General features: G+C 53.0%; 15 protein-coding genes across 35 annotated transcripts; 6 read left to right on the forward strand and 9 right to left on the reverse strand.

Annotated features, from left to right (window-relative positions):
* Positions 1–9439: 9439 nt before the first annotated feature.
* PAXBP1 (PAX3 and PAX7 binding protein 1) lies at positions 9440–32454 on the reverse strand. Its single transcript, XM_069023454.1, has 18 exons — positions 31915–32454; positions 30994–31122; positions 29229–29405; positions 27918–28139; positions 27253–27356; positions 26653–26873; positions 25523–25712; positions 21371–21494; positions 19205–19304; positions 18613–18728; positions 15989–16188; positions 14432–14576; positions 14159–14280; positions 13509–13585; positions 13183–13249; positions 11499–11645; positions 10959–11113; positions 9440–9725 (listed from the first exon to the last, which is right to left on the reverse strand). Exons 1-18 carry the CDS (start codon positions 32369–32371, stop codon positions 9608–9610), a joined length of 2871 nt encoding a protein of 956 aa, XP_068879555.1. The 5' UTR covers positions 32372–32454; the 3' UTR covers positions 9440–9607.
* Positions 32455–32718: 264 nt separating this feature from the next.
* EPCIP (exosomal polycystin 1 interacting protein) lies at positions 32719–48244 on the reverse strand. Of its 3 annotated transcripts, none has more exons than XM_069023484.1 (2): positions 44282–48244; positions 32719–36073 (listed from the first exon to the last, which is right to left on the reverse strand). In XM_069023484.1, exon 2 carries the CDS (start codon positions 36004–36006, stop codon positions 35341–35343), a length of 666 nt encoding a protein of 221 aa, XP_068879585.1. In that variant the 5' UTR covers positions 36007–36073; positions 44282–48244; the 3' UTR covers positions 32719–35340. The 3 variants fall into 3 exon arrangements, with proteins under 3 accessions (XP_068879585.1, XP_068879568.1, XP_068879577.1); XM_069023467.1 differs by having other exon boundaries at positions 32719–36076; XM_069023476.1 differs by having other exon boundaries at positions 32719–40726.
* Positions 48245–51115: 2871 nt separating this feature from the next.
* Positions 51116–52758, reverse strand: IL18BP (interleukin 18 binding protein). Its single transcript, XM_069023494.1, has 5 exons — positions 52619–52758; positions 52334–52396; positions 52070–52135; positions 51704–51833; positions 51116–51593 (listed from the first exon to the last, which is right to left on the reverse strand). Exons 1-5 carry the CDS (start codon positions 52695–52697, stop codon positions 51407–51409), a joined length of 525 nt encoding a protein of 174 aa, XP_068879595.1. The 5' UTR covers positions 52698–52758; the 3' UTR covers positions 51116–51406.
* Positions 52759–53986: 1228 nt separating this feature from the next.
* Positions 53987–69484, reverse strand: RNF121 (ring finger protein 121). 3 transcript variants are annotated; one of them, XM_069023723.1, is made up of 9 exons: positions 69416–69484; positions 64599–64636; positions 62192–62333; positions 60609–60763; positions 60016–60123; positions 59442–59562; positions 57329–57462; positions 55631–55729; positions 53987–55320 (listed from the first exon to the last, which is right to left on the reverse strand). In XM_069023723.1, exons 1-9 carry the CDS (start codon positions 69470–69472, stop codon positions 55233–55235), a joined length of 942 nt encoding a protein of 313 aa, XP_068879824.1. In that variant the 5' UTR covers positions 69473–69484; the 3' UTR covers positions 53987–55232. The 3 variants fall into 3 exon arrangements, with proteins under 3 accessions (XP_068879824.1, XP_068879805.1, XP_068879815.1); XM_069023704.1 differs by having other exon boundaries at positions 53987–55306; positions 55628–55729; XM_069023714.1 differs by having other exon boundaries at positions 53987–55306; positions 55628–55729; positions 69425–69478.
* A 132-nt stretch (positions 69485–69616) lies between these two features.
* XNDC1N (XRCC1 N-terminal domain containing 1, N-terminal like) lies at positions 69617–74202 on the forward strand. Of its 3 annotated transcripts, none has more exons than XM_069023674.1 (10): positions 69617–69687; positions 70540–70644; positions 70936–71074; positions 71178–71333; positions 71690–71847; positions 72047–72123; positions 72263–72465; positions 73103–73184; positions 73333–73472; positions 73710–74202. In XM_069023674.1, the coding sequence occupies exons 2-10, from the start codon at positions 70600–70602 to the stop codon at positions 73910–73912; spliced, it is 1203 nt and encodes a 400-aa protein (XP_068879775.1). In that variant the 5' UTR covers positions 69617–69687; positions 70540–70599; the 3' UTR covers positions 73913–74202. The 3 variants fall into 3 exon arrangements, with proteins under 3 accessions (XP_068879775.1, XP_068879792.1, XP_068879783.1); XM_069023691.1 differs by having other exon boundaries at positions 71693–71847; XM_069023682.1 differs by lacking the exon at positions 69617–69687 and adding an exon at positions 69783–69972.
* A 95-nt stretch (positions 74203–74297) lies between these two features.
* NUMA1 (nuclear mitotic apparatus protein 1) lies at positions 74298–99806 on the reverse strand. Of its 6 annotated transcripts, XM_069023630.1 has the most exons (27): positions 99519–99806; positions 99055–99138; positions 96713–96785; positions 95669–95757; positions 93852–93931; positions 93050–93132; positions 92881–92961; positions 92517–92601; positions 91992–92118; positions 90412–90566; positions 86194–86311; positions 84644–84761; positions 84161–84301; positions 83702–83824; positions 80188–82293; positions 79446–79487; positions 78429–78497; positions 78216–78326; positions 77916–78134; positions 77670–77815; positions 77331–77574; positions 76320–76587; positions 76079–76215; positions 75743–75967; positions 75273–75383; positions 75022–75189; positions 74298–74820 (listed from the first exon to the last, which is right to left on the reverse strand). In XM_069023630.1, the coding sequence occupies exons 3-27, from the start codon at positions 96752–96754 to the stop codon at positions 74785–74787; spliced, it is 5124 nt and encodes a 1707-aa protein (XP_068879731.1). In that variant the 5' UTR covers positions 96755–96785; positions 99055–99138; positions 99519–99806; the 3' UTR covers positions 74298–74784. The 6 variants fall into 6 exon arrangements, with proteins under 6 accessions (XP_068879731.1, XP_068879721.1, XP_068879712.1 ...); XM_069023620.1 differs by lacking the exon at positions 99055–99138; XM_069023611.1 differs by lacking the exon at positions 99519–99806 and having other exon boundaries at positions 99055–99455.
* A 3170-nt stretch (positions 99807–102976) lies between these two features.
* On the reverse strand, positions 102977–107471 carry LAMTOR1 (late endosomal/lysosomal adaptor, MAPK and MTOR activator 1). The gene is made up of 5 exons (XM_069023508.1): positions 107338–107471; positions 105455–105600; positions 104401–104478; positions 103865–103991; positions 102977–103574 (listed from the first exon to the last, which is right to left on the reverse strand). The coding sequence occupies exons 1-5, from the start codon at positions 107377–107379 to the stop codon at positions 103482–103484; spliced, it is 486 nt and encodes a 161-aa protein (XP_068879609.1). The 5' UTR covers positions 107380–107471; the 3' UTR covers positions 102977–103481.
* Positions 107472–112529: 5058 nt separating this feature from the next.
* On the forward strand, positions 112530–114532 carry LOC138114294 (transmembrane O-methyltransferase homolog). Its single transcript, XM_069023553.1, is given in 3 exon segments — positions 112530–113172; positions 113600–113808; positions 113962–114532. Coding segments are annotated over 3 exon segments (852 nt in total). The 5' UTR covers positions 112530–112910; the 3' UTR covers positions 114343–114532.
* A 95-nt stretch (positions 114533–114627) lies between these two features.
* ANAPC15 (anaphase promoting complex subunit 15) lies at positions 114628–116508 on the reverse strand. The gene is made up of 4 exons (XM_069023545.1): positions 116319–116508; positions 115242–115301; positions 115024–115161; positions 114628–114888 (listed from the first exon to the last, which is right to left on the reverse strand). The coding sequence occupies exons 1-4, from the start codon at positions 116436–116438 to the stop codon at positions 114841–114843; spliced, it is 366 nt and encodes a 121-aa protein (XP_068879646.1). The 5' UTR covers positions 116439–116508; the 3' UTR covers positions 114628–114840.
* Positions 116509–116622: 114 nt separating this feature from the next.
* LOC138114275 (folate receptor alpha-like) lies at positions 116623–119299 on the forward strand. 3 transcript variants are annotated; one of them, XM_069023527.1, is made up of 6 exons: positions 116623–116775; positions 117498–117578; positions 117716–117902; positions 118119–118307; positions 118382–118517; positions 118886–119299. In XM_069023527.1, exons 2-6 carry the CDS (start codon positions 117532–117534, stop codon positions 119158–119160), a joined length of 834 nt encoding a protein of 277 aa, XP_068879628.1. In that variant the 5' UTR covers positions 116623–116775; positions 117498–117531; the 3' UTR covers positions 119161–119299. The 3 variants fall into 3 exon arrangements, with proteins under 3 accessions (XP_068879628.1, XP_068879619.1, XP_068879636.1); XM_069023518.1 differs by lacking the exon at positions 116623–116775 and having other exon boundaries at positions 117209–117578; XM_069023535.1 differs by lacking the exon at positions 116623–116775 and having other exon boundaries at positions 117210–117578; positions 117749–117902.
* Positions 119300–120486: 1187 nt separating this feature from the next.
* Positions 120487–135220, forward strand: INPPL1 (inositol polyphosphate phosphatase like 1). Of its 2 annotated transcripts, XM_069023574.1 has the most exons (28): positions 120487–120678; positions 125840–125903; positions 126586–126736; positions 126821–126941; positions 127029–127166; positions 127241–127331; positions 127544–127633; positions 127975–128073; positions 128259–128409; positions 128621–128727; positions 128979–129081; positions 129160–129356; positions 129718–129835; positions 130388–130484; positions 130576–130714; positions 130791–130890; positions 130974–131062; positions 131140–131221; positions 131315–131404; positions 131516–131629; positions 131742–131830; positions 131928–132015; positions 132107–132262; positions 132333–132417; positions 132809–132958; positions 133030–133753; positions 133844–133962; positions 134431–135220. In XM_069023574.1, exons 1-28 carry the CDS (start codon positions 120506–120508, stop codon positions 134519–134521), a joined length of 3816 nt encoding a protein of 1271 aa, XP_068879675.1. In that variant the 5' UTR covers positions 120487–120505; the 3' UTR covers positions 134522–135220. The 2 variants fall into 2 exon arrangements, with proteins under 2 accessions (XP_068879675.1, XP_068879665.1); XM_069023564.1 differs by having other exon boundaries at positions 133030–133962.
* Positions 135221–138203: 2983 nt separating this feature from the next.
* On the reverse strand, positions 138204–142103 carry PHOX2A (paired like homeobox 2A). The gene is made up of 3 exons (XM_069023587.1): positions 141896–142103; positions 139635–139822; positions 138204–138682 (listed from the first exon to the last, which is right to left on the reverse strand). The coding sequence occupies exons 1-3, from the start codon at positions 142101–142103 to the stop codon at positions 138254–138256; spliced, it is 825 nt and encodes a 274-aa protein (XP_068879688.1). The 3' UTR covers positions 138204–138253.
* A 3869-nt stretch (positions 142104–145972) lies between these two features.
* Positions 145973–220238, reverse strand: CLPB (ClpB family mitochondrial disaggregase). Its single transcript, XM_069023660.1, has 16 exons — positions 219524–220238; positions 218594–218645; positions 204756–204842; positions 192648–192751; positions 188355–188483; positions 173892–173989; positions 167735–167849; positions 160805–160882; positions 158443–158498; positions 155404–155448; positions 153418–153579; positions 151538–151694; positions 148590–148663; positions 147978–148097; positions 147451–147555; positions 145973–146676 (listed from the first exon to the last, which is right to left on the reverse strand). The coding sequence occupies exons 1-16, from the start codon at positions 220203–220205 to the stop codon at positions 146425–146427; spliced, it is 2316 nt and encodes a 771-aa protein (XP_068879761.1). The 5' UTR covers positions 220206–220238; the 3' UTR covers positions 145973–146424.
* Positions 220239–223385: 3147 nt separating this feature from the next.
* STARD10 (StAR related lipid transfer domain containing 10) lies at positions 223386–230469 on the forward strand. 2 transcript variants are annotated; one of them, XM_069023733.1, is made up of 6 exons: positions 223386–223697; positions 227438–227614; positions 227818–227921; positions 228109–228226; positions 228974–229026; positions 229103–230469. In XM_069023733.1, exons 1-6 carry the CDS (start codon positions 223481–223483, stop codon positions 229328–229330), a joined length of 897 nt encoding a protein of 298 aa, XP_068879834.1. In that variant the 5' UTR covers positions 223386–223480; the 3' UTR covers positions 229331–230469. The 2 variants fall into 2 exon arrangements, with proteins under 2 accessions (XP_068879834.1, XP_068879842.1); XM_069023741.1 differs by having other exon boundaries at positions 223386–223663; positions 227467–227614.
* A 5782-nt stretch (positions 230470–236251) lies between these two features.
* ARAP1 (ArfGAP with RhoGAP domain, ankyrin repeat and PH domain 1) lies at positions 236252–268002 on the forward strand. Of its 6 annotated transcripts, none has more exons than XM_069023764.1 (35): positions 237641–237717; positions 239506–240257; positions 246433–246581; positions 248064–248131; positions 249037–249140; positions 249681–249851; positions 251401–251470; positions 251710–251830; positions 251946–252151; positions 252524–252630; positions 252713–252912; positions 253009–253094; positions 254267–254449; positions 255389–255563; positions 257000–257134; positions 257397–257532; positions 258024–258126; positions 258214–258409; positions 258736–258781; positions 258991–259154; positions 259458–259670; positions 260568–260673; positions 260896–261043; positions 261247–261330; positions 261484–261552; positions 261715–261832; positions 262656–262769; positions 263180–263322; positions 263890–263922; positions 264795–264877; positions 265348–265398; positions 265782–265845; positions 266039–266194; positions 267116–267153; positions 267335–268001. In XM_069023764.1, exons 2-34 carry the CDS (start codon positions 239584–239586, stop codon positions 267131–267133), a joined length of 4494 nt encoding a protein of 1497 aa, XP_068879865.1. In that variant the 5' UTR covers positions 237641–237717; positions 239506–239583; the 3' UTR covers positions 267134–267153; positions 267335–268001. The 6 variants fall into 6 exon arrangements, 3 of the variants coding, with proteins under 3 accessions (XP_068879865.1, XP_068879883.1, XP_068879875.1); XM_069023782.1 differs by having other exon boundaries at positions 266039–266106; XR_011152605.1 differs by lacking the exon at positions 237641–237717 and adding an exon at positions 236252–236414 and having other exon boundaries at positions 266039–267153; positions 267335–268002.
* Positions 268003–275442: the final 7440 nt, after the last annotated feature.

Here is a 275442-nt window from a genome sequence, read left to right on the forward strand (position 1 = left end):
AACAAAATTGAAAGCCCTAAGCCTCTACTGTTCCTAACTACCATCACTTTTAAAGCTGGTGATATTCTGAAATGACGTGGACAGTGGCATTAAAGCATTGTCCTAATAGTGCACATACTTGGAAATGGAATTCCTTGGGTTAAATCCTCGTTATAATGACGTGGAGCATCTTTGTAGGGAATGGCTGTCTGGGAGCTTATCCAGTGGCCCAAAGCCCTGACACACTTGGCTGCAGATGTTGGAAAACAAGGACAGTGATGACCAACTGTGAGGCTGGAATATCCCTAAAGAGTTGTGCTCCACTGCTGCAGTCTGGGCATCAGCCACAACCTGAATTCCACGTAGCTGATGGTAGAGGGATTCCAGGGTGGGAATCATGGCAGTTATTGACCTATGATAAAAGTAATCATGTTTTTAAACCTGATATGAACTTGATGAAGTTTGAGGGTAGGTTTTTGCCTGACCAGCTGCATCTAAATAATTTTTAAAATATTTATTTAATACCATAGACCTACAAGTTGCATGTTGACTTCTGTAGCCTATATCATCAACTTGCAAATGTTAAGAATGAATGACAATTTTATGATACAGAATTCTCAGGAAAATGTTTTTGGAGTTTGGTTTTTTTTTTTTTCTTCCAGTAAAGAAATACTCGATTTTGAAATTGTAAAATACTTTGTTAAAGCATGTTTTAAAATACTTTGGACAGACTATCCTAAAGCCATAAGGGTATGATGGCATACAGATTGTAAAATAAACAGATAATTACAACAGTTGATTTTGTATTTTTCATAATTCAGTATTTTCTAAGACTACAATAAAAACCACTATCCTTTCTACAAAGGCTTTTCTATTTTGTGTAAGTCTTCTACTGGTGCATTATTCGTTTACATAGTACTGCTCAAACAGTTCTGAAAACAGCAGCAAAGTAGTCTCTATATAGTTTATAAGCTTAATAGGCCCAAACCACTAGCTTATCATTCTTCAAAGCTGCAATCTCCTAATAAGCCAGAGAGGTAATTGTACCAAAGTTGGTTATCTGCTAAACTACTCATGATATTTCCTCAGTAGTGTGTATTTTGTTCTATTTATTTTCCTTTTTTAATTGCATATTCTTAAATATATTAATATTCTTCTCAACCTACTGAAGATTAAATTTGCCATGTGGAAGACCTGCTGTTTCACGTGAATGGCGGAGTCAAGATAGTCAGAATTTAAAATAAAAACCCTTAAAATGGTTAACAAATAAGCAATGAGTGAGAATAATATTGCAATACAAGTAAGTTGAGTATATTTTGTTAACTTGAGAAATAACATTTAAGTCTTTCTTGATACGTTATATGATAGTCTAGTAAGAATTCAGTATGATACTTTAACAAGGTTTCCTAATTTTTTACAATCTACTATTTCATATTTACTGTGAAAGAGGAGGAGATGGATGGGAGAGACTTGGGAAGAAACAAGACACTAGTAGTCAAATTAGCACCCCAGAATGTGTATATATTCAACTTCATTAACTTGCTGAAGGCCATAAATCTCAAGCTTTCAGGTGAACTGGCATGATTTTGTTTAAAAGTATTTGGTAATGAGAGATACTCAAAAATTCTAAGTCCTATTGCAATTTTATTTCACAGCCCACTGGTAATAAATCAGAAGATACATTTCATGTCAGCCTGGCAACATTTGGGACTTTTTCAGGTAATGAGCTAGGAAATAAGAAAGATTGTCAGTGAATAGCCTATTGGTTCTGAGTTTTCAACCTCCAAATCTGAGTTGGTCCCAAAATTGAGGCTATACAGGAGGCCCCATGAAAACAAGTTGTTACTAGCTTCTAGCTCTCCTGAGCAGCCTGTTGACTTCAACCAGCACTGGGGCTATGTGCTTTCCTTCACAAGGAAAGATACTACCATTCACTTTTTGGAGGCCATATGCAAAATTTAAATTCAATCTTCAAAACTAAATAGGGCACAGGATCACTGCCACAAAATGTCCCAGGAAAGAAAGGTTTTGTTGCTGCTTACCTTGCCTGGGCAGCCTATCATCTATTCAAACACTGGGGCAAGGTGCTCTCCTTTCCCAGGAAGGCTGTTTCACCGTGTTTCTCTCTCCCTCTTACAAATTTGGATACCACTGCTCAATCAAATGCATCCAGGGAATGATCCCACACAAGAGGTTCCAGGACAGAAAGCAGTTGCTGGGCTTTAACCTCTGTGAGGCAGCCTCTCATCTGCAACTGCCACACTGGGACACTGCCTTCCTTCCCGGGTAAAAGCACTGTCATCTCTTTCCAGGAGCTTACAGCCAAAATTTGCCTACGACTCCAATATTGAATTTGTCCTAGGACTGATCTAAGAGAGAAAGGGGCCAGGACAGAATGGTCTTCACTAGGTAGACAACCATTTGCAGGGTGAGCTTGTTTATATTTCCAAGGAAAGGTAATGTGATTCACATTCAGGACACTAGCTCTGACAAATGGATCCAAGCTGCAAAGGCAAGAAAAGTGTTGCTGGTCTTTACCTCCCCTGGCTAAGTTATTGTCTCCTACTGAAACACCTGGTCTCTGTGTGTTCCTTCTCATGTAGAAGAACTGTTGTCTTCTTTCAGGATGCCTCCTGCAATTTTGAATACAGCCATGGGCTGCTTGCACAAAAAACCTTTTAGGACAGAAGGTACTTGCTGGCCTTTACCTCCCCTTGGAAGCTTGTGATCTGCACCAGTGACACTGGCACTTTGTTCTTTATTTCCAAAGGAATGGTACTGTCACTGACTTCCTGGACCCCACTTGAGAAACTTCAGGCTAAGCTCAAAAATTGAGTATGTCCAAAGATTGCTCCAACACAACAGGTGCCAGGCTGGAAAGCTGTTGCTGGCCTTCACCTCCAGTGGGCAGCCTGTGATCAGCACTTAAACCACTGGATCTCCAGGTTTTCCTTCCCATGCAACAGTAGGTTTACCAGCCATAAGAGGAAGGTAAATGCTGCTAGAGCGTGATGTGAATTAAAGGTTGCAAATGGAATCTGACAGCTAGACAAACTTTTCTGTCCTGGCACATTGCTTTTTGCCAGAACTGACAATTTCAGCTTGGGATCTGCACCCGGTGTTGCTTACGGAGAATCAGAACACAGTTACCACTTTTGCAACTACACTGCCGCCATCGTGTGGAGATGAGCAACCGTGACGGGGGAAGGTAAAAGACACCACGAGCTTTTTGCTGTTGCACTGTTAGTGCAGGAGCAGTCAGTAAACTGGTCGGGATCTTGGCTCCGCAAGAGGGAAAGAATGGGAAGGAAGCTGAATAGTACCAGGGTGTGCACAGGCTGCAAGTGGAAGGTGATGCCCAGCCCTGTCTTTTTTTCTAGGATCTTATTTGGGGGGATTTTGGAGATTTCAAATTGGCAGGTGGACTCACCAGACTGTGGGAGTATGTGACCCTGCATACAGCTGGCAAGAACAGTGCAAAGCCCCAGTGTTTGTGGTGCACTGACAGGCAGTGAGGAGAAGGGGCAGTCCAACAATTGCTTCTTTGCTGGTACATTTTTCTGTGTGAGCTGTAGCTGTTTAATTTCCTGTGTCCACAGCAGCTATCCCAAAAGCCCAATTATGTCCTTTTGGGTCCTTCAAATACCCTCTCCTGAGGTAATCTATGCCCAGGATGTCCAGGGCCTCTGGGCCAGTCACAATGGGGTTTTTCTGCCATTTGTTCCCAGTCAGGCTCTCTTCAGTTTCCAGCACAGTCACTTTTGGGAGCCCCCTGTCACCCCAGAAATACAGATGGATTCTGCCCCTACATATCTTGATGATATCAGGGTACATTGTGCACCAGTGTCAATTAAAGCCTTATATCTGTGCCAGGCCATCAGATCCACATAGTCCAATTGATCCAATTGTCCCTTTCCTCCACCCGGCAGGAGACAGGGCCCCTTTAGCTCTGGTCATGGTACTCACTGCTCACTTCTTGTAAACATAAACTGGAAGTCCCTTCAAGAGGATCAGAACATCAGCCCTCCTATTCTGTCTCAGGATTTGCCCACAGGAAACCAGGAAGGCATTTATGCTTGAGGCATTTCCTGCAGTGGTTGTTCTTCCCACCAGCTCATATACCTCTGCTGCCAGGTCAGATGTGGGTTTTCCATCCCACTTCTTCATGTCCTCTCCATAGTCATGCAGGTAAAATGACACGTTACTTGTGGTTTGCACCCTCTCTCTCAAGCAGGAGGTTCCTCTGCTCCCACTAGAGACTCTACTGGTGAGGTGTGGGACACCTTTTAATTACTGGTAGTCTTCTTTAAATCGCTGCAGGTCCCTGGACAGTCTTTCCATGGACAAGACACAGGCCCAGGGGGAGGGGAGTGGAAAAAGTACTTCATATAGCTGAAGTCTGATAACTATTCTTTGTTCTTCTTCTTTCCATGACATCCCTGCCAGTGACTTGGTATATGACACTGAACATGTTCCGTGGGAACTTGTCTTGGAGTGACTTTATGATGTGTATCCCATATCGCTGCCTATGCCCAGAAATTAATTTTTGTGCCTTTCTATGCCTCTAAACTGAGCCTGAGAGGGGGAAGGAAAAACTGAGCAAAACTTTTTCAAAGCAGTTTGCAGCTTGTTCAAGGTCACACAGAGATAGTTTTTTTCCCAGCTGCGGCAGGGGAGGGAGGAAGCACCCGGCTGGCTGCTTTCCAGTCAGCTTTTAGCCAGTGGTTCAGCTTCTTTTTCTTTGGAGAGAGACGGAGAGTTGAATTTTTTTTTTCTTCCCTGGAATTTCGGATTTTCTCCCTTTTCCACTGGACTGCTACAATATTAGAACACATCAGGAGGACTTTCCACCAAGTGCAGGAGGACTTTCCACCAGCTCTGAGGAGACCAAAGGGAGGACTCTGACACTTTCCCAGGTTTTTCTCCACAGTGAGAGATTTTATTATTTAGCATTATTATCCTTTTCCCGTGTGTTTGTTAAATAAATAGTTTTATCTCCTCCACTTTCCTTCGAGGAAATTTTTTTTTTTCCTGAACCTGGTGGAGGAGGGGTGGTTGTGCCTTCCCTTAGAGGATATATTTCTAAATTTGGCCAAACCGGAACAGAAATTCTGCCACACGGTTTGTACACTGGACTTCACCTGGCTTTACAGGGAATTGCTCATCATTCAAATCCTTATAGATTATCTCCAGCACAGCTCATTCTCTCCAAGATACTGGGTACCTTGCTCCATGGTGTTCCACTTGTCTCAGTGCACTACTCGATCACCCTTGAGAGAATGCCTTTCCCTCGCGCTTGGCCTGAGAGTTTCTGTCCTCTTCCCAATCCCCTTGTCAATGTTCACATCCCAGCACAGGGATCCCAGCTGCTTGGCTTCACTACCATCCAGTTCCATATCAGGGGCTGGGATATCCCAGCACTGGAGCAGCCAGGTCACCAGGGGCTCATCTAAGTGGCAGCTGAAACCTTTTCACACATCTTACAGCTCACCTGGGGACATGGATCAGGTGATTTTCTCTGGCCCTGCCTCCTCCTCCTGTTCTAAGGGTGCTGATATTTCATCGCTCACTACCTGAACTGATCTTGTCTTAGAGTCCTTCTTCTGTACAGATGTCTTGCTGATGTTCTTTTATCCCATACCCATTTTTGGTTTTGCTTTTGTTTTGTGTCCGGGTGGTCGCTGCTCCCCCTGCCAGCTCTGGGAGTATCAGGATGGGTGAGAGCCAGCCTGGGATTTCCTGCAAGAGTCGGGAGTGTTGGGGGTTGGGGGACGGTTGTTTCCTTTTGGCGGGGCGATTCATCTCCACAGCTGCGCAGCGGGACCTCTCTGAGGAGAGATACAGTTGCCATGTGGCTTTTGCCCTGTTTTTTTTCTTTTTCCTTCGGCATTGGGACTGGAGGCTTGCTGGCTTGCTTCTCTGCTTCTCTGCTGCTTGGGAGCCCAGAGCCAGTGCGTGCCACACTGGAACCTGGGAGGACCCTGTCCCCTGCCAGAGGCCACCTCCTCTGCGCAGCCCGAACCTGAGACCAGCCATCGCGGGTGAGCCACCCAGGAGAGCGATTGCCCACCCAGCCCCACTGTTCTCTGCCGCTGCTTCAGGGCTTCCTGCTATACTGTAACCCAACATCTGGACACCCCGCACCTTCAGGCAGCGTCCCGGAGTTTCTGTTACATTTTGCTTGACAGTTCTGGGTGTGCCCGCCTCTGCCGTTTTCAGCTGGCTGCTTCCAAGGTTTCCTACTGCAGTCCACTCCGCTTCCCGAGTGGCCCTGAGACCGGCTGCCCCCTGTGAGTTTGCAAAGGGAGCCCCTTCTCTCTCTCTCCTGCCGCCCTTAACCGTGTGGACAGAGGCAGCTGGGCTCGCGCCACAGCGCCCCCTGCAGGTGCGGGGAACCAGCGCACCAGCGCCCCTGCCGGCTGTGAGCGGAACTGCACCGAAGGGGAAAGGGCCCGACAGCCGAGAGAGGCTGGCACTGGGTTCCTGGCTCTGTTTGTTGTTGCTGCTGGTGTTGTTTGTTTGCCTTGTTATATTTATACCTATATATATTCCAGCAAATAACTGTTATTGCTTTTCCCATATCTTTGCCTAAAATCCCCTTAATTTCAAAGTTATAATAAATCAGAGGAAAGGGGATCATATTTTCCATTCCAAGGGAGGTTTCCGCCTTCCTCAGCAGACACCTGTCTTTCAAACCAAGACAACAGGGGTGACTGCTTCCAGCGTGGGTTGTTCCCCTGGTTCAGCTGCAGGTGGTGTGGCCACAGTGCCTGTTGCTCTGTTTCCTCCTCCTCCCCGAGAGTGCTCTCTACTGACCACCAATGTCCAATTAAGAGTAGCCAGGGCCCAACACACTGCAGTAACCTGCTCACCTCTGGAGTTGCCATAGCATACTCCTTGCAAATATTCTGTCACTTTATCAGGGTCCTGGAGTTGTTCAGGGGTGAACTCCCAAACCACTGGAGCAGAGAATTTCTCAAAAAACTGGCCAATTTTCTTGTACATTCCATGCCACTCATGACTACTCCCCCTCATGACACATCTTGGAATGGCCTTCCTGGAAATCTCTGCTCTGCCTCCAAACTTGACTCTAAACAGTGTGGAGCGCACTGAGACATAGCAGACATTGCAACAAGAACATGCTTTCCTTAACATCCAAAGGCAATTCAAAATTCTCAAAAGCTGTTGTAACAGGCCCAAAGGAGGAAAAGGGGGGAAAAAGGGGGAAAGTCATCCTTCCCCCATTCCCCCCCCACACTGGGTACAAGTATTAATGGACTCCCAAAGGTAGTGCTGAAGGGCAGCAGGAGAGCAGCACAGAATACACATCCCAAAGTACCCTCATTGCCCTTGATGTTATCATGTCATAAACTCATATCCCACAGTACAGCAACAGAGCAATGCCGATCCCTGTCCCTCTTCCGTAAAAGGTCACCCTGAGGAGCAGATACAGGAATACATCCAGGGTTAGGTACCATACCCACATGAACGGACCAACCAGTGGCTCTGGACCTAATACAGCAAATGCTGAGATCAAGTTTGTTTTCAACCCATTCTTTTGTGGGTTGTGCCCTCGTGCCTCACATACTGGGAACCAAATACGGCTCTCTTGGTTTAGGAATTGGTAAGGAATTGGTAATTAGTACCTTGGTTTAGGTAGTTCCAGATTTACTGCTCCCACTGAAACCACTCTGAACTATGAGCCACTTGCTCACTTCTCCCCCCCTTCCTCTTCCTCCTCCTCCCCAAGGCAGGAGAACTGGGAGCACAAAAGGTAAAGATCATGGGTTGAGATAGGAACAATTTACTGGAAAACAGCAATGAGAGGAAAAAAATAAGTCACAGCAACAGTATCAATAACAGAGAACTGTGACCGCTCCCTCAGCTCCACTTGACACTTACCTGTCACTCCCAGCCCTTGTCCAACTTCCCTCTCCAGCTCTCTCACAGGCTCCCTTCAGGTCCTCTGCAAGATACTGAAATCAGTAACATTTTTAGCACTGAAAGATCAAATCTGTCACTATTAAATCATACAACTACAAGAGTATTTCAAATATCTAAACTATGATTTATGTATGTATATGAATTCCAGTGTTTATCATACTGTGTTCACTCCAGAAATCCAGTTTTGAAAGATGATTTCTGACATATTGGAATAGTCAACCAGAGCCAGCACACACATAATTTCCTTCACTCCCTTCCTAAAGGAACAAAGCTTACCAAGTTGCATTGCAACAACTCCTTGACAGATGAGTTTATTAAGCAATTTTTAAAAGCAGGTATTTCTGAGTGTGCTCCATCAATCCCAAATGTTCAAAAAAAACAACTATCCAGTGTCCCCAGGAAGTGTGCATGTTACAAATGGTATGTTTTTAATATAGTCATTTATACCACGACATAAGCATCAATATTATTCAGTATGCAAATTAATTGCTACAGTTCCCCTAAAAAAAGTTGGGCACACATGGAGAGTAGCTCTTAACCCAAGGCTATGACAGCTGTCCACCTGCCTTGAACCCCAAGGTCAAGTCACTAGTGTTCTGATGTATATCAACAGATTTTGGAAGTGGTTTTTCACTTACACTTAAATTAAATGCCTTGGGTTTTTTAAGACTATACATAGTTGATATTTAGTGGGAAGTGTAACATATGAATATTTACCACAATATAAATACTTCAAAGGTTTTTTTCACCTTCATTTTGCTCCATATCTTTAGCCACACTAACCTGAAGAAATAGGTTCCATGAATGACATTACAAAACAAAATCAAAAAAACAAAACAAACAAAAAAACCAAACTCAACCCCCCCCAACCCTGACACAACTTAAGCAACTTAGAAAAGGAAGGAGGGTCCAGAATTCAGAGGTAAACCATTACTCCTACAAAATGAAAGGTGTTTGGAGCTTAGGAAGTGCCACCATCTACACATGCACAATAGTAACAAATTCTCAGTGTTTGCCTGTATCAAAAAAAAAAAATTCAGCATTGATCCAGATCTTCCTTTTGAAGAACAGTCTTAAGAGTTCCATATTCTGAATGCAAATCTCTTTTTAGCTACTCCACTTGGAGTGCAGCACAGCTGCTTTTAAAAGGTCAGAATCCACTTTAGTGTGTCCCTACTCTTCAACTCGTGACTTTTCACGTATTTGAATGTTTTACCAGCTCTTTTGACCAATAATACGATCATTTTATTGTCAAAATAAGTATTTTTTAGCAAATGAAAAGCTCATTGCAACAGTACAACATCTCTATATCCAGTGTGAAAGCAACATGGTGGTATAAATATATGCATACATTGTATTACACAGAATATATTATACACATTCCAGTTAACCATGGAACAATTAACAGGAGTAGGTGATAACTGACCATGGGCACAGAGTATTTTTGTAAACAAGATTTTGAGAAACATGAGGGAAAATCTGGTTTCTGGAAAGATGACAACCTTGGGATTCCATGTTTGTTTTTAATGAAGTTAATGATTTTTATTTTTAAGGATGCTGTATATAAGAATGCACTTTGTATTAAAACAAAGATCAATACTTTACAGCTTAAGAAACTTTACATATGTACATAAATTACACATCAGGAATGGTTTTAAAGCTCAAAATGAGTTGTGGGAAAAGTCTATTTTCCTTCTATTAGAATCTTGAACTCTTTTACATTGTGATCATTTGCAACAGTAATAGCATGATCCAGGGCTCGGATACTTGCTAGAAGCTTTATGATCTGCTTGATGTGCTCCCTAAAAAAGAGGTAGGAGAAATCAATACAGAAACAGAACCATCAATTACATTGATTAATTTTCCAAGAGAAGACTACATTATGGAGCCATATATTTCATATTCCTGCTGCAGATTTATTATATTTGCTTAATGAGGGTAACGGCAATGGGGGTGACGGAGATTTGTTAAATGCTGGGAAAAAGCAGGACAGAAGACAGAAATCAAATCAGAACCTGTTATGGAAACAAGGATAACTGGATGTTTCTCTTCCAAGAAAAATTTTTACCAAGTTATCATTTCATCTGGTAAAGCAAATTCTTTCAAATTTAGAAACACACCACCAAAAGAAAACAGTTCTTAAGAAACTTAAATAAACTTAAATCCCAAACTGTTACACTGAAACACAGGACTGTACCAAGACTGGAAGACTGTTCATTCCTGTGCTGTTGCTGTTCCCTTAGCATGTCAGTTACTTGGCCAGCAGAAACATATCTAATCCAAACTTTTAATTAAGCTGACCGTTGGATTCAAGTAAAATGACTCTGGGATCTCAATTAAAACAGGTTCATCTAGTTGGTTGTGTAAATAGTCAGAACTTTTGAACTGTATACAAAATACAGTTTGCAATTTAGAAGCCACTATACAGGAATCAGCAACAGACTCACAAGATGAAACAGTCCAAACACGGTAGCTACAAAATTTGGCAGAATCATAGAATACTTTGGGTTGGGAGGTACCTTAAAGCTTATCTCATTTCAACCCCCTGCCATGCACAGGGACACTTTCCAGTAGACCAGGTTGCTCAGAGCTCCATCCAACCTGGCCCTGAGCATTTCTAGGGATGGGAAACTTCTCTGGGCAAGCTGTGCCAGGGCCTCACCACCTTCACAGCCAGAATTCCTTCCCAGTATCTAACCTAAATATCTTCTCTTTCAGGTTTAAAGCCGCTCTCCCTTGTCCTGACAGTATCTTCTCATATAAAAAGTCCTTCTCCCTGCTATTTATAAATCTCCTTAAGAATCCAGGACACATAGGAGTAGTGCAAAATATCAGTGTTTCAGTATTTCCAGCAGTTACTGTTTTCAGACACCTAAAAAATATCCCTATCTACCACAATGTAACATTTCTAACGTGAATTCGAAGAAGTTTCCAAAGACACATAGCAGGATGGAAAGAGTTATCCATGTTTGCACGCATTAGCAAAATAAAACAAATCACAAGAACTGCAACTGCTTTAACTCAAAATAAGTTACCTTGCATTTCTCTTCTCTACATCAGAGCAACCAATGCTGTTTCTGTAAATTGTATCAGCCAGGTGAACAAGGTATCTACAGAAGTTTTCTAGCTGAGAAATAGTCTTGTCTCCTGTTAGATTAGCGAACCACTGTTTAGGGAAGCAAGTAATTACCTAGGAAAAACAGGAAAAGGAAGTTAAAACACAACGTAACAAAATTTTTAAAAGCTATGTAACATGACTTGTGAAGTCTGCCTAGTAAGACTGCAGTCCCAAGACCAAAATGACTGAAAAAATGAGAAAACTACAAAAAGACACACACCAAAATCCAAGCAACAAAGCACTGAAACCCACAGTATACCTAATCAATCTACAGGCACGAGCCAGAGAAGGTTCTTTCTTCAGTCTGTATACTAAAAAAAAAAATAAAATCTACTTTTCACTGACAGTACAACTTTCGAGGTATCAAAGCCAAGATTTCATAGGCAACATCAAGTTTTAACTATACTTTCCTTTCGGCTGAAATCCATTACTTTAAACATTGTTTGATTTTACTTACACTTTGAGCTTTCTTAATGCTGTCCTCTCCATACTCTGAGTTTTGAAAAGCCATAAGAATATATCTATTTAGCAACCCATCTATGGACAGCTCCTGGAGAGTTTTGTTTGACAGGATTCCATACCACTGGAGAAAGTTTCCCAATAACTGAAAATATAACACGGGGAAAATAACTGTTCCAAAATGTACTGAAAACAGAGTTGATCAAACACATCGAACATTTAAAAATATTTACTACTTTAAAATGCATTGCAAATCTATTCAGAATACAGCCTCCCTTGCTGCTGCAATTTAAACAGAAAATTCCAGAGAAGAGCTCTGTTTGTGTGATCATGGCAGAGCAGTTGTTCGATCAACATCAGTCTCTACTTTTCTGTTTAGCTGGGAGTTAATTTTCTTCACAGTCTTTTATTGGAAATAAACTATGATAGCCATGGCTTTGAGCTCCTCCATTCCCCAAAGTAGTATATTTTATTCTGACAAGCACCAGGACAAAAAACCCAGGGCGAGTAAGCTAAGTGACCCCATAACATTCCAGTTGAAATGATGGTGCTTCCACTTGACAACCTTTTCATCTACAAAACCAATTAGGTTGGAAAAGACCCCTGACATCGAGCCCACTCTTTGACCAAACACCACCTTGCCAACTAGACCAGAATATGGAATGCCACATTCATCTTTTCTTAAATGCCTCCAGGGATGTGACTCCACCGCTTCGCTAGGCAGTCCATTCCCATGGTTCATTATCCCTTCTGTGAAAAAATTCTTCCTGATGTCCATCCCAAAGCTCTCCTGGCACAGCTTCAGGACATTTCCCCTCATCCTGTCGCTGGTTGCCTGGGAGCAGAGCCCAACCCCCTGTGGCCACACCCCACTGTTAGGCAGTGACAAGGTGTCCCCCCTCACTGCCTCTTCTCCAGGCTAAACAACCCCAACTCCCTCAGCTGCTCCTCATAGGACTTACCCTCTAGACCCTTCCCCAGCTCCATTCCCATCTTTGGACATGCTCCAGCCTCTCAACATCCTTCCTGAACTGAGGGGCCCAGAGCTGGACACAACATTTGAGGTGTGGCCTCACCAGTGCCCAGCACAGAGGGACAGTCACTGCCCTGGTCCTGCTGGACACACCATTGCTGGTACAGGCCAGGTGCCCTTGCCCTTCTTGCCCACCTGGGCCCACCTGGCTTGCACTGACCTGCACCCCCAGGGCCCTTCCTGCCTAGAAGCTTTCCAGCCACTCAGCCCCCAGCCTGCAGCTCTGGGGTTACTGTGGACGAAGTGTAGGGACCCAGCACTTGGCCTTGTTGACCCTCATCTCACTGACCTCATCAATCCCAAGGTCCCTCTGCAGAGCCTTCTTGCCCTCCAGCAGATCAACACTTCTGCCCAACTTGGTGTCATCCACAAATTTACTGAGGGTACACTTGATCCCCTCATGCAGATCATCAATAAGGATATAAAACAGGACTGGGCCCAAAACTGAGCCCTGGGGGACACCACTAGTGACCAAACACACCATGAGAAGAGGGCACAGTGTGTTATCAAAGACTAAGAATCGGGAATTAAGAGTTTTTGCAAATGAAGTTGAAGCAGATTCCATCTACCATTTTCCACAAATTTGAGGAGGATTTTATTGCTACACTGTCTTAGACCAAAGCTTTACCAGACGTATTTACTGACTTACCTTAACAGAAGACCAAAACTGACGTTGGAAAAACAAATATGGACCAGAGTTCTTGTTTTCTAAGATGCTGGAAAGTAAGAAATTTCTTTAATGAGCAACCAAGACCACACCTCTGTCTTGAATTTGCTGGCTTTTTCCTTCCAACACACATTTCCATAAATATTCCCTTCCATCCTTCTTGTCTTTGCTAAATGCTCCTAGCAGGATAACAAAAGATCTCCTGTATCCAGGCACTGAATCACACTGGGAAAAGCCCCTGTTAACTATGGACAGAAGACAGTGACTTGCGAAGAAAGGTCTAACACCATAGCTGAAAGTAAACTTACTTTTTTGGATACAAGGGCATGAATACGTCATCATCTAGTGTTCTCCTCATTCTTAGCAACAATGCCTTTAAAAGCATCTGAAACAGATAATTTTTTTTAAATGCCTAATGTACTGCATAGTAGTTAAACACTCAGATACTGATTTTTAAAGCAACAAAGAACACTTGTGACCATAACTGTAAACATAGATTCAGATTTGAGCACACAAATAGTCTTAAAGAAGTCTGTAATAATTGACAGAGCTGAAATTTGACACTTTCAGTTAAAAACCTGAACTCCTAATATCAGTTCCTGCATTCAAAGAAGGCAAGTAAAACAATCCAATTTCCAGGCAAAACATTTGAAAAGGCTGCAAAGATCTAAAAAAGAAAAGCCTGAGTATTTGTAGCCAATCCTTACAGCGAAACTGGAGACCAACAAGTCTTAATACATCTGGTGTACTTTTTACCTCTAGTATCTATTTTGGGGAGGCTCCACTGAGTTTCTTCTTTTAATTTATCACCATACTTTACTCCCCACAATCAGGCTGCAGAGCATCAAATAATTTAAAAATACTTTTTCTTGCTGTATTTCCCAACATAAGGCATTAAAAATATATTCAAATTCCTTAACTTATGCAACATATGCAAGGAAAAAACCCAACAACTTACTTGTGTATTTTTGTTTTCTGCATTCACCACTGAGGGATATCCATCTATTAGTTTCTGTACAATTGCTACCATTCTAGATGTCTGTGTGGTTGAAAAGGGATCCCAGATATTTTCAGAAATTACTGTAAGAGATTAAAGAATTACTCCACTTTACAAATACTCAAATACAGATACTGAGACATTCATGCAATTATTTACGAAACAGTAAAATCTGAAAGCACAAACAAGCATCAGACTCCACAACCCCTTTCCTCCCATTTTCTAAGCCTATACCTGTTAATTTAGGAAGAACAACTCTCTCTACAATGGTAGGCAATAGTGAAATATCAGCATCATCTTTCACCTGCTCCTGCTCTTCACAGCCATAAAACAGCAGCGACTCAAACCACAACATTGTTTCAAAATCTCGACACTTGCCCTAATAATAAAAGAATTGGGATTAGATTCCTAAACAAAGATTTGAAGTCAATACATAGAAGTATTATGTATGCAAGTACAATATACTCAGAAAACAGCTTTAAAACACTCTGCCAAATGAACCAATTCATTCTACCAGCACAGTCACTAGATGTAATGAAAAGCGAAGATGGCTGAAGTAAGATTGATTTTTTAGCAGTTGCCACAGATTTTAACTTCTACTTACACCTGAGCCAAACAAAAGCCTACAGATTAGGGTACAAGTCGGAAGTACACCTCAATTGTGCTGCATTATAAAATCATGCCTTCTGGATTTAAAACCTCTCTTTAAGAGCACCTTTTAATTTTTCTAACTTAACAAAATGCTTACCAGCACCAGTAACAGAGAGTAGTGAATACAGTTAGACTTGACAATTATGTACCATGTCTCCAAGTAACATGAGCTTTGTTTTGTCAACCTGAAAACTCAGAGAAATAGCATGGGGGAAGGGAGAATGCACAAAAACTGTTTTAAATTTGAGGGCATCTTTCTTAGATTTTTCCTGGTTTATTAAGTCAAACATCAAATTAATAAAATTACTTTAATACTCTGAACTTTCTCTGAAGAGGAGTCATGCACTCCTCTGCACTCAGAGAAGAGCTGACAGAAAATCCCCTTCTGCAGATATTCTCTTAGTAGATAAGAAAAAAAAAAAAACACTTCTGAAAAAAGGAGAAAGAGAGGGAATCAAAAGCCACCTGAACTGTTTGTCCTGGTGGCATCTCATGAAAGCATACATATGCAGGCTGGACAATGAATGTGTGCCAGGGATACTGGGCTGCCACAGTGCTGTCCTGCTTTTCCCATGTTCTCTACCTAATAACTGGGCAATGAGTACTGTGAGGAAGACTTGGAAATGGCCAGCCAGAATTCTACAGGGTATGAAGGTGTAGGTGAGAAAAAGATACATAACCTAGAGACACAAGTTTAATTCCACGTAAGAACAAGCTTCTAAATTCCACTTCTGATGAAACAACGTATCTAGAGTCACAATTTTCTCTGAAGTATTTTAAAGACTAAATGTATTTTCATAGAACCATACAATGGTTTGGGTTGGAAGGGACCTTAAAGATCACCTAGTTCCAACCCACTACCATGGGCAGCTGCAGACCTGGTGTACACCACTGCCTGAGAAGGAACTGGCAATACGCCAAATTGAACTCCAGCCTGCTGGGAACATACAGGATCAACCAGTCCAGGGCAGCCCCCAGAAAAGCTCTGCCTCAAGACAGATGCCCATTTGAAACTTCATCCCTAGAACACACCTTTAAGAGAAGCGCACATCAAAGGTGCAATTTACTTTGCTCTGCACAAGTGTGAAAGAACCACCATGTAGCAGCTAATGTAGAGGAGCTGCTTGCAGAGGAGCTTACCTCCAAAGGAGTCCAGGTAAGCAGCTGAAGTCTGATTAAAGGGTTAAACAACTTTGGTAAACAGAGGCCAATATAAGCATCCTTATAAGAAGCAAAGTACTTGGAGCGCCAAGCTTCAAACTGTGACTTAATGCAATCAATCGAGTAAAAGCTTTCCAAAACATCTTCAAAAACTTTGCTGGATTCTTTCAATATACGGTCTGGGAGGGGAGAAAAGGAACAAGAAGTTAATCACCTACTCCCTGTAATGCCTCTATCAAGACATTCTTTGATGCTCGCTGCCATAAGCTGACTCCCACAAACAAAACCAAAAAAAACCCCATCACCTTTAAAAGTTCTGTTACTCCTGCCTCAAACACACAAAGCTATAAAAACAGGAGCACGTGAGTACTCTCCAATAGACTGTTTTATCACAGGTCTTACTTTAAACATTTCATGGAAGGATTTTAAGTAACCAGACATAGTTAGGATTGGTGATGTACTGGGCTGTATTCAGAGTGGATCTAACTTCAAAGCTGGCCTTGCTTTACCTTGCAGTTTCAAACAGCTGATCTCCAGGCCCTTTTCAACCCAGATTATTCTACATCTTTGATTATCCAAGGGCAAAACCAGGAGGGCATCTCAGATAAACCAACTGAATTGGCAGTTTAGACAGGGTGGGTACTGGCAGACACCATGCTACAATGTTGCCCAGAACATGCCTCTTAGCACTGGTCAGTGATTACAGTCCTCTAGCACCTTCTTTTCTATTTTTTTTTTGTATTTACAGTACCAGTATTCTATGCAGTCCAGATCTTTTTCTCTCTATATAATTTTCCCTTCATCTTTTCTACTTCTCAGGGTTAGTTTCATTTTAATCAGTCATTATTTGCTGCAGCCACAGTTGTCAATACTTGGTTACACGAGTAACCCATACACAATGAACACAACTAGTACACACAGCAGGCAGGGACAGGGTTGAGGGAACAGGGGATTATGTCATACAACCCCACTTTTCATACTGGGATTAAGAAAAAACACTACATATAAAGCTAGTAGGTCCAAAGTGGAGTCCTCTGTTTCACTTCTGTTTCACTGCTGTTTCTGGACTAACATGAGAGCTACGAAGAATAGCAAAAAAGCTTTATAAATACTATGCTTATTCATAAACTGAACAAATTTCTACAAAATGCTTTCCCCACACATAAACCGCCAAGTTACTAAGTGCAATTCAGCCCCACTGAGGTTTGAATCTATATAATTTAATTTAGCAAAGTTAATTATAGCGCCTAACAACCCTGAACAGTTGTTCTGTTTATCCACAAGCTCTCCCTGTATGCAGTAAATCAGTGCAATCCTAAAATTGCAGTAAATCAGCCAGCAACTAAAGGTGTGGAAACTGTCTGCACTTCCAAAAGACCTAACAGCTAGACAGTTCATCTAATTGCTTTTCCAACCTGTTCATACTTCAGGTCTCCACAACCACCTACAGCAATGACTTTGCCATTACCTTGACTGAGAGAAGTGACCTCTTTATTTTAAACCTATCCTATCACTTAATTTCATGGTCCCTAGCTCTCATACTGTGAAAAGTCAATATTGTTTTCCTACTTGAAGAGACCAAAACCATTCCCTCCTCAAATACAACACAAGCAATTCTGTGTATGTGATCCTTGCTGCTCTCCTCCTCCTCACTTCTTCTAACTCGATTCTCTTTAATCAGAGGAAATGCTAATTGTACCACAAGATTTTTCCACAATATTTCCATTCAACATTGTTTTCTATCATTTGCAAACTTTGCCAGGCTGCAACAAGACTCTACAAAGTTTTTGTCATTGCATTTCTAGAAGCTTATTCACAACTCTACTAAATACTTGCCATGAACCAAAAAAAGATTTTTAAAGCACTGAGGTTTTCAAAATTTCACAAGTAAGACAAACAGGTATTTCAAGAATGACAAACTATTTTACAAATTGGAAGGAAGACTTTCTGGCAGTCCAAAAGCTTACTGCTTGCCAGCACATGCACGTTTGAATTAAATAAAAAGAACCTCACTAAGGATGGGCTATTCAATCAGCTACAAGAAACACAACAGGTTGGTGATAGAGACTATTCTGGTCACAGTGATGATCCTGGAATCAAAAGTTCCTAAACTTCTCCCAAAATATGGTGAAGTATATAAATAGGGCTGCATTTGGATCAATTTTTTTTTTCCTGTAAAATATTTGGTATTTTCTTACATAAGAGAACTGGGATTATTCAACTGGGAGAAGAGGCTTCAGGGTAACTTAATTGTGGCCTTAGAGTACCTGAAGGGAATCTACAAGATGGAGAGGGACTTTGGACAAGGGCTTGGAGTGAGAGGACAAGGGGGAATGGCTTCCCACTGACAGAGAACAGGGTTAGATCAGATATTGGGAAGAAATTCTTCCCTGTGAGGGTGGTGAGGCCCTGGTACAGGTTGCCCAGAGAAGCTGTGGCTGCCCCATCCCTGGAAGTGTTCAAGGCCAGGTTGGATGGGGTTTGGAGCAACCAGGTTTAGTGGAAGGTGTCCCTGCCCATGGCAGGGGGTTGGAACTGGGTAGTCCCTTCCAATCCAGACCATGCTGTGAGTCTCTGATAAAAGCTTGGGTAGCTTTTCTAACCTCGCTCCAAGTTGAAGTTTGTGATATCTGTTGAAGTTTCCTCGTCATCGCTGGAAAGGCCTTCAAGGTGATCTGCCATCTTCCCAGTTTGTTCTCTCGCTTGTCTACGGCGAGCTCTGGAAAGGAGCAGCAATATAAGCCAGCTGTCACCTGTAAAACCAGCTATACTAACACAGTAGAAACCAGCTGTTTTCCCCATCTACACAATGAATACGCCCACTTAGGCTTGTCCTTTTAGTTCCAGGAAAGTCAAGCAGAAAATAACTTTTACTGTGCCACCACCTCAAGCATTCCACTACGCTGCTGCCTCAAACAATGAAAAGAAAAAAAAACAGCAGAGACCATATAGATATGTAATGTATTTACTATGCTTTCTTTTAGCGATTTTAGATCAGTATCATGGAATATTTTCTACACTTGCATGATAAGCTGGGATAAATAAGAACACCTCTGCCCACTACCAGCTGTAGTGTTTTCTTCCCTTTGCAGGGAAGAATCAAACGTTGCCACTCATGTTAGCATGTCACACAGGAAAGTTTTATCTTGCAAGCAGACAAAGACTCCTAAAGGGACAAGAAATCTCATTCTCTACCTTCTAGCCTCTCTTTCTGCAGTTCGACGCTTGACTTGTTCTTGATAGATCACTCTGTCTCGCCCAAAAGAATCAAGATTTGGTGCCATCAGTGCTTTATCTGTAAAATTACATCAATGAAAATTAAAATGCTTATTTATGGTTTATAAATGTGATGTAGGCTGTTTCGTAAGAGCCTTTTACCCACTTTTAAAACTAAGTCCTTTGAAATAGAAAGTCAAAGTTTAAAGAAACAAAACAAACCAACAAAAAACCCCCCAAAACAAACCAACCAAAAAAAACCCCCCACCAACACCCCCCAGAAGCCTGAATTCACCAAGTGTAGAGGTTAAAACAGAAAGCAGTGGAGTTTGGAAAAATTTCCACTTAAATGTCAAATAGTTGTCACCATACTTCACTCTTATCCCTCTCACAATAGTGCCGAACTACATAAAAGTCAACAGTTTTAACAGAAATAGTTTAAATGGAATGTCCAAGAAAAGAGTGCTCCTTACATAAACACATTCACCACATAATTTTTGAGAAGAAAACTAACAAAAAAGAAAGCAGACAAGAGTGACTGGAGCAAGAATATACAATATTTCAGAGTTCTAGTCACAGTGCTTCTAGGTTTATATGCTTTAGATTGCCTGAAGTTTAAAACATATCAAAATCTACAGAAAGATAAGCCATTTTCCCTCCTCTTTTCAAGCTCTGATTATCTTTGTTCCTGGCTATAGAAAACAACACAGCTAAAATAGCAGATAGCAGACAGGAGTGTTTCCAGTTCCTCCTTTCCAGGTAAATTTTAAACAGTAGACTGAATGCTAGCCACTGCTCAAGTCCACCCGTTAAAGTATAAACATAAACATTTAAACAACAGCCTATCCAAACTTCAGGAATAAATTTACATGTTCTGACAAAATCTATTTACAAATTCATCATTTAAACTATTAATTATGATCTATGTCAGTATTCCAGTTCAATACCTGAACTACTGAGAGCTGTCTCTAAATTTCCAGATACTAAATAAGATCTTTCTGTAAAACCCAACCTCAGCAATGAGAACTACTGCCATCCCATCATTAAATTTCAGTATAAAAGAATCCATTCTAAGCTTCTTTCAGGAAAGAGGTTTCTAATATATTAGGTTTCTAGTTCTCACAACAGCATTTTCCTGATAAGACTGCAAGGCCATGTGATGCCTAGAACTCCAAACACAGTCCTAAAAAGAATATGTATGCTAACCACTCTATAGAGGAATGACCAACACTGACACTCTGACATCCTAACACTTTATCATCTTCAGTGAGTTCTAGCTAATGGCATTAACAAGATTTCATCTCTGACAACCGTGGCAGAACAGGTAAATGGCATTGATTATAGGATTTTACATCAGCAACAGGACAGAAAGCCATTTTTAAAAATGGGAAGCTCTCTGAAGCATAAAGAGGATTCCTATTAATAGGGTATTTCATCCATTCATTTAATATGCTGAATAAAACCTCCTCCAAGAAACATGTATTTCCATCCAAGTCAACATTTATGCTTTTGTAGAGTTTTACATACTGAAGAGTAGCCACCACAAGAAACCTCCTCAGTGAGAATCCCCCCATCCACAAATTCACAGTAAGCAGGAATTTTAACTGGCTATTCTTAAGGTGTACTTCATATAGGATCACTGTACTAGTCTGATTAGCCTTCCAGTTCTTTAATTTACCATTTAAGGGTCTGAAATTAAATACTTCTGCTGGCTACAAAACAGAACATTAGACCGAAGTCTAGCCCAGTGCTTTGTGGCTTTATACAGTTAACTGTACATGTTAAATGATGTTTATATAGATTCAGGAAGGTTAAAATAAATGTTTAAGAAGTCCTGATGTAAGAAGAAAATGGGGAGTCACATGCTACCACTACTCCCACTGCCACCATGCATACATTTTTAGTGCTAGGAAAGAGAAAATACAGTTAAGAGAAACAGAAAGGAGAGATGAAGTCAGAGTTAGAGCGGTTTGGAGTTTAAAACAAAACAGATTAGAGAACTTCCATCTAAGCTTGCTTCTACTCATCTCAAGAGTAAGAATAAACTTTAAGACAGTCATACATTAAACATTTACATTTCAATTAAGTCATACTAAGTAAACAAGGTTGTTTAATGAATAATAAAAACCTTCAAGATGGACTGACTTGAATGGCTTGAAAACTCCGAAGATTCATCTTTAATATCATCTTGTCGTCTTTGGACAAGGCGGGAAGCTCGCTGTTTGTACAGCTGGTGCATTGCAGATTCAAGTTCGTTAATCAGAGGCACCTGTAAAAATACAACACACCACGTAATACCCGGATCCTGAGCTGCTCAGCTTCTGGGGTCCCAGCCTATTCCGGAGCAAAATGCTGCCACTGTGCTCCCAGCAGCACAAACTCCTGCCTTTTACATGTTTGTATCATCTGCACCAGGAGATAGTTCAAGGTGTGGGGAAAACGCATACATTTAATGTTGGCAACTTTCAGTCAGAGCAAGAGCACTCTGAAAGCAGCTTCCGTGGCTTGAATGAGTCTACACAGCCAGACATCCATTTCAGAGTGTGAAATATTCTTTCCAGTACTCTTGCTTTCCCTATCAAGTGTGTTACATGTGTGTAAAAGTCTGCAATTCTCCGACATCGATTGTTTCTTCTCTATCTTTAAATAAGAATGTAGAAGAATTCTATACTTCACTGAGAAAATAACCTGACTGTACTCAGAGAAAAAACCACCCATCAATCTAACCTACTGAAGCCAGCAGCTATTGTTTTGCTCTGATTAGCATATGCTGAAATATTATTACTGAAATGAAATCAAACCCTGCATAAGGGTGTTAAGTCAACGGGTAATTCAAATCAAATACTCCTCTAGATTATCACTAAAATTAAAATAGTATCACTCCTGCAAGTTATGCACTAAGTATAACCTTGAATAATTCAGGTAGGTCAAGTCAGCCCTGTCACTTTTTTTTCTTTAATGAACTATTTTAGTAGCATCTCTAACAAAAATAGATGATATTATGACAGCTGGGAATTTCCTGACATTAAATAGCAGGTTCACTGCTCACTTTTTTATTCTGTCATTTCCTGGGACAAGTTAAAATTAGATCATTATGAATATTTAAAGACAAACCAGAAGTTTTCACAATCTCTTAATTGGGAAAGGCAAGTCCTTTTGGTATGAACACTTAAGCCATGTCCTCCTTACCTCTGAGACGTATGCTTACTCCACAGTCTTCCAGCCTTTTATATTTCATTGCTGCCTACCATCCAGGATTACATTTTTTTCAAAACAAAAGATAAAATCAGAAATTGTTTCCTGATGTATTTTAGAAGGTGACTCAGCAGCTATTAAAGAACCTCCTTCAGTAAAATGTAAGACTCTAGTTTATAGCTAGAGGGCCATTTCAGCTCACTGAGACTGACACACACATCAGAGGAGAAAAAGGTGTTAGCTTTGTGAGATACACTGGGCTCCAGGGATTAAAATGAAAGCAGCTCTGCACCAACTCAAAATACGCACACCTTTCTTTTGGAGAAAAGAGTAGAGAGAAAGACAAGGAGGGAATAAACTTCCAAGTGCCAGAAGTTTATATTTGGAATTTAAGACAGTTTTGAAAACAGAAATAATAGTTTAAAAATACTAGTTTTACTGCAGTTTACCATAGAAAATATAGCTTCTTCTCTTAAACATGTAGAGGAAATTCTAACATTGAATGGTTAAACGAAAATTTTTCAAAGCATTCCTAGGGCTTCTTTCTGTAATTTTCTCAGGATTAAAAAAGAAACCTAGTGATATATTCAGACATATGAATCCACTCAAAATACTTCCCATTTAGAATACAAGAGACTTAGAAGCCCTTATTCTTCTATAATCAGTACTGTGGTTAATGAGTGGCTGACAATTTCACTGACTACTATAAAGTTACAGACCTCATTCCCTGTTTTATTTAGTGAGTACCTTAAATTCAGCATTTTCAAGGGGATTTTTTGTTCACTTTCCCTGTAAACAGTGGAAAAGCAGAAAGGTCTCTAAACTTTTAGATCACAAGGATAATTCTGACACACAGAGCATGTTTTGGTAATTCGTTTTTGCAGGTAAAGTAACAGTTCATCTACTTGTGCTGTCGAAGGTATGCCCAGAACAATTCAGTATTTCTGTATCCACTGTACATTCCAATATTCAAAATGTAAAAATGCCATTGCGACTAGCCAGCCTTCTCAGAAAGCATGATTTTGACAGTGATTACTTCTGAAGGAAGTCATGAAATCATCTTCCATTCTATTGGTTTTCTTATCTATGGGGGGAAAAAAGGTATCACACAGGATTTGACTTTTCTAGTGCTGTTTTCTAAAATCTGCATAATAGCTGTCTTTTTATACTCTCTGCTGACCCTTAAGAATGGGTAAAGTGATACTAACATTCAGAATCTCTTCAAAATATTGTATTTAAAGATATGTTTTCATATATGTATGTATAGATATACGTATATACACATACAGTATTATTATTACACACATATATATGCACATATCCTTGAGTATATTATAATAACTACATATATTATTATAAATAATAATAACAACACTTTAAATATGAAGTAGTCAGGGCCACAGGTTATACAAAAAAGCTGAAGGTAATTTATTTCTACACTCAAAAGACTGGAACAATTTACTGTCCTACTGCATTTAATTTAAATAAAAACTGATACTGATTTTCTTACTTGATTTTGTCCCCTTCCAATACCTCCTCTTTAGAAAACTTTTCAGTGTCCTGTGGGCTACTGGTTCTGAATTTGATGGTACTTTTGTCATGCTGCAAGCACTGAATTCCAAACCACATTATCTGGCCAAACAATATCAAAATACATGAAATGCTCCTGTTAGATTGACCACGTCACCTGCTGCTTTTGCAATGCATTTTACATACAAGTACAGCAGCAGCCTCCACCTGAAACCAGCAAAACTTGTGAATGCCCCTAAGAAGCCTGAGATGGTAAAAGTCACATCTTAAAAATATTTGAGTAAGGCACCTTATGCTATCAAGGAGAACCTCCAGACATGGTTTATAGTTATCACAAAAGTAATTTAACAAAAGGTCTTCAGAAAGCAAACACTGAATAGAGACACAGATATTTAACCTGACTTCTGAAATACATATTTATCTCAAAGTAATAATATAAAAACTTATCTTTAGTAGGAATTCAGCCATCTGGGTAATGAGCACTGCCAGAGCTGCCTAGGAAAGTTATTAACCTTCAACAGCTAATGCTAATACAGACTCAGGAATATGGCTTCTTAAGTGAACAATCAGTTGCAACTAATTAGTTACACTAATCAATCAGCTGGGTGAATTAACTGTCCCACACTTCCTGGGTTTGCTTATGACAGTTACTCTTCGCTTTTACAGGACGAAGACTGGACTCTCCCAATACCATTAAGAGTGGACAATTAATGTCTAACCCATCAGCACCCAGAATGCTTTTCTATTCCTCTCTCACACCTAATGGGCTAGGCAAGCAGTAGTTTAAACTACTCAATTATTCTGACAAGATATTAAGAAATTACTATACTACTACTGTATTCAAGTCAGAAGACAATGAAGAAATAGCCTATATACTGCTAACTGAATTCTACAGCTCCTGTGTGTGCCTAATATGTATATGTATATATACATGTATAGATATATATATATTCAGGAGTTCCTATTATATTTACAACAAAGTAAGTAATCAAAGCATAGTGCATAATATAAGAAAAAAGACTAAGTTTTTGACTTAGAGGTACATAAAAGTATCACAGTACATGAAAGAAATATATTTTTAAGTGTGGGTGTCTTCAAACAGCTTTGCTAGTTTTAAAACTTCTCTCCTTCAGACTCCAGAGCAGTACCAAGAAACATCTGGCAGGAGGAAGTTTATAATAACACAGAAAATACAAGTCTCTGTTATTGTGTACAGAAAGCACTCCAGGAAGTAGCAATGTCATAATTCAGCCCTTATTTTTGCTAACCTGATATCCAACACAAGTAAAAAGGAGTATCTGAGTGAAGCTGAAATGCCAGAGTATCTATCAAATCCTGAAGAAACAAAATCTGCAAGTTTTTAGGCAATCTAAAGTCAGTGAGCTGGGAAGAGAGATTGCTGATAATCAGCTTAGCATGACAAAAAGTTCTTTTCAATCCTCAAATAACCAAACCTTTTGAAGAATATGCTCTCAAATGACTTTTTTCAAAAACAGAGGGAGATGTGGTGTTTGGCATGTAATAAGAGACCTTTTTTTTTTTTTAAAGAGATGAATGTTTTTGCATCCTTACCTTTTCACTGAAACACTCAAGCAAGTCTTGGACATACCCTCGCATTTCTTGCAAAAACTTATACCGTTCACCAATACCCCCAGAAGACCCTTCTAATCTTTCAATTGCCTTGGTAGAGTCCTCTTGGCTTTGCTGATGTTTCTCATATTGCTGCCGATTAGCTTTGTGCATTTCTTTCATAGAATCCAACCTGAAGGGCAATGGATAAATAGTAAATTTACATCCAAAAGTCTGTCTATTTCAGACCATTGAGACATCAAACAGACAGTACAGTGCAAGTACTGAGCCTATATATGGGAAATTCTGCAACGACATTCTCGACCTTTTATTTGTCACCTTCTCCCCTCTCTTCATGAACAGCAAGGCTAATGATTGAAACTCGTTTACTAGACTATGCTGTGGTGCATTGCATTGGCCGCTCCTACAAACTTTTACAGGAGCTGATAGCACAGAATGGTGCAAGGCTGTCTGTAAGGAAAAGCTGGCTGGACAGGTTGGGGGTGGATGGGAACTACAGCTTATACAAAACATTCTTTTTCCTCTACTAACTTGAGTCACTGTCAAAGGCTGCAACACTACAGGGGGAATACAAACCAATTTCGAAGACATGTAAAGTGCAAGCTGTTCATTATATATGATTTCTCATTGCAATTGCGTTGTTCATTCCATACCTTTTGCATACCTGACAAGCAGATTACAGTGTTTACGCAAAAAAACCCCCTGTATACGCTAAAAATTAAATTCTTTATCTACTGAAGGGGAAATCTCTCATTCACAGTTTAAAGAAATGCAGCTTGATAAGCTAAACACCTCACTGGCCTTTCATTTCTTCACTATAAGACTGTGCAGTGTCCAGAAGATGCAACTCAGACCTGTCTTCAACAAGATCAATGGCCTCATTTTTAAAGTTTCACTTCCAGAGAAGCAATCCAAGGAGATTTTCGAACAAAGTGTCAATGTCATCTTCACTTTGAGCTTTTTAGTTTGCCTTTTTTTTTTTTTTAATGGATGTGCCAGTCAGTACTTTTCCAGCGATGAAACTCTGTGTTTGCTCACCGAGACTAAAAGACACCTGAGGAACAGAAACCTAGGGGACAGGTCTTTAAGTCTAAAAAGATGGTCTGTCCTACCTGTCTTTAAGCTGTTTCTTTACCAAATCAATAGTAACAGGAGTCATCTCATTACTGGGAGTTTTGAAAGGTACTGTATTATCTGTTTTTTGAGACTTGGTTTCCGATGATCCATACGCAGCATAGGTGTATGGAATGCCATATGATGAACCATAAGACAGTGTCTGGTAAGTGTTCTGGTAGTACACATTATTCACTTCCGCAGGCTGACTTGGCTGAACCTAGGGGCAGACAAAATACAATTGTACTATATTAGGCTTTAAAGAAAGGAGAAACTTACTTTCTTACGTGTGAAAAATGTAAGCAGATACAGTTACAAAATGTAATTATCAAGTGGGTTTAAGCATCCAACATCTAAGGTAGAAGAAACAAATGCCCTCAAGAAGGTAAATGGACAAATCCTCTTAAATGGACAAATGGACAAATTCTTAGTATCATTATCATTCTGAATACTTACACTATTTCTCTTTAAAGAGCATCAGAATGTACAGACTTAATTTCTCAGATGAAACAGCCTTCTGTAAACTACTCAAGTTTGTAAAGGATTTAGCCAATACTTGCAGAAACAAATCAAAAAAGAGTGCACGATTATGTACATGCCTGGGGTATGTTGATTCCTTTTCGTATCTGCTCTTGTTCCCATCTACTGAGTTCTTCATCTTGTTCCCCTGCCACTAGAGCTTCATCATCACTTCCCTCAATACCTTCATACAAGTAAGAAAAAGAAGATAATGCATTCACATAAGGGCCATGAATACAAAAACCTGAAACCATGCCTCAGTGAGAACATCTCAGAGCATCTTCCTTTCCTCTTCATGAGGAATTAAGGACACTGGCCTGTGAATTATTAGCACAGGCGTTCCACTTGAAAGATCCAATGGGTAAATTTGCAATTCACTGCTGGTAAAACCCTCTAATGTTAAAAATCTATGTGTCTTACTAATTCTCCTTTTCCAAAAGGTTATTTTACCTGCTTGCCAGCAAGAAGAATTCTATATCAAATGTTTTTCTTTTCACAACTATATACTTCCTAAAAACAGAGTACAGGAAAAACAAGAACTGATCCTTAGCCTAAGTTTCTATCACAGCCAGCAGTGTGCACAGGAATATCGTTTTGTGCTCAAAATTTTACAAGCACATTCCTCAGAAACACAATACACCTCCAGATTGTTTGAAAAAATGTTGTTTAAAAATGCTGAATGGCAGCACCTGCAGTGAAAACAGTGTGAATATTTATCAGCTGACGTTCCAAAAAAAGGGTTTACCTATTTCCTCAGCAATCTTTTGCCTTTGGGATTTTTCCTTCACTGTAAAAACTATCCTCCTCTTCTCATCATCATCATCATCATCACTGGCATCATTTTCATCTTCTCGAACAAGGCGGCTTTTACCCGGTTCACTGTCAACAGGGGTAAAGTCTCCAAGCTCACGAGCCATTTGACGTTTTTTCCTAGCGGCATGAATAAAAGCAGCATCTGGAATTTCTCCTAGAGACAGATGTGTGCACTGTTAAACAACCACTGCAACAAAACAGGTGTTACAATTTCTTATTGCTCAACTCTGTCACCCTACCAAATCATCTTTGCACACAGAAAAAAAAAAAACACATGAGAGGAAACAAATCCATACTCACAGAAAACTTTTGCAAGTACCTTAGACGCTAAACATGTCAACTTTCTGAACAGAAACCCTCAAATTTGGGATCATCACAGAAAGTCTGGCTCTGCTTCCAGCAGCTCATGTCATAAGAGCAGAAGCCTGATGTTCCTATGGGACATATTCCTAAAGAAGAGGAAGCCCTTTACAGGAGCTGACTATTGCAAAGGGAGGAAGAAAATGAGATGCATGACTGCGTCACTTCCTATCCCAATATTGCTCCCAGCTCTTCTTATTTTGGGGGAATAAAAAGCATCAACCACTTCAACAGACGATTACTGCTCTGAGATCAAGAGGACACCAAATCAGACACAGTTAATACCCAGAAGATTGTACAATCAAGGGGAAACATGAAAAGCAGACCTAATTAAAAACTCTAAAATCTACAGCACAAAACTAACTCAACTTACATAAGTCATATAAATCAATGTGTGGACCCAGGACACCCATCTGGTATTTGGGGAGCAGACTACTACAATTAGCAAACTAGTTTCAAAAATATTTCTCGGAGTGATTTCCTTGGCATAAGTGCCTGACTAGAACCTCAGTATACAAAGCAGGATAGGAAAATATTTCAGATACCTTGCAGACCATAACTGAAACATTTGAATTAAAGAATAGATTTTAACTGAAAGCAGTTAAATCTCATGTGAAGTCACCTATTCCAAATCTAGATTTTCTTAGAGTTTGTCATCTACTTGAGAGATAAATTCCTGCTTCTGAGATCAAGATGAAGCACTCTGTAGCAAAACATTTTTTCTCACAAGGCTTGTAAAACTCAACAACTTTAGAAAATAGTTTCTTGAATTCTCAGATGCTAAATTGTTGGAAACTATTTCCTAATCTCTCACACACATTAGTCTGCTGTAAACACTGGCTAAATAATTTGGTAACTTATCAGACATATTACAAAAACCAACCTGGGCGGAGAACGTTTAGTGATGACAGAGCACTTGAAAAAGCACCACCAGCTTTTGGCTTTTCTTCTTCCTTCTCACTTTCAACTTCCATTTCTTCTTCACCATGCTCACTGTTTGCAGTCCCATCTTCTTGGCCTATATCCTTATTCTGTCCTGTCTTTTCTAGTGGTGCTTCAACTGGCAAGACAGCAAAGTCCATGTTTTACTCCTTTTATAAAGATCACTCAGATGTATTTTTTTTTAAGATATAATAACCAAAAGCTAAAATCAAATGAAAATGTTAAGTAATAATTTTATTGCTTGAGATCTAGGAAAATACACTTTCTTAACTGTGATTAAGTCAATAAACATCCTCTCAAAATAAAATGTGACAAGGCAAGCCCCACCAACCACTAAACATTCTCTACATTGTTAAGCATTAAGAAAGTGGGGGAACTCAACCTTGTGCAACCTTGTCAAAGTCTCTTCCATAGGCAACGAGAAAGCAGTGCCTGTGCTACACCAAATCTTTCCACAAGAACCGACTGATTTCAAAAGAACATTTCATCTTCCTCTTGGGCTACACCCTGCATTAGGTGGGCAACATACAGACACAGGCAGCAAGTACAAATAATATGTAAAAAAATGTATGTTAAACCCAGCTAGCCAATCCAAGCTGCACGGATCTGAGGTTTTAGACTCAAGCACTTGTTCAGAGAATCCAGGCTACTCTCTCGGTAGTAGCCTTGAAGTCTTTGTACTATACCCATATCAATTAGGGAGAGCAAAACAAACTGAAAATAAGCCCACACAGCCATGTGCAAAATGCAATGTTTTAAGGATCTTTGTGACAGAAGCAAGAATCCAGGTTTTCACAGAGGACCTGAACATTAGCGACAGAAATTATAATTTCTGGTTTTGCTCATGCCCCACACCACTGCATAGGCAATTTAAGGATTCTCATATAGAGGAATTTGTGGGTTTTCTAAATGCAGACAAAACCTTTAAAAATAATTTATTTAAATTTTAAAAGGCTATTTCCTGCATGGCACCATGTTCAATCCCATTTGCTTCTCTACATCATTGCAATCATAGATCATAAGTCTCCCAACTCGTGCTCATAGCATTACATAATCTATGTAAAAACATAAGCGGAAAAGGAGTCACTACACTTTACCAACGAGCTTCCCAAAAACCAATAGTACAATGAAATTGAAGTCCCAGGCTCTATTCCAAGCTCTCAAGGACTGTACATTGTTAGAGATCCTTTTGCTCCAACACTTTCAGTCTGTTGTCTTAATCAAGTCTACCCTAAGGTCCAAGTCCTGAAACAGGCAGCTGTTGAACAATGAACTTAATAACAAAGACCACCACTCTGCTCACCCCCAACAATCCTCCTTTTCAAAGAAAATGCATTACAAGGACACATCCTGTCAGAGAAGCACAGGTACATATTCAAACTAATGTTAATTCCTTCCTAATTCAATAAGCAACTCATCTGTCATAAATACGGCTGCAATTCAGAATACTGATGTCTACTGACAACCACCTAACAGAGCTGAGAAGTTTCATCCTTCTATGTTAATTTCTACATGAGACTCAAAGAGCTCTCCACCAACTGCAGAACAGCATTCATAAGGCTCAAGTAACACATTTCATCTGCGCACTACCTCAGCTGTAAATGTGAAATCTTCTAGAAGACTAACAATTCATCTTGAAAACAAGAAATGAAATTACAGTACTTCATCTTTTCCACTACAAAAGTTACTATTAATTTTGCAGTTACCATCTGTTGGAGAATTGACCTCTGTTCTAATTTTTGATTTTTCAAGATCTTCTTTGTATTCTTTCTTCAATTGTTTTACAATCTTTTTGCTGTAACTTGATTTCTTCACTTTGAAAACTTCTTCAGTTTCTTTAAAAGAGAAATTGGATAACATTACATTAGCTCTGTCAAGCATACTTATTTAGTAAATCTCTTAACTTTGTACCTAGAACTTCACAAATGCCATTAACAAACATTGTGGGGTTCTTTCCCAGTCTAAAATGAAATTCTATGCTTTCAGTATTTCCATCAAGATTTCAAATCACGAATCTTAGAAACCAAGTTCCAGTGATTTCAAAAGAATTTCTTCTAAGACGACTCAAAACTATACAAACTGTTCAGACAACAGGCAGTCAGTCCGAGGTGACCCGTGAACACCAGCCACATCAGATTAAAACAAACTCGACACAAAGCCATGGGACAGATGCTCCTCAGCCAACACTGATGGCTCCAGGGGGTGGCTACGGCCTGCGCCTACTCCCGCACAAACCTGCGGGCCACTCAGGTGCAGTGAACGCACGACAGGTGATGCACCAGCAACACAGAGCAGAGGCAATCTAGCGCCCTACATCACAACTAAGCCCGCTGGGAGCATGCTGGCCCCGCAGGAGCCGGGTCGGACCGGGGAAGGCGCGGGACCGACAGGCGCTCCCTACCCGCGCATCCCTGGCTGCCCGTACCGTGCCCTCAGGGCTCGCCCCCTCTTGTGTGATCCCACATCACCCCACGGCACACGGGGCAACCCGACTGCCTGAAAAAATAAGTACGGATCCCGGCTCTCTAGAAGGGCCGGGGGCGCGCAGGCGGCGGGAGGGAGGCCCAGTGCAGGCTGAGCAGCTCCGGGTCCCTTCCACTCCCGCAAGAAGCGACCATTCGCCTCACCCTCCTCCTCGTCCTGGAAGCTGAGCAGGCTGGCCCTCGGCACCTCTTTGTTCTCCCGCGGCCGCTTCTTCTCCTTGGGGCGCCCGGCCGCCGGCAGCCCATTGCCCTGCTGGGGCTGCGGCGGCGGCGGGGGGCGCAGGACAGCGGGCGCCGGCAGAGCCCCCAGGCCTGCTCGGTCGCCTCCCATCAAGCCCAGCCCCAAGCCGAGAGCCGCGCCGTAGCTCGCGGCGCAAGCGAAGGCCGCGGGGCTGCCGGGCAGGGCGAGGGGCACGCAGCCGGCGGGCAGAGGCAGGAGCCCGGCGCCCGACGCCAGCGGCATGGAGGCCTCGCTGGGCCCTTCCCCCGCCACCCCGGCCGCCGGCGCCGGCTCCTGAGGCGGCTCCTCGTCGCGCTCCTCATCCTCTTCCTCCGAGTCGTTCCGTTTTCGCACGTTCACCCTCCGCGCCTTGCGGAACATCCCTCCCGGCACCGACCGGCCGCGCCGCCAGGCCCCGGTGCCGCCCGCTCCGGCCGCCCCGCGCCGCGGCCCAGGCCCGGCCCCGCTAGCATGGCACCGCCGCCCGCAGCGCCCCCTGCCGCCGGCTCGGCCACCGGCGGACGGAGGGCACGCCACTGCGCCTGCGCGGCGGGGAGCGCGCGGAGCGGGGACTCGAGCGGCCCGCCCCGCTCCCGCTGCTCCTTCACGGCCGCCGCCATCTTGTGTCGGGAGGGTAGCGTGAGACGGCGGGAAAGGTGGGTGGGAGGGGCGATGATGTAAGTATAACGTGAGTTATATTAAACAAAAGGTTCATCATACGAGATGAGTTTGTTATACAAAATTAGTTTTATTATACCAGGCGTAGCCACGCTTTGGAGACGTTGCTCTGGAAAAACTCTGTGAGCTTCTAATGCAGTACTTCCATAGGGCAAAGCCATATAAAATTGAATTGGGAGAATCAGGTTCTTGGTATCCGCTGGAGCAGAATAGGGGCGTTGGAAAGATCACTGCAATATCGGTGCTGTGGATTTCTGTAGTTGAGGATTTTTTGCTCTTCCCAGGAAAAATGCCCTGCAGTACTTACTTGGGCACTGGAGTAAAAGGTCTGTTGCACCAGCCTTATTCAGAACACTACAGTGGCAAAAGTAACTGGAACTTTAATTTGCTCTGTTAGAAAGCCCATGGATTTTTTAACCTCGTTTCTTCCCAACAAGGCCAGAATACATACATCCTCAGCTACTGCTGCATATGTGAATTTTTGGACACCGCTGTCATGGCAATGGGGAATTACTGTGATTTAAGCACATTTTTTACCAGAGGGCAGCAGATCTTTGCTGAGGAGAAAGCATTGGTAACATTCAGAAATCAATATATTTGTGTGTACCTCCCCTTTTTTTTTTTAAACACAACACTATCCTGTGCAGGACTGGTGAGTTGCTAGTTTGTGAAGGCAAGGTTATTTCTCTTGCACAGACAGCTGGACAAGGGGGTTCCTGGGCAGGTGACATGAATTATGTGTCTGTAATACACAGTCATGAGAGGTATCACTAGAAATACTTGTAATTTGGGGGAAAAGGCTTATGGTTTGTTGCCAAGTGCTGACAAAGGAAACTACGTCTGGAGTTCGGTACCCAGATTGCAAACACTGGTGTGCTTAAATCTATTTGCAATTGCAAATAGACTCCATTAATTCCATCGTTAGTACATTGTTGATTTCAGTGGGAAAGCTCACAGTAATGGGGGGGGGCGAGCATGTATTTAAGTCTTCTGAAAAATTAAGTTTTGCTTCCTAGCAAAACTGCTTCATCATTGGTTACAGTTATATCAATATGACTATTTAAAATAGAAATAGTCTTTCTTATAAACGGTAGCAGTTGCACTGGTTCCTCAGAATCTTGATAGCCATTCCCGTAAGTGGACAGAGAATCACAGAATCACAGAATGGTTTGGGTTGGAAGGGCCCTTAAAGACCAGCCAGTTCCATCGCCCCCAGCCATGAACCTTCTGCTAGATCAGGTTGTTCCAAGCTTCATCCAGCCTGGCATTGGACACTTCCAGGGATGGGGCAGCCACAGCTTCTCTTGGCAGAAGTTTTCTTATATTTTATCTCAGTTGCATGAAATCCATTGCTGGCAGTGCAAGGCTCTTATGACTTGCTATTTTAAAGCCTTTATTTTACTATATTGGTGGATCCAGCTTTAATCATATCTCACAGAATGCAAATCCTGCAGACATGGGCAAGGAGCAGACTTTGGGCTATTTTAATAGTCTTTGGTGTATGTTTTTCAGGGAATGACAACCTTTCTCATGCAACACATCTGAAAACTGCCCGAAGCCTCACCTCCTTTGTCAGATGAGAGTCATTGGATTGAGTATTTCTACTTTCTCACAGGGGAGAACATGAGCAGTTTGTCATTTTCATAAAAGTTGGGAGTTCCTGCATTTGGGGAAATTGCAGGTGTCAGCACATCTATCATGCAGGTGGCACCCTTTCCCTGGAAAAATATGGATCAAATGAAGTCCAGTGGAGAGTCATCAAGATGGGTAGGGGCTGGCACATGTGACTGAGAAAAGTGTGAGGGAACTGGGCATGCTCAGCCTGGAGATGGGAAGGCTAAGGTTCATACATGCAAAAAAGTTTGCCAGTGAGGACAGGCAAGGCAGTGGAGCAGGTTGCGCAGTGAGGTTGTGCAGGCTCCATCCTTGCAAGCTTTCAGGACCCAGCTGCTGAGCTGCCTGGTCTGATCCCAGAAGCAGTCATGCTGTCAGCAGGGGATTGCACTGAAGATGACACTGAGATTGGCCCAGTGTTAGTAACACCCAAGTTGTGAGTTCAATCCTCATGTGGGCCATTCACTTAAGAGTTAGACTTGATGATCCTTGTGGGTCCCTTCCAACCCAGAATATCATGTGATCTGGAAATAAAGATTATGTGTGAGATAAGGAAGAAAGGACAGATGCAGGGAAATACCTGCCCTCACAGAGGGAAGTCCAATACCTCTGTTTCCTAAATCTCTGAGTGTAATGGGAGCAGTTTGCAGCTTGCAAAGCAACTGTGAATTTACCTGCTGAGCTGCCATCTAACGTGAGTGATTCTCTGGGGGGCTTGGGTTCTTCTGCAATGGGACCTACATGGTTATGCCTTTTTCTGTCCGAAGCACAACCTTAAAACAAAATTTATCTGCAGATTTCAATTCTCAGCTTAGAATATATAAACAAAAAAATTCTAACAATGCTTTGGAAAACAGTTGTTTCATAGTTACTTTGTTCTTTAAGAAAGAGTTTGCTGATTAATCTGATGAGTCTCTTACTTCAAACACTTCCTTGTAGAGTTCTCTCACAATCCCCTAACAGCTCCTCCTGGACAAACCAGACAGACTTAAAGGCATCCCATCCCTCTAACTCTTAGCAGGTTGCCATGCTTCTCACTACTGACTGTGTTAAATAACTCAGTAAATGAATGTTACAATGTAGCTCTCGTTATCTGAGGTTGAGAAAACATCAGAGTACAGGAGGCTGGGAAAGTGCTTCATGATACTAGGGACGTTTTCCACACTGTATGACTTCAGCAATGAATAGCCATTGAAAAGGGAGGTATCCAGAAAAGAAATATGTGCAAGCATTTGCCTGTCTTTGTTGTGCACCTCAAGCAAGTCTTCTTTGTCGTTGTTGTTGCTGCAGATGGTTATGCTCTGCTCTGGAAATTGTCCCTTGACCTTGTTTACCCGGAGCTTTCGAAGTCCCCAAATGGCCAGATATTCCGTTGGGAGAGGAGTGGTGCCACAGAAGGACAGCTTCAAATCCCACAACCTTGTGAAGTTGAGGACCATCTCCAGCACAGAGGTGTCTGTGAACCAGATGGTCAGGTGGCTATTGTAGGTAGTTTTTTCCATGGTAGAAGGCAGCACTGTTTTGCAGTTGCACATCAAGTTTGCCAGGCAGTAATCGCAGTCACGGATAGCCACAGAACAGCTGCAGTTGCGAATTGTGTTTTCCTTAGTGAAAATTAGCGTGTGGTTCTTCTGACTTCTCACAAAACTGATGTGTATGCCAAGGAATCTGGCCAAAATGAGAGCCAGACAAATGGAGAAAGCAGGGTAGGCTATTGGCTTCATTAGCACTGGTGCCAAGTTGCCAAGTGTCTCCTCCTTTTACTGAATGATTTAGATCACTTGGCTTTACCTACTGAGGAAAAACAATTTCTTTATTATACTAAAGATCTCTCAATGGTTAATATTACTTTGCTTTTCCACTCATTATCTGTCACATCTATTCAGAGCCATATTGCAGTTCTGCATCAAGGGGAAAGCACAACCACACTGATTTAGAAAACAGATTGTGACTAAAGTTTGGGATTCTCTTTTCGCTCTTCTTTTGCTCTAAATGGTTTCATCTGCTTATAAGACAGCTTGTACACTCTCTTGTCTATGCAGACAGCTCCTGAGCCTGGCCTGTGCAGAGGTAAGGACAGGACAAAGAGTTGTGCAGGACAATTCCTGCTTGTTTCTCCTTTCTGCTTTCTTTGCTTCCTACCAGACAGGGGGGACAAAGAACCTTGTTCTCTACTTCACTGAGCGAGGCAGTCTGAGAAGGGCTAGAGGCGATAGTTTTGTTTTACACCTGAATTGCTAAGTAACCACTGTGATAACCTTTCCCTTAAACTGAATGTGGGATATACTGGGAAAAGGGAGGGAGGGAGGGAGGGAGGGAGGGCAGTTAAGGGCGAAAGCATTGCTGGACACTGTGTATATCCTTCTGAGCTATGTGGAGTGCTGATAAATCCTGATTTTGATCCATGTGAAGCTACATCTGCTCCAGCCTTAGTCTGTAAGTTTTGAGGACCAGGGACCACCTCTCATTATGTCTTGGCACAGCAACTACTATAGGATAGATCCAGGCTTTGTCAGTTGCTCTGCCCCCACTTTATTTATCCTGGCAAAGCAAAATAGCAACTCCACGCATACGTATGACAATGGAGCAAGTTTCCATCCCAGCATGGGCCACGTCAAATGGTTGGGAGCATGTTTGGTGGGATTCTTGGATTCTCAGCTGCCAGCCCGTTGGTTTTCAGAGTGGAGTTGGATTTTACTAGGAGCATATGTGTTTTCCTGACATATTATTTATTATATGATGGTACAGGCAATGAAGCAGAATGCAATTTCTTAACACAAATTATAAGGAGGTTGGAAAGTTTGTCTAATTTGATGTAACTGTTTTGAAGCACCAAGAAGCATTAGAGACAAGTTTTCACCAAAGATGACAGGTTCTAGTGAAAGCAGCAGTAGGGCACATGCTGGACAAAATTTGGTCCTTATCATGTAACAAGATTGATTCGCATCCTGAATGCTTGTCTGCAGCACTTCAGAAAACATGGCAATACACCTACAGTTTTGTAGACTTCTGTTATTAATACTGTTCCTGTTCCTGTTTGTTTTCTTATCTCATTGCTGTTTCCAGTAAACTGTTCTTATCTCAACCCGTGAGCATTGCCTTTTGTGCCTCCAGTTGGAGGTGGGGGGAAGGGATCGTGGGAGGCTTTTTTAGTGGGAGTACTAAATTGGAGAATACCATTCCCAAACTATGACAGAAGGATGCAGACATTTAAGTTTTTAAATCAAATATTTAATCTATGTTGTGGAACATACCAGAAATTCCAGTCCAACTGTTGGCTGATGTTTAACTCCAAAAGTCAGACTCACCCAAGCTGTAGCTGTTGTGGTATAGTTATTGCTAGTAATGTTTCCACTATCTAAGCATCTAATCACATTGAAAATCCTATTACTAGACCTCCACGTTGCTTATTTTCTCAGTCCTGAACAGTGGCTAACAGTTGTGATAGACCAGAAATCTGTAATATCAACACAGCTTCACAACTAAATGAAATTATTTGGATTTTTCTGTGTTGGAGGTAGTATTTGCAAGAAATTCTAGACAAGGTTGACAACATGAGTTTGGACTAAGTAAAAGAGATTCAAACTCCCACCTGTGTCAAAAGGAGTGATACTGGTGATACTGCTTTTTCCACTTAATGTTTGAGGACTTAATATTCATAAAACATTAGACTAAAATACTTTGATGCATCCTCATTAGTTTTAACTCTTGTTTCCTTTATTTTTCTCAGTACCTGAAGAGTGGAGAACCTTTAAAGTTCTCTACTGGTGTGCAGCCAACCAAAGAAAATTCTATTTCAGGTTTAACTTAGCTGATAACATTTGAGCTCCATCCATCAGAATCCAAACAAAATTCTAAATTCTGGCATTCCAGGAAATTTAATCTCCAGAAATACTTTCTATCCTTCTCTGCTCCTTGCAAATCATTGATAGGATGAAACATTCCTGTCCAGTTCTCGGGATTTAGTTTCTGTGTGGCTTTGGTGAGGGATGTGCAAGAAGTGAAATATATGTTGCGGGTTATGTGTCTGTGAAGTGTCAAAGTCACCTGCAATGCATCTTTACTTTACTAACTACTATCCACAGAAAAATGTGCATTATATGGTTCTTAATCAAACCACATTGCTGTCTCCACTGCTTAAGGCTTGGAAAATTATTTGCTTTCATTTTTAGGGATGGGGGAACTGCCTTCAGTAGGGCTCTTGGAGATACACAGAGCCCTTTGTTGTAATATTGCCATGAAGATAAAATATGGGGTGATTTTCTTGCCTCTTGTGGTTCTGTGTTCTCCACCATCTCCAAAATTAAAAAGAAGATGGAGTATCTTTAGAAAAGTGGAGAATGGTGTGTGTAGTACATCTTTCCATCATGGTCTCTCTCTGAGCAATACCCACTTCCCTTAACAGAGATAATTTATCCCTTGAACTCACCAAAATAGTTTTAGACGCAACCTATAGAAACACAAAGAATGCAACAGACTATGCTAAATGTCAAGAATTCCTGTGCAATTTTCTAGGGAAAACTGGTGGGTATATCTTCCCTAAGTTTTCAGTAAAATTTAGCTAGACTTTCAGTATAATCACTACTACTATTTAAAGTTTCATCCACCTGACACAATGGATTTTACAACTGGTTTCCATAAGCTATGTGACATTTCCTTATGTAACGTAGCAGCTATAGAAGTTCTGTAAAAATCATAGAAGCCTTTTTCAGCTTTCTAGTTTATATTAGAAGACTCTTGAACTCAGGAAACAAGAATAGGATTTCAAATCTGAACTTGGCAAATTATCTGGGTGCTCTTCCCTCACTGATGGGTAACCAAAACCTACCCGCTTTTATGTATCTGTTCTGGTGAAAAGAATAACTCCTTTGTCTACAGAAACTCAAGCTGAGAACAAGCTGGTTTGCATTTAATCTCCATATAACTGTCCAATACAGCTGGTTTAGACCATCATTCTTGTCCAGCCTTATACCCACTGTTCATCAATGCTTGAAAGTGGCTGGAGTAATAAAACTGGTAACACATTTGCATACCAAAAGTGATTGAACTTTTAAATTATGAGAGAGATGATTGATAAATACATTTTTATTAAAACACAGAATGACTCTGTAGCCTAAATGTGGCATGCACTGAAGGAGTCTTGGACTACTGCTGAAGGTTTGGTTTAAACTTTCAGTTAAAAGAATCTAGAGCTCTACCAGGCTGCAAGGTGACCTCCAGCAGAAATAATATCACCTTGGTAAATACCTCTCTTTGTCCAATCCAGCAAAAAATAAATTTGTCTGAACAGGTGGTGGTTTATTCTAACAACATGGTTTCTCCGTGGTGGTATTATTTCTAATGACATCCCAGACAACCATGTTTCAAATGATGCATGCCCTCCACTCAACTGCACTGGTATTTGTTCTAAGTTGGTCTCATACAGTCAGCTAGAAATTACACAATGTTTTGAAATTATGCTCTGTGATTGCAATGTTTCCTTTTATGAGTTACTGGTCAGTTTTTGTTCCAGTGGTAAACTTCAACAAATTCCCCCACCCCTGCTTAGGTAAATTAGAGATAAAACCTACATTCCTGTCCTTGCCATCTTTATGTGCTCTGGTTTGGAACATACAACTAGAAGTAGAAAAAACAAGAGGCCAGTAAAACTAGGAGATAAACAGCTGCTGAGCCCTTTCACCACCACCACCCCACCTTGCTGCCCAGAAGCGAAGCATGGCAAGCACTTAGTGTGTGATAATGAAGTGAGAAATCAGTGTATAAGAACACTGTATAAGAACACATTAGTGCTTTGAATAGTAATTAGACTGTATTGCCCAAGAGATCTTTTCTTATGCCAGGGTAAGCTGTCACCCACATTCACTGAACAGTGGTAGCATATTGCTACCCCATGGAAATTACTTATAGTTAATCCAATTCTTCAAACAGCTGAGAGTGTTTCCCCAGCAGTTACCTGCTAATTACAGCATTAAAACACCACAGAAAAGTTTTGAAGTGTGGATTTTGATTTCTATGAACTGAAGATACCTCAGTTCTGGTTACCTCAGAGGGTAAAGGTTCAGCAATTACAAGAAGAGTTTTGATAGAAACTCTGCCACTGAAAGGGCTTTATGGAAAATGGGGAGGTGGAAGTGAGATATGGTTGAGATCAAAAGATACTTAATTGGCCTGAAGATGTTAATTATCAAGAAGACCTTGGTGATTAGCATCATTTTCTTGATTTTCATCTGGCTGAAGTCTGAAGCTACCATTGTTTTCCTTGTAGACATCCCTGGGAGTGTTCAAGGCCAGGCTGGACAGGGCTTTGAGCAACCTGGTCTAGTGGAAGGTGTCCCTGCATATGGCAGAGGGTGGAACGAGATGGGCTGTAAGGTCCTTTCCAGCTCAAAATATCCTGTGATTTTATGAGGGGCTGGGTGAAGGAGAGGCAACTGCAGCCCGGGGCTGGGATGGAGGAATGAAGGAGAAACAAGGAGTAAGAATCCTTCCTCAACAAGTCAGGAAGCTCTTTAACAGGTAGAATATACAGAAAGAGAAAAAAACCTGAGCTCCTGGGGCAGTTTTTTTGCTAACTTTACAAGCCTGTTTTGACAAAAAGAAAGGAAAAGGGAGAACATTTCTCTAGAAGAGCCCTCCATGCTGCTCTTTCTGTGGCTCCTGATTAGTGTGGTATATATCCAATCCAGTGTTTGTTGTTCAGTAATGAGTTGTTCCTTCCATGCAAGAACTAGCAGAAAACTAGATCCCAGAAGCTGCCTCAGAGTCCCGGCAGCCCGCAGCGCTGGCCTGGGAGGGGTAAGGCCACTGCTGCTTTGCAGCCGGAATCTCCGCAATAGAGAGGGGAGAAAGGAAGCTGTACTCTCTGCTTAGCAGCACAAAAATCCCAATTATTTTAGGGAAATTTTGCTTACTTCTGGTAGCAATAATCTGCTTCTGAAAAAAACTATTTTGAGTGATCTAAATGTCGTAAATCATTTGTTCATTTTTTTTGTCCTGAGTGGGGGCCTCTCAGGTGAAAATCAGACTAGATATTGATAGCAGCAGCAAATTATTCATTTGATTGTTTCAACCAGCATGGTTTTAGATGTGTATCCTCCTTCCAGCAAGGAAAACCCTGGTTTATTATGTGTTATCCCAAAACTTTTCTAGTACAAGATTCCATCCCTGTTCCTTTTGCTTCACAGGTTTTGACTGCTACAGGAGATTTTCAGTGCTTATTTAGTAGTAGCGTCATTTCAGGTTTTTGAATTTGCTTTGATAATTCCACTTTTTTTTTTTTTCCTAATTGTAGGTCTGTCTATTAAGAAAACTGCAAAAAAACAGCAAAAAGCCTTTGACTATTGTGTGAGAATACTACTATCACAAGGAAAGTTTATCCTACTCAATGGAAGTTCTAAGTCTATAAAATTAATTTCTTCACAGGGTGTTTTCTTCCATTCTTTCTTCAGAAAAAAACTAAAACCCCTCATTGATCACTTGTGCTAACATACACCCATCTGAAAGTGCTGTATTAAGCAAAGAGAACCTTGAATCTGTATAATCTTGTGCATCTTAAGTAATGTACACAGGATGAATAGCAAACCCACACAATTTAGATCAAAATGGCATTTTGAACTGAGCAGGTGTTAAAATACAAGATTACAGGAAAATGCAGTGAGTCAGTCCCTTAATAAACTAATCTGAGTCTTGACTGCAGAGCAGCTACATAATCTGACCAGAAAGCCCTAGGGAGACTGCGGCTTTAAGGAAAACAAAATGCTGGATTTGCTGGTTTTGCTGCATGGGAATTTTAGGAATTCCTAAGTGGGCTGATGGCTGAGAGGAATTTTGTTTGCTGTCTCTTTGCTTGAACAACTACTGTACTTATTTAGTTAGTCCATAGATAAGTTGAGGGAAATAAGTTTGTGATCAAAGCTGAAGTTCTACAGCCTTTCAGGCTGCACCATGATCCATTCTTGTTGTCAATAGCTTGAAAATTATATTTGTGTCTGCTTGTGCAGCAGAAGCTGGGGCTACTGGCATTAGGTTGTAGCAGTGGAGTGCTCAAGTTTAGTGAAACAAATTCCTTCCCAGCAAGATAAAGTAGATAATACTGTAGCACTGAACTTGAACAATACACTGACCCTTGAAATGTTCACTGTATGGGTATTTTGATATTCAGGTGTACACAGACTCCAGAACAGGCAATTCATCTACAAACACCTCTGTAAAATCCTCAAGCCTGGCCCTCCTATGCAAAGCTTCTGTCCGCAGCAGAGGCAAACGTTACAGCGGGAAGGCTGTGACATGGAACTGCAGGGAGGCAGAATATTAGGAGAAAAGTCAAGGGAAAGGAGGAAATCTCCTCCCAAAGAACTGGGAGTGGTGATACCTCCCTTCTTCCCCCTGATGAAGGTCACCCTCAGCAGTTCACAGCCTGATTATTTCCAACCCTGACAGAGCAGAAAGGAGGCATGTGCAAGATCTTAATTTTCATGCTGTGTTTCCTACATGCAACCTGCACTTTTCCTAATAAAGAGCAGGGGACCCAGATGAGTGGCAGGATTTGCTTTGCCAGAACACACCTGAAGCTATTCCAGCTTGGAGGTGTGCACAATACATGCTGTCTGGGAAGACGGACATACACTGACCTGGGAATTCACATTTGAATTGCATCAGGATAAGCATTTACATAAATGAAAAGTGAGAAGGAAGTGTTATAAAGCTTTACCAACATGGGAGGAGAGAACTGTTCTGCACAGATGTAAGGTAGAATGACTGGTGGAGTTGTGCTCCCTGGCATTTAAAGTTCAAGTATTCAAAAAAACTCAAAAGTGTGTATCCATCCATAAAGCATGAATGTGCAGGCTCACAAATGCACAGGTGAATTGTATTTTCATACAAGAAGTACTTTTGTAATTGTAAGGGATGCACAGTCAAAGCCCTGTTTGTTCATGTGTCCTCAGAAAGGGACACCTTCTGGGAAGCCAGGTGTCCCAAGGATGGGTGGTCAACACTGTCCAAAAAGGACTTACCCTTGGTGGCTCAAGCTGAGAACTTCAACACTGAAGTACTTACATTCATTTTTAAAAGACTTTTTTAAATTTTCATTTTTTTATGTCAAACCAACTACTCCCTGGAGCAAGGGCACTTACACTGAGTGAACTTTAGGAAAGAAAGCTTGAATACAGTTTTGGTTATTTCCCAGTACCCTTTCTAACGTGACCTGGGACAAAAGTTGAAATTAAACGTTACACGAAACTAAAGATTTGCTAATCCCAAAACATAATGCTGAAAATTACAGTGTATTGTAGCACTTAGTTTTCTATTGTTCAAATCCTAAATTAGGGAAGAAAAGTGAGAGCAGAAAGCTGCATGATCACAAAGCTGGTATGAAATATTAGTGATCACTAAGCAGCTGGAGACTGAAACTCTGGAGCAGGGCACCTCGGGGCCAGATAGCTCAGCTCTGTTCACTCAGATAGTGGATGTTGTCATTGCCATTGAGACTCCAGAGCTACACAGAGATAGTACATTTACTTTAGTTTGTCCTTACTGTATCACTGACTTTGTTTATAAATTAAATTACAGAATAAAACAGAGGTCCTAGATGCCCTTTCCTCGAGCCTTCTCTTCCAATGCTCTTCTGAATAAAATCTCAGCTCCTGTCAGCTGGAATAATTCCCATGAAAATTCCTGTCCCCTTTAAAGATTTGCCTAAAGGAGTCTTTGCAAAATGGAGCAAAATCACCCCACCATTCTTTGTGGTTATTATTCATAGAACTATTAATTATTACCTTAGGCATACAGATACAGTGTATAAACAATTGCAACACATGAAAGATAAACTTTGCAGAATATCCTACTTCACCTCGACTACAAAGCAACAAATTTCAAACAAAAATACCTGCTAGGAAGAGTTACTGGAGAGGGAGAGATGGCCTCGTTCATAAAAATACAAGCTATTAAATGTTTCTTTCTTATTTACCCCCCTCCCTTAGAGCCAAAACAGTGACTTACTCTTTCTCTGGATGCCAGTGGATGGGTTTGTCCGTGCTCAGTTTCCCGCTTGGCTGAACTTCTCGGCTGTGGCTGGGAGTGGGGTCAGTCTGCAGGGCAGGCAGCAGTGCCTTGTCTCTCACTCAATGCTCTTCTTTTATGTTGTCATGAGCCAGCACCCCATGGCATTCCCCCACCAGCCAGGAGTGTGGTCCAAGGTCTGCCCCAACCATTAACACCACCTGTGCCATTCTGTCAGGCACGAAGGGCTCACCTGGAAATGTTAGGAAGTGCCAGCCAGCTCCCTGCTCCCTCTGTGAGGGGAGCTGGGGTGCTTGGCTGCTGACCTGTGTTCACAGGGGGTCAGCCAGCCTGGTGTGCACAGACAGAGGCAGGACCTCTGGCGCTTTGCTCCCCTCATGGCTCTGTGCTGGCCATCCACCTGGGGAGCCCTGTGACTGTCCCCATGGGACATATTCTGCTCTGTCTCCTTCCTGGGGACTTTGAATGGAGGTTTAAAACAGAACTTCAGGCACAGTTGGAAAGCCTGCTCAGTCAACTGGAGGGAGTAACTGGAAAGCTGTAAGAGGAATGCCTGAGATCACCTGGCTTGAGAAGAAGACTGTGAGGGGAAACGTCATAGCAGTGTGCAGCTTCCTCATGAGAGGCTGCAGAGGGACAGGCACTGATCTCTGCTCTCTGTGACAGTCCCAATGGAATGGCTTGAAGATGAATGAGGGGAGGTTTAGGCTGGATATTAGGAAAAGGTTCTTCCCCTAGAAGGTGGTTGGGCACTGAACAGGCTTCCCAGGGCAGTGGTCATGGCCCCAAGGCTGCCAGAGCTTAACAAGCATTTGGACAATGCTCTCAGGCACAGGGTGGGATTGTTGGAGTGGGCCAGAAACTGGAATCAATGATCCTTGTGGGTCCCTTCCAATTCAGGATATTCTATGATTCTATGAAATTTTCAGTCACAGCTTATCAGAGGCACAACTGGCTCTCAACTGTTCAAACATTGTGTATGCTTCTCCACAATCCAGCATGGAAAACGCCACCTTTGTGGCATGTTTTACATTCCTGTTTTCACAGCAGAGTTACTGAATGCTAGGATTTCTGCTGTTAGCCTGGGACTAACTGTCCTGAATAAGCAGAGAGATCATTTGCAAGGACTCATGAGCAGCTTCACAAGGAAATGCAGTAGGAGTACCCTAAAAATAATCATGAGGCAATGTGCTGTGGGACAAAGGCACTCTAGTAGGGCACATGTAAGGAACAAAGACTAAGATTTGCTGTGGTTCAAATGAAAAGATATTTGCTGCTTTTTCAAAAATTATGCCTGGCCTTTACATGCCCCAGGTCCCTCTGGGAATGGCCAATACTGATACCACTGAAAGGGCATTTGGCCAAAGTCAGGAGGAGTTAGGGTGCCATTCAGGGCCTGGACATACAGGCTTTCTTTATCTAGCAAACAGTACACCTGGCCAAGCCATGAGCAGACAGTTTCTCCAGAAAGCTGTGGGAAATGGTGTCAAATGCTTTACTAAAGCCCAGGTAGACACATCCACAGCCTTTCACTCACCTACTGAGCAGGTCATCTTGTCACAGAAGCCAGGTTGGTCAAGCAGGACCTGCCTTTCACAAACCCATGTTGGCCAGGCCTGATCCCCTGGTTGTTCTGCATGTGCCACATGATGGCACTGAGGATGGTCTGCTCCATCACCTTTCAAGGTACCTGAGACTTTTCCTCATTCTCTGTCTCTGTGTTTCCCCAGCCATCCAATAAAGGCTCCAAATTAGCCCCCATTTTGTGGTTAATGTATTTATAGAAACATTTATTTATTGTCTTTTACAGCAGTGGCCATATGGGCTTCCACTCTTCTCATTTTCTCCCTGCATAACCTCATGACATCCTTGTTGGTTTCCTGATTTACTGCCCCTTCTTTCAAATGTCATAAACTCTCCTTTTTACTCTGAGTTCCAGACAAAGTTCTCTTCCCTCTGGCTGCTTTTTTCAGCATACCCTGCTCCTGTGCCCGGAAGGTTCCTTACAGCACGTTCAGCCTTCCTGGCCTCCTTTGCCCTTCAGGACAGCATCCCAAGGGACTCTGTCAACCAGGCCCTTGAACAGGCCTAAGTCTGCTCTCAGGGAGTCCAAGGTGGCAGTTCTGTTGACTCCCCTCCTTATTGCTCCAAGAATCCAAAACTATCCTTTCATGGTCACTGTGCCCAGGGTAGCCTCCCACCATAGTAACTTGCACTAGTCCTCCTCTCCTGACAAACAGCACATCCAGCAGGTGCCTTCTCTAGCTGCCCCCTCACCAGCTGTGTCAGGAACATCTCTTCCACACACTCCAGGAACCTCCTGAACTCTCTCCTCCCTACTGGATTGCCCCTGTGAAGACAAGGGCTGGCCATCATGAGACTTCTTGTCTGCCTCTTGGTCCTGGCTGGGTGATCTGTACCCAACTCCCACCTGGATATCTGCCCTGTTGGCCTTCCCCACGATTCTTACCCACCAACCCTTGACACTTGCATCACCACTGTCAGGCTCTAGACAGTCAAAACACTCCCTCCCATACAGGGCTACCACACCACCTCTCATTCCTTGCCTGTCCATTCTGAAGAGTTCATCACCATCCATTGCACCACTCCAGTGGTGCCAGTCATCCCGCCATGTCTCTGTGATGGCAACTATGCCATAGTTTTCCTCTTGCACCACGCCTTCCAGGTTCTCCTGTTTGCTGCCCACGCTGCAGGCATTGGGGCAGATGCACTTCAGCTGGGTTATTGATCCTGATGCCTTTTTGGGGAGAGAAGCTCCAATTCCTGAGTGACCATTCTCAGGAGCTTCCATGGTTTCTAGCACATCAATAACATCCTTGCATCCTTGCTGCTTCATGGATCTCCATTCCCTACATCTACTGAGATGGTAGCCTGAACGACCTCACTAACACACCATCCCTCAAACAGCATCAAGCCACTCCCAGGCTTATCTCCAGTGACCTGGTTTTTATCTCCTTTCCCCTTCAAATCCAGTTTAAGGCTCACTCAACATGCCCTGCTAACTCCTGCACAAAGATCCTTTTCCCTCTGAGGCAGGTATACCCAGTCTATCACCTGTAGGCTTGTTGTCATCTAAACTGACCCATGATCAAAAACCCCAAAAATTCTGTTGGTGGCCTAAAGCCAGGGATTTGTCTGTACAACTTTCCTGTTTCTACTCTGAGCAGTAGCCCCCCCAGACCAACCTCCCCAGTTTTACTGCTGACCGTGACATCCTGTGGTTTGGAATATGCCTGGGGTCAGTTGGGGTCCAATGTCCTGGCCATGTCCCTTTCCAACTCCTTTCACACCCACACCCTACTTGCTGGTGGGGCAGCGTGAGGAGCACCAAAGGCCTTGATGCTCAGCACTGACTGAAACATCCCTGGTTTATCAGTGCTCCCTCCAGCAAAAATCCAAACCACAGCCACAGGGAACTAATGGAACTCCTCCTCTGCCCAACACAGTACCTTCTCCATCCCTTATTCTATGCCATGTACATCCTGCTCAGGTCCTGTGCTATCCAATACCCACCACCCCCTTCCCACCCTTAGCTATCATGCACAGATATCATTCCCCTAGTCTATGGACCACTACTATGAAATGTACATAAAATGCCCATAAAATGTCCACAAATGTTCACCAAATCATATAATCACAGACTGGTTTGGGAGGGACCTTAAAGCTCATCTTGTTCCAAACCCCTGCCATGAGCAGGGACACCTTCCACTGGACCAGGTTGCTCTCCAGGCCCTATCCAATATCAAACATTTCCAGGGATGGGGCATATATCTGCTCTAGTTTGGCCTTCTGCATGGCTGCAGTGCCTCTAAGGGTGTACCTGCTCTTTGGTGGCTTATTCGTGGCCACACACTTTCAGGTGTTCCAGCATGACCTCCAGCACAGCTACAGACAACTTCAAGGTGTACCTTCTCCAGCATGGTCTTATCCTTGGGGCACATTCCCTTCAGAGGTGCTCCTGCTGCAGCATGGAGATACCCACAGGTCACAGTAAGCAGAAGCAACCACTAATGAGAACCAGATTAATTTACAGTAAAGCAAGCACAGGAGCCTGTGGTTTTACTTTCCCTTCCTCCTTAGCCTCCAGGGCTGCCCTGGCCAGGCTCTCCTCCCACCAGAGCTTACTTCTCGTCCCAGGTGCCCCAAGGGGACAGTGTCTCCTTCTCCTCACCAGAGTCCCCCTAGCTGGATTCCTCCCCTCAGGCAGGAATAGTGCTGCTTATACTTCCCCCACTACAGCAAATCCTCTGTGTGCCACCCCAGTGAGCCCCAGGACCCTTCCTCCTTGGTGTCCCCAGCACCTCCAGCTCTCATCCCCCTGACCCCTCATCACCCATTGATAACCCCCATATCTGGCTGTTGTCCATCTCCCTGCTGGCTGATGGGGCCCCTCATCTGAGGAGGACCCTGCTCCTGATGGACATGAACCCTGCCAGTATTTGGGGGTGATGGGCGAGCATGGCCAAGTTGCTGCTACCAGCATAGGAGGAGTCAGAGGTGGCTGAGCCACATGACTGATAAAGTCTTGGGGGTTCACTTTGGCTTGGAAGTGAGGATGGGCGCCCAGCTGTAGGCTGCCATCCCAATGTCATGAGCCTTGGTCCCATGGTCCTGCTGCTTTGTTTCTGAACCTCCAAGTGTGCTGTGCCCTGCTGTGCAGACCTGGGTCCCCAGGGAGAGGTATTGCTGCTGACCTGAGCTACAGCCTACGCTGTCCTCAGCAGCACAACAGGGATTGGGGCAAGCACTGTGTGCTGGGTCAGGAGCACCCTGCACCCCTGCACTCAGAGGGTCAGGACATGCTGCTGGCTGGGACCCAGTAGGGCTGCACCACCCAGTAGGGTGACACAGCAGGGCAGGTCTCAGCTGCTGCCGGCATCAGCGTCTGGGTCAGTGCTGGGACGTGCTGAGGAGGGGCTCTGGACTGTGATGCAGCTGGGGTGCTTTCCCCCAGCCTACCCTGCATCTCTCAGCAGCCCCTCCCAGGCCCCGCCACTCTCCCTGAGCTGACCTTGCTCCTGCTGCCACACCTCCGCAGCCACTTGAGGAGCAACCAGTTGCTTCCCTGTTCACAGCACCGTGGCATCTGGGGGCTTCCCTCAGGGTGGCTCTGCCCTGATGGAGCATCTACCCTGATGGAGCAACTGCCGGCCAGGACCCTGGCCGCTGGCAGACCCCCACACCAGCAAGACCTCCACCTCATCAAGGAGGTGGTGTTGGTCATGGCCCCCACCTTCTTAGGTGCTACTGTGTCCACGGGAGCATACCAGTGCCACCAATCTATCCGTGTCAGCTGCTCCACCTCCACCTTTCTCTGGAAAACAGGCACCCTGCCGTTCAACTGGTATGCCATCTTCATGATGGAGACCTGCTACAGTGTCCCTACCAAGGACTTCTTCCATGAGGACAAGGAGGTCCTCATCCTGCTTTTCCAGATGTTTGAGGTGGCTGACATCGCCCTCTTCCAGCTCTGTTTCTGACTGTGCTCAGCACCTACAACTGTGAGTTTGTGAGAGGTGATGTCCCTGCAAGACAGTCTCTCCCACCACTGGGCCACGGGGACATGTGGCAGGGAATGGTCCTGTCCCACCAGCCCTGCCAGGACAGGGATGTCTCGATCTTGGTTGTGGGGTGGGCAATGGGGGCGTGTGCCATGGGCACCATGGCCTTGAGCATCTCTGAGCTGCTCTGACCTGGGGTTTGCACTAGGATCCATGGGCAGCAAAGTGTGACACAGCATGGCATGGCAGAACACGAGATGGCACAGCATGACTGTGCTGTGCAGTGAGGAGTGTGCTGCTGCCATCACATGGCAGCAAGGAAAAGGGTCGGGGACGGAGCCACCAGCATCACAGGGACAGCAGGGCAGAATGGGGGACACAGAGATATCCACACACAGTCCTGCACAGCAGGTATCTGTGCCCAGCTCAGCCTGGCCATAGTGCCACTGCCCCCAGGATATTGGCTGAGCCTGGCAGAGGCCTTTGCTGAGTGGTAGCTGGGGTGTCGGGATGCAGCTGAGTGTGGGGTCTGTGAGAGGCTCTCCCAGGGATGGAGGCTGGCATTAACCGAGCTAGGGGGTGTAGCAGGGCTGCCTTGGGCGAGTCCCTGCCCAGGTGGCTGCGCTGCTGTTTGCCTTCCCCTGGCTCCTAAGAGTCACTGTGGGACTGGGCTGTCCCCAGGGGGCTCCTGTGGCTCCCTCCCCATGAGGGCAGCTCGTGGGGGCTGCATCTGGAGGCTTCTCCATCCCCCCCATCCTTATCCCTCACATTCTGAGCATCCTGAAGTGTGACGCCCATAGCCCAGGGGTTGTTCAAGGGGTTTGGGATCTGTTCCCCAGCCTGTCCCACAGCCCAGGGGGGCTGCAGCCCCCACAAGCACCTGAGGGAGCAAGAAGGAGGCTGGCACCCAAGAGCAGGGGCCCTGCCAGCACAGGATTGTTAGGGGGGCTGCCCCATGGAGCAGCAGATGGGACTCAGCAATGCCAGGCTGGGGAACAGCCCCAACCCCCCAGGTGCAGAGAGGGATGTGATGGGCCCATCTCCTGGGGCGCCTGCAGCCCAGGCCTTCCCCACCCACCCTCTCCTCCAGGGCAGGGCACAGCCATGCTGGCAGGTATTCCCTGGGCAGAACTGGGACTGACTGTGGCTCTCCAGCCCTTCACCAGGCAGGAAGGGGGTCAGGAATGGATCCTGCCCTTCATGGGCACCAGGGCTACCTCCTCTCCCTCCCTCCTCATCCCACAGGTGCCCTCTACACCCATGGGCACCACCATCTCCAGGATGCAGGTAACACTGGGCAGCCTCAATGTACTTTAATAAACTCTGGGGTCCCAGGGCCAGCTATGGGCAGGGCTGGTGCCAGCCAAGGCAGCGCTCCTGGCTCAGCTTGGGGCACCAGGAGCCCCACTCACAGTGGGGTCAGCACATGTGGGGCCAGCACATGTGGGGCCATGCAGTCCCCAAAGCAGGTAACAGAGACGGGCCTCTCTGGAGGTGTCACATGCCCAGGCAGTGGTGTGGGGCTGTCAGAGCAGGGAGCCGCACTGCAGGGCGCTCACCCAGCACGAGTTGCTCCCCTGCCTCAGCCCAGGCCCGCACTCTTGCCAGTGACAGGGGCCAGTGCTGGGGATGGCCATCGCACCTCCCTGGTGTCAACACCGAGGGGACTGAGCACCACGCAGGTGAAGTTGGTGTGCAGGTGCTGGGTGTCGAAGGAGCTGAAGTGCAGGTCACGGTGCAGGGCCAACCCTGAGCCCTGCAGCTCCTCTCTGTGGACCCAGTGGGGACCAATCAGTGCCCACTCCAGGCTGGCAGACCCTGCCCCAACCAGGGCTGCCCCACTGTCACTGCCCCTCAGGACCCCTGTCCCCACACTCACTGCACTGTCCCCTCATGCACAGCACCGTCCGGGTGCAGGCTCTCCACGAAGGAGCCGTTCTCCAGCCAGTAGAGCAGCGTCAGCTCCGGCAGTCCACTCAATGCCTCGCATGACACGGTCACGCTCTCGCCTGCAGCCGGAAGGGGCCTGAAGGTCAGGGGGGCTGCAAGGCTCCCCAGTGCCCCCCAGGAACAGGCAGAGCCCCCCTCCCCAATAAAGGGAACATCCCCCCACCTCATCAGCACCCCAAAATCTTGACTGTGGGTGGAGGATTCACCTTGTGTCTGCTGGAGGCTGGCACAGGAGTTGACCCCCACTGCAGCCTCCCCACCCTTAGGCCCTGCCATGGCCGTGAGGGTCTCTCACCTGGGTGGGGGGGCTCTGCCGGCATCCGCAGGATGGTGATGCTGGGCGGTGGCAAGGCCATGGCACCTGGGGGAGCAGAGTGGGGTGAGGCGGGAGGTCAAGAAGTGACCCTGAGACCCCACATTTTTGTAGTGGGTGAGGGGGCATGGTCTCATAAAAGGACAGGGGCACTTCTTGTCCCCAGACCTTTGCACAGGCCTCTTGATGGGCATAGAGCCCAGGGCTGACCTTAGGCTCCCCGGCCCCCCAGTAACCCCCACTTACCTGTGCAGCGAGCGGCCAGGCCCCAGCAGAGCAGGAGGATCCAGGCGGGGGCTCCCAGGGGCCCTGCGGGCAAAAATGGAGCTCAGTGCTGGGCACACAGGGATGCTCCCCATGAGATTGGGGCGGTTGCCCCAGCATTCCCTGAGCCTGGGATGGTCCTGTCCTCTCAGCATCCTCCCAGCTGGCCATGGTCCCCCCAGCATCCTCCCCCCAGTACTCCCCAAGTGGAGGATCCCGTACCCTCGCATCCACCCAGCACCCCCCGAGTCTGGGATGCTCCCGTACCCCCCAGCATCCTCCTCCCCGGGTCCCTCAAGTCGCAGCTGGTGCTCCTCAAGGCTGTCTGCCCACCGCTCCGGTCCATACGGAGAGACCGTGGCTCAGACGGGGCGGCGGCGCTCCGGCCCGCGGCGCTTTATCAGGCGGCCGGGGAGGGGCGAAAGCCAGAGCCGTGACTCACCGGGAGCCGCCCTCGGCCCCGGCGACGTGGCGCAACGCCACCACACGGGGACCCGCACCTGGACGCTGATGTGTGTCGATGGGTCCTTTGCCGCCACGTCCCCAAGCCCCCAGAACGTGCCTAGTGTCCCAGCACTCCATGTCCCTGTGCTCTCTGTCCCCTGCACCTGGGGGTACACAACCCTCAGGCACTCCCATGACCGGCATCCCATGACCCTTCCCGCCCCTCCCCGCTCCACATCCCCCCCTGCCTCTGGGGGAGCATCCTTGGGCTCCCCAGGGATGTAGGAGTGGGGCCCAGCTGGGTCCCCCAATGTCCAGCACATAAGGGTGCCGGCTGAGTATCACAGGATTCTGAACATGCTGGTTTGCTCATCAGTGCTTTGGGATCAGGGCAAGGCAGGGTCTGCACAGAAGGAAGGTGGGTGAAGACCCCGGGAGACTGAATAAACAATGGCTGGGGGAGCCTGGGTGCTGGCCCCTGGGTGTCCCAGCTGGTGCAGGACAACAGCTTAGTAGATAGAAACCCCTAGGGCTTTAGTTCTTGGCTGTGGGAAGCCTGAGCAGGGGACTGGCTGTAGCAAGCCCTCTCCTGTGTCCCACAGCAGTGCCCCAGCCCCAGAGCCAGCCCTGTGACAGCAGATGTGGTTTCGACAATCCACTGGCTACAAAAACAGGGGCCAGCCCCTGCACCCCACTCCCCAGCAGTTGCAAAACCGGGAGCCAGTGCAGGCACAGCCATAGGGCAGAAGCAGCCACTTGAGTCACAGGCCCTGGCAAAGGCCTGGAAAAGTCCCTAGACTCCCAGTGAGTTTTGTTATCCCTGTTCCCAGCAGAGCAGGAAGGTGGGAGGAACAGCAGTGTGATCTTGGAGACCTGGCAAGCGTGATACATTCCCAGCCTCCTGCTGGGATGAGGCCAGAGGCTGCATCCTCCCCACAGCAACCATGGGTATCCAATGGGCAGTGATGAGCCAGAAGCAGCAGCCAGCTCCTCTGCCACCTCCCTGCTCCCACCAATACCAACCAACCAACCGAGCTCTGGATCCTACAGGGTGAAAGAGGTGGGCAGGAAATGCAGATAGGTGCTTGGTCATCGTCCACGCAATATCCTTCCCCCGGGACAGATGAAAGGAGGAACCATGGCCTTGCCCCGCAGCAAGGAAGACGATCAAGAAAAACCCAGGGCCGCGCCTCCGTTTCCAGGGCTCTTATTTCGGTGTTTGGCACAACACTGCAATGTGGTTTCACCCAAAATAAAACTCAGAGGGTGCAGAAGGGCGCTGGGGTTCCTGGGGGGAACACAGCACACACAGCACCCACAGCCATGCCACCACTGTGGCCATTTCCCAAATCCCCTGAGCCAGGAGCTGCCTTGTAGCCATCCACCAGACCCCAGTGCCCTCAGGGAATATGACTCAAGTCTTCACATGCCAAAATACCACCACTGGCCCTGGGATTGGGGAATTTGCCCCCACTCACTGCCAAAAAAAGAGCCCAAGGCCACTCACACCAGCAGGACTGTGGCATGGCTCCTACCAGCATGGCGAGGAGGATGTCATGGAGTAATGCTGGGGCAGGGAAACACCAGCACCAGCCCAACCTTCACTCCATCCCTTTTATTCCAGTGCCAAGAGCAATACCCAGTGAGGGCGAACCCGCGCCCTGGGGCAGGGGCACCCACTCTTGGCTGCTCTTGATGTACCATTACCATCACCCAACAGGGCACACAGAGGAACAGCACTGGCCCCACTCCATGCCTTGGCTGACCCCCCTGAGCAGTCGGGACACCACTGGCCTCCAGGGAGGAACACAGAAAATTTGGGAGCATATAAAAGGGTTCCCCAAGGCAGAGCCCATCATCAGCATGCCAGAGAGCAGCTTGTTTCCTCCTGGCACACCCATGGTGCCCAGAGCGGATGCAGCAGCCAGGGGTAGCCAGGTGACCTTCCATCCCTCTTTCAGGGCGCTGGGCTCCAGCCTCTCCTCCGCAGCCCCCATATCCCATCCTCGCTGCCAGCAAGGCTGCTCTGGGGTACCGGCGTTGGAGCCAGCAAAGCCTTGGCCCTTCTCCCCCTGGCCTCCCCTGGCAGAGTGGCAGGAAGGAGCTGGAGAACAGTCCCCAGCCCAAAGTTCAGCCCAGCAGGGCACTGCAAAGGGCTGGAGAGGGGCAGGGAAAGGGGACAAGCGTCTCTTTTTGGCTGCAATAGAAAGTTTTAAATATGCTCATTAAAATAACTGCTTTTTTAAAAAAATCCTCCCCTAGGCCCGGCAGGATGGGCCCCGATGTTGCTGTCCTCAGGGGTGACCAAGGTCCTGAGAGGTGACGGAGCAAAGCCAACATCCCTAGTGGCAATGTCCTCTCGTGGTTCCGCGGCTCCCCACCGCCTGCCCTTACTCCAGCCCCAGGATGTAGTTGATTCCCTGGACCAGTCCGATGATCACTGGCTGCCAGGCCACCAAGTAGCGCAGCCAGTCCAGCAGCTGCCCATACATGACGTGTGGCCTCTCCCAGCTGGGCAGGAAGGAGTTAAAGAGCCATGGGGAAATGAGTGAGAGGAACATGACCCACCTGGAAGCCACCCAAAGGTGCCCCAAAGCAGGGACAGAGAACACAGTGCCCAGGGAGGGATGGACAAGCACCCAGTGAGGGACGGACACGGGTCATCATGGAGGGATGGCTGTGGCCAGGCTTGCCTTGGGTTTTGCAGGGTCTCTGCCACAGCCACATGCTGCAGTGACCTACCCAGGGTGCCAGACAAGCCCCTCACCCCTCATGTGCTCTACCCATTGCTTCCCTTCCCAAAGTGCTGGCTCCCAGCAGGAGAAAGGATACGGATTACTGAACATCCTCTTGAGATCCACCTTCTCTTTGCAGTATGGACACGTCTGCTTCTTCCCGACAATGCACCAGCCCCGGATGCAGAATTCATGAAACCTGGGGAGTGGCATGTTAAGGGGAACTGGAAGAAGAGGGGGATACACGGCTCAGTGTGGAGGAAACCACCAAGCCCGAGGAAGTCCCCTCAGAGCCATGGAAACATCCCACCATGCGAGGAGGGTGCATTGAACAATCACAACCCTTTCCTAGAAGGTGCAGCAGCTTCCAGGGACAGCAAAAAGAGCTCATGGGGCAGCAGGACGGGGCCAGGGTGGCAGCATGAAGGCCCTGACCAGTGCATTGGCAGCAGGGAGATTGAAACTCTTCAGTGATGGTGCCCAAGCACTAGGAAGGTTTGGACAGCTTGGGAGAGATCTGTGAACTGCAAGCATTTTGGAAGCCTTCTTCAAAGGCTTCTTGGGGGATTAACATTTATGGAACTTCTCTGTAAGTAAGGGTCTGACTTACAGGTGCCTGCTGTACTCTGTCACAAGGATTTCCACAACTTGAGCACAGCCTGGAGAAGTTACAGGAAGACATCAGGTGGCTGCAGCTGACTCTGCCATGTACAGGGGTATTGCTGAGCAAATAAACTTTCCCCAGAATATCTCTGCTGCTCAAACCATGGAAGAATGCCAGGGAGCAGCAACAGGAGTCACTCCCTTGTCAGCCCTGGAGCCATTGATACAGGAGTGCCCAGCCAGCCCTCACCCCTGAGGACCACCAAGGAGCACTGACCAGCTCCTCTGGCAGCCACACCACCCCAAGCTGCTGCAGTCCCAGGCCCTTGCACAGGGTCAGCCATATATCTCACCAACAGTTCCCAAGAGTTAAATTTAGGCCCTGAGTTTTGCCTAAAAACAGCATGACCTTTGCTCAGGCCCAGTTTGGAAACCACCTTGCAGGCAGTAATGCACAGAGTGCCAGAGGAATCCCATCTCCACACTGAATCATCATGGGGAAAAAACCCTGACCCGCCACCCCAGCTGGGGCTGAGCACCAACCAGGACTTCCACTTTCAAAACTCACTTCACATCAATCAGCTGACAGGAAGGGCTGAGTGACTCCAGCTTGCTGGAAACCCTGGAGGAGTTCTGGAGAAGGAGGAATCTGCTGGGCTGTGGCCAGAGCAGGTAGTGACCAGCAGTGCTGGACCAGGGGGCTGCTTTCAGAGGGGGGCCAGCAGTGTTTCCCCACAATTCTTCCTTATGGACACTCAGGACCCACTGCAATGGGTCTCTGATAAGGGGCCAGTGTGGCACGGAGCAGGGATGCCTCATGTCCCAACCTCACACCATAATTTCCCCCTGAACATTTGCTGGGCACTGCCAGGCAGATGGGTCACAGCGGATTTATCAAAAGCAGGAAGAAACTGAGGTGCAGCTCCATGGCTGCGCAGAGGTAGCTGAGGAGGAGAAGGAAGAGGAAAAAACCACTTGTGAGTGGTGACAAAGTAATTTCAGGGGAACTTCTTCCCACGCCAAGTCAGTGATGACACAGACACAGATCACATGCAAATTCAGCCAGACAGCCCCAAGTCCCAGAACAGGTATTTCTTCACCCAGTGCGGGAGAAGCCATGGGACAGGAGCTCCCTGCTGCCCATCCCAGCACGGGGCCAGTGAGGCAGGGGGCTGGCACCTGCAGAGAAGGATACACGTGGTTGCAGGAGAGGCGGTAGGTGTTCTCAATGATCCCCTCCTCATTGACATCCACGAAGATCTGCTGGCCACAGACGGCACAGACGCTGTCGGAGAGGTGCTTGGTGGGCATCCCTGAGGCGCTGTAGAACTGAGCGAGGGCAGAGCAGAGGGAGAGCGGTGACAGTGGCAGGGCACATGTCCCGCGCCCGCAGTGGCACAGCTAAGCTCTAAGGAGGGCTGGGGTCAGCGCCCCAGGAGTCCAGCCTTGGCCTTTGGGGCTTAAAAACCTTGTTACAGGTCCGGCTGCAGGAAACAACTACAACAGGACAGCTGCTCAGTGATGCAGTGGCCTATCACACCCCAGCCCCATGCACCCCCTCTGCATGTTATGGGGCCACCCCTCTTTGCTCCCCAACAGCCAGGTGGGTTTTCAGCTGCCTGCCAGGGCTGTGCACCCAGGGCAGAGACTGGGGGAGAGCAGGACAAGCTGGAGGTCACAGCTTTGACCCAAAATGACAACCTTGGGCTGTCAGATACAGCCCCCACCTCTGGCCCTGCAGGTCCCTGACACTCCTTCAGCAAAGCGCAGAGCAGCCACCCCCCTCCATTTCCAGCCTGATGGCTCAGCACAGGCCTGACACAACACGCAGGGTGCAGGCACAAAACCAGGTCCCACACACTCCAGCTGCAAGGGATCCCTCAGGATCATTGAGTCAAACTCCCTGCTCCACTGCACTGCCTAAAACTAAACCATATGACTAAGAGACTCCTTGAACTCTGGCAGACTTGGTGACATGATCATGTCCCTGGGGAGCCTGTTCCCTCTGGGTAAAGAACCTTTACCCCATGTCCACTTCACTCCACTTCCTCATGTCTTACTGCTGGACAACCACCTCCCCTGGCCAAACAGTGATGCTGTGCCTGATGCACCCCAGGACACAGTTGGCCCCTTTTAGCTGCCAGGACACAATACTGACTCATATTCAACTTGCTGTCAACCCAAACTCACAGGACTCTCTCCGGACTCTTGTTCCTTTATTTGTACCTATAACCAGGATTACACCACCCCAGGTGGAGAATCTGGCACTTGCCCCTGTTAAATTTCACACAGCTGGTGCTTGCTCAGCTCTTGTCTGTCCAACTATCTCCGAAGAGGTCACAGCTCCTCCTGATTTAGTATCATCAGGAAAACATGCCTCTAACAGAGCCCTGGCACAGCTTTGCTCTGAGCATCCAACAAGAGCCCTGGGGATCTAAGAGAGACCCAAGCTGTGCCAAGGTGTCCTAGTGTGGCAGAACAGGGGCTGAATCAGAACCTCAAGGAGGAGCAGCAGCAGAAAGCTCAGAAAGGAGGAAGAGGAGGAGGAAACACTAAGTCCAAGACCCTAAACAGCTGCTGAAAAGAAGAAACATGACCTACTCCACTGGTGTCCTAGGTCATGTACTTTTAGTGGAGTGGGTTATTTTGATACCAGGTGAGCGGGCTACAGAATTTAGGCCACCGCATCCTCTGTCCACAGGGACAGCAAAAGTTGTAGCCAGGTACAACAAAGGAAGCCCACAGTGTGAATCCTTCCCTGGTGGCTGCAGGTCACAAGTTAATGCAAGCACAGTGTGGTCCCAGAAATGGGAGTGTTCACTGGCACTGGAGATTTTAAAGGCCCAGGAAAAGAAATACTTGCCAGTTTAGCAGGGCTAAACAGATCATTCCACTTCTCCATAGAATCAGAGAATGGCTTGGGTTGGAAGGGACCTTGAAGATCACCCAGTTCCAACCTCCTGCCATGGAATTCCACTAATCCAGGTTGTTCCAAACCCCATCCAATCTGGCCTTGAACACTTCCAGGGATGGAGCAGCCACAGCTTCTCTGGGGAATCTGTGCTGGTGTCTCACCACCCTCACAGGGAGGAACTTCTCGTCCTTCCGGGGATGATGGGACCCTGCAGAGGCTTCACTCTTCAGGAAGGGTCTCAGAGCAACTCTTGTTACATTAGATCCAGGGACCCTTCCTTGAGAGGGGAATTCCCATTTGAGGGAAGCCAAAGCTGCTGCTGAGACCAACATGTTTCAGGCCCCCTGACATGGGGCCCAACTCTGGCCTGGGGGACAGTCCATCGTGAACTCACCCCGATGGTTGAGGCCATGTAATCCGCACACATTTCAGCAAAGTCCCGTTCCAGCACTCCGTAGTACAGACCATAGAAGAGGAGGGAGATGCCGAAGTCCATCGCATCTTCTGGTTTGATTCTACAACAGAAAAACCATCAACAGATTTTTTTTTTGAGGGCAAAGCCACTCTAATCATATTCCAGAGAATGTATTACTCCAGAGAAGTAGTCGACCTCTCTAACCATGAAGCTGGTTTGGGCTAGAGTCCTCTGCCACTACCCACTAGCTGGCTGCTTCTTGCAGGTTCCTCTTCATCAGTATAGCAGAGAAAATGCCACTGCTGCCCTCAGGCTGGACACCACAGAGCTGGGGGAGCTGCCAACAAGTGAGCTGGAAGGAGGGCTCTCCAGAAATCTGGACCAGTTCAGGTACCAGCACCTGACCTCTGATCCTCCCAGGAGTGAAAGAACACCCCAGTAGTCTCTTTGGCCCCATTAATCAGATTGCCAAGTAAATTGTTTTTCCAAAGTAATAGCCAAAAGTGTGTTCCACCCCATCGCCCCAGCAGGGGGAGCTGAAAGATTCACTCACCTGAATAATAAGTTAAGACCAAAAAGCGTAAACATGACAGCCATATACCCCACGATCCCAGTAGCATAGCTGATCTTGTATATTAGTAGAAACCATTTATAAACCAGCCTGGAAAGAATTAAAACAAAGAATTTAATGACTTCATTTGTTCCTGAATGAAAGTGTTTTATTTATTCAAGAGTTTTATTTTTCACACCTGTACAGTTTTTGCAGACACTTCACCTACCCCTACACACAGGCAAGAGCTTTACATTGCTAATTCAACCTGTCATGGGCTGCTCACAGTCTTGACTTCCAAACTAGAAACCTCATGATCTTCAAAGGCCATAAAGAAGCATGCTGCATGCTGGGAATGCCTTGGGTGAGGATACCAGGCCACGTGGAATCCACCTTTCCACCCCCCACCCAGGTATCAGGTACAGTGGGCTGGCTGCCAGCAGCCAGTTAAGTGCTTCACACCCTTTCACATGCGCAGGGCTCTCACACTCCCAGGGTGCAAAGCTTAACACACATCTGTGGCAGGGAAACTGGAAAGAGCTCCTTGTAATGGTTACCCTGGGGCTGAGGAGCTTCCTCAGGAACAGCAGACGAACCTGGGTGTTGTCTGTACCAGAGGCTTTCGAGTTGCCCGGAAGGTGACAAAAGCTGTGACTGCTGAGAAGAGCACCCAGATCACCAGGAACCGCCACCAGTTCAGCTTGATAGTGAAATACAGAGGCACTACCCACATCTGGAAGAGGGTCACCATCTGCAGAACAGAGGAAAGGCATTTGGAGCTAGTTCTCTGCTCCTCAGACATCAGAAATACCCTGTCAGTCATGGCAGCCATTCTCCTGCCTGCATCAAATGGCCCTGAATTGCACCAGGAACCTGGGGAGGTTTGACCTGTGGCACCTAGAGAAGAGCTCAAAGCTCAGCTGAGGGCATGAGTCACATACAGAGCAACTGAAGGGAGCTGGGGAGGCTCAGCCTGGAGAAAAGGAAGCTCAGGGAGGACCTTCCTGCTCTCTGCATCTACCTTGAAAGAGGTTACAGCCAAGTGGGGCTCGGTCTGTGCTCTCAAGTAATAAGACATTAGGAAAAGGCCTCAAGTTTTGCTAGAGAAGGTTAAGGTTGGATACTGGGAACATTTCTTCCTAGAAAGGGTGGTGAAACCCTGGCACAGTCTGCCTGGGACAGTGATGGAGTCACCATCCCTGGAGGGATTTAAAAGCTGTGTGGATGTGGCACCTGGGGACATGATATAGTGCAGGGCTTGGCAGTGCTGGAGGAACAGTTGGACTCAGTGATGCCAGAGGGCTTTTCCAACCCAAACAGTTCCATGATTTTGTGAGGGAGTCAGAGGCAGCAGCCACATGATTTTTGGTAGCAAAGGGTACAGCTGGCAGGAGAACACAGAGGAATCATCTCCAGAGAAATATATGGGAGATGATCCACACAGCTAGTTGTTGTAAGGCAGCTACATAAACCTTTGCCTTCCCAGGGTCCCAACGCTACAACCACAGACACCTCAGACAGGTATTACCCAAGGCAAGAAGGTTTTGGCTCGCCTCTGCACTACAGCCTATTCCCAAAAGGATCTACAGCTGTGCAGCTGAGCTCCCACAGTGCTGCTGGAGGGAAACAGGCAAACAAGTTTGGTTTAAAGTTCACAGGACTACAGATACTACCTGGAAACATTAAATACAATATTATTATCACTATTATTATGACAAGGAAGTCAGAGTGAAGTTGCTTCAGCTAACTAACAGACCCAGACAAGCTGGTGGCATCAACAAGTGGCAGGTCTGCTCAGCCGAGTGCTGCAGGAACCATCAAACCCAGGCTGCAAGCAGCAAGAAGCCCCCATTGCTTCCAAGGAAGTACCCACAAAATGCAGTTTCCCTCAGGACAACCCCCAGGATCTGCTTGTCCATCCCTGATGTCAAAGCACTACGTCACACCGAGTTATTGGCATCACTTCCAACAGAAACCTGAGGCCTTCAGGTTCATCCATCCTCATCCCTAGCTAGAATCCCCCACATGCTGGGAGAAACAAGAGAATGCTGGGAAAGCAAGGGAATCACAACACCAGACAACACAAAAACCAGGAACACTTTTCTCATCAGCAAAAGGAGGGCATCGCTCTACACTTGCATCCAGTGTCGGAGGCAGAACGGCTGTGGGGGTAACTTACATTGTAGGAGCGAGGGTGCCGCTGCTTCCACTGAACCAGGAGGAGCTGTGCCACCACAAGCGTGGCGATGAGGATGAGGACCATTTCGGCGTGCATCGCCTCGTGCCCACGGTGCTTGGCATGCATCCGTACATGCTCCACCCTGCAACGACCAGGAAAAGGCGGCTGAAGAGCACGCTGGCACAGACTGCATGCTGGGGGATAAACGCCTCAGGAGAGCCAGAAAAAACAGATGGAAAACCAACACTAAGAAGAATTGTAGCTGTGAATAATCCAGACGAGAAGGGACAAAAGGCTGCTCTGGTACCAGCTCATTTCTACACTGTGAAAGCCAAGAACAACACTTTGCCCATCTGAGCAAGAAGGAGGTGGAGAACTCCCACTGATGCACCTGGACTAATGAACATGGAGTGCACAGTCGACATAACTCACAGTCCCAGAACGGGCAACGTTAGAAGGGACCACCAGCAAGGTCATCTCTTTCAACCATCCTGATCAAGCAGCGGCTTTTTAGAGCACATTGCAACTGTTTGACCCAGAGTGTGTGCTAATTCTCAATACCAAACCCTCAGCCCAGTTTTGGGACCACTAACACTGTTCTCTCTCCTGTCCAACAAGGGAAAGGCTGGAAGGGTCAGGGTGGTGAGTGGGGGGAACAGCTGACACGTGGCAAAATCCCCAAACCCCAGCAAATTGCTTCTCTCCACCCTGAGCATGCTGGAACAAGTGATTTCCAGACTGATACTTGCCAGACACCTGGGGTTTCTTTGCCCAGCCTTGTGCTGTTTGACCAAAAAACAAGGTGGAATTAAGAGCTGTGACATCCTTATGTCTTGGTCTCCAGGTGATAATACTGTTCAAGAAATTAGAGGAAAAAACATCCAAACCCAACAAATATGCCAAATTCACTGATTTTAAGTCATTCTCTAGAAACTAATACAGAATCACAAAATCAGGTTGGAAGGCACCACAGTCAGTCATCTGGTCCAACCTCCCTGCTCAGGCAGGATCATCCTAGAGCACATAGCACAGGATCGCATCCAGGTGGTTCTGGAATATCCCCAGTGAGGGAGACTCCACACCCTTTCTGAGCAATCTGTTCTAGTGCTCAGTCACTGCACAGATAAGAAGTTCTTCCTCATGTTCAGAAGGAACTTCCTGGGCATCAGTTTCTGCCTGTTGCCTCTTGCCCCATTGCTGGGCACCACTGAGCAGAGCCTGGTCCATACTCTGATCCCTCCCTGTCGCTGACAGACATGGATGAGGGCCCTCTCAGTCGTCTCTTCTTGAGGCTGAACAGGCCCAGCTCCCTCAGCCTTTGTTTGTAAGAGAGATGCTCCAGTCCCCTCATCACGTCTGTAACCTCTGCTGGACCTGCTCCAGGACCTCCATGTCCCTCTTGTCCTGAGGAGCTCAGAACTGGACACAGCACTTCAGAAGAGCCTCACCAGGGCTGAGCAGTGGAGCAGGATTACCTCCCTTGACCTGCTGGCAATGCTCTATCCAATGCACCCCAGGATCCCATTGGCCTCCTTGGGCTCCAGGGCACTGCTGGCTCAGGGACAGTTTGTTCTCCACCAGGACCCCGAGACCCTTCTCCGTGGAGCTGCTCCAGCAACTTGGCCCCCAGCCTGTGATGGTGCAATACTGAGAGTCCAGCCTCACTGTGATTTTCAATAAGCATCTAGATTAAATTGGTTTGGCTAAGGGAAAAAGAGGAATTTTTCAGCCCCCTTACTATAAGACAGACATTGGAGGACTGGAGGGTGTCCAGAGAAGGACGAAAGAGCTGGAGAAGGGTCAAGAGCACAAGTCTGGTGAAGAGTTGGCTGAGGGAGCTGGGGGGGCTCAGCATGGACAAAAGGAAGCTTGGGGGGAATCTTCTTGCTCTCTAGAACTCCCTGACAGGAGGGTGGAGCCAGGTGGGGGTTGGGATCTTCTTCTAGGTAACAAGTGACAAGACAAGAGAAAATAGCCTCGGGTTGTGCCAGGGGAGGTTTAGGATGGATATTGGGAAAATTTCTACACAGAAAGGGCTGTCCAGCCCAGGCACAGGCTGCCCAGGGCAGTGGTGGAGTCCCCATCCCAGGAGGGATTTAACAGACATGTAGATGTGGCACCTGGCAAAATGGTTTAGTGGTGGCCTCAGCAGTGATGGGGGAACAGTTGGACTCAATAATCTCAGAGGGCTTTTCCAACCTAAACTATTCTGTGATTCTATATTTAGCAGGACTTTAAAATAAAAAAACATTAACATTGCCTTTTAAGACAGTTCATACTTCCTCCCCAAAAAAATTCTGACCCTTTCCTGCCCCACTGTGAACACATGCTGGGCTGCTGGTAGCTCTGGTCAGTAGCAGGAGCTCAGTTGAGCTGTATGCTCCAAATCAGTTCCCAAAACACTCACCTCCATCTCTCCTCTGGGGACAAGTGTGAAAGATCAACCTAGGGAGAAAAAAAAAAAACACCCATGAAATCAGCTGCTGGGAAACACTGGATTCAGATGCTTTCAATAACAAACCTCAACATGCCCACAGTGCCGGCACCGCCCAGAGTTGTCCTTCACCTTCCCAGGCAGAGTGGGAAGAGCAGAGACTCTCCCTGCTCCTCCACCACTTACACTCCCATATTTTATGGGAGCCGAGGCTCTGTCCACCATCCCATGCCACCAGAACCAGAGAACTGGCTTAAATCCCACATTCACAACCCAGCCAGGCGTCTCAGGGCACAGAGTGGTGATCCCAGTGCAGCCAATGCTCCCACCAGTGGTAGGAGTCCAAAATCCCAGTAGGCTGCAGGACAGGGGACAGTATGTCACACACCAGTAACAAGCCAGTGCCAAAAAGATTTCAAAATCACAGAAAAATAAAGATTTAGGCCTTGGTTTTCTGAGATAGCTGGAAATTCCTCCCAAACATTACAGACAGGAGCTACCAAGAAAGAGCAAGGGGAGCTGCTGTCATTAGTGAGGATTGACAATGGATACCTGTATCCCATCTTCTCCCGGAAGACTCACAAAAAGTGTGAATACTCTCACTTTTGGACAGTGGAGGAATAAGGGAAGCTTCAACACTGCATTTCTGCTTTCACTTGGAGTTTTATATAGAACCATAGAATCACAGAATGGTTTGGGTTGGAGAGATCTTAAAGCACATCTTACTCCAACCTTCCTGCCATGGGGACACCTCCACTAGACCAGGTTGCTCCAAGCACCGTCCAATCTGCCCTTGAACACCTCCAGGGATGGGGATTTCACAGCTTCTCTGGGCAAAACCTTCCCTCGATATCTTCACCTAACTGCTGAGGAGCCTCCAGCACCAGTCATGTCCCCACAGGGGCTCACTGACTGGGCAGCACACCCTGACACACGGCACTAGGGAGGGAATCCCGCAGCTCTTCCCATCACCTTTTCTTGGTGAGACACAAACTCAGATTAAACCAAGAGCAGTTCATCTGAGCTGGGAACGTACACATGGAGTTTAAAAATCCTCACAGTGCTGAAGACACTCCAGCATTGCTGAGGTGTTGGAGATGAAGGTTGGAAACAAGCCATAGCAGGGACTGTTATCACTCTTTCCTACACACACCAGAGCTGTGTACACAGGAGCGAGCTCCACCTCACCCCACTGGGTACAGGGCCACAGGCTTGGCTTCAACCTTTCTACGAGGGCTCTCCCCAGGCTGGTGCAGCAGTCAGTCACCTCACCTGCCTGGTCACCACCACCAGCACACAGGTGTCTCCCAGGCAGCAGCTCCGATCACAGCCAGGCTCAGCTGAGGATGCACAGCTGTCTTGCTTCCTCTGTGGCACCTAATTATAGCTCAGGGTGAAGAGATAGGGAAAAACACAAGGCAGCAATCTGTCTGCCCAATGCGGAACATCTGCTGAGCTTCACCCCAGAGCAACACCTGTGAGAAATTCAGCCCTTGAGAATCAAGTCCTGAAGAAACACTTCAGGAGTTAGATGGAAAATCTAGAGCTATGAAAATCCTTGTTGGACCTCTCTGGCTTGCGTCCGAAGCCATGGGAAGGTGGTAACAACCTGACACCAAGAAGGGTGTTTATATCAACCAAATTCCCCAAGCACCTCTGTTCCTAAAGCAGCCACGTCCAGATCCACCAGTTCAGTAGCCGTGATGTAATTTGGAGCAAGTACTGCTCCAAATAAACAAGAAAAAAGGAAATTTTAGAACGTTCGCTAGTCACTGCACACAGGAGAAGCTGAGAAACCCTGAGTGCTTGTTGGCTCCAGCACAGGTCAACCCCTCTGCGAGCTCTGGGAGTCACCCAGGTGCTCCTGCTGCCTCCCCCCAGGAGATCCCCACTCCTCCCAGGCTCTGCCCCAACCCTTGCTGAATGAAGATGTTTGACAAGCACCTTCCAACCACAGCGAGTATTTTCATTCCTATATAGTGGCTCAGCTCACTTCTCTGTACCACACCAGCAGCCACTCCACAACCACAGGGTTGGTCCCATCTTAGAGACTGGGACATTTACCAGCCTCTTTCCTTTGGCATCTTCCCTGAATCTCCAAATTCTTCCAACAAATTAACTCAAGCTGCCTCAGCCCCAAACCCTGTGGAAATCCTGCTGGCATTGCTCAGAGAGAGCTTCTTCCGAGCTGTGCTCCCAAGCCAACCAGGGATCCATTGGACACAATTTTCTCTCAATTACCTAGGACTGAGCTTCACCAGATTCCCCAGAGCTCAAAGCTCCTGAAATAACTTTATTAAGAGGGGGGCCAGGATGTGACAGAAGGGATGTTGGGAGGGATCTGATGACTGTCAGACCGGATTTGGCAGAGCAGCCACCCTGAATCAGACCTTCCAGTTAACCCCTCCTTGATCTGCACACTCTCTTAACACAGAAGTTTTGGGTTGGGGCTAAAAATGCACAGCAATGGTAAAGGAAGCACCTGCTCTTGCTAGCAAGCATTCATTCCACTTCTAGGTTGGGGTTGTCTTATTTTAACATGCAGGTTTTGGGTCTTTTATGGGTTTTGGGTCTCTTTCTAACCCCAACAGCTAGGTAAAAGAACCTCTACTCCTAAGTCTCCCTTTACCAAGAGGGCTTTGACAAGAACAATTAGGTGACTGAAGCAGCTGAAGATCAGCTCCACCAGGTGTTGAGCACTAGCCCACTCCTGTTCCAGCACCCTCCAGCTGCCACACCAACACAGAACCCAGTGTGCAACCAACTACAGCTCTTAGACTAACTTTTTGTTTAAAAAAAGTAATTAAGAACAATTTGTCTGTTCCCTGTCTCCTCTGTGACTCATGATTCTCTCAAAAACCTCAGCCTCCTCTGGGTGATGACTAGGAGAAACTGGATATCTAGGACTAAAGTCTAATCCTCTCCTTGGATGTGGTATCACGGCCTTTGGAAGAACCTTGTGCCACTCCCCAGTTTTCTGCAGGGGCTGATGTCCCAAAGCCTCCACAAATCTGTGATCCCCACCACTGGGACAGTCAAGGAATAATCCCCTCTAAAAAACACAAAGGCTGTTGATATGGATACCACCAAAGCTGGAGCCACACATTCCTCACAGCCCAGGGAGCTGAGAGGATCTCTGGGCAAACATACATGCCACTGTGAGCTGGCTGTAATCTACTTATGCTCTAAATCTCCAAAGGAGGAAAGAAGAATGCCTTAAGGATAGAGAATAACCAGCTGCTGATTTCAGTTCAAAGCTCCAGAGCAACTGACAGCCCTGATCTCACCTTTCCCATAGCCCCAACCTCAAACTTTGTCTCCCAGCACCTACCAGGAATAACCTAAAATAAGGGGAAGATAATTCTCCACAGCATTGTAAGTTCAACCAAGGCAGGTTGGGAAGAGGCACTTTCTTTAGTGAAAGTCTGAAGAAATTTTAGAATCTCAATTTTGCATTTTTTCTACTCATAAGACAGTGCAGGAATATGGAGCAGGGAGCAGAAATGTCCCAACTGATCAAACATTTGGATAATTGGGAATGAAACCTTTCCTCCCCATAGGCAGAGCCAGAGCCACGGGACACTCAGCTTTATTCCACTGGAATGTTAAGCTGCTTTTAGGTTCCCACCATGAATGGCTCATCAGCGACCTGCTCTGCCCAAAGAGCTGCCAAGACCTCAGGACAACACAAGCAGATGGGTTTTGTACCAACAATTTGTGGAATCACAGGGATAAGCACAGTCCTATATACACCTCCTCATGACGCCCTCTCTGTCAGCCCCTGATGGAATAAAAAATGGGAATTTCACTTCTGAGGATCAGAGATTTGGATCTTCCACATTTTTACATACAAAGTCACCAACGAGTATCTTAAAATATAACCAATAGCAACTCAAGAGTGACTGATCTGTGGTTTAAGCCTCCCATCACCCCACTGCACCCACTCTCCGGCAGCAACACAGGGCACAGAGCTCAGCTCCCACAGCTCAGCCATACACCAGAGAATCTCCACAGCTTGGCCCTGACAGGAATCTTCTCCAAAACAACCATCAGCATCTGAGAATTTTTAAGCCACACCATCAATTCTTGAGGAAAAGCACAAAAAAATACCTGACTGTACCAGCTAAGTGACTTATGCCCCCTGTGCTGCTGCTCCCACAGTGCAGACAGGATGGAGCCAGGTTCTCCTGGTTCTCTACAAGTGGAAGAAAAACTCCCAAGCATGAGGCACAGGGGACGGTGAAGAGCCCGGGACAGCAGTGCCGGAAAGCGGCACGCACACTGTGGCAGACGCACCCACCCTGATTCCAATTCCATCTTCCCAAACAGATTTTTTTTTTAACAGTTTTGTAGTTTTTCATCCCCAGGAACGTTTAAAAGCCAGCACGGGAAAAACAGCTGAACTTCCATCCCTGCCCTCCCAACCCCCACTGTCCCCTCCCCCATGGGCCCTCCGAAGCTCCCAGTGCCACGCTTCCCCGGGACCCCCAATGTCCTCCTACACCAAGGATCTCCCCCAGCCCTAACACTCCCCACACCTACTTGCCCCAAAGCCCTACAAGCTCAGAGTGACCCAGAGCCGCCGCCGTCCCATTCCAAGGACCCTCAGAGCTCCTCAGTGCTCACCCCAACCCTGCTCCCCCAAACCCCGCGTCCCCTAGGCCCCGCGTCCGCTGCGGCTCCCCTCCACAGAGGGCCCCACAGCACCGAAGCTCCCCGCCCCCGCCTCCCCTGCCCTACCCGGTTCCCCCTAGCCTGGCCCCCACCGGCCCCGGCCCCAGCCCCCGCACCTCCTCCACCTCACGCTCAACGGGGCCGCCAACCTCCACCTCCAGCACGGCCGCCATCTTGCCCCGCCCCCCCAGTAGCCAGCTCTTTCCGCCGCGGTCCGCCAATCACCGAGCAGGCTGCCGCACCTTGGACCAATCGCTGGGCAAGCGCTGCCCCAACAGCCAATCAGGAGAGGGGAGGAGTGGAGCAGCTCCCGGACGCGCCACTTCGGGCGCATAAAAGCGGTGAGCTGTCACGGCTGGGACCGGCTGCGACTTACAGGCGCACAGCGGTGCGTGTGACGCTCCTCCGCAGCACTGGCCGCCTCCCACCACGGTGCCGGCAGAGTCCGTGCTGCCGGGCCGCCGCTCTGCCCCCGCCCCTTTCCGCTACCGCCTCGCGCCGTTCCGGAAAGGGCACGCGCAGTAGATGGCTCCTGAGCCCCGCCCGCACGGGACTGTGGCGCGGCGTTGCCTGGGGACTACGTGTCCTGTCGGGCGCCGCGGCTGCCCCGGGCCGGGAGCCTGAACCGGACCGGGGTCGGGGCTGAAGCGAGGCGGGAGCGGCGGGGCGGGCGGTGAGGAGCGGGAAGCGGGCCGCGGGCCTCGGGGGTCACGTGATTTGGGTGGCGGGAAATTCGGGATCGGTGCGATTGGGGCTGGGGGTGAATGGGGAGCTGCGGGATGAAGGACTGGGTGGCACTGGGTTGGGGAGTGGCGTGGAGAGGCTGTGGGGCAGAGCTAGGGGTTTAATAGGGCTGGGAAAGTGGGGAAGGACTGGCGGGCTACTGCGATAGCAGAATAGCTCTGGGGCATTGTTGTGGCTCTGGGAACAAGGGGCGTGGAGCTGAAGGGAGTTGTGGGGAGGGACTTGAGGGCACTGGAGGCTTAGAATAGGGCTGGGGCTTGTGGGATGGATACGGGTGGCACCCGGGTAGGAGAATGGGGGGTTATGGGGTGAGCTGGGGGCACAGGGGTGGCTGCTCGGGGCTGGGGGATTGTGAGTCAGATGTGGGGATTACTGCTGGGGCAGTAGCCTGAGGGGTGGTGGGGCAGGTCTGGGGGGCACTGAGGCGGTGGGAGCTGCTGAATGGCTCCAGAGCCAGGAGATGCTCAAGCCTATCTGACTGTCCTCTTCCCACCAGGCACTGGAGGGATCAGAATAGAAGTTACATTCTGGCAGTGTTGTCTCCAGAGGATCCTGAATGGCTCCAGTTAAAATCAGCTATGTGGTGTCCTTCTCCTCCCAGGTGCCTGGGGGGTTTTCTCTGGGGGGCTTGGTGTGGGGGGTGATCCCTCTGAGCTGCTGGGGTCTCTGAAGAGGTGGGTCAGGATGTGACAGGGTGCAGCACTAGCTGCCCTTGTTAGGCTGAAGGGCAAGAATTCCTCGTGATTCTTGCTCTCTCAAAATAGGGTGTTGTTCCTGTGGGTTACCAGAGAACTCTGTGCTTTGCCCCTGTGCCCAGAGCAAGCTGGAGTTGGAGGGGAAGGTGTTCAGGGAGGGCTTGGTGCATGATGTTGTGTCCCTGCTGTGTGTGCAGGACCCCAAGTACCCGGCAGAGAACCTGCTGAGTGAGGATGGCATACGGCCCTGGCTTGGCTGCCCCAAGGAGCACAGCAGGCAGCTGAGTGTGGAGCTGCAGCTAGAGAGAGCTAGTCCTATTGGCTACATTGATATTGGTACTTCCCTGTCCCCCACCCCCATGTAGGAGCCAGGGCTGTGCCCCACAATTGGGTCAGCAGCTCTGAACTGCCTTGCCTTGTCCTTCTCACTGCTCCCCAGGGAACTATGGCAGCGCCTTTCTGCAGATTGAGGTTGGACGTTCCTCATGGCCTTGTGACCAGCCCTATCTCACCTTGGTGCCCACTGTCACACTGATGACACCAGCTGACTCAAAGCAGGACCAGAATCGCTGTGGGGTTAGGATGTTTAAGGAAGGTAAGGATTGATCCAAAGGAAAAAGGTATGGGGAAGAGCTGTGGGCCTGGTGGTGGGATGGAGCTGACATGGGGGAATGGTGATGGAATTGGGCTGGCTGTGGGGTGAGATGGGGGGCTGGCAGTAGGATGTGGCTGATGGGAAGGTACAAGGGGACAGGTAGACTAGGGATCAGGGTTGTTCATGGCCTCAGGAGAGCTGGACCAGCTCTGCTCCTCTGCCCCGGCCTCTCTTGTGCCCATAATCCCTTAGATGTCCTGGGTGGCACAGCAACAGAGCACCAAGCAGAGGCAGGAGTGGTGTTGGGACAGTGGTTGCTGCTGTGCGCCATCCACCCCAGCTGCTCTCCCCCACAGCAGATTTTCTGGAGCTGACAGTGGGGCAGAAGTGGGACCGTGTGCGGCTCACCTGCAGCCAGCCCTTCAGTCCGTGCAGCCGCTTCGGGCTCTCCTTCATCCGCCTGCGCACACCACAGGAGCAGGAACCTGAGCCCCCGCGGCCATCCCTGGACGCAGTAGGTGTCTCTCCCACCTCCATGTACCCCTCTCCATGGGGAGGCAGCAGGAAGGGGCAGCTCTTCCATGGACACCACTTGTGCCCCATGGAAAGCATGGGAGGCACTTGCTGGGCTGAACCAGGACCAGGGGCCATGCCCAGAGTGGTGGATGGGCACAAGGTACCTGTCTCGATTGTGGCCTCCCCTTGTCCTGCAGGAGGATGCTGAGCTCTCAGACAGACCCTCGTGCTCCAGCCCTGCCTTTCACCGGACTTTCTTTCCTGAACCATGCTTGTAAGTGGCCTGGTCTGGTCCACCCCATCCCGTCCCCGCATAGTGTGGCCTGGAGCCCCTCGAAGTGCTTCATTGGCACCCAGAGCCCCAGCTCCCACCAGCTTTCTCCTCCTGTGAGGCTGACACTCCCTGTTCTCAGGAGATCCAGGGAGGAGGAGCAGCTGAGGAGCTGCCTGTGGAAGCTGGAAGCAGCTGCCTGGAGCCCAGCCCACCTCAGCCGCTCTGCCCGGATGGTGCTGTTGGCAGCACGGAACCAGGGGCTGAGGCCCAGAGCTGGCACGAGCACCCTGGAGGGTCACCCGGAGTCCATGGTCAAGGACAGGGGAAGTCTTGCAGTGCCAGGTGGGTGAATCTGCACAGCTGTGTCCTGGGCTTGTCCCCAGCCACTGTGGGCAGCAGGGCAAGGTGGGAATTCTGTCCCTCTGCTCAGGCAAGACCACACCTGCAGAGCTGCCTCCAGTTCTGGGACCCCCAACATCAGAAGGGTATGGAGCTACTGGAATGAGTCCAGAGGAGGCCATGGAGATGCTCTTGAGGGCTGGAGCCCCTCTGCTGTGGAGGCAGGCTGGGACATCTGGGGGTCTTCAGCCTAGAGAAGAGAGGGTTCTGAGGAGAACTGAGAGCCCCTTCCACTGCCTAAAGGGGCTCCAAAAGAACAGGAGAGGGACAATGGCCTGAGAGGACAAGGGGCAATGCCTTCAAACTGTCAGAGGGCAGGGTTAGATGGGATATTGGGAAGAAATTTTTCCCTGTAAGGGTGGTGAGGCCCTTGCACAGGTTGTCCAGAAAAGCCATGCTTGCCCCATCCCTGGATGTGTCAAGGCCAGGTTTGAGGCACTTGGAGCAACCTGGTCTAGTAGAAAGTGTCCCTGCCCGTGGTGGGGGGTGGAACTTGGAACAAAATGAGCTTTAAAATCTCTTCCAACCCAAATTGTCCTGTGTCTCCATGATTCCTGCCTGCCTGCCTGCTCTTCCCCAGGCTCTGCACTGGATGTCTCTGCAGCCCCCCCAAGCACCTGCAGGCAGCCGGACAGGCACTGTGCTCCCAGCCCTGTTGGCAGGTAATCCCTCGGATCACTGTCTTCCTCCTGCCCTCACCCTGGCCACTTACTACTCAGTCTTTCCCAGATAGCTCTGTGCCCAGCCCTTCACTCTCTTGGGCAGGCAGAATATGGCATAGGGTGCCTTCAGCATGTGACCCCTCTGCAGGGCTCCAGCTGCCGCCTCAAGGCCACCCAGGATGAGAGGAAGAGCCCGAGCCTGCAGCCCCGGAGAGAGACACATCGGGAGGAATGACAGGGGACAGGCCAGCAGTGATGGGGAGACAGGTGTCTGCCCCATCTGCTCAGGTGGGTGCTTGGCAGGGGTGTCCTCTGATGGCAAGGGGACACTGAGCAGCAAATGGGGATAGTGGTGGTAGTTCCATAGCTGGGACACATCGCTCCTGCTGGTGCCCTGGCACAAGAGGGACATCACAGTGTATCCTAGGCTGCCATGAGAACCATCAGGGAGGGTGTCAGTCCAAACTCTGTATTATCTCAAAACCAGCAAGCCTGTGACAACCACATCACCTTCCCTTTCCACAGGCTACTTCCTGCTGGATCTGCTCCCTACACACGCCTCCCAGTGTGGAGAAGACCCCACCACGGCCTGGCCTTTCTTGTCCTCTGATGCCTGGGTGTCCTGCCCCATTTGTCAGCTGCCCTTTGGCATGGCGGAGGTGGAGCAGCATGCCAGCAACTGTGGGGAGATACCAAGGGCCCTGTCCTCACCTCAGTGCCTGCAGTAGGACAACAGAGCTGGGGACCCATCCCTGAGGGCTGAACCTGCAGTGCTCCAAGGGGCAGAGACATTGCAGCCCCAGGACTTTTGTGGCAAGGCTGGTATGAGGATGGAAAAGGTGCTTCCAAACCCACGGCCAGGTTTGGTGGTGGTTGAAACACTGTAATGGCAGGAGTTGCTACTGGAGAAGAATAAGTTAAAGGAAAGAAAGAAAAAAGACAGGAATCTGCACTATGTGTGGTGCTACAGCAGGTTCCCTGGGTGAGCATCCTGCCTTGAGACACCCTGTACATTGCTAAGACAAGGAGGAGGTCATGCTTTTCCTCCCCTCAAGCCCTGATAAGGGTTCCAGTGCATGTGGACTGTAGGAGGAGGAAGCCAGGACCTCCAGAGCAGGTGAAAAATACACTTTATTTACAAGTAGAAACATTTAAAAATGTTCCCTCAGCTTCCCCAGGAGGAGGAGGAGGATGGGGCAGGTGGGGGGGGTCCCACACACAGGGAGGAGGGGGAGTGGCCCTAGGGATGCCAAGTTTCACCTCTGTCCCTGTAACTGAGGCTGCAGGAGATCCCTGGGGAGAGTTCAGCCCCTCCAGCCCCAGCCTGGTGCACCCATGTGTGTTTCTAGCCTTCAACCCCTGTGCATCCCCTTGCCTTGGGTCCCAGGAGGGTTTAGGGTGACAATGGGTGCAGGAAGGGCAAGGGGGCCCTGCCATGCCCAGGCACCCCCACAAGGTGTCAGTGGGATATGCAAGGCAGTCATGTGGATGGCCCCACCTGTTCCCCCTCAGTGCTCCTGGGCCCTGGAGGGTCAGGGAGAGGTGAGGGGATGCAGGTGGGGGCCAGGGCCCAGCCAGCAATGCAGGGACTGGGGAAACCTCAGGATTGCTTGTCCTTGCGTGACTGGCGACTGGCCTGGAAAGAATGGAGAGGGGATGTTAGGGACCATGAACATGACCAGGCCCCATGCTGGGACCTGCTGTTGCCATGGCACCCCAGGGACAGCAGGGACTGTCCCCCTTTCCCCCATGGCCTGCATGAACCCAGGGCAGGGGTTGCGGGCACTGGGGTGAGCATGAGCTCAGAAGCGTGCCATGGGGCTCAGGCAGTACCTACCTTGCCCTTGGGAGACTTGGCAGTGGCGATGCGGGATGAGCGGCGGGTGCCGCTGCTGGTGGAGGGTGTGGGAGTGCCCCTCTGGGTGGCTGCCCGGCGCAGCAGGCGCCTCCCCAGCTCCCTGGGGGTATTGAGGATGCTGAATGCCATCGACTGGCGCCTCTGAGCCTGCGGAGGAGGGGCAGAACCATCAGCTCAGGGTAGGACAAGCCGGGTCCCTCCTGATCCCTCTTTTTCCCTCTGAAGCTTACTTGCATGGCTGGGGCTGGCTGCTCACTCTCTTGAGTAACCTGAGAGCCACTCTGCTCACTGCGGTCCTGGGTGGTCTGGGACCGTGGGAAGCAGCTGGTTGGCTTCTTGGACTGGAAAACAGGAGACCAGCTGGTACTGTCATCTGGGGGTCACCCTGCTGTGGGGCTGGCAGCAATGAGGGAACTGAGGGGCTGCAGAGTGGGGATGGGAGTGAGGGTGGCAGTGCCCGGGGAAGGCAGAAGGCTCAGCCCTTTGCCTCTGGAATGGCCTCTTTGCCAGCGCTGGGAGCATCAAGAGTACTAGACACACCACTGGATGCTGGGAATGCTGGGCACTGGGATCCAGGATCAATGGGAACATGTGGCACATGGGGGTGTTACCCACAGGGCCACAGCAGCTCCCTCAAAACCTGGAACACCTGGAGTTGTCCCCAGTAGGGTGCTGTGATGGGGGGCTGGGCTGAGCTCACCGGGGGCGTGTCAGGGCCCTGGTGGGTCTCCTCCGAGAGGCGCTTCCTCTGCTGCCGTGTAGTCATGCTGCTCGGCTGGGCGGGGGCCTGGGTGCTGCGCTGGCCACCTGCCATGCTGCTGGTGGTGATGATCTGGGAGGGCTGCATGCTGGCACGTCGCAGCGTCTCTTCTGGGTCTCCCATCTTCATGTCCTCATCTGTGATGGTTCCCACGGAGGTGGAGGGCTGGGGAGGGTATGTGGGGATGGTGCTGAGGGGCACTGTCCATTCCTAGACCCCCTCCCAAACTCCAGTTCTGGAGAAAGAGCTGCCTGACCTCCCTGTCCCCCACCTTACCATGCTCTCTAGGGAGTAGCTGGTCTTCAGGTGCGGGGGGCGGGCCTGGTTCCGCCGCTGCAGCTCTGCAATGCGGTTCCAGTCATCCAGCTGCTCCGGCTCTTCCTGGCATGTGCCCAGGTTCACGGTGCTCCGGCCTAAATCCAAAGCAGGGAAGGATGAGGGGGATCCCAGGTAAGAGTTGACTCCCCAGGCCAGGGCAGAACCCCACAGCCCAAGTGTCTACCCTGCCCACACACACCGAGGCTGGAGCTGCTGCTCCCCTGCAAGCGCAGGGAGCTACGGGTGACTGGCCGGTACCCAGGGAGGCCCAACAGTGCTGAAGTGCCAGGCATCTTCCCTGGGGAGGAGGTTTCCAGCTTCATAGGAGTTTCCTGGGAGGGGAAGCTGGTGAGGGAACGGGTGGAGGCATCTGAGTGCAGATGGCCCTTAGCAGGGGAAGAAGTTTTTGTGGACTGAGCCAATGGGATGTTCTTGATGCGGACCAGTTCCTCAGACTCTGCCTGTTTCTGGGAGAGAAAAATTCAGAGATGAGGGGATCATCGATGGGCTTATGCTGAATGGCCCTTAAAGCTCATCTCCTTCTACCCCCCCTTCCCTTGGCTGGGACACCTTCCACTAAACCTGGTTGATCCAAGCCCCATCCAACCTGGCCTTGAACACTTCCAGGCATGGGGCAGCCACAGCTTCTCTGGGCAACCTCTGCCAGGGCCTCAGCACCCTCACAGCCAAGAATTTCTTCCTGATATCCCATCTAACCCTGCCCTCTGGCAGTGGGAAGCCATTCCCCCTTGTCCTGTCATCCAGGCCTTTGTCCAAAGTCCCTCTCCTGCTCTCTTAGAGCCCGTTTAGGCCCTGGCAGGGGGTCTAAGGTCTCCCGGAAGCCTTCTCTTCTCCAGGGTGAACACCCCCAGCTCTCCCAGCCTGTCTCCAGAGCAGAGGGGCTCCAGCCCTTAGAGTATCTCTGTGGTCTCCTCTGGACTTGCTCCTGCAGCTCCATGTCCTTCTGATGTTGGTCCCAGAGCTGGAGGCAGCACTGCAGGTGGGGCCCCACCAGAGTGGGGCAGAGGGGCAGAATTCCCACCTTGTCCCATTTGCCACTGTGCTGGGGATCAGCCAAGGACACAGTTTGACTTTAGGCTGCCAGTGCACATTGACAGGTCATGTTCAGCTTTTCTGTTCCCAGCGTGCTGGGTCCCTGTGCAGTGCTGTTCCCAATCCCTGCATTCCCCAGCAGGGGCCCCCTGCTCACATCTGTCATGGTGATGTTGATGGTAGTGCGGCGCCGGGCTGAGCGGGTCTTGCACCCGGAGCTGAGCAAGAAGTCACCCGGGGAGTTGGTGCTGCTCTCCAGCTGCGACGGTGTCTCATGGAGGATGGGGGTGAAGTGGAGACTCTCCAGGGATGACTTCTTCTGCGGCAGTCGCTGAGACAGCAGTGACTCTTCACTGTCAGACTGCACCACTGAGACTTCCAACTGAGAGCTGGTAGCCTTCCTGCAGAGACAGGAGATGAGGGTAGCACCAGAAGGCTTACCAGGCCATCAGGAACAATGGATTTTTGGGGTGCTGGAAGCAGATCAATCTGGTACCTGGTGGAGTCAAGCAGCTGTGCCTCATCGAGGCTATCAGTGCTCTGGTCGGCCACGTTCTGACAGAAAGTCTCCTGTCCCTTTACTGTGGCAGTCATCACCTGGAACTTGCCGAGTTCCCGCACCTGTTGTTTGGCAACCTCCACCTGGATGGGAAGCAGGGAGGAATGGATGGATCTATCGTCCAAGTGAGGTGGTGATGGAGACGAGAACAAGGAGGGTAAAGCCCCACTATGCCATGCCCACCTGAGCTTCCAGGCTGTGGATCTGGCTGGTAAGATTCTTGCAGCTCATCTCAGACTCCTTGGCCTGCAGGATGCTCTGCTGTAGCTCCTTGGCCAGCCTCTCTGATTTGCTCTGAAGCTCTGTGTTCTCTTTCTGCAGGTGCTCCATGGCCTTCAGCTTCTCTGCTAGCTCCTGGTTCTGCTGCTTCTTGGCATCATAATGACTTTTTGCCTTCTCCATCTAGGATGTCAAGCAGAGAAATCCTGTCAAGCTTCCCAGCAGTGTCAGGGACAGTTGGGGCCACACTAGCCCCCAGCATACCTGCCCTTTGTAGTACTCAGCTGCCTCCTCCTTCTGGGTGAGCTGCACCTGCAGCTCTGCCACCTTCTCCTGATGGCTGGTGACCACTGCCTGCAGCTCCCCTTCAAGTGCCTGTGGGCAGGGGAGAGACCAGCTTAGAGGCAACCCAGGTGAGCCCCGTGGTAGCACCAACAGCTCCAGGGCTCAGCCCCCAGGTTTTCGGTCCCTTTTTACCTTAACTCTCTGCTGCTGGGTCCAGGTGGCCTTCTCATGCTGAGTCAGCTTTTTACTCAGCTCCTCCACCTGAAAGAACATGGCTTGGTGAGACCATCTCCAGGCACAAAACTACAATCTTTCTGTGGAGGAGCACATCCCCTCCTCTCTAGCCAGCTCTAGGGCACGACGAGGAAATTTCCCGCCATGCGGTGACTGTTCAGCACCACCCACTGCCACGGAAGATCCTGGGACAGGGCAAGGTGACAGTCACCCCATGTTAGTCCTTACAGCAAGGTTGGTTGGAACTACCCAGGTGTAAGGAACAGCCATGTGCTGGAAGCAAAGCCAGTGTAAGTTCCCAGTGCCCCAATGCTTGCGGCCTGGAGTCCCACAAGTTACCCAGCACTCTTGACACAGGTAGATGGCTGCTGCAAGTTCTGGCCTGGTCATGCTCTCCCTACTCCAGGGGATGCTTGAGGAGGCCCCAGACCCTGGTCACAGCCACAAGGCCTCTGCAGAGTCCTGGGCAACTATGGCTGGGACTGGACAGGGAAATGGGGCTTTTCCAGCATTGTTTCCCAAGTGCTAACTCCTACCATATCTGAGCTCAATGCTGCTCTAGCTATATCTGGACCATGCTGTCTGAGCACAGCTGCTCCTACCAGCTGTGCCAAGAGCTGGGCCTCGGTTAAAGGGGATGGGGGAGGGGAAGGGGAAGCCATCACAGGAGTGACAGTCCTACACTGAGGAGTCCTGGATGCTCCTGGCAGCCACTTGCTGAGTGTGCTGCCATGGGGCATGTGAGAAGCCATGCCAAGTGGCAGACACCAATGTGAGGGGGCAGGTGACAGGTTGGGACCCCACTTCCTACCCCCTCCCCTGGGGGTGAAGGTGCCCTGAGACCTGGAGCCAAGTGCCCCATGGCTGGGTCCATATGGTGACCAGTTCACAAGTGGAGAGGGTGGTTCCAGTGGGAAGTGGCAACAAGGAGGGCTGTGCTCTGTCACTGAGCAGCCAGCACTTGGTGTGTGTTACCTGTTTCGTTTGGTCCTTCTGGATTATCTCCAGCTGTTCCACCTGCAAGCGTAAAAGGTAGAGATGAGTACACAGCTGCCACATAGGCTGTTTTCATAGAATCACAGGATCATTTAGGTTGGAAAAGCCCTTTGAGATTGAGTCCAACTGTTTCCCCAGCACTGCCAAGACCACCACTAATCCATATCCCCATGTGCCACATCCACGTGTCTGTTAAATCCCTCCAGGGATAGGGATTCTACCACTGCCCTGGGCAGACTGTGCCTTGGCTGGACAACCCTTCCAGGGAAGGAATTTTTTCCTAATATCCAACCTAAGCCTCCCCAGGCGTAACTTGAAACCATTTCCTCTCGTCGTGTCATTTGTTAACTGGGAGAACAAGTTACCTGGGAGACCCCCATCTGGCTGCACCCTCTTTTCAGGGAGCTGTTTCACCCTTTCAGGGGAGAGGTCCCCCCTGAGCCTCCTTTTCTCCAGGCTTAGTGCCCCCCCCCCCCCCCCAATGCCCTCAGCTGCTGCTCATCAGACTGGTGGTCCAGATCATTCCCCAGCTTTGCTGCCCTTCTCTGGAAACACTCCAGCACTTCAATGTGACAGTCCCTTTCACACCTACGAGTGTCCCACACCCCCAGTCCCTGTGCTGAGCAGGGCATGGATTCCGGGGTGTGCGGAAAGCCAAACACACCCCTTTTCCAGGAGGGCTCCCCCACCCACAGCCCCTCTTCTGGGAGTGGGACCCTACCTGAGTTGTCAGTCTTTGCCTCTCTTGAAGGAGTTTCTTCCTCTCTTCCAAAGCTGCTGCTTTGCTGCTCTCATATTCCTTACTCATGGTTTCCAGCTTCTGCACTGCCTCCTTAGCCTCCTGCCTGCTGCTGCTCACTAGCTCCTCAGATGTTGCCCGCAGCTGCTCCAGCTCCTGCATGTGCCGCTCCCTGGCCTGGCCCAGTTCCGCCTCAAGCTGCTGCTGCCCCTGGCTGCGAGTCTTGCTGAGCCCCTGGTTCTCCTCAGCCAGCCGAGCATTGGCCTGTTGCAGCCCTGCCAGCTGTGCCCCTGCCTCTGCTGCCTCAGCCTGCAGCCGCTGAATGGCCCGGTCCTGTTCTGCCAACTGCTCCCGCAGTGACGGCACCTCAGCCACCTCCAGCTTGGCCTGCGCTAGCTCGACTTGCAGCGTGGACATGGCTTTTGCTCTCTGCTCCAGGTCCTGCTGGTGCTGGCTTTCCAGGGAGGCACGCTCAGCCCGAGCGCTGTCAAGCTCCTGCTGCAGGGCAGCCAGGAGCTGCTCCTTCTGTAGGCACTTGTCTTGGCAGACCTTCGCCTCCTGCCGCAGCTCATCCTCCCGCTCGCTCTGGCAATGGCGGTCCCGCTTCAGGGCCTCAATGGTCATTCGCTGCTTCTCCATCTCTTCCTGGCACCGCTGCACCTCCACCTTCATCAGTGAGCACCTCTCAGCTGCACGGGAGGCTGCGGTAGCCATCTCTGTCTGCAGCACCCGCAGCCTCTCCTCCAGCTTCTTGCTCTTCTCTGACTCAGCCAGGATCAGGCGTTTCAGCTCCTTGCTCTCCCCTTCCTTTTCTGTCACCTGGCGATGGAGGATGGAGACCTCATGCTCCAGGCTGCTGATCAGGCTGTTCTTCCTCTCCATCTCCTGGATGCACTGGGACACTTGCTCCTTCCAGCTCTCCTTCTCCTGCATGGCAGAGCGGAGGGACACCAGCTCCTTCTCTGCAATCTGCAGCTGCTCCATGGTGCCTTCCAGCTCCTTGGATTTGAGCTTCTCCTGGGAGAGCTGCTGGGAGACTCCCTCCAGTGCCTCAGCAGCTCTCCGGGCATCTGCCTCCAGTTTGGCCACACGCTGGGCTGCTGCTTGCTCTGCCACAGCCATCTTCTCCTGCAGGGAGGAAATCTCAGCCCTCAGCTTCTGCTCCTCAGTCTCCTTCTCCTTCGCCCATGACTGAGCACTGGACAGGTCAGCCTGGAGGCCAGCCAGCCGCTCTGCCTGGGCCTCCAGCGCAGCCACCTTCTCCTGCTCAGCCTGCAGCTGCTGGCAGGCCCGGCCATGCTCCCGGCTCAGCACCTGCATTTCCTCCTTCAGCCGCCTGCACTCTTCGTCCTCCCCTCTGGCAGCAGGAGAGGCTCCCAGCGGCTGCTCCCGGCTCTCCTCCAGCACCTGGCGTGTGGCCAGCTCCTCGCCCCGCTCCAGCAGAGCTGACTCCCGCTCCTGAACCAGCTGCTGTCTTTCTGCCTCCAGCTCAGCGATCCTGGCCAGGTTGCCCTCCAGGCACTCAGCTGCCCGTCTCTTCTCATCCTCCAAGATACCCTCAGTGTTACGCAGGGATTCCTCCAGGAAGAGCAGCTGCTCCTGCAGGCGGCTGTTCTCCCGGGCCAGCTTCTCCCTCTCAGACAGCCTCTGCTGGCTCTCCTTTAGCCTGCCCTCCAGCTCCTGCAGCTGGGCTTTCAGTTCCTCTGCTGCCACTCCCTGCTGCCGTTGGGCACCCAGCTCCAGGATCTGGGCTTCCAGTTCGCTGACCTTGCGGCTCAGTGCAGCCTTCTCCTCATCCACAGCCTGCAGCTGGCTGCTCAGGGATGCATTGGCCTGCTGGAGCTGCTGTAGGGCAGCGTCCCTTTCCCGCAGGGTCTGCTCGTGCTGGACACTGAGGGCAGCCAGCCGCTCAGCCTGCCCCTCAGCAGCCCGTGCCTGTAGGTCTCGCTTCAGCCTCTCTCGGGCCCGGTGGCTCTCAGAGAGGGAGCTCTGGAGACTGGTGACAAGGCTGTCCAGCTGCTGCTTCTCCTCCTCCAGCCGCATTCCTTTGGCCGTGAGGCTGGACACCTCCTGCTTCAGCTCCTCCAGCTGGCAAAGAGAAGAGCAGGGAGACTGTATTAGGTCTGACTGAGACAGAGAGATAGTGCTGCTCAGCAGTAGCCAAAACACTGTTGTGGTATCAACACCTTTCCTGCTACCTATGCAAAGCACAGCACTGTGAGAGCTTCTAAGGGAAAATGAACTCTAACATTCCTGTAGAGAAATGGCTGAGTGAACAGGAACATGTGTACATGTACAATCCAAGGTATATTAGTGAACTGTCCTTGACTAAGGAAAAAACAGAGGAGCAATGCTGATGTGGCAAGCCGACAGGATGTTGGGGAGGGGGATGCTGACCATAGAAAGAGAAAGACTTATGTTAGTTAGGTCATGTGCATATTAATCTGTAACCAATCGCTTGCTATTAAAGGCCATGTGAACAGTAGCTGTAACCCAATAGTGCGGAGCTTGCTTACGCGTGCTTGGGGAATTAGAGTATAACTGTGAGTCTGACAATAGACTAAACGGAGTTCCATCATATCTCTATGAGAAGCGTGGTTCATCCTGGCAGATCTCTGGCTATTCATTCCCCCCATCAGGAGTCTGGGAGTGGGCAAGATCCTGGGAGGGGATACAATGCGGCCAACTGACCCAAATTAACCAAAGGGATATTCCACGCCATATGATGGCAGCTCAGCTATAAAAGCTAAGAGACATAGGAGGAACAGGGGCCATTCGTTATTTTAGTGTTTGCCTTCTGGAGCAACCACTCCACATGCTGAAGCCCTGCTTCCCAGGAAGTGTCTGAACATCACTCACTGATGGGAAGTAGAGATTAACTTTGCTTATGCACACACAAACTTTCACTTTTCCTTTTTTGCTTTAGTAAACTGCCTTATCTCAACCTTCTAGTTCTTTTCCATCTTATTTTTCTCTCCCCTGTCCCACTGGGAAGGGAAGTGATAGAGGAACTTGGTGGGTGCCTGCTGCCCAGCCAAGGTCAGACTACTATAGGTACAAAACACGCAGCCCCAGGTGTCACTCAAGCTGCAGCCCACATGCTCACCAGAGCCCCACGTGCTGCATCCCACTGCGAGCTGCCCAGTGCCTGCCTTCTCTCCCATCACCCCCCCCAGTGCACCTTGCTTTTCCCTCAGCCTTGTGCCACTCTGCTCCCTTGGACCAAACACCTTTTTCTCACCATGCAGGAGATACTCCCTTCACAACCAAGTCATGTGGGAGGCTGGGGGAGCCAGCAGCTCCCTGGGAGCAGTATTTGCAAATTCAGCCCAAAAGGGGCTCCCTGCAGAGTGCTCAGCCCCACATCCCCTATCCAGCAGAAGAGAGCAGCAGGCTCTGCCCCACATGGCTTTGCCATGCATCTCCTGGTACCTGCTGCTCACTCCAGCTGGAGTAGTTTACCATTCAAACTCTTGCTGCAGGAGCCCCAATGTACCTTCAAAATGTCCCCCATGACTTCTCCCTTCTCCTGGGTGCTGCACTCCTCCAGCTTGGCCAGCTGGTCCTCCAGCAGAGAAATCTTTCCCTGTAGAATCTCGATTTTCTCTTCTGAGCATTTCTGGGGACAGAGACAGGACTGAGCATGATGTGAGGCAGAAGAGCCAAGCAAGGAGAGGCATGGTCACCCATTCAGTAATGACACCACACTTTTCCAGCAGCTTTGTCTCTCCCCACTGCAAGGATAGCAAACTGTTCCACCATGGGGAACCCTTCCTAGGAACAGGGAGAGGCTTCCCACAGGAGTTGGCAGTTACACAGCTTCTCCCCGTGTGTTGGCACAAATGGGCAGGAAGCTCCTGCCTGCTGCATCCTGCTTGCAGTTGGCATGGCCCCCAGCTGGGGGGGCTATGGGGGAGCTCCACGGGGGCACCCACCACTCCCAGGGCCTCCTGACCTTATCCTGCAGGGCAGCATGCAGCTCCTTTTCCAGTTGTCGCTGCTTTTCCTGCGACTGTGCCATGGCAGTGTTGTGCTCCTCAGAGAGCTCATTCAGGGCTCGCTGCAGCTGGACCATATTGCTGGCGATCTCCCGCAGCTGCCAAATGAAAATCCCCCCCAGTCCAGAAGAGGGTCAGTGTGCCTTTGCTGTCCAGGGCTCTGCCTACTCCCCATTCCCAAGAGCTGCAGCACACATGGGCGTCCTGGGTTCTGGGTGCTCACCACAGGCAGACAGCTCCACCCAGTCCCCAGTCCCCCACTATAGTTCCTCTTTGGATCAGGATCCAGTGCCAAAGGCAGGCTTGGTCACTGGGTCAAAGATCGCATCAGCAGAACCATAAACATCCCAGCATTCGGCACTGCCATCAAATCCTCCCCCCCGGGTTCCATCACAACCATCTGGGCTGTGGGGACACGGAGAGGACACAGGACCCCATACCTTGAAGGAAAGATCCCCATTTTCCTCTGAGAGCTTGTTGATTTTTCGGTCCATCTGTGCTTTTTCAGTCTTCAGGTCCTGGCACTGCCTGAAGGCCTCGTGCAGGCGCCCCACCAGGCTGTGGGAAAGGAGGTGGTTAAGGAGGGGGTGCATCCTGGAGGCAGGCAAGGATATCACCTGGAATCAGTGATGCTAGATATTGCCAGGGAAACGAAAGGTTCCAAAGGATCTCCATGCCTTGCAGTGACTCTACCATCAGCCCAGCTCTAAAACTGGGTCCTAACAGGTGGCAAAGCAGAGAAGAGATAAGCAATGTTTGTGCTTTGCAGAAGCCAAACCACTCCAAACTGAGGGCAGAGGCAGCTGTGGGACTCCAGCCACACCCCTGCAAAGGGACATATGTGAGGAAAAGACAAAAAAGACACGACACTTCCAGTGGAGATTGGGATGTCTTTCCTGAGTAAACAATGGCACAGGGACAGAGCAAACACCAGGACACAGTGTGACAGGTGATTTCAAGTGTGTGACGAAGCCCAGTACATAGGATCAAAGTGAAGGCCTGGGAACGGGGCTGGAGTCAGGAGTTCCAGGATCACCCTGAAAAATTCCCCTTTTCCAGGGCAGGTGAGAGCCACATGGACAGCATACCCTTTTCACATAATAGGAATAGCTGCTCCCATGCAGGATTTGGGTTGAGTGGGCTGTTAGAACAGGCTGCGTGGTTTGGGACTGGATCCCTGGCCACTCCAATAAAAATGGGCAGCAGGCCATAACTGCCCTGAGGGCATGGGCAGCACGATGGTGGCACAGCCATGTCCTGGGCTGATCCCACAGCGTGGGCAGCAAGGGAGGAGGGGATTCTGCCCCTCTGCTTATCTCTAATGGGACCCCACCTGCAGAGCTGCCTCCAGCAGCTACTTCTGATACTGTCCCCAGTATCAGAAGGAAGTGGAGCTGCTGGAGCAAGTCCAGAGGAGATGCTCCAAGGGCTGCTGGAGCCCCTCTGCTCTGGACACAGGCTGGGAGAGACTTGGGGGTGTTCAGCCTGAAGTAGAGAAGGCTTGAGGGACACCTTAGAGCCCCTGCCAGCACCTAAAGGGGCTCTAAGAGAGCTGGAGATTTTGGACAAGAGTCTGGAGTGACAGACCAAGAGGGAATGGCTTCCCACTGCCAGAGGGCAGGGTTAGATGGGATATTGGGAAGAAATTCTTCCCTGTGAGGGTGGTGAGGCCCTGGCACAGGTTGCCCAGAGAAGCTGTGGCTGCCCCGGGAGTGTTCAAGGCCAGGCTGGATGGGGCTTGGAGCAACCTGGTCTAGTGGAAGGTGTCCCTGCCCATGGCAGGGCGTTCCAGCTGAATGAGCTTTAAGGTCCCTTCCGACCCAGACCCTTTTTTGATTCTGTGCCTGCTGTCTTCTCCCCAGGGCACAGCAGCAGAGGAACAAAAAGGTTTGCTTTCTCCCGTTTCATGTACTGCTAGGGAAGAGACAGACAACATGGGAATGACAAGGTCCCGCCTAGCAGGAAGGAGAGGATGTTCCTGGAGGACTACCTCTCATTCTTCTCCCTCAGCTCCTCCATTTCTTTGGGCTCCAGCTGGTCTTCAGCTTGCTTCTCGTTGAGCTTAACCAGGCGATCGATCCGCTGCTGCATCATGGTGATCTGAGCATCTGGGGAAGTGGGCAAGAAAGGGCCTGTTACCAACTTTTTATGCCACCTGAAGCCCCCACAACAGCATTTCTGCACAGAAACCTGCAGCAGGAGATCAAAGAGCCAGGCTACCAGTGGTGCTGCTCAGCATAGGTGTTGCTTCAGTCATGGCTTTTGTTGCCCAGGATATATAAGGGAATACGAGAGGGAAGGAGGAACCTGGAGTCTCACTTGAGGCCTGGCAGGATGGACCATGCCTGAGCCAAGTTGTGGTGGGGTCAAAACAGAAAAGTCAGAGAAACAAGGGGAGATGTGTAGAGAAATGGCTGAGTGAACAGGGACATGTGTACGTGCACAATCCAAGGTATATTAGTGAACTGTCCTTGACTAAGGAAAAAACAGAGGAGCAATGCTGATGTGGCAAGCCGACAGGATGTTGGGGAGGGGGATGCTGACCATAGAAAGAGAAAGACTTATGTTAGTTAGTCATGTGCATATTAATCTGTAACCAATCGCTTGCTATTAAAGGCCGTGTGAACAGTAGCTGTAGCCCAATAGTGTGGAGCTTGCTTATGCGGGCTTGGGGAATTAGAGTATAACAATGGGTCTGACAATAGACTAAACGGAGTTCCATCATATCTCTATGAGAAGTGTGGTTCATCCTGGCAGATCTCTGGCTATTTCTGGTGCCCGACCAGGGACCGTTCCATCGAGGAAGATATGCTCGCTGATCACCAAAAGGAGGGTGACGATGACGAGCGACAGAGATACTGCGGGCGGAGAGTGTCAACCGCGAGTCAAAGGACGTCGGTCAGGCCAGTAAGACGGGTCACTACCTTCCCTCCGTGATACCCTGCTAGCATGGATTTAGAGTTTGCGGCAGGACAGAAATTACTCCTCAGTATCCTCACTAAGCGAGGGGAGGAGGTCAAGGAAAAGGATATAAATAAGCTCGTTTTATGGGCGCGGGAGCATGGACATTTGCGAGTCCCCCCCCTCCTCTTTGATGCAGCTGAGTGGAGGGAAGTAGGAGATCACCTCTGGGACTGTACTATCCAGGGAAAAGGGAAAGAAATGACAAACTTAGGGCCAACCTGGAGAACTGTTATAAATGCCTTGAAAAATATGCAAGCCGAGTCAAAAGTAGCTGCGGCTGCAGTGGAGGCAATTGCAACACCAGCTGGGGTTGTCGCTCCTGCCCGAACTACGCAGCGCGGGGGGCTGAGTGGACTGTTTAAAAGCCCGAGCACGATAAAAGGGCAGAAAGCAGAGAAACACTTTGAGACTGTCAGTGAGCTCCTGCGGGAGCAGAAGAAAGAGCTCTTGCAATCAGAGCCAAAAGAGGAAGTTATCACCACCGCGCCTCAGAGCAAACTGAAGGCAAACGCGGAAGTTACAGCCGACCAGTCCATGGGCGGAGCAACGGGCAATCCTTCTTGTCTCTACCCTGCTTGCCCACCCCCTCCACCTCCGCTGCCGGCAGAGTTCCATCCTGGACCACAGACTCCTTCTCAGCCACAGACTGTTTCCCTGCCAGAGCTACAGACTGCTTTCAGGCTGGAGCCACAGACTGTTCCTCTGCCAGATGATGACATACCAATGACAGAGGTGACAAATGAGCTACGTGCTCATCCCCCAGGATCTTGTGTGAACCCACAAGCATTGGAAAGATGGGCTCGTCAAATAGAAGAGGCAATGAATCAAATGAAACCACACTTTGACTGTGCTCTGTCTTCTATGGAAGAAAAGCTCCATCAGAAGCACGAGCCACAACAGGGTCCCACTGAGTCCCGAAAGGGTGGGGCCCAGAGGGCCCTGCAACTACAGGAACGGGCTCAAGCTGAGCCCTCCGCTCCACCTCCCGACTTTGAGCCAGGACGTGGCATGTACAGCAGATGTTTCCAACCTTTGGGAAGTGAACCTTCGCTTGGTGGCTGACAACCTCACATTTGGACAACCACTTGGAGTCTGGGAACAGTCACCGAGTGTGCATGCTAATCGCTGCAGAAATTGTTTATGCTGGTATAATAGCTTGTGCTTGCGCTTGTGCTGTGGGGGCTGTGGGGAAGAGCTTACTAGGGGAACTTGGAATGTAGATGAGCGAGGTAGTTTATGCCGAGAATGTTATCAAGTGCCTGAGACAAGAAGTTTTAGGCAGTGTGCATCTATCATGCTCGGAATTCCACCACAACGGATTGGAGCTCATTCAGGGATCCACACAAGTTTTTACTAAGCTTGGAAGTGCGGGCAGGGAAGAAAGCCATCAGACGTCTGCAAGTGAGTAAAAAGACCACTGTAACCCAGGCATGGTGCCCTACATGTGGCTCCTCCTCTCAAGTACTTTCACCCTGAGTAAGGCTGTGATAACTTCAGTGTCAGAAAGAGAAAACATGTGGGTAACATGGGCTCACCAGGCAAACCAGACGGACTTCTGTCTGGCCATGGGGTCAGCAGCAGATCCATTTCGCACGTCTAATTGGCGTGCCATGGATCTCACTCGAAGACACATTTCAAAAATGGGTGACAGATATAGGGAAAATCACTGGGGAAGTGGAGCAACAAATGCAAAACAAAAGAAACCCGGGGCGAGTGCTTAGGTTGTTGGTCTAGTTATCGGCACTCCTTGCAGCAAACCCGTATTATCACCAATTTAACAAAAAATGCAACCTTGCCTCTTTCAAGAGCTACAGCTTTATGGGTCCCTCTTTCCCAGTACACTTGCTAACGTAACGCCATGGACCAACTGTTCCAATGTGGTGCCTCCAATGCAATATGCCAATGGGTCTGGAGTTTTCTTCTTTGGAGATCCTTGGGAGGACTATCAGGCATGACAGGGCATGGCCTCCTTTCCATGGAAACAGAACGTATCAGGACACTCCATTGGAGGCTGGAACGTGCCAGCCACATTGGGAGGAGCTGAGTCTATTGACACAACCGGAGGAAAGGTTTTACCTCCTGGAGTGTTTTTGATATGCCGAGATAGAGCATGGAATGGGATTCTGCATAGTCCAATTGGGGTCCTTGCTACCAGGGAAAGCTAACTATGTTTGACCCTTCTATACGAGCACGGAAAAACATTACGGCATCAGAAAGTTGGAAAAATAGAATGCAAAATAGATACCAGCATAGTGTTTCCACGTTTGATAAAGATTGTAATGATAAGGTAAACATTATGAGTTTGAGTGCATTTATACCATTGGCTATTTTTAACCCAGGGGGTGCTGCAGCTCATGGCTATAACAATCTGAAAAAGTTGGCCTGTTGGTCAGAAAAGGAATTTAATAGGACTTCCCATATATTAAATGAGCTTTTAACTGATGTAACATGATTAGGCATGCTGTACTACAAAATCGAGCTGCGATCGATTTTTTATTGCTAGCTCACGGCCATGGTTGCAGAGTTTGAAGGTATGTGTTGTATGAACCTGTCAGACCATTCCCAGAGTATCCATCGACAGCTCTCAGAACTGCAGGATGCTTTTCAAAAGATACAGATCCACACAGACAGCTTCTCTGAGTGGCTGTCCTCGCTTGGTCTGACAGGGTGGTTAGGAAACCTGGTTCAAGAAGGATTACATCTGCTAGCTACACTAGTAATTGTAGCAATAATAATTTGTTGTGTTTTTGGGTGCATACGGAAAGCTTTAGAGAAAGTTGTTCATCGGGCTTGGCTTGTGCAAGAAGAAAAAGGGGGAACTGTAGAGAAATGGCTGAGTGAACAGGAACATGTGTACATGTACAATCCAAGGTATATTAGTGAACTGTCCTTGACTAAGGAAAAAACAGAGGAGCAATGCTGATGTGGCAAGCCGACAGGATGTTGGGGAGGGGGATGCTGACCATAGAAAGAGAAAGACTTATGTTAGTTAGGTCATGTGCATATTAATCTGTAACCAATCGCTTGCTATTAAAGGCCGTGTGAACAGTAGCTGTAGCCCAATAGTGCGGAGCTTGCTTACGCGTGCTTGGGGAATTAGAGTATAACTGTGAGTCTGACAATAGACTAAACGGAGTTCCATCATATCTCTATGAGAAGCGTGGTTCATCCCGGCAGATCTCTGGCTATTGAGATGTGTGCCCCACAGACACCTGCACCCCAGGACACCCTGCTTGCAACTCACCCTTCTCCATGATGAGCTTGTGATTCTCCGCCATCTCCACCTCCAGCTCTTCCCGGTTCTCTCTCTCAAAAACCAGCTGCTCCTTCAGCCGCCGCAGCTGAAACTGGGGGGTCTGCATGATGTCCCCCATGGGCGAAGATGGAGTGCTGGGCAGGCTGGAGGCACACACAGAGCTGGATTATCCTGAGCCAGTGCAGGCCCCATGCAGACAGACCACTCTGCTACCCCCATCTCTGGGGCAGGTTCTCCTGCCTGGCTCCCCAAGGAACTGATGCCTTAAAAACCATTTTTTCCGTATTTGCCCCTGGAGGCCTCCAATTAAAGACCAGCTTTTATATTACCTCCTATATTAAAATTGTCTTGTATGTGTGTTGTTTCATTCCTAGATTTTTAAGGCATCAGTTCCTCCCCCTTCTGGTTCAACCCTCTTCTGAAGCCCCCCTTTTGCCAGTTGTTTATGGGAACATGTCTTGGGAGGGTGGCTCGTCCTTGGTTCCCAGAAGAATTAAGATTAGGAGAGAGTCTTTGGAGTGTGTTTTGCCTTTCTGTCTATGAGGGCAGGAAAAATACTGAAGACAGTTAGGAACTATATAACTATACAATAATAGTCGACAGAGCTACAAATATGTATGAAGAAAATATAAAAGCAAAAATCATTTTGGCATCAGGTTCACAGGAAAAACTTTGATGCCAATCACTTGAGCAGAAAGGCCATGCTCCTCCTCTTGACTGTACTAATGCCAACCTCTAAGTGCTGTGCAAAAACCACCACCAGCATGCCCAGGTGGCCAAGGGCATCCTCGCAGTACCCATAATGTGGCCCCCAGCAGGGTTGAAGCAGTGACTTCCCCCCTGTGCTGGGCACTGAGGCACCTCCAAACCTGGGTTCAGTCTTGGACCCCTCACAAGAAAGACACTGAGGTACTGGAGCATGTCCAGAGAAGGGCAACAGAGGTGGGGAAGGGTCTGGAACATGAGTCTGATCAGGAGCAGCTGAGGGAGCTGAGGGACCTCAGACTGGAGAAAAGGCTCAGGGGGGACCTTCTCACTTTCTACAACTCCTTGAAAGGAGGATAGGGCCAGGTGAGTGTTGGTCTCTTTTCCCAGGTAACAAGGGACAGGACAAGAAGAAATGGTCTCAGGCTTTTCCAGGGGAGGTTTAGGTTGGATATTGGGAAAATTCCTTCCCTGAAAGGGTTGTCCAGCTATGGCATAGGCTACCTAGGGCAGTGGTGGAGTTCCCATGCTTGGAAGGATTTAAAAACCATGTATATGGTTTTTGGAGACATGGTTTAGCGGTGGCCTTGGCAGTGCCAGGGGAACAGCTGGACTCAATGGTCTCAGAGGATTTTTCCCACCTGAATGATTCCATGATTCTAAAATTAGCTAGAGCCAAAGCTCACCCCCACCATCCATCCCCACATCACACCGGAGCAATGTACAGCAGGACAGCACCAAGGTAGAACAGGGTATTCCGGGAGTCAGCATGCAGCCTGGCTATATTTGCGGGTCCCAAAAGCCACCCTATCCACTCCCCCCTTTCCTCATTCCCCCTGGCAGCCAGGAGGCAGGGGACGTACTTGGTGCTGGGGAAGGAGGAGATCCTCTGCAGCTCCAGGAAATGCACCTCTCGCTTGTGTGGGAGAGGGGACAGTGGGGAATGCTCCTCAAAGCTGCTGCTGGACATACTGGACAAGGATGGCTCTGCTGGAAATAAAAAGGGAGAAGAAGGCTGGGATCTTTAATATCTGAGGGGCTGAGCAGCTGAAATCTCAGGGGCACGGGAACCACAAATCCCAGTAGGGGTGGAACAGCCCAGCTGAGGAAGCCATAAACCTGCCCTACATCCCCATCCCTCCAGCTCCACAGCCCTTCCCCAAGCACTCTGCTACCGTGAGACTGTCAGCATCCTACCTGCTCCACTCCTCCAGGGAAAGGCTGAGGTACTGCTGAATAGGAAGAGCCAGCAGTTCTAAGGCAGCCCTGCTCTTGGAGTTTACAGGGTGCTGTCTCGTAGCTGAGGGCATCCAGGTGGTGCAGCTGCCTTTATGGCTGGGCAGCTACAGCAGCACAAACAGGAGGAAAAGCCAGGGCCCAGCACTTACCTTTATTCTGCAGAAATGGCTCCAGATTCTCATTCAGGCACTCCTCGTTATCCAGCACAAATTTGAGGATCGATGCCAGTTCAGCCTGTGTTGGGAGGAGCTGCAGAGTTAGCAGCTCTTCTGCAGGTCACAAGGCAGCAACCACAGCAGGCGTGGGGCAGTGGGCAGCTCCCTGCCTGCCTGTGCCGGTGCCCACACTTGCTGCCACAAGCTTTTGATAGCCCAAAACCAGAGAGCACCACAGTGCCCACTCCACACTTTTTCAATGGGACCCAGGAGGGCAAGTCTCGGACCACCTCCCCTCAAAGGCACTGCTGCTTCCCCCTGCACCCCAGATCCAGACGAGGAACCCCAAAGGGATTACCTGGGTCTTGTAGTCAAATTCATTCCAGTCCCCAGGGTTCTTGCAGCTCATAGAGGTGTGATATAGGAGCAGCACAGCCACCTGAGCAAGGCAGGAAAAGCACCACTGACCCCAGGCCAGTCATAAGCACATTGGTGCTGGCTGGGACTAAAACATGCCACATAGTTACCTTGGCCAGTGCCAGCTCCTCTCCATCCAGGAGTTTCTCTGCAGAGACCAGGTTCTCTGCAGCCAATTTGTGTCTGCAGTGCTCTGCAACATGAAGAATTCTTAGTCATACAGGTGCCACTGGGCACTCTGCCTCCCCTGATGTGACACTCATGGCCAGGAGGGCACTGTAATGCATCCCTAAGGAGAAGGGACCTGGGGCAGGATAGGCTGAGATCCCAGTGGTCAGCTTTGGCAATTATCTCTGACCGACTTTTATAGAACTCCCTTGAACTCCACCCTAAATCCCAGCCTCCCCAACTTGGCATCTCCCCTCCAACATCAGCACAAACAGAGAGTTCCATCTCTGGAGGGTGGGATATGAGGTGGGATATGGTGTCTTTCCCCCAGGAAAGGCTGAGCAAGAGTGTGAGGTACTTCCCATTTCCCCTCCCAGGATTTCTGCTTGGGTAAAGGTTTTCCACTGGGATTTGAACAGCTTGAGTCCAGGTACCCAACTAAGAAAACTCCTCCAAGGCAGCATCACCAGAGCAGCCACTGGCACCCTGCCCTTCACACCCAGGACCTCCTTTGCTCTGAACCCAGGCTCTGGCAAGGATTTCCATCTGGAAGTTTCCCATCAGGAAGCTTTCCCTTCCACAGGCTGCTGCAGGAAAGCTGCTGGCATCTCACAAAGCTGCCGATGCAGCACGGGGGGGGTCACTTTGTGGAGGGGGAAGCTGCAGACAGCAGAGCAGACCCCCTCAGGGGTCAGGAGCACTGAAGGGGCAGTTGCTTTCCCCAGCACCAGCGGAGAGTCTTACTCTGCAGGAAACCATGGATGAAGGAGATCCTCTCTGGCAGTGGCTGGTCCAGCACAGACTCCCCCTCCTTGCTCCCGTGGCTGGAAGAGTGCAGGGTTTGTGTTAACTCTTACTGGAAGGATTAGACCAATGCCGAGTTTTGTGCAACAGGGTTCACTGAGCCTGGGGCTGGCTCTGGGGCACTGCTCTGCCTTCCACCCCCGCACCAGGGGCAGAAGAGCCAGGGCCAGCCGTGCCATGCATGGGAGCGGAATGCCCTGGAATCTCCCTGCTGGGAAAGCAGCTGGAGCTGGGCAGCCGAAGCCCCCCCGGCACTGCTTCCTCCTCTGCCTGCCAGCCCTGGCATCCAGCACAGCACAGGGAGCTTGTGGTGGCCCCACCAGCCAGGAGGCACCACAGGGGCCAGTCCATACATGGAGCCTCAGGCTTTTCTTGGTGGACTTTGGGGAGGCTGAAGCTTCCTCTTTCACTTATTTGCAACTACACACTTATTTGCAACAACTCCTGAGCAGGTGCCAGTTCACAGAATACCCTGAGTTGGAAGGGACCCACAATGATCATTGAATCCAACCGCAGCCCAGAAACAGCATGCTGAAACCCCACACCAATCATGCTTGACCAGCACTGCTTCAGTACTGTCACTTACTCCCAAGGTGCCAACACCAGGAACCTGGCCCGGGACAGGGGCTGCCACAAGGATTTGCCCCTCCTCACGGACTTCCCCTGGTGCCACCGGGAGCTCCGCAGCTCAGCCAGCTGCTGTGGTGGCTGCCCTGCTGCCACCCCACTTTATCAAGCAATGGCTAGGCCTCTTTAGAGAGCACACGCCACCGGGATCCCTACTAATCCGAGCTGGAGCACAGACCCAGGAGATTAACCAGGTCTGACTAAATATATCTGTGGTGCAGGCAGCTCCTTCCTCCCCACCCACTGCAAGTAGATCCCTGCTCCAAGCAGGCTCTTCTTACCCCGCGCAGGAGGTAATTATAGCAGACGGGCTTCCAGCGAGCCTCCCACCGGAAGGGTTCAAAAGCAATGCATGGCAGCCTCACACCCTCTCAATTTGTTTTGCCAGCTCCTTAACCACCAGGCTTCATCCTACCTCTGATGGCCATTATGGTCTGTAGGTTTTAGCTGCCCCTTGCTCCCAGGCAACGAATGCACTTTCTGAAGGAGGCATTCCTCCCACCCCTGCCCAGCCACTTCAGGTCCCAGGATGGAGCAAACAGGCTCCATCCTAACCACACTATTCTCAGCAGCAGCCTGACATCCACAGGCAACAGAAGCACTTCATGAGGCAGAAACTGTCATTCTTTACACTGCTTTCCAGATACAAGGCTTCCTCAGGATCCCGAGGCTGCCACTCAGGAAAACTTGCTGGGCTGTTCCCTCACCAGAGCAGCATCAACAGAAATGAATAATCTCCTGTGCAGCTGCAGGAACCCCTGTGCCACTGGCAGCAGCACTCAGGTCTTTTCTTCAATGCCAGGAGAAAACCTAGATGTTAGTGCCAGATGTGATAACAAGTCTCAAATGACAGGAACTCTGACCAAAATACTCCCTGCGCAGCTCTGTGGGACCAAATAGCTCTGCCCAGGGCTCTGCAGGCAGACCCCAGCTGTGGAGTGGCACATAGGAGATGGAGATCACAGCATCTCATATGCCAGAGGAGGAATGACTGAATACCCCAAGACCCCCACTCCCACCCTGCTCAAGAAGAGAGCCCCTTAGCTCCTGGGGGCCAAGGCCATGGCTCCAGGAGGCAGCCCAGACCTAGCTGGGTCATTTGAAATGTGCACACAGCTCCCCATACTCACATTTTGTGGATAATTCTGATGAAGACACTACAGTCCTGGAGCTGGGACAGATCCTTGAAGGGATCGGGACAAACCTTTGTGCTGTTCACCTAGAAATGGGGTGGGACAGTCAGAAGGCAGAAGCCAAGACAACACTGTGCTGTGCCACCCACCACCTCCAGTCCTGGCAGGGGACAGTAAGACTTGTCTGGGTGTGAGAGTAAAAACACCCCTTCCAACCACCCCTGCCCAGAGAACAGATGAACATGAGCCCCACAGCTCCACATCTGTGAGTTTGGCACAGGTCCCATTTATCAGGCTGCTGGAGCCCCTCTGCTCTGGAGACAGGCTAAAAGAGCTGGGGGTGTTCAGCCTGGAGAGGAGAAGGCTCCAGGGAGACCCTTAGAGCACCTGCCAGCACCTAAAGGGACTCCAAGAGAGCTGGAGAGGGACTTTGGACAAAGGCCTGGAGTGACAGACCAAGAGGGAATGGCTTCCCACTGCCAGAGGGCAGGGTTAGATGGGATATTGGGAAGAAATTTTTCCCTGTAAGGGTGGTGAGGCCCTTGCACAGGTTGTCCAGAAAAGCCGTGCTTGCCCCATCCCTGGGTGTGGTCAAGGCCAGGTTTGGATGGGGTTTGGAGCAACCTGGTCTAGTGGGAGGTATCTCTGCCCATGGCAGGGCGTTCCAGCTGAATGAGCTTAAAAGTCCCTTCCAACCCAAACCATTCTATGATTCTTTGCTTGGACATAGCAGTGCTTTGTGAGACAGATCCAACAACCCCTTTATAGTACAGCTGCTGCCTGCTTCAGGTTCAGCTCCATCTCCCAGGCAGTTTCCATGACCAGACCAAGCCATTCCAGCATTTCTGGTTATTCAACAGGAAGGGTGAGCAAGGTTTCTCCTGCAAACACCCACCTGCCCGGGAACAGTGGGAACTGGGCTACTCTAGGACCTGCCCCAGCCACAATCCCTCCCGTGACCAGCCCAAGCATTGTGCCCTGATGCTGCCAGCAGCACATCCCACCTATGCAGCGAGCTCCAGCAGAGGAGGGGGGACTTACCCAAGCAAGGAGAGCAGCAACTCTTGCACCGTGAAGAGACATTGTGGCCAGCCTGCCAGGTCACTGCCTAGACCTAAAGACACCAACAGAGGTGGGGGGGTGATAAAAAAGGTGAAGTAAATTAATTATGTTACCAAATGACTTGCACCCAGCACCAGGCATTTGTGCCCACCAAGGGAGGACATGCCCCTGCATCTGGCCAGCTGTGCAGGAGCAGCCAGCATCCTCCTGCTTCCCCACAGGCACAGAGTGGGGAGCAACGCTGAGCAGCAGCCAGGTCTACTCCCACAGATTAGGATCCTGACAAGGGGTCAACGGAAAACTGCTGCTCGGGCTCCTCATCCTCCTGCTGTGCCTCCTTCCCTCCCTCTCACCTCCAAATGTCACTAACACTTCTTGCCTGGCAAGGCAGTGGCCAAGCTATTGAAGCGCTGCCAGCTCCCCTTCCCACTGCTGCTGGTGAAAGAACCACCTGCTGGGGGCACAGGGAGCTCGCTGGGCATCGCTGCACTGGGTGGGAGCAGGGATGAGCTGCCCTGACGGGATCTGGGATCACAGCCAGGTCCCCTTCACAGTGACCTTTGCCTCCACGCTCCAGTGCCACCCTGGTAGTCTTCCAGGGGAGGGGACTGCTGGGAGCCAAAAAGTCACCCAGATGAGGAGGGGGCTCCTTACCCTGTATTGCAGCTGGACACCCCCGCCATGATGGGCCAGGGGCCTGGTCGGGATCTGCAGCTGCTCAGCACAGCACAGCCAACCAGTCATGGTGGCTTTGGGGACTACGGAGCTCCCACTGCTGTCAGTCCAGCAGGGAAGCATAGGATCCTCAGCAGGACAGGTCCTCCCTCCAATTTGGCTAAAACCCAGCTCCTTGTCCCATGGCTGGGTCACTCAGCACCTACTGTCCCTCCACCCGGTGACACAGCCAGGACCTCTCCCTAAAAATCCACCCAAAAGCAGCGGGCAAAGCACTAGTGCAGCACTGGATGCAGACCCTCGGAGAAAACCGTGCTCCACCACCGTCGAGCTGGGTTTTACTGGAACCAGTCTGCAGACACACAGGTGCCTGGCATGAGATCCGGACGGACAGGGCTACCCGCTCCTGCCGCGGTCACAGCCTGGCTCGTCACTGGTGACACTGGCCACCCTAAACATCTGAGACAACGCCATGACCCTCCGTGAGGACGTGCCATTCGTGATGGCAGGCGGGAAGTGGTTGGGGAGCCCGCCAGCAGCCGTGAGCGCCTTCCAGCCGCATCCCCGAAGAGAGCAGCTGCAGGAGGGCGTTGGGGACCGGGGAACGAAGCCCGGAGGTGGCGGCGGCAGCGGCGGCATTGTCCTTCCCCGCTTTCCCCTCCGCCGCTCCAGTCACAGCACGGCGTTACGCAAGCCCGCGCTCCGGAGCTCCCGAAGTGCCAACGTGCCGGGGGGACGCACCCGCGGGCCCCGGGCTGTCCCAGGCCAGGGGTCCGGCTGCGGGAAGCACCCACGCGGGGTGAGCGACCCACGGCAGCCCCCGCGCACGGACGGGCCCGCAGCTAGCGCGGGGCGGAGGGAGAGAGCAGCCGCCGACCCGAGCGCCCGGATGTTGGCGAGCCCGACGCGGCCACCCGCGGCCCCGGGGACCCGCACCTCGGGCGCTCGCGAAGCGCCGGGCCGGGAGCCCTACGCTGCGGCGGGGCGGCGGAGCTGGGCAAGCTGAGCTTCGCCTCCCCCGCCTCCCCTCCTCCGCGCCAGCCCCGTGGAAAACAAAACAAGGAAGAGGCAGAAAGTCTTTGTTGGGGCCTTACCGGGGCCGCGCGGCCGTCGTCGGCGAGCTGGGGTTAATCCGCCATGAGCGCTGGCAAGCCGGGGAGGACCGGGGAGCCAGTGGCCACGCACAAAAGAAAAGTTGTTGAGCTTCTCTTCGGCGGGGCTGGCAGGCGGCGGTTCCCCTTCCTGGCCCTGGGCCACCCCACGTCACCGCGCCGGGGCCGCGCTCGTTAAAGGCGCACGGCACAGAAACCTCCGGCGCCGCGCCATGGGGAAGGGGAATCGTCCGACCCTGGCCATGGACGCGCTCACTGCCATCACCCTGCCCCGGCCCCGGGTGACGGAGAACTGCTGGGGCCGGCACAGACCCGCTCCCGGCCCCAGCGCAGCTCAGGAAAAGCCGGGGGCTCGGCAGAGAATGGCCCCCGATGCTACGTCTCCCTCTAACCTCACTGGAGTCACATCCCAGCTGACCCCTGAAAAATTCCCCCCGATACGCACACACCCCGCGGCCATGGGTTCAACGAGAACCGGACCCTACGGGCCGCAAGCTGTACCAGGCAGGGGTCGGGCGAGGAAGGAACACTCACCCCTCGCTGCTGTTCCGGAAACCCTCGGAAGTCATCCCCGCAGTGTCTGGGCTGCCTGAGGAGGCTCGGGGCCGCAGGATGGGGCTGCCCCGAGCACGGCACAGGAAGGGCACAAGGAGAGGGTTCTTTCAAACCGGCGCTGGGGGCAGCAGAGGAACCCGCGAGAAACGCGGCCGCCGAATGCTGCTGGCGAAGGCTCGGACTTTGCCAAGCCCCGGGAAACGAAGGACCACACGCCCGAGCCCCAACGCTCCGGCCGGGACCCCCCCGTCCTTAGGGAGGAGGACGTCGCTGAACTTGGCCGGAGACGGAGGCTGTGCCACAGGCGTGCCCCGCCGGCCCGAGGGTTTCGCGCCTTGCCTGCCTGTGGCACAGCCTCGCTGAGCGCTGCGGCCCCGAGCCCCCGCCGAGGGAACAGCCGGGGCCCGCCCCCTCCCCGCAGGTGACCTCAGCTTTCCTCGTACCGTGGCTGAGGATCGTGTCCGTCTTCGGCGTCACCGGGGTCGCCGGGGTCGCCGGGGCTGCAGTCGTACTGATGGTCGAGTACCAGACCGGAGCCGACAAGGTCTGGGCCGCGGCCGCTCTTATTCGAACGGCAGCGCCCGCCCCCGCTGCTGCCCATTGGGCGCCGCCGGGCCGGGGGGCGTCACGCAGGCGGGCGGACCGCGAATCGCGGGGTCCGGGACACAAGCGGGACTGCAGCGGGGAGCGCTCTGCGGGTCACCGGGACACACGCGGGGGACCGGGACACACGTGGGACTGTAGGGGGAGCGCTCTGCGGGTCAGCGGGACACACGCGGGGGTCCGGGACACACGTGGGACTGTAGGGGGAGCGCTCTGCGGGTCAGCGGGACACACGCGGGGGTCCGGGACACACGTGGGACTGTAGGGGGAGCGCTCTGCGGGTCAGCGGGACACACGCGGGGGTCCGGGACACACGTGGGACTGTAGGGGGAGAGCTCTGCGGGTCACCGTAACATACCGTAACACACCGTAACATACGCGGGGCCACGGGCTCCTGGGGAACTCATGCAAGAATCCAAGCGAGGGAAGCCCTAGTGTAAGGGGGTTATAGCGCTGCCTGGGGCCAAGCGGAACACAGACAGGGGCCGTGAAGGCATAGTGACACACATGGGACCACGGGGATGCGTGGGAGTGTGAGTCTCAGGCCCCCACTCAGAGGTGAAGACACACGAGGGGTCCTGGGTGCTCGTAGAAGGGGTTGTGTGGGGCCACATGCAGGGCAAGGAGTACATGGAAGCCCCCAGTCAGTCAGGGGACATGGGGGAGGGGGGGACTCCGGGGGTGTGTCACATGCAGACACCCCACTCTGCCCTGCAGTGCCAGCTGGGCAGGGGTCCTCACCAGCCCCCAAACCTGCCCTGACCTACTAGTGGGGCCTCATTTCACTTGGGGGGTCCTGGGCTTGTCCCCACACCCACAGCCCTATTTCATCCTGTAGAGGTCCAGAGAAGTTGAGTTTAGTCATGGACTGGATTGTGGTGGTGCATCCACCCACCACTGCCCAGGCCCCACCAAGACCTGAGAAATGCTTGTTAGGCCCTCGCCTTCACCAACAGCATCTGGGCTAAGCCCCTTTTGAGCTTATCAGATATAATCTGTTCCAAGGAACTAACAGATGTTTAACGAGCATCTGTTTTTTAATGAACAAACTTGGAAACTTATTTTTCTTGCCCGAGTAACAACCCAGGTGGAACAGTATTTTTGTTATTGAACCTTCAACCAACTCAAATTATGGCCAGGATGGAAATTACTATGACTAAAGCCCACTTGCTTGCAACCTTCTAGACAGCAATCCAACGTGAGACCCTTTGAGCTCTCATTTATAAGGGGCTAATGCATACTGAAGCCCACTCTCTAATGATTCTATAAACTGCAGTCCAAAGTCTCACAGAGCATTCTATTCCCAGAATATAAGAGAGCTAACTTGTATGTCTCAAAAATAGATACTGGATGGCTGTTGAACCAATCAAGGACTGTTGGTAATAAACAAGGATTGTTGATATTAACACACCATGAGAAAGAACAAGATATGGCTGGAGAAGGGGGGCAAGGTGAGATAGGCCAGCACTGGAAAAACATCCTTCTTGTAGTTCCTGCTGATAAGCACAAGACAGTACAGCATAAGCACAGGAATGAGTGGCAGGAAGTGGGCATGGACTATAGGGTGGGATTAAGACCACCAAAGACCCCCAAACCCCTCCGACCCATTTCCAGGAAAACCTGAAAGAGCAGACTGCATGATGACTAATTTGCATAGAAAACAAGGAATCCATCTTCAGGATGGGGAAACCTATCCATATCCACACCCTGCAATTTCCATGCCAAGCGTGTAATTTACTAATAAAACTGATTATTTGCAAACCCTCTGACTTTTGACATTCCTTCCAACCACAAGCATTTATAAATCTGTCATAGGTTAGCAAGCTAAGTCCCGGAAGTGATGTTCTTCTTACAGCTTTCTCTATGACCTGATAGAACCTATCAGCTGGCCAGTTTGAATATGGACAATTCTTTAAGCCACTTAAAGTTGTGACCGCCTCTGTGATACACACTTAAGAATAGACAAACTCCCCCCCCAAGCTCTCTCTCGTTTCTGGCGCTGGGACAGGTGGCTGCGGGGCCCATGCGGGAGCCAGTGGGCCCAGCCAGGCCCTGCTCGGGCCAGGCCGGGCTGGGCCATGGCCATCCTGGAGCCATGGGCCTGTTCCACCTGTGGAACCCCCCCCACAGCCCTGCTGTGGGCACAGATCGGCAGGCTCCCCCCCTCTCCACTGGGATAAGCCACATTCCAGCTGCAAGGCTGAGGTGAGATTAACCCTTTTATTGCTGTGAAGAGCTGAAAACCTAAGGGAAGAGAAAAAGGAGATGCTTAAAGCTGAAATTCTGTTGTGAAGCTATGATATATCAGAGTATCCCCTTGTAATTTCATGAAGATAGGGGGGGTGGAGTGTTCAACTCTTAAGCAAAAGCACCTGTGCTGAGATAGGCAGATGCTGATGCAGCTGTAATTCCACGAGAAGTTTGGACAGGGAGAGATGGACCAGATGAGGACTTTTGCTCCAAATGGGAAAGGAGAAAACCTCAGTTCCTACAGATGCTCCCAGAGATAGTCCTAAAGATGAGGAAGACCCTTTGCTCCCAGGGAAGAAGGGCCTCTGTTCTTAGAGATGAAATGCTCCCAGAGATGGGTGAAGAGAACTTTTGTTTCTGAAAGGCTCAACCTTAAAATTGTACCCCAAAAACCTTCAAGAGTGGACCCTCAAAAACAGTTGTGGGAAAAGCTGCAAGTCGGGGGAAGAGACTCACATGCGAGCAGAGAGACTCCTCTTCCTAAATGGACTGAACAAAGTTATTTGGAAGTGGGCGGCTGTCTCATTGTGATAATGTGTTCATAGCATGAGCAAGAAAGACTTCTCTTTCTAAATGGACTGAACAAGGTTATTATGGAAGTGGTAAACAGACTGAACATCTTTTTACATTGTCAGTGGGAGAAGGGAGGAAGGTGGGGGGGGAAGAGTTCTGAAGGTGTGGTATAGGTTTTTTTTTCCTTCTTTTAGGTCTGTTAATAAACACCTTTATATTCTTTCAAGGTTGGTGCCTGCTTTGCGTTTCTCCTAATTCTTATCTCACAGAAGATAAACAGTAATGAGTATTTTGGACCAAACCACTACACTAAATTGGTGTTTCCGCCCGGTTACAGAACCAAACCCGCCACAAAATCTTAGGTGCTTCCTTCCCCTTAAGGGTGGGTCATCACACATTCCCTGTCCTCTTGGCCCTGTGGGACATGATGGAAGAGGTGACAAGGGACAGACAGATGTGTGTACCCCTCCCCACCATGGCACAGCTCCCCCATCACCTCCATGCTGTGTGCAACGGAGAACAGTGGAGACAGGCACTGGATGAACGTGGCTTTATCTACTGTGGCAAAAAATAATAGTAATTTAAAAAAAACAAAAAACAAACAACACAAAAACCAAAATAAAGGTCTAAACATGTAAAAATGAGAAGGGATGGTGTTGGAGCCACCAGGCCCCACATAGAGCATCACATCTGCCTGGTTCCAGCCCACCCATCCTGGTGACCTGGCACACGGTGCTGACCCACACCAGGGCCTTCTTGCACCAGCTGTTCCCTTTGTGCTCATCCCTGTGCAAGGCAGCATCCAGCTGACACAGCCTCCTCCCCACGCACACCCACCCACCCATGAGGAGGAGAAAGCCTCAAGCAATGCAGGTGGGCTCGATGTGCCAAGGATGGGTGCCTTGGCATTTAGTAGGAAACAGGGTATCTGTCCAAGTTCTGTGGCAGCACCGTGGGGAGGGAAGGGATATAAAGAGAAAAAAATAGGGAAAAAATCAAAAACAACCCAAAGCGGTGGAGCAGAGGTGGTGGGGGCAGGCTCAGGGGATGCCAAACTGTACAACCAGTTCTTCTTTGGCGTCAACACGGATCTGTGAGAGCGCACTGAAGGCGTAGGCAGCTATCCGGGACACCTGCGGGCACAAGGACACGGCTGCGTCACCAATGGCTCCTGCAGTTCCTGGTTATCCCAAATAAACTATCGCAGGATATTAGCCTCCAGCCCTAAAAAATCCCTAAGCCTGTTCTAGGCTTTGCCCCCAGCTCTAACAAGGCCTTAAACCTGACCTAGGCTTTGCCCTCAGTTCTAACAAGTCCTGCCAGAGCTCTGGGCAAGCCAGTAGGGCACCACTGCTCCTCTAGGATAAGGATGTGTCTCTGGGGAGCATCGCAGGGGCCCAGGGCTCACCCCAGCCCTGCTCACCTGCTGCAGGTCTGCAAAGGGGACAGGGTCACTGGCAAGCACTTGGTGCGGTTGGTTAGTCAGAGACGGCAGCAGTGGCAGCTTCTTCCAGTGCGTCAGGTTGCTGCTGAGCATGGCCAGTCGTGTGCTGTGAGGGGAGAGCAGCGAACATCAGTGCCATGCCAAGACATGGGGACACCCAGAGGATGGGTGCTGCACTCCCAGGCACCTGGCACCCACAGGGGGAGAAAGGGAGAGCAGTGGTGCTGCACTCCCAGCATCCAGCTCTCCAACACAGGCACCTGCTTCAAGCAGAAGCAGCCACATCCGGCCCCCCACCATCTGCCCCAAGGGCTGGGTGAACACAGGAACCCTTTGTCCTGGGCTCTGCTGCCTGCACTGCCATGGGCCTTCCCTGAGCAGGCTGCACCCTGCTCTCCAAGACGCCACAGCCCTACTACATGCTGAGGCCAGGCCAAAACCCCTGGGACCTGCCCAGGGACACACACGGCTGTGAAGGGGCTGCAGGCACCCCAGGGGAGAAGTGCAGGTCCCACCTGTACTGCCTGGCTCTGTCCATGTACTCGTGCTGCTCCATGCCCTGGGAATCTGCTGCCGACACGTCGATGATGTTGCTGCAGAGACACAAGACAGTGGCTCCCACTGGAGGCTCATTGCTCCCCCTGAGTTCCCTCCCCATCTCAGAGCATCCTCTGACCAGGGCAGACAAAATCCAGCACCCACCAGCACCTCAAAACAAACATCTGAAGGCCAAACTCGCCCAGTGAATGCTGCCAGCTGGACACAGTGTGCCAGGCTGGAGTGGCTGTTCTCTAGGAGGGAAATGCCAGGGACTGTTTGCCCACAGCTGCCCTGGGGCAGAGGCAGGCAGAATCTGCAGGAAGCTGGGGGCTGGTCTGGGCTCTGGGGACCTTGGCATGCAGCCACCTGAGGAAAAAAGCAGCGACTGCTGGGAGGACAATGCACTCGGCAGATGTCCTGAGAGCCCCGGTACCGGGCCCTGGGTACCCCCGGTACCTGGCACAGAAGAACTGGGCTCTTGCCCAGGGCCCTGCCACAGCCCCACTGTGTGCACCCCACAGCAAAGTAGCACTCAGAGCTGCTGTGGCCCTGCATGTTGGACACACACCAGTGGCCAGCAGCTTCCCAATGCCAGCCAGGGAGCAGAGGGGCCTTCGAGCATCCCAAAGCCCTCCCAGCCAGGCTGGACACAGGCCTCTCCCCACATTGCCCCTATGCATTTGAGGAAAAGCCTCCTTGGAAGGGGATACAGTGCTGCTGTCCCCCCAGCCACCCTCTCCACATCCCCATGGACTCACTTTCTTATCCAAACCCTGTCCCTATTTCCAACCCAGCAGCTGAGGGGTCACCTCACATCTGTGTTCCCATGGAGCTCAAAGCTGAGGGAAGGGGCTGTCTGAGGGCAGAGGGACACAGGGGGCTCTGCCACAGCTCCTCCCTTGCCCTCAGCACATATGGCTGATCACCGGGGCCCACAGCCAGGCAGCCCCCCAGCTGCATGCCATATGCAGGGTCACCGCTGGTCCCCGAGGCATGCTGCCTGCTCCATGGGCACGGCCTGAGGCTTACATGGCTGTTTTGGCGAGGATGGAGGACAGCATGGCCTGCTCATCGGTGCGTGCTGACGGGAGGTTGTGGTAGCTCTGCTCTGCTCCATTCAGCACTTTGTTGGGTGGGCTGGCTGCTGGCTCCAGCAGCCGCTTTGTCTCTTCCTCCTAAGTGAAAGGCAAGAGGAAAATCAGCCCTGGCTTCCCCACATCAGCACCACTAACCCCAAGGAATGAGGCAAATCTCACCCTCCACCTGCCAGGAGGGCTCCCTGTGCATCCCAGTGTAACCCAGGACAGCCTCAGCGCTGCTGGGGCAATGGCCAGGCACCTCTTTACCCAATTCTTTTGCTTTTTCCCAGCTGAAGTCCCCCCAGCCACAAGGACAGCAAGTGTGGCTGAAATCGGGCAGCACATTTGGAGTGGCCAATCCTGCAGGCAGGAGTCTGCAGCCATCATCAACCTGCATGAAAACCCTGCAGCTAATGACGACCTACTGTGGCTCCACTCCTGACTGGGCACCACAGACACCCCACCCTGCAACAGTGGGGGGCTCACCTGAGCCCCACCTGCCACAGCCCAGGGACACCGTGGTGTGCGGGGTTCCCAGAGTCACAGGGCATGTTTCCCCACTCACTCCAGGAGGTGCAGAGCTGCAGCTCAGCCCTTAATCCTCTGGCTTTTCTGAATGGTGCTGCAGGGGCTGTGAGAAGAGCCCAATAGGGAGATCATGGGCACAAACACGCAAGAGAACAGGATCACAGAATCAGTAAAATTGGAAAAGCCCTCTGAGCCCAACCATTCTCCCAGCACTGCCACACCCACCACCAAACCGTGTCCCCAGGTGCCAAGTCTACATGGCTTTTAAATCCCTCCACGGATGGGGACTCCAACACTGCTCCGGGCAGCCTGTGCCAGGGCTGTACAACACTTTTAGGGAAATTTTCCCGAATATCTGACCTAAACCATCCATGGCACAACCTGAAGCCCTTTCCTCATGTCCTGTTGTTTGTTCCCTGGGAGCAGAGACAGACCCCCCCCACCTGGCTGCACCCTCCTGTCAAGGAGTTGTGGAGAGTAAGAAGGTCATCCCTGAGCCTCCTTTTTTGCAGGCTCAGGCCCTCAGTTCCCTCAGCCACTCCCTGTGCTCCAGCCCCTTCTCCAGCTCCGTTCACTTCTCTGGACATGCTCAAGCCCTTCCATGTCTGTCTTGTCCTGAGAGGACGCTCAGCCTGTGACCCATGGTGGGCTGGGAGTGCAGCCACTCCTCCACACATGCCGTCGGTGGCATCTCCAGCTCCTCCCCAGCCAGAAGCTTCCTCTCCCCTTCCTCCTGCTGGGAAATGCTGCTGCGATACTCTAGGCCAGGCCCTTCTCCTTCCTTTCTCACGACACAAGTGGGAGCCGGCTGGGCTCCCCGGGGACGGGCTGTCACAGCCGAGCTCTCACCGCACCCGCGGATTAAGTTTCGCGGGACAGGTGACAGCCCCAGTTCTGCCCCGGCCCCTGAGCTTCGCGGCAGTCAGCCTGTCCCAAGAAGGAAAAGCTGGCGCTGCTCCCGCCGGAGCCGTTTGAGGCCTTGGACTTACACCTGCAGCGGGACGGGGGAAGGGTCTGGGCCGATCCCCAAGCCCCCGCCTCCAGCCCCCACGCGGCACCAGGGGGACACACGAGACGGCGCGAGACACGCGAGGAACGAGTGACACGAAGGCGGCGACAGGCGGGAGCGGCGCTCAGAGGCTGCCCCAGGAGCGGGGAAGGGCCAGGCCTCACCGGGGACGCGCGCCGCCTGCCCCCCCCCGCGACCGGGCAGCCCCGGGGGAGACGGGAGTGGGGCCGAGCGTCCCTCCCGGCGCCAGAGCCGCCCCCGCCGCGGGCCTCGCGTCCCCCCGGCGCCAGGCCCACCTGGTCGGAGGCTTCGGCCTCGCTGCTGTAGCAGCAGCCCATGGCGAGCGCGGCCCCGGCTCCGGCACGGCCCCGCCGCGCGGTCACGTGAGCGCCGAGTCACCCCGGTCACGTGAGCGGCAGGGAACACACACACACACACACGCGCGCGCGCGCACACACGGCCGCGCCGCCGCCGGGGGCGCGCGCGGCGGTGTCACGTGGGACGGGGCGGTGCCCGCACGTGGGCTACGTCACGCGGCCTAGCGCGCGGTCACGTGTCTGCTCCCAGTGCACCGCCCCCTCCCCCCAGTGCTTCCCGTGTGTTCCGGGCGCGCTCCCGTGCTCAGACACCGTGTTCTTAGGGCTCCACGTTGTCTGTGCTTCCAGTGTTCCCAGTGTTCCCAATGCCCCCAAGTTCACAGTCCCCCAACACTCCCCATGTTACCAGTGCTTCCAGTGCTTCCAGTGTCCCCAGTGCTCATAGTGTCCCCATGTACCTGGTGCCCTCAAGTTCCCTGTGCCACAGTGGTCCCAGTGTTCCCAATGTCTCCAGTGTTCCCAGTCCTCCAGTGCTCCCAGTGCTCCCATTGTTCTCAGTATCCTCATGTTCCTAGTTTTCCCAGTGCTCCCAGTAGTCCCAGTGCCACAGTGTTCTGAGAGCTTCCAGTGTTCCCAGTGCCCCCATGTTCCCAATGTCCCTGATGTCCAGATGTTTGAAGGATAAATTCATTGTCAATAGATTTGCCTTGTTATGGTTTAGGGCTCACATGCTTCAACAATCTCTACACAGGGGAGATTTTTGAAGCCTGGGCCCAAGCTTATGCTACTGATAGTGGACACAAAGGGTGCAGAACTTCCCATTTGGTAGAATTCCCAAGATAAGTAGAAAACTAACAAAATCAACTCAGTAACTGTGCTGAAATCAACTCAGAGTTGACAGGTAGTTCTAGCACTGGGACCACTGACTCACAAGCACTGACCCAAGAGATCCACCAACACAAAAGGGGAGAAAGACTGTGCATGCAGACTAATTAACATACAAAGCGTGGGAATCATATAACCAATAGAAAGTAGAACACTAATTAATGACAGAACTAGGTAACTCACAGCCAATGAAAAATAGTTTTGTTTGCTAAATGTATAAATAGTGAAAAGTTTCAATAGGTGTAGTGCTGGCTTTGTAGATTGGCTCCCCAACCCCCCTCTCTGTGCACAACTGTAAATAACCAAATATCTCATTTCTTGCACACTGGGTGAAGAACCTGTTTTGGGACTACACCCTTAGTGCTCCCACTGTCCCCAGTGTTCCCAGGGCCCCCATGTTCCTAGTGCCCCAGTGCTCCCAGTGTTCCCACATTCCCCGTGCTCCCAGAGTTCCAGGTGGTCCCCCTGGTCACCTTTGTTCCCGGTACCTCCAGTGTTCCCAGTGTCCCCATGTTCCCAGTGCTTCCAGTGCTCAGAATATAAAGTGGGGGGAGGAATGAGGAAGAGGGGGACATCTGGAGTGATGGTGTTTGTCTTCCCAAATAACTGTTGCATGTGATGGGGCCCTGCTCTCCTGGAATAGCTGAACACCTGCCTGCCCATGCGAAGTGGTGACTTAATTCCTTGTTTTGCTTTGCTTGTGTGCATGGTCTTTACTTTCCCTATTAATCTGTCTATGTCAATCTCAACCCACGAGTTTTCCAGCTTTATTCTTCCAATTCTCTCCCTGATCTTGCTGATGGGGGAGGGAGCAAGCGAATGTATTGGGCTTGGTTGCTGGCTGCGGTTAAACCATGACTGTCCTTATTTGTCGCCCAGTGTGGGGCACTGAGGGTTGAGATAACAATAGATCTGTCCAGAGTAGGTTGGAAATGTCATACATGAAATCCCTATTTGTGCTTGGTCTTTGCATATTAAGTGCTTTAATTAATTTTGAGTTAAATATTTTTAAATTGAATGTTAAAATTAACCCATCAGCCCAGGTACACAAATCAAGTTTTATTATTATGGTTTTCACTGGTTCAAAGCAGTTTATTTGCACCCTTCCCAGTAAAAATTCTCCAGGTAAAAGTTCCCCAGTTAAAATCCCTTTTCAAACATTATCACTTGTACACCATAAGAGTTATCTTTCCTGTGTTTACTGTATACTTTTACAAGTGTTTTAAGATACGTTGGATGTATTTTTTAGGTGTTTTTACTTGTACTTTGGTTCCAAGGCAGATTTCAAAACCCCAGTTCCAACAAACAGCCCAGCCCCCATAGCCATTACCCTGTAAGCAAGTACCATAGCAACCTGAATTTTAATAACCCTTATCTCAACTAATACCACCCCTCTGACAAGGATGAGCCATTGGTGGACAGAGATAATCTGTCAAAGGGAAAACACCAATCACCTTAAACCGAAGGGGCGGGCTGTGGGCGGGCTGTGGGCGGAGCAAAGGCACTATAAAACAACGAGCCAGAGAAAGACACGCCCCTTCCCTCCAGCCTGCTGAGGTGGGGTTGAGTGCTGGGAAAACCTACTCCTATTAAGGAGCCTTTAGAAATATTTTTTTTTTTGGACTAGCCTAGCACTGTAAGCCCTTTTTCTCTACCTGAGGTCCAGTGCTGTTTCAGCCAGAAGATCAAAAATCCCTGCGCTCTTGGGGCATGCCATCTACCGAGCCATAGGATCCCAAATTTTTATATTTTGCTAATTTTTGCAATTTTTCAATTTTTCCGTTTTTAATAAATTATCTTAATTTTTAACTAAGAGTTGTCTCATTTCTCACAGGAAACAGACTTGATCTCAGCATTTGCTGTATTAGGTCCAGAGCCACTGGTCACAATGTTGCTTGGTCTGTTCACGTGGGTATGGTACCTAACCCTGGATGTATTCCTGTATCTGCTCCTCAGGGTGACCTTTTACGGAAGAGGGACAGGGATCGGCATTGCTCTGTTGCTGTACTGTGGGATATGAGTTTATGACATGATAACATCAAGGGCAATGAGGGTACTTTGGGATGTGTATTCTGTGCTGCTCTCCTGCTGCCCTTACTTCAGCACTACCTTTGGGAGTCCATTAATACTTGTACCCAGTGTGGGGGGGGAACGGGGGAAGGATGATTTTCCCCCTTTTTCCCCCCTTTTCCTCCTTTGGGCCTGTTACAACAGCTTTTGAGAATTTTGAATTGCCTTTGGATGTTAAGGAAAGCATGTTCTTGTTGCAATGTCTGCTATGTCTCAGTGCGCTCCACACTGTTTAGAGTCAAGTTTGGAGGCAGAGCAGAGATTTCCAAGAAGGCCATTCAGAGATGTGTCATGAGGGGGAGTAGTCATGAGTGGCATGGAATGTACAAGAAAATTGGCCAATTTTTTGAGAAATTCTCTGCTCCAGTGGTTTGGGAGTTCACCCCTGAACAACTCCAGAACCCTGATAAAGTGACAGAATATTTGCAAGGAGTATGCTATGGCAACTCCAGAGGTGAGCAGGTTACTGCAGTGTGTTGGGCCCTGGCTACTCTTAATTGGACATTGGTGGTCAGTAGAGAGCACTCTCGGGGAGGAGGAGGAAACAGAGCAACAGGCACTGTGGCCACACCACCTGCAGCTGAACCAGGGGAACAACCCACGCTGGAAGCAGTCACCCCTGCACAGAAGAAGGACTCCAAGACAAGATCAGTTCAGGTAGTGAGTGATGAAAAATCAACACCCTCAGAACAGGAGGAGGAGGCAGGGCCAGAGAAAACCACCTGATCCATGTCCCCAGGTGAGCTGTAAGATGTGTGAAAAGGTTTCAGCTGCCACTTAGATGAGCCCCTGGTGACCTGGCTGCTCCAGTGCTGGGATATCCCAGCCCCTGATATGGAACTGGATGGTAGTGAAGCCAAGCAGCTGGGATCCCTGTGCTGGGATGTGAACATTGACAAGGGGATTGGGAAGAGGACAGAAACTCTCAGGTCAAGCGCGAGGGAAAGGCATTCTCTCAAGGGTGATCGAGTTGTGCACCGAGACAAGTGGAACACCATGGAGCAAGTACCCAGTACCTCGGAGAGAATGAGCTGTGCTGGAGGTTGAATCTACTGTAGGGATTCAAATAATGAGCAGTTCCCTGTAGGCCCAGGTGTCCAGTGTACACAATCCTTGTGGCAGAAATTTGTACAGAGCACACCATTGTCATACACCAACTCATTGTCAAGGAAATTGGCAGAGGGTGCCATCTGGTATTGTCTGTTGTCAGGAGGGGGTCTTCCATGTGAATCGTTTCTTTTCTTGTACCCCCTGTAATTAGTATTGTTGCTGTTACTGTTAGTTTTCTTATATCCAGTAAATTGTTCTTATCTTAACCTGAGGTCTTTACCTTTTGCGCCTCCAATTCTCCTCTCCATCCTGCTGCTGTAGGAAGAGGGAGAGGAAAGTGAGGGAGAGAAAGAGTGGGTATGGTTTTCAGGGTCTCGGTGAGGGCACTGAACAGGGGAGTACCATTCCTAAACCACAACAGATCCCAGTGCCCCAACCCTCCACACCCCCAGTGCTCCCAATACCCCCATGGTCCCAGGCCCCACAGTGTCCCCAGAGTCCACTGATTCTGGCTCACAGTCCTCCCGGTGCCCAGTGCTCCTGGCTCCCTGTGCTCCTGTTACCCAGTGTTTCCAGTACCTAGTGTTCTCAGTGCACAGTGACAGGACTCCAGCTCCAGTATCAGGACCACAGCTCCTAGTACTACACACCACTATTGGGGCCCCAGGTCCAGTACTGGTACCCCAGGCTCCAGTATCAGCACCCCAGCCCCAGGCCCCTTTCTGCAGTCCAGGACCACCTCCCTGCCCCAGCCTGGCCCCGTCTCCGTTGGCAGCCCCGCTGAGCTGGTAACCGGAGCTCTGATAACAGCTGCAGCTGAGGTGACACCATCAATAATTGAGTGGCAGCAGGGCTCCACGCAGGACTGCCTGCCTCTGCCTGCCTGGAGTGTGAGGACAGGTAGGTGCCACTCCCGTTGCCCTATCCTGTTGCCATGGCTGGGGACCCCCAACAGCTCAGAGTGTGGGGAGCAGGGTGTGGGAAGCAGGGTCTGAGGTGCAGGATATGGGGGGGGGATGGGAGCAGAAAAGCTGGACCAAGGGGGGTGCAAGGGGTTGTGCTGTACGGTGCCCCTCAGAGCAGCCCAACCCCCTGAGATGCCAGCCCTGCCGACCCAAATATCAGGACTCCAGCGGATGGGTCCCCAGGACTCCCCAGCCCTGGCACAGGGATCCCCACAGCATCCTGGGGTGCCCCAGCCCTGCAGGCCCAGCAGCACTGGAGCCCAGGGAGAGGTACTTCCAGGGGGTGCACAGCACAGCCAACTCGTGGCATGGCTGGGAGCTGTGAGGCTGGCACTCTGGGAGGATGCCCCACCACAGCGTCCCCTGTGATGGGATAGATTTGCCTCATTATCGTTTAGGGCTCACATGCTTCAACAATCTCTGCACAGGGGATTTTTGAAGCCTGGGCCGAAGCTTATGCTACTGATAGTGGACACAAAGGGTGCTTTGAACTTCCCATTTGGCAGAACTCCCAAGATAAGTAGGAAACTAACAAAATCAACTCAGCAACTGTGCTGAAATCACCAGCCTCACTCGCTTGTGATGGTGTCTCCAGTGATTGCCCTGGCCTTCCTCCCCTTCATTGTCACCCTGCTGATCCGGTACCGGCACTACCTGATGCTGCTGTACCGGGCAGTGCTGGTGGCCTGGCTGCGGGACCGGCTCACCGGCACCTCGCGGGAGCAGCGTGCCTTCCAGTACCTGCTGGCCCATGCCATCCCTGGGGACCCCCACCACATCCTCCAGACCTTCGATCAGTGGTGCTACCACTGTGAGCACCTCAGCTGTGTGGGGCCTGACAAAGGTGAGTGCCACCCTTGCTTGCCCACACCACACTGGGCATGACACTGGGCATGGCCATGGAACCATTAGTATGGCCATGGCACCAATGACATGGCCGTGGCACTGCCAGCATGGCCACAGCACCACTGGCACAGGCATGGCACCACTGCCACAGTCATGACAGCACAGACATTACAGGGTTGGTGTGGTCATGGCACCCTTGGCATGGTGGTGGCATTGTTCATATAGCCATAGTATCATTAGCATGATTGTGGCACCTTTGACATGGCTCTGTTGGTATGGCTATGGCATCAGCGACCTGGCTGTGGCATTTTTGGCATGGCTCTCCTCCATTCCTCTGGACACTGGGAAACTGCTTGGCACCTTCGTCCTGCCCAGGGCTGGGGTGGCGCAGGTTTGTGGGTGCTGAGAGGTACATGCCATGTCAGGGCGGATCGTGGAGCGGGTGCTGTTGGAGCGGGCACCACTGCGGGTGCTGGAGCTGGGCACGTACTGTGGCTATGGCACCGTGCTGCTGGCACAAGGGCTGCCCCCAGGTGCCCGCCTCTACACCATCGAGGGGGACCCCCGACATGCTGCTGTGGCTGAGAAGGTCATCCGCCTGGCTGGCTTCAGCGAGCAGACGGTGAGCACCCGGGCACTGGGAGAAAGCCCAGGTCTGCACCTGAAACCAGGGAGGAGATGGGTGGGGGTCCTTTGCTGCTGTGGCAGGGACTGCAGCACCTGCTGGGTAGCATATGTGGGAAGAGAAAGGTCCTGTCCCATGTGGACCCGTCACCACCCTGTGAAGCAGGGTGGTGGGTGGGCACCCTGACACACTGCCCCAGTGACTGAGGGTGCTGCAGCACAGGTGGAGCTGATTGTGGGCCCCTCGGAGGAGGTGATACCCCACCTGCGGGAGAAGCATGGCCTGATGAAAGCAGACTTGGTCTTCATGGATCACTGGAAACGCTGCTACCTGAGGGACCTACGGCTGCTGGAGAGCCACCAGCTGCTGGCTGAGGGGGCCACCATCCTTGCCGATAATGTCCTCTTCCCTGGGGCACCCCACTTCCTGCAGTACGCCAAGACCTGCGGCAAATACCACTGCAAGGTGCACCGCGCCAGCCTGGAGTACTTCCGCGCCATTCCTGATGGTATTGCCGAGCTCCGCTACACCGGTACCTGCTGAGCAGGCAGCAAGCTCCTGCCTCGTAATGGCCATGGTTACTGCGGGAGTACCAGGTCCCCAACCCCCCGCCTTGGCCTCAACATGGGCTCTAGAGGAAATGCGGTGGCTGCTGTGGTCTGTGGTGGGGTCCAGTGGGTGGTAATGATGTGGCTCATTCCCTGTAGTGCTCCTGCCTGCACTGCACAGGGCGGTCTGCCAGTCACCCCAGTGGATGGTGGGGAGCAGCCCTGCACTTGCCTGGGTGGCACCCCCTGCCTGCCCTGGTGGCCTCACACAGATTTGGGGTTGTTTTCTTGAAAACTGAGTTTATTAGAAAAGATGTGTCAGCTCCAATGTGCCAGGTGGCAGTCTCCCCTCTGGTTCCCCTGGGGGGTTTCCCTCTCAGCCCCCCATCCTACACAGCATCCATGGCAGGAGGAGCTTCACTGAACTGTCCCCCAGAGCCATGGTGGGCAAAGGCTCTACCCCAGCCTCCAGTTTGGTGTGGTCGTGGCAGAATCAGATCATCCACTGGTCCTGATCCTGCTCTGTCCCCTCCATGTCCACCTGGGAAAGAAAGAGCTTTGAGATCCCACACCAGAGAGAGAACCCAACAGAGGGAGTGAAGGATCGAAAACAGCCCCCAGAGCTCACGCTCAGGGTCCCACACACTGCACATCCCCTACTTTGGGGTCTATTTACCTCATTGATCTCCCCATCATCAGGAGACTCATTATAATCATTCATCTCGTCCATATCCTGCATGTCCTCATCATCTTCTGAGTCCTCTTCACTGTCTTCATCATCTTCATCATCCTCCTCCTCCTCCTCATCATAGTGCTGTGGACACAACAGCTCCAGCATCCCATCTGCCCCTCAAGCCCTGTGGCAACCCCCCACTTCCCAGCCCACACACCCACCTCGGATGCTGGCTTTCCTATGGGCACCAAGTTGTTGTCCTTCTCAGCGATGCTCTGGAGCTGGGGAAGGGAGAGAAATGGGTGAGCACCCCAACAGCTCCACAATACCCTGGCAAACAGGCCCTTCCATCTCAGCTGCTGGCTTGTGTCGCTTCCTGACCATGCCTATTTCCAGCTGGCAGCTGCTCACGGAGTCCTGCTGTCTCCCTGGCATCCCCCAGCCAGGCAGGGAAGAGCAGCTACAGACATCTGCCTGAACACCCTGGCACCAGGTAGGGTGGTCCCAATGATGCTCTGGGGCTGAGAGGTCAAAGTGTCCCCATATGTGGCGTGAGGAGCTCAAACACAAAGCTCATGTATTTCTTTTATCAAAAAAGAATCAAATTTGAGGCACCTCATCAGCCAGACAAACACAATCACAGCAGACAATTAAAGCTCAATTAAAATACGTCAGCACCTCCCACCCAGAGGGACCTGGAACCTCTTCTAAGTGCTGGGGTTTTAATTGATTTAAACTTTTTTATTTAATTATAAAAACTTAATTACTGAGGGTTTTTTTTAAACTTTAATCAAATAGATATTCCCCCCATACTCGGGGCACTGCAGCACCAAACCACGCTCATAGCGCAAGCACTTGTCAGTTACCAGGATCAGAAATCGCTCCTCGACTCCCTCGGGAGATTAGTTAATTAATTAATTGGGAGCTGGTGCAGGAGCCTCAGTTCAGCAGCAGCTTGTTAATTAACCCCCACAGAGTAAACGGGGAGCTCCGGGAACAGCCCGCACCGAGCCAGTGTGGCACACGGATCGAGGACGCGAGACCAGCGGTGCCCGAGCCGGCAACACCGGCACAGGACGCTGAAGAACGGGCACAGTCGATGGACACGCGGGGGGAGCGACATACCGGAGGAGCCCCGCGACCCCCCACCCCAGGCACTGCCTCGGGGCTGCAACGAGCACCGCGGCCGTGCCCGCTGAAGGAGGAAGGGCCACTTCCCCAGCCCCGAACCCGTTCCCGGCCTCCTGACACTCGGACCCACGGCCCCACATCTCCGCCCCCCCCCCCCCGGTGCCCACCCAGGCCTGGTGCTGCTGCTCCTGCTGCTGCAGCTCGGTCTCGTCAACGCACGGTCGGTCGAGGTTGAACCAGAGGGACTCGGTGAGGCGGGGCAGGAGTGAGGGGAACAGCGTGGACATGGCGGGAGCAGCGCCAGGCCGGCGCCAGCCGCCGAGCCGGAAGTGGAGTCCAACCGGAACCAGTTCCAGCGCACGGAGCATGCGCGGAGGGAGGGGGTTGTGTCTGGCGGGGCCAGGCCCACAGGGGGAAGAACGGGCGGGGCGTGGTTTGGGGCGCCATCCGGGGGCGGGGCGACCTCTGATTGACAGGTGGTGGGCTGCCCCCCTCGTGCGTCCGAACGTGACCACCCCCGGAGTTATCTGGGAGCCCCGGGGGATCGGGGTCTCCCGTGAGGAAGTGTTTGTGATCCCCACGGAAAACCTGTGCCCGCCTTGGGGCATCTCTGACTAATGATGGGTATGTGACCCCCACGGGTACCAGTGACCCCAGTGGGGAGGTATCTGTGCTCCTCATGGGGTATCTGCTCCTTTGGGGGTAACTGCCGTCCATGGGTGGGGGTATCTGTCAATTGTGAGGAGGTATCTTCCCCCCTTTTCAGGGCATCTGTGACCTCCGGGGCATGTCTCGCCCACCCATCATGTGTTCCAGGATATCGTTCCCCCCCCCCCCCCCAGCCCCAAGGCATGTCTGACACTGGAGGGTTTCTGTCCCCCCCGAGCCACAGGTGACTGCTCTCCCCCAGGATGTGCTCCCCCCTCCATGGGGCATCTGTGATCCCGTGGAGTATCTGCAATTCAATGAGGGGTACTTGGCTTTACCCTTTGGCCATCTGTGACCCCACAGGGGTACCTGTCCCCACCAGCAACATCTCTTACCTCCCGGCTCACTCACAGGCACCCTGTGGTCTTGGGGGGCCAGGTCCTGCCCCTTGTGCTGGTCTCAGGCAATCAGGCCACCTCCCACGGGAGGGGAGGAAAAACAACCACAGGTGGATTTTGGCTGGTGCTGGCACCAGCCTGGCGCCAGGAGGACAAATCCCAGCTGCATGCAGGGCTGAGGGGGCCAGGATGGGCACGAGTGTAAATCCATGACACAGCGGGGTGCCAGGGCGGGGTGCACTGTCTCCTCCGTGCCCTCAGTGCTGCCCAATCCATCACGTTCCCACGTCCCGTGATCAGTGGCCAAGGGTTGTGCTGCACCACGACCTTTGAGATGAGCTGCGCTCGTCCCATAGCACCTGGAGCCCAGCTTCCCACCAGGTAAGAGCCCTGACCCCTGGCACCCCCCAGGTAAGATCCCAGACCCCACTGTTGGTGGTCCTGGGCAGTGACCAGTGCTGCCACACTCGCACATGCACAGTGGGGGACTTTGTCCCTGCTGTCACCGTGTCTCTCAGTGCTGCCGTCCTGACCTGCTGTCGCCCTGGCAGAGCAATGGCAGCGGTGTTAGCTCTGCTGGTGCTGGTGGCCTGGCCAGCTGCCACCACAGCAGTGGCAGTAGCGCAGGACTCACTGCTCAACATCTGCATGGATGCCAAGCACCATAAAACAGAGCCTGGCCCTGAGGGGCAGCTCTATGGGCAGGTACGGTCCTCACCCACTGCGCCAGCACCCACTGGTGCCACTCGCTGTGGGATCACCAGGATGGAGGCTGGGGGGCTCTGTGCCCTGACATGAATTCCATAACCCAGTGTAACCCACCTGTGGGCACTGGTGCTTTCCCCGGACCCACAGCAGGTCCCAGCTGAACCCTGGTGGGTCCTGATGGGTCCCAGCTGAGCCCTGGCTGCCCTGGTGCAGTGTGTCCTCTGGAAGGACAATGCCTGCTGCACTGCCAACACCAGTGTGGAAGCCCACCAGGACCAGTCCTACCTGTATAAATTCAACTGGGACCACTGTGGGGCCATGCCGGAGAAGTGCAAGCGCCACTTCATCCAGGACACGTGTCTCTATGAGTGTTCCCCCAACCTGGGGCCATGGATCGACCAGGTAGGTGCAGAACCCCCCCTCACCCACCTACCAGGATCCCTGGGGTGAACTGGGGAAAACTGGGGGCCCTGCAGGCAGACAACAGCTGGCGGAAGGAGCGGATCCGGGATGTGCCACTGTGCCAGGAGGACTGCGAGCAGTGGTGGGAGGATTGCCAGGATGCTGTCACTTGCAAGGTCAACTGGCACACGGGCTGGAACTGGACTACAGGTGAGTGGGGGTTTCAGGGCACTCCCCTATCATGCCTTGACCCTCTAGTGGGTCTTCAGTCACCCTCCATCTTGCTGCAGGGGAGGTTGTGTCCACCTTCCCTGGTGGCTGTGAGTGGGTCTGTGGGTGTGAGGGTCCCCATGGGGTGGGGGTGGCAGCCAGGTGGGAATCCTCTGTGCATGTGAGTGGGTCAGGGGGTGTGAGGGTCCTCATGGGGTGTGAGGATGTGGTGATTGACCCTGTGCCACCTTAAGATCAACTCTGTCTTCCCCAGCAATGCCAAGTGGGGACCCATCTGCACCCCATGCGCAGGGGAGCATCACCCTCCCTTTCCTAAAGCCCCCACTTCACCCTCTGCCCCACCCCAGGCACCAACCAGTGTCCCAAGGGTGCCATGTGCCAGAAGTTCAAGTTTGTGTTCCCCACGGCGGCTGCACTCTGCGAGCAGATCTGGTCTGGCTCCTACCGCTACACATCCCACCACCGTGGCAGCGGTCGCTGCATCCAGATGTGGTTCGATCCTGCGCAGGGGAACCCCAATGCTGCCGTCGCCCAATATTACGCCCGTGGCAATGCTCCCCCAAACTCCCCGCTCTCCATCCTGCTGGCCCTGCTGCCCCTCACCCTCCTGGCCCCACTCTGAGCAGGAGGGGCTGCAGGCAGGAGCAGGGAGTAGATGGTCAGGGGGATCACCAAGTTGCCCTGTGCCTCCCCATGGGATGTCCCCAAGCTATGTCCCCCACAGGCATGGGGCTCATGAATAAACACTCCTGCCCTGCTTAGTGTTGGGGTGCTGTGGGGCTGGGGATTGGGGGGGCAATCGGATGGTTGAGGGACCTGGGAGTGTCTGACTGTCTGATCCTACTTCTGGTGAGGAGATGAAGCAAACCCATTCATTTGTACCGACCAACCTGGCTGCCTGGCACTGCCTCCCCCAAACCACTGTGCCGGGCAAAGCAGAAGGCACAGGGCTGCTTGCCACTGGGGCCCAGGGGGATTGAATGTGTCCCAGCACCTGACACAGCTCCGGGGATCACTGACACCGGGCATTACCTCCCTGGTGCACAGGATGGGACTGGGAAAATTATGGGGAAAAAGGGGAGGGCATCCCGGGGAGACCATAGCTGTCAAGGGAGTTCTGCCGGTCCGGAGCCCACCCCAGGGGTCTCTTTCCCCACATGCTCCGTGATCCCAGCTGTAGGGTGGCACTGTCCCGATCCCTGGGCCATGGAGAAGTCCCCGGTTTTGATGGCGAAACCGGGTCGTGCCCCCCACTTTTTCAGCCCCTGGTCCCAGCCCGGCCCCAGGCCTGCCCCACCGCAGCCCCCCTTTTCCCAGTGCCCGGCTCCCTGCTACCCTCACACTGCCGGTGCCTTCACACCACTGTGCCCCCGCCTCTCCCTTCGGTACGCCCCTGGGTGCCCCCAATCTCCCGCTGCTCCCCTGGTGTCCCTGTCTCTCCAAATGCTTCCCCCCTCCCTGGTGCGTCCCCCCCCCGGTGCTCCCCATCCTCCCCATTACTGCTGCCCGTTACCCGGTGCTCTCCGCCCCTCGGTGCCGCTGCCCCTCGATCGGACCTCCAGATGCCCCCCTGAACATCCTATTCATGGCCCCGGATCTGCCCCGGTACCTCTCGCGGTGCGACCCCCAGGACCCCACCAATGCTCCTCCGTCACCTCACTGCTGCTCCCCCAAGCTCCGTCCTGCTGCTCCCCCAGGATCCCCCGCGGGTCCACTCCGGTGCCCCTTCGACCCCCGCGGGTGCCCTCCCGCGACCGCCCCCCTGGTGGCCATCCCGGATCTCCCCGTGCGCCCCTGGGTACTTGGTCGGTGGCCCCCTGGGGGCCCCCGGTGCCCGCAATGCCCGAAGCCCCCGCGTGTCCCCTGGATGTCCCCGTCCCCCCACCTTTCCCCGCCCCGGAGCCCGCCCCCCGGGTCCCCCCTCCCCCTCAGAGCGCGGCCCCGCGGCGCGGCCCCGGTGGCGGAGCATGGCGGGCGCGGGGGGCGCGGGAGGGGCAGCCCCGGTGCCGGTGCCCCCCTGGTACCACCGGGACCTGAGCCGGGCGGCGGCCGAGGAGCAGCTGGCGCGGGCCGGGCGGGACGGCAGCTTCCTGGTGCGGGACAGCGAGAGCGTGGCGGGGGCCTACGCGCTCTGCCTGCTGTGAGTGGGGTGCGGGCGGGGGGGTGCCGGAGGGACACCCACGAGGTACCGGGGGGGCATAGGGGGAGATCCGGGAGCGGCCATCGGGGGTGGCTGGAGGGGGGGCACCGGGAGGGGACCGGCTCGGGGCCGGGGGAGCTGTGGAGGCACGGGCAGGGTGTCGGGGGGAGGACCGGGGGCGACCCTGGGGGAGGAGCAGGGGGGAGTTTGGGGGAGCACCGGCGAGGTACCGCCGGAGCTTTGGGGGGGTCCCGGGAGAAACGGGGCGGGGGTACCGGGGGAGATCCGGGCGTAGGAGTGGAGTATTCAGGGGGGCACCGAAGGGGCCTCGGGGATGGTCCAAGGAGAGCAGGGGGTCGGGAGGGGAGCAGGGGGTCGGGCCTGGGCGAGCAACGAGGAGGATCTGGAGGAGCACCAGCGAGGTACCAGGGGAGCACTGGGGCGTCATGGGGGGGGTCACTGCAGGGAGTCAGGGGAGCACTGGGGTACACAGGGCGGGTGTCCAGGGAAGCACTGGCAGGGGCCCGGGAAGAACAGTGGGAGAGGAACCGAGGGCGGGAGGGAGGGCTCCAAGGGAGCACTGGCAGGGGAAGCAGTAGGGATCACTGGAACGGATCCAGGGGAGCACGCAGGGAGCTTTGGGGGGGTAGCAACACCAAGAGGGCAGCAGGCAGAGGCAGGGACCCACCTGGGGTGACACAGCGTCCATGGGGTCACCAGTACTGTGGGGGTTGCTAGGAATTTGGAGAACTAGGTTGATAGGAATTTGGGCACAGGGAAGACTGGAACAGCCCTGGTCAGTGGGTGCTGGCGGGGTACAGACATGAGGAGACCTGGGGGTTCAGAGTGACCCGGGCACTTCTGGGACACAGGGCATCAGGGGAATGGCACCCACTCTGGCCTGGGTGTCCCAGGCGACCAGACACCAACAGATGGGGGGGTGCTGGAGGGGCTGGGGAATCTCTGGGCACTGGGGGGATACTGGGCTGGTTCCAGGGGGGCTGTGACACCCACATTGCTACCATGGGGGTCTATGAGATGGAGGGCCTGGCTCCTACCCCACACTCTTGGGGTTCCCAAGCCTACCCATGGCACTGGGGGGCCCCAGCTTCTGCCCTCATGTCTGGGGGTCCGCAACTTAGGGAGGGGGGACAGCTTTGTGCCCTTGAGTTGTGCCATGAGACTCCATGGCTCTCAGCTTGTGCCCGGTCTTGTGTGTGTGTTGACAGCCCTGGGGGTCTTGAAGTGCCTTTGCCTGGTGGTGCATCCCAGTACCCCACCATGCCTGGGGCCTCTGGCAGCTTGGTGTGCAGGTGACGTTCCATGTGCTGGGGTGCTCCTGGGGAGCTCCCAGGGCATGCCACTGGCTTTGCTCGAGGCTGGCTACCTGTGCCAGCACCTGGACCTTGATGTGGTTGTGGAGTGGTGGTAAGGGCACCTCAACTCAAAGCTTTTCTGTGCCCTGAGAGCCTGTGGGAGAACTGGGAGTGCACTGTGAGCTGGCCTGCCCTGGCCTGGGGTTGCTGTGTGCTGGTGCCACGTGCAGGTGTCAGGCATTCAGTCTCCATGGTGGCATGGTTGTTCTTGCCCGTGGACAGTGGCAAATGCAGTTTCCCAGCCACGTGGGCACAGCTTGGCTCTGGGCACCAGCTCCCCACCACAAAGCTGGGCTGGCGAGCAGCACCGGGCACAGCACTGGGAGAGCACGTGATTCTGGCACCTAATGGTGCCGTGGGGCTGGAGGTCATTGTGGCACCAGTGTGGATGACTGGGCTGCAGAGAGCATGGTGGTGCAAGTGCCTGGGTAAGGGGTGTCTGTCATTGATCCCCCACGGGATCACTGCCTGGCAAGGAGACCATGGATGCCACATGGCTGGGCTGTGGGATGGGACCACGCAGCATGGCAAAGCCCGTCATGGGGATGTCAAGTTGAGAGGCTGCACTCCAATAAGGACTATTGGGAGTCCCTGGTAGTGTGATCTCACCGGGCACCAGGCACCCCCACTGCCAGTGAGTGGGTGGACAGGGCTGTGGGGCCATTGGCCCCGGCTATTGCTGGAGCCCTAAAAATAGCTGCAGGGTCAGGAGGAGGAAAGGGAACTGCAGCGGGATCCCGGCAGCGTCGGCTTCCTTTAACCCTCCTGCCGGTGCATCATGGCTTCACCGGGCTGGATGTGGCAAACCAGGCCATCTCACTGTGCCCTCACCATGGCACACTGGGGTGTCTCACCGTGGCATACCGGGGTGTCTCACTTGTGGCCTCACTGTGGCATATTGGGGCATCACTGGAACCCACAGTGCTGTGGCGGTGGCACCCCAGGGCGTGCTGACATTGCCAGTTGGTGAGCAGTGCAAGCGGGGACAGTCCTGGTGTGGTGTCCCACAGGAGCACGGGGGCTGGAGCCTTCATCCTGGCTCACTGCCAGTTCATGGGGACACCAGTGCCAGGGTGCTGCCAGTGCGCATATGGTGTCCCCCTCGGCACAGTGCCCACACCCCCCTCTTGGTGGAGTAGGGTGGTGGGTGCCCCTCTGTGCGCCACAGGGCACTGGGGACATGGGGGTGCCTGCTGTGCTGTGGCAGGGTGCTGGCTGTGCGTCAGAGCTGACAGGGGAGTCCCGTTGCTCCTGCATAAAGGCTCTTTGTGTCCAAGCCCGGTGCTCTCTGGCCCCCCCGTCATGGCTCACCAAAATAGCAGCCACCAACGGTGCGGGACTAGGCAGCCAGGGGGGCCCTGCAGTCCCCCTCTGCCATACCACACCCTGTGCTGGGTGTCCCTCCAGCCCCCTGTTGGTTATCCATAGGGAGCCCCTTGTCCTCCCCCACAGCTGAGGTTCCTTCTAGGGGTCCTGCTCCTTGGTCCTCCAATTTGGAGTTCTACATACTGGTGCTGTGCTGGGGTTCCTCTTGCACCCCCCATCGCACCTCCACTGGTGTTCCTGCTATGGAACATTAGGACTTCCCACAGAGACCCCTTATGCTACTTTCATTTGGGGGTGTCTTTTTGTGCCCCCCCATCCTACCAGCTAGGATTCTCCCACAGACTCCTTTGAGCTGGGAACTCCTGATGCCCTCACCCAGCCCAGTGGGGTTTTCCATACAGGCCCCCCATAGTGGATTCCCATTCAGCTACCCTACTGCTTGGAGGGTTCCCTGTGGTCCCACCCCCCAATGACCTCTGACTGGGCATGGGGCACCTGGGAAGACCCCAATGGTGCTGGGGTGGGTCATACCTGCAGAGGAGGGAGGAAAAATGGGGTACCTGGCACTGCAGGGGGTGTGGTAGCACCAGGGGACCTGGTGCTGTTGGGTGGTGGCAGGGTAACCAGAACTGTGGGGTGACACCAGGGGACCTGACACTGTGGGATAGGATGTAGGGACATGGCACCCTGTCCAGGCACAGCGTGGGGGGATGGATGCTGCCTTGTCCCAGTCCTCCAGCCCTGTGTCAAGGTGCCACCGGGCCAGGGGGCACAGCAGCTGAGTGGACCAGTGGCCCTGGTGTGGTGACAGCCACCTTGATGCTCATGGTGACCTCTGTGGCCACAGGCCAGCTGAGGAGCCACTGTCCCTGCTGACAGCACTGGAGTGGGGAGGTCTGGCAGTGCCGAGGCTCCCTGTCTCCTGGAGTCCCTGAGATGGGGACGGGTCCCAGTCCTGCTTCTTGCAGCCCCTGATGTTGTCACCCCATCTCTTAGCGCTGCCCGTCACCCCTGCCCCGGGATCACGTCCCTGGTTCCTGTCAGCTTCCACTGGAAAATAAATTGTTTCCTGGCGTCCTGGCTGCCAGGTCCTGCCTGCTCCTGCCAGCTCCTGCCTGTGTGTCACGTTCCACTGTGGGGAACTGCGGAGAGTTCTTTTAAAAATGGATGGTCGGGATGAAATTAAGCCAAATGAAGCAAACGTTGTATCTGAAAAACCGTTTATTGGTAACAAAAAGGAGAAGGAAAAGGAGTTGCCCAAACAAAAGAGGGCTAGAACAGACAGAAAAGAAGAAAGGAAAATGGAAAAGGAATAGGGGAGAGGAGAGAGAGAGGACAGAGAGAAAAAGAGGGTGTTACCCCCAGAAAGGCAGGGCAGTGCTGTCGGTGTCCAGGCGGCGGGGGGTGTGCTCGCTGCCTGCCGGTGGCCGGGCTGGGTCTTAGCGGGCCTGCGCGGCTCCCGGAGGGGCGCGGCTCCCGCGGCGACGGCGCCGGATGCGCGGTGGGTGGGCACTCGGGACCGGGAGGAGCGGGACCCCGGGCAGGGTCATGGCGACCGGCTGGATCGGGGCGGCAGGGCGGGCAGTGATCGGCGCGGCAGGGTTGGAAGCAGGCAGCCCAGGCAAGGACGCGGGGCGAAGTGGCAAGGCGGCGGTCAGGCACACAGGAAGGCAGGACAGGTGTGGGAGCGAGCTAGCGAGGGCAGGAGAGCCAGAAGGCAGGCTGAGGCCATGGCAAAGGAGGGAGTGAGCGGGAGCAGCGAACAGGAGCAAGACCCAGCGAGCTGTGACGCAGTCGGGTTTTATACCCTTCTGGCCCTTCCCAAAGTCCACCCGAGGACAGGGAACCATTGGTCCGGTCCAACCTTTCTTTGCCGTCCGTTGGCGGAGACCTTTTCGTGACCTGATTGGAGAAGCCCCTCCACAGTATCTCCTATTGCTTGCCTCATGGGAGGTGTTGCCAGGCGAAGTCCTCCCAGAGACAAGGCTTCTTCTAGCTGCCTCCTGCACGTGGCACATGTGCTCCTCTCCTCCACATGCCTCCGACAGCCATTGTTGAGGCATAACTAAAACTGAATTGGCTCCTCACACTGCACCTGCCAGCTCCTGCCTGTGCTGTGGGCTGGGGACAGTGCCTCTGGCACATACAGGCAGTGTGGCCAGGGCAGCAATGGTGGGGTTGGAGCAAGTGGGGGAGTCCCTCTGGGACTCTCAGCACCTATCCAGGACTCCCAGTACCCATCCTGCAAGCATTTTCCCATGGGTTTTCCATGGGTTTCCCTGTCAGTTCCCCATGCCATGGGGGATAGCGGTATTGGAGCTCCTCACTGTGAGTGCTGGTGAAGTAGGGGTCTGGCTGGACGAGTACTGGCATCCCTTTGGGACTGGTGGGGGCCATGCAGGCAGGTGGGGGGATGCCACCCAACCCTAAGCACCCTGATGCCCTCCCTGCTGCCACAGGTTCCAGAAACACGTCCACACCTACCGCATCCTGCCGGACGAGGAGGATTTCCTGGCTGTGCAGGTGGGCAGCGCAGGCATGGGACACCCTGTGGCTCACGGGCAGTGGGGGTCTCCAGCTCAGCAGTGCTCAGTGTTGACCTCATGCCGTGAGTTTGCCTGTCTCTCTGGCTGTGCTGGGCTCAGCCCTGGCCCAGTGCCACATGCGTGCCCGACTGTGCCGGATGGCTTGGCTGTGCTCGTCTTGGCTGGCTGTGGCACCGGGTATTTTTAGAGCAACAGAACCCTCTTTGTGCTGGCCAGGCGGGCAGGAAAAGCTGCTCCTGGGAGGGAGGAGGCCAAGGGATGGCTGCTGCCTGCACCCTGCTAGCCCACCTACCAGCCCTGCAGGCTCCATTGCATCAGGGCCTGCTCTCCACTGGGAGGCTGTGGGGTCAGCCCCCCATCCTGCATGGGGGCCCCTGCATGGAGGGGTTCCTGCACGGTGGCATCTCTGTGTGGGAGGATATCTTCATGGGAGTCTCTGCATGAGGGGGTCCCTGTGTGGGGGTCTCTTCATGGGACCATCCCTGCATGGTGACAGCTCTGCATGAGGGGATCCTTGCAAGGTGTTATCCCTTCCTGGGGGTCCCTGCATGGTGGCATCCCTGGGTGGTGGGTTCCCTGCTTGGTGGTGTCTCCACCTGGGGGGTCCGGTGATACTGGCTGCAGGCACTGATGGCCCCGGTATCTCCATGTCCCCGCAGACATCACAGGGGGTCCAGGTCCGGCGCTTCAAGACGCTCAGCGAGCTGATTGCCCTGTACCTGCAGCCCAACCAGGGGCTGGTCTGCACCCTGCTCTTCCCTGTCGAGAGGGAGAAAGAGAAGGAGACCGTGGAGGACAGGGACTACTCGGGTATGGCAGGGTGACATGGGCAGGTGAATAGGGTCCTGAGGCCCCTGGGGTGGCGGTGACTGGCCCCTTATTGCCCTGTTGCAGATGGAGAGGATGAGAAGCCGCCATTGCCACCACGCTCCGGCTCCACCAGTTTCTCTGGCAGCTTGGTGGGGCTCAGCCCCACTGGCCTGGGACCATCTGTGCCGGAGGGGCCAGTGGAGAGGTGAGGGTCTGTCTGTCTTCTACCTGTGCCCTGTCTGTCCCCTACTCCTCCCTGCTGGCTCTCACCCCCTGGGTGTTCTGTCTGTAGCACCAATGGGCTCAGCAGCATCTCCCACGAGTACCTGAAGGGCAGCTACACCCTGGACCTGGAGGCGGTGAAGGGAGGGGCCAGCAGCCTCCCCCACCTCAACAAAACCCTCGTCACCTCCTGCAAACGGCTGCACAGGTGGGTGCTGGACGCTGGAGCAGATGGAGGGACATCTGTGCCACCCACTGAGCTGGCTCCTCTTGCCCCTCCAGTGAGGTGGACAAGGTGTTGGCAGGGCTGGAGATCCTCTCCAAGGTGTTTGACCAGCAGAGCTCCCCCATGGTCTCCAAGATCCTGCAGCAGGTGAGGGGAATATGGGGGCACAGCAGTGGCAACCCCCCACCATGGTCTGCACCCACAGACCCCACCATGGCACCATCCATGGGTGGTGGGAAAGCCTGTGGAGAAACACCAGCATCCTGCCCCATCCCAGGGGCCCTGCCACTTGGGGTGGGGAGGGAGGATCTGTGGTGGTCTGGGGTTCACATCCCAGGGTGACCTGCTGGGGGTTCCAGACAGCAGGGCAGAGTGGAGAGCAGGAGCTGGAGAGCCTGGTTCTGAAACTCTCTGTGCTGAAAGATTTCCTGTCCTCCATCGAGAAGAAGGTGAGGCTGGGGATGCAGGAGTGGATGGCCTGATGAGGGTGTCCTGAGGGGTTTGGATGAACTGGAGGGGCTGTGGGGCTGAGGGCACTGGTGGGACTGGGGCAGCTGACAGGGATTGCTAGGCTGGTGGAGCTGGGGGTCTGGGGATGGGCTTGTGGGATTGAGGCACCAGAGGAACTGGGGAGGGCCAGTGGAGCTGGTGCTGGTAGAGCTGAGGGGGCCATTGGGGCCCTGTGGACTGCAAGGGCTGGTGGGGCTTGGAACGTTGGTGGGACTGGAGGGGTTGGTGGAGCTGGGGGGACTGGTGAACTCTTGGCTGACCCTGCTGGGGGCTCTGGCAGGCACTGAAAGCCCTGCAGGAGATGAGCTCGGCCACCCCCACCACCACCCCCCAGCCCTTGTCCCGCAAGGCCAAGAGCATCCCAGTGCAGACGTTTGAGGTGAGCCCTACCCTACTCTCTGCCCTGCCCAGTTTTGGAGTTTTGAGGGGATTTCGGCATCAACTGAGTGCCTCTGGTGTGACACTGAGGGCACAGACTCCTAGGTGTCTCTGGGGGAGGTCAGATGCCAGATTGGGTGCTGGTGTGTCCCCTGTGTCCTCCCTCATCCCAGTGTCCCCTGGCAGGTGAAGCTGGATATCACCCTGGGGGACCTGACCAAGATTGGGAAGTCACAGAAGTACACGCTGAGCGTGGATGTGGAGGGGGGGAAGCTAGTGGTGCTGAAGAAGCAGAAGGACTCCCAGGAGGACTGGAACACCTTCACCCATGACAAGAGTGAGTGGGGAGGCATCTGGGGGGCCCCAGCACACATGGAACTGCCTTTGTGCTGGGGAGCATCCCTGTGGGGCTCGGTGGGATGGAAGCTGGGGGATTTCCTCATGCCGGGGGTGTTTCCATCCTGGGGGTCCCCCAAAGCATGGACTGGGGGGGTTGCAGCACCCAGCTGGCACCCAGCACCCTCCCAGTTCTTGCCACTCCTCGCCAGTCCGGCAGCTGATCAAGTCGCAGCGGGTGCAGAACAAACTGGGCATCGTTTTTGAGAAGGAAAAGGATAAAACGCAACGGAAAGACTTCGTTTTTGTCAGTGCCCGGGTGGGTAATGCTCAGCTGGAGGCGGCAGGGCACAAGGGGTCCCTTGTGGGGATGGGGTGGGGCAGGATTTAGCCCCTGGGCCCTGGTAAGGCTTGGGGACAGGCGCTGGGTACTGGTGCCTGATGGCTGGGTGATGTCCCTGAGGCAATCCTCCATGCCCTGAAGATGCCAAGTTTGGCTGAGCCAAAGCAGGGGGGCTGGAGAGGGTTGTGGGTAGCCCCTCTGCCCCCCCTCACTGCCCCCTCCTGCAGAAGCGCGAAGCCTTTTGCCAGCTCCTGCAGCTGATGAAGAACAAGCATTCTCACCAGGATGAGCCTGACATGATCTCTGTCTTCATTGGCACCTGGAACATGGGTGAGCGGGGTTGGGGGCAGCCCACAGTGGGGTGTCAGGGCCCTGGGGTCCCCCCTAACTGTGCTGTACCCCCTGCAGGCAGCGTTCCCCCCCCGAAGAACATCACTTCGTGGATCACCTCCAAGGGGTTGGGCAAGACCCTGGATGAGGTGACGATGGCCATACCGCATGACATCTACGTCTTCGGCACCCAGGAGAATTCCCTGGGAGACAAGGAGTGGGTGGACTTTCTGCGCACTGTCCTCAAGGACTTCACAGAGGTTGAGTACCGCCCGGTAAGAACCAGGGGGTCCAGGGGACCCTGGGGGCTGTGGGTGCAGGCACTGGTGGGTGGTGGAGGTGTGTGATGCTCAGTGTCCTGGGGGTCGCTGTGCTCTGGCTCTGTGATGCTGGCTGTTCGGGGGTGCTCTCGTGGTGCTGGGTGGCTGTGGGTGCTCCAGGTCTGCTGACACCAGATATTTTGGGGTGCTCTCCTGGTGCTGGGTAGCTGTGGATACTGATTGATGGTGGTGGGATTCCCTGGCGAGCAGCCTTTGGTGGGAGAGGCTGGGATGAAGCAGTAATGAGCATCCACTGTGGATGCACCAGAGGCCCCAGCACATGCTGGCAGGGGGCTGAGGGTGCTGGCGCCCACAGGTGGCCATGCAGTCCCTGTGGAACATCAAGGTGGTGGTGCTGGTGAAGCCAGAGCACGAGAACCGCATCAGCCACGTCAGCACCTCCAGCGTCAAGACAGGGATCGCCAACACCTTGGGTAGGGGCACAGCAGGGCCTAGAGGGACACAGGGAGTGTGCACTGCACTGGGGGGGTCCTGGGGTATCTGCCTTGTGGGGGGGTTCTGTTGTTGCATGTGTTGCATGAGGAGGAGTCTCAGCATGTGTACCTTGCACGATGAGGAGTCCTGGTATGTGGGCGTTGCATGGGGAGGGGTCCCAGTGTGTGCGTTGCACAAGGAGGGGTCTTGTTGATGCACAGGGAGGGGTCCCAGAGCACGTGTGTTGCATGAGGAGGGGTTTGTGTGTGTGTCTCACAAGGAGGGCTTTGTGTGCAGCGCACAGGGAAGGCTCTGGGAACGTTTGCGTTGCATGAGGAGGCTGTGCATGAGTGTGTTTGACACGAGGGGGGCTCTGGGGGGCTGTGTTTCGCGAGGAAGGCTCTGGGTGTGTGCCAGGCTGTACGTGCTCATGCTGGCTGGCCAGGTGGGGACTGTGCCCCATCACCGTGACCTGGGGCCGGCTGGGTGCCCATCCCTGAGGGAGGATCAGGGGTTGCCTGATCCCATCCCATGTCCCCATTTCCTCACAGGGAACAAAGGCGCTGTGGGTGTCTCCTTCATGTTCAATGGCACCTCCTTTGGCTTTGTCAACTGCCACCTGACATCCGGCAATGAGAAGACTGCACGGTGAGCACCCCCACCCTGGGCTGGGCCAGGAGAGGGCTGTTGCCCCTGTCCCCATGTCTGTGATATGCTATCCCTGTGTCCTGTGCTTCAGGAGGAACCAGAACTACCTGGACATCCTGCGCCTGCTGTCACTGGGGGATAAGCAGCTGAGCTCCTTTGACATCTCCCTTCGCTTCACCCACCTCTTCTGGTTCGGGGACCTCAATTACCGCCTAGACATGGACATCCAGGTCTGGGAAAGGGGGTGGGGGGTGGGGGTGTCAGGGTCTCCTTCCCAGCCCAGTGCCAGCCCCTCTGTCCCCGCAGGAGATCCTCAACTACATCAGCCGCAAGGAGCTGGAGCCGCTGCTGAAGGTGGACCAGCTCAACCTGGAGAAGGAGAAGCACAAGGTGTTCCTGCGCTTCGGTGAGGACTGGGAGGGCTTCAAGATGGTCTTGGGGTGGAGCCCCTGCTGTTGGGACTGTCCTGACCCATTGCTGTCCCTGCAGGTGAGGAGGAGATCACCTTCCCCCCGACGTACCGCTATGAGCGGGGCTCCCGGGACACCTATGTCTGGCACAAGCAGAAGCCTACGGGGGTAGGTGCTGGGGCAGGGGGAGTCAGGGGAGTGGAGGACACCCCAATCTGAACCCCCACCCGCTGCCCCCCCGCCAGGTGCGTACCAATGTGCCGTCCTGGTGCGACCGCATCCTCTGGAAGTCTTACCCCGAGACTCATGTCAACTGCAACGCTTACGGTGAGCAGTGTGACCACCCCCAGCACCCTCGTCCCTGTTCTGGGGACAGTCCCCCTTCCATCCTGACTGCTTCCCCATCCACACTGGCTGCAGGGTGCACAGATGACATTGTCACCAGTGACCACTCGCCCGTCTTTGGCTCCTTTGAAGTAGGAGTGACATCCCAGTTCGTTTCCAAGAAAGGTGCCTATGCCCATGGGGATACTTTGCTGTCCCCCACCCCTCCATGGTCCAACCTCTCCCTCTAAGTGGGGAGGTCCCAGGGGGATTCCAATGCCTTGCTTCTCCATGGAGGGCTTTCCAAGTCCTCAGAGCAGGCATACATCGAGTTTGAGAGCATAGAGGCCATTGTGAAGACATCCAGTCGTACCAAGTTTTTCATCGAGTTCTATTCTACTTGCCTGGAAGGTGAGAGCTGGGATGGCAGTGGGAGGTCCCAAAGGGCTTGAGAGGGGTCCCAGGAAGCTCATGGGGTCCTGGGAGGCTGATGTGGTGATGCCATCTCCCTCTACCACCACAGAGTTCAAGAAGAGCTTCGAGAACGACAGCCAGAGCAGTGACAACATCAACTTCCTCAAGGTGCAGTGGTCTTCCCGGCAGCTGCCCACGGTGAGGAGGGGCTGGGGGCTGACAGGGTGGGTGCTGGGGAAAGCTGCAGGCAGGGAGACCCCCACTCAGTGCCAGCACCCCACCCCCTTGGCCACAGCTGAAGCCCATCCTCTCCGAGATTGAGTACCTGCAGGACCAGCACCTCCTGCTCACTGTCAAATCCCTTGACGGTTACGAGTCCTACGGTGAGTGTCCACTCCAGCACCCCCTAGCATTGCCCCATCACTGGGGTGTCTGTGGGGTGCAGACCCCCAACTTCCCCACTGTCACCCCCAGGGGAGTGTGTCATTGCCCTGAAGTCGATGATTGGCAGCACAGCGCAGCAGTTCCTCACCTACCTGTCCCACCGTGGTGAGGAGACAGGCAACATCCGCGGCTCCATGAAGGTCCGGGTACCCACAGAGCGCCTGGGCACCCGCGAGAGGCTCTATGGTGAGGACCCCTCACCCTAGGGGGGATGGTGGGGACAGGACTCCACTGCTGAGCCCCTGTCCCCCGGCAGAGTGGATCAGCGTCGATAAGGATGAGACGACAGCCAGCAAAGGGAAGGTGCCGCCAGGTGCCAGGGCCACCCAGGACTATGCCAAGTATGGGGGACAGGGCTCGGCAGGGTGGGGGGCACCGGTTCCTGTGGGTCGGGAGGTCTCAGGAATTCACCTGAGCACAGGTACTGCTCAGAGCATTCCTCTGGGTTGGTGTATGGGATGTGACTGGGGACAGTCCAGGTGTCACTTCTGTGCCATACAGGGCAGGGATGGGGCTCTCAGCCTCCAAATGTGGCGCTGGCTGTGTTTTGGGGGCTGAACCCTGTGCTGGAGGGCTGAGCCCATCCTGGGCATCTGAGCCCTGACTTGGGCTGCTGAGACTCATTCCACGGGGTCCGAACCTTGTCCTGGGTGATCTGAGCCCTGTCCTTGGGGTCTGAACCCATTGTGGAGGTTCAAGCCCCATGGGCCACCCAGCACCTCCTGTTGTCAGGTCTGCAGGGCGGAAGCCCACCAGTGCTGAGCCCCCCACCACCACTCTGGCAAAGCTCCCAGAGGAGCCTGAGAAGAGCAGCACTGCATCAGCACCGCGGCCCCCTGCTGCACACCGCGGCAACCCTAGGGATGAGGCCACCCCGAGCCGGTGAGGGAGTATGGGCAGGGCTAGGGAGGGGGAGCAGTCTGGGGGTGTCATGCTCACCCCTGTGCCTGCAGGTCCAAGGTGGAGGCAGTGCCAGAGCTGTCAGGGGGTCCCCTGAAGAACAGCTTCAACAACCCAGCATACTACGTGCTGGAGGGGGTCCCCCACCAGCTGCTGGTACCAGGGGACCCTGGCAAGCCCCCCAAGGCCAAGGTGCAGCTGGCAGTGCCGGAGCGCTGCCGGTGCCCCTCGGCGAGCCGGGGTGGCGAGAGTGATGAGGAAGAGGACCTTGGCACCCTCAACCTGCCGCCGCCGGATTTTCCCCCGCCGCCACTGCCACGGGAGCTGGAGCTCCCCCCAAACACCTTCTTTGGCATCCCCAAGGAGCTGCCGGTGTCCACTGGGTGTGAGGACCCCAAATCCCACCCTGCTGCCTTTGGAGAGGCTCCCCTGCCCAAGCTGCACCCCCGGCCACCCCCAGCCGCCAGGGCTGGATTTGGGATGGAGGGGGCTGGTGGGACACCTGTTACCGGGGGGCTGCCTGCAGTTGGGGGCCTGCCCACTCCTGGGGGGCTGCCAGGAGGGCTGCTGGATGACCGTTCCTGCTCCGTGCTGCAGATGGCCAAGACGCTGAGTGAGGTGGACTACGGGGGTGGGAAGGGGAGGGTCGTCCCCCCACCACCACTGCTGGCCAAGGGGGGGCTGCCTCCCCGTTGCCTGCACCCCGACTATGGCCGCCCCCTTGCCTTCCCTCCCCACTCCATCCAGGAGAGCATCCAGGAGGACCTTGCTGAGGAGGTGGGTGATACAGGGTGGGCAGGGGTCCTCAGAACCTCAGTTGAGGCTCCCTTTTGGGGGCCCCATGGTGCTGAGGCTGTTGGGGTGCAGGCGCTGGGCCGTGGTGTGGGCGTCGTGCCCGGTGTGGGCGAGTGGCTGCGGGCACTGGGGCTGGAGCGGTACGAGGAGGGGCTGGTGCGCAATGGCTGGGATGACCTGGAGTTCCTCAGGTGAGCAGCCCCCCAAAACGGTGGGGAGGGACCCCCACCCACTCCCACCACCAGCCTGGCCAACCTAGTGGGTCTGTGTCTTCCTCAGGGTGTCACAGTGATGCCTGGGTTCTGGGGAGGTCCGTGGGGGTGCTGCCCTTGATGGTCCCCACTGTCCCTGGGGGTTCTCCACTACCTGCTGAGGGTCCCTGCTTCCCCTGGAGGTCCCCTCTGCCCCCAAAGGTTCTGTGCTGTCCTGAGTGGGGCCCCATTGCTCTCAGGGGTCCCAGCTGCCCCAAGGTGCCCTTTGCCTCTGGGGATCCCCACTGCCCCCTGAGGGTCACAAAACGCCACAGCAGGGACAGGATGGAGCCTGAGGAGGCACCCAGCAACCCAAGTGGGGGCTCTAACACCCTCAGGTGGGGACCCCACCCGAGGCTGGGGTGCCCCTCGGGGGCAGAGAGCCCCACATTTGTGTCTCATTCCCAGTGACATCACAGAGGAGGACCTGGAGGAGGCTGGAGTGCTGGAGCCTGGCCACAAGCGCGTCCTTCTGGAGAGCCTCCAGCTCCGCAAGTAGCTGCCACCGCACATCCAGCATCCCGTGCGTCCCATGGCCCAGCATCCCAAACCCTGCAGCCATGCATCCCAGACCTTGCAGTCCCGCGGCCCAGCATCCTGCATCCCACAGATGCACATCCTGGATCCTGTGGCTGTGCATTCTGCATCCTGCTGCCACATATCCCGGACCCTGTGGCCCAGCATCCTGCAGCCGTGCATCCCAGATCCTGCGGCTGTGCATCCCAGATCCCTCAGATCCTGTGGCCATGTGTCCGCAGCCCAGTATCCTGCGGCCACATATCCTGGGTCCCATGGATATGCATCCCAGATCCTGCAGCCATGTATCCTGCAGCTGAGGATCCTTCACCCCACAGTCCGACATCCTGCATCCATTCATCCCACCATCACCAGCAGCCAGTGGGAGCCCCAGGACCTCCACAGCCCACCCCCCACCCTGGATGTGGGGTAATGGCGTGGGAAGGGGGCGTGGGGGGACAGCGGGGTGGTGGGTCCTGGTCAGATAATTTCACATGAGGGTTCCTACAGGGTGCCCTCACATTTAAGTTATTTTTTATTTATTGGGAGAAGGGATAGGGGAGGGGGTGTTTGAGGGTAACCCTGGGATCCTGGCTCCCCCCATGGCCCCTCACAGCTAGAAGGAGGAGGCTCTGAGCAAAGTCGTGTCTCAACCCAAGTGCCTTTATGATGCCTGGGATGGGATGGGATGGGATGGGATGGGATGGGATGGGATGGGATGGGATGGGATGGGATGGGATGGGATGGGATAGCTCAGCCAGCCCCCATGGACAACACTAGTCAGAGCTCAGGGTCCCCATCCCCACCTTTAAGGATCTTGTTCCCACCCTGAACGTCCCATCCCCACTGTGAGGGTTCCTGTCTCCACCCTGGGCATCCCTGTCCCCACCCCAGGGCACCTATCCCCCCGAGGGTCCCTGTTCCCAACGTGGATGTCTCACTCCCACCCTGGAAGGTGGCACCAGGGGGTGCCTGTCACCATCTCTGGGGGTCCCATCCCCCTGCTGTAGGTCCCTGTCCCAATTCCATAGGATCCTGTCCCCACCCTGCACATTCTCTTTGCACACCAGGGGTTCTACCCCCACCCTGATAATCCCCATCCCTACCCTGGATGTGCTGTCCCCATCCCTGGGAGTTCCTGTCCTCACCCCATAGGTCCCTGCCCCTACCTCCGGGGGTTCCATCTCCACCCCAGGTGTCCCTGTCCCCACCACAGGGATCCCTGTTGCCATTCCTGGGAGTCCCATCCCCACCATGAGGATGGGACCTGCCCTAGGGGTGCCTGTCCCACATCCCTGGGGGTCCCTGTTCCCACCCTGGGGGTCCTGTCCCCACCTTGGGGGTGCTGCTCCCATCCCCAGGGGTCCCACCACCACCTTGAGGGTCCATCCCACCCAGAGGTTCTGTCCCCAGGGGTCCTATCTTCCCCATACTGGGGATTCCGTCCCCACCTGGGTGGGTGTTGTCCCCACCCCCGGGGTCCCTGTCCCCACCACAGGGGTCCCGTTCCTATGTGGTGGGGTCCCCATCCCCACTCTGGGAGTGCCTGTCCCTGTGCTGGGAGTCCCATCCCCAGCCCAGGAATCCTGCCAGAGCAGAGCCAGATCAGTGCCTTCCCCCAGAGCCCACCCCACACCACCAGTGCCTCCGGGGCATACCCCCCACTCCCACCCAGTTTGCCCATTAGGTACTTGCTGGGTCCCTCCCCCCAGGGTTTGTGTTGCCCTTGGGGGCAGCAGGGCTGGCAGCCGGGTCCCCTTGTGGGTGCTCAGCCCCCAGCCTTGCCAAGTGTCCTTCTGGGAGGGCCCCCAGGGTGGGGGTCCCCAGGACAGGGGTCCTCCCACCGTGCCTTCCCCACTGGGATGCCCCCCCCAGGCTCTCCCTGTCCCCAGGGGGGACGGGGGGGATGCTACCCCCACACCCCCCCACTCCGGCTGAGATGAAGGATGGGCCAGGCCCCCCTGGCATCCCCCAACGTCCCCCCTCTGTTTGTAACTGGGGTGTTTGGTGTGAACTTCCCCCACTAAACCCCCATCTTGTTGTGCCCAGTGTTTGGTAAATCTGGAGTGATTTTTGTCATGTTTCATGCAATGGGTGTGATGGAGCTCTCAGTGTGGGGAGGCGGGGAAGGGTTTGGGGAGGGGGGCAGGATGGGGATCCAGGGTGAAGAGCTGCGTCCCAGCATGATCTGTGACCCTCCCAAGCTGGCTGTACTGGTCCCAGCAAGGTGGGGACCAGGTCCCTTGTCTCCTTGCCCACCTTGTGTACCTCAGACTGCTCTCCCAATAGCCTCGCATGCTTCTTGTCCCCATCCCAATGCCCCCAAGACCTTGTTCATCATCACCCCCCAAAAGGTCCTTACAGGCTGGGGGCCTGTGTGGGGCATCCCTCTCTTCACCCCACTTGAGGGGGCTTCCCATGGGGTGCCCCCCTCACCTTCCTGCAGCTGCTTGGGGTCTTCAAGTGGGGAGCAGCCAACATAATCCCTAAGGTGCTGGGGGTCTGTGGCATCACCTGGGGGGTTCTGGTGGGTTTCAGAGGGTTTAGGGGTGGGGACTATGCAGCACCCCCACCCCTGCAGCCCTTGGTGGGGGTGGGGTGCAGCAAGGGCTGAGGGCCAGCAGCAGCATCAATAAATTAAGTTTAATTTGGATTAGTGGCATTTGCAAATGTGGGTAATAAATTACAGAATGGTTAAAAAACAAAAAAAGAAAAGTGGGGAACCCACCTCGGGGGGGACTGGGAGGAATACAGGGGGAACAGGGACACGTGGGTGGGCTGCCAGCATTCTCACCATGAAGCCCACCAGCATGGCAGCACCAGTGTAGTGGGTGGCTGGACACGAGGGGCCCACCAGCACCACCGCCCCTCGGGGACCCTTTGGGCGGGGATGTGCGGGGGGGGGTCCCAGCTGCACCCGAGCCAGCTCCCACCAGCCTGCTGCTGGCAAGGGGTCGTGGCTACTCCGAGACATCCCACTGGCTGCTCCGGGGGGTCCATCTCACAACAGCCCCCTCAGGGAGGCCACCTCACCCCCAGCAGTTCTGGTGCCCCGTCCCCATTGGCAATGCCTGCAGCAATGCAGGTGAGTGCTGAACCTCCCAGCCCTGCGTTTACTCCCCAAAGTCTTCGGGGGGGGGGAAGGGGGTGGGGGGGTGCGTCTTCTTCCCGCCAGGGTGCTGCTGGGGGGGAATCCATGTCAGCAGGCAGGATCTGGGGGAAATCGACTCCTCCCCACACCCACCAAGGGGCGTCTCCGTGCCGGGCTCCCCGGCACTGCGCACCCCGTGGCCCCCAGAGCCCCCCCATAAAGTGCTTCCTCGCCCCCAGCCCAGCGGCACAGCCCAGTCTCCTGGGGCGATGCTGGAGCACCCGCAGTGCTGTGGGGAGCCCCGCATCTACCCCCAAACCTGGAGTGTGCCGGGAGCCCCCAAACCCGAAGGCTCTGCCAGGGGCACGCTGGCTGAGCGTGGGGGTGGTGCCCCCCGCCTGGCACCCCATGGTCCCGCAGCACCCATGGGTGACGGTGGGAGCTGCCCCCACTCCGGGTCCGTCCCATCAGCGCAGGGTCCGGGAGGTGGCAGGGGCGGTCCCTGCTCCCTCTCCCCGTTTGCTGAAGCGTCGTGGCTGGGTCCGTGGTGGGGGCGGTGGGTGGAGGGTGCAGGGTGGGGGCCGAAGGGGGGTTGGGGGGCAGCTGGATCCGGCGATTCAGCGATCAGAAGAGGTTTGTCTTGATGCCGTTTGGTTTCCGATGGAAGGAGGAGAGGACGCCGGAGAAGGGTCCCGGCACAGCCTCGGTGGGCTGCCAGGCCTTCAGCAGCTCGGCCGTGTTGGGGGCACCGCTGCCGCCCCCCACCCCTGCCCAGAGGGGTGCCTTGAGGGGCTGGGGGGCATGGCCGGGTCCCAGGGGTGCCCCCGCGCCAGGGCTGGGGCTCAGGCTGCCGCCGGGGCTGCCGATGGCAGCAGCGGGCAGGGACGCCGTGCTGTCTGGAGTCGGGCTGCAGTTGGATTCCTTGGATTCGTCGTCTTCTGAGGAGGAGCGCGGCTCCGACTTCTTCCCGGTGCTGCCGGTGCCACTGGCACCCTTGGCATTGGCCGCACGCTCCTGCTTGCGGAATTTGGCTCGACGGTTCTGGAACCACACCTGGAGGGGATGGAGGGGATGGGAGCACCCCTTGCCATGGTCCCTGGGAGCCCTCCCAGGCTCCGGGATCCCCCCCACAACCCCCCCATTCCCTCGGGGGAAATGTCTTCCACATCACCAGAGGGATCCATGTATCCACAATAATGTGGATTTGTGAGGTCGACTCCAGGCACAGGCGTGTGCTCTGGCGTTTGGAAAAGGAGGGAAATGGGGAGAGGACATCCTCACACTGCACCCACACCTGCACCTCGTGGGGTCAGAGCCTACCCCCACAGCCTGCACCCCCAGATCCCCATGGTGCCAACAGTGGGGTCTGCTTCACTCACCATTCCCCCTGGGAGGGAGGGGGCCGGGACCCCCACTCCTGTGGGTCCCTACATTCCTACGGGGACAGGTGTTCTGACAAACGGGGTGTCTGCACCCACCGAGGGGAGTCTGCAGCCACAAAGGGGGGTCTGCACTGACACAGGGGGGATCCCACACAAAAGGACCCCACAGAGAGGGTTCTCCTTTGACTCAGGGTGTCTGCACTCACATAGGAGAATCTGCACCTACACGGGGTGTCTGTGTCCCACAAGAGAAATCTGCACTGATGCAGGGGACATCTGCACCCACAAAGGGCCATTCTCTGTCCTCCATGGACACTCACCAACCTCAAGGTGTTTGGGACTGGACTAAATAATTGGTGACAGTGACCGTGCTGTGGCATGAACCAATGCCCGCACGCTACTGGAAGCCAGGCTGTCCTCCGAGCTCCCAGCAGAGCAGGGCTGTGTTGACAGTATGTCCCCCTGACTGCAGTGGTGCCAAGGCTGAGTCCCTTCCTGTGCCCCCTCCCAATGCAGGGAGCAGAGCAGCAGCATCCCATGGTCAGCATCCCTGCTCTGGTGGGATCAGAGCCCCGCACCTCCATCCCCAACCCCCCACCCCCTCCTCCCTCCCCGGAGCTGACCTGCACCCGGGCCTCGGTGAGGTCGATCTTGAGGGCCAGCTCCTCGCGGGTGTAGATGTCGGGGTAGTGGGTCTCGGCAAACACCCTCTCCAGCTCCTTCAGCTGGGAGCTGGTGAATGTTGTCCGGATCCGCCGCTGCTTCCGCTTCTCGTTGATCCCCGACGGGTCCGAGAAGAATTTGTAGGGAACTGGGAGAGAAACGGGAAGTCAGTGCGGCTGGTACAGCGGGAGGGCTGTGGTGGACACTGGGGCACACTGGGCAGGGGGCATCAGGCAGGGATGGACCAGGAAGGGATGGACCCGGAAGAAAGGGACCGGGAAAGGATGCACCAGGGATGAGACACTAGGCAGAGATGGGTCGGGCAGGGATGAATCGAGCAGGGATGAACCGGGAAGGAATGGACTGGGAACGGATGGACTGGGCAGGTGACACTGGCCAGGGATAGATGAATCAGGGAGGATGAACTGGGTAGGGGGGAACTGAGAAGGTATGCACTGGGAAGGGAAGGACGGGGCAGGGATGGATCGGGCAGGGATGAGTTGAGCAGGGATGAATTGGGAAGGAATGGACTTGGAAGGGATGAACGGGAAGGGATAGACCGGGCAGGTGACACTGGCCAGGGATAGACGAACCGGGGAGGATTAACTCGGCAGTGGTGAACTGGGAAGGAATGCACAGCTCAAGGATGGACTGAACAGGGATGGATCGGGCACGGATGAACCGGGAAGGGATGGACTGGGAAGGGACGGACTGGGCAGGGGACACTGACCAGGGATAAATGAACCGGGGAGGATTAACTGGGTAGGGGGTAACTTGAGAAGGGATGCACCGAGAAGAGAAGGACGGGGCAGGGAAGGATTGGGCAAGGATCGCCTGGGAAGAAACAGACCGGGAATAAATGGGTAGGGGATGCACTACTGGGCAGAGGAACCGCCCAAGGACAGATGAATCAGGAAGGATGAACTGGGCTGGGGTGAACTGAAAAGGGGTGAACGGGGCAGGATGAATCAGGGGATGGACCAGGCACGATGAACCGGGCAGGATGAACCGGGCAGGGCGGGTAGAACGAGGGCAGGGCTGGATCGCTGCCCCCGCTGCGCCCCCGGCCCCGTTCGTTCGTTGCCAGCAGGACGCGGGGCCTCGGGGCAGGAGCGGGGCTGGGGGGGCAATGCGGTGCCGGCGCGGATGGGGCCGCCGGTACCAATCGGCGGCTCCTTCGTTGTCGGCGCAACCACAGGGAGCGCCTCCGCGGTGGCAACGAATGCGGAGCGGGGAGCGGGGTCCCAGCTGCGAGGACCTTCCCCAGCCCCGTTCTGGGGCCACCACCGCTTCAGGGATCCCCGGCGATCCGCGGCCGTGCTTGGGAGGGTTCATCCCCACCGGCGGAGGCGAGCAGGGAGACCCGGGACGGGGGGCGGTGGGGACCGAGCCAGGCAGAGCCAGCCTGGGCTGCGGGCACCGGCAGCACCGGGAACCGGCGGGACCGAGCACCAACAATGCCAGGAATCGGTAGCACCGGGAATCGATGTCATGGGGAACTGACGGCACCGAGGACCGACAGCAGCCGTTACCGACGGCATCGAGCCTGAGAGTGCCGAGCACCGGCGGCAACGGGAACGGGCAGCAGCGGGCACTAGTGGCAGCGTGCACTCATGGTACCGAGAGCCGACAGTACGGGGACTTTGCAGGAACGGGCACTGGCGGCACCGAGAACAGACGGTTCCGGGAATAGGCGGCATCGAGCACTAACGGTGTTAGGCACTGGGGGCACCGGGAACCGATGATATCGGTCGCCAACGGTACGTGGAACCGATGGCTACGAATCCTGACAGTGCCGGGTACCAGCGGCACCGGGAGCCGATGGTATCGGGCACCGACAGCACCAGGCATTGACGGTACTGGGCAACAACGGTACCGGGAATTGGTAGGATCGGGCACCGGCGCTGCCGGGAACCGGCAGTAATGGGCACCGTCGGCATCGAGTCCTGCAGTACAGGGCAGCGGCGGCTCCGAGAACCGACAGTATCGGGCACCGACGGCACCGAGCACTGACGGTACGGGAGACCGACGGCTCCGGCAACCGATTGCACCGAGCCCTGACATCGACGGCAGCCGCCGTTCCCGAGCTCCGGCAGCTCCGGTCCCCGCCAGTTCCGATCCCTGCCAGCCCCGACGGCGCGGCCGCTCCCTCTCGCCCGTCCAGGGCACGGGGGGATGTCCCTGGTGGCTCCCGGCGGGTCGGGGGGTCCCTCTCCCTTACCTGCCGAGTAGGGCGAGGGCTGGTGGTCGCGGAGGGCGCCCAGGGCACAGCTGGCGGAGGCGAGGGGGGCGCAGGCGGGCGCGGGCCCGAAGCCCCCCCGCATGGGGCTGTACTGGAAGGAGCCCGCCTGGCTGCAGGGGCTGAACTCGTAGCTCGCCTCCATGGCGGCCACGCAGGACTCGTAGGAGTTGAGGTAGGAGTAGTCCATGGCGAGTCCGGTGCGGCCCCGGCTGCCGCCCGCCCGTCCCCGCCGCCTCCTGCCCGCCGGGCCCCCGCCCGCCCCCGCCGCCGCCGCCGCCCCGGCCCGTTAATATACCGGCGGGGGGAGCGCGGACAAAGGCTGCGCTCGCCGGGGGCTTTTGCATGACAATATCTCCCGGGGACGGCGGGAGCGGGCGGAGCCGACACCCCCCCCTCCCCGCAGCCCCCCGCCCCCCTTAACCCTTCGTGGGCGCACGCACCCCCCACCTCGGGCCGACTGCGGCAGCCGCCACTTCGGGGCGGGGAGGGGGAGCGGCCCCTGGGCACCCCCCGGAGCAGCACTCGGCAGGCCCGCTCTGGGACCAGCGCTCGGACCTTCCTCCCGTGTCCCCATCCTTCTGTTTCATTCCTGTCCCCAACGCCATCCCCATCCCCATCCCCATCCCCATCCCCATCCCCATCCCCATCCCCATTCCCATTCCCATCTCCATTCCCATTCCCATTCCCATTCCCATTCCCATTCCCATTCCCATCCCCATCCCCATCCCCATCCCCATCCTCACCCCACGCCATCCCATCCCATCCCAGTCCCGTCCCCATCCCAGTCCCGTCCCTGTCCCCATCCCATGTCATTCCATCCCACGTGCATCTCCATCCTGATGCCATGCCTCTGGGACTGAGCATCCCAGGGGCAGGAGGGCAGCAACGCCACCACACCCCATCCCTGGGTGTCCACTGCCCCCGCGTGCATGGGGAGAGCAGGAGGCTTTGGAGGGGTACTCAGTCCCACCCCTCTCTCCTAGGGGGGCTCTGGCCTTTACAATCCCACTCCCCAATTTTCAGCCCGGATGAATTTCAAAGCACCCCATCCCCCCCAGCCCCCTGCAGGGACCAAGGAAAAGACTTTCGCCCCTTTCAGCGGCACCAGAGGGGGATGCAGGGAGGGGGGATGCGGGAGGATTTGGGGAGGATTTGGCGGGATTTGGGACATTTTCAAGACAAACACTTTCACTAAAGAGGATTTAGAAGTCTAATTGTGTCCAATGAAGGGCTTTGGGCCCCCCAGGAGGCCGCGGGGGCGGGGGAAGAACGAACTCTGGCTGCGTCCTGTGGGATCGGTTCAAACCTGTCCTGCCCCATGTCCTGCCCTTTATCCAACCCCGCACCCTGTCCCACCTTCTACCCTATATTCTGTCCCATCTCCTGTCCTAACCTGTGTCCTTCCCCATTTTCTGCTGTGCATCCTGCCCCGTGTCTTGCCCTGTGTTTTGTCCCATATCCTGTCTTGTGTCCTGCCCCACATCTTGCCCCATGTCCTGCCCTGTCTCTTGGCCCTTGCCCTGCCATCTGTCCTGCCCTATGGCCTGCCCCATGCCCATCCCGCATTCTGCCCCACGTCTCGAGCCACAAAGGGTCCTGCTCCCTCCTGGACTCCGTTCCCTGGGAACAGCCCCCCCGCCCCTGGCAGGTCATCTCTGTCTCCGCTCCCCCGCCCGAGCCCCCGGGCCCCCGGTGGGTGCTGGTGGTGCCTCCCCCCCCCGCGCCCACCCCAGCTGCGCGGCCGAGCGGGCAGGTTGCTAAACAAGTTAATTCGATCAGGGCGTGGGGCTGGCGCGGAGCGAGGCCCCACTGTCGGGCTGCTGGAGCTGTGAAAAGTTAATTCAATTAAGTTTTCCCTCTAAACTAATTAGGCAGCAATCTGCCACGCAAGGAGCTGCTGGTGCTACCCAGAGCCGGGGGGAGCCGGGAGGGTGAGGAGGAGGAGGAGGAGAGAGAGGCAGGGGGAGAGCAGAGGGAGGGGAACGCGGAGGGGAGTGGGATGAGGGGTAGGGCCAGGGAGCTGTCCTGCATCCCTGCGGCTCCGGTGGGATGTGGATGTGGGTGATCCCTGCGGATTGTGGTGGATGAAGGGAGATGGGTGCTGGCAGCAGGGTGCCCAGCTGTCCCCAGTGCTGCCGAATGGGGAGGGGGGCAAAGGCTGACACCCCCTGCCCCCAAAATGGGACAATGGGGAGGGCTGGGCACAGTGGGGGAGATGGGGACAGGCTCCCTCTGTGTGCTGGGGGCTGCCTGTGGGCTTGGAGCTATGTCCATGTTCCTGGGTGGGTTGGGGTCCCTCCAGAGCTGGTGGGGGGAGATGATAGGACCCTCTCCAATGGGATGCCCTCTGATAGGACTGCTCCAAAGGAACCGTTCTGATGGGACCCCTGTCTGATGGGGGACTCCTTCCAATGGGACTCCTCGAGTGGGACCCCTCTGATGGGTGGACCCCCTCTGATGGAACCCCTCCAATGGATCCCATGCCGATGGCACCCTCTCTGATGTACGCTCTGCAGTATCCCCTCTGGTCACACTCCAGATTCCCCCAGCTCTAGCCCCAGCTTGGTTGGAATGACAAGCACCCACCTCATCATTCCTGTATCTCCCATACTCTCCAGCCTTCATCGCCCCATGGAGTCCCCCAGGTTATGTGTCAGGGGTCCTGGTGGGTCCCCCAGCCCCACAGCTGCTCCCAATGGTGCCGGAGGCCTCTGTCCACTGCTACACTGTTCCTGGGGACAAAGATGGGGTGCTCCAGGGTGTCCTGAGCCCCCACTGGCGGCACCCTCCTGACTGGATCAGGTGCCAGCATGGGGTTCTGCTGCTGGGAATTGAATGTGTCCGACACAGCCCAGTGGTTCTTCCTCCAGATCCCGTTCTCCCAGGCACTCTTCCTGGCAGTGGAAGCCTGTTTACCTGTGTTGGCACCAAGAAAACGACCTCTAAGGGTTGAGGAGGGCCCATGTGGTCCTGGCTCTTGCGTGCGGGGCTACGATCCATGGGGCTGGCACAGCTTGGCACAGTGTGACATGGCATGGTAGAGCGTGGCACAGTGTGGAATGGAATGGCATGGCATGGAACAGGATGATGTGACTTGGCATGAGTGTGACCTGGCACAGCACGACATGGCACAGTGTGATGGCACAGCATGGTGTGACGTGACCCAGCACAGCATGGCACAGAGGGCACACCTGTAGCTCCCTGCACACCTGAGCACACAAGTGAGGGCACGCACCAGCGAACAGCTGTGCTCAGAGCTGCACACCCAAGCACACAGGTACGTTACACCTTTGTGCTCCCATGCACACACATGCACATGCATGCAGACCTCAGTGCACACCTCAGTGCACACCTGTGTGCATCTGTGGAAGTGAATCTGACCTTGGGAGGCTCCAGTGGAGCCTGGTGACACTCCCAAACCCTCCAGGGATGGAATCCTGCTCCAGGCCCCAGCATTAAGCCAGAAAAAAGCTACTGGGATAGGAAGGGGGTTCAAGGCATCCCCCACCACACCTCCTTGTATCCCTGGAAGGCAAGAACCAGCACCAGAACCAAATGCCCATGAGGACATCGGGGTAGGAGGGAACAGTGGGATGGGGATCCTGGCTGCATCCAAAGGGACAGTGACTCGGAGCTAATTAATCCTGAGGGGGTTTGATTTCCATATGTATTTCATGTTCTCCTCTTCGAAACCCATGGCTGGGGTGGCCCCATTAATGACCATGTCTCCTATTCCACCATGAGCAGCTCCCTGAAGGAGCCCCCATGGGGGGGCCACAGCCTCCGTGTCCCCATGGAGACAACTTGGACAGCTCAGTTCCACCTGAGGTATTAAGTATTTCCTGGAAGGTGGTCATGAGAAAAAGGTTCAGTGAGGGGTTTGCACCAGGATGTTGCCTGGCTGGGCTGGGGAGATGTGACAGTGGGTCCCAGCTCCCAGTGGTATTCCCCACTCTCGGTGACATTCCTGGCTCCTGGTGATGAGCAGGAGACCTGGGAGTGCCCTAAGATGAGGATGGTGGTCCCAACGGCCGCTCCTTCTGGGGACACAAAGGATTGGATGCGCAAAGCATGTTTATTGCCATAAAGAAACAGGAACAATACAGAGCAAGTGTGTGCCTGGTGGCTTTTATACTCACACTCAGTTCCCATCCCCTACCTTGCCAGCCCAGCTATCCCAGCAAGCCCCCTCCCATGGGAATGACAAATTCATCCCAGCTCCTGCATGGTCCACAGTTTGCTTCCCCCTTCCTTAAAAAACTCCAATACCCTGTGAAACCCCAGGACCTCCACTGACCTATCCCTGAATGGCACCAGGGCACCTTGTCACCCACAGCTGCATCCCCAGAGCCCTTCATGCCCACCCCGGGGCATGCTGCCCATATCTGTGTCCGTGCCTGTGCCTGTGTCCATGCCCAGAGGTGGCAGGATTGCAGCTCTGCCCTCTCAGGCACCGCTCACTCCAACTCTTGGGGTATTCCATTGCCACTGTGAGCGCCCAGTGTTGCCTACAAGAAGTAAGTGATGTTTTCGGGGTTCAGCGGTGCCTGGATCTCCAGTTTTCGGGCCTTGCTGTCCTTCTCTACAATCTCCAGCCGCAGGGTCGGCACCTTGGATTTTCCTGTGCTGGAGGAAGACCCCTCTGTGGTTTTCAGCAGCTGCTTGTCTGAATCCTCCACGGTGATCCTGAGGGTGCAGCCCCGTGGCAGCAGGTCCTGTTCATAGGCAGCTGCCAGCTGGTTCACCACACGCCGCTCCACCTGAGGGACAGAACAGATCCTGACAGGAAAACCCTGTGGAAAGCCTCCCATGCAGATGGCCAGCTCCTTCCCACCCTCAGGTAGTGCAGAATCATGCAACCTTCTCTTCATCCCACTTATGCCCTGTCTCTGGAGTGTGGGTGTGACACTTCCTCCCCCAGACCACTGACATCTCTCCAGAGATGAGGAGGGTCAGACCCACAGTCATGAAATCCCAGAAGGGTTTGGGTTGAAAAGGACTTTTTAAAGTTCGTTAACATTTCATACCCCCCGCAATGGGCAGAGACACCTTCCACTAGACCTGGTTGCTCCAAGCCCTGTCCAGCCTGGCCTTGAACACTTCCAGGGATGGCACAGCCACAGCTTCTCTGGGCAATCTGTGTCAGAGCCTCACCACCCTCACAGACAAGAATTTCTTCCCAATATCCCACCTAACCCTGCCCTCTTGCAGTTTGAAGCCATCCCCCCTTAACCTATTATGCCAGGCCCTTGTCCGAAGTCCCTCTCCAGCTGTCTTGGAGCCCTTCTAGGCACTGGAAGGAGCTCTGAAGTCTCCCTGGAGCCTTCTCTTGTCCAGTTTTAACACCCCCCAGCTCTCCAAGCCTGTCTCCAGAGCAGAGGGGCTAGAGCCCCCAGAGCATCTCCATGACATCCTCTGAATTTGCTCCAGTGACTCCATCTCTCTTTTGATGCCTTTCCAGTCCTGGCTCTCCGTGGGCAGTGGGGCTGGAGGTGACAACATGAACTTCACCCCAACTTCCCTCTTGCCTTCACCTCATGTTTGATGGAGCGGGCACCATAGTGAAGGTTGTAGCCATCAGCCAGCACGTCCATGACCTCCCTGTCCCACAGCAGTGTGATGTTGTGCCTTGCCTTGGCCTGCCAGGGGGAGGGAAGGAAGAGGAGGAAGAATTATGGATGCCCCCCAGCAAGCCTGTCACCCTTCTCCTTGAGCAGTGAGGATGCTGCACTGCAGTGCTGACAAGGGCTGGGCTCCACCAGGCCAGTTCCACCACAACAAAAGGACCCCAAAATCCCATTTAGCCCCCAGAGAGCTGAGACATGCAAAGACCAATTAGACAAATGACATCTCTGAAGGTGGCCTGGATCTCCAGTCCAAGAGGAACCATCTCTGCTGCTCCCAGAGGTCCCGATTCTCCCCAGCACCCCAAGTCCAACAGCTTGTATGATGATAGTAAAGATACACATCATTGTGTCTACCCAAGGATAGATGCTGTGGCAGGGATTTCTCACAGAGTTATTCTGAGAAGTCCCCTCTAAAGCCCTTGATGTTTTTTTACCTTTTTGGCCCAAAAACTGAGCTCCTTGTTGACCAGCTGGATGAGCTCTGAGTGGCAAAAAGGGAGAAAATAGACAATTTCATTGATCCTGCCCAGGAATTCGTCCCGTCTGAAGTGAGCCTGCAGGGACAAGGGAGGAGGTCAGCAGGGAGAGGGATGGTGACCCCGATGGGAACAGCAGTGAGAGTGGCATTGCAGAAGGAGCTCCCCAGGGATCATCCCACCTCCCACAGCTCCCAGCAGCCATCCAATCCCATGCCATGGAGCTGGACAGCACCCAGAGGTGCTCCAGAAACATCTTAAAGAAACTGAAGGTCACAGGGATGTTACTGCAGGCAGGTTTTCCTGACCTTGGGAGAGCAGAGAGCCCCCAAACTGCATCGCAGCGCTTCCTGTCCTGTGTCCCCTTCCCACCATGCATCGTGGCTCCACTCCAAGAGTAAAGAAGCTGTGCTTTATTTCTGCTGGGCTCTGACCTTGCTGAAAGGTCCCTCCAACATTTTTAGTGGGGTTACATCCCTTCTCTCATAGCTGGGAGAGAAACACAGGGAAGGAGTCTGGGACCAAAGCTCAGGACACCTAAAACATCAGCCATGAAAACACTGTCCATACCTTCAAGATAGGGCGAATAACCTTTTCCTTGAACTGCTTGGAAATGGTGATCTTGTCAGTCATCTGGACGTCCTCTGGAAGAGAGGTGGATGGCGGGTATCAGTAGGGACAGTGGGACAATGGTTTCACGAGCTAGAGCTGAGTGCAAGGAAGGGTCTGGGGGTACTGCAGGACAGACCTGGGACCTCCACATGTGTGAGCAGTTTGCTTTGGTAGTGTGGTGTCCCTGCACTTGGCATTGTGGACAGCAGTTCTGGGTGTCCTGTGGTGCTCCAGGGGAACATCCTATGCTGATGTGGCTCCCTTGAATGGCCAAAGAGCCCTGGCTCTGCCTCTGCTCCCTGCTCTGTCCCCACAGGAGCTGCTCCCAGAGGTTTTGGGCAGCTGAGGTGCCAAGTTGGGCTCCACAGCTGCCAGTGACCTGACACACAGAATACACCGGCCCTCTGGGGCTGTGAGCACTGGAAGAGTCTATGGTCTCTCCCGCAAACACCAATCTCATGTTCAGGGTGCCTGCGGCACTGCTCTGGCTGCAGTCTATTTCCCTCTGCTGACTGCAGATGGAGCCAGGGTCTGGCTGCTCTCGAATCCTGGCTCCCAGCCACTCTGGATGCTTGGCTGCAGCATCACCCATCTTCCTCCCAGTGCCACATTCCTCTTTGTCTTCATCATCCCAGTTCTTCCCACAGCTTCACCCATTCTGTACCCATTCTCCTCCATGTGCTGTTTGACACCAGGGTGCTCACAGCAAGATAGATTCCTGTGCTCTGGATTGGATCCCAGCATGCAGGGCAGGGGAGGGGACACAGACCCATGCTGGGTGCTGGGAGCCTATCCCAGCTATGCAGCCCTGATGAAGATTGCTGCCCCTCACCAGCAGTGGCAGAAGGGGTTCTCAGGCTCCACTGGATAGGCGGTTTAGGTTGGAAAAGCCCTCTGAGACCATCAAGTCCAAGCATTCCCCCAGCACTGCCAAGCCCACCACTAAACCATGTCCCCACATTCCACATCCACACATCCTTTAAATCCCTCCAGGGATGGGAACTACACCACTGCCCAGGGAAGCCTGTGCCAGGGCTGAACAAACCTATTGGGGAATAAAGTATCCCAATATCCAACCTAAACCTCTCCTGGCATAAACTGAGACTGTTTCCTCTTGTCCTGTCACTTTTTACCTGGAAGAAGAAACTGATGCCCACCTGGCTACATCCTCTGTTCAGGCAGTTGTAGGCAGTGAGGAGGCTCCCCCTAATGCCTGAAGGGGTGCAGGGTGCTCTGGAATCACCTGATCCAGTTCCAACCCCTCTCTCACGGGCAGGGATGCCAATAGGTCTGTCCCAGTGTTTTGGAAGAGGAGAGCTGGAAAGGCAGAGGAGCCAGCACTGCTACCAGCATTCCCACTTCCCACATGTAATACCTGCTGCTGCCACTGGTGGATGCAGAGCCCACTGGGGAAGCAGCTCTTTCTTTATCTTCCCATTTATCTGCCTGCCAGGCGCTTTAGTGACCTCCTGCCGTGGCATCTCCACACTGAGAGTCAGGAAATGGGCAGGAGCTCCTTGAAACCCAGTTGAGGGCAGCTGCTGTGCCCAAATGCCCTCCCCAGCTCCTCTCCTGCTGCAGCTGTACTGTCCCAGAAATTAAAATTCAATGCTCTCCTCATTGAGCAGGGAAACGTTTGGCATTTTCAAATGTTATTCTGGAAAGTTCAGTTGACGATGTGTTTTGTCCTTTACTCAGCCTGACTGAAGTTTAAAGATTCTGAATTAAGTCAGCGTCGACAGCCACTTCTCCAAAGTAAAAGGAAGAGACAGGGAGAAAGAAGCAGGAAAACGGATTTGATGCCAAAATCCAACGTTTTTTCCCACTCCTATCGAGCTGATGAAGGAATATGGTGTATCTGAGATGGCACAGGCTGCTGGATACCTTGAGAAAGATGTGATATCCAGACAATTAAGACCATAAAAGGATCTTAAAAACCCCAAAGTAAGTTTTTTAAGATTGATGAGAAAAGAAGGGATGCAGACACTGCCCATGGCTGCCTGGTTATCCAGGCACAGCAGCACCTGATGGAAACAGGCTTTCCCTCTGCTCCATGTGACAAACACTGTCTAAAAGGGACAGTCCCTGGTGCTAGCATCACTTTTCATCTGTCCATCCTCAGAGTTACCAGCAAAGGCACTGGAGGTTGCACATCAAGTTGTTAATTTCCAATCTCAGAGACTGCCTTTGCTCTCCTCATTCCCCTTTTATTACCAAATTCACATTTTGGGAAATTTTTCTCCAGCAGCCTGATATGTGAGGCCAGGGCTCCCATTCCATGGGGAAGTAAAATTCATTAAGCTCAGTCCTTTTGGGAAGGACTGAGAGGAAACAAAACTTTTCCTCTTTAATATGAGCACCTGAACCAGCCACAGTCTTTTGCAGGAAGCATTTAGACGGGTCCCTAAAGAAAAGGGGGATTTGATAAAGAGAATCATGGAATCCCGGAAGAGTTTGGGTTGAAAGGGACCATAAAGACCATCCAGTTTCAATCCACCTGCTCTGAAATCCTCATTATTTGACACTGCATCCTTCAGAGGGAGATTGTGTCTTTGAGGCTCTGTCCAACCTCTCAGCCTTTCTCATCTGGTACTCACTTCTTGTTTCGCGCCAGGTTGGATGGGGCTTGGAGCAACCTGGTCTAGTGGAAGGTGTCCTGGCCTGTGGCAGGGGTTTGGAACTGGGTGGGCTTTTAGGTCCCTTCCAACCCAAAGCCTTCTGGGATTTTCATGACTTCCTGGCAGAGGAGCATTCCCAAGTCATGTGCACCAGTTTAGGACCTGTGGAGAGGGGACTGAAGGGTCTGGGTGTGCCCCCTGCCGAGGGATGGCTGAGCTGGTATCAAACAAAGCTGTGTTAGGAAGGAGGGAGATTCTTTAGGGATTTGAAGATTGAAACTCCAGTACCTAAGTTTTCTGCGATCCTTTTCTTGCTCATCTCCACGGCTTCTTGCCGGAGCTGCAGTGCATGCTGTGCAATCTCCTCACTGGCCACATTGGAGGTCATGATGAAGATGGCATCCTTGCAGTCAATGGTCTTCCCCTTCCCATCTGTCAGCCTGCCCTGCAACAACAGCAAGATGACACCAGCCGTGTCAGCAAGTGCTGGAGGACATGGCCAAAACACCAGGAAAAAGAACATGGGTCCCGTTTTTCCCCAGAGTGGATTTAATTTTGAAGGGATGCCCAAGGACTGAGGTGGAAGGAAGCAAGGATGAGGTTGGAGAAGTCCTTGTCTCTCCCAGGAATGGCAGAAACTTGTCCTGCATATGGTCCCAGTGTGCCCTATCCAGGACAGAACTGATGGAAGTGCTGGGAGATGCCTTGCCAGGAGGAGGGTTGGGCCAGTCCATGTCCTCATTCAGCCTGGAGAAAAGGCTGTTCGGGGAAGACCTTCTCGCTCTCTACAGCTCCCTGACAGAAGGTTGGATCTGGGACAGGAGTCTTGATCTCCTCCCAGGGGAGGAGGGACAGGACAAGAATAAACGGGCTCAAGCTGCACCAGGGAAGGTATAGGTTGGAGATCAGGAAACATTTCTTCCCTGGAAGTGTTGTCCAGCCTTGGCACAGTCTACCCAGGGCAGTGTTGGAGTCTCCATCCCTGGAGGGACTTAAAAGCTGTGTGAATGTGGCATTTAGGTTTAGTGGTGGGCTTGGCAGTGCTGAGGGAATGCTTGGACTTGATGGTCTCAGAGGGCTTTTCCAACCTCAATGATTCCATGACTGTGTGGCTGCCCATATGTAACTCCCCAGCCTTTGACCCTCTGCCTGCCTCCCTGTGGTGGTTTTAGGTCTGGCACAAGCCCCAGGCTCAGCTCAGGACTAATGCTAATACTAATGCTAATCCTAATCCTAGGCTTGACCCTAACGCTGCCTGTGGCTGTGGTTTGGGCTGGGCAGAGCCCACAAATAACAATGTTATGGCTGTAACGGAGTGATCTGAGCAGCAGAGCTCCTCATCCCTGTGGGATCACCTGGCAAACCAGGGCTGCCCAGCACCACCACTGCTGCGGTGGCATCAACCCTCAGCCCCCCAAACCAACCCAGGAACCTTTCCAAAGTACCAGTGCTCTTGATTAATAATATAAAAAAGAGAGGGAAATAAGGAAAAAAGCAGCATCTCCCCAGGCTGTTTCTTTCCTCAATCCATCTCCAACAGCAGAGATCCAGCACAATGACACAAATCCTTGTTGGGTGCTTGAGATTAACATTTGGGTTATTGCCCTGTCAAGTGCCTGGTACAGGAATTGATTTCACATTGAACTGCTACTGTGATGATCTATGCAAGAAAAATGGGGTTATTAATCCTTAAAAGAAAAACAAAAAAACCCTCCAAAACCTTCCAGCGTGTTGCCCTGGAGTTTGGTGGCCTCTGAGGACAGACTGGGACCTTCAAAATCAACCAGAGAGCTAAAGAGTGACTTTGGACAAAGGCCTGGAGAGACAGGATGAGGCGGAATGGCTTCCCACTGCCAGAGGGCTGGGTTAGATGGGATATTGGGAAGGAATTCTTCCCTGTGAGCATGGCAAGGCCCTGGCACAGGCTACCCAGAGAAGCTGTGGCTGCCCCATGCCTGGAGGTGTTCAAGGCCAGGCTGGATGGGGCTTGGAGCAACCTAGTCTAGTGGAAGGTGCCCCTGCCCATGGCAGGAGAGGTGGACTAGATGAGATTTTAAGGTCCCTCCCAACCCAAATCATCTGACTCCTCCACCTGTCATCCCTCTCACTCCTCACTGTTACCTTCTGCATGTCCCTTGTGTCAACTCTAACCCAAAATGTGGATTTACCTCATCAAACAGCTGCAGCATGATGGTGAGCACATCAGGGTGGGCTTTGTCCACCTCGTCAAAGAGTACCACAGCATTTGGGCACTGCCTCAGCTTTTTCGTGAGCTGTCCACCCTCTTCATGGCCCACATAGCCGGGTGGCGAGCCAATGAATTTCGCCACCTGAGAGGAAGGAACAGGAAAGGTGAAGGCTGGTCCCTGGACAGTGCGAATGAAGCCGTTCTGGTAGCTTGTCAGGCCGCCGCTGCTCTTTGCTGCTGACAAAACAAGTTCTATATTCTTTGTGACACCTCTCGCACCCCAGGTATCCCAAAATCAGCTTAATAAGCAACAATTAAGCAAAATAAAGATTGAGCAATTCCCTGCCCAGATCTTGAACTAGCAGAGCATGGACAGGCGGGAAGGCACCAGCCCTGCTTTGCTACGCAGGGTCTGAGCAACCTGTCCCAGATGTCCAAGATTTGTTTTCATCCCTTTTAGCCTTTTTAAGAGCAAGGATTCAAAGGATTATGAGTGGCAGGTAGTTCTGGTGCAGAATCAAAGCCACAAGTAGCCTTTGTGGGAAGAGGCCACAAGTAAAATACTTTTCCTATGTCATCACTGCTTGATACAGTGTTTTTTTAAAATGAAGTTTAGAAATTTAGAAGGTTATATAGAATAATATTTCTGACAACAGGAATGTTTTGGCAAAATGACAATTTCTGACATATACCTTGGTCCATCTTACATCAACCTTACATCTATCTTACATGTCTGAGCGTCATCTGAAGCCACAGTTATCACAGAATCATGGAATGGTTTGAGTTGCAAGGGACCACGTAGTGCCAGCCCTACTGCCATACATAGGGACACCTTTCACTGCACCAGGTTGCTCCAAGTCTGTCCTTGAACACTTCCAAGGATGGGGCAGCCACAGCTTCTCTGGGCAGCCTGTGCCAGTGTTTTACCACTGTCATTGCTAGGACCCTGATGCTTTTTGGGGAGACAGAGCCCTCCAAAGGGATTTAGGACCTCCTCAGCTCCAGGGGTGACCCTGGTGAGATACTCCACCCCTCCTGTGGCACCAGAATTGGGCAGGAGTTGTGATGGCAGGGGTGGACTTGGCACTACTGTCCCGTCTTCTGCTGGATTCTCCCCCTTTCCTCCATGGAAGGTAGGCTGAGGCAATGATCCCACACTGGACTTAGCAATGTTTTGGGGATAAGGGGCTTGGGGTAAGCTGTGCCTGCCTGGGCATTGATTGGTGATGAACAGCATGTGGCTGCAGGTTTTCATGCACAAGAAGATCCTCTGGATTCCACCATCTCTTCTCAGGTGCTCTCTCCCCAAGGGCAGACCCCACCCCAAGGGAACCCACAGCACTGGACACATATTGTTAAACTTTTCCTTGTTCCTTGGTCTCTCTTCCTAATTTGCCTCAATGTCTTGGTTCCAGCCAGGACAGGGTTAATTTTTGCAGTAGCCAGGAGGGGCAAGGAGTCTCTTCTGGGGAGAACAGGTTCCTTTTTGGTCAAGTAAGAGTGGTAGAAGGACATGGTTCTGAGCTGGAGGGCGTGGCTGGGTTGGGTCAGTGGGCATTTTGCATGTGAATCACTCTCTCTTTTACATACTTGTGTAATTAATATTGTTGTTTGTTTGTTTTCTTATCTCATTTCTGTTTCCAGTAACTTGTTCTCATCTCAACCCATGGTCTTTACCTTTTGAGCTTCCAGTTCCCCTCTCCAGCCAGATGCCATGGGGAGGGACAAGGGGAGGTGGGGCGTGAGTGAGTGACTCGTGGTTTGGAATGGGAGCACTAAACTGGGGAGTATCATGCCTAAACCAGGACACTCAATTAAACTTGCTTTCTGGCAACTTACTTGCAATTTAATTCACAACTTGGAACAACTCCTGTTGTTCTGCTGTGCTCCCACCTTGACACCCCAAAATGCCCATTTTTTCTGGATTAAATTTGAAGCTGCTCCCTTTCAGAGCCCATTTACTGACCTCATGCCTCTCCTGGAACTCCGACATGTCCAGTCTGATGAAACCCTGCAAGAGACTTAAAATGAGATTTGATCAATCTGCTCACTGCCAGAGCTGGAGTGGTACTGACAGAGGTGAAATTTTCTAAATAAAATACAAAATTTTTGTGGTTCAGCTTTTTAGAAATCAATCACAAGAAGAATGCAACACCCCTCCACAAAAATCCAACAAAAGTCATAAAGCTGAGGTGAACTGGGCTTGTAGGTGAACTGGGCTGAAGTGAACTGAACCTGTAACAGAGAATAGTGTTAGTGAATTTATAGCTTCCACCCAAGTTTCCATTTTGCATCTGAAAAGCTGATGATTGACTGCAGGTACTGAATGTCCTGATCATGGAGCTGTAATCCACATCCTGGAGGTGAAAGGAAAATAAGGGAAGGAGAGGGAAGGGTAGGGAAGAGGAATATGTCAGTTGGAAAGGACCTACAGTGATCATCTCATCCAGCTGACACTAGAAAAAGCCAAGCCTTAACTTCCCAGCATCATCCTGGACATGGTCAGCTGGACATAAACACTGTCCATGGTAGAGAAGGAGACATATGTCTGGGAATACATCTCATCTGGACATGTGTACATGGCACACACATGGACACCATTACATGGGGATCTCAGAATTAGAGAACAGAATTTTCTATTTGGGTTGGAAAAGCCCTCTGAGACAACAGAGCCAAACTGTTCCCCCAGCACTGCCAATCCCACCACTAACCCATGTCCCCAAGTGCCACATCCACACAGCTGTTAAACCTCTTCAGGGATGGGGACTCTGCCACTGCCCTGAGCAGCCTTTTCCAGAGCTGAACAGACAGGATTTTCCCTAATATCCAACGTAAACCTCCCTAGCTCCAGCTTGAGGCAGTTTCCTCTAGTCCTGTCATTTGTTACCTGGGAAAATAATGGAATCAGAGAATGGTTTGAGTTGGAAGGGACCTTTAGGACTATCCCATTCCAACCTCCCTGCCATGGGTAGGGACATGTTCCACTAGACCAAGTGGCTCCAAGCCCCATTCAACCTGGTTTTGAACACTTTCAGGGATGTGACAGCTACAGGTTCTCTGCGAAAAATATTCCCATGCAATAATTTCCCTGAAAGTTATAAAAATGTCTACCCAGGGCAGAGCAAGATGGAAACAATTGACTCCATCTTTCAGATGAAAAAGGGACAGTTCCAGGTTTTCCTTTCTTAATCCATCAGTTCCTGTGAATTGCTGCCCCTCATCAGAGCCTGTGGGGGGTATGACCCCCTCTCATCCCTCACTGGGGCACCATTGGCTGAGCTGGTTCATTACTAATAAATCGCAGATTCCTGCTGCTATCAAAGTAACACAACACTCAGGGTTTAACTGATTTCCCCACTGGATGTCTGGCCATGGAGCAGTTCCATGTGCGGGATTAGGGATGAGGGTGCTTGAGATCCAGGATTACGGCTTCTGGAAGGCAGTTATAGAGGGATGAGGAAAAGAAACCAGAACAGCTGTTTTTACAGTCTTGGTTCCAGTTTGGTCTTCTTTCTACATGTGTCGCTGCATTGTGTCCATTCACTGCTGGAGGATGTGGGGAAGAGGGATTCATCTATGCACAGCTCTGCTTGTCTTTCCTCCTTTTCCCTGGCTCCATGTAGGAGAGAGCTAAGCACCTCTTACAGGTAGGCAGAGGCTTAAATGTGAAACATGGGAGAGAATGGAATGGAATGGAATGGAATGGAATGGAATGGAATGGAATGGAATGGAAGACTGGTATGGAATGGATTTGAATGGAATAGAATAGAATATTGCAATGGAATAGAATAGAACAGAGCAGAATAGATTGGAATTGAATGAATTGAAATAATTGTAATGGAATAGAATAGACAGAATGGAATGGAACAGAATAGAATAGAATAGAATAGGACAGACTGGAATGGAATGGAAACCCTAGACATCACTGAAGTGTTCTTCAGCAAAGCCACCACCTCCATGAAATAATTCCAACCCATCTTCTCTAAAAGCTGCCCACTGGGTAACAAACTAAATAATTCAAACTGCTTCTGGATACCAAACACTTCAGCACTTAAAATTCTGAGCAGGAAATCAATGTTGCATTGCTACAGTCCATATCGGCAGGATGTGACAAGTGGTGGAGCTGGGGACATGGAAAACAGATTCCTGGAATTTTATCCTTCTAACAATTTACAGTGATATTAGTAATAGAGGTAAAAAAATATGTTCACAACATAGGATGTCAAAATGAGAGCAAAATCCATCAGGGAGCACAAATGTTATATCCGCTTAAATTTTTACAATTCAAATATTCTGGTGACGTAGACAGGAGCATAGACAGTGTCCTGGGCTGATCCCACAGCATGGGCAGCAGGTGAGGTGGGAATTTTGTCCCTCTGCTCTGCTCAGGTGAGACCCCACCTGCAGAGCTGCCTCCAGCTCTGGGGTCCATCAAAGGGGTGTGGAGTTGTTGGAGAGAGTCCAGAGGAGGCCATGAAGATGCTCTGAGAGGTGGAGCCCCTCTGCTCTGGAGACAGAGCTGGGGAGAGCTGGGGGTGTTCACCTGGAGAAGAGAAGGCTCCAGGGAGACCATAGAGATCCTTCCAGTCCCTAAAGGGGCTCAAGACAAGGGCATGGAGGGACAGGACAAGGGGGAATGGCTTCCTGCTGACAGAGGGCAGGGTTAGATTGAAGAAATTCTTGGCTGTAAGGGTGGTGAGGCCCTGGCACAGTCTGCCCAGAGAAGCTGTGGCTGCCCCATCCCTGGAAGTGTTCAAGGCCAGTTTGGATGTGGCTTGGAGCAACCAGGTCTAGTGGAAGGTGCCCCTGCATTTGACAGGAGGGGTGGAACTGGATAAGCTTAAAAGTCCCTTTCAAGCCAGACCTGTCTGTGCCTCCATGACCTTCACAAGTCTGTCTCAGTGCAGCAGAAGCCCTTTTTCAGGGCAGCACAGCCACACAGTGAACCCCCTGATGAACCCCCCTGCCCCATTACTGCCAACACAAAGCTGGGATGAGCCATTACCTTTTTGACGTCCTTATGGATGTACTTGGCTGTTTGCTTGGCCAACTCTGTTTTACCTGTTCCGGAGAGGGAAAGAAGAAACTTGCATTAAACCAGGTCTGTCCATCTTCTGTCTGTTCATCAGCTCTGCTAACACCTGCAAGCAATACGTGTATTTTTCTTGGGAAGTGGGTATTGCTGTTTAATCTCCAAGATCACACCCCACTGGGGTTCCCAGCCTGGGCAAGGTGAACTGGTGCATTGGAACAGCAGCATCTCTGCATTGGCTCCTTCAGCTTTAATTGATTCTCACATGATGGGAACAAAGCTCTTGATTTTTTCCCACAAAAAGATACGGATAGAACAGAGTTTTACTATACTGGATAGATCAGATTTTTGCTATATTTACCCTCAATATTTCAAGTTCCTCGTGCAGTGCCTTGTAATCTCCAAATAAAGAATTTCAAGGAAATGGGGTGTTTTTTCTTCACTTTATGTAAGATGATGGTCAAAAAATTCTGGGACTAGAAACAATCAGTAATGAAGCAAATCCACCCTGATGAGGGTAAACACATGCATCAACTCATGCCAGGCCATGTCCTGTGCTCCCAGCCCATCTGGGGAAAAAACTTAAAGAGGCAGTTTTATTGAAGTGTGGGTGCCAGAAAACTTCTCTTCCATACTGCTAACCCCCAGCATGACACTGCTGACTTTGTCAGGCTGATCAGGGGAAGGACTGGGCTGATTTTGACTCCTGGGGTGACCAGCAAAGCTGAGGTGAAGCCTGTCACCCCTTTGGAAGATGGATGCTCTGGGGGTTCACACTTGTCCCTCGCACACCCATCAGCAGTGCACTGCACATGGATGCCTGTGGGATTTACCTGCACACTGAAAAATAAATGAGCAGGCACAGAAATAACTATTCTGAAGAAAAAAAGCCATGTGTTTTTAAAAGGAAATTAGATTAAAAAGTACATTCTTACTGGAGTATTGTACATCTGCCCACAGCTGTATTGCAGTGACAACAGAGCTGGTGGGTCAGATCAGCAAATCACCAAGAAAAGGGCTACAAAAATGGGAATTCATGGGGAATTCATTCTACTCCACCTGATAAATCTCTGCCAAAATTTTGCATTTGATTTCAGTTTGAGCTTTGCTGACTTTGGATGATGCTGGATCAGAGCTCCTAATGTGTAAGGATGCAAGAAACTATGAAAAGAAAAGAAAAGAAAAGAAAAGAAAAGAAAAAAGAAAAGAAAAGAAAAGAAAAGAAAAGAAAAGAAAAGAAAAGAAAAGAAAAGAAAAGAAAAGAAAAGAAAAGAAAAGAAAAGAAAAGAAAAGAAAAGAAAAGAAAAGAAAAGAAAAGAAAAGAAAAGAAAAGAAAAGAAAAGAAAAGAAAAGGAGAGAAAAGAAAAGGAGAGAAAAGGAGAGAAGAGAAGAGAAGAGAAGAGAAGAGAAGAGAAGAGAAGAGAAGAGAAGAGAAGAGAAGAGAAGAGAAGAGAAGAGAAGAGAAGAGAAGAGGGAAAAGAAAAGAAAAAGGAAAATAAATAGAAAAGAGGGAAGGAAAGGAAGAGTAAAGCCCCCATGGAAGGCCATGGGTGTGGAAAACCAACAATTTACATCCCTGAGCCTTCAGGTCTGCTGTAGCAGGGCAACGAAGTATCAAAAATATTTTATTCTGATTTTATACAGCTTTATAGCAACTTATTTGGAGTTAATGCTTGTCCTGGCACTGTTCTGTGGCAGTGCATGGTCTTGCCTGTGCCCCTTACCCCCACCAGCACTGGAGCATCAGCACCTTCTTGAGCCCTGTGGGAGGCAGTGGAAGCAGGAGAAGCCCTGAGGTTGCTCCAAATGTCACAGATCAGTTACTTTAAAGCTGTTTTGTTGGGGTTTTTTCCACAACTAAAAGTCATTTGGACCATTTCATGAACTGATCAGCTGTCATGTGGCATTTGATTGGGCTAGAGGACAAATCTTATCGGTGTCAATAAAATCCTGTCGTTCCAAAGCAATCTGTGCCCACAGGAGCAGACAAACAGAGATTCAGTTTGCAGGTAGCAAATTTTCACTATTATCCCACCATTCCCACTGGAATAGAGGGGTTTTCACTGGAAAGTTGTTAATGTAACACTTTTACTCTGAAAACTGCCCCTTTTTGAGACTCAGAGTGGGAGTTGTCCTCTGGGATAACTCAGCATGAGGCTGGATGTGGCTGTGTGTGCTGGTGTCCAGCTGTGGTCACCCTGCTGGATGATGGGTGACCTGCTGAAAGATGACAGTTTGTTTAACTGATATTTTATTCCGACCCTGCAGCCCTGCAACAGCTCCCACCCCCTCCCCTCGGGGCTCTCCATCCCCCTCACCACAACCCAAACGTTACCTATTCCAGATGATCCCAAGAAAAGAAACACCAGTGGGTGCTCCTCATCATACCAGCCATTTTCCTTCCTCCGAATAGCTGTATTTGAAGACAATGAAAACAAAAAAGAGGGGGGGAAGCATATAAATCAATGCCACAAAGCAAGTGTAATTATCACTAAGTATACACTATGTTTTACTGCTCTCTACCCACTCCCAGTCCTCCCTGCCATTAGTGCTCTCTAATTTGATTAGCCAGCCAAGGCCCCAGAGACACCTAATAAGGTTAGCATGGATTTGGAAAGCTGCCCAGAGCAGATTTCGGATAAAGTTTTCCAGGATGTGCACTCAGCGTTGCCAGGGAGACGGCGGAGGAGGGGGACAAGGATGGATGGATGGACAGAGGGATGGAGAGGCACACTGCCTTGCCAGCTCCCAAGTGCAACCTTTCTGTGAGGAAAAACCAGCAGTTTTGAAGAGGTTTATAGGTTATTTCTGGCATGGAATGGGAAGAGGGAGGTGGCTGAAGGTCACAAACGCTCTGAATTGGTGCAAGAATTGGGAAAAGTGTGGTGATTATCTCAGTGCCTCTCTGGACAGCAGCATCCAAGTGCATCCTGGGTGAGATACCAGTGGAAAATTTTACAAAAGGCAAGAGCCCAGATTCCCTCCCAAACTCCCAGTCCAACCAGCACAGCCCTTTCTCAGGACTGACATGGATCTGCTGTGCAGAGTGGGTGATGGCTCCAACCCCCATGGGTGCCCACAGCTCTCCAAGGTGCTCTTCAGCTCCTGGAGCAGCCTCAGGCTCTGTGAGTGTGCTCACCAAGCCAGTAACATCATTGCACTGGGCTTAGTTGAAGGGGGAGGAGCTGCTTTTGAGTCCAAAAGATCAGATCTCATCCTCCACTGGCTGGATCTGGTCTCTGGAACACAGAAGTGGTTCCCCTTGATCAGACCAGCATCTAGTTCAATGTGAGAGATTAACTGACATCCCAGCCTTACTGCTTTATCCACAGTATTTCAATCCAGCCTGTATTACAGCTCTTACACGGAGTTATTCCTTCCCTATGAAATTTTCTAAGGTGTTTTTTAAGAGAGAACATGCACTGTACAGACTCAGGACCCCACAGACCCAGCAAGGTCTCATGATTGGCGCATGGCACTCCCAGATGCAGCCGAACCCAGAATGTGGCACATTAGGAAGCAGGGCATGAAAACAGCAAGATGCCCGAAAATTGTAACTAACAGGAATTTGAAGGTAACAGGGGAAAACAGCAGCACTGGAGGTGGGATGAGCAGAAGGAAAACACTGGGAGAGCTGTGGCTTAAAGGTCCTGCTGCACACAGGCATGGCAAAGCTCGGCCTCTGCTGCCTTTCAGTGGTGCCCAGAGCAAAAACAGGAATAAAGCCAAGAAACTATAAACCCCCTTCTCTTTGCGACTGTCACCCTCAAAACAGAGCTCCCTCATCTCCTTCTGGCCACTATCCTGGGTCCCAGACTCTGTCCCTGTGCCTCAGTCCCATGTCTCCCTGGAACGAGGCACTGGCTGGCTCTGTGTGGAGCTGTGGGTTTGTTTTCTTCCCAGAGCTGGCAGAAGAGCACAAGAGTGGCCTTTAAAACTGGGGAATTCTTCAATTCCATCTCAAAGTCAGTCCATAAAACCCTTTTCTTGATGGGGTATGGTAAATAGAAGACACCTAAGAAAAGGCATCCTAGGCATGGCATGCCAAGAGCTCTTCCTGCAGGGGAGAGCAAACTGACATGGGGAATAAATAGTGCCGTTTTGCACGTAAAAAGATTTGCATATAAAAATATTTAAACAATATTTCCATTTTGCATATAAAAACAAATGGAATGTCACAGCCTACAGCCTGACAGGGAAATGCTGCCTCTGCCAGTAGGGACACGCTGGGATGATGTTAAACAGCAGCAGCTCAAGTGAGATATTCCAGCAGCTGGATTGTATAGCTGCATGGAGGGGTCTCATGGGAATTTGGAGCTGCAAGATCTGCATGAAACTGAGCTCCTCAGAGTCCATGTTTGTATTCCAGGAGACCCAGGCAGCATGGGAGCCAGCACACCCGGTGAGGATTAGGAAAACAAGAGCAAAGTCTCACTGCAAGAACAAATCAATGAGCTGAGGTTAATGATGAGGGGTGTGAGGAGTGACCTGACCACAGTCATTAAGGATCTCCCCAAGAAGGCACCGAACTCGCTCACCTACAGAGAAAATTAAGGTGCTCCAGGGGCTGGAGTGAGAGGATCAAACTACAAATAAAGCAGAACAGTTTTAATAACGATGGTGATTAACCACTGCAGCCACTTAGGAAGAGAGTGGGACTGAATTCCTAATCCCTGTAAAGTCTGCAGGGAAAGCCAGGAGGGCTTCCCAAAAGGCAGTAGTAGCTCAGGATGAAGATGAAGATTTGCATCGCTACCCAAATATAAAAAAAACCCCAGTTTAACCTTAAATCTAAGGCATGTAGAATCATGTAATTGTAGAAGGGTGTGGGTTGGAAGGGACCTTAAAGACCATCAGTTCCAACCCCTTCAGAAATGGGACTGAGCGCTCGGATTGTGCATTTAGTGGGAGCTGGACCCCAGTGCTGCAAGAACTTGCCATTCCGTGCCTGGACACAGGCAGATACATTACCTGTCCCCTTGGCCATGTTAATGAGTCCTGACTCCTGGCAAGTCTAAATTAGCTTGGGCACAGGGCCAGATGCAGCACTGGCTGGTGCCTGGCTCTGTCTCACCCTGCCTGGGCGTATCAGCACAGCAGACCAGCTTGGCTTCAGCCAGCGATCTGGTTCTGTCCAAAATCCTGGCCAAAGCCTGGTGGGAATCCTGTCCTGCCCTTCAGCTGCTCACTGGCCATGTCACCCCTGGAAGCAGCCACCGCAGGAGATGAAGAGGAGAAAATGCTCTGCCACTGGCAGGGAGGTGCACAGAAGGGTCTGTGCTGCATCCCTCTGTGTGCCCTTCCCAGTGCTGCACATGCTCCTTCTCTGTCCTTTACAGCAGTGAACGGGAGGTCAAACACCTGGGGTGGGGATATTTCATAAAAATTGATGGGGAGTAACACAACTGCCGATAATTCCTGCAGCTATCTCAGCTAAGATAATAATGGTAATAAAGGTAATAAAAGTAATAAACTTCTGCTTTGGGGCATGGAGTGACCACTCACAGGGTCAGCATGTTCAGGGTCCAAAGACAGTGGGGTTAAGTGCCGACTTCTTTCCCTCCCCTCTGCAGCAGGATGCCAGAGTTTATGGATAAATGCTCAAAGCAACTCCACGGATATAAAGCACCCCTTAAAAAACTACCGTAAAGTTAGAGCTTGAGATTCAGCATGTGATCTCTGTCAGAAGATGCTGAGCATCATATTTAGGAAGAAATTCTTCCCTATGAGGCTGGTGAGGCACTGGCACAGGTTGCCAAGAGAAGTTGTGCCTGACCCATCCCTGGAAGGCGAGGCCAGAACTGGGGTTAGAGCAACCTAGTCTAGTGGAAGGTGTCCCTGTCCATGTCAGGGGGTTGGAATGAGATGGGCTTTGAGGTCCCTTCTAACCCAAACCATTCCCTGATCCCTAGTCAGCAGGTTAGTCAAACCATCAGAGTGATAAGGTGTAAATGCTTTTCTACAAGCAGCCTTAAAACAATGAGCTATTTCAGCACACAGCACTCTTGAAAAAACTGTTTGGAAAAACTGAAAAAATCTATATCCCTAGGGAAGGGACACTACTCCCTAGGTTCCATGACTGGGGCTGAAGGAGGCTCTCCCAGGCTGTCCAGTGCAGTGTTCAGCTTCAGCAACAGGAACAAAAGCTCCATCCCAGGCCAGAGCAATGTTCAGCTTCAGCAGCAGCAACAGAAGCCCCATCCTGGGCCAGAGCAGAACACCAATGCCAGTTCCAAGGATGAAAATCTCAGCTAGGAAGGCCACAGGAGCACTCTTCTCCTTGGAGTTTGTGCTTCCAAAGCAGCTGCTGACCACGCTGACTGCTCTTCATTGTCACCCAAGCATGAAATCCATGCTCTGCCTCTGGGAAAAATGCCTCCTTCCTTCCTCCTGGCAGAAGTAAATAAATAAATAAATACCAGGAGGGAGGTCACACTGCTGTGCTGAAATCTCATTATGACATTCAGCCGCAATGTCCAAAACAAGAGCCTGATGATGATGACGCTGGGGCCTTCTTCTGTGGAGCTGTTCCTGGCATTGCTGCCGTGCTCTCACTTTATTTCGTCCATCTGTAACGGTGTGACTGCAGCCCTACGTCTCCGAGAGGCCCTTCAGCCTGCTATTGAACTGATAAATTCACTGTATTACTTTACACAAATCAATACCCCAGCAGTTATCAGCACTTGATGTGACTGAAATTGGTTTCAGCCAATTTGTGAGTGTAATAAATGTCCATTTATCAAATCAATTCATTCTGCAGGACTCCTCGGCCCGTCCAGGTTTGGGGTACCACGGGGTGAAGGCTCTGGGGCCAAACTCGCTGTGGGATCATTGCCTCCACCCAGGTTTTGCATTGATGCTCCAGGGTCTGCAGCATTCCCAAAGAAGTGCTCTTCCAGCCCTGCTGCTGGCAGCTCAGGGTTATGGAACTCCAAAGCAGCATCCTTGCAAAGTTTCACCTGACCTACAGGCAGCAACACACATCAAAAAACAGCCCTCACAAAGGATCCTATATTGTCCAAAATAACCCAAATTTTCTTTGGACCAGAGCAGGATGATAGTCCTGCTCATCCATTTTCCTACAGCTTTGAAACACTGACTGATTTCAACATCATGGCTGCTCAAAATTGGCAATTTTATCATTAAAACGTAGATTTTTCTGCACTACCCTTTCTTCAAAATCCCTAAAAAACAAACAACACTTTTCCTTCCTCCCTCCTCAACTTCAGGAAGAGCTGGAACAGATTGCTTCAATCCTCAAGGTCTATTTGCCCTGAAAGGGGGAAGTGGTGGGTTTGAACCACTCTACCTCTAAGTAAGCACTGACTGGCAAACATGGTATATCCATATTAAAAAGGTATTCTTTACCTGGCATAATATTTAGGATATTAGAGCACAAAACAAATACACATATATATAGATACTTGGAAAAAATGCCTTCTTTAGTTTATAATCTCAGAGAGGAGATCCTGCTGATCCCTTCCGCCTCTGCAACTTCTAGTGAAAAGGCAAATCAGCCCTAACCAGATCCAAAGCTCAACCATTTATGGAAGTGCCTGGAAACAGAACTCTAAGCCTTTTAGCTGCTCATTTGCATGTACCAGTTAGAGAAACCCAGCAGCTCCTGAGCCGGCAGCAATGACCTGCCTGTTTCTGATGTCAGGAGATGGAATATTTAATGGAGATTTTGTTAAGATGAACCGAACATCTACACCCATTGAGGGGGGTGGCCAAGCTGCCTCCCACCATCACCCAGTCAGGCACTGGTAGCAACCTTGTGCCCTGGGAGATGCCCAGTTATCATCAGTTAACCCTCATCCACGTTCTCCCAGTCCTGTCCTGCTCCACATAGCAGAAAAGAGTGATGCAGGGCTTGGATATATCTTATGGAGGCAACAGGGAAGGATTTTCCCTCTGTGGGAGTAATGCCATGCTGTCAGGGCTGTGGCTGCAGTGAGCTCCCCACCAGCATTCCTGGTGCATCCCCTTGCACGGGGTTGCTGAGATAACAGCTGGACTTGGTGATCTTAGAGGGTTTTTCTAAATGATTCCATAACTCTGTGATTCCATTCTATCCCCATCACTCCAGACCTGTGCTTCTAACCCCAGATAACACATTCTCTTTGTATTCCTGGCTAAGCCCCTCTGGAGACTGTTTGGATCATGCACCGAGTGACGAATTAAATCCAATTATTCAATTAAGGCACCAGTTATAAATTAAACATATCAGCCAGGCTCAGTGGATCTGAAGATATGGTGTGTGGCAGGTCTGCTCACCAGCAAATGGCAGTGGCAAGGGCAGAGCGGAGGGATGTAGGGTTCACAAAGCGGCAGGAAAACCAGCTGGGCACAAAATAAATAACAAAGATAGTGAGGAAGTGCTTGAGAGAGAAAGTCCTGTCTTGAAATTCATCCTTCTGGACAAAAAACAGAAAAAAAAACTGAAAAGAAAAACAGGGCAGAAGGGAAGGAGGGAGGAGGGGACAGAGAGTCTCCCGCTACCTTTTGGTCCAATATCCCGAGGCTGCAGGGGTATCAAGCACATTCCCTATAATTCAATAAGAAAAACCTCCATAAAGGCAGGGACGTTAATGCGCAGAAACACCACCTGTGTCAGGAACAGGCACTGCCCATTAATCACAGCTCCCCAATTAGCCGGGGCTGCTGCCCCCAGGCACAGCCGCTCTCTGAACACACAGGGTGCCTGTTGTCTTTGCAGGAGTATAGACTCCTTCCCAGCTCCTTCCCGGCTCCTTCCCAGCTCCCAGCTCACACTGGGCTCCTCTTTGTTAACTAAAGGCAATGGGTTTGTGTTTCTGACAGCATGCTCCTTGTCATTCTGCCCTGGCCTCAACAGCTCTTAATTTTGCTGTCCCATTTTCAGGCATTAACTGGGATGCACGGATGGGTCAGGAATTATTGACAGAATCCAGAGGCTTTGGACTGGCAAATCAAACCCAGCCCAGCTTGCTGGAGCCTTGATTTCATGGAATCACAGAATGGTTTGTGTTGGGAGGGAGCTTCAAGCTCATCTCATTCCAACCCTCTGCGATGGGCAGGGACACCTTCCACTAAACCATGTTGCTCCAAGCCCCATCCAACCTGACTTTAAACACTTCCAAGGATGGGGCATCCACTGTCAGTCCCCCAGCAACCTTGCGGACCTGCCCAGAGGCAGCCTCAGATCAAGGCTTGAGGGAACAGCTTGTCTTCCCTGTGGAACAGGTGTGGGAGGGCAGAGTCACCAGCATGTGAAGGGTCCTACCTGCCCCCACTGTGGCTATGGCACTCTCCTGACCAATTATGTGCTCTTTTAGCCGCTGTTCCAGTGGGAATCTCCGCCGTTCCTCCACCTCCCTCCTGTGCTGTTCCTCCTGGAACTGTGGAGGGAAGAAAACAGAGGCTTTATGAAGCATTGGGTCAGTACACAGATGTCAGAGCCCTGTATGGGGATCTCTCTGACATGGAGCCAGAGCATGCCCAGGGCAGATGCAGTTTGGTCTGGTTGCACCAGCCCTAGCAAGGGGAAATTCCTGGATCTGCTGTGGATGGAGGTTGGGGTGAGTAGGAATGGGGATCCTGCTCTGCTGATGGGAAACCAGACCCTGTGCTACAACCTCTGTACTGGTGACACGGAGGGAACAATGGCACTGCTCAACAGCTCTTAACCATTAGGAGCTGTTTATTTTGGGAAATAAAGCCATGACTGTTCTACCTAGATTTGTCTTCCTACCCTCCACACATCTCCTGTTCAAAGACTCCCACCAGATCCTGCAGGGATGGCAGAGTATCACCACGCCTTACATCCAAGAGAGCTGGAGGGGGATCTTTGGACAAAGGCCTGGAGTGACAGGACAAGGGACAATGGCTTCCCACTGACAGAGGGCAGGGTTAGATGGGATATCAGGAAGAAATTCTTCCCTGTGAGGGTGGTGAGGCCCTGGCACAGGCTGCCCAGAGAAGCTGTGGCTGTTCCATGCCTGGAAGTGTCCAAGGCCAGGTTGGATGGGGCTTGGATCAACCTGGTCTAGTGGAAGGTGTCCCTACCCATGCCAAGGGGTTGAAATTAGGTGAGCTGTAAAGTCCCTTCCAACCTAAAACCTTCTGCGATTCTAAGATCTTTAGAAAGTGCTGCTGAGCCCTTCCTGCCACAAGCTGAGCTTGGCCACTCCCCACTGAGACCATTGCCTTGGGAAGATTCATCCCCCAAAGCCAGACTCAGGTGAGGACAGAACAGAAAGAGCCCATGGGATTTGCCAAGTGAGTAACTGCACCCACAGAACAGTCCCTGTCATTCAACCCACCTCACTAAGGGGAAACACCCTCTAACAAAGCCAGAAGGCAAGTGCCAAAGTTGCAGCAGGAGCCAGCTGCTGGAGCCAGAGTGGGTAACACCCAGCCAGGATGCTGACGTCTCCTGGGCTAGCAGCGATTCTGACAGAAGTTAAAAAATAATAAATAGCAAACAATCCAATTTTGGCCAGTGCTATCAGTCTCCTGTGTAACAGATATGCCATCAGCCCTGATCCTCACACAGAGCAATAACTTCCCTGCAGATCCCAGTGGAGCAGCTCTGGGACAGAGATTCTGCCTGTGCTGATCCCCCCCAGCGCTGGGTACTATCTCACCATACATCTGTGTCTGTCTGTAGGATCCTGACAAATCTTTTGTCTCCCTCCTCTCTGGCCTTTTGGAAGGTGCAGGGATGTGATCAGTGATGTTAGGACACCCAAAGATTCTCATGGGTTCATGGAGAGTGGGGAAGATGTGCAGGAAGAGAAGGAAAGGACACCCCTCTTCCGCAATGCCTTCTCCCTCCCTTCTTGGAAAACTGACATAGTACAACTTCTGGGTAGGAAGAAAGTCCCTTTCATGGGTAAAAGACCAGTGTTAGAGCTTTTTCCATGCTGTCCCACCACGGTCTTCTGCTCAGGATCTGTTCTGGAGAGCCCTGCTCTTAATGCCAGCTACTCAGTGGGCCTGAAATGCTACCAGACAGCTCTTAGCTGGGTCATGCTGCCGGCCTGGAGCATCCTGAGCTCACACTCACCCCAGTGCAGGGGACACCAGGACAAGAAAACCCACCAAGAAAAATGTATTTTAGATCCATCCATGACAGAACCTCCAAAAAAAAGCCCCACTAATCCTGGACTTTACACAAGACACAAACTTGCACTCCTTTCTCATCTGTTTCCCTCTCCATACATATCTAGCCGTTCCCACCTCCTCGCTTTGTGGTGTGCAATGGTGATGGTGGGGACCATGTCCTCACCCTCTGGCGGCTAATCTTCCATTGTCCTGATGAAACTTGTCTGGCTCAGCACTAGCACTTAAGTGGAGCACAGTGGTGTTACCTGCTTATAGAGCAACACAGGGAGGAGTGCTCTGCTCTTATGTTGGAGGCAACTGGACTTCTGCACTCACCTCCTGATGTGAGGTCAAAAGCATCAGAAATCTTAATTTTTAAAAAGAGAAGGACTCAGTCTGTGCTTCGGCAGGTGGTAACAGCTGTCTGCCTGTCACTGGGGTGGACATGGAAGTCATGGAGTCACAGAAGGGTGACTTACAGAAACCTTACAGACCATCCCATTCCAACCCCACTGCCACAGGTGGGGACACCTTCCACTAGACCTGGTTGCTCCAGGTCCAACCAAACTGGCCTTGAATGCTTCCAGGAATGGGGCTGCCACAGCTTCTCTGGGCAATCTGTGTCAGAGCCTCACCACCCCCACAGCAAAGAACTTCTTCCCAATATCCCATCTAACTCTGCCCTCTGGCAGTGGGAAGCCATTCCCCCTTGTCCTGTCACTCCAGGCCCTTGTCCAAAGTCCCTCTCCAGCTCTCTTGCAGCTCCTTTAGACACTGGCAGGGGCTCTAAGGTCTCCCTGGAGCCTTCTCTTCTCCAGGCTGAACACCCCCAGCTCTCCCAGCCTGTCTCCAGAGCAGAGGGGCTCCAGTAGCCCTTGGAGCATCTCCATGGCCTCCTCTGGATTTGGTCCAGCAGCTCAATGTCTTTCTGATGTTGGGAGTCCCGGGGGCTGGAGGCAACTCTGTAGGTGGGGTCTCACCTGAGTGGAGCAGAGGAGCAGAATTCCCACCTTCCCTGCTGCCCACGCTGTGGGATCAGCTCAGGACGCAGGGGGCTTCTGGGCTGCCAGCACATGTTGTTTTAAGGAAGAAAAGTGGAGAATAAAATAACTGAACCTTTTACGAGCAGGAGAGGTAGAATTATCTGCTGGGTAAATGCTCTCTCGAGCCCAGCACCAGTAAGGAAAGCTGCCCTGAACAGTTTGAAACTTGCCTTGGTTTTTATGCTTAAGTAATAGTTGAAGGAGAGAAAGGAAATATATCTCTGGAGCTGTTCCTGAGGAAGATGATTGTACTTGTATATAAACCACCAGACTGCCAAGCCAGCCTGTGATGAATATTCAGCTGGGGGGGAACTGGTGCTCCCGGGGTTTCATCCTCCCCAGCAGCCGCATTCCACCGAGAGTCTTTGAGAATTTATTGCTCATTTTAATCACTGCTAGAGAATGAATAGGCAGAACTATTACGGGATGGACTTATCCCATAGATTTTATTTACATATCCTTGTGACAGAATAACAAGGAGTTTTCATATGTATTTTTAATTTATTTTGATTTCCTTTAGTCTTTAAAAAAAAAATCAAACCACAACTGTGTGTATGCTTTTCCTGAGCTTAGACCACACTTGCCTGGTGTTGAGGACTCTTAAGCTGGTTTGCAGTGGTGAACAGTCTGAAGAAATTTAAATAAGTACTCGTGTATCTATGACTAAAAGGGAGGGAGAAGCCCTTGAAACTGGTGTCTTTCCTCTGTCACTGGAGGGGTAGCAGCCTCTGGACTGAGCTTGGCTCTTGCAAACCTGTTTTTGCCATTCAGCTCCTCTTTGCACCCTGTCAGACCCATCTGGTGACCTCCCCTGTCTCCATCACTGTCTGCTGAAGGATTTTTAAGGAATACTTCAGCCAGGAAGAGCACACAGTTGCCCTTTCCCTAACCCCCTTCTGGAAGCAGCAGTGTGAGACCTCCTGACCAGGAACTGGTGTGCTTCATCCCAGTGAGTCACCTTTGATAGACCTTTCCAAGAAAACAAGCCTCCAGCTGTGACTCACATGCTTCTTTTCCCATCCTGAACATCTCAGGTTGCTGACTTAAGCATATTTCATGAGAAAAATGTCTCTTCTGGTTATTTGCAAACTGGCTGTTGGTTAATCTGGGCACAACCTTCTATGTGGAGTTTGGGGCAGTGAAAGCTCATTTTAACCTTTCTTTAAACCTGCAAGACTTACCTCAGAATTTATTTTGCCCTTCCTATAGAAGAACCCCTCTCCAAACCTCCACAAAGCTGTCACAGCTCATGTCCTTGACATCTTCTGAGCTGATCAGTTTATATCCTGCTTTCCTTTAATCTTTCAAATTCTTTTTCCTGTAAGGTGGAAGACACTGTCACCCTTTGCGGGTTTTATGCTAAGGGTTGGTTCTGCTGGTTTTGTGCTCATGGACCTCCTCCCTTGGAGTGTTTTCCCATAAATGCAACCATACTTGGGAGGGATGCCACAGGGGTAATGGATAATGAAGATGATGAACATGGACATACTCCAAGGGCTGGATCACCTCTGCTCTGGAGACAGGCTGAGAGTTAGGGGTGTATACCTGAAGAAGGAAAGGCTCTGGGGAGACCTTAGAGCCCCTGCCAGGGCCTGAAGGGGCTGCAAGAGAGCTGGAGAGGGACTTTGGACAAGGGCCTGGAGTAATAGGTTAAGGGGGGATGGCTTGGCAGGGTTAGATGGGATATTGAGAAGAAATTCTTCCCTGTGAGGGTGGTGAGACTCTGGCACAGACTGCCCAGAGAAGCTGTGGCTGTGCCATCCCTGGAAGTGTTCAAGGCCAGGTTGGATGGAGTTTGGAGCAACCTGGTCTAGTGGAAGGTGTCCCAGCTGATGGCAGTGGGGTGGAATGGGATGAGCTTTAATGTTCCCTCCTTCATGAGTTTATGAAAAACCTGCTCTCAGAGCTGCCCAAGTGACCACATAGTGCTGCTGGCTACAAAAGCAGCCCTCAGGGCCACAGAGGACAGCCATGGCAGCATTTCCTTTTCCAGGAAGGAGTATGGAGAGCCCCAGAGGAAAGATCATTCTGTCCCTACTTAGGACAGAGGTTTAGCACTGGGGAATGAGGTTTTGAAGTCCTGCCTGAGCGATGACTTTCAGAGGTGAGCACAGAGAGTGCAGCAGTTGACACCTGGCGGGTTTAGTTCATGGTAATACCTCCTAAGTGCAGTAATTGACACAGTTTTAATTACCTTCATCCTCCACTTGTGGGTAAGTTCTTAACCTCAGGTTTATGGCATGCAAGTTTAAATTCCAAACCCATAGAACAAACACTGAGGTGCACAATGTCAGAGGGAACTTTGCAGCCAGGAACAAACCTGGTCCCCTTGTGCCTCAGCTCCTGCTCTTGCGGTCTGGTGACAAGGGAATGCCCCTTCTCTGGGATGCAGGGAGTCCCCTGCCCTAGCTGATCTACGCTGCTTGGAGAGATGATGCTCACAAAGCATCACAGAAGGGTTTGGGTTGAAAGTGACCTTAAAGCTCACCCAGTTCCAACCCCTGCCACGGACAGAGACACCTTCCACCAGACCAGCTTGCTCCAAACCCCATCTAATCTGTCCTTGAACACTTCCAGGGATGAGGCATCACTCATCACTGCTGCAATGGCCTCTCCTACCCATTGATAATTCACCAAACAAGGCCTCTGCCCAGGAATTTTAATTAAAATATCTCTGAAATCTAGCTGCAGATCCCTCATTATCTAATCGCCCACTGCTCTGCAAATGTACTGATTCCTGGCATTTTTATTGGAACCACGATGGCAAATATGTTTCTCTTCCTTCTTTCAAGTAAATGGGACATGGTGTGCTCCAGCTGCTCGAGGAGACAGTGAGGCTGACGGGATGAGAGCCCACCATGGAAATGGGTGTCTTTTGCCTTAGACTGGTGGACACAAACACCTGGATCCCAGGCCACAGCTGGACTCTGGATTCTCAGCCCTGCTTGTCTGACAGAGAATTTCAGAAAATACAGTAAGAACAGGCTCTGGATTTTACTGAATCCAGGGGTTACAGAGCAGCATTAGTGGTCCTGGGCAGGTCACTCCTGAGTGAGAAATGGTAACTTGGAAGACGAGAGCACAGCCACAGCCACAGTTAAAATACTACAGAAGTGGGTTTTTTTCCTTATGCATCATGTTGTTAATTTTTACAGACTTCTTCTGAAAAAGGATGAGCTGTAGGGGTGCTAAGGTGGTCTTCCATCACTTGCACCATAAAATCATAGAATGATTTGGGTTGGAAAAGAGCTTTTCAGATCACCGAGTTATTGGCCAGAATCTCAGGCTCACCTTCACCTCTGATGCTCTCAGAAGGTTCATGACTTCCCCTTCGCGGGCGTAATCCAGCGGTGTGTGTCCCATTTCATTCTTCTGCAGGGGATTGGCACCTGATGGCACAAGAAATGAGTAAGATGAGGAGCTCAGAGTTCAGTCTTAGGGCAGAAGGAGCAAGAAGCACATCCTGTCTGTGTCCCCTCCTTAACCTTTTCTCTGGAGGGTGTCTGAATCAGAAAGAGAGAATGTACAACCAGTGGTTACAAGTGCGGGTCTCCAGGGAGGAAGAAAAGGGATTGTCACTGCTAACAACTGGCTTGCCAGGGAAGAGCTGCTGAGGGGGGATGAGAGCACATGGTCACTAGAAGGAAATACAATCTCACAAAAGCACCCACTCTCAGTCCTGTGGGAGCCACATGGGACCATTACAGCTTCAACTGGACACACTGCCTGGGCAAGCTGGAGCTGAAGCTGGAGCTGAAGCTGGAGCTGAAGCTGGTGCTGGCTGTTGCCTGCAGGCCAGCTGCCCCACTGAGTCCCGGGAGCACTTCTTGAGGGAAACCACACCCTTCTGTGGAGTTTAATTAAAAAAAACCCAAACAAATCCCAAGGACTGAAGCGGAGTGAGTCAGATGGGCACCCCACAGAAACGCACCCCACGCACACGGAGAGAGCTCTCCCTCCATGATACACTGGATTGCAGAAGAGCATTCCATGTCAAACTGGTCCAGTTGCAGTGATGGGAAGTATATGGAGGGAAACTTGGTGATACCAGGAGACAGGGATAATGGGCAATAGCCAGAGGGGCAAACAAGGCCTTGGGATTCATCTCTGACTCTCAGCATCTCAGGAGCTCTCTCCAAGACAGAGATTTGTCACAAACACTGGTGCACTCCATGACCCCACAACAGCTCCTAACCTGGACAGTTATGAGAATGAACCTTCAAATTGGTTCCAAACCCCCAAAACTGGTGCTGAAACTGACCATCCCACCAGTTACCAAGCCTTGGAAAGCAGCCTGGTGGAGGAAGAGCCCATAACTGTGCTCAGCAGGTCCGGGATGTCTTCCATCCCAATCCTTCCACTGCAATTCTGTGCAAAGTGCTCCTGCTTGCACAGGGGAGTTGGTCCAGATGACTCCACTGGTGTCCCTTCCACCCTGAACAATTTTGTGATCCTGATGTAAACATGGGAGTGAGACAAGTACCTTGGCAGAGGCAGGCCAAGCTGCTCCTGTGCTGTGAGACAGCGCAAAGCACCAGGAGCACTCAGTAACAGTGAGCAGCAATCAGTATAGATGAATGAAGTAAGGGGAGTCTGTGGGAGCGGAGCCGGAGAGATTAGCCATTCCTAGGCACTGGCATCAGGGAACTATATTTGCTTACAGAATGAAAAATGTGCTCCATAAACATTCGACATGGACTAATTTCTATGGCAAGCCTTGTCTTCACAAATAAAGAATATGATCAAGACAGGTGAGATTACACACTGCTGGGGCCGGCTGCTCCATATACGTTAAAGAGACAGTGCTCCCATAGCCCCCCCCCCCGCCAAAACCCACCTGGGTCTGTGCAGTGAGCAGTGGGGCATGTTCCTGACTTCTCCAAATGATGACATCCTCGAGGCTAGGCCTGCTCTCATTTCTGATGGAGGGTTTGTTTGGCTTTGCCCTGGATCTATCAATAATGGCTCTCCAATATTGGCCTAATCCCCCTGTTAATGGCTTTGACGACTTGACTAATTGCTGCAATAATTGATAGAACCCGACTCCTATAACTGGTCGATTCCAACCTCGAGTACCGGCAGCAATAAAATATTATGCTGCCATAAATAACGGTATCACTTGGCTTGCTAATAGAAGGTAAAAGGGGCCACTGGTCCGTCAGCGCCCTGGCTGACCCCACTCCACATCCCCACCTCCTCTCCTGCCCTCTCCCACCCTGTGCCACAGGCTGCAGCAGTATCCAAGGGGACGTCAACCTTCCACGACTTAATAGAAGGCAATTTGTCACCTCCCACTCGCTGTCTGTAGCTGGAGATGGACACCTGGGCAGCACCTCAGGCTGTGCAAGCCCGTTGCCTCCTCCCACCCTCCATGCTCATATTAGAAGGCCCCGGCTGATAATATTTGATAAATAGCGTGGGGGCTCTCTCCCTGCACCCGCCCAGTGTTGTAGCGCTGCAGCAGCTGCAGAAGGTCACTCATTGGGGAAATATGTTTCTGTCAGTGGGATCGAAAAAAGTTTAGTGGAGTGACAGGCCTCAATTTTTCAAATTTTATTAACTCCATCCTCTTAACAATTTGTCTTGAATTCCTTCAGATTCTGGATAACTGTCAATAGAGCTGGTGATGCAGCGGACCCTGGTACTTGGGTCCCCCACTGCTGTCAGGATAGGGATGGGGATGGCAAGAGGAGAGAGAGATGGCAGGAGGGAAAGGAGAATGCCAAAGGGCACAGACAGAACTTGGAGGAACATCCCAGTAATGCTCCCTGTGTCCTCAGCAGCCCCGACACCCTGCTCCTGTCACTCCATCCTGCCAGGGCAAAAGAGCAGCAGATCTGAGCCTGCTGCAGCCAAAACAAGGTTCACACTTCTAACAGACAGGACAGGGCACACAGTGGCATTGGAGCCTCATATGGACAACCAGAGAATGACATTGCTCTGAAGAGCGGACAGATCACAGCTTGAGAAAGCCCTGAGCACTGGGACAAGGAAACCACTCTTGAGGACCTTGTTTCATAGCCAAGCCAGATGGTGTGAAAACTCCTGCTCCCAGGCATACCCACAGGTAGCCTTCAGCTGAGTGTTTGGGTCCTGAGCTGTTCTCAGGAGTGGGTGTGGGGACAGAGAACTGGCATGAGAAAGTTCCTATCCTGGTGCCCCTCTGAAGGTCCTGCCTGCAAATGAGATGGGCAGCAGCAGTGGCCTGTGGTGATCTGTGTATGAAAAGACAAGAACCCAAAACGTTCAATGTCTCTTTTCTTCCTTCTTTGGTGTCCAGAAGGTACAATATGGTGGAGGTGGCAACCGAGTGCTTGGGCAAGTCTCCAGCACAGAAAACAGCAGTGCTTCAGTTAGGAAAGTCAGGGAAAGCCATTCTCCCAGTATAAAGCCATTCGACAAGGACAGAATCACAGAACATTTTAGGTATGAAAAGCCCTCTGAGACCACTGAGTCCAAGCACTCCCCCAGCACTGCCAAGGCCACCACTAACCCAAGTGCCATAACTACACAGCTTTTAAATCCCTTCAGGGATGGGGACTCCCCCGTTGCCCTGGGCAGCCTGTGCCATGGCTGGACAACCCTTTCAGGAAAGGAATTTTCCCCATATCTAACCTAAACCTCCCCTGGCACAACTTGAGGCCATTGCCTCTTGTCCTGTCTATCACTTGTTACCTGGGAGAAGATATCAATCCCCACCTATATAATACAGCCATTGCATTAAGCCACTCTCCCTAGTATAAAACTATTCTCCCAGCATGAAGTAATTCTCCCCGCTATAAAACCATTCACAGAATCACTGACTGGTTTGAGTCCAAATGGACCATAAAGACCACTTATTTCCAACCCTCTTGCCATGAATAGGGATGCCATTCTCCCCAGTATAAAGCCATTGAACCAGTACAAAGCCACTTTCTCCAATATAACACCCCAGCATCAAGTCTGTCCTGAGTGGAGGGTCCTGGGCAGGACAGGTATAGGCAAGGCCTGGGCACAGGCAGAAGGGATGAACCTGAGGGCACTTCTCTCTGCTCGTCATGGCACTGCACCCAGGAGTATCTCAAGATCTTTCAGCAGGCTCTGTGAGCACCCCTTCTGCTAGGTCACCACCTTGGACCCATCCTGTGCTCCAGCACACTGGGGGTACTTGGGGAGCATCCCTTTCCCTGCAGCAGACTCTGCTGGATCCAATATCCCGGAATTGGGCGGGAAATAAACTAATTTTTCTGTTGAAGGGAACTAAATCCCAGAAAGAGGAGCCTGGAAGTGCCAAAGCCCATGGTGGTTGCTGCTGAGAATGCTGGAAGTGGACACATTGCATGGCCATGACCCCAGACCAGGATGTCCCTATGTGCCACATCTACACATCTGTTAAATCCCTCCAGGGATGGGGACTCCACCACTGCCCTGGGCATCCTGTGCCAGGGCTGGACAACACTTTCAGGGAAGCAATTTTCTCTAATACTCAACCTAAACTTCCCCTGGTGCAATGTAAGGCTGTTTCTTCTTGTCCTGTCACTTGTTATCTGGGAGTACCTGGCTACAACCTCTTTTCAAGTAGCAGTAGAGAGTGAGAAGGTCCCCCTGAACTTCTTTTCCTCCCGTGAGGGGCACAACACTGACCCCAAGATTTGAGGTGCGATCTCACAAGTGCCCAGTACAGGGATCAGTCACTGTCCTGGTCCTGTTGGCCACACTACTGGTGACACAAATCAAGATATCCTTGGTCTTATTGTCTACCTGGGCACATACATTGCACCTGCACCAGCTCCAGTTCCACCACATCAAGTGCTGCCTAATGCACAGCCCTGGGCTGGCAGCAGCCCTCACAGAGCTTTAGGGAAGCAGGATCTGTGCTCCCTTGGTCCAGTGGTCTCACTCTCAAAGAACAAGAAGCCTTTCCAACCTAAGTTTGTCCAGCCAGGTTGGATGGGGCTTAGAACAACCTGGTGTAGTGGAAGGTGTCCCTGCCCATGGCAGGGAGTTGGAATCGGATGAGCTTAAGGTCCCTTCCAATCCAAATCATTCTTTGATTCTATGAAGGAAGGATTTAGACTTAAGAATTACATGTTTCTGGAGTAGAGTTTACATGGAAAAGCAACACCCAGAGCTCTGAGATGAAGGTCAGATGCTGACAAGGGCATGTAACAACCAGCAAGGAGAGGTCCTCTTGGAGGTGCAGCTTAACCAGTGGTCCCAAACCTTGTGAACCAGACTGAACACAAATCTTTAAGTACTTGGACAAACACAACAGTCATGTGTAATGTTCAGGACCAGGACGTGCAAGCTGGAACAGAGGAAGAGGAGGAGGCTGGTCTGAGCAGCATGTAAGCGGGACTGCAGGTAAGGACTGAGCTCCACTGGTGGAGTGGTGAGGTCAGGTATTAAAGACTGGAAACAAAAGGAAGGTAATAAAAGCAATTGTATGAGCCAGTGACACAGGATTTGTACAGAATGAAATGCCCTGACCGAACAGGGAAAATACAGCACAAGGTTCACCCCTCTGAGAGATTGAAGGGCACTGCAACACACTGAAAACTAGCCCGGGGATTGCAAGGATAAAGAGCACAACACCAATAAATTGTTAAACTGGCAAAAACCAGAGACTAAGAGCTCTGGCAGGCAGAAAGCTGCCAAGACAAGGCACAAGCCTTAATTCAGCTTTGGACAAAGCAAAAGGCTTTCTCCAAACCTCAGCTCCTAAGCACCACACTGCAATAGGACACATGTTCATGCCAAACTTCCTCACCAGAAAATCCAGCAAAGAATCCATGGTCAAGGAACTTTGTTCCACGAGGGAAAAACACGGATCTTGCTAGAAACAAAGCAGCAGGTAACTGTCAGAAACATGGATGTTAAAGACTGAAGAAACTTGTGATATTTATTAAAGTCCTTATCATAAGAAGAGTTAGGATCTTAGGAATAAACCACACCATCATCCTTCCAAGCCCAGGGGAGATGAAGAAAACACAATGAAGTGTTTGGTCTGGCAAGTGAAATGTAAAAAAACCACAGGTAATAAAGGATTTAAAAGAATCCCCTGCTTTAGGAATTAAAGCTAGGACCTCTGAGCTTTATCAGAAGCTGGAAGTCAGCCTAAGGGGGTGAGTTTCCATAAGTGATAAAGATCAAGGCCAGGCTGGAAAGGACTTGGAGCAACCTGATCTAGTGAGAAGTATCCCCATCCATGGCAAGGATTTGTAACAAGATGAGCCTGAAGGTTGCTTCCAACCCAAAACTGTGCTCTGATTCTATGGCAAATGGGAAAGTTACAACAGAAGTAGGGAAAGAATGAATGAATGAATGTTTTGAATGTGTGCGCCTTTCATTGTAGCTTTATTGGAACCTGAGTGTAAGTTGGTCTATGCCTACTTGACAACTGTGTGTGAAAATAATCCACCTGACTCTGGACTCTTGTTTTGTAAAGTAAGAGAGGAAACTACAGAATCATACTCTTCCCATATATCCATCACCCTCTCTCCCTATACCCATGTGTGCAGAGCTCTTAAGTTCATGACAAACATGATGTCACTGTCAAGTTTGTCCCCAGAAACACCTCAAGAGGGATCTATTTACTCCCCTGCCCTAAGGGAAAATTATTCCTAAGTGCTCCAACACATACAGAAATGTGCTGGCACTTTGGACTCTTATTACTCTCACTACAGTGGGATGCTGGATGCCTCGATGCTGGGAGATGATTGGTTTGTAAATCCCAGTTTCATAGGATTTTAATTACTGGTCTGGCATGGTGGGGAGTGGAACTGGCTGTGGTCAGACGAAGGATCAATACGCCAGCCCAGAACATATTGAGCCTCAGCACTCACAGATGCTATTGCACTATTTAATCATCTTTTGCAAAATTTACAGTGCAACAGAAGGAATCAATACAGAATTTATCACATTCCCTTGTAAATATGAGCATGGAGAGAGAGAGAGACAGTCAGGCACTCTGGCATGACAGCTGGCCTGGGCAGCAAACCTACACAACAGACCACCCAAGACAGCTACCATGCCTGTGACTCACCAAAAAGGGCCCAGCCAGCTGCTGGGACATTCCTGGGGACAGCTGCATCCACAGTGGCTGCATTTGTATGCTCTGACCTGCTTGCAAGCTAAACCTTGTCCCAGCTACTCTAAAGGAAAAATGGGAGGGAGCCACACAGGTTGTGCAGAGCCTTACTCTGCATAGCGTGGTTTGTAGAGCCTGAGTCATAGAGTCATAGAATAGTTTCACAGAATTTTCTCAGTTGGAAAAGCCCTGCCAGACCATCAAGTCCAACCACTCCCCCAGCACTGCCAAGGCCACCACTAACCCATGTCCCCAAGTGCCACATCCAGAAGGCTTTTAAATCCCTCCAGGGATGGGGACTCCACCACTGCCCTGGGCAGCCTGTGCCAGGGCTGGACAATCTTTATGAGGAAACCTCCCCTGGCACAACTTGAGGCAGCTTCCTCGCATCCTGTTGCTTGTCACCTGGGAGAAGCGCCTGACCCCCACCTGGCTCCACCCTCCTCTCAGGGAGTTGTAGAGAGGGAGGAGTTCTGCTCTGAGCTCGTGTTTACTCTGGTAACTGCTGACTGCAGCAAGACCTCAATGTCACTTTCTCAGATGTGTTAAAACCAAAGGTATCTCCTCTCTGTCACCAGGAACTGGCTGCTGGGGACCTGAAAGCCCACTACTCTCTAGGGATATCCTTTACTCTCCCTCTTGAAGAAAGGACCCTTTCATCTGGGATGCAACAGAAAACACTCCAAGACGTATAATGCAGTAATTAATTAGAAATTAATTGGGTTAGAAAAGCCCAATTAGAACCTGATTTTTCCAGAGAATACTATAAGCACTTTTGCTTTCTGATGTCCAAAGCCCATCCCTTGCAATGCTGGCTCCATAATCTGTTTACCCATCACTCACCCTAGTCACAAGACCTGCAATTACATTGGACCGAGGAGAGGAGTGCGCGACATTATGAACAAATGCACTGGGCTAAATTTACCAGCAAATCGAGTTCAGCAGACCAGGTTATTGCAGCTTCAGCTAAAATGTTTTCACAAATGTATGTTTGTTTCTTCCTCCCTCTCTTTCCCATCTAATTAGAGATGAGGGACTCCAAGATTGCTGAAGAGGACCTTTGGACAAGGGCAAGGAGTGACAGAACAAGGGGGAATGGCTTCCCATTGACAGAGAGCAGGGTTAGATTGGGTAGTAGGAAGAAATTCTTCCCTGTGAGCGTGTTGAGGCCCCGGCACAGGTTGCCCAGAGAAGCTGTGGCTGCCCCATCCCCGGAAATGTTCAAGGCCAGGTTGGATGGGGCTTGGATCAACCAGGTCTAGTGGAAGGTGTCCCTGCCCATGTCAGTGCAGTGGAATGACATGAGCTTTAAGGTCTCTTACAACCCAAACCATTTTGTGATCCTGTGATTCCACTAAGGATGTACTGCAGGAGGCATTTCTGTTGCTGTTGTACCAAGAACGACACCGTCCAGGATCGGGTTCAAAGGCCAGAAGTGGCTATATTTAATTATATAAATCAGCTTATATAGCTTTGTTTCCAAGAGTGTCATAACACTACTGGGTGCTTGACCATCCGCCTCCCAGAGCGATTGGCTGAACAGCATAACAGCCATTTCCAAAATATTTTTCCCAGTGTGGAAAACAAAACACAAACAGCTTGTGCACCTGTGAGATAGTTTAGAAAACTTCAAACCAGCTAGTTTACGTGAGAAAGGAGACTTTCACAAGAGGCTGTAAAAAACAGGAAAATCTCTCTGCCAGCTCTTTTAGCATCTACACATTTCCAATGCAGTAACAGCCTGGTCAGCCTGTGTGATGGCTCTAGGAGGAGCTGGGAGCAGAGAGGATGATTTCTGAAGATGGGAAGTAGAAAGCAGGGCAGTCAGGGATGAGGAGAGCACTGGGGAGAATGGGACACATATGGAGCCTGCTCAGGTTTGGCAGGAGGGCATGTGTTGGTTTCTGCGGTGGGGATATAGAGGGGGGAAGTCCCAACCAACTGGCACGGGTCAGACTCTGAGGGTACTGTTCTTTTAGGCAAGGATAGGAAATAGAAGCCCCTACCCACCTATGTGCAGAAGCAGAGTAGTGCACTGCCACACAACCGTGTGAAAATAACACTTCCACATATCAGCAGATGACAGTTCAGACAATCCCTTGCTGCATGGACACACACACACACACCCACCAAACACACCTTGGAAAAGCACCTGGAAATGAATTTTGAGATCCAAGAAAAATAGCAGCTGAGCTGCTACGCACCAGGGAAACCTCACTTCTACGCTTCTTCCTGTGCCTAGTTTCTCAGGCATATACAGAAGGAAGTGCTCACAATATTCTGGTTTTGCATTTTGTAAGCTCCAACCTAAGACAGTTCCTGCAGCACCTTCTTCTGTACTCTGTCTAGTGTAATTTTAGTTTACTGAAACGTTACCACAGCTATGACAACTCTTCCCCCAGCACAAGGCTGTGAAAGCGGAACAGTGTCTCACGCTGGGAGAGGGGTCACTTACCTGCAGAGCAAATCCCTGAGCAGCAGTAGTGCTGTCCCTAGCTCTGAATCACAGAGTCACAAGATTGTTTGCACTGAACAGACCTTAAAGCCCACCTCATTCCACTGCACTGCCATGGGCAGGGACACCTTCCACTAGACCTGGTTACTCCAAGCCACATCCAACCTGGCCTTAAACATTTCCAGGGATGGGATAGTCACAGCTTCTCTGGGCAACCTGTGCCAGGGCCTCACCATCCTCACAGGGAAGAATTTCTTCCCAATACCCAATCTAACCCTGCCCTCTGTCAGTGGGGAGCCGTTCCTCTCTTGTCCTGTGACTCCATGCACTTATCCAAAGTCCCTCTCCAGCTCTCTTGCAGCCCCTTTAGGCACTGGCAGGGGCTCTAAGGTCTCCCTGAAGACTTCCCTTCTCCAGGTTGAACACCCCCAACTCTCTCAGCCTGTCTCCAGAGCAGAGGGGCTCCAGCCCTCGGACAATCTCCATGACTTGCTCTGGACATATGAATCAGTGCCTGCCTGAGCTCCTCTGGCTCCCTGCATTTCAGAGACAGGTTCTGGAGCAGAACCATTTGTAGAAGGGTGGTTGATATTGGCTGTGCTCCATGGCAGGGTTATGCCATTGCCAGAAAGCTGCACCTTCTAAAACTGCTGATTTCACTTAAATACTGGCATAATAAAAGCTCCCTCTGAAACAAGGAGACTTTTGTCACCAGCGAGCTGGTGACCCTGCCTGCCTTCCTTCCTCTGAGTCACACACAAAGTCCCTGGAATCGATTGTGCCTGCAGTAGCAACTGGTGCACTCTGTGGATGCGAGTGCTCACCCACCCCTTCCCCAAACACCGATATTTATGGTGTTGCCTCAGGTCAGGGGACTGTGAAATGTCACCAACTGCCCGAAAGGACAACAGAGCCGCCACTTCGTCTCGCGGTCTGCTGGGCACACACATGCTGACCACAGGGCTATAAGGTCCTGGAGGGGTCAAGCGAGTCACTGAATGGGCCACAAAAGGCTAGGGACATGGGGTGAGGGGCAAGTGCAGGGGGCTTCCCTTAAAAAACAACAGGGGGGTAGGGAAGTGGTTGGAGCAGAGAGGGGCTGGGCGGTTAATGGCTTTGGCCTGAGGGCAGGGTACCATCGAGGGAAGTTAGAGGGAGATTAAATGAAGAGTTAGTAAAAGGCAGGTGTAGGGAGGGAGCAAGGGGAGCCTGTTCCATGTCAACAACCAGGAGCCACCCTGTGCACGGATGTCAATGGCAGCACAGGGACATTACCCTCACAAAGGGCTGAACGGTGTTCAATCTCCACGCCAAGACCCTTGGCCATATATTCATCCCAGATTACACCGACAAGGAGGCAGGGATGCCCTGCTTTATTATTGCATGGAAGCGGGAGGAGGGGAATGCCCCCACTGAATGCCATGAAATCCTCCTATCATGTGCCCATCAGGAAATCCAACTCCAGTACCCAAAACTTGTTGAAAGGGCAGGAAAGGGTCTGCTATCACCCCAGCAACTCAGAGTCCACTTGACAGAAAGGTGAAGCTTATTGCATTTAGCAAATAATCCTCATAAATCCTCATCCTAACCATGACTGCAAAGGGTAAGTGGGTATTGTGGATGGTGAACAGGGATTAATCTGAGGAACACCGTGAACTCAGCCTTGGGGTTCTACCAGGGCTCCAACGGGATCTTTCGCACCATCACCAAATGGAGATTCCCACCGGTGGGTTGCTGTCTCCAGGATCTGAGCACTGGGACATGCTCTGCAAGACAAGGACTTCCACTTGGAAATGAACTCTTAGTGCAGGCTCTTGAAATGGATCCAGAAGGATTTCTGTGGGGCTGGATTAAGAACGGAACAGTGATGAGTGTGTGTCACATTTTCTGGCTAAGTTCTGAATTTTCACTTTGATTTCACACAATCCTTCCATTTGTACCCAAACAAACACAGTCGCACAGATTGTCTTTTTTTTCTGAGATGCAAGTGAGTTCTTTTGAGCTGAGACACTTTGCTATAAACAAAGAACTCTCTGTGGGCATCAGGCAGAGGAAGGGCCATTCACAGGGATGGCACTGGATCCAGGATCCAGAGATACAGAAACATCTCTGGAACAAAAAGAACAGTTGCCTCTGTGAAGTGAGGCCTGGATTAGAACAGTACTCAGAGAGCTAAGCAGGGCACAACTGGAGAAATAAGCTGGATTTACTCCTTACAATGATTTATTCAGGATGGAAAAATTCTTTAGTGCCAACTTCACTTATTTGCACCCATCTTTTACCTGTACTTAGGATAACCAAGGAGCTGCCTTGATACTTACAATCAACTGATAATATGTGTCATGCAAGGAGGCTTCCAAGGCAGAAAAGAGAAGCAGGTATCTTTGCAGAAAATGCTGTTCCAGATGATTCTGCCCCTCAGCCCCACTTAGGTGAGACCCCACCTGCAGTGCTGCCTCCAGCTCTGGGGTCCAACATCAGAAGGACCTGGAACTGCTGGAGTGACTCCAGAGGAGGCCACACAGGTGCTTTGATGGTTGAAGCCCCTTTGCTCTGGAGACAGGCTGGGAGAGCTGAGGGTGTTTAGTCCAAACCATTCTGTGATTCTATGATTCACACCATGACATATGTGAAACACTCTCCAGCCTCAAGAAGTGCAGACTCTATCTGCACATATCTTTTCCCAATATTGCTATGACAAGGACTCTTCCAGCACTTCAACCCCACTGCCCTGGGGTGCTCTCTGTAACACCCCAGGGCCCCTTGCATTCTCCCGCAAAGCCCTTCCAGGTCTGCGCATTCACAACCCATTGCTCAAGCAGGTAAAGCCCACTCCACTTCACTCCACTCCACTCCACTCCACTCCACTCCACTCCACTCCACTCCACTCCACTCCACTCCACTCCACTCCACTCCACTCCACTCCACTCCACTCCACTCCACTCCACTCTCCACTCCACTCCTCCTGTGGGCATCCCTGCCCACAACTGTGGGATCCCAGAGGTCTTGTTGGAGCAGTTCCTTATGACTGCCAGTGCCCATGGCCAGGTGACCACTGAGCACATGCTGTTGGTCCATGAAACAGACATGCAGACAGACATATGCTCTGGGACCATTCCAGATTCCAAGTTCACACAATGCCCACATGTGCTGCAAACACAGAGAGGGGCTTCTATATCAGGACCCGACTTGGGCCAGTCGGGCCAGCTGCTTTTTCAGCTTTCTTCCCCGCAAGCATTCCCATGGAACCCTCCCTTTGCAATAGATTTTCTTTCATTGGCTCCTTTATTTTTGGGTTAATTTATGGCCAGAAGCTGGGGTTCTGGTATCTGTAAGGCTCCCAGAGAAACCCTCACCTGGAGTTCAGTGCTACAGAATCTCACCCTTTCACTCTTATTTTCTATTTGTGAAAAATATAAGCACATAGTACAGATGAGTATCAAAGTTCAATGTTGCCACAATTATTTTTCCTCATCCCATCTGCATTACAGATGCTACCTTCCATTATCTTTTTAGCTGCTTTCTTAAGGAATGAGCCTTATGTGAGCACATCATACCATTATATACTTGTCTGCTTCCCTAGAATTAACTTCTGAGATGCCCACACCAGGAAGACTACAACATTCCTCAAATTTTCGCAAAAATCAGCATCTGGCCAGCCAGACCCTAGTAAGCCTGTCTCTGGCAGGGCCAGGCTGGGAAAAGGTGTCCACTTGATGTTCCACCTGGCAGAGGCTGCTGGCAGCATACACCTGAGGCAGGCACAGCATTGCTGCAGCTGGCTCATCTCCACGTGACCTTGGGGATATCGCAGGGAGGAGAGCTGTTGAAATTGCTGGAGGAGAAGGAATGCTGGGGACAAAGGATGTCACGACTATGGACCAGAACTATGGACCAGCTTGGTGGTCTGAGGAACAAGGTAAAAGCACTGCGCAGGTGCAGGTATACACTAAGCAGATGCCAGCTCTGGAGAACAGCACAGCAGTCACAAATATCATCCCAGAAGGAGCAGCAGGAGGGTACATATAAAAACCGTTGTCATGGCAGCACATTCCTATTCTGTTGGCTAAATGCATCTCATTCTACTCCACTAGTGCTGATAAGCTTTTTCCCCATGAAGACATTTGAGCACTGAACAGGCTGCCCAGGTGAGTATACAACAGATGAGAGCAAAGCAGGCTCCCTAAGGAGAAGGGCCCCGTGATTTAACCAGGAGGACCAGTAACTGCATAAACTAATTCCTACCAATTCTCACAAGAGCTGCATTGTCCTGGTGCCAACTCTACTTGAGCGTCCACCATTTTACCTGGGTACCAGCACCTATCCTGTGCCTTGTCCACAGAACAGATCTGTTTCTGGCACAGCAGGGACTCTTCCACTCCACAAAGGGACATGACAGGTGACCTGAGTAAATACTGCAAGAGGAAAATGATCTAAGCAGAGACCAATGGGGGCATCTGGACACCCAGTCCAGCTATGGGGCCCTCAGCATCAGAAGGGTGTGGAGCTGCTGGAGCAAGGCCAGAGGAGGTCACAGAAGCTCTCCAAGGGCTGAAATCCCTCTGCTCTGGAGACAGGCTGAGAGAGCTGGGGGTGTTCAGCCTGGAAGAAAAGGCTCCAGGGAGACCTTAGAGCCCCTGCCAGTGCCTAAAGGAGCTGCAAGAGAGCTGGAGAGGGACTTTGGACAACGGCCTGGAAGGACAGAACAAGGGGGAATGGCTTCCCATTGACAGAGGGCTGGGTTAGATTGGATATTGGGAAGAAATTCTTCCCTGTGAGGGTGGTGAGGCCCTGGCACAGGTTGCCCAGAGAAGCTGTGACTATCCCATCCCTGGAAATGTTTAAGGCCAGGTTGGACGTGGCTTGGAGTAACCAGGTCCAGTGGAAGGCGTCCCTACCCAAGCTAGGGGGTTGGAATTGGAGTATCTTCAAGGTTCCTTCCAACCCAAACCAGTCCAGGATTCTGTGATTCTCTGGCTGCTGAAATGCAGGAAGAAAGGGAAAACTCAATGACTAAGGTGAGAAGAGCCACCAAAAGCACATGAGAAAAAACACTGGAAATTAATGGGAACACAGAAACCAAAAAGTAAAGAGATGAAAGCAGACAGCAAATCACACCAAATTGTGACAGTGACAGAGTGTGGCCTGTGTCTGAACCTGACAGTTCTGTGGGATGGGCTGACTCAGAAGTGCTCCTGGCCCATGAGCTGGGTGGAACTACAAAACTCACCTGCATCCAGCAGCAGTTTGACAGTCAGGTAGTCATCAGCTAGAACTGCATAGTGTAGAGCTGTGCAGCCCTTGAAGTTGGCTCGGATGTTGAGACGGTTGTTGAAGTCATCCTCCCGGGTGACAAGGACTGCAGGGGACAAAGAGTGAAAGCTCAGCTCATTGAGATAACTACAGAACTGCTCATCTGGATGGGCAGCAAAAGCATGGACCCACCACCCCTCACCAGGCAGGAAGCTTCTTAAGGGCTTCGTGGCTTTTTCTAGGACGACCAGGACCCCACTGGGGGTTTCTGGTGGCCATTGTCCCCACTCCACTGAGCAGCAATAAAGACAACATGGTTTCCATGTATCCCAGTGACTGCCTACACAGTGCCCAGGCAGGGGAGGAGGTGGATGGAGAACACCTGAGCAAATACCTCAGCCTTTTTCCAACCATTTATTGTAGAATAACAGGATGGTTTGACTCGGAAGGGACCTCAAACCATCTGGTTCTACCCCCCTGCCATTGGCAGAGACACCTTCCAAGAGACCAGGCTGCTCCAAGCTCTATCCAGCACTTCCAGACATGGGGCAGCCACAGCTTCTTCGGGCAACCTGTGCCAGGGCTTTGCCACACTCATAGGGCAGAATTTCTTCGCAATATCCAATCTAAATAATGATTTTAGCAAACAGAAAGGAAACTGTGACAGGAAAGAATGCTGCTCCGCTATGGCTTGACCTTCAAGCAAATTGCTGATTTTGGGAGTCTCCAGCACACAAGTCCATGTGTCACAGAGCACAGCTTTGCAGGAAGGGTCTGCAGCACCTCTGCTCTCCTGTAGCTGTTCTAAGGATCAGGCTTTAGAAAACCTGGATTTTAAACTCTTTGCTTTAGTAACCAGCAAAAAAAAAAAAGAGAGAGTCACTTTTTAAAGGTGCAGACAGTGAAAGGACAAGTAGGAATGGCTTCAAACTGACAGTGGGCAGGATAAGATTGAATATTGGGAAGAAATTCTTCCCTGTGAGGGTGGTGAGGCAATGGCACAGGTTGCCCAGAGGAAGCCCCATAAATACCCTGCCCCGCCATGAGTGATGGTGGGACTGGCATGTGCTATCTCCATTCAAATGAACACTACCCACCTGGTGGGCCAAATTCTGCTCCTGGAGGTGTGTCCAGCTCCTTCGTGAAAGGGTCTGTACCCAAAACTCAGTAGACCCAGATTCAGGGACAGGAAGGGCTTCCAAGTGCTCTGAGCACCTTACTCTGTGCTACGGCAAAGCAAGCAGAGCTGGAAAACAGGTGTGCCGCAGGGACTTCTTCACGGTCCCTCCTAAGAGCCATCAAAAGATTTCCAGGAGATTTGAAAAGTTCAGAAGAGAGAAATGCTGTGATGAATACCTGATGCTGTCCAAACCCAGCAAGTCCACTAATGAACCACAGTCCCTCCAGGAAGATCAATTAATGCCCTGGCTCCTTTTCTTCCCTGGGTCCTTTCTCCAAGCACACAGGGTGAGTATGTATATTTATTTATTTGTCGTCATTTCCTACCCAGGGAGGAGCAGGATAATGAACTGCGTGCGTCAGGGAAGATGAATCTGAGATACTAGGGAGCAGTGCAGTAAAGAGATTAAAGTGTTATTATTGTTGGTTTTTTTCCCCCATGGTCCGTTGTGACAGCTCGGCCGTCATCTGTAAAAAATGTCTCTGAGAGAGATAATCATCGGAAACTCAATAAAGCGTCAGGGGAAGCCTCGTCCACCATCCATCACTGGGTGCCTGGAAATTTTCAGCCCTCTGTCTCCCTTCCTGCCATCCATATAAATGTCTGTAATATATTTTGTGCAGTGGTTGTGGAGCACACCCTCTCTATTTGGATGTTTTTATGAAAAAATATTTATACACGAAATATGTAAATGTCTAAAAAATACAGGAAAAAACAAAGGCAGTTTCTCTCTCTCTTTTTAAAAACGCAACTGAATTTATTCTTTTTAATAAAACATGTCAACCAAAGAATTAATGCAACTTCTCATGGAGTGTCCTTATCTTTTCTTCACCCCAAAATATATAACATTATAAAGGGATGAATGCAGACAAAAACAATTAACTTTCTTGGTTGATATACTTTATCTTAAATAAAGTCTATGTACATGCATTATGTATTGGCATTCTATTGCTCATTTTTTAATGTAGTTTCATACATTTTACATTCCCTGCTATAGGGATGTGATCTATGTATGCTCTCTCTCCCATCAAGGAGTAGGTCTGCTGCACGGGTGGGTCACAGTGAGGGATGAGAGCAGGGAGCTTTTACAAATACAGAATAACGCCCTGTCAAAGCTGTCGCTTCACTGTTCCATCTTCTTAACTCAACCTGTGCTTTATGAAAGGTTCAAATACTACACCTTCATTAGGCTTTCACAGAGCTTTTGCCTCTTAGCACTGAGCCAGAAGCACAGACAGGCCCGTGGATAATGTCACTGTGTCTCAACAGCATCCATGGTGTGGCTGCAGGACGAGGGAAGTGACCCTGTGCTCAGTGCTGCTGAGGCCACACCTGGGCTCAGTTTTGGGTCCCTCGCTCCCAGAAGGACATTGAGGCATTGGAGCATGTGCAGAGAAGGGCAATGGAGCTGTGGAACGGTGTGGAGCACGAGTCTGGTGAGGAGTGGCTGAGGGAGCTGAGGGGGCTCAGCCTGGAGAAAAGGAAGCTCAGGGGGGGCTTTCTCACTCTCTAAAACTCCCTGACAGGAAAGCCAAGGCAGGTGGGGGTCAGGCTCTTTCTCCAGGAAACAAGGGACAGAACAAGAGGAAACTGCTCAAGCTGTGCCAGGGGAGGTTCAGGATGGATATTGTGAAAAATTTCTTAATGGAAAGGGTTGTCCAGCCCTGGCACCTGACAGTGTTGGAGTCTCCATCTCTGGAGGGATTTAAAAGTCATGTGGATGTGGCACTTGGAGACATGGTTTAATGGTGGCCTCAGCAGTGCTGGGAGAGTGGTTGGACTCTATGGTCTGGAAGGGCTTTTCCAACCAAAATGATTCCATGATTCTATTCCATGACTCTATGACTCAGGCTCTGCAAAGCATGCTGTGCAGGGTGAGGCTCTGGACAAACTGTGTGGCTTCCTTCCATTTTCCACTCAGAGCAGCTGGGACAAGATTTAACTTCCAAGCAGGTCAGAGCACACAAATGCAGTCACTGTGCAGGCACACACAAATGTAGCTGTACTCAGGAATGCAAGCCCCAATGGCTTGCTGGGCTCTGGCAGGGCAAGGGGGATGTCTGGGAAACATCCTGCGGCCTGCAAGCTCAGAGGTGAGGTTGGCAGTGCTTGTCAGCACAGTGCTTGGATAGGGAAAAGGCTTCTGGAATAGGAAAGGAAAGACAGGGGGATTGAGTTCTACCAGCATTCCTGCCAGTGTGAGGAACAGAAGAATGAACATGCAGCTGGCTGCTCCAACGCACAGCTGGGCACCAAGAATCCAGACATATCCGGATAATCACAAACCCAAAAAAATTTTACCACCATTTATTGTCAGAAAAAGTAGAAACAGTCTGGGAAATTTAAATAGGTCTGAATAAACAAAGCAGGTGTCTGAGAAACCTGGCCTAGTGGAACACATTCATGCCATGACAGGGGGTTGGACTGGATAGGCTTTAAAGGTCCCTTCCCACCCAAACCATCCCATGATTCTATGATTCTGAGTCTGCATCAACAACCCAGTGATGAGGATAATGAAGGGGTGAGAGTGGAACCTGAGATCTGCCAAGAATATCCATAATGAGATGACGTGACTCTGCAGAAAATGACCTTGTTTCCAGGGAAAGGCTTCTGGGGCTGAGAGCTGGTACTGATGCCTGCCCATACCCAGCAGCAGTCACTGCAACCACTTACATCATTCAGCTTTATTTCAATTGGCCAAGTCCTTCTGCATTTCACAGCTTCTCATAAGATCTGGATTAAGGCTGCTTAATAGGAATGCAGTGGAATACACCGCCTTGAACCCCTCTCCTTCCCCAAGACATGGCTGCATGTGGGTCAATGGAATGACATTCCTATCTATGACTTTGTATTATGCTCTGGCTATATAAAACCAGTTTATCTCTGGTAAATTGAATGATTGTTTCTATATAGTACCTACATAAAATTTCTTTCCCCTTCAGACACACACTCACCCAAGTACCATCAATTACTTTGCATTTAAATAGAAGAAGATGAAATGAGCTCAAAAAATCCCATGACGTCAGATCAGGAAACAAAATTTTGGGACCTGAAAAGCAGATGTCAGTAGCTACACACAAACCATCTTACCTTCCAAGGAATGGAGGCCTTTTTCTTTGGCAATCTCATACACACTGCTGAAATCATCCCCAAGGTTTGGATCTGCATTAGCTGCGAGCAGAGCCTTTACCACACTGTCACAAAACAGAAGGAAAGTAAGGCAGAAGTAGTAGATGAGGAATTGAAGCCCTTCAGAGACTGAGAAGTGCTCAGAAAGCCCCCCTCAAATATTCCTGGGAATGCTAACATTCCAGGGAAGTTAACCCACAACCATAACTAAACATTTCAACAAGTAGAGCTCCACCAGCATATGGTAAAATGAATGAGATGGGGAGGCACTGGAGGAAGGGGTGACACTGTAGAGATATGCAATCCTCCTGAGGAGATGCGCACAGAACATGCTCCTAGCACAAGGCATGTTCCTAGACACAGACCTTGGCTCCAAGGTCACCCCTGTCCCTGCAAAAAGGAAGATTATTGTAACATTCTGAAGATTAAAGGACGCAAAACTATGTTGCTTTTGGGAGGCAATGTACAGCACCTGAACCTCTGATACTAAACGTGCCATCCTACCATAAGAAGTGCAAACAACTTCTACAGCAAGCAGTTAAGAGGAGGCTCTGAAAATAATCAGAGGGTTGGAGCACCTCTGCTCTGGAGACAGGCTGAGAGAGTTGGGGGTGTTCAGCCTGGAGAAAAGAAGGCTTCAGGGAGACCTTGGAGCCCCTGCCAGGGCCTAAAAGAGCTGCAAGAGAGCTGGAGAGGGACTTTGGACAAGGGCCTGGAAGGACAGAACAAGGGGGAATGGCTTCCCATTGGCAGAGGGCTAGGTTAGATTGAATATTGGGAAGAAATTCTTTCCTGTGAGGGTGGTGAGGCCCTGGCACAGGTTGCCCAGAGAAGAAGAAGGCTGTCCCATCCCTGGGAGTGTTCCAGGCCAGGCTGGATGGGGCTTGAAGGAACCCAGTCTAGCAGAAGGTGTCCCCGCCCATGGCAGGCGGTAGAATGACACGGGCTTTAAGACCCATTCAGCCCAAACAACCCTGTGATTCTGTGATTCTATGACTTGAACTTTACAGCCCTTTTAGACACTGGAAGGGGCCCTAAGGTGTCCCTGAAGCCTTCCCTTCTCCAGGCTGAACAACCCCAGCTCTCCCAGACTGTCTCCAGAGCAGAGGTGCTCCAGACCTTGGAGCATCTCCTTAGCATCCACTAGACTTGCTCCAGCAGCTTCCTATACTTCTGATGTTGGACCCCAGAGCCAGATGCAGCTCTGCAGCTGAGGTCTCATCACAGTGGAGCAGAGGGGCAGAATCTTCTCCCTTGCCCTGCTGCACATGGTGCTGGGGATCAGTCCAATACATGGGATTTTGGGCTGCCAGCAAATATTGCCTATTATGAACATGCTGCAGCAGGACAGAACACATGGGACACACTGCCCAGGCGGTTTTGGCGTGGAACTTCTCACTCAGTGCTTCTGAATCCAAACAATCATCAGGCCAGAATTAGATTTCTCACTCTTTCTGAAAGCAGCTTGAAGCCAGTTAATTCTTAAATTTTTTTCCAGCGTGCAGGCTTCCCATGACAACTAGACAGTAACTCATTTGTTAGCATTCATCACCAGTGACATGGCTCACAGGCTGACAACGATATGCGCCGCAGCCTGACTGACATGTACCTGCAGGCTGCGGCTTGTCAAGTCACATCTGGAATTTAACTTAAGCTCCTCTCTCATTTACCCTATAAATGCATTAGCAGAATCAAAGGTGGTGATTTTATTATTTGAGCACGGTACAACAGAGGCCGGCTCCTTACCGGCACTGGTGCGCTCCTCACCATGTACAGAATCACCTCTAGTGAGCACAGCACCAGGACTGGGGGTGGGGGCAGGAGATAGAATCATGGAATTGTTCAGGTCAGAAAAACCCTCTAAGATCATCGAGTCCAACTGTTCCCCCAGAACTGCCAAGCCCACTGTTGCCTAGAAAACAGAATAGAACTTCCCAACAATGTTAGAGTGAATATAAAAGAAAACCTTTACTTGAAAGCTTTCAGGTACACAATATGGTGAAAATTGTACATGGTATAGTAATTCTACAATTTTTATAAGGTTAGTTGATTAGTATACTTATCATATACTGTCCAATTAAAAGGTTAGTGGGTTAGGTAATAATTCCTGGGGTTTTGCTTCATTGGAAGCAGTCCAGAGGTTGCTTTTGCCCCACTCTTGTCAAGTCTGGTCCAGATTCTGGTTGGAAAAGAGAACCTCCTTGTAGTTGGCTCTCTTCTTGGAGTAAGACTAAACAATATTTAGGAATGTGTTTATAAGGTTAGCTTATTGTACCCAAACGTAGGGAGGAAAGACAGGAGAAATACTAGAAGCTACAGCTATGCTTAGCAATCTACAAAGCTACAAATATATGAAAAATATAAAAAGCTAAAAATCTTAGGCATCATTCTCCCCTAAACTACATCTCCATGTCCCTCCAGGAATGGGAACTCCACCGCTGCCCTGGGCAGACTGCACCAGAGCTGGACAACCCTTTTAGGGAAGAAATTTTCCCAATATCCAACATAAACTTCCCTTGGTGCAACTTGAGGCTGTTTCCTCTTGTCCTGTCACTTGTTACCTGTGAGAAGAGACTGACCCCCACCTGGCTCCACTCTCCTTTCAGGCAATCCCTGTGAGCATACAGAGCTCATTTCCATCTGTACTCCATTTATATCCATATTTCATTTAAATCCATATTTCAACAATGTCATTTGTTTTATAATATTTAGGTTGAGAGGTTCTGGCTCTTATTCTGCAAACAGCAATTTCCAATTATGACCCTTCCCCTTTTCAGTCATCAAGAGCATGCTACAATGCAGAGGTTCTTGAATGGATCAAGTTGCACAGCCATGATCAAATTAGATATTTGATGGCTTAGAACAGGCACTAAGGTTGGGGATCATAAAAACCTGGAATGCTTGGGGTTAGAAGAAACCTTAAAGCTCATCTCATTTCAACCCCATTGCCATGGGAAGGGACACCTTCCACTAGACCACCTTCTGCTAGACCTTGGTTGCTCTAAGCTCCATCCAGCCTGGCCCGGAACACTTCCAGGAATGGGGCTGCCACAGCTTCTCTGGGCAACCTGTGCCAGGGCCTCACCATCCTCACAAGGAAGAATTTCTTCTCAATACCCAATCTAACCCTGCCCTCTGTCACTTTGAAGTCATTCCCCTTAGTCCTGTCTCTCCAGGCCCTTGTCCAACAACCCTCTCCAGCTCTCTTGCAGCCCCTTTAGGCACTGGCAGGGGCTCTAAGTTCTCCCTGGAGACCTCTCTTCTCCAGGCTGAACACCCCCACCTCTCTCAGCCTGTCTCCAGACCCTGGAGCATCTCCATGGCTTCCTGTGTACTTGCTCCAACATGCTGACATCTTTCTTGATGGTGGATCACCTCACATATTTACAGACATCAGCAGTGGAATCCATGAAGCCCAGAGCAGCCTCTCATCACAGATGTGCTCACTCTCTACCACCCAAATCAATGAGCCTGAAGTTTCTCTCAGTTCACTAAGTAGTTTTGATCTTGTTTCAAGTGTGTGAGATGACCCATGATCTTCAGTACAGTTCCAGTGAGACATAATCTCCCTGTCTCATCCTCAGGCCTCTGTGGTGGTGCATCCTCTGCAGGCCACACTATGATCTGAGAACAGACAGTGTGATGCCGGGGAAAAGACACTGATCTAAATATCTGCTCCATGTTCAGAAGAGACATGTCTACACTCTCTTGCTACACTGCTCCTTAAGGCCACACCAGTGAGGACATACCAAGCAGGAGTGCCACAACAAGCCTGTAGATCCTTCTGGACCCCCTTAGGAGCACTGATAAGGCATGGAGCACAAAACGTATCCTGAAATTCCTTCAGCACCTCTAGGAAGGGCTGCTCAGCATGCCTAGCTCCAGTCCCACCTCTGCTTCAGAACTTGGACCTTTACCAGCCCTCTATGGCTGCAGCAAAATGCAGAGCAAGGGAGCAGTCTGGCTCCAAGAAAAGCCCTGTGAGGCCAATTGCATGGCCTTGGACAGCCAGAATAGATGCAGTTACAGGCCACCAGCCCAGGCTCTCCCACCTCTGGTCATTAGGTAGGTCAGACCTATCTTCGGCATCTGTCTGGCACTGTACCAGTGGAACACAGGGAGATGCGCCACATCCAGTCTTTCTAGCTGGGAAAGCTCTAGCACAGGTCACTGATCTGTGCAAAGTTCTTCTGGAAGATCCAGTGCTGGATTCCTCTGGAAACATCCTGCATCTCCACTACTTGGTGCTGCTGTGGTCAACCCAGTCATCAAGAGAACTGCACCAAACACCTTGAAGAGGAGGTCCCCATGAAAACAGGAGCTGCAGGATGGAAGACGGCAGGGCAGGTTCTGTCCTGTTTTATTGTGGGACCTGTGTTGACAACCTCCATGCTCCTAGAGATGGACATCTACCTACTGAACAGAAACCATCATAGAATCATGGAATCACAGCTTTTAAATCCCTCCAGGGAGGGGGAGTTCACCATTGCCCTGGGCACCCTGTGACAGGGCTGGACAACTCCTTTAGGCAAGAAATTATGTGCTGCAATTAAGCCTTTGACGATCTTGCCCTAGCAGCTGACTTACTGTGATCCTTGCAATTAGGGCTTCCAGCATCCCCACCAGGAAGCTGGGCCTCATGGATCACTCAAGTCTTCGGAAGCACAGGTTCTGATATGGTCAAACCACCCTTCTAGTACCCCATTTGCATGGCTATCATCACCAAAGAGATCCCTCTACTTCAATTTTAGCTCACAGGCTATGATATACCCTCAGGTCCCTGAATCGGCCTCATTTTAAGGGAAATGATCCCAAGTCCCAGTGTAGGACTTTAATCCACAACATTAGCCCATAAGTAAGCTACAGGTACCGAGGGAGTCATATGACTTGTCATTTCCTTGACAACTCCAGCCATCTGCCTTTCCTGCCCTCAGTGACTACATTGAAATGAGTGTTCTTCCCAGGCACTCCAACAGATCTCCTTGTGCTCTTGGATACTCAGGAAGCCCTCTCCTTTTCATTCACTGTCTACACATTCAGCATTCTTCTCTGGGAAGTGACCTTCTGTGAGAAGTTGAGCAGAGGACCACAATTGCTAGACGCAAGGTGGTCTGAGAGTGATGCAGCAGGTGGTGGCGGCAGAACTGCTCTGCTCTCCCTGTGAATTACCCTCTGCACCATATTCCCTGTGGTAAGAAACATTTTCATAGCTCTTATGATATATGGGAGGCTCAAGTTTACTAATAAGCACAGATATCATTGCTTCCTGGCAAAATCTGCTGTGCCAAAATCCTGGCACTAGTCTAATAACAACACATCACACATCCAGCCTCCCTTTCCAATCATCTTTCAATCTCATCTGCTTTTGGGATGTGCCGACCCCTCCAGGCACTTCTCCATCAGCTAGATGTTCCTGGAATCACAGCTATTGGTTGTACCTATCCTATCTGCAGGTAATGGGACATTCAAGCAAATTACCCTGTAGGAAAGGTAACAGCGACATGAAAATGCACAGGAACTGCACTCAGCAATTATACTCAAAGCATGTGAATGTCCCTGGAAAAAAGGAAGGGACTTGCAAAAGCGGGTGATTAAGGGGGCTCGAAGGGAGCTGGAGAGAGACTTTGGACAAGGGCCTGGAGTGACAGGACAAGGGGGAATGACTTCCAAGTGACAGAGGGCTAGGTTAGATGGGATATTGGGAAGAAATTCTTCCCTGTAAGGGTGCTGAGGCCCTGGCACAGGCTACCCAGAGAAGCTGTGGCAGCCCCATCGCTAGAAGTGTTCAAGGCCGGGTTGGATAGGGCTTGGAGCAGTCTGGCCTAGTGGAAGGTGTCCATGCCCATGGCAGGGGGATTGTAACAAGATGAGCTTTAAGACCCTCCCAAACCCAAATCATCCCATGATGAGTGAGTTTCAAACAGAGGATTCTCTGGCCCATACACTTTTTGTGTTCCTCCTCTTGCTGTGAGGCCTTGGGGCAGAACAACACCCCACTCCAGATCCTAGGAGTGGGATGCCACTGTCCAGCTGGGCTGCTCCAGCTTCCCTCTATAACTCACCTGTGCTCAACAGCCTCAACAAGCTGAGTTTTAATTTGCTGATCAAGTTTTGATTGGATTAGAGACAGAGCCTATTCATCAGCATGAATATAAATCTAAATTGACCCTGGTGATGACTCAGAGGGCAATGCTGAGCTAGAGTTGGCTGGGCAATTCAATCAATTGGGGAAAGTGCTTTCTGCTTGTAATGGCTGGACTAACATATTGTTCAATAAATAAATACATATATACAATACAGGGGGTGGGGAAATCAATGGTGAGGTGGCGGGAGGTGACTGGGGCTGCGTCAAGAGAGACGTTGTGCCTGGACCAAGGCGCCGGCAGCTGGGGTTGGTGAACCAAGAAGCCTGGTGATCCCCATGACCGTGTGTTATCAGCACAATGCAAACGCCTGGGCGGGTTTTGATATGCGGCTGCCCTGAGCTCTGGCAGGAGCCACATGTCCTGCCTGGACACAAAGAAGATCCTTGTGTGGTTATATCTTAACTGTGTAAAACTCAGCAGGGCAGGAGGGCTGGGAGGAGCTGCTGCTCAGATGAGGCTAAATGTGGATGTATGTGTCTTCCCAGGAGCATGTTTACATCTACCTATGGCACAGAAAGCCAGGCAGCCGCAGCAATCCCTCATGCTGTGATGTGTTATTATTGACCCAGATGAAAATGACTGACTCATCAAACAGGGATAAAAAGGGATTATGGAATCCAAAAAAGGGAAAAAAAGGGTGGTAATTGTTATATTGTTCAGTTTTCTTTAAGCGTGTGATGGGGTGAATCATGCTTCAGAGGCATTCAGAGGCAGGATGAAGGCACACAAGGGAGTTGAGGAGTGTTAGAAGCCCTGCTCCCTGCCTGGAGCAGTAAGAAAATGTGAAGAGAAGCCATTTCTGTGGCTTGGAGAAGTGCAAGAACCTGCTAAACCGACAATATCATATTGTGCCTGAGCTGCAAGACATCAGATGGTGTACATCCCTGAAAAGAAGGATGAGATGCGCTGCCAAGGCAGAGGCATGGGTAACAGCTGCAGGAACAGCCAAGTGGTCACCCAGAAAGGGAGTGGTTGAAAGCCAATGCCCCAGTTTGTAGGATCAGACCCTCCAAACATTCTGTCAATCACAGCTGAAACGCATGCCCAACTCCTCAGCTCTCTGACAGGTGATGCATTGGGCCATACCTTCTTCCCAAGGTACTCAGATATTTCTCCAGCTTCACTGCAGACAGCTCTGAATGACTTGCCTAAAGTGAAAGGAGTGAAAAAAACCCCATGGAACAGATGTATGTACCTAATATAGATAACAAGACTGCACCAGTTCATCATGTCACTGCCTGTAGACAGGGAACAGCTCCAGATCAGTCACCCTTCACCAATCTCAGAACAAACCCACTAGAATATCACTGTGCATGAGGAATTGTCATTACCAATATAAAACAGCCACACAGCACCTCCAATGCACATGTGGAAGAGGCACAGTTCCCAGCAATGTACACCAAGGCAAGGAACAAACTACTTCTTGACTCCTCTCCCTAAGGAGGGTTGGAGGAGGGCAGGGGATGGGACAAGGCCACGCTGGGCCAAGCTCTGCTGGTTCTGGTTCCATGGGAGAGCCTTTGACCCACAGCTCCTTTGATCTACACAGAAAGGCAGAGAAGGAAAAGCAGAGCTGAGGCTCAGGGAGGAGTCACTTGACATTGGTCATTCCCAGAAGAAAGGTGTTGAGAAGCAAAGGTGAAGAAATGCAAAGAGTTCCTGAAGAGGAAGGCAGAAGAAGAAAGGGTGTGCAGGAAGCCAAAGCTGAAAAGAGAAAATGAAGATGAGTAGATGATGTGGGCAAATGTCAAGAGGAATTTGGAGGCTAAAGCCCCCAGTGAAACAGGAAGACAAAGCTCAACATGACCTGACAGTGCGCTGTCAGAAACCCATGCCCTGGGCTGATCCCACAGTATGGGCAGCAGAGGAGGGGGCGATTCTGCCCCTCTGCCCCTCTCAGGTGAGAGCCCACCTGCAGTGCTGCCTCCAGCTCTGGGCCTCCCAAAATCAGAACAATGTGGAGCTGCTGGAGTGAGTCCAGAGGAGGACAAAATGATGCTCCAAGGGCTGGAGCACCTCTGCCCAATTAAGACATGGGTATTGCTGCTGCTGCTACTGTGAAAGCCATTATGGAGCCTAGCACAGGCTTGAACCTCTGAGAAAGGAACCCCTATGAGTGCACCCAGGTGCTCCTCCCCACCGCCTGAGCCATGTAGTAAACTTTGGAAACCCTAAAATCACAGAACCATTTAGGCTGGAAAACCCCTCTGAGATCATTGAGTCCAACTGTTCTCCGAGCACTGCCAAGGCCACCACTAAACTTTGTCTCGAAGTGCCACATCCATATGACTTTTAAATCCCTCCAGAGATGGTGACCCAATCACTGCCCTGGGCAGCCTCTTCCAGGGCTTGACAACATTTTCAGGCTTGGAATTTTCCCTAATAGCCAACCTCAAGCTCCCGTGGCACAATTTGAGGCTGTTTCCTTTTTTCCTGTCCCTTGTTCCCTGGGAGAAGAGACTCACCCCCACCTGGCTCCACCCTCCTGTCAGGCAATTTTACAGAGTGAGAAGGTCCTTCTGAGCTTCCTTTTCTCTAGGCTGATGCCCCCAGCTCCCTCAGCCACTCCTCATCAGACTCGTGCTCATGCTCTAGCCCCCCCTTCAGAATTGCTGCCCAGGGGTTGTGCTGATGCTGTGGAACAGGAGCAGAAGAAGGCTCCAGTGTTTTTTAGAACTACTCAAACTTATCCCATTGGGACTCAGACTTTCCATGCTGCTCTGTGCCTTAGTTTCCCCTTCCACACAAGTAGTTCTCTACCTCAGAGGAGGCTGAGAAGATTATTTGATATTTCACTGTGACTTTATTTCTGTGGTAATGATAAAAACTGGAGCAGCTGTATATAGAAAAGGTCACTATGCTACAAAATACAGACACACAGCTGAAGTCCTACCTGCTTTGGGGTTTCATTTATGATAGCTTTATTGCTTATTTTAACAAATGCACAAACCCTACAAAGCTCTGAGTGTGCATTTAATTAAAGATTAAATACTAAAAATATGCCAATGCTATAGTAATTCCCCCAGCAACGGGAATTACAGCATAAAACCTTTCTTTGCTCCTGTAAACATGGTCACAGCTAATGTGTCTTTAGCCCATGACCCAATTACTACCTGTATCATCATGGAGCCAAAGAATTTGGATATTGACTCTGTCTCACGTAAAACAGGAATCCTAAATGTCCCTCTCCACTAGATCCACCGCTGTATCTCCCCTCCCAGGAAGACACCAGTGTCCTCCTGGAGACCTATCCATGGGAATTTGTCTTAATGCCTCCCCACACTTTGGAAACAAGATATTTCCAAGAGGAAGATGATCATTGTTTTGCTGTAAAAAGAAAACATGGAACCCAAACTTGCCTTCCAGCACACAGGATTTCATCTTGTAGCTGATGGCAACTGACAGAAATCATTAAAGCAGTGCCTCTGGAATTAAATTAAACAGATGGACTAGGGCTGTCTAATTGGAAGAGTGAGGGCTGTGGAAATTGGGAAACATGACAAAGCTAAAGGACAGGTCACAGAAATCACCAGCGGCACAGCGGAGACTGAAAACATTGTTCTTCTCTGAAAAACACCTTTGGAAAGGCAGTAATCTGAGGATGAAGGCTTCCTTTTTCTTAGCTGAAAACAGTCATCTCAATTCCCAGCATCCCAGCCCTTCAAAACCATGCTGAGGAACCTGTGCAGGTATCAGCAGCAGTAAAAGAAGAAGTGGTGAGAGAGCCAGTAAGTTAAACATTGGAATGACCTTGATCTTGTTGCAGGCAAACAGTACCTGCAGGTTCTGCTCAGCCGGCTGCACCTCAGCCATCTCTGAGCCAGGGACAGCCCAGCTCACCTCTCCAGCAGCTGCTGCCCTGAGAAGCTAAGGACCAGAAGTCATAACAACGTCAAATCCACCACATCAGGTGGATTACACAGGAATTTGGACAAGGGGGGATGTCTTCACACTGACTGAGGGAAGGGTTTGATTAGATATAGGGAAGCAATTCTTCTTTGAGAGGGTGGTGAGGCCCTGGCACAGGCTGCCCAGAGAAGCTGCAGCAGCCCCATCCCTGAAAGCGTTCAAGGCCAGGTTGGCCAGGGCTTGGAACAACCAAGTCTAGAGGAAGGTGTTCCTGCCTGTGGCAGGAGGTGGAAGTGGATGTTCTTCAAGGTCCCTTCCAACCTGTGATTCTGATTGTGAGATCAGTTGCTGTGGCTGGAGAAAGCAGATTTAGAGCATAACCTTTTACAGAGGGACCACACTCTAAAAACAAAACCATCCTGCATCCTTGTGCCTCTGACTTCTCCCTTCCCCAGTACACCCTGGCCACAATGTCTAGTCTGAGTTACACAGTTCATCCTGTGGACTAGGTCCATTAGCAAACCATTTGTAAGGAATTTCAAACTCTCTGTGGGTCATGTTCCAGCTCAAGCATTTCCCACTCTGCATTGTGGACATTACAATTCTACAAACAGGATCGTGGGCCAAAACCTTGTCTAGCACAATGCCGGAGCATTGAGCAGACAGAATAAGTCTGGGTTGCATTTATGTTTGCCTCCATAAAGGACAGAATCAGAATCACAAAGGTGGGAAAAGACCTTTGAGATCATCAAGTCCAACAGTATCTAATTACTCTTCTGCTATATGGAGACAAGTTCTACTGAGCTTCAGGTATTCAAGGTCTTCTTAATTTTCAATTTAAGTCAGTATTCATCCAAAATGTGGGAAAAATAAACAGAATTTGCCCAACACAGCCAAAACCTTTTTCTTTTGGCCAGGTACACAACAAAGACAGATGTGGTGATGGCTCTGCCCTCTCAGCAAGGACCAGCCTGGAGTCCACACATTTTTTACTGTCAAGATGTTTTCATTAGCATTTCCACTTGATTTTAGGCCTGATTTTAGGTAATTATTGTCCCATGAACAGCCTTTCTCCCTGTCTCCCCTTAGCCTTTGCAACTCGGGAAGCCCTGTTCTGCTTCACCAGTCACTCGGAATGGTCAACAGTCGTCACACTCTGCTGCTGACCATTGTCCACTGGGAAAGGTGGGAGGCTCCCAAGCCCATCCCTTCATGGACAGGCAAATAACAGGGCCCGTTGCTGCTCGGACATCAAAGTTAAACTAACAGTCCCGAGCCCCCACCTCTGGGCCTGTCTTAAGGAGCTCCCTGAGGAGGTCACGACTTTCAGCTTGTCATAGCACACATCAAAGTTTGCACCACACACGAACTCAGCACATGGACTGGAATAGTGTCAGCCGAGAGCGGATATTCAGCCTTTGTGCACTGCTTTAATCCTGTGTTTTCCCAAGTAATTAAGCTTTTTTGCTTATGAACTTGTGACTAAGTAAAGCATCCCCAAGAGGTTGTAACATCAAAGCTCATTCTCCCGTCTGTCCCACATTTTCCAAAATTGGATTTCTTTTTCTCTTTTTTTTTTCCTTAAATAAAAAACCCTAATTGAATTTAGTTGTAGACTGAATATATTTAGGAGTGTCTTTAAAAGGTTACAAGAAGCCAGAGTGATCATCATGGGAACTGTGGAGCAAGGGCACAGCATTCAGCCTTTTTGCTCCAGAAAGGCTTGAATGAAAGCCCCAGCCCCACTAGTGAGAAGGGATGGGACATCTCTTACAGGAGCGATTTTGGCTGGTGGGGTACCCACCACAACAACATCCCACAGGTATGGGCTCATCCATGGCCAAAACCTGAGAGCTGCTGTGGAATGGCACCATCAGTTCAGCTGTACCATCTGCAGGACTGGGGAGCAGCCTGCCCTGGTCTGTCACACCACATACTGGCCATAAGGAAAGCAACAAGCTCCCTTGAGTTAAGCTCTACAACACATCCCAAACTTTATGGGAACTCTCTACAGAGCTCAGTATGGCTTTAGGAAAAAGTTGAAGTGAGTCAAAAGGATGTGAGATGCACGTACCTGGAGTTCCTGCTGATGGCTGCCACCATGAGAGCTGTCCAGCCAAGCTTGTGTCTTGTGTTCACATCTGCACCTTCTTCCAACAGCCTGGAGAGGGGAGAGATATGGTCAGGAAGCAGATGTGAAGAGAGCACCCCAAGTATCCTGGAGCTAATGAGGGAAAGCAGAATGTTTTACTGTGCAGGCACCTGCTCCAGCACAGCCCAGAAGACCCCACATGAAGTTGATTCAGTACAGTTCTCACACGTGACCAAACTTAAACATCCAGGTGATGGCAATCCCACTCCTTTCAAAGGGTGCAATGCCAACATCTTGTTTTCTTTCTTTCTTTATTCTATTTAGCCTAATTCCTGAAGAACCAATCAGCAGCAAAATGGATAAACCCAAATTTCAATGACATTTGGATCCTTTGGCTACAAAGCACCCATTAGGCTTCAGAAGCGGCTCAGTGGACCTCCAAAGCCCATGCCACCTGCAGATACTTTGCAGTTTTCTCATATAGCATAAGAACAAATAAGACAACCCACAAAAATACTAGGCACCAAATTATCCTCAGTGCTGTGTCTCCAAAATTTTCTCAGCTTTTGCAAGATAATGGCAAGGGACACATTCTTGCAACAGATAATTTAGCTCATCCTAAAATAAGTGCTGAACCCAAATAATATGAAATTATAGTTCTCTCTGCAGACCACAAGGAAAGGGGGAAGTTCAGAATTGACACACAAATTTTACAGTGCTCAAGTTAAATGAGACAAACTCTAAACCCTGCATGTTCAAGTCATAGAATCACTGAATGATTCACAGAAGGGTTTGGGCTAGAAGGGACCTTGAACACCATCTTGTTCCATCCCCTCTGCCATAGGCATGGACACCTTCCACTAGATCTGGCTGCTCCAAGCCCTGTCCAACCTGGCCTGGAATACTTCCAGGGATGGGGCTGCCACAGCTGCTCTGGGCAGCCTGTGCCAGGGCCTCACCACCCTCTCAAGGAAGAATTTCTTCCCAATATCTAATCTAGATCTCCCTTCTGTCAGTTTGAAGTCATTTCCCCTTGTCCTGCCACTGTCTGCCTGTGTAAAAGGTCCCTCTACACAACCAAATCCATTATTACAAACCCATTTTTCCTGCAGGAGCAAGGTGCTGCTGGTATCAAGGCAGGGCAGCCATGGGTCAGGCTTTAGAAAGCAAGGTGGACCATGCAGGAGTCAGCAGTTCTCTGCTCCTTGGCTTATCCTTCTCCCTTTTTGCAAATAAAGGCTTTTCCATCTTCCTTTCTGGGTGAGGCTGTCCCTGCACAGTGCATCTTTCACACAGGTGTAACAGGAAAGAGCTGTCAATAAACTTCCTGCTGGGAGAGCCACAAGTGAAGACACCAGCCATGTTCCACCTGTGCAAGCACCACACTTGAAGTTTCGAAATTCTGCCCAGAATCCCAGGCAAGGAAGTCAAGGTCAGTTGTGACTGCTTGCATGCACTGAACAAGTCAGATCTCCGCTCTAAGGACTTGGAGAGGTACACATCTGAACTCGGACAGCCTTTCCAAACTCCTTGCTCTTGGTCTGCTCTGGTGGCAACGCTGTCAGATGGTTAAGAGTGCTGGTATGGAATGAGTGAAAAGGAGGTAAATGAACCATATTCCTCTTCCTACAGCTGGACAGAAAAAAAGGAAAGCAGGAATGCTGGTCCAGGGAACACTCACAACTATACCTACGGTGTCTTGCCAACCTTCCTCCACCTCATTGGAAACCTTCACAGTGGTTTCACTAGAAACTTATCCCAAGGAAGAAATACACTCATATATACTGAGGTACCTGGGGTGTTCAACCTGAAGAAGCGAAGGCTCCAGGGAAAACTTAGAGCCCCTGCCAGGGCCTAAAGAGGTTCCAAAAGACCTGGAGAGAGAGTTTGGACAAGGGCATGAAGTGACAGGACAAGGGAGGATGGCTTCCCACGGACAGAGGGCAGGGTTAGATGGGATATTGGGAAGAAATTCTTGGCTGTGAGGGTGGTGAGGCCCTGGCACAGGTTGCCCAGAGAAGCTGTGGTTGTCTTATCCCTGGGAGTGTCCAATACCAGGTCGGGCAGGACTTGTGGCACTCTGGCCTAGGGGAAGGTGTCTCTGCCCATAGCAGAAGGGTTGGAACTAGATGGTCTTGAAGCTCCCTCCCAACTAAACCCTTCAATGCTATGATATATGGTATGGTAATCCTAAAGTTATATCCAACCAGCAATACCACTGCCTAAACTTTGGCTCATATCTTGAACACAGCTGAACACAGTTCACCCCACTGACTGGAGAAACTACCCAGATAAACATCACCTGAATAAAAAGCCTGTAATCCTCTCCAGTTGAACTACTTGCCTTATTTGACTGAGACTGGGGCATGAGAGCCAACAGGCAGATGGCTTCAGCCAAGCTCTACACAAAAGCATGTTGGTGAACTCTTCTGACTCAAGTGGTGGTATGACATACGGTTAATCGGTCTGGGTGGACAATTTGTCCACCCTTTTTTTGACAGAAGGCGTGGCCAGCACTGGTGTCCTGGTTCTGGATGCTCTGAACTCTTCATCAGGCACTTGGACAGAGACCTAACAGCTGAAAGAATAGAATCATAACTGGCAGCCTTCATTTGCAGCTCCCAACTGTGATTCAGGAGGCTGTGACCACTGTAAATGATCACAGCATTGACAGAAGGTTTATGCTCTCTTTACCGGGGTTACAAGCTGAAGTTTAATGGTAATGAACTATCTGGCAGGTCAACAACAGGACCTTGGTCCAAAGAAGTTTGATACTTGAGAACAAATTTTCACATAGAATCCATATCAGATCCAATTTTTATTTCTTTTTTCTATGCAGTTTAATATCTGAAGACCCACTCAGCAGTGTGATGGAGAGCAGGGATGATTCACCTACAGTCTTATGGGGGTTTGGATCTACTTGCCCTGCACATGACTAACACAGGTCAGGCGGCAGCTCCTGCATTATACAATGGTCCAGTAAACTCATCTGGGGAGTTGCACAAGACCAGCCTTGGTACCCCACAAGGTATGGCATAGAATTATGGAATCATTTGGGTTGGAAAAGCCCCTCTGAGACCATTAAGTCCAACCATTCCCCCAACACTGCCAAGCTCATCACTAAGCCATGTCCCCAGGTGCTACATCCACACATCTATTAAATCCCTCCAGGGATGGGGATCCCACCACTGCCCCAGGCGGCCTGTGCCAGGGCTGGACAACCCTTTCCATGAAGAATTTGTGAAAATATCCTTATGCTTTCTCCTTTGCCAGCACCACATCCCTGCAAGTGAACGCTAAGAGCATGTTGCCAGTTCTGCTGTCTGAAGAGCCCTCTCAGACAACAGTCTGCTGAAAGGAGAAATATTCCTTTGCAGCCCCAAAGCTTTCCATCCTGATGAGGCTGGATGTGCCCAGACACACAAGGGATAGCAGATTGCTATCTGCAGAGATCAGCTCCCGTTGCAGCTCCGCTTACAGAGGTGTTTGCACTCACAACAGAGATAAGACAGCCTGACTCAGACCCACGGCCACTGCTGGTCACACCATCACCTGCTCCAGCTGGAAGGACACTGCCTGCGGGAGAAATCCATACCACAGCTCCATCTGTGCCACCATGTGTGCCGTGTCCTCTGTGAAGGCACAGGGAGTTGCTCCCCCAGCTGGAAAGCTGCTCGCTCACTGCCACTACAGGAACCAATTCCAGCTCCTGCAGACCCTGAGAAGCCATTCCCACCGGCACCAGAGCTGCCAGGATGCTGCAACGGCAGACATCTTACTGTCTCCCCTTGATTCACCCCAACTGCTTCCAAAAATCCTTTCCCAGACATCGTGATGCCGAGTCCTCTTCCACTTGTCTCTCAGAGTGGTGTGGACCAACATGTCCAAGCTATTTCTGAATTTCATTGTATTTACTTGTCCATTTGAAAGCAGTAACATTCACATCACTCCCTTCCTACAGCATGTCAGTGTGACAGCCTATAGCCACAGAAAAGCCAGGAAATAAAGGCATCTTGATGACAAGGGAGAGGGAGCCTGAAAGAGGAACCCAGAAGGGGCAAGGCAACCCCAACACCAAAACTCTGCAGGTAAGAAGGCAGGATGGAGGCACACAAACCCCTACAGGCTGGGAACTTTTGCCTGGCAATAAAAGCCTTAAAGCCCAACACCAATCACCGATTAACATCCTCAGTAGAGTTTAATTAATGCAATTTTGTGAAGTATCAGCCCTATTTGCACTTGGCCATGGTATTTATATGATTTTACATTAAAGGGGCAGAGAGACCATCCTGGTCACCTTCTGCCAGCCACTGGGTTGCTCTGCTGCAAAGGGTCAGTCTTAATTTCATCTGTCATGAGATTTAACATTTCATGGGAGGGTTTGGACTGGAAGTGACCTTGAAGATCATCCAGTTCCAACCCCGTTGCCACAGCCAGGGACACCTTCCACTAGACCAGGTTGCTCCAAGCCCCATCCAACCTGGCCTTGAACACTTCCAGGGATAGGGCAGCCACAGGGATGGATATTTCTTCCCAATATACAATCTAACCCCGCATTGTGTCAGTGTGAAGTCCCCCTTCTTCTGTTACATTTGTTCTCTCATAAATGGGACCTGCAGTGAAACTCTTCAGCATCTCCCTGTGAGACAAAGACAGGACATCAGCCTTTATTTAAAATAAAAATATGACATTTTAAACTAAAATGTGAGAGATTTACATTAGATATTGGGAAGAAGTTCTTCCCTGTGAGGCCCTGGCACAGGCTGCCCAGAGAAGCTGTGGCTGCCCCATCCCTGCAAGTGTTCAAGGCCAGCTTAAAAAGGACTTGGATCAACCTGGTCTAGTTGGAGGTATCCTTGTCCATGGCAGAACGGTTGGGACTAGATGATCTTTAAGGTCCCTTCCAACCAAAGCCATTCTGTTATCCTGTGATTTTAGAATTCTCAAGGCACTTTGGAGTCACTGAAAAATATCTGTAAACTCACTGAAAGGCTTTTTTCTCTACAGACACAGTGGAAGGACATACTGAATAATGAATTATCTCCATTCCTTAAAAAAAAAAAAATCCTAGTCCGGTAGTCAAACCTGTTTAACCATTGTGCATCCAACAGGAAGGATGTTGGAGCCGCTCCTGTGGGATTAGGTTACAGTTTGGAGCAAAGGTACTAGGATCAGTCAAGTAGTTTTCCATTCAGGAATCTAGATCACCATAAGCATCTGGAATGCCACATCACTGAGCCCAGTGAGAGAATTACTCGTATCACATCATCTACCATAATATGCATTGACATTTCATTTAGGAGCTGGATTCCTTTTTTTTTTTGTTAAATCATTGCAGGATGCTCAGCAACTTAACAGATTTTCAGACAACTGAACTTTATGTTCAGGGTCTTCAGGCCCATCACTTACTTTTTCTCTGCCTGATTTAATGATATGACAATCAATAAAGCCACGACCACTGCTCTGATCCCAGACAGCCAAATGTATTTACCAGCAGGAGTATTTTATTTTAATTAAATAAAATCCTCTGATCAATGTTTAGGATGTTTATCCACATTTTAACCAAGTAAGATCCAGGACACTCACCTCCTAAGGAGTTTCTCACATGGATACAGCTCTATTAGCGCCATTTCCAGTGTTCTCAAATGACAAACTGTTCCTTGACTGCAGCAGTGCCACCAAGGTGTCCCTGCCCATGGCAGGGGTTGGACGAGATGACCTTTAAAGGTCTCTTCCAACCCTAACTCTTCTGGGATTCTGTGACTCAAGACCCAGTCAGGAGAAGAACCCCAACTCAGAGATGGTGCTGTTTCTGACTGGGGAAGTACTCATAATTAAGGGATTCCAGTTAAACTTTTTTTTTTTTTAACGGTTTCAGGGCAGAAAGCAGACAGAAGGCAGGGTTAGATTGACTGTTAGGGAGAATTTTTGCCCTGCAGGGGTGGTGAGGCCCTGGCACAGGCTGCCCAGAGAAGCTGTGTCTGCCTCATCCCTGGAAGTGTTCAAGGCCAGGTTGGATGGGGTTTGAAGCCACCTGGTCTAGTGGAAGGTGTCGCTGTCCATTGCAGAGGGTTGGAACTGGGGGTGAGCTTTAAGGTCCTTTCCAACCCAAACCACTCTGTGATTCCCTGATTCTATGAACATCACTGTCTGCTCTGGAATTTGCTGGAGGAATCTGGGCAGAGCAGCACCCACTGCTTTGTGCATATGCTCTATTTTACCTCGAGACAGCAGCTCCCAAAGCTTCAGCACTTTGATCCCTACAGAAGAGATAAAGAGCCCACGTCGGCAGCGATGAGCCTTCTCCCCCCACTGCCCCCGGACAGATGTGCCTTCTATTCACCCCGCCACTGGGGTTCTGGGTGACTGACTCAGTGACACTGCTGAGCCCAGAGGGCATGTTTGAGTTTGTGCTCAGTGCCGGGAGCATGCCCAGCACTCCCTCCTGACAGGTGGAGGAAGAGGAAGCTGGAAACTTGAACTTTTGCAACAACAATAGCTTCTGTTTCTCTCAGCCCTGTCCCAATATGTCACTGTTTAACTGCAGAGTGGGGGACCCTCTCAGATGTGCTCACCCTCTTGGGAATTGCCCTCTGCTTTGCAGAAAAAGGGGGGAAGAAAAACATCCCAACTGAACAATTTCTCAGAACACGAAAGCACAATCTCTGCTAGAGGCCAGGGAAAGGATCTGCCTGGACAGGAGGACACAGCAAGCTGCTAAAACCCCTTTGATGCAGCTGCTTCTTCTTGCATAGAGCTCACGGCTGTTTCTCACCCCTCACCATCATTCCAGGGCCAGTAACACACCATGGTGTTCCGTGAAAACATATGGACTGGCACAGTGGGGGGCAGGGTAGATGCAGATGAGATGGGAAGACAAAGCAAGGCAAGGCAAGGCAAGGCAAGGCAAGGCAAGGCAGAGAGGAATAGCATTTCTCTGCAGCTCTCAAGGCAGGAAGGCTGCTCCCAGGACATGGGGGATCCTGAAGGAATCCTGGTAACCCTAACACTAACAGCCAAACAGGCCATGTGGAGAGACCAGTGGCCAAGGAGAAACTCCTGGAAATAAGTTTTCAAAATCAAAGGGAAGCTCTTATAAGGCCAAATTTCAGGAAGTAAAGCAAACTCCGAAAGGACAGCAGGTCTGGAGGCACAGAGGATGGGCAAAACCACCATAGGTGAGAGCACACAAAGTGGGGAAAGTCAGAGATACAACCCAAGCATGAAAAGACTAATACAGACATGCAAGTAGCTGTGGCTGCCCCATGCCTGTAAATGTTCAAAACCAGGTTGGTTGGGGCTTGGAGCAACCTGGATTAGTGGAAGATGTCCCTGTTCATGGCAGAGGTCTGGAACTGGATGAGCTTCAAGGTGCCCTCCAACCCAAACCCTTCTGTGATTCTACAGCTGGCATCACCAGGTTTGGAAGAGAATGTGAAACCTTACACGGAGTAGCCCCAGTTCAGTCACCCTAATGCAACAGCTGAGCTGTGTGCCAGAAAAATACCCCACCAGCCTGCCAGCCTGCTCTGGCAGAGGCCAGCAGCAAGTGGGAAAAAACCCTGAGTCATCACTGTTTGCAGAGGGATTTGAGCATAATACACTAACTTCTGGCAATCCACTTCCACTGGAGGTGGCTTATGTTACCTGCTCAACTTACTCTGCACAGGTCCAAACTCAAGTGTCAAGACTCCCTCACAATCAACAACATTCATAGTTTATGTGCTGTGTAAGCAAGCACTCGGCATGTTTTTAACCTGCTGCCTGACATCTTCCAAGGTGCCCCTCAGCTCCTGAGCTGTGAGGAAAGTGGAATAATTGCTCCCCTGGTTGTACAGGCCACATCCATGGTGGTGGACTGCTTCTCCTCCAAACCCAGAGCTGCTCAGAGAGGCTATCCTGCACTCAGCCCTGCTGATAAACACCTCCACTAACTGGAATTAACCCTATGATGGTTCCTAGATACATTCCACACATCCAGGAACTCCCACACATCCAGGTGTGTTGGTGTCTGCTTCTAGAGAGAGGGATCTGGGATTTAAGGGCTTTAAAGCTGTTTGGGAAAGAACCATGAGATCTCCTGTCTTCCATGGTTGGCTTGGTGCCAACAGCAGTGACACTGCTCTGTGACTCAATGTGCAAACCCAAACAATCCTGTGAGGCCAAAATACACCAAGAAACAGATTAAAAAGGGCAGTTTTCCAGCTATGTAGTACAGGAAAGCACAGCACACACAAGTCTCCCCCAATACTTCATTGCCAACATGAAGAAATCTGGGCTGTTGTATCTGCTCTGAATTCCCAGAGCCGCAGGCCAAATCAAACTCAATAACCAGTAACAAAACTTCCACTGAAACCCAGTCCTGGATAATTTGGCCATTTAGGAGAAAAGATGAAAGGGGACATTTACATGATAAACATCTTTTCTTTCTAAAAACCCCAGATATAACTCAGATACACACAGACAAATGCAGGTCCAACATCATATAAACATGGAGCAATGGAAATACATGTAATTATAAATCATCTCCCTGCTGAAGATGTGTCACAGCTATTCAGGGCCAAGATAAAGTACATGATGGCTAGTGGCCAGAGGCCATCATGCTCCAGGAGCCAATGACATGACTCTTCTGCTCACCCTACAAAGCATTCAGGCATCCCTCGAGCCTCAGCCACAACACTCACAGTTATTCTGTGAGAGAAAATGCTTCAACAGGTACAACACGGGATACCTGCTCCCATAAAGGCCCACCTCCTCCACACAGTGTCTTCCAATGATCTGATGTTCCAAGTAAGCAAAGCCTGACTACCTACAGAGGGATTTTTTACCCAGCCTCTGAATTCAAATGCAGTCTCTGAATTCTTTAACGAATCCTTGAGCCGGGAAGCAAACAGAAGGTGCTGCTGTACCCCCAGTCCACTGCCCAAACTGGAGAGAATTGAAAAGGTTACAGTTGGGAGAGACCTTAAAGCTCATCTTGTTCCTACTCCCTCCCATGGGCAGGAACACCTTCCACTAGACCAGTTGCTCTAACCCCTGTCAAACCTGGCATTGAACACTTCCAGAGACAGGGATGGGGGAAATCTTGCTCAATGAGCTCTGCTGCTTACAAACAGGGGAGAAGAGACAAGCACAGTCTGGAGGAAGCAGCACTGTGATGAGTCAGAGCCAAGATGAGTGGTGCTGCTTGAAAACAGAGAGATCACTGTTTGGGGCAATCAAGCCTGACTTAGTAGTTTCTGCATCTCCTCCACCTAAAAAATCAGCTTGAGGAGAGCAGACTCAGCTGCAGCGACTGACACAGAGCTTCCTGCCCCACTTCCATGTCCGTCTGGACCCCTGTGAGAGCAGGAGAGCACCTGGTCAGCTCCAGATCTCATTACCACACAGACTTGGGTGGCTGCCTGCTGTTAGGAATGAGGCTGATAACAGGCATCTGACACATACTCTGTGTCTCCATGAGTCACAGTTGCACAGTGCTGAGGAAAACACTGCTCCATCATGGTTATCTGGTGAGAAAACTGCTAAAAGCCTGTGCTTTTGGGGTGGCTTATTAGGAGACAAAGCTGGAACACAAAGAATCAATATTATTACTGAATATCAACACAAGTGGGATTGAGGTGGGCATTTTTTATAGCTTTGTTTCTTGCTTTCCCTCCAAATGCACAGAACAACTGAGGCTGAGGGAAATTATCTACATTAATTAGGTATTATCTTCTGTGCTGGCTAACAGCATGAAGGGCTTGGAGGGAAGAGCTGGTTTGCCACATGCTCCAAAGGGGATGCTCTCAGAAGTTAACACGTTCTTTCACCTCAATGAAAAATTCAGCCTGGTTCCCTGCATTAAACAAGTGGTTAAAGATGAGAAAACTTGTCTGGGAGCTCAGAGGAGCTCAGGGAGATGCAATCCTACAGCAGAGGGGTTGGATCCAGCCTGTGGATTTGCATTCTTCCCACAGCAATACAAACATGTGTGTTCCAGTGAGGTCTGTCTGGTATGCCTGAAAGGCCTGTTCATTCTCAACAGAGTTAAAAATCACTGCTTGGAACAATTACAGAATCATAGAATGGTTTGGGTTGGGAGAAACCTTAAAGTTCAGCTAGTTCTAACCCCCTCTGCCACAGGCAGGGACATCTTCCACTAGACCTGATTGCTCCAAGACCTGTCCAACCTGCCCTTGAACACTTCCAGGGATGGGGCAGCCACAGCTGCTCTGGCCAGCCAGTGTCAGGGACTCACTACCCTCACAGGGAAGAATTTCTTCCTAATATCTCATCTAACTCTGCCCTCTATCAGTTTGAAGCCATCCCCCCTTGTCCTGTCACTCCAGGCCCTTGGAGTCCCTCTCCAGCTCTCTTGCAGCTCCTTTAGGCCCCGGCAGGGGCTCTAAGGTCTCCCTGAAGCCTTCTCTTCTCCAGGCTGAACATCCCCAGCTCTCCCAGCCTGTCTCCAGAGCAGAGGGGCTCCAGCAGCCCTTGGAGCATCTTCATGGCCTCCTCCGGGCTCACTCCAGCAGCTCCACATCCTTCTTATGATGAGGGCTCCAGAGCTAGAATCAGTACTTCAGGTGGGGTCTCATGATCTTCTTGGTACCTCCTACCCTCTCTCACATGGCCATTTTCTACACTTTAGACTAAAAGATTGCATTTCCTAATCACTATATTCTCATGCTTTCATGTGCAGAGGGTCATGACCAGCTGTCAGCTGAAGAAGGCACTTGGAAAAGGTCAGCACCCCCCTTCAAACAAGCCTGAAGCTGTATTAGAAATACCATCCTCTCAGCCTCCCCTCTCCTGACTCCCCAGGGGACAGTAGTGTGAAGGGAGGACAGGTCATGTTCCATGGATGGTGCTGCCCAGCTGGATTGTCACACTCCTGCCCTGTCAAGGCTCAATTTGAACTTTGCCCCTTGCAGGTGGAGAGAGCACTGAAGGCAAGGCTCTGTCTCCTCTGTCAGCTCTGCAGTAGCTCTGGCAATCCTGGGCTCTGGAGGCTTGTTGTCAAGAGATGCATGGAATCAGAGAGTGGTTGGGGTGGGAACTGACTTCTGGAGATCACCTTGTCCAACCTTCTCCTTAAGGAGGTTCACCCACAACAGGCTGCACAGGGCTGTGTCCAAGTGGGGTTTGAATATCCCCAAGGAAGAAGACTCCACAGACTCTCTGGGCAGGCTGTTCCAGTGCTCTGTCACATTCACAGTACAAGGTTCTTTCTCATATTGAGATGGAACTTCCTGTGCACCAGTTTCTCCTGAAGCCCCTTGTCCTGCTGCTGGGCACCATTGAGCAGAACCTGGTCGATTCTCTGACAACCTCCCTGCAAACACTGACAGACAAGGATGAGCTCCCCTCTCAAGTCATCTCTTCTTGAGGCTGAACAGCCCCAGCTCCCTCAGCCTTTCCTTGTAAGAGGGATGCTTCAGTCCCCTCATCATGTTTGAGGCTGAAACTGCCTGCAGCAGGGCGAGTCAGTAGTTTTCAGCATTCATGCTTTTCGCACAAGCAAAGGCATGTGCCAAGCAGAGTTAGGCAAAAAGCTTCAAACAGTGGAAAGGCTGCCAGACCCACAGGGAACAGGATGGGAAGGAAGGCTCTGGAGAGCCTTTGCAGAGGAATCTGGACAGGCTAGCTCAATGGGTTGAGGCCACTGTATGAGGTTCAATAAGGTCAAGTGCTGGGTCCTGCACTTAGATCACCACAACCCTGTGCAGAGCTACAGGCTGGGAGCACAGTGGCTGAAAAGTGCATGGCAGGAAAGGCTCTGGGGGTGCTGGCTGGCAGCGGCTGAATGTAAGTCAGGTGTGCCCAGGTGGGCAAGAAGGCAAATGGTACCCTGACTTGTATCAGCTACAGTGTGGCCAGCAAGCCCGACGCAATGACTGTTTGCTTGTACTAGGCACTGATTAGGTACCTCAAATCCTGTGTGTGGTTCTAGGCTCCTCATGACCAGAAAGACTTTGAGATGCTGGAGAAGGGCATCCAGAGAAGGGCAGTGGAGCTGCTGAAGGGTCTGGAGCAAAGGGGCTGATGAGGAGTGGCTGAGGGAGCTGGAGGGACTCAGCCTGGAGAAAAGGAGGCTCAGGGGGGACCTTCTCACTCTGTACAACTCTGAAAGGAGGATGTAGCCAGGTGGGGGTCATGCTCTTCTCACAGGAGAGGAAACGGCCTCAAGTTGTGCTATGGGAGGTTTAGGTTGGGTTTGGAAAAATTTGTTCATGGAAAAGGTCGTCAAGCTCTGGTGCAGTGATGGAGTCCCCATCCCTGAAGGGACTTAACTGACATGTAGATGTGGCACTTGGAGACATGGTTTAGTGGTGGGCTTGGCAGTGCTGGGGGATTGGTTGGACTCAATGACCTCAGAAGGCTTTTCCAACCCAAATGATTCTGTAATTCTGTGACAGAGCACAGAAACAAAGGGAGAAGCTGTAGATGTGCAGCCCAACAGGATGGCATACAGCCACCAGCCCTGCCCTGACCAGCTGGAGCACAAAGCATCCCTCTTGCTGTTCTGCCTGGCCAGGCTCACAAATCACCCAGACATCCCTAAACAGCAGCTTCCTGCAATTACAAGCAGCAGAACACATGTGCCAATTAGCTGCACACCAATATCCTCTTTGGCCCTTGATCTAGGCCAGATCTCAGCCCTAGGGTGCAGCAGAACCAGGCTGCTTCATCCAAGATCCTGGAGACTGGATGGAACATCCCCTGGCTGCAGGCCAAGAGGGCTCTCCTCTCCCTCTCCTTGTCCTCGGCTATCCTTCTCTTCTCTTTCCTTCTACACAGAGACAGCAGCTTCCACCTCCCCAGGTGCCTGTGCTGGGTGGGAGATCTCAGCCAGAGACAGAAACACATGTGTGGTGTACACAGGAGAGCAGCAATGTCTCTTCCCATCCTACACAAGCTGTCAGGCTGTCAAAAAAATCTGAATTCCATACTGGATGAGGGCAGCACTCAGGACCTGGGAGACCTTTTGGATTCTGAGAGATACCAGGTAGGAGTGCCAGGCTCTGTTCAAGAAGCAACTCCAAGGTTCTCACACTTCTCACTTTATGGGAGACTTGCTTTCCTCCCACAGTCCCAGACCTTGTCCCCTGGCACTGGGTGCAGCAATTGGTCAGTGACACGGCAGTGCTGCTCACAAACCACCCTGGGAACCTTTGAGTCTCTCCCAGCAGGTTTGGACACAGGAAGAACATGCCTCCTGGGGAACACTCACATGCTGAGCCTGAGAAACTGGCTTTTTGTTACCACCTCAGGGAATGTAATGCTGCTAGGTGCTCCTGAAAGGTGCCATGGCACCACCCCAATGGGACAGGCACAGCCAACTGTGACAAAAAGCCTGCTGCCATGGGATAGGAGCTCTGGAGATGCTCCACTCCCTAACAGCTTTATCTTTGGTCACCCAATCACCCACTTCCATGACTTCCTTGGGCAGGTGGAGCTCTCTCCTCTGCTCCTTGTGGGACAAAAGGCTCTTGGAGAACTCCTGGCTGAGGCTGAGGAGCCCACAAGGGCTGTTTGTTCAGAGACAGACCCCAAAAAATGAGCCTCTGCGGGGTGTCGCTCACAGGGGTACGTTCTATCTGCACAGCACGGCCTCACACTGCCCTCTCTCAGCATAAGGAAGTGCGATCCACCTCCTACTCAACAAGTAATGGTGCTCCCCATCTCTCCCCACACACTCTGGATCTGAGATGGTGAGGTGAGCACCCCATGTGGGCTGGGAGCAGCCAGCCCCTTCCTTTCCCAAGTGCTGACAGGCTTTTCTGCCTTCCCAGCCCCTGGCACACTGCTCTCACATATCTCAGAACCCTGCTCACCTCTTGACTTCTGAAACGTTGTTAATCCTTGCAGCTTCAAGAAGAGCATCCTCTGAAACGCAGAAAGAAGGGAGAGGGAGTTAGTATGGAGGCACACACACAGACATCCTAACCTGGAATGTGCAGGGGCTGCTGCTGCTCAGAGCTCTCACTGACCACCCCAGTGAGCAAAGGACTACTCCTGTGAGCAGGTTACCCAAAAACTTCTTGCTGTCTTGGTGACTGACCCCTGTCCCCCATCACACACCCTGCGAACAGGGGGCTGTGGGATGCAGCAGGAATCCCAGGGCAGTGGGCACTGTCACCCCAGGGTGTCACAGCCTCAGTCAGAGGTTTCCAGATACCACAGCAGTGTTCCTACCACAGAGTCAGAATGACACCCCCTGGCTAGAGATGGGAAGAGCAGCATCCAGCTCTGGGAGATGAGATAAGGGATGGTTTGTGTTGGGAAGGACCTTAAAGCTTATCTCATTCCACCTCTCTGCCATGAGAAGGGGCTCCTTCTACTAGACCAGGTTGCTCCAAGCCTTGTCCAACAGGTCCATGAACACTTCCAAGGGATGGGGCAGCCACAGCTTCTCTGGGCAACCTGTGCCAGGGCCTCACCAACCCTCAGAGGCAAGAATTTCTTCCCAATATCCCACCTAACCCTAGCTTCAGGGTTAGAAGAACCCAGCAAGTGGGAAGCCATTCCCCCATATCCTGTCTCTTCAGACCCATGTCCAAAGTGTCTCACTAGCTCTCTTGAAGCCCCTTTACCACTGAAGCATTAAGGGTAACCCCTTCCCTGGAGAGCTTCCCAGGCCAGTGCCAGCGGGCAGGTACCATTCCCCAAGGAGGGACCCGACATCCCCTCCCAAAGAGCACAGGACCCTCTGTCCTGCATCCCGCCCCTCCCGCCCCGGGGCCGGCCCCAGCAGCGATAGTCACCCTTGGACAGGCGGTCCCGCAGGTAGCAGTAAGCCAGCGCAGCGATGAGGGCAGGCAGCCCTGCTCCCGCGGAACAGCTCCCAGCGCCACTCTGATGCCTGCCGGGGTCTCCCGCATGACAGCGGTGCTTCTCTGCACCTGAGGGCCATGGCGTCGGCTCTCTGAGGGATGCCATGAGGCTGGACGATGTTCCTGGCACAAGGCAGCCAGTGCTGGCCAGGCCGGTGGCAGGTGGCCCGGGGGTCTGCAGTGGGGTCAGACCTGGAACAGGCATCCCTGGCTTCTCTGCTGTAGGGGTCTCCTTTAGGCCTGGCCTATTACCTACGAGAGAGCCCCCTGGGCCTGGCCCTGGCCCTATTGGTAAAGTGGGGCCTGGCGGAATAGCTAGCGGAGACCCCCCGGGGACGGGCCCCCTTACCGGGGGTTTCCCCCCCGGGCCCCTCTGTCTCCCCCTGCAGGCCGCGATCCGCCACGGCAGCCTCGCCCTCGGCGGCGGCGCGAGATCACGGCGCCCCCTGGCGGCCAATGCCGGGAGCAGCCGCGGTCCGGCGGTCCCGGCCCCCTCAGCCACAGCCGCCGCCGCAGTCCCGTAGGTCGCACGTGATGGCAACCACCATGGCCGCGCTCGGAGGAATCGCGCCAGCCCCTGTGGCAGCGGGCGGAACGCCAGAGAGGCCAGCATAGTCCCCTCGCTCCCCGCGCTGCGCCGCTCGCACCTTACCCCCCCCCGTCGCTCAGGCCGGTGGACCAAGATGGCGGCTGCCGGCCGGCGGAGCAAGATGCGGGAGGCGCCAAGGCATGCCGGGAGATATAGTCCCCACCGCGTCCTGCGCCGCGCTTTTGCCCACCGCCGCGGACTACAACCCCCGGGAGGCGCCGCAGCGCGGCCCGCCCTGGGCATGCCGGGAAAAAGGCGTCGGATACGGGACATGCAGGGAAGTGGCTGGCGGGCTCCGGCAGGGGGCGCAGCGCAGGGGGGCGGCGGGGGAGAGGTTTGAGACCCGCCCGTGTTACGCAGAGCGGTAGCGCGCGCGGGCGCGCCCGGACGGGCGAGCAGAGGCGCGCGTGCCCGCACACTCAGGGCTGTATTTGCACCGTACGCACACGGGCACGCGCATCAAACCACACGCACCACACGCACTTCAAACACCACACACACATGAAACACCACACACATCAAACATCACACACACACATCAAAAAAGTACACATCACACAGACACGCTTGCACTCACACATGCACGGATGCACGTGGGCACACGCATGAACTCACATGCACACACGTGTATTCACACACATGCACACACAGGGGTGCACACACACACGTGTGCACTCGCACACACGGGTGTTTCTGCATGCACACATGCAATGCCACACGTGTGCACGCAGGAACTTGTGCACACCTGTGCATACGCATGCTCTCCTGTGTACACAACTCCCATGCAGCCGTGCACACACATGTGCAGCACTCGTACCCCCAGGGAGGACTTGCACATGTTGTGGTGGTACGAATCCTGGGCATCTGCTGCAGGCCGGGCTGAGAGCAGATGCCTCTGGGGGACGCCTGTGTGGGCACAGGCACGAGCATGCATGTGTGTGTGAGTGCACATGTGTGTGTGTATGCTGTCCTCCCAAAGTTGCCCATAGCCCTTTCCCGCCCCAGGATTTGCCACCAGCAATTCCCATTCCAGCCAGTTCCTCCTGTTTCACCCCCATTTCCCCCCATTATCCTAGCAGCCATTTTCCCAGTTTGCCATCCCACCATCATTCCAGCACTTTCACAGGGTCCCACAAACTCCTGGGTTAAACAGAGCTGCTAAGAAGATGCATTTTAGGGATTTGATTTAAAAAAAAATTCTTTTTTTTTTAAAGACTTGGGTTTATTGCCTGAGTTATTGATTCCTGGATTTAGCTCTGCACACTGCTGGCACATGCAGGATGGTGGAGCAGGGATAAGGATTGGGAGCCAGGAGACTGGGAAAGACCCAGGAGTGTGTGAGAGGGTGTCAAAACTGAGCATTTCTGTGCCCAGACTGGGGCTAGCAGGACTGGGAGTTGTTACAGACAGCCCAGTGCTCCCAGTTCCTCAGTCTACTTCCCCTAGCTCCACCAGCTCAGTGCTTCCAGTTCCCCAGCCCAGCTCCCCCAGCTCCATCAGCCCAGTGCTCCCAGTTCCCCAACCTAGATATTCTAGCTCAATCAGCCCAGTGCTCCTAGTTCCCCAGCCCAGCTCCCCCAGACTGACTGCTGACTCCCCTTGCTCAGTTGCTCAGTCCAGTTCTTCCAGCTCTAACAGCCCAGTTTCTCTAGCTCCCCAGCTCCTCCCATCATGCTCCCCAGCCCAGCTCATCGGCTTCTCCAGCCCAGATACCCCATTCCCCCAGCCTGTCCTCCCTACCCCATGACTCCCATCTGTGTTCCAAATTGGGAATGGCATGTGGTGCCACATGGCTGGGCTAGCTGGGATGGTGGGTGTTCCTGCTTCCAGCACCAGGACTGCAGGGGGCTGGGAAGGGCTGTGGTGTGATGGCTTTCACCTTTCCACTTCCCTGGAGACAGGGTGGGAACATCCCAGGCTTCCACCGCAGAGCAGCCAGAAAGGGCAGGGAGAGAAGGATGAGGGGAGAGGGTCCCCCAGCCCCAGCCACAGCACCCTGTCCCCAGCCATCCACTGCAAATGTCCACTTCCAGTGGGACAGGATGCCAGAGATTCCCTTGGCTCCTTTTCCCAGGTGAGGATGCTGGGAGCAGTGGTGTGGCATGGCAAGCCCTGCAATGCCAGGTCCCTATCTCCTCACAGGTGCTGAGCATGGTGACATCCCTGTGCTCTCCTATCCCTCTGACTATTGCATCCCTGGAAGGGCCTAATCCTGGATAAGGGGCTCGGTACCACATTCCCACTGCTGAGACAGGCTTTGCTTTGCCAGTCTAGGTACATGCCATGCTGCTCCACCATCATTTACACAATTATTCATGGGAGCTGGAAGAGGGTCCTAGGTGCTCCCAACTGGAAAGAAAGAAATCCTGACTCGGCAGCATTTTTGGAGCTGGATGGGAGCCAGAGCCTGAGCTCTTCCAAAAATAGCATCCTAGTCAGCACTGCCAGTGGCAGCATGCCCACCTGCTCCTGGCCACAGTACCGTGGGGATGCCACAGCAAAGCCCAGCACTGGCACAAAGGATGGATAATGCTTATGTGCTGGACGGGTACAGGGAATCGGGTCACAGTGACAATGTCTCATAAGGGTGACCCGCAGCCTGGAGAGGGGCTGCGGGCCTCTGTCCTGCACTTGTGTCCCCTCCTACCCCAACTGGAATCATGGAATCATTTGGGTTGGAAAAGCCCGCTGAGATCATTGACTCCAACCACTCCCCCAGTACTGCCAAGGCCACTACTAACCCATGTCCCCAAGTGCCACATCTACACGGTTTTTTAAACCCCTCCGGAGATGGGGACTCCACTAGTGCCAGGGCTGGACAACCCTTTCTGTGAAGAAATTTTCCCACTATCCAACCTAAACCTACCCTGGTGCACAGTGCAGGTGTCCCTTCGAGTGCCACAACTCTCTGCACTTGTGTCCTCCAGCTGCTCCCGGTCCTCCCACTACCTGGGCTGCTCCCCTCTGCCATGGGCTGCCCTTTCTCCCAGTGCTCCCAGTTCCCTCCTGGTCCTCCCGGTTTCAGCCTCGACGTTCCCGGTTTCCCCCCAGCTCCTCTCAACTGTTTCTGCTGGTGCCGTCCCCCATCGAAATCCCCCCAACTACTCCCTCCCGGTGCTCCCGGCCCCCCCCCATTTCCCCCCAGGTCTCCCCCGATCCCGCCTCTCGGTGCTCCCCGCCCCGGTCCCGCCCTCGGCCCGCCTCTCCCGGTCCCATCGCGCCCCGCGCCCCGCAATGCCGCCGTAGGGCCGGCGCCTCCCGCGGCACCGGCACCGGCGGGGTGGGGGTGTTCCGGGGCCATGTCGGGTCACGACGGCGGCATGTCGGGTCGCGACAGCGTGCAGATCCCCGACGACCGGGACTTCGGGGCGTTCCGGGCACAGTGCGAGTCGGAGAGCGGCTGGAGCCTCACTTACAGCAAGGGCGGGGTGGGGGTCTGGGTGCAGCTGCTGGAGCCCGAGCGCGCCCTCCACAAGATCAAGGTGAGAGCTCCCGCTCGGCACACCCTGGCACACGGTGAGACATCCCCACCCACCCTGGGCACCCCGGTCCCACCCCCGCTCCGGAATCCCCCCGGGACTGGGGTACCCAGCGGCACGGGGATGGCGCGGGGACCCCGCGGGGGACCTGGAGGCAGGAGGGACCCTGGGGTGATGCTGCACCTTGGGCTTGGGAGGGGAGCGGGGACCCCACAGTGAGTGGGAACTCGGGGGGTGAACCACTACCCAGGGGTGAGTGGGGATCCCAGGGAATAGTGGGGTCCCTCAGGTGATGCAGCGCCTTGGGGCGAGTGGGGGACTTCGCCGAGCTGGCCCCCGATGGCAAGCAGGGGTTAACTGGCACACCAGGACAAATGGGCAGTCTGGGGGGTTGGGGACCCCAGGACAAACACAACTCTAGGGCTGAGCCAGGGACAGATAGGCACCCCTGAGGACAAAGAGGCTGTACAGGGGGGACTGGGAACTCAGGCAGGGACAAACAGGAACCCCCAGGGTGTGTACTGCCATGGGTCCTGAGTGCTGCCTATCCCCACTTCACCCATTGGGAGCCCACCTCCTATGCTTGCTGCACACCAGGGCTGGGCTGGGGGACTCCTTGGAGCCTGTGGCCACCAGCCCGCGGTCACTGGGGTTGTTCCCCTTGCCCAGAGCTCCCTATGTCCCCACTGCATTTCCCAGTGGGTCCCTTCCTTCTCGGTGCCAGTGTGCTGGCACAGGCAGGTGCACGCTCATCCTGGCTCATCCCTCTCGCAAAGCGGGACACCGGAATGGCAAGGGACAACTTGAGACAGGAGCAGTGTCCAGGTGGGGTTACACTGGAGTCCTTGGCTGGTGTCCCTGTCCCTGGTGCCACCTTCATGAAGCTGTCCTGGTGTAGTGGGTGGCATTGCCCTTGCCATGGTGCTGAGCCCGGGTGGTGGCAGTGGTGGTGACGGTGGCAGCAGTGACGATGCGGCCTGCTCACACACTGCTCTGCAGCAGCCGTGCGAGCAGTTGGCACTGCTGGAGAAACCTGTCCCTGGGGCACTGGCACTGGCTGTGCCCGGCTCCCACCATGGAACCACTGGGTTGCTTCCACCGTAGCACGTTGGAGGGGTTTGGACTGCTGTGACCGAGGAACAGGTCCCTGTCATGCCCTTGTGGCAGCAGTGAACCCTGGGATCTCTGGGGTGTAGGGACTCTCTAGTGCCATTTGCACCCTACCCCGTCCCCACAGTGGTGGGGACCCGTGGTGGGTGGGATGTGAACCATCCATCACTGTGGTGTATGGGCATGGTGGCATGGGCATGGCTCTGTGGGACGGTGCATCCTGGCCTCCCCTGGCCCCCCCTCCTCTCTCCCCACAAGCTCCTTGTGTCCCCCAGCCCTGCTGCTTGCTCTTGGGGGTTGCATCCCAAAACATCCCCTGGATTGAGGTTACACTTGGGTGTGTCCGCTGCCTGTCCCACAATCCCAGTGTGCCACGTTGGCATGGCAGGGACCCAGCCCACTCCAGGATGTCCTGGCACGGCTGGCTGCTCCCGTCACGGCACCTGGAGCTGTCTCTTGCCTGCAGGGGTCCCTGAGCCAGGTCCTGCCCCTTTCCACGCCCTCCTGGACAGATCCTGCTTGGAAAGATCCTGCTGGGTGTTCATGTGTTGATTCCACTGGGTATTGGAGACCCTGTGGGGTAACAGTTCTTGTCCCCACCCTGTGGCCCCCAGCAGTACCCAGGCCCACTATCCCACCCAGGATAAGATGCTCCTGCTGGATTTCGAAGGGCTGGGCACATGTGGCATTGCTGATGTGGCAGGGCAAGGTGCAGCCCAGGGGTTTGCCCCTCATGCTGGGGGTCTCTGTGTGGGTGCTGGGGGTTCTCCGCAGGTGCTGTTCTCTCCCAGGAGCTGGTTTCCCCCTGAATTAATCCTGGATTCTTTGCTTAATTAAGTGGAACCTGAAAGTCGCGCCCTGCTTTGAGGCTGCCGCCCCCTCCTCCCCGCCCCCCTCCATTAGGGATGCAGCTCTTGTCTAACCTGTTTTCTGAAGGCTGGGAACAAGTTGGTGCCGTGGCTGATTCCTCAGTGGGACATTTGGTGGCCTTGGCACTGGCTATGGGTTGGGGCACCCCCGCCAGGACACCCCATCCTACCCGCTGGGGCAGTGAGTTGGTGCCTGGGAATCTGAGGTGTCCCAGGGAAGATGATTTTGCCTCTAAATGGGCTGCTCCCGAAGGATGGCCAGGAGCCATCCTGTGGGATGCAGTGGAATGATCTGGGGTGTTGGTGAAGCTGCCAGTGTGGCTGAGCTTGGGGACCCCCTTGGTGGCGGCAGCCCTGACCACTCCCCCCAGGCAGGGGTGGGGGAGTCTCCCCTTTGGATCTACTCCTGTCCCAGTTTGGCACCCATTCTATGTTCCCTCGGGCCCAGCATAACCCCAGCCCTGGGGACTTCATCTCTTCCTCCTCCACCTCCTCTTCCTTCTCCTTCTCGCCCCATCAGTCAATATTGACTCAGGGCTGGGGCGTGCAGCTCCGGGCGCTTCCCAGGTGGCACCATCCCCCCTCCCGCTGCGACCCCCCTGGCACCCCCTGGGATGTGAGTCACCTGCAGGGTAGGTCCTGCACTACTGGCTTGACCAGCCTTGCTGCTCTGGGAATAATCTGAGCATGGTGCTGGGCTGGCCTGGCTGCAGGTGGGAGCAGGGGTTCTCCAAGCAAGTCATCCAGGCAGGCTGTCCCCAAAACTGCCCTGCAGGGCTGGGTGTTCCCAGACAAGTTTTTGGGTGAATGGAGGAGCTGGAGATGGGCTCTGTGGAGCAGGGATGGTTCTCTGAGATTGAGGATAAGCACTGTGGGGTTGGGGGCAGACTCCATGGGCCAGGGATGGATCTGTGGGGTTGAGGATGAGCACTGTGGGGGTGGAGCTGGGCTCTCTGGGGCAAGGATGGGTTTGAGGATGAGTACTGTGGGGGAACAGGCTCCGTGGCTGTGTCCCACCAAGGGGCAATGTGGGGCCATGGCCGTGCCCCATTGCTGGGTGCTTCTGTGCCCCTTCCCGGGGCTGGGGGGGTCTCCAGTACCATGTGCTGGGGTGACAGGGCCACCCCTAAATCCTGAACCCTGGGGTCTGGGGGGCAGGAGGGGCTGGTGCCATCCCTGGGGATAAACAGGAGCTGGTGGCATTCCCAGGGACCAGTGCTGGCTACTCTCCTTGCCCCATGCTCCAGCGCCCTTCACCTCGGCAAATGGCATCCCTGCTACTGGGGTAGCCACCCTCACCTTCTCCCTTCTCCTTGTCTCCTTGCCTTCCCTGGATCTGGCTGCCGTGGTTACAGAGCAGCTCCCCACTCTGCACTCCCCCAACCCGTTCTGTGTGATCCGTGCTGCTCCAAGGCATCAGGCAGAGTCCCACGTACTGGCTCCCCTGTGCAGGGATGCCACTTTGGGGGGAGCACAATGATGAGGGGGCAGGTGGGAAGAAGGGTCCCCTAGTATCCGGGACTCAGCTACACACTGCTTTAAAGCCCTGCATGCCAGTGCTATGGGGTGGCTCTAGGTGGCAAACTGAGTTGCTGGTTGGGGTCCCCACTGCCTCCCTTCTGCCTGAGGGTCCCCACTGCCATCCTCTTACGAGTTACCCACAGCCACCCTCCCACCTGGGGGTCCCAATGGCTACCCTTCTACCATGATGTCCTCTCTGCCATCCTGTTGGGGGTCCCCACAGCTGACCTCCTGCCCAGGGGTCCCCATGGCCACTCTCCCACCCTGGGGGCCCCAGGTTGTTCTCTCATGACCCCTGCCTTGCAGTGCAGGATGGAGTGCAGGGACGTGCCGGCGGAGACGCTGTACGACGTGCTCCATGACATCGAGTACCGCAAGAAGTGGGACACCAATGTCATCGAGACCTTTGACATCGGGAGGCTGACGGCCAACTCCGATGTGGGCTACTACGCCTGTGAGGAGGGGGCCGGGGGATCTGGGGGATCCTGGGGGAGGGCTGAACCCCAGGGCTGCTACCACTTCACCCCTGGGTTTGGCATCTAGGGGATCCATGGTGTCTGGCATTGAACGGAGGGGGAATTTGGAGGGCAGGAGGGGACTCCATGCTTGGAGGTGGGTGTCTCACTCCAGAACATCCCACCTGGTGCTGTCCCTTAGGGAGGTGTCCCAAGCCCCTGAAGAACCGGGACGTGGTCACACTCCGCTCCTGGCTGCCCATGGGCTCTGACTACATCATCATGAACTACTCTGTCAAGCATCCTGTGAGTTTAGCGGGGCACCAGGGGTCCTGTGGTGCTGGGCTGGGGCTCACTCAGAGCTTGGTTGGGATGGGTTGGAGAGTTGAGAGGCTGCTCTGGGGGGTTGTGACAGCCCTGCTTGTGGCTGGTGCCTGCTGTACCCCACCTGCCCTGCCTCTGACTCATGTTCCCACCTTGTTCCTCACCACAGAAGTATCCCCCCCGCAAGGACATGGTGCGGGCAGTCTCCATCCAGACGGGCTACCTGATCGAAGGGACGGGTGCCAAGAGCTGCACCATCACCTACCTGGCACAGGTGGACCCCAAAGGTAAGAGAGGGATTCCCGGCTCTGTGCCCTGGAGCTTGGCATCCCCAAGTCCTTCCCTAATGTCAGTGTGTGCTTGGAGAGACTCAGTGGGGTCTTGGGGGAACTCAGGGGGGGCTTACTGGGGGCTCAGGGTGGGCTTGGACCGGGGGTCTCATGAGTTCTCAGTGTAGGCTCATTGGGAGCTCAGGGTGGCCTCTGTTGGGGCTTAATGGGGGCTTTGGGCTCAGTGGGGGCTCAGTGGGGGTTCAGGGTGGTCTGGGTGGGCTGAATGGGCACTCACTTGGACTTAATGGCTGCTCAGTGGGGATTCAGTTGGGGCTCTGGGACTTTAGGGCATGGTCAGTAGGGCTTCAAGAAATCTCAGGCTGAGCTCAGCGGGACTCAGGGTGGGTTCAGTAGGGCCTCTGGATATGCTCAAGGTGGACTTGGAAGGGCTCATCAGCAGGAGCATCTCAGGACGCAGTCAGAGCCAAGACAGACCATGGAGTAACGTCAGGAGGAAACATCTTGGGCCTGTTCTCTTGAAATCTTTTATTTTGGGGGTCAAAGAGGGACCCAAAATGCTGAAATCACTATTTTTGACCTCTGCAAGAGCAGAGAGCAGTGTGGATTGAATCCTGTTCCCTCTCTCCAGCCACATGTTCTTGGTCAGAGTGCCATGGGGGTCCCATGTGTGGGGCTCCTGGTTTTCGGGCACCTGGGGGATGCTGGGGGTCCCACTCCCAGCCACCCCTCCCTTCTCTCCAGGTTCTTTACCAAAGTGGGTGGTGAACAAATCCTCCCAGTTCCTGGCCCCCAAGGTGAGTTTGTGGCACTGGGGGGGGTGTCTGGTGTGGGGGCGAGGGGTCCCTGTGCCCATCGTGCTCTTCCTCCCAGGCAATGAAGAAGATGTACAAGGCATGCCTCAAGTATCCTGAATGGAAGCAGAAGCATGATCCTCACTTCAAGCCCTGGCTGTTCCCAGAGCAGAGCCGACTCCCAGCCCTGGCACTCTCCGAGCTCTCCCTCCAGCATGCGGATTCCCTGGAAAACATTGATGAGAGCTCCCTGGCTGAGAGCAAGGAGGACCGTGGCGAGGGCAGTGACGAGGACAGCCTGACCTGATTCCCCTGGGAGCTCCTCTCCTTGTTCCCTGGGCTAGGACAGCCTGACATGACCCCCACTGGGGGCTCCTCTCCCTGTCCCCCCACTTCCAACATGGTTTGTGTCTCTATCTCACACACCTGTACACATGCACCCTCACTTTGAGTTTGGGGGGACCCCCCCATTGTTGTACCCCTGTCTGGGGACAGCAGGGACATACTGGGTCCCCCAGGGTGGGAAGTTGAGGCTTATCTGGTCACTTAGCCCTTGTGGGACACCAGTGTTGTCCCTATTGGTGGCAAACCCAATAAGTGCCCTTCAGCTTTTGGGGGGCCAGAGGAAAAGGGGGGCCCTGTACCTGCTCCCCAGCCCTGGAGACCCCCCCACTGTGCTCCCCCTCTGCCCTCCATCCGTGCTTCCCATCTCTGTTATGGTCCAACAGAACTGCCTTCATCCCATGGGACCCCCGCCCCCAACAGACCCCCAGGGGCTGCTTGGGCACCTGCCTGCACCTCTGGGCATGCAGAGGGGTTTGGGGGGCTCCTGGCACCTCCTGGCATGCTGGGAAGGAGGGCCTTTGGGGTTTTTTGGCATGTCCAGGCATGTAGAGGGGAGGCTTCTGGGCTCCTGGCACCTCCAGCATGTTAGAGGGCATATTGGGGTCTTATAGCACCTTCAGGCATGTGGGAGGAGTTGAGGGGCTCATGGCACTTCCAGATGTGCTGTGGTGGGTGTTTTGGGGGCTCCTGGATCTCCATTCATGTTGGAGGGCGGGGGTCTTAGAGGCTCTCAGCATCTTCAGGTTTTTTTGGGGGAGGTTTTGGGGTAAGCTCGCACCTTCAGGTGTGCCGGGTGTCTCTGGGGGCTCCCAGCATCTTCAGGCACGTTGAGAGGACTTGGGGGGGCTCCTGGCACCTTGAGATGTTCTATGGGTCTCTGAAGGCTCGTGTCCCCTCCCCTGCCTTTCCAGGGTGGGGACCCTTTCCAAGCTGGGTGCCTGAACCCTTCCTCCACTGGAATTTGAGGCCTTGACTGGGGGTTTGGGAGCTGGTCTTTGGCCATGCTCCTGCCCCCTCCTTTTCTGGGGGTGCAAAGGAAGATGGGAGATTTTGTACCTTGTACCGGAGCCAATTATTTAGGAATAAAATAATTAAATCTGGCATGGGAGGGACTCAGCCTCTGTCCCACTTCAGAGCCATCTCTGTCCCCGTATTGCGCTCTGGAAGGGGATCTCTGTTCATGGTGGGTCCTGGTGGGACCCTCAGGGGTTATGGGGACCTCCAGGGGGGCTCTGGGTGATGGTGATGCCACCAGAGGGTGACAAAGAAACCCCTACAGTGAATTTGTGCTGGGCACTAATTAGGGATGAGGCTACAAGCCCTTCTAGTGGGTTTTCCCACAGCCCCAGCCAAGCCAGTAACACCAGTACATTTCCCCCAAAAGCACCTCTGGGAGAGAGGAGATGGGGTGCTGAAGTTTGGGGGCACTCTGTGGGAGTACATTGTGGCTTCTCTAGAAGGAGAATCCTGAGGAACAGAGCTGACACCCCCAGGGACTGTGGGCCCTGTGTGGAGCCCTGGGACTCTTGTCTCCTCCTGGGGTGCACCCAGGGGCAAAACTACTTGTGCACTCCACTTCTGCCCCCCTAGTGCTCTGGGCACCCCAAAACCTCAGCAGGCCCCAGCCCTTCTCTGCACCCCAGCAGGGTTTTGGTGGGTGGCATTGCCCAGCATGTGCCATTCTCTGTGCCTGTGTCTCTGGCACCTGTGGGGATGGGGTGGGGACTGGGTATTTGCTTCCCATTCCTCCTGTCAACTTCCAACACCCCCGCCCTTCCCCCTCCCCCCCCCTCTCTGATCCCAATTAAAAATAGAACCCAATTAAAAAGGAACCTGGCCACCACCCCCCTGGCTGGGTGAAAATGGAGCTGAACTGGAGACAGGACGTACTTCAGTGGCTCCGGAGCCAGGGGGGCACGAGGCGGGCAGGTGATGGGATAAAGCCCCTTGTGCGGGGGGTTTAGGTCTGTCAGCTCTGGGAGGTACAGCCGGGGACCCAGAGCTGTGGTACCAGAGAGAGAAGATGACTCCAAAGGGAAGTGGAATATGCTCTGGCACACGTCTGGTGGCAGGGGGTTTGAGCATAGCCAGGGCTCAGGTAAGATATGTGGAGGGGGCAGTGACCTTGGGGCTGTGCTGGAGACATTTCAGGTGCTGACATGGGTGATCCCTGAAATGCTGCTGGGAAGGACTACAAGGCTTCAGCCCTTCAGGGATGAGACTCGGGCATTGCCACTGGCCCCTGGGGTCTCAGACAGTACTTGGTTGTGTGACACCCCCAAAACTGAGTAAGGCCATGGCACCCTTATTCTCTGCTGAAGGCTCTGGGAGGGTATCCCACTGGGAGGGGATCCCCCTAGATGGATCCGAGGGTCCAGGATAGGAGAGCAGGGGGACGTGATGGTTCTGGGGAGCAGGATGGGATAACGTGGGGAGTGTGATGGCTCTGGGGAGTGGGATAGGGGAGCGGGATGATGTGATGGACTGGGGGAGTGGGAATTCTGGGAGTAGGGGGGATGCAGGCAGTAGAGGAGCTTTTTGGGATATTTCACACTGTCCCCCTGGCTGAGCCCCACCGAGCACCATACCCTAATTGTGGGACTGAGCCACGGCCCCTCCTGCCCGTGGCCTCGCGTGGGCGAGGGGCCTCGCGGGGGGGCCTTCCCTCCCCCGGAGCAGGCAGCCAGCGTGTCCCGGTCCCTGAGAGCCGGGATGAAAGGACCATTGTCCCAGGCTGGGCAGCCGTGAGGGCTGGCCATGGACACCCCACGTCCCCTCTGTGTCCCCAAACCCTCCCACTCTTCTTCTTACCCCCCACCAAGACCTTGGGAATTGTGTGGGGAGGCAAGAACCCCCCACACAACCCATTTATTATTTTTTGGGGGAAAGTCCTGGCAGTCTTCCCCTTGAATCCTGTTTCCATGAGGCAGCCAAAGCTCCGTGCCGGGAACAAGCCTGGGCCTGGCAAGGGGGGCCCTGAATGCCCCCGCCCCGGGAAGCGCCCCGGCATCCTCTGGGAGCCGCTGCTGCCACCAGACAGAGGTACTGGGTGCTCCAGGGGGGTTGGAGGGGAAACGCCAGCTTGGGGGGGGGGGGGGGGCGGGGGGTGCACTCCACCTCCTCAGCCGCGGTTTCTCTCCTGGGGAAGGTCGTATTTCTTTCCACGTGCTTCTGTGGGTCCCTCGGCACACACTGCTGGGGGGACACTGGGGTACTGGGAGCTGCTGGGGCAGTGGGGGGAGTATGGATTGTTTCCCTGCTCAGGGCAACAGCGCTGTGCCCCCCCCTCGTTGGGGTACTCATGCCCCGGATTAACTGCAGTATACCCCCACTCAGCCCCAGTATTCCCCAACCAAATGCCAGTATGCCCCAGCTCGCTCTCAGCACACCTTAGCTCAACTGCAACATGCTCCAGCTCACCCCCAGCACACCCGAGTTCAATCCTACCTCAACCCCAGTACACTCCAGTTGAACCCTGGTATTCCCTAGTTGCCCCCCAACTGCCCCAAGCAGACCCCAACTCATTCCCAGCACAGCCCCACTGAACCCTGGTATACCCCAGTTCACCTCAGCACATCCCAGCTAAATCCTAGTATATTCCCAGTATTCATCCCAGTTTAATCCCAGTACTCCCCAGCTCCCCCCAGCACATCCCAGCTCCTCCCCAGTATATTCCAATTCACCCCAACACATCCCAGCTCAATACCAGCACATCTCAGCTTAACTCCAGTTTAACCCCAGCCTTCCCAGTTCGCTTCCAGTCTATCCCAGCTTCCCTAAGCAGACCCCAGCTCAACCCCAGTCTCCAGGGGGCCCTGGCATTGCTGATAGCCCTCATTCCTGTGCCACTGCAGGGGTCCTACTGCCTGGTTGGGGTGAGGTACATGGTGGTGCTGCTGATGCCAGGGTGAAGCTGGGAAAAGGGGATCCTGAGGGCCCAGGTGGCAGATTTGTTTTCTGCTGGGACCCTGGCATATCCCCATTCACGGCCAAACAACAGCATCAGCTATGGCTGTGCCAAAGCCCCTGCCAGCAGTACCTGAGCCACACCAACCACCACCAATAGCACCCAGATGCTGGGTGATGCTGGTAGTGGGCTTCCCTTGCTCTCCTCTTCCTCTTCCTCTTCCTCTTCCTCTTCCTCTTCCTCTTCCTCTTCCTCTTCCTCTTCCTCTTCCTCTTCCTCTTCCTCTTCCTCGCTGCTTCCCAGTCTGTCTGGCGAGGCCTGGAGCTTTACCAGTGCTGTGCAGCTGGAACTGGGATGGCTGGTGGTTGCTTTGTCCTCCAGTAATGCCAAGCTGGTTCCATGGGACACCTTCACACTGCTGGGGCCATTGGGTTGGTGTTTGGGGTGCTCAGGGGCTGCACCTGCACAGGGGGTTCCTAGGTCTAGCACAACTGCAGGGGCAGCAATTTTAATTTGTGGATTCAGCCCAAAAAGCCAGTTTTTCGAGGCACAGGGTTGAGTGCTGGAGGTGGGTGGCTGTTCTGGATGCTGGGAGGAAGGTGGCAAGGAAAACTCCTCCAAGGGCTGCCGGTGGTTTTCTGTGGGTGCTCCAGCAGCTACTGGGAACAAGTTGTTATGGGCCACAGCCAGGACATCAGGGATATGGATATTTAGAGCAGTATTAAGGATGCGTTTACTGCCAGAACTTAGAAACAGGGTGAACCCTTGGGATTTTGGGGGTGTCTCAGGGGAGGCAGGGAGTGATGCTCCCCCATGCAGGGAGTGATGCAGTTCCTGTGGCAGGACTCTGTGGCCATGGGGGATTTGATGCTTGGGGAAGCTTTGCAGATGGGCCCCCCAAATCTACAGGAGAGCAGGGGGCTGGCTGTGTAGAAAGGCTTTTGCAAAGTGGGGGTGGGTGCATGCAGTTGGCGGTCCCTGTACTTCTGTCCCTGCTGCAGCATCCCCTGGCTCGGCTTGGCTTGTCTGCCATGCTGTGGTGGCCAGGGGGATCCAGGGGGTGGCCCTGGTATGGTGTGACCCTGCTGTTGGGGACAGGGCCTGTGCATGGGGTAGTGTTGCACCCCAATGAGCGTGAAGAGGAGGCAGGAGGGCTGAAAAGTGGACAACCCATCCACAGATGGAGGGGTCACCCCTTCCCTATGAGACTTTCATTTCCCACTTACGGGAAAGTGAAACAGGGGCCCACATGGTTTCAGTGCGGGGTGTTGGGTGATGGGGCTGATTTCCCATGGAGGAAGGAGGTGCCGTGCTTCACAGGGGGACCCATCAGGGACCCATCCTCTGCAGCTGTTGGCACAGCCCCCCCCCAGCATTGCCAGACCCTGGGATATTGGGGCTCCTCTGGGGTGGCTGTGCATGTGCGGTTTGGCTTCCTGACCCAGTTTGCTGGCAGCTTCCATAAAGTGTGTCAGGAGCTGAGAGCATTCCAGTGGAACTCAGTGGGTAGTGACAGCATTGCCAGATGTATTTACCCCTTTTATGGCTGGATTTACCCATTTCTGGTCGGATTTATCCCCTTCTTCACTGGATTTGCTCATTTTTGGCGATTTGCGAGGCAGGCAGCAATGCTCTGGAAGGGAATGCCAGGAAAATCGCCTGTTGGTGCCACAGCCTGGGACATGTTTCAGCTTCTCAGGTTTTACTTCCACTGGGGAAGGGGAATGCAGGTGGGACCTTGGGGAAACGAGGAACCCCCAGTTTTCCTGCCCCCTTGTCCCAGACTTCTCACCCACCTCATCACTGTCCACCTTCCACCTCTATGCACATCCCCCATCTCCACACAGAGCCGGCTCGGGGCAGTTCCCACGTCGGGGCACACCCTGGTGTGTGTGTGTGAGCCCTCAGGCCCCTGAGCAGGGGGCCGGGCACCCTCTGGCTGCTCCACATGAACCACCTGGAAATGGCAATGCATGTCAGAGGGAGGAGGCCCCAGAGAAGCAATTCCACTCCTGGATTGTGACTCTGCAAGCCTGAACTCGATCCCTGAACAGTGCCTGGGCGGTTTGAATATCATTTGCAGTTTTTTTAGCTGAGAAGATCTTGAAAACGAAAAGCTTCACCCTCCTAGGAAAGACCTTGGGCGCTGCCACGCAGATGGGAACCCACTGAGGTGGAGTGTGGAGGGTTTGGGTGGGAGGGGGTCTGTGGAGTGCTGGGTGCTGTCCCGGGACCCTCTGTTTGCTTTGGGGTATTCGCTGCTTGCTGAGGATTCTGCTTGAGCAGTTTTGGGGTGAGGATGCGGTGCTTTCGATTCCCAGCTGGGCTGGGAATTTGCGGTAGCCCTGGCAGGTCTGTTGGGGACATCAGGTTCAGCCCCTGGATCCAGCAGGGACATTGGCCTCATTTGGGCTGGCCATGGCCCCTGGCTGAGGATCTTTCCTTAATTTAGGCAGGAAAGGTAAAAATTGCTGTGATGTGAGACTGGTTGCCCAGTGCTGCTGGAGCATGGCGGCCGAGGAACCCCCTTCCCACTGGTGACCAGCCCAGTTCCCACAGGTCCTTCTGCCACCCAGCTTTGTCCCCTGTGCCCACAGGAACCCTGGTTGGTAACAGCTTACTGCCCTCCCTGGGGATCCACAGGTGTCCTGGGGTGGTGGGACAAGGCAGCCACCTGCCTGCTCGTCCCTTTCTGTCCAGTGGCCAGAGTTCAGCTTGTCCTGCTGCCCCACAATGCCCCGTCCTTGGTGCCTGGTTCCTGCCACAGTACTGGTGAGCTCTCACTTCCCCGAGATCACCCTGCCTGGCTCTTCCTTCCTCTCCTGATGAAAGCCCTGCCCCGTCCTTCTGTCACCCAGGGCTCAAACAGCCTCAGGATCCGGCCTTCTCGTCCCCCATGGCGGCTGTGGTCAGTGCATCACCACACTGAGGCCTCACGGTTCTCTTGGGGCCTGGGGTGGCTATTGCACCACATCCCAGCTCAGAACTCTGCTCAGCTTTCCGGAAAGTTCCCATTGCTGAGGTGGCGTTTGAGGAAGTCCTGGGGAAGGCAGAGACCCCTTGGCAAACTTCCACCGCGCCAGCTGGACCACAGGCAGGCTGGCCACCTCCTTCTGCTGAGCCGAGGGACCGTGTGCTGGTAACTAGCTCTCCTTGATTAATGAGCCCACAGACCTGGGGAAGGGGAACATGGGGTGCAGGCAGGGTTTGCCTATATTGGAGGAGGAATTGCAATGGGAACTAGATCTATCATGCGGGTGCCAGAGACCTGACAGGGCTCCTATGCTGGATTTTCCTGGCTCCTGGCCACTATCCTGGGTGCCATTGAAGGGACAGGCACGGGAGAGCTGTGGGGTGGCCACCACTTTACTATCTGGTGCTTGGGTGCTGAGTGCAGCTGGGTCACTTACATACTGATGGCCCTGTTTACACTACTCGATCCCCGGCACGTCGTTAGGGGTAATGTTGCTTACCTGGGGGAAGCCGGAGCCAGTGAAGGGAGCATGCTTGCCTGTCACTCCCAGTCAGAGCCCATAGCCTCCCCATGGCATACACAGCTCCTTAATCGAACAAGCCCAGCCCTCCCTAGTGCCCCACCTGAGGGTTGGGAAACCCATGGCCCTGAGAGCAGTGGTGGGATGTAGTGGGCAAAGGGTGGGCACACCCCTGCAGCACAGGGTGCTCCTCCCTGTGACAGGATGCTCAGCTCTCCTGGGGGAAGAGGTGCATCCTAAACCCTCTGTTGAGTTGAGGGCATCTGAAGTGGGCTGGGGTGGCTGTGGGAGTCCCCCAAAAAGCAGCCAGCACCCAAGTTTGGGGGTAGAGGGGCTTGTTGAGCCCCTTGGTCCAGACAAAGGGGACCAGCACCAGGGACCCCCAGATCCTTCATCCCCAGCACTTGGAGAGTGAGGGCTGTGTGGGTTTGGGATGAGGCTTAGGGGTCTGGTGCTCATGTATTTTTGCATCCTGCCTTATCCCCCCAGAGCACCAGTGCCACGGTGCCAGGGTGCTAGCAGCCCTCACCGTTCCCTCCTCACGCCACTTGTCCAGCCTTTAAGGCTCTTACTAAACAGCCCCTGTGGTGTTGCCTAATCCCGGGGAGGAATGTGGTGGGTCAGCACTGGGAGGATTTGCGCTTGGCAGGGGCCACAGCCAGGGTTACCCCCTGATCCCCAGCAGCCAGCTGGGTTAAGGCATCTCCCTGTGTTGATTTTGCTTCTGGAATATCCTCATCTTGTTTAGCACTGAGGTTAAATGATTAATGATTGAAGGAGGGAACCTAGTGAGGGCTTGATGAATGATTTACTTGGTGAGGGCAAAGGGCCTGACAGCGCCAGGGAGCTGCCAGCCTGGCACACTGGGGACCCTGCGCTTCCCTCGCTGAAGTTTTGTCCCCATCCTTGTCCCCGGTGAGAAGCAAAGAGGGCCCTCAGCCACCCCAGGTAGTGCTGGGACAGTGCCAGTGGTGAGTGCTGGTGCAGCTGTCCCTTCCTGATAGGTCTGTCCCACCACTGCGTTGATGTCCCGGCACAGCACTGGGGATATTGGCACTGGTGTCAATGGGTGACACTGGCAGTGACTCCTTGGCTCTAGCCAGGAGGGGCAACATTTGTGGGAGCCCCATACTGGTGTCACCGTGTTTCCCTCTGCTCCTCCATGGTGTTTTGCCTCTGCAGGCAGCACCCAGCTGGGGTTGAGCCTGCCTGTGTCAGTGTCACTGGGATCTGGTGACAGCAATGTCACCCAGCACCATCACTTATCCATTTTCAATAATAGATGAGGGCTTTCTAGGTGTGGAGGTGGGAGAGGGAATTTTATTCTGATCCAGGGATTTTTGTGCTGCTGGTTGGGATTGCTGGGACCAATGGGAAGGTCCTTGGTACTGCTGGTTTTGCTGGTGCTGCCAGCAAGGAGCCACAGGGCTCAGCCAGCCCTGGGTCCCCTTGCTCCTTCCTTGGACGCTTGGTCCTTGAAGCCTGAAGGAAAGTCAAACTGTGCCAAGGGAAGTGGCATTGTGGCCAGATCCCAGCAGCACCACTGGGATGCTGGTGTCTGGAGGTGTAGGGGTCACTGGCTGTGGGGACCCCATGGTGCCTCAAGCTTGGCAGTGTCCAGTTAGTGCTGGGTGGAGGATGAGCCTTGCTCAGCTATGCACTGTGCACTGAAACCGCAAGTGCTGCTGAGGGCTGGGACCTGCCTGAGTCACAGAAAGTGTGACTCTGACAGCAGATCAGACCAGCCTATTTATGGCTCCAGGAAATCCTCTGGCTCCTTCTTAGCAGGTCTAAAAAAACCTCCAGCAAACCCAAAATAAGATGGTGCCAGGGTCACTACCAGTGCTGTGTGTGCCGGCATGATGGGATCTGCCTCCTGCCCGGAGCTTGCCAAGGCTGTGATGCTGGTGGGTGGGAAGGGCAGGATATTCCATCTGCTGCTTGTTGGGATAACAGGGATTTGCCCCGCCAACAGCTATGGTGTGGGATGGGTGTTCTGCTGCAGGAGCTGGGACACCAAGCGAGCCCCCATGTCCCAAGCTCTGGGTGCCACAAGGGCACTCTGCTAGGTGTGTGCACCAAGGGTGCTGCACAGGTGCTCTGCCAGCACCCCAGGGTGCCATGCTGGAGCAATGCCAAGGACAGAAAGGGCTCTGGAGCTGGGAACAATGCTGTGGTGGGCATATGGTCTGTGAGGAGGGGTTTCGTGCCATTTGGGTTGGGGACTCCAGCAGCAGCACCCTGCCACTGCTGTGATGGGGACAGCCTGGAAGAGGGGACAGCCTTCTGGATCCAACTGTACATGTCACTCCATCCTGGCTTGCTGCTGTAAACTGGAGAGCTGCATCCTGGAGGGTGACAGCCCTGAGGTGCAGCCAACAGTTCCTCTGCCCTTGAATCAGGCATATTCAGGCATATTCCCTGATTATCCACAATGTGGGACACCCTTCCCCCACTGCTCTGTCCCTCAGCCCAAATGTCACCCCCTGGGACCATGCTGGGGCCCCATGGTGCCTTCACCTCTAAGGGGATGGCCTGTATGTTTCAATGCCTAAAGTGGGACCCTCCAGCATTTCCACACTCCTGCAGCCCCCCAGTTCAGGATTCGGTGATCCTGGGGACACAGCATGGTTGGAGGCCATAGGAAAACCAAGTGGGAATGTTGGTTTTGGGACCCCAGGTTTCAACTGGTGTGTGTCTTGGGACTGATCCTGATCCTGTTGTCTCTGTTCCCAGCTCCTGATGTCATCCTGAGCCTCACTGGCAATAGGAGATGCACTGAGTGGTGCAAGTTTCTGTGGCCAGCCCCCTGCCATGGAGGAGGAGGGGTCTCTGCCGGTGGCCGCCTGGCTGTCTGCCCTTCACCTTGACCAGTACGTGGAGAGCTTCCAGCAAAGCGAGCTGTGGTCAGTGTGGGACTGCCGGGCTCTGACGGACGAGGGGCTCACCCGCCTTGGGGTGCTGCTGCCCGGCCACCGCCGCCGCATCCTCCTGGGGTTGCAGAAAGCCTTCGCTGAGGCCCCACTGCCTGCCAGGACTCAGCAGCCCCCTGCCAGTAAACCTGTCCCCATGAAACGCCACATCTTCCGCCTGAGCACTGCAACAGGGCCGGAGCAGCTGGAGCCCCGGTGCCTGCCAGTGCCCGGTGGGACGCCACTGCTGGAGCCGGAGCGGGGTGCAAGCTTCGCCCAGCTGCCCCCACCCATCCCACCCAGGGTGGGCTGCCGCCCCCCCCTCAAATTCTCGCCATCACTATCGGGGGGCAGCCCTGAGCCCTGCCCTCCGCCCTGCAGCCATCTCCCAGCCCTGGAGGACCCCTCACCACCAGTCCTTGGGGATAAGCCCCCTGCTGACAGCCAGGCAAGACCCCCACTGCCACCGCTGCCAGCCAAGCGACACCAACTGGAAACCAAGTGCCAGAGCCTGAAGGGCCCCCCACTGCCCGACCGCCCCCCTGTGCTCCCCCCCAGGGCTGTGTCCCAGAGGAGGTAAGGGGGTGGCAGGGGCATGGGATTGGGGATGGCCAAAGGTGGCAGGGTCTGTGGGGGAGCTACTGTCATGTGGGTGGGACCCTCAGGGTCACGACATGGGTTGCCTGGGGTACCTATACCCTCCCCAGACCTTAGCACATCTCCTGGGGATACTCCCAGCCCCAGCACATCCCATGAGGGTACTAATCCTCCCCCCAAACCCAGCACAACCGCTGGGGGTATCTCTGCCCCAGGCCACAGCACATTTCCCAGGGCTACCAGCACCAGGGCGTGACTGAGATATTTATTTTGGCTGTGGCTGGAGTACCCACTCTGATCACTCCAGTCACCCAGGTCACCTGAGCCTGGCATGGGCTGGGGCGCAGTCCCTGCAACAATGTAGAGCCCTGCCTTGCCCACACCTGCAATGTGGGCAGTGCTGAAGCCTGAGGAACTCTTACACCAGTCGATGCAACACAGTGAACCGCAGCGCAGAGACAGCGTGGGGCAAAGTTGCTGTCAGCTGCTGTGGCCAGATGACATCGGAGCAGGCTGGAATTTGGGGACAGCAGTGCTTGCAGCCCCTCCTTTGATGTCCCAACCTCCCCAGTGCACTCCCAAATCCTGTGGAGCACAGGCAGGTGCGGAGTGAGGACTGGGAGTGCAGTTTGGAGGGGGCAGAGGAGCTCCTGGGTGCCAGCACCCTCGCAGGGTGAGGTGGGGGAATGTCAGCAAGCTTGTGTGGCCCCCTCCAGGGAGTCCTCCCCTGCAACCTCCCCAGGACCCACAGACTTCCCAGCATTCTAAAGGATATGATCCTGGAGCTAGGGTGTCTTGCTGGTCCCCTGAGGGGGGTCCTGGGAGTGGGGTTGGGTTTGTCCTGAGTGATGGTGCTGGATGGGACCTCGTGTGTAGTCAGGATGAGAATGGGAGGGCTGGTGGCTGGGCTCCCCCTCCAGCTTCCCATCCCTCTGCCCCAGAGGGCTTTTTGTGGTAAGGTGGGTGGAGGTGATCCCTTTGCCTGTGCTCTGACCCCTACCTGGTGCTGATGCAGCAGGGAGTGGCCTGGGATGCTGAGCTGGGCAGGGGGCTCAGGCAGCTGATGTGGGGTGCTGGCATGCCATGGAGTGGGCAGCACCTGTCCCTAGGGCTCCTTGGACTCCGGATCAACAGTGTCCATCCTGGCACCCCAGGAACTGTTCCTACCACTGCATTTCTGCACCAAGATAGTCACCCAAATCCTCCTGGAGCCACTCTCCATCCTGCCCTGGCCAGGAGGCTCACCGGGCATAATGAGGCCAATGGCTGCCACTTTGGCGCAAGCTGTGCTGGCTTGGTGCTGGACGTGCCATGGGTTTGGTACTTGCCGTGCTGGTTTGGTGCCAGCTGTGCCGTGGGTTTAGTTCCGTCCGTGCTGGGTGTTTGGTGCCAGCTGTGCCAGAGTTCTGGTACTGGCCGTGCTGAGGATTTGGTACTGGCCGTGCTGAGGATTTGGTACCGGCTGTGCTGACGATTTGGTGCCGGCTGTGCTGACGATTTGGTGCCGGCCATGCCGCTGCTCCGGCCAGCTCAGGAAGTTTTTGCTGCAGTGCAGGAAGTGCCGGGGTGAGAAGCTCCGCTCCCCGCCGGCCTCCCCCAGCCCTCCCCGTGCTGCTGATCGGTCCCACCGGGGTTCCTCTCACCTGCCCAGGTAGGGGGCACGGCTGGCACAGTGCCAGGCGTGCCGCACACAGGCAGGCGGCGGGGGCCGGGGCGGAGGGATTTTTGGAATGGGATCTAGCGCTGCCGGCGCTACCGGGTGCGAGTCTTCGCTCTGCCGGCTCCAGCGGGTGTTTCCTGCCCTGACCTGTGTGCCCACAGGCATTGTTGGTCCCCCAGTTCCTGCTGCCCCGGGGACGGGCGCTCTGCCGCGGAACAGGCGCTGCCCACCCTGGGACGGCACCCCGAAAGCTGTGCACTGGAACTCGGGGGCTGGGATTCCCCCCTGGAGCTGCCCCGAGGGATTTGGGGGTGCATTAGGGTCCCTTGGGAGCTGAATGCAGGACCATGGCAATCAGGAGGGGATGGGCCTGTGGCCTCGCCAGGTGGCGGTGGCTGAACAGCACCCCCAGGACACAAGGGTGCTCCAGTGGCTTGGGGGACTCTGGGGTCACCATGGCAGAGCCCTGGTGGGTGGCCATAGGGCCCTGGCACCTGGTGTGCCATGATGCACTCGTAACAAATAGATTACATGTATGCATTGGGGCTTGGCAGCGACAGAAGGGAGTATGTATGGGTGTAAGTGTGTATAGATGGGTGTATATGTGTATATATGTATTTCTCACATAGTTTTTGATGTTGTAGTGAGTATATACAGGAGTATATCTGTGCATCCATATATATGTTATATGTGTATTATATGGATATATTGGGGAGTTCAGGACTAACCAGCTGAACCCCAAAACACATCTCAAAAGTTACTTTAATTGTATGACCAGGAATATATTTGCTACAGGTGGGTTCTTGTTTTGAGAACATTTGGGGATTATTTAAAAATAATTATTTAAAAATAAAGAGCTATCATCTCCTAAGAAATTCTTCCCTCTGACGGTGGTGAGCTCTGGCACAGGCTGCCCAGAGAAGCTGTGGCTGCCCCATCCCTGGAAATGTTCAAAGCCAGGTTGGATGGGACTTAGAATAACCTAGGGTTGTACGTGTCTCTGCCCATGGTGTGAGATAAGCTTTAAAGTCCTTTCCCAACCAAACCATTCCATGATTCTATGACTCTTTGGCCAGTGCCAGTGCCTGGCCATGCCCATGGATGGAGGAGGTGCCGTGGTGCAGGACAGCTGGCACAGACAAGGAGTGCATTCAGGAGGATGAGGGTATGAGTCACCCTGTGGCCGATGTTGGGTCCTGGCACTGCGTGTGGGGCAGTATGTGCTGGGAGCTTGGGAAGCTACCCACACTGGGGCTCCCTGGAGTGATGGGTGACTGGCTAAAGTGCCCTGCGCTGGGTTGGAGGGAGCTCCACAGCCCCAGGGTGCTGCTGTTGGCCCCAAACCCATCTCCTGCCCCCATGGGGGGACCTGACCTGGGTGCCTGCAGCCAGTGAACACGAAAGGCCTGGGGGTGGGGGGGATATTGCTGGGCTGCCCAAAGACCAACAACAGTGGGGGATGCTGGCCCATATTGAGGCTGATAGTTGCTCACACCTGGATGATCTTTGCCCATGCTGTGGTGATGCCCACATTAGGGTGATGTTTGCCCAGGTTTGGATGGTACTTGCCCACATCAGGGTGATGCTCGCTGCATCCAGGTTGGAGCTGGGGCTCTTTGCCAGCAGCTGTGAGGCAGCTGCATTGGTCTGGCCCTGTCTCTGGGTGGGGATGAGCCCCCACCATAATCCCTTGTGGAGGTGGGAGTGCCCACAGGGGAGGGACCTCTGAGCATGAGGGCTGAGTAAGAGCCAGAGCACCCCTGTGTATGCAGACAGCCTGGGAGCAGAGCAAGTGACCTGGGCATTTCTGGGGTGACGCCACCCACCCATCTCCCCTCGCTTCCGGCTGTGCTGCCGTGGTCCCTGGTGCTTCCTCCTAGCTGCTTGCAGAGCCATATTGTGGTTTCCTCCAGGCCATGTTCACCTCCGGGTTCTCACCATCCCCCCAAACCCTGGGCCACCCCAAGCACCCCTGTGCCACGAGCTGATAGGATCATCCCAGCCCTGCTGGGTGTGGGATGTCTGAGATACTACCTCCCACAGGTTGATGGCAGCAACCGTGTTCAACACCAGGAGCTCTCTCTCACCACTTCCGGACTTGATGCCCCCCTCCCAATGCCAGCAGTGGGGCTGTAAGCCCCCCAGTTTTGGCCACTGATGGCTCAGACCTAGACACCCCACAGAGGGTCCCATGAGCCGTGGATGCTCATGTCTGCACCCTGATCGTGGGGGGAGGCTGTCAGTGAGAGGGGCACCCCCTCTGCATGCCCAGGGGATGGTCTAGGGATTAGAGCAACCCCCTGAGCAGCTGGTGGGGGGAGGGGGGCTGTAGAAAGTGATGTCAAAGAAAGTGATGACAGAAGACTCCTTTTTGGAGGGCTGGGTGAGCTGGGCAGGGGTGGTGGCCTGGGCAGAGGTTTGGCTTTGGGGTGGTGCCTGTGGGAGAACAGCCCTTTCTGCCCCCTTTAGAAGGGAGGCCTAGATAAGGGACAGCAGATAAGGTGCTGCTCAGATAAGGGACAGCACATAAGGCACTGGTTTGCCACTTCTCTAATGGCAGAGGTGGCACCAGCCAGACCCTGCCTGGAGCAGGACAGGCATCCTTTGGGCATGGCTGCATGGGGGGCCAGGGGGTGCAGGAGGTGATGGAGCACCCACACTATCCCATGGAGCCATGGGGGGACATGAAGCCCAGGGATGCTACAGCAGCAGATGATGACATGGAGAGCAGGCAGACCAGTGGGGAGGGTGTTTTTGGGAACTGGGGTGTTATTTGTGCCTGAGCTCTGTGAGTGCCCATCCTGCTGGTCCCTGGGATAGTGGAGCTAGGGGCTGGACAGGACTGGGGCTGGGCCAGAAACCCTCCTGAGAAGTCCCCATCCATGAGACGAGGATTGTCCTGGCTTGAGGCTTGTCATCTCACTGCTGGCCATGGGGCTTGTGCTGCAGCCCCCCAACTGCAGCCCAGGGGGCAAACACCATCCTAGGTGGCTGCACAGATGCAGACCCCAGCCAGGCTCTTGCTGGAGGCTCTGTGGCTTGTGCACTGTCACCTCCATGTCTCCGGGTCCCTGCACACCTGGGTGCCCCAGCAGCTCCTGCCTGGTGGTGTTGCGATCAATGCTGCTGGGCCCCCCTGCCCACACTCCCCTGCCCATGCTCCCCTCCTTCCCTGCCAGCATTCCCTAATGTATGGATGGTTGTGGCTGGTTCCCATGGAAATAGCTGCTGAGAAATGAGGTCAGGCTGACCCAGGGAGAGCCAGCACTCCTGTCTTCCCCTGCTTCCTGCTCTAGCCAGGGAGAAGTTTCCTCTCCAGCTCATCCCAAGCTAAGGGAAAGCTCTTGTGCAATGAGCCATGGTGTTAGGAGGCACATCCCCAGAAACCATGGGGTACTAATGGCAGTCTTGGCCACGGAATCATGTAATCTTAGCTTGGTTTGGATGGGACCCTAAAGCTCATTTAGTCCTACCCCCCCTCCCAAGGGCAGAGACACCTCCCACTAGACCTGGCTGCTCCAAGCCCCATCCCACCTGGCCTTGAACATTTCCAGGCATGGGGCAGTCACAGCTTCTCTAGGAAACCTGTGCTAGGGCCTCACCACCCTCAGAGGGAAGAACTTCTTCCCAATATCCAGTCTAACCAGCTGTTCCTTCTTGTGGCTGCGGTGTGAGGTAGCTGGAGCAAGGATGGGGATGGTGCCAGCATGCAGGTCCCCTGGGACTCACCTACCTGGGGCTTGGGATGGAAATTCTGCCCACTACCTCTTCCCTCTCCCTGGATTCAGGGACGCTCCAAAGGTGCCTTGTATTTTGTATTTTTATACTCTGGAGAAACTTCTTAATTTCCTGCCCTTGAAAACACCATTACCTTTGAGTCTCAGGAAGGCAGGAAGCAAGGAACAGGAGGTAGGAGTGTCTGAGCCCAGCTGCTCAGGGGCTCTGTGGGAGGAGGACAGTTCCCATGGTCCCTCTCCACACTGGTCAAGGTTTTGGGGCTGGGGGCATGGCTCACTGACCCAGGAGAAGCTCCATTTCCAGGAGTTCTTGCTACCGTACCAGCCACCCCAGATCTCCAGTGTCCACCCCACTATAAGGAATGGCACAGAGCATCCCTAGGACTCCCATCCTGCTCAGGGAACCCTGTGGCCACCAGCAAACCAGCTAAGGAAGTGGCTCTGCCATTGTTTAGACTGGAGGAAAGAAAACAACCTGCTCTGGGATGTGGCTTCAAGGCTGTGGGCAGCTTGGGGTGTCCCAGAGCCAGATAGGGATCCTGAGCTGTGGAGCACACACAGGAGAGTGACGTTGGATGCCAGGAAAACATTTCCAGGCTAGAAAAGTAGTCATATAAAGCACAGGAAAGGCTTTGCCATGGAATCTTAGGAATTGGTTTGTGGGTTTGGGGGTCCTCTGTGACCCCCCACAGGTGTATCAGGGTGGGAAGTGGGGCAGGAGCTGGCATAAGGCAGTGCTTGCTCCTCTCTCGCACAGCATCCCTGCCAAAGAGGAGCTCCCCATCACTGAAAGAGCACCCAGTGTCACCCTGTCCCCCCTGTTTCCCCTGCCTCGCACGAAGACACCAGCCCTGACGCCACCAGTGCTCCCCTCCAAGGCCACACTTCCCTTTGTGCCAGAGTTTGGTGAGTACAAGGGGGGCCCCTCCAGTCTTCCCCTGTCACAAATCTTCCTTTGGGATTTCCATCCCATGGGTGCTGTGCCTTCCTTCCTGTTCATTTGTTCCTCTGTCCTTGCTGGGGTCCCTTTCTTCTCTATCCTCTTTCTTGCCTTCTGGGCTGGGGGTGCCAGGGGTGCAAGATGTGGGCTGGGGGATTTAGGGTGTGTGAGGTCTGAGCTGGGGGCTTCAGGGAAGGGGTGTAAGACCTAGGTTGGATGTTTCAGGGATGCAAGATGTGGACTGGGGGTTTGGGTGCATGTTCCTAGGGCAGAGCAAAGGTTTCTGTGGGTGCTGGAAGCGCCCACACGCACTCACAGAGGAAAAGTGAACCTATCAGGGGGCTGAAATGCAGATGTCCCTGGTTCTGAAGTCCCAGGACTGTGCCTTTGCATCCCCCAGCCCCTTCCTCAGGCTATCCCTGGGGCTCAGCCCACTGCCAGGAGCAATGCTGAGTTGGGGACCCCCATGGAGGGGTGAAGGTTTGGTCTTGGGGTGCAGCCCTCGTTGGACTATGATTCAACTGGAATACCTCTGCTGGAAGGAGGGGGAAGGGCTGAGCTGTGTGGGCTACTGGGTACTTCTCAGGGCCAGCGAACCTGCAGGAAGCAGCACTGGTTTAACTGGGAGCTGGGGTGTGTTTCAGAAGTCGTGGGAGAAGCCGTGGACAGGGAGCTTATCTGTTGGGGGCTGCAGGGAGGAAAGCTGCTCCCACCCTGATGGGTTTGGGATGCAGAGGCTGCAGGGGGTTTCTGTGGTGCCAAGGTGAGCATCTACCTGCACCCCTCAACCCCCAGCAACCTGGGAGCATCCTCACCTTCTTCCAGGGCCCAAACACCATTATCTGGGTTGGGGTTTTGGGAGGATTCTGCTCCAGATTCTCAGTGGGATTTGGGAGTGGGTGTCTGCCAGGGCCAGGCTGTCTGGGGGCACTTGTTCCTTATGGGTTTACAATCCTGACCAGGATTCCTGCTGATGTGGGTGCTGGGTGAGAGGAACCATCACTCGCTCCCATCATCCTCTGGGATCTCATTTCCATGGTGCACAAGCTTGGGAGCTGATAAGGAATGGAAGAGGAGGGAGGGGAGTCCACCCTGGAAAACAAGCTGTGGGAAAAGCCCCTGGGAACCCCCAGCAGCAGGAGCTCCCAGGCAGAGACACAAGAGCCTGGGTGAAACCATAGTGCTGGGGCTGATGTCACCAAGTCCTGTTCTGGCGAGTGTTGTGACAGTGCTGGGAAGTGCCACTAGCAGGACTTTGCCCTTCCCCAAACTCCTTGATAAAACCTTTTTTGTCACAGGGATGGGGTGGTTATTTGCCAAGGGCAAAGCAAGGGGAAGCCAGCCGTGCCTGCATCCTCACCCTCCCCACAAGCTCCAGGGTAGCAGGGGAAATCGGGACCCCTTGCTCCACCCCAGCTGATTCCCAGCGTTTCCCTCTCCTTTGTCAGATGACTCAGACTACGAGGACTCAGCACGGGAGGAGGAATTAGCCAGACCGACGGGGGAGATGGCCAAGGTTGGTCCCACCATGGGGCTGGAGGTGGGCAGGAGCTAGCAGGGTGACTGGCCCTAAGGACAGGTACTGGCCTTGGGATGCTACACAGATACCGGTTAGGGCTGGAGGAGCATGTTGGCAGTAGCTAGAAAGGGGGTTCTGCCTCACTGAGCACCCGCTGGGTCTCCCATAGGTCCCTAGGGAGTACCCCCTGGGTCTCCCATGGGGAGTGGAACCCCGGGGTTCCCAGGAAGCACCCACTGGGTCTCCCATGGAGGTTGGAACCCCAGAGCTGGAACTGGGTCCTTCAGTGTTCTCAGGAAGTACCTACCAGGTCTTTCAGTGGTGCTGGAACTCGACGGTCCCTGGGGAGCACCCACCAGGTCTCACCCCAGTGTTCCGAGGAAGCACTCACTGTGTCCTCTGGGGTCTCTGGGGAGCACCCACAGCTGTGCAGCACCCTGCCACACTCGTGCTCAGAGTGTGTGCTAGTAGATCTCTCCAGCACTGCATCTTGAATGTAATCCCTGGACTGTGAATTTCTATCTGCTTCCCTTGCTCCCTGGGGTGGGAATGGATGGATTTGGGGAGTCCCAGCATCTGCAGAGCCCCCTGAGCACCTAAATCCCCCATCTGCCTTTGCTTGGGAACACCAGGGCCAAGGAGGCGATACTGGATTTCTCATGAAGCTCCGACATTTTTAGCTGCTATAAATAACCATCCTGGTGTTCAGCTCCTCCCTTGACTGTACTTCCCTCTCTCTGTGAGCCTCAGCATGCCTCTTCCTGGGCACCCTGGCACTGTTGAGCTGGGGATGGGCTGGTGACACAGCATCGTGTCCCCTCTCTTTCCAACTACCCTGCACCCTCACGGTACAGTGGGGGCACCAAGGAGACCCCCCATGTCACCTGTGTGTGTCTCTGCAGGAAGATGCTGAGCCTAGGATGGGGCGACCATGGTCCCTGCGTTTCAACAGCCTCTTCAGTGACGATGAGTTCGGCGAGGACCACCCCGATGCACCCCCTGCCAAGTATGAGCTTGGCTGCCATGCTGTGTGCAGGGGACATGTGTGTGTGCGGCTGTGTGCATGTATAGGCAAGGGATATGTGTGCATGTACCAGGGAGTGGTTCTCTGTGGGGGGGGTGTGAACACAGGCAGAGAGCTCTTGTGCATGGCAGGGCGGGTGAGTACACAGGTCAGGGCTTCTTGTGTGTGCACAGCTCCACAGTGTGCACACATGCGTACACACAGGGCCTGTGCATGGGAGCACATGTGAGCGTGTGTGAGCAGAGAGCAGCTCTGCACATCACTGGGTTGGGGCTGCGGTCTTCGGGGTGCCCCTATCCCCCCTCCCAGAGCTGGGACTCAGGCCTGGGCTGTCCCTGGGGCTGGGGGACATGCTGGGACCCCACTGAGGGGACTGTCCCCAGTGTCCCCGCTTGCATACAGCTGGCCTGCATTGCCTGTGCCTCAGGGAAGGTCACAGGGAGGCTGAAGCATGCGGGGGAGCCTCAGCCCCTCCCGGGACCTGCCAGCTCTTAACCCTCTCCCTTGGCTCCTCATCCCCAGTGGTGGCAGCAGCTGGAGTGACAGGGACCCCAGCCTGCATCTGCCTGCACCTGCCTGCTTCCCTGGCAGCAGCCTCGGCCCACTCAGTGACAGCATGGATGGCACCAGTGCCACCACCCCACTGTCACCCACCATCAGAGCAGGGTGGCTGGACAAGAACCCACCACAGGGGTGAGTGATGTACTGGGGTCCCTGTGTGACATGTAAGGGTGATTGTCCCCTCCTTTTCCCACCTGTAATTCCTGCTCATGGGGGTGTACTTTTGCTTTGGTGAAAATCCATTGCTAGGCGTTCCTTCCACTCCCTTCTAACCTGTTATTTAGATTAGAACCACCAATTTTTCATGGAAGAGCCTTTCTCAGAGCAGGTGCCACCAGTGGTTGTACTGACTTGGCTGAGTAGGAGGGGAGGCTGGAGCTCGAGCTTCCTCCTCCTGCATCACTGGGAAAACAGCTGCCTTTCCTCTGGGGGAGCCCTGGAATAGCGGTGACCACAAGAGAAGCTGTCAGGGATGAGATGGGGTGTCTGGGCTGACCCGTGCTTTTGGGATCCCTGGGTTTGCTGCAGGAGGAGGTGGTGATGGCCCCTATCCCATGGGATGGCAGCCCCCAATCCTGGGCTCATGGTGGAAAGTCAGGGTGGTGCAGGAGTAAAACAGGGGAAGTGATGGGCTTGTGTCTGTGTGCTCCAGGGTGAGTGAGCCAGGGAGTCATAGGGAGCCCAGTGAACCCAGTGAGCACAGTCAGCACAGTGTGCACAGGGAGCCCACTCAAAGAGCTCCTGCACTACCTGGGAGGCAATGATCAAGCAGGAGATGTGATGGATACTTAATCTGGGCTCCGAGGAAGCCCCAAGGTAGCAGTTCCACCGAGGAGGAGCAGGAAGCTCAGCTCTGTTGAGCAGCTGCGCTGCTGGGGAAGTGAGAGCAGCTGGAAGGTCCCTGGGAAGCTGCTCCAGCAAACCTTGCCTGAGTAAACAAGCCCTTCAGCAACCACTGTGTCCCTGCCACTGCACAAGGCCTCAGTCCCACCAGCAAGGGGGACCTGGGGGTTCAGTGCTGGTAGGGGGCTGCATGGCAGGGCTTGCTGGAGCTGTGTTAGAAAGGGCTTGGCTTCTGCAGCCAGCGATGGGCTGGAGAATGTCCTGCCTTTCCCTGTGGTGTGTGGTTGGTCTGCATGCTCAGCTGGGGAGGGCAAAGGGATCTCTGGTGGGCTCTCTTCCAGTCCCAGGGTCCTGCCTCTCATCCGTATCCCCATCCTGATAGAGATGCACAGCTTCTCTCTCTGCTCAGGTGTCAATGATCCCGCCTGGAATGTACCTCCACATCCTGGAATATGGATTGAACCCTGCCTGGTTGTTAGGGGCAGCCCTTGTTCTCAGCTCCATGTTTTAATTGGTGCCTGGAAGAAAGCATGAAGTCCCCATTTTTGTCCCCAACAGCAACATGAGGGCACAGGATCAATGGCTGGGGACTTCAAGGGCTGGCTGGGACAGGCCTCTCATCACGGTGCAGGATAGAGGACTGGGGACATAGCACAGGAAGTAGGGCTGGGGACATGGCACAGGATGGAGGGTTGGGGACATCGAGGGCTGGGGACACAGGGCAGGATCAATGGTGAGGTAGCCCCAGGCTTTTGGCAACTGGGGCGTGAACACGCAAGCACAATCATCCTGAGTTCAAGGACATCCCCTCCAACGGGTTCCTCCGGTCCCCTCCCAGGTCCTACATCTACCAGAAGCGCTGGGTGAAGCTTGATGCTGATTACCTCCGCTATTTTGACAGTGAAAAGGTGGGTGGAGAAGATGGATCTGGGGGTTTGGTATGAGAAGGTGGCAGAGGAGCTGCCCCAGCAGGACCACCTCCCTCTGGGGATCCCAAGTGGGAGACGTGGCTGTGCCAGGGAGCAGCCATGGCTGGGTGCTGGGGGTGAGATGTGGGAGGCTCAGAGACTCCTGGACATGGGAGTTGGAGCATTGGGAACCTGAGGCCACAGCCATGAGCAGCGTGTCTCCCCACTCCCTGACGCAGGATACCTACTCCAAGCGGCTCATTCCTGTCTCCTCCATCTCCCGCGTCGCCAGCGTCGGGGACCAGAAATTTGAGGTTGTCACCAACAACCGCAACTTTGTGTTCCGGGCTGAGAATGATGGTGAGTGACAGGGGTCCCTGTTCCCCAGCTGCTCTCCCTTCTCAGCCCACGGGATGAGTCCCATTGGCTCCTGGGCCGAGGCTGATCCTAACGCATCTTGCCTCTGGCCCCACAGCAGACCGCAACGAGTGGATACAAACCCTGCAGCAGATTGCAGAGGAGCGGAAGAGCAAAGCTCCAGAGAGGACATTGATGTCCTCAGCCACTGACAGTGCCACTGAGCTAGACGATAAGAGTGGCTTCCTGGAGCTGCGGGGCTTTAAGCACAAGCTCTTTGTGGTGGTGGCTGGAGACAAAGTGTTCCTTTACAAGAATGCAGAGGTTGGTAGCTGGGGGAGCTGTGGCACTACGGGAGACCCTGATGCTATTTCAAGAGGGACCTGTTCCCTTTGCACTCCCAGCCTGAGCAGAGCAGCAGTGAGCCAGGACACCCAGGCCAGCCACCCCTCAAATGGGGACAGCACAGAAGCCACGGAGTGCTGACCTCTGAGGTGCAGCCCTCCCTCTCTGCTGGCTCTGAGTCTTGGGCTCTCCCAGGAGCATCACACCCACTGTAGCTGCTCCAGAGTCTGCGGTGCCCTAAGTACCCTCAGGATGAGAGCTGGGCAGGGAAGGGACACAGTTACCCCACTTCCCAGGCATTGGATCCCATCATCCATCCCCCTTCATCCCTTGCCCACCCTCCCCCACCAGGACTATCGGCTGGGGATTGGCATCACCTACATAGAGATGAATGTGGGGAACGTCAAGGAGGTGGATCGCCGGGGCTTTGACCTCACCACACCATACAGGATCTTCAGGTGAGTCCAGGGTGACAAGGGGGTGCTGAGGGTGCTGCCCACCCCGAGCCATGGTGTATCTCATGCCCATCCCTGCTGGCAGCTTCTCTGCTGACTCAGAGCAGGAGAAGGAGGAATGGGTAGAGGCCATGCAGCAGTCCATCGCTGAGGCACTCTCCAACTCTGAGGTGGCTGAGAGGATCTGGGCAGTGGAGTCCAACCGCTTCTGTGCCGACTGTGGCTCCCCCAAACCTGACTGGGCCTCCATCAACCTCTGTGTCGTCATCTGCAAGAGATGTGCAGGTACTCATATCTGGAGGGGCACAAATGGGAATCCTTGGGGACTCCCAGACCTTTCCCACCCCAAAATGGGTCCCTAATGGTTCATCTTGCTGGCAGGGGAACACCGGGGATTGGGCCCTGGCATCACCAAAGTCCGGAGCCTGAAGATGGACAGGAAGGTGTGGACTGAGGAGCTGATCGAGGTATTGGCACAGACCAGTCCCAAAAAGCCCTTTTTGGGGACGACACCCTGTTCCCTCTCTATGGCAGAGCTGCTGGCTGTGGGCTGGGGGGTGCTGGAGCACGGCAGGGCTCTTCCAGGCTGATTCCAGCCCCTTGGGGGGACACCACGGTGTGGCTTGGCTGGGGAGACGATCCCCAGCAGCCTTTCATTCTGTCCCTGTGGACCCCTGGCATACAGTTCAGCATGCCGGTGAGGACAAGCGGCACTTATGTGCCCACGCCACAGACAGATGGTGTCTCTTTGTCCATGGGGACATGGCTGTGGAGCGGCCGGAGTGGCTGTGGGGCCATGGCTGCGGGATTGGCGTGGGGCCGAGGGCAGAGCAGTCCCCCGAAGCAGTATGGCCGCCGCGGAGGAATGTGTCGGCGCAGCCAGGGCCGGGATGGGTGGGCGGGGGGAGCTGGGATTCATTTCAAGATCTAACCTGGCAGCCATTTCCCGCCGGCAGAGCCTGGCTGGCTCCGTTCTTCCCATCCATCCTGCTCAGATCCTGCATTCCTGCTTGGCGTCCCACCCGCGCAGCCCCCGCCTCCGGCACTGCCTGCTCCCCGAGCTCCCACACGCTTCCAGCTGCTGCCTGCGGCTGCTCCCTTTCCCCTCCCCCATCTGGGAATGCTGCCTGAAACCACCCCAGCATCTCCAGGGCCCCGGCTCGCACCGCCCCTCCTCGACCTTCGTGTGCACCCCTTCCACCCCTAAGAATTTCGGGGTGCTGGCAGAGTCTCCCGTGGGTGTTGAAGTGATGTGGGTCTCCCTGAGACAGGGCTAAACCTCTTAATGGCATTGCTCAGTGTGGGTAGTGGGGTGGCAAGAGGCCACCAAAACCACTTTGAATCTGTCCCCATGGATGCTGAGCACCACCCCTCCTCCCACAGCTGGGTGCTGCTTTCCAGATGTGATTTTCCGGGGCAGGAAGGGGAGTTGGCAGCCATGGGGGCTGTCAGAAGCTGCGTGCCTGGAGTGGGTGGGTGCACCTGCACCCTGCCCACTCACACTCCCCACTCCCCCTACACCACCCATGCTCTTCCTGCACCCCACTGCTCTCCTGGGCAGCACCCTGCCCCCACAAAGCCCTCCTACGTGCCCCAGCAGTATTGTCACATTGGCCTCTCCTTGTCCTTGTCCCCACAGCTCTTCCAGCAGTTTGGCAACATGATGGCCAACCAGTTTTGGGCTGCAAATGTGCCTCCCAGTGAGGCCATTGGCCTCACCAGCGGCAGCCAGGAGAGGAGGCGCTTCCTCATCGCCAAATACCGGGAGGGCAAGTACCGCCACTACCACCCACTCTTCGGCAACCAGGAAGAGCTTGACAGGGTCAGTGGCCCCCAGGGATGAGCACCCACTTGGGAATTCTGCCTGGGCGCAAAGTGGTGCTGAGCTAGGGTTCTGAGGCTCTTTTGGGAGTGCCCACCGTCCCTCCCTGCCTGTATTTCTGCCTATATCCCCCTAGCCCCCATTGCACACCCTATGTCCTCACTGTGCACCCCAAGACAAAGCCTGGGGTCTCCAGGAGGGATGAGCCAGCTGTGGGGACAGGGTAATGTCTCTGTGATGGGGCATAACCAGCTTCATGTCCAGGCTGGAGAGCCTTGTCCAAGACAGGATCTGCCTACCACAGCCAGGCAACCTCTTCCTGGCTTGGAAATTGTTTGGGGTCAAACTCGGCTGGATGGGGCTTAGGGGAGCTGGTGGTGGGGGCACACCCCAGTTGAGGCAGCTTGAAATCCCTCCCCAGGAGTACCTGGCCAGCACCCCCAGTCACCAGCCATGGCACGAATTCCATGTGCTGGCTGCTGGCAGGGTGCCAGACTAGAGCGTCACACAGGGAATGTCACACAGGGAATGCCATCCTGGTGCTCTGACTGCCAACCTTTGCCTCCCACTCTGCCATGGCTTTGCCCCTGCCAGGGCTTCTCCAGTGTTTGCACAAGCGGTGGGGGTACACGGGGGGCCCAGCCGGCCAAGGGAATTCGCATGTGGGCTTGTTTGTTTTCCTACTCTGGCTCGGCCGGCCCGCCCCGTTGCCGTATGACTTCACCCCGGCTCCTTAAGGGAGGGATTCGCAGCCGGCTCCAAACTTTTTCTCCCAGTTTGAGCCTCCTTTGTTCTGACCAGGCGGCTGGGAGGCAGCCGGGAGGCAGCCAGGGGTCTGGCAGCTCACTGCATTCACCCAGATCCTTTTGCTGGGGGTCTCCTTCTCCTCCTCGGTGGGAAGCCTTCAGCTTCACCCCTGGCTTTCTGGCTCTGCTGCAGGCTCTGTGTGCGGCCGTCACCACCAGTGATCTGGCAGAGACACAGGCTCTGCTCTTCTGTGGGGCATCGGTGACCTGTGACACCGGGGACCCCCAGTGCCCAACACCCCTGGCCCTGGCTGAGAGAAGTGGGCAGCGGCTGCAGATGGAGTTCCTGCTCCAGAACAAAACCTCAGGTAAGGGCGGGCCCCCTTGAAGCTCCACCATGGGCTCACACCCACTAACAACATTCCTGGAGTTGCCGCTGGGGTGTTCTGGGGGACACAGCTGCATTTTGAGCTGATCCCAGCTCTGTGTCCTGCCCAGCAGCTTCCTGGCAGGAGTCTCTCCATCTGCTGGCACTCTTGAGAGTCTGTGCACCCCGCGAGAGGGAGGAGAGGCTTTGGGGAACCCCCTGCGCCCCTGGGGGCTCAATTCCAGCTGGAAGCACAGATCTGGAGCTGGGGATGCAGGCTGGTGTTGCAGGCACCAGAAGGGACAGGAGAGAGTATTCCCACACCATCCTGGCATGCTGGGGGCATTCCAGGCAGCTTCAAGGGACATCCCCCTGTCAGATGGGCAGCTCCCACCTCCAGCATGCCCCTGGGGTGGGAGGGCTGACCCCCTAATGACCTGTCCCATTCTGCTGGATGTGCCCTGCCCTTGAATTCGACTCCAGGGGGGCTGATGGCTCCCACGGGATCTGCACCCTAATGCAAGGTGAACCTCTGACTTTGGACAGGTGGGCAGGAACACTTGGGCAGGTGGAACGGAGGTGTGGGGGGCCGGCCAGTGCCTGCCAGAGCTGTCACATTGCCTTGGCCGCCAAGTCTGTCCTGCAGAAGTTGGAATTTGCCCAGGTCTGGGGCTGGCCCAGCTCTTCCTGACGTGTCATCACTAAAGGTGTCTGGGAGAGCTGTGAGGCCTCCCAGCCACCCCAGTGAGCCAGAGAAATCCAAAGCTTGGGCTCATACTGCTGGTGCCCGCAATCTCCAGTGTCCTGGGATTGCTAGGGTGCATGAACCCAGCACTGCATGAAGCAGGGCTGAACTGAGGGAGCAGGAATCTGCCTCATCCTGGATTCCCCATCTGTAGAGCTCCAGGCACCCTACACTCTGATCTGGGTGTGATTTAGGAGTGTCCCTGCATCCTATCTCAGCTTGATCCCAGAGGGAGTGGGGATTGCCTCTTGCTGGCAAGGTAGGGAAACTGAGGCAGGGGACATGACTGTGATCAGATCAGGAGGCTGTGACAGAGCCCTGTGCTGTTATTTCAGCTGCAGGACTGTGATGCTCTGCCCTGAACCTCCTGCAGAGCAGCAGGGACCTGGGACAGCCTGGGAGGACCTCAGTGGTGGGGGAGCTTGGTCCCCACCTCCCCACATTGTTCCCATCCTGTCCCAGCTCAGTGCTTAGGGAGGGGTTTCGGAGAGGACTCAGGTTGTGGGATGACTCCCACGCAGCCCTGGATTTGGGGACCAGCACTGCTCCTTGCACCCCACCTGTGCTGTGGTGGGAGCTCAGGGTGCAGCCTGTGGGATGCTCCTTGTGCTGAAATGGGGGAAACCCAGCTGCCTCGTGGGGCTGGGGGAGGAGGGCAGCCCCCCATGACAGACTGGTCTCCCTGCTTGCAGAGCCGCCACGCCTGGAGATGGTGGGCAGTGAGGAGAAGCCCTACTCTGTGCACCTGCCCTCCATTACCCACAATGGCTTCCTCTACAAGACCCCCTCCATGGCTAAGCCCATCAGTGAGCGGAAGGGCCTGGAAGGTACATGTGTGAGACAAGGGAAAAGGGAGCTGGGAGATTCAGAGAAATTCCCCCAAGAGGGGAAATTGCACCCTCCCCTGTTCTCTCAGGCAGAAAGAAGGGGTGGGGAAGTACAGCATCACCTGGTGGCCTGGTTTGGTGGGGGGGTCACATCAGATGGGCACCCAGTGGGTGCTGCTGGAGTGCTCAGGCTGGTTTGGTGGGTGCTGTGGGGTGGGCCAGAGCTCAGAGGGGCTGCTCAGTGCTCTCCTGTGCCATGCAGAGTTCAGCCGGCGGTGGTGCACGCTGCAGGATGGTGTGCTCAGCTACTATGAGAACGACCGCAACGCTGTGCCCAATGGTGAGATCAGGGTGGAGGAAATCGTGTGCCTGGTGAACAACCCACTCCATGCCCATGGGTAAGGCTGCACTCCCCTGGAGCACCTCTGCTCCTGCAGGGCCTGGCACGGCTTCAGTGGCACCCACAAGGGGTGGCAGGAGGGGACTGTAGTCCCCAATCCCACCAATGGCCCCTGAACCAGTGGCTTTGCAAGGATTCTGTATAAATAATTTGGAGCCCCTTTGGAGCATCTTTCCAACCCTTTTGTAAGACCTTTGCGACCTCGTTGCAGCTGCTTTGTAGTCCCTCTGGAACCCTGGTCCAACTCCTTTGTAACCATTTTGTGGCCCCTGTGCAGTCCCTGTATCCCCTGCTGGAATGTGTCTGGCAGTACTGGGATGCTGGAGTGCCCACGGCCATGGTGGGGGGATCCCACATTAGATCAGCCATTGTCAGAGCCATCAGCCGCCATGCAGCAGGATGCTTCCACCCCTGGAACACCCCTACCACCCACCCAGCTCTATCCCACCCCTGTGGGCACCCAGGCTCCCCTTTTCCTCCCTCCTGAAGGATCGAGAGCACGTTTGAGGTGTACACCGAGGCAGATCGACTCTATCTCTTTGGGGTGGAGAGCCCTGACTCTGCTCGAGAATGGCTCAAGTCTATTGCCAAGGTGGGATGCAGGGGCCTGGGGTGGTCCTGGGTGCTGGTGGCAACTGGATGCAGTGGTGCTGATGGATTCCTCTCCTCCCTGGCTCAGTCATTTGTCCACCCCCGCGCTGAGGAGCTGCTGGCACTGGACTTTGAGCGGCTTGGCCGACTGCATTACAAGGGGGGTCTCACCCTGGAGCGTGCCCAGGAGGGCTGGTTTGCCCTGGTCGGCTCCATGCTCCATGTCTGCTCTGAGGATGGCCGTCGGCAGGAGCCTCTCCAGCTGCGCAAGCTGCAGGAGCTCTGTGAGCGCCCCTGCCCTGCTGGCAGGACCCCCTGGCTGGGAGGGAGGGTGTGTCCCCCAAATCCTGCTCTAGGATGCACCTAGCTTTTGGTGGGAGTCTGGTGGGTATTGCTCCTATGGAGCTCAGTGTTCCTTGAATGAGAGGAAATGCAGCTGCTCTTTTTCCTCTTCATCCTCTTCCCCCTCTCCATCCTCTTCCCCATCCCTGCTTGTCCCATTTGGACTGGAGCTGAACCTGTTGACAGAGCCTCCCACAGCATGTGGGTCTAGTGGAGCTGGGGCACCCCATATTCCCATAGGTAATGGGCTCCCTGCCTTCCTTTCCAGCCATCCAAGGGGACCATGAGGTTCTCGTGCTGGTGGAGAGGCGGAGGTAAGAGGGTGGGGGAGAGGGAGGCCCCTCCAGCCAAAAACCCCTCCTTGTTCTGGAGTGTCTTTGCCCTCCTTGTCATGGCTCTAGACCCCCAAAATTCAGTTGGGATCACCTGCAGGCCCCCAGGGCCAGCCTTCCTGGGGGTTGCAGACATGCAGTGGGGTGTGGGGGAACACCTAGCCCCCTGCTGAGCCCAGGCATACTGGCAGGACACTGTACATCCAAGGGGAGCGGAAACTAGATTTCCTGGGCTGGGTCCACGCCATCCAGAAGGCTGCAGGCAGCTCGGGAGACACCTTGTCGGAGCAGCAGCTGACAGAGTCGGACGTCCCACTGCTAGTGGACCGCTGCATTGACTACATCACCCAGTGCGGTATGGGTCAAGTCCTGGGATGCTGGTGGGGACCAGAGCGTGGCATTTGGGTCACCCCACTGGTATGGCGTGGCAGGCTGAGAACCCCATGTGCTTGTGGTACATGTTTCCCTCCCTCCCTGAACATCTGCTCCGGCTCTGTGGGAGGGCTCCATCTGCAGGAGGGCTTTGGCTCCAGTCACAGGAACACCTGTGGGATGGTATACTCTGTGGCACCTTGCAGTGTTTGATGGGGAGCTGGTGGGCCAGGAGTGGGGTCTGTCTCCTGCAGAAGGGGTCTCATCCCCACTGGCTCCATCACAGGGCTGACGTCTGAGGGAATCTACCGCAAGAGCGGGCAGAACTCCAAGACCACCAGCCTTCTGGAGGTGCTGCAGCGGGATGCGCGCCGCGTCCGCCTGAAAGAGGGCGAGCACCAGGTGGACGATGTGGCCAACACCCTCAAACGCTTCTTCCGTGACCTTGGGGATGGGCTGTTCACTCGGCGGTGGGCCCCGGACTGGCTGTGGGCCACAGGTGAGCTCTGGGGGCTGCTTGGAGATGGCAGGAGGAGGGGCATGGGCTACCCAGTTCTGTGCAGCCTATTTGTCCGCTTTGTGGGTTGTAGAAACATATCTGGGCTCCACATGTTCGCCTGTGCTGGGGTCTCAAGTGGTGGGTGGAGAGTGGAGTGTGTTCATGCTGCCCCTGTGCAGACTTGTGCTCTGGCAAGGGTAGGGCTGAGCCAGGGGAGACAGCTAGATCCCCCTGCCCTTCCCTTCTGGATCTGGTCACTGGGGGTGGATGTACCCAGCAGAACACCCAACAGACACAGGCTACAGCCCCATGGAGCTGGGATGCTCTGGCTTCAGAGAGCTGGGATACTCCAGCCTTGTGATGCTCCAGCCCTGTGGAGCTGGGATGCTCTGGCCCCAAGATGCTGGGATGCTTCAGTCCCATTATGCTGAGATACTCTGTTCCCATGAATCTGGGGAGATCTAGCCCTGCAGAGCTGGGGTGCTGTGGCTTCATGGAGCTGGGGTGCCCTGGCCTCACAGGTCTGGGATGCTCCAGCCCCATAAAGCAGGTGTGCTCTTGCCCCATGGACCTGGGATTCTCCATCCCTAGGATGCTCTGGCACCTTGGAACTGGCAGGTTCCAGCCCCATGGAGCTGAGATGCTCTTTTCCCATTGAGCTAGGATGTTCCAGTCCCATGGAGCTGGGTTACCCTGGTCCCATGATTCTGTGGTGCTTCAGCCCTGGCATGCTCCAGCTCTGCAGACCTAGGATGCTCTCTGGCCTCATGGATTTGGGATGCTCTATCCCCACAGTGGGACAGGAGAGGGGAAGCGGAGTGTGCAGAGGGGCTGGTGTGGCCCTGAGCCTTAATCTCCACTTTGTACTCCTCCATGTTCTTTCTCTCCCTCTGGCAGTGCTGGAGGATGAGGAGGCAAAGGTTGGCAAGTACCGGCAGCTCCTGGCTGCCCTCCCACCAGTGAACCGGGCCACACTGAAGGCACTCATCAATCACCTCTTCCGGTATGCATCCACCCGCTGGGCACTGACCTCTCCACTGTGGGGTTCTGGGGGGCTCTGGGATGTGGGGAAGCCCTCATCCTTTGGCTCATGTCCCCAGCAAGGAAAGGAGAGGAGTTTGGGGTCAAGCTGTGCCTGATGCCAAGCATCGTGTCCTGCATGGGGGTTGAAGGGAGGGATCCCAGGGGGACTGTGGGGCAGGAATTTTAACAGAGTTCCCCACAGGGTCCAGTGCTTCTCTGGGGAGAACCAGATGAACACACACAACCTGGCCATTGTCTTTGGGCCCACACTCTTCCAGATGGATGGGAAGGACTACAAGGCAGGACGTGTGGTGGAGGACCTCATCAGCCACTATGTGGAGATCTTTAATGTAGGTTCACCCCTGGGTCGCAGCGTGTGGACATTCACAGGGAATGCAGAGGTGGAAGGAGGAGGAAGTCGGGTCTGCTCTGTCTGCAGACGTCTTGCTTTGGAGACAAGGGGAGAGAGGACCATACCTTTTCAAACCCTGGAAACCTGAAGCCTGGAGCCATGATGGTCTGGTCAGCCCTGATGGCTTCTCTTCCCTGGCAGGTCAATGACCAAGAGATGAAGAAGCAGCAGGATGAAATCACAGCCATCATGAAGATGCGGGAAGCATCATCCAGTGGAACACAGGTGGGTTCTGGACAGGCGGACCTCTTCTCCTGGGGCCCCCAGTGTCTAGCATCTCCTGGACATGCCCTGGGCAGGGGATGTCCACACTGGTGGGGGGGATTTCGCCCACACATGGGAAGCAGTGGGTCGAAGCACTTTACTGTTGCCCTCCAGCAAGCTGGGGACTTCATCTGCACTGTCTACCTGGAGGAGAAGAAGACAGAGACAGAGCAGCATGTCAAGGTGAGCAGTTGGGCAGAGGGGGAAGAGGGGACAGGGGTCCCCTTGTTGTATGTCCAAGCCTCTGTAGTGGCATGGGGACTCACGCTGAGCTGGCACCTCTGTGGTGTGAGGATGGAAGGGCCCTAGGCACTGACTGATGGAGACTTGCCCCCTGCCTCTCAGATCCCAGCCACGATGACAGCTGAGGAGCTCACCTTCGAGATCCTGGACCGGCGGAAAATTGTTATGAAGGAGAAGGACTACTGGAGCTGCTTCGAAGTGAATGAGAGGGAAGAGGCAGGTTGGTGCAGGGGCATGAGGGTGGTGATGAGGGGGAGAGAGATGGAGATGGGGATGATGTTAGGGATGGAGATGGGGATGCAGATGGGGATGAAGTTAGAAATGGGAATGAAGTGGGGATGAGGATGGAAAAAGTGATGGACAGGGTGATGCAGGTATGGGGATGGAGATGCAGATGGAGATGGGAATGGATATACGGATGGGTATGAAAAATCTCCCCTTGTGATTGCACCATGGAGCAATCTGGGATTGAGCACAGCTGCTCACCACATCCAGTTTGCACATGGCCGAGTACTGCAGATGTGCTGGAGTTTGGGTCAGGATGTCTGTCTGTATCTTTTGGAGTTCAAGTGCCTTTGAAGTTTGATGGGGAGAGGTGTCCAGGTTCTCCAGCCACCAAAGGGAGCAGCCCTAAGTTGCCTGTAGGCGGCAGCAAGGGAGAGATCAACAGGAGCAGGATGAGACCCTGGTCCTGCCTGCTGGTGCCTTGAGCTCCTGCTGCCAGTGGGTAGGGGTCAGTCTCTTCTAGGTGACAAATGAGAGGACAAGAGGAAATGGCCTCAAGTTATGCCAGGGGAGGTTTAGGTTGGATATTTGAGAAAATTCCTTCAATGAAAGAGTTGTCCGGCCCTGGCACAGGCTGCCCAGGGCAGTGGTGGAGTCACTGTCCCTGAAGGGATTGACAAGACATCTAGATGTGGCACTTGGGGACATAGTTTAGTGGCAAGACCGTGGCAGACCCTCAGGACACAAGTGTGACACTCTCTGGATGGGAGCTGGCCCAGGGGACACTGCCTGAGACCTGCCTGTGCCCTGACTGACAGAGCGGCCCTTGCATTACTCGGAGAAAGTTCTGCCCATCCTGCACTGCCTGGGGACAGAGAGTTACCTGGTGGTGAAGAAGCAGATGTCCATGGAGAATATGCTCATCTACCTTGGTGAGAGGCAGGGACCATGGTCTGGGCAGGGAGAGAAGGAAGGGGATGGGGTGGGGTGGGATGGGATGGGACATGGATGGGGATGTGGAGTGGAGGGGAGGGGATGGAGAAGGGGATGGGAATGGGGAAGAGGATGGGATAGTCTGGGATGGGATCCATGCAAGTAGGAGACAGCTCAGTTAGCATGTGACTTTGAGCCCCCTGATATGGTGTCATGGCCAAATGCTGTGCCTGGTGCAGTGGGGAAGCTGGTCCTGCCTGTCCTGCCTGGCCTGGGAGTTGAGGGGCAGTGCCAGGGCTCCGCAGCAGCTGGAGGGCTGCCATGATGGGGGCAAGGGTCTGGCTGCGCCCTCCTTGGGGGGCCTGACTGGCCCCTAGGGGGCCGGAGCCACTCAGGCATGTGCCTCTAGCCAGCAGAGTGGGTGACTGCAAGCATGGCATGATGAAATTCCGGGAGGAGAGGAACCTGCTGGGGCTTGGGCTGAGCACTGGCTTCCACGATCGCTACTTCATCCTCAACCACTCCTGGCTGCGCCTATACAAGGAAGTGCGGGTGAGCCCTGCCTCCCACCCTTGCCCTTCCCCTTCCCCTGGCCTTCCTTGGCCCTTCCCTGCCCTGCCCTTCCTTGGCCCTTCCCTGCCCTGCCCTTCCTTGACCGGCCCTGCCCTGCCCTGCCCTGCCCTGCCCTGCCCTGCCCTGCCCTGCCCTGCCCTGTCCTGCCCTGCCACACTGTGGCTCTGTGGGGATTCCCTGATGACCCTGGACCCATGTGGGCTGGCATTGCTCAGGCAGTGCAGGCAGCAATGGGGTTGCCATGGCACAGGCAGTGCTGGCAGCCATGAGCAATGTGAGCAGTTCCGGAGCTCGCCCCAGAAGTGCTGTCACCCAGACCTGGAGCAGATCCCAGAGCTCCTGGTCAGTGGCAGGGCTGAGGGGGGACATGCTGGCATACTGGCTCTGCAGGGACAGCCACTCCCTGCCCCCCAGTTCCTGCTCACCCTGATCTGACAATGCACCCTGGCACATCACCACTCCATCCCTCTGCCCTGCCCTTGGGCACAGGGAGGCTGCAGGGAGGGTGCCCCACCTCTGCTTTAACCCCTCTCCTCTGTTGAACAGAGCCTGAGGCAGCGGAGCCCCCCCTTGGAGAGCGTGAGTAGGGAGGGGAACAGGGGGCTTAGCTGGGGTGCAGGGGCTCCCATGCCCTCTGCCCTTACAAGTCTGCCCAGGGTTGACCTCAGATCCAGTCCAGGGTCAGTCCCAAATCCAATCCTGCAGCACACATGTGCCAGTCACCAGAACTGTCCCTGGTGCTACCATCTCTCCCCATTAGCCCCCAGCATTATTTGGCCCCTCTGGCTTGGGGGTCCTGCTGTCTTTCACTCCAGGCAGCCAGAGCTGGGTCTGGGGAAGGGACCATAGAGGATGGGGATGGGCTGAGCTGCTTCCCCATCCCGCGGGCATTGGATCGGGCTCTTGTAAGTCAACATTGCTTGCATGTGAACATGGATGGAGGCAGTGTCCAGTGTGGCACCTGCTTTTGGGTCATGGCAAGGCACAGCCAGCACTGGAAGGGTCCTCATGCTGTGCCATGATGGCAGTGGGACATTTTGGAATGTGCTCTGGGCAGAGTGGGTCTGAGTCCATCACTGCCATGTCTGTGGCCATGATACTGAGGAGGGGTATGAGGTGGGATCCCCATGGGGGATGTCTAGTTCCAAGTTCTCGAGACTCTGTCATAATGTGCCAGTGTTGGTCCCAGCTCTGAAGGCAACTGGCACTGTCTAGGGGGGACAGGCCACCTGTCCCTTTCCTGCTACCTGTGGCCCTTGCCATGGGTGACAGACACATGCTCAGCTCCATGCTGGGCATGCTGGGCTTCACCCTCCTGCCTGTCACCACATCACTACAGCTTTTCCACCCTGCTGGGGGGTGGACCCTATCCCAGCACTGGTGGGGGGACCGTGGTGGGTGGGGACAGGTCTAGTAGCCACCAACCCAGTGCCGGTTCCCTGTTTTCCCAGAGTCACAAGCCAGAGAAGGAGTGGCCTGTCCGAAACCTGAAGGTCTACCTGGGCGTTAAAAAGAAACTTCGACCCCCGACGTGGTGAGCAGCCTGTGGAGCCGAAGGATGAGGATAGCAGTGGAGATGGGGTCAGGGACAAGGACAGGGACAGTTTTGGCTGCCGGACCCGACCCCTGCTGGCCAGGCCTCCTGCCACCAGGTGTCAGAGCAGCTCTGTAGGACGCTGCTGCGGCCTGGTCCAACCAGCAGGGACTGGGCTGTCCCTGGCACTGTCCACAGCCCTGTACTCGGTGCTGTCCCTGCCGTGTCTTTCTCCCCAGCCCTGTTTCTGGCACTGTCCCCGGGGGTGTTTGTGGGGCTGGGGGGATTTGCAGAACTGGGGGGAGGGTTTGTGGGGCTAGAGGGGGCAGTTGCAGGGGCAGTTGCGGGGACAGTGGGGCGTTTGCAGGGATGGGGGTTGGCAGGGATGAGAGAGGTTTGCTAGGGTGCTTGGCTAGCAGAGGACAGCAGCATGGGCTGTTGGGATTCATGTTTTCACTGTCCTCTTCCAGCTGGGGCTTTACAGTATTCTACGAAAACGAGAAGCACGAGAAGCAGCAATGGTGAGGGAAGGCGACACGGGATACTAAACTTATCCCTGGGACAGATGGACATGTGGCAGCTCTCTGGAGCCTTTGCCATGGCGGGGGGAGATGGGGAATCATAGAAATCTTGAAATGGTTTGGATGGGAAGTGACCTTGAAGATCATCCACTTGCCCTCCTGACACTGGCAGGGACATTATATGTGTGGGGACAGCCGGGCTGAGCACCCATGGCCCCATACAGGTTCCCCCTGGGGCCTGTGGCTGTCCCCTTCAGTCCCCTGGGGTCTCATGCATAGCAGCCGCTGAGGTCTCTGAAGCAGGCGGGTGTCCCCGGAGCGGGCAGAGGGGACGCCCTACTTGCCTCCACTACCTCCTCTGGCTGCTGACACTGTTTCCACAGGTACCTGTGCTGTGACACCCAGGCCGATCTGCGGGAGTGGTTCGCCACCTTCCTCCAGGTGCAGGTAGGGAGTGGGCCAGATGATCACTCCCGTAAAAGTGGGGCACCCCATGGGGGGGACAGTACCACAGGGATGCTTGGCCAGCAGAAACCCTTTGGGGTATCCAAGCATCCCTAAACACCAGCACTCCAGAGCAAAAGAGAGGTCCTGGGTTGGGTGAGTCTCCGGTCTCCATCACTGTCCCCTCTGTCTGCAGAATGGGGGTGCCCTGTGGCCCTCGGAGCGTCCCAAGATGCGGGCGGCACGGCCGCAGCAGGATGCCAGGTTGGGTAACATCTCCCTCATCCCGCTGCGGGGCAATGAGAGTGAGATGAGGAACAGTGTGGCTGCTTTTGCTACTGACCCCCTAACTGTGAGTGATCTGGGAGCACTGGTGGTCCTCCATGCGGGGCTGCATCCCCCCTGCATCACATGATGGGGGGTCCTGGTCTCCAAACCTGGGTGGGGGATATCCTGGCTCCCATTCCTGCTTCCATACCTCCAATGATGGATCTGGGGGCGCAGGCTGATCCTTTGGGGACTGGCGGGGTCTCCTGTGTTCAGGGGGGTCCCAAACCATGTGATGCAAGAAGAGGGGTTGCTGCCATGCTCCTGATTTTTCCTCTAACAGGCGTGGATTTTCTGTCCTGGTCACAGATCAGCTCCCCATCCTGGTGTCTGTCTGTCTGCAACAGCTGTCCTGCCTGGGGGCTGTCACCCATCGGGTGTCCCCCAACCATGTGGGTGCGGGTGCTGGTGCTGGAGTCTTGCCCAGCCACGGGGCTGGCAGTGGGACAGAGACTATCCCACCGCCTCCAAGCCAGTTGCTTGGGCCTTCGTTGCTGTTATAAACCGGGGGACAGGGCCATGCCAGGGGAATACTCCAGTGGCATTGGTTGGGCATCCCCCAATGGGTGCCCAGGGATGCCCCAAGGGCAGAGAGCAGCATCTTTGCTGCCCTGGAACCCCTGCACAGGCTCAGGTTTATAACGGGGGGCAGCTGGAAAGCCTCCAGGGGCTTTGCTGTGGGCTGTGCTTCGCAGTGTGCATGTGGTTGTGTGGTCTGGTACAGGGGACCAGCACACCAGGGCTCCCAGGAGACAGTGGGTGAGTGTCCCCTGCCACGGGGCCAGCATGGGAAGGGGTGCTGGGACTGCAGTGACCCTGGGGGGACCATGGTTTCTCTTGCTGGGGGTTTTCCCTGTGTCCCCCTGGGTACCATGCTGCCAGTGATGCCCAGACATGGAGGAGGAGGCTGAGGATGAAAGGTGATCTGTCTGCCCTTTGTCCCCAGCTCCTGCGGAACGTCTGAACTGGAGAACTGACATGCCAGTGAGTTTCCCCCCTGCCTGCACCCCCTGTCCTGATCTGGTGGCAGTGGGAGCCAATGGCTCTGTCTGTCCTATTGCCATCCTGGCTTGGGGACATGTGCCATGTCCCCAAAGGTGGAAAGGGGTTGGAAGTGCCTGCTCTGTCCCTTTCACTGACACTTTGCTCTCCACTTGTGCCACAGGTTCATTTCCAAGTGGGGCAGCCCTCGGGGTCCTGCACCAGCCCTGCACCCCGGCACCTGCCAGGGGGTCTTGCTGCCTCTGGAGCCTCCACTGGGCCCTCTCACCTTCCACTGCGGGGACCAAGGGCAGCCAGGAGGGGAAATGGCAGTGAGGCCAACCCCCACCCCAGCAGAGCTGGGCTTGGGAGCCATTGCCAGACAGCCCACGGGGTGTCAGTCCCCTGACTCTGTGTCCCAGCTGCCTTTGGCCACCGCTTCTTTTCCCAGCTCCAGGAGGAGAAGCAGAGCCTGGCTGGGAGCTGCAGTTGAGGGCTTTTACGTTTCCTCTTCCATCCCCTGCTTTTAAGTCTTTCTCCTCTAAAATGATAAGGCAGGTGGGAGCTGCCCTTCCTGTGGGATGCCGGACCAGCCCTTCCCATGGGATGCACACCTGGCCCCAGACACTGGCATCATCATACTCTCATCACTCCTGGGGAAGGGTCCTCTCCATGCCCGGTAGGGCAGGATGACAAGAGCTTGAGTATTCACCCAGAACTGGAAAGTGGGTGCCCCTGGTCTCTGTCCTCCATCCATCAGGGTGGAGATGGCAGGAGCAGCCCCTGTGTCCCACTGCCACCTCTTGATGATATTAAAGGTCTTAAGAAACAAAATGGGAGTGTTCAGGTCTCTGCCAGCCACACTGGGTAGGGAGCACTGGGAGCTGGCGTCCTGGAAGAGCAGAGAGATGGTCCTGGATGCACCTGCTGGGTGGTTGCCAGAGAATAGGTACCATGGAGAAAGCTGCCCTTTTGGGGACAGAGCAGTAGCACCCCAGTCCAACAATCCTCTGCTGGCATTGCTGAGCCTTGCCAGTGCAGCCAGGACACTGTACCAGTGCTAGAGTTGGGGTCTGTGCTGGCCTGCCACTGTGGATCACCAGGACTGGGTGGGAACTACCAAGGAACATGTGTGCAGGTGTGTTTCAGGGCCTGGGTCCCTGCAGTGTGAGGCACAATGGGCATTTCAAAGCCAGAGGTTGGGAGTTGTCTCCATGGATCATGGCAGCCATGGGGACTCCCCCCCTACAGCCCATGGCTGATGCTGTGCTCTGCTGCTGCGTGCCAGTGCTTGTGACCTTGGAACTTGCCATGGAAACCCGCTGAGCTTTACCTCACAGCCATCGTGGCAGGGAACACCCTTGGAGCTCAGCCTGAGTGGCAGAAGGCAGCTGGGCCTCTGCTTTCCTTTGTTTCCACGGATATGGGGATACTAACCCCTGCAGATGTGGTGGTGCAGGGGTGATGGGAGGCAGGGATGCTGGTCCTCAGGGATGCAGGGATGGAGGGATTCAGGGGGCTGGGTGTAACTGCAGGGCTGGGAGCATCACTCCCTGCTGAATTGTCTGCGGCAGCCCTGGATGGGGGTGTCCCACCGCCCCCTCCTCAGGCTGAGCCGCCACAGGGGCTGTTAGTGAGTCATGTGTGGGAGCAGGAGGGCTGTCAATCACCTGCAGGCACTGCCGGCATGCGGGATGGTGGCAACAGTGCTGGCAGTGTCACCTGTAGAGCTGGAAGGTGTGGAGGAGGCACCAAGAGGGAGACAGAGGGGAGGCACCTGTGTCCCCACTGCCCCCTTAAAACAGCACCCCACAAGCCTCAACTACACCAGTGTGTGGCTCAGGCCTCTCGTTGTGGCAGGGTGAGGACCCAAGTGTTGGGGAGAGGGGAAGAACCTTCACCACCCCTGGTTTCATGACCCCTCTCCCATTCTGCTGTGCCAGGCTGCCCCATGGGGCTTCTGGTGCCTAGGACTCTGGGCCAGGAGCAGATGCCTGGCACCAAACCTCAGGGATGTGCCAAGAAATAACGTTAGTGCTCAGCTTTTTTAGATACTCATCCATCCATCCATGCATCCATCCATCCATCCATGCATCCATCCATCCATGCATCCATCCATTCATCCCTCCCTTCCTCCCTCCTTCCTTCCCCACCTCTATCTCTCCCCCATCCCACCACCATTCCTTCAATCCCCCCTTCCTTCAGCAGCCTACCTGTGTCTCTGGTCATGCAACTGTCCCTCTTATCCTCCTTCCCACTCAGCACCAGGACATCCAACCACTTCATCTTGCCCTGCTCCAAACAAACGCTGACTCCCAGCCAAGCTTCCAGCCAGAGCTGGGTCTGTCCTCCCTGCACCCCACAACAGACTGGGGGCAGAGTGTGGGTGCAGCAGGAGATGCTGGGGACCCTTCTGGATCCCATGAACATGAGATTTGGGGTTCACTTCATCTCTAACCATGTTCTTTGGGGAAGGGATTGATAGGGAGCTGCTGGTGGCCCACTTGAGGGAAGCTGGGAGTGGGCAGGAGGGATGCAATGGTGGTGCTGGGAACCCCTGGATCCCATAAGCTGTTGGGTTCCCCTCAACTTCATACTGTTTTCTGAGGGAAGAGATGGGCAGTGAGCTGCTGACAGCCCATTTGAGGGTAGCCAGGATGCAGTGGTGATACTGGGGACCCCCTGCCCTGATGTCCTCAGTGAAGGCAGGAGAGGCCAGGACACTCTGCAGCACCAGCACCACTGGTGCACTGAGCTGGTACAGCATTGCCTTGTGGAGGGATGGATCCAGCCAGGAGCCTGTCACTCCAGAGCAGGATGGATGGGGCCTCTCTCCAGCTCTCGTTATTCATAGTGCTGCGGAGGCGAGCGCCGTGTGACACCCCACATCGGCAAGTGATTAATTGCAGAGACATTTACAAACAACTTAATAAACTGGCATTGGCGGGGGGGGGGGGGGGGGTTGGGCACGTGAGGGTGTCTTCTGGCTCCTCCACAGACACAGGCTGGGACTCAGCTGGGACCTGGCTGAGACCCACAGCCTCTTCCCAGAGTGCCGGAGCCCTTGGAACTGTCACTGTCCCTGTCCTTGCCCATGGTCTGGTGGTGGTGGGAGCATCAGTGACCTTGTGTGCCAGACACATGGATTAATTGAATGCCAGGCTTGAGTCATGGTCATGGTGTCACCAAGGATGATGCTGCCATTCCTGAATGCTGCCATTCCTGAGGTGCTGCCTGCCCTGAGTGCTGCCCTTCCTGGGCATTGTGTCTTGTGGTGGGGACACCTGACATTCACCGTCCTCATCTCAGGTACCCTGAGGAGGAGCCAGGTGGTGGCTGGACAGCCCGGCATGATGCCACAATCACTCCATGGCACCAGTACAGGTTGTTTCCACGGGTTCTCTCCTGCATCCCACACCCATGGCAGCTCAGCCCACCACTCTGCATCCCACTGAGTGGCTTCTACCCCTGCACTCACCCTCCCCCCTCAGTAATGAACTCAGCAGATTATCGGGTCCTGGGTTATTAGAGAGCAGCCACACTCTAGCAGACTTTAAACCAGTCATTATTCCATCAACAGCCCCATTAAACTGTCACTGGCTTTTTCCAGCCTTTTTCCCATTATTTTTCTCTTTTTGTTGCCTCCTGCCTTTTCTCCATCTATGCTTTTTTTATCAGAGCATGTGGCTGCCAACACACTCAGGATGCTCCCAAGGGGTTCAACACATCCCTCTGCTATCAGTTTACCCATCCAGAAAATGGGATCAGGCTGGAGAAGGATTTGAGGAAATCTACCGCTCCCCAAACTGACACAGGAACCCCCCTCCCCCCTCCCCATTCCACTTTCAGCCTGTCCCAGGGATGGAAATGGGCTCTGGATGTTGGAGAAGGGAGTGAAGAGCCCATGGGAGGGTTTTAAAAGCAGAAAGTGAAGGGGCAGAGGAAAGGCCCAGCTGCTTGAAGCCTTTTATCCTTCCCAGTGCTCTCCCCCCTCCCCCTGCTCTGCACACTCCCTCTCTGGCAGCCGCCCACTCGCCACTAGGCTTAATAAGAAAAATAAAGGAAATTTAAATAGCTAGATAAATGCCGGGCTGGTATGGGGGGAGGAAAGGCTGCAGAGGTGGGTTTTGCCTAGGAGGGTCCCATGGGATGGGGGATCTTGCCTCTCCCAACTCCAGTGGGGTACTGGTAGGGCCAGGGACTCAATGTCATGTGCAGGTGGTAGGCATTGGGAGCTTGGTGTCTTGGGGGAATGGAGAAGGTGTTTAGGAAGGGATGTTTGCCCTTGGCTTCGCATGGCCAGAGCTGGGCAAGGAGACATGACTAAAGCAAGATGGTGATGGGTGGCAGAGGTGAGAGCCAGACTGGGATTTTCCCTGTCAGGGGACCTTTGCAGTGGGCACAAGGACCAGGGGGCACAGCCAGCTGCCAACCTTCTGACCAGCAGAAGCCAATGGTGTCACTGCATTCCAGAGCATGTGAGTCTGGCATCTGAACAAGGATGCTCTGGCTGATGGCTGTTTATCCATCACTGTCATGGCACTGGATCTGATGAGGAGCTGGGTTTGTCTTTCTCTATTAAGTACATGTTAATTTGCATTTATTTAAAAATAACAGAGCTTTCAATCTCTTTGTTAGCATCGGAGCAGCAATGCTACTAGGTTGTCAGCTCAGAGACATCCCTGATGCATCCGTGTCCAGGGCTGGGCACAGAGCCCAGCTAGGATCCCTCAGGGCTAGGATCCCCAGGGAGATGTGTGCAATGTGGGACAGGCAGATACATAGAATTGCTGAGTTGTCAGCATCCTGGCTGCTGCGTGTCCCTGGGTGACAGCCCTGCTCCCCTCTGTGCTCCAAGACTTCTTGGCGTGGGGAGAAACAGAGATGAGCTTTTCAGTGATGGTGGGGGGACTCAGTGCCCCCTGAGCTGTAGAAGGGTCACAGAAGGGATCTGAAGCATCTCTGGAGCCTCCCTGGAGCAGCCCTGAAGCATTCTTCCCCAGGTGGAGGCTCAGTGCTGCTCCCTGAGCTACAGACAAGACTCCTGCCATTTTTTCTGCAGGTTAAGGCAGTGAAATCCCTGTGGAATCAATCTTTTGGAGCCGCATGGCTTAATGACCACAGTGCTCCAAGCAGTGACATGGATGTGCCACATGTCATGCAGGCTGGGCACCCATCCCCTACCCGGTCCTGCATGCACCAGACATGGGTGCAGCTGCAGAGGAGCAGGCACAGCTCTGCCCAGCCACTCATGGATGACATCTGTCTCCAGTTCACCAGGAGTCCAAAATCTCTGCTTCCCCTTGTTCCACCTGCTGGGAGATTCCTGAGGAGCCTATGCTGGGCTGTGACTCCCATATGTGTGTATGAGCACCCCGTATGCTTTCACTGACATGGCATGCCTGGATCTGCAATTCCATGCATGACCATGCATCCAAACACATGCTCAGGTGCACACACATGTATTTATCCCACCTGAATACATACCCAGGTGAGCAGCAGCTCCATGGACATGTGGCCCTGAGCTCCCTGAACAATGTCACCCCACTTCCATGTGAGCTGCCACTGAAATAGCAATGAGCTTTGGCTCATTGAAGACAAGGAAGATGGCAAACCTCAGTCTTGAGTGTTCATGGAGGTCAGGCCTTGAATAAAAGGAAAAATAATAAAGAAAAATAATCAAAACAAACAAATAACAAAATAAAGAAACAAATAACAAAGAAAAATAATGAAATAAAGGGAAGCAATAAAATAAGGGGGAAATAATAAAAAGTAAAGGTGAACTTTAAAAATCCCTGAGACTTTATATATAAAAAATACAGGGTAAAAAAGCTCTTTGAGGAGAATCACTTCAAATTGGCTATTTATCGGTGCAGCATCCCGCCGGGAGGTTTCCATGGCTACCTGGCAGCCAGCAGCCGGGGCGGCAGCATGCCAGCCCCAAGTGCCTTGCCGCGCGTTCCTGCTGTCCCCCAGGCCATGAACCTTTGTGCTGCACTGGCGGTGCCTGATGCTGCTGGTGTTGAGTGAACACCACTGCCCTCAGCCCCGCCGTGAGGTGCTGCCCTTGAAGGCTCAGATCCTGAGGGTTGGTACCCACCTGGGGAGATGCCCAAGGGACTAGAGGCTGGCATTGAAGGCACGGCAGGAAGGGGGTGTCCTTGCAGAGCCCCCTGTGCACGTTAGGAGCAGAGCTGAGCCCCCACCTGGGAGGGAGGGAGGGAGGGATGTCTCAAGGCACTTCTGCTGCCCAGAGGAGCAGTGAGTTCCCCCTTTGCCCCTGGAAACCTCATCACTGCTTCTCCCCACCCCAAGAAACCCTGGAACATGGTGGGGAGCAGGCTGTCATCCAGAAGACATGCTATCACCAACCTGGAGGAACTGAGCCCTCTCCTTCGTGCTCACCAGCCGTGGTTTGAGGCAGATGGTTGGGAAACCTTTGGGAAGAGTCTTTTGGAGCCTCGTGCCATCCCTTGGGGACGCTGCTGCTGGGTTTGGAGGGATAATGTGCAGGAGCATTCCCAGGTTGGCGGTCGCATAGATCCCTTCCATGATCCTGAGGACCATCTTAAAGGCAGCCTCTCTCCATGGAACTCCCATTCCCCCTTCTGGGTGCACCCATGAGCCATGACAAGGGGACACTGATTGACCCTGACCCCTACTAAAGGTGCAGGGACACTTCTCATCTGCCCCAGAACTGTTGGAAGGCAGAACACTGGGACACCTCTTCCCAGGAACACGGAGCTCCATCCTGCTCTTCCTGTGTCACCAAGGCTGCCTCATTCCTGCCCTGTCCCCTGTCCCTTGGCTCATCTGCCACCCACCCTGGGGGCATGGGAGTGTTGGCTGCAGAGGAAAAGCCCCTCCACTCCATCATCTCCAAAGCATGGGTGGACCCCTGCCTCTGGGTGATGGGAAGGGGGAAGAAGGGATTTTGGACTTCTGGTCTCAGTCTGCACCCCAGTGCCACCCCAGGACTGGATGCCTTGGTGCCCCCATGCCCTCTTCCACAGGCAGGAATGTGAGAGCTGGGAAGGGCTCAGGGGTGGCAACAAGGATCTCCAAAACCTTGAACATCTTTGGAATGAGGAACCAGTGGAGGGGGACAGGTGTGGGTCCTTGGTGTGGGGGAGGACTATGGGGATGGTACCTGGATCATGGTACCTGGTAGAGCCCTGGGAGCACCCTGGGAGAATCCTTATTTCTCCTGACAGTTCTCAGTACCAGGGTCTGATCCTGCAGCCCTGCTTAAATCCCTGTTTCCCACTGCCTGTGTGCTGAGTGTACTCCCCAGCACAGCCCAGGTACGGATGCTGCCACCTGGAGAATGGCACCACAGGGACATTTTCCCATACTTTGGTCTCGGGGACACATCAGACCATGGGAGGAAGGAAACATTTGAGGGGAAATGAAAACTGAGGTTGGAAAGTGGGGGCAGAGGGTCTCCCCATGCCCCTTACTGTCCATGAGCACCTCATTCCCCTGGCTCAGCACTGGGGAAGGTCACCCGCCCGATGTCCTGAGTGTGATAGAGCCAGCAGGTCCCTGTCCCCTCCTGCACCCAGCTGACAGATGTGATCAGGCAGGGGACACTGGGAGAAGCCGGAGGGAAAGTTCAGTGACAAGTACTGGATGGGGCTACAGGAGCTGGCACCAGCCACCCTCCTGCTGCCCTGTCAATCTCAGGGGCCTGCAGGCTGAGGGGGCTGTGGGTGGGGGGACTATAGGCTGAGGGGGCTGCTGAGACCAGCTTGTGATGGTGTGAAACAACCCTGGAGAAGGTGGCTGACTCAGATCTCTTCCTCTCCCTCCTCCCTTTTCCCTTCCCTTTCCCCTTCCTCTTTTCTTTCCTCTTTCCTCTTTCCTCTTTCCTCTTCCCTCTTCCCTCTTCCCTTTTCCCTTCCCCCTCTCCCCTTCACCTTCTTTCCCCTTTTTTGCCCTTTTCTCCCCTTCTCCCTTCCCCTTTTCCCTTTTTCCTTCCCCTTTCTCTTCTTTCCTTTTCACCATCCTTCCTTTTCCTCTTCTTTCCCCTTCCATCTCCAAATCCCATTTCCAAAGCCAAGGAAAGCCCTTGCCTCCTCAGGCTACCCGAGCCCCTTCCCAGCGTGGAATGGGCTGGCACTGGTGACAGCACTGCCCCAGTGTGGGTTGTGGGATGTAGTGGGAATGCTGCACCCTAATAGCCCCCAAACAGCTCCCTGGGATACCCATCCCCACCCTAAAATACATGAGGTGTTTCTCCCTGTTCTGCCCCCATCATGGGTGAGCTGTTGGACCTGTGGACATGGGGAA

This window comes from Aphelocoma coerulescens, chromosome 1, assembly GCF_041296385.1.
Source record: "Aphelocoma coerulescens isolate FSJ_1873_10779 chromosome 1, UR_Acoe_1.0, whole genome shotgun sequence".
Classification (NCBI taxonomy): Eukaryota; Metazoa; Chordata; class Aves; order Passeriformes; family Corvidae; genus Aphelocoma; species Aphelocoma coerulescens.

Excerpts from the sequence above, each read along its gene's own strand:
- PAXBP1 (XM_069023454.1), bottom strand. The coding sequence starts at position 32,371 with ATGTTCCGCAAGGCGCGGAGGGTGAACGTGCGAAAACGGAACGACTCG. Across the intron at positions 29,406-30,993 it reads GGTCAATTCTCCAACAGATG|TTGAAGCACCACTAGAAAAG; the intron begins GTAACTGCAAAA and ends CTGTCTTGCCAG. Across the intron at positions 11,646-13,182 it reads AGTTTTGGTCTTCTGTTAAG|TTATTGGGAAACTTTCTCCA; the intron begins GTAAGTCAGTAA and ends TTATATTTTCAG.
- EPCIP (XM_069023484.1), bottom strand. The coding sequence starts at position 36,006 with ATGAAGCCAATAGCCTACCCTGCTTTCTCCATTTGTCTGGCTCTCATT.
- IL18BP (XM_069023494.1), bottom strand. The coding sequence starts at position 52,697 with ATGGACCGGAGCGGTGGGCAGACAGCCTTGAGGAGCACCAGCTGCGAC. Across the intron at positions 51,834-52,069 it reads GGCAGAGCCCCCCCACCCAG|GCGAGAGCGTGACCGTGTCA; the intron begins GTGAGAGACCCT and ends TTCCGGCTGCAG. Across the intron at positions 51,594-51,703 it reads GTGCATGAGGGGACAGTGCA|AGAGGAGCTGCAGGGCTCAG; the intron begins GTGAGTGTGGGG and ends CTGGGTCCACAG.
- RNF121 (XM_069023704.1), bottom strand. The coding sequence starts at position 69,472 with ATGGCGGCCGTGCTGGAGGTGGAGGTTGGCGGCCCCGTTGAGCGTGAG. Across the intron at positions 62,334-64,598 it reads TCCCCAGAGGAGAGATGGAG|GGTGGAGCATGTACGGATGC; the intron begins GTGAGTGTTTTG and ends TGGTCGTTGCAG. Across the intron at positions 59,563-60,015 it reads GGTCTTAACTTATTATTCAG|AATCAAACCAGAAGATGCGA; the intron begins GTGAGTGAATCT and ends TTTCTGTTGTAG.
- XNDC1N (XM_069023674.1), top strand. The coding sequence starts at position 70,600 with ATGGCTCCAGTTAAAATCAGCTATGTGGTGTCCTTCTCCTCCCAG. Across the intron at positions 72,124-72,262 it reads TTCTTTCCTGAACCATGCTT|GAGATCCAGGGAGGAGGAGC; the intron begins GTAAGTGGCCTG and ends CCCTGTTCTCAG. Across the intron at positions 73,473-73,709 it reads TGTCTGCCCCATCTGCTCAG|GCTACTTCCTGCTGGATCTG; the intron begins GTGGGTGCTTGG and ends CCCTTTCCACAG.
- NUMA1 (XM_069023620.1), bottom strand. The coding sequence starts at position 96,754 with ATGTCTCTTCACGGTGCAAGAGTTGCTGCTCTCCTTGCTTGG. Across the intron at positions 93,932-95,668 it reads ATCAGAATTATCCACAAAAT|CCACGGGAGCAAGGAGGGGG; the intron begins GTGAGTATGGGG and ends GCACTCTTCCAG. Across the intron at positions 78,498-79,445 it reads AGAAGGACCAAACGAAACAG|GTGGAGGAGCTGAGTAAAAA; the intron begins GTAACACACACC and ends ATGTTCTTTCAG.
- LAMTOR1 (XM_069023508.1), bottom strand. The coding sequence starts at position 107,379 with ATGGGCTGCTGCTACAGCAGCGAGGCCGAAGCCTCCGACCAG. Across the intron at positions 105,601-107,337 it reads AGGCCGAAGCCTCCGACCAG|GAGGAAGAGACAAAGCGGCT; the intron begins GTGGGCCTGGCG and ends CCTTTCACTTAG. Across the intron at positions 103,575-103,864 it reads CCTTTGCAGACCTGCAGCAG|GTGTCCCGGATAGCTGCCTA; the intron begins GTGAGCAGGGCT and ends TTGTGCCCGCAG.
- ANAPC15 (XM_069023545.1), bottom strand. The coding sequence starts at position 116,438 with ATGTCCACGCTGTTCCCCTCACTCCTGCCCCGCCTCACCGAGTCCCTC. Across the intron at positions 115,302-116,318 it reads AGCAGCAGCACCAGGCCTGG|CTCCAGAGCATCGCTGAGAA; the intron begins GTGGGCACCGGG and ends TCCCTTCCCCAG. Across the intron at positions 114,889-115,023 it reads ATGATGGGGAGATCAATGAG|GTGGACATGGAGGGGACAGA; the intron begins GTAAATAGACCC and ends TTTCTTTCCCAG.
- LOC138114275 (XM_069023527.1), top strand. The coding sequence starts at position 117,532 with ATGAGCTGCGCTCGTCCCATAGCACCTGGAGCCCAGCTTCCCACCAG. Across the intron at positions 117,579-117,715 it reads GGAGCCCAGCTTCCCACCAG|TGCTGCCGTCCTGACCTGCT; the intron begins GTAAGAGCCCTG and ends CGTGTCTCTCAG. Across the intron at positions 117,903-118,118 it reads AGGGGCAGCTCTATGGGCAG|TGTGTCCTCTGGAAGGACAA; the intron begins GTACGGTCCTCA and ends GCCCTGGTGCAG.
- INPPL1 (XM_069023564.1), top strand. The coding sequence starts at position 120,506 with ATGGCGGGCGCGGGGGGCGCGGGAGGGGCAGCCCCGGTGCCGGTGCCC. Across the intron at positions 128,728-128,978 it reads TCGTTTTTGTCAGTGCCCGG|AAGCGCGAAGCCTTTTGCCA; the intron begins GTGGGTAATGCT and ends CCCCTCCTGCAG. Across the intron at positions 131,405-131,515 it reads CCAGTTCGTTTCCAAGAAAG|GGCTTTCCAAGTCCTCAGAG; the intron begins GTGCCTATGCCC and ends TTCTCCATGGAG.
- PHOX2A (XM_069023587.1), bottom strand. The coding sequence starts at position 142,103 with ATGGACTACTCCTACCTCAACTCCTACGAGTCCTGCGTGGCCGCCATG. Across the intron at positions 139,823-141,895 it reads GCCCTCGCCCTACTCGGCAG|TTCCCTACAAATTCTTCTCG; the intron begins GTAAGGGAGAGG and ends TTTCTCTCCCAG. Across the intron at positions 138,683-139,634 it reads TCACCGAGGCCCGGGTGCAG|GTGTGGTTCCAGAACCGTCG; the intron begins GTCAGCTCCGGG and ends CATCCCCTCCAG.
- CLPB (XM_069023660.1), bottom strand. The coding sequence starts at position 220,205 with ATGCTGGCCTCTCTGGCGTTCCGCCCGCTGCCACAGGGGCTGGCGCGA. Across the intron at positions 188,484-192,647 it reads AGGCCTCCATTCCTTGGAAG|TCCTTGTCACCCGGGAGGAT; the intron begins GTAAGATGGTTT and ends TGTCCCCTGCAG. Across the intron at positions 160,883-167,734 it reads CATAGCCACAGTGGGGGCAG|CTATTCGGAGGAAGGAAAAT; the intron begins GTAGGACCCTTC and ends CTTCAAATACAG.
- STARD10 (XM_069023733.1), top strand. The coding sequence starts at position 223,481 with ATGTCGGGTCACGACGGCGGCATGTCGGGTCGCGACAGCGTGCAGATC. Across the intron at positions 227,615-227,817 it reads CGATGTGGGCTACTACGCCT|GGAGGTGTCCCAAGCCCCTG; the intron begins GTGAGGAGGGGG and ends GCTGTCCCTTAG. Across the intron at positions 227,922-228,108 it reads ACTACTCTGTCAAGCATCCT|AAGTATCCCCCCCGCAAGGA; the intron begins GTGAGTTTAGCG and ends TCCTCACCACAG.
- ARAP1 (XM_069023764.1), top strand. The coding sequence starts at position 239,584 with ATGGAGGAGGAGGGGTCTCTGCCGGTGGCCGCCTGGCTGTCTGCCCTT. Across the intron at positions 248,132-249,036 it reads CGACGGGGGAGATGGCCAAG|GAAGATGCTGAGCCTAGGAT; the intron begins GTTGGTCCCACC and ends GTGTCTCTGCAG. Across the intron at positions 265,846-266,038 it reads CCACCTTCCTCCAGGTGCAG|AATGGGGGTGCCCTGTGGCC; the intron begins GTAGGGAGTGGG and ends CTCTGTCTGCAG.